This window comes from Rana temporaria, chromosome 3, assembly GCF_905171775.1.
Source record: "Rana temporaria chromosome 3, aRanTem1.1, whole genome shotgun sequence".
Taxonomy (NCBI): domain Eukaryota; kingdom Metazoa; phylum Chordata; class Amphibia; order Anura; family Ranidae; genus Rana; species Rana temporaria.
Window position 1 is genome coordinate 407,907,813 of NC_053491.1, and position 288,358 is coordinate 408,196,170.

The 288,358-nt window shown below is 44.7% G+C and overlaps 3 protein-coding genes and 1 long non-coding RNA gene across 9 annotated transcripts; 3 read left to right on the forward strand and 1 right to left on the reverse strand.

Annotated features, from left to right (window-relative positions):
• The first annotated feature begins 7,839 nt into the window (after positions 1–7,839).
• On the forward strand, positions 7,840–18,475 carry LOC120933021 (histone H2A.V). Of its 2 annotated transcripts, XM_040345957.1 has the most exons (5): positions 7,843–7,985; positions 17,131–17,208; positions 17,469–17,582; positions 17,742–17,871; positions 18,033–18,475. In XM_040345957.1, exons 1-5 carry the CDS (start codon positions 7,983–7,985, stop codon positions 18,092–18,094), a joined length of 387 nt encoding a protein of 128 aa, XP_040201891.1. In that variant the 5' UTR covers positions 7,843–7,982; the 3' UTR covers positions 18,095–18,475. The 2 variants fall into 2 exon arrangements, with proteins under 2 accessions (XP_040201892.1, XP_040201891.1); XM_040345958.1 differs by lacking the exon at positions 17,131–17,208 and having other exon boundaries at positions 7,840–7,985.
• A 3,287-nt stretch (positions 18,476–21,762) lies between these two features.
• POLM (DNA polymerase mu) lies at positions 21,763–79,806 on the reverse strand. Of its 5 annotated transcripts, none has more exons than XR_005748054.1 (13): positions 79,732–79,805; positions 71,012–71,213; positions 65,114–65,306; positions 63,256–63,360; positions 59,356–59,526; positions 57,762–57,833; positions 55,534–55,654; positions 52,828–52,960; positions 51,255–51,357; positions 46,279–46,554; positions 39,689–39,772; positions 26,473–26,616; positions 21,763–22,029 (listed from the first exon to the last, which is right to left on the reverse strand). XR_005748054.1 is itself a non-coding variant. In XM_040345963.1 (13 exons), exons 2-12 carry the CDS (start codon positions 71,194–71,196, stop codon positions 26,530–26,532), a joined length of 1,530 nt encoding a protein of 509 aa, XP_040201897.1. In that variant the 5' UTR covers positions 71,197–71,213; positions 79,732–79,806; the 3' UTR covers positions 21,764–22,029; positions 26,511–26,529. The 5 variants fall into 5 exon arrangements, 4 of the variants coding, with proteins under 4 accessions (XP_040201897.1, XP_040201893.1, XP_040201895.1 ...); XM_040345963.1 differs by having other exon boundaries at positions 21,764–22,029; positions 26,511–26,616; positions 79,732–79,806; XM_040345959.1 differs by lacking the exon at positions 21,763–22,029 and having other exon boundaries at positions 26,140–26,616.
• Positions 79,807–91,206: 11,400 nt separating this feature from the next.
• LOC120930890 lies at positions 91,207–93,689 on the forward strand. The gene is made up of 3 exons (XR_005747771.1): positions 91,207–91,500; positions 93,507–93,532; positions 93,650–93,689. It is a non-coding gene; the product is annotated as an uncharacterized LOC120930890 (long non-coding RNA).
• A 7,569-nt stretch (positions 93,690–101,258) lies between these two features.
• Positions 101,259–146,198, forward strand: SH2D6 (SH2 domain containing 6). The gene is made up of 11 exons (XM_040345964.1): positions 101,259–101,330; positions 101,419–101,527; positions 104,439–104,497; positions 112,798–112,819; positions 114,124–114,261; positions 126,990–127,018; positions 130,492–130,519; positions 137,545–137,576; positions 140,128–140,211; positions 140,349–140,504; positions 145,889–146,198. The coding sequence occupies exons 2-11, from the start codon at positions 101,491–101,493 to the stop codon at positions 146,003–146,005; spliced, it is 702 nt and encodes a 233-aa protein (XP_040201898.1). The 5' UTR covers positions 101,259–101,330; positions 101,419–101,490; the 3' UTR covers positions 146,006–146,198.
• Positions 146,199–288,358: the final 142,160 nt, after the last annotated feature.

Genomic DNA, 288,358 nt, shown 5'->3' on the forward strand with positions numbered 1-288,358 from the left:
TTTGACCCCCTGCTGATTAAGTACTTTTTCCCACTGACAAATAAATGATTAGTCTATCCTTTTTTTTTTTTAAATAACAATTTTTATTTTTGTTCGGCAATAAAAACAAAGCAGTGGTACAGACGTACAGTCGTAACAAAGAGACATTGAATGTAATCAATTCCAATAGCGTATCCAAAGCGTGCCAGACACAGGCAAGGGGGGACAACCACCCCCGGTCGCCGGCGCCGAGCCGCCCGGGGGCAGTAAAATATGTCAAAAGGCACCTGTGGCATACATCCCTAAGACATAAATATCTTCATCAACTGTGCATACAGAATAACCAAGGAAGAACTAAAAATAAAGAGAGAAAAGAAGAGAAGGAGGAAAAGAGAAAGGTTAGGTTGGACAGGGTAGAATACCAAGGTACCTCTATGGCTCCGCTATCGGCTCATGGCGGGTCTTCCCGAGAATGCCAGCGCTCCCAGACCTCTTTGTGATCGTCTAGTTTGTCCCGTATCCTGGCCGTCATCTTCTCCATTAATTCTACGTCTTTGACTCTAGCATAAAGAGCCTCTTGGGATGGGGGTGCAGTTTTTTTCCAATGGAGGGCTATCAGGCACCGTGCTGCGGTTAGGATATGGCGGAATCATTTTTTATAGGGTTTGGCTAGTTTTGGCTGAGAGAGGCCTAAGAGGAAGAGCTTTGCGGTCATGGTTATGGGTGTGTCAAAGAGGCGAGTCAGTAGGCTCTGCGTCGATGTCCAGAATGGAACTATCGCCGTGCATGTCCAATAAATATGGAAAAGGGTGCCCTTGGCTTGTTGGCAACGCCAGCATCGGTCAGTGGTTGAGGGGTAAACTCTATGGAGTACGTCTGAAATCAGGTACCAGAAGAAGAGAATCTTGTAAGCATTCTCTTTGTAGAGGGTGCATAGGGAGCTCTTGACCACTCTCCATGCCTCCTCCGGAATCTCCTCCCCCAACTCCCTCTCCCAGCGGAGCATGTATGCATGCTTGCCCCGGTCCCAGATGAAATACTCATTCAAGATTCTGTAGATATCCGATATGAGGCCTGTGCGTGCGCTACCCTCGAGTATAACATGTTCAAACAGGGAGGGTTTCGGGAATTGTAGGTGTGGGGCCACCGTTTGGGCATAGTGACGTATCTGTAAGTAACTAAAGAACACCTGTCGGGGAAGATCGTGTTTGGTTTGGAGCTCAGAAAAAGATAGCAGTTTACGGGATCTGGGGTCCACCAGGTGCCCGAAGTGGAAGAGGTTCCACAAGGCCCAGGGCCAGGACATCTGGTGGGTAAGACTCGTTGGCACTTTGGGATTGCATAGGAAGGGGGTCATCAGTGAACTCTCAGATTTGAGTCTGTAATCACAGGCCAATCTCTGCCAAAGACGTCGGAGCAGTGACATAGGTCCCAGCAATCGCCCAAGTTCAACCTCCACATTTGCATTGCAGAGAAGACTATTAGGGTGCACCGGTGCTAGCCAGATTTTTTCTATCTCCGTCCACTTATTATATAACCTTTGGGGGAACCAAGACGCTATCGCTCGCATCTGAGTCGCTTGATAGTATTTTACCAAATCAGGGAACGCCAGGCCCCCCTCATTGCGCGAGGCCATCATGACGGATCTTGGGACCCGATGTCGCTTGTAGTTCCACACGAAGCGCAAGAGGTTTGCTTGCAGCAAGCGCAGATGGGCGTAAGGCACAGGGATGGGGAGTGTTTGGAATAAGTAAAGGAGTTTAGGGAGGATGACCATCTTAATGGATGTGATGCGGCCTAAAAGGGATATGTGGTAGAGCTTCCATTTGTGGATCAGCTCCCTGATTGATTTGTACAGGGGAGGGAAGTTGGCCTGGTATAGAGAAGGGAAGGTCGGGGTGAGGTGAACCCCTAGGTATTTTAAGGAGGTGCATTCCCAGTTATAGGGGAACTCGGATTTCAGATGGAGGAGTTCTGGCTCAGGAACGTTAAGCGGGAGGGCCATGGACTTGGAAGTGTTTGTTTTGTATCCTGAGAGTGCTCCGTATGACTTTAAATCTCAGAATTCTGACTTTCAATCTCAGAATTCTGACTTTCAAACTCAGAATTCTGTAATTTTTTTTTTTTATGATGGCCCCATGGCTCTGTCATACAGGCAGCAGGGGGATATGGGTGGGCATAAACACAGTGGGTTGAGCCCTGGTTTAATTTCCCCCTGATTGGCTACTATACAGCTGGACAACGGCTCCTCCTGAGCTGTCAGTTTTTTTTTTTTTTTTCGATTAACCGACTGGGTTGAAAAAAAAAACAGTTGTGTGTACGAGGCTTCGACCACCTTTTTAAAGCTCCCATGCTGCCTGTCAATGTGCTAGGTCAGTACCCATCAACCCTGTCCTTAGGGCCCACTAACAGGTGAGGTTTGCAAGATAACTGAAATACATCACTGGTGATATCATATCTCCCCAAGGTAATACATAAAACCTGGCCTGTTAATGGGCCTTGAGGACAGGGTTGATGCACTGTGCTAGGTAATAAAACAATGACAGGTGGATAGGACAGTATACACCTGCACATTAGCATCGCTTTGTCATGTATCATGCCCAGAAATGTGGGTATTCTAGGCTTTGCCAAGACCTGCTGCCTTCATTGAATAGAATTGCAACTTTTCAAAATCGCTATAGGGCTGTTTTTGAAGTGTTCTGCGTGCATTTTCTGGAGCTTTTAGGGCTTGTCCACACCAGATGCAGTCCAATGCATTTTTTTATTCTGCATCAAAAATACATGGACAGTATTTAACATGGATTCCAATGGCCCTAGTTCACACAAGTGCAGTCAACAAAAGTAGAACCTGCTGCATCTTTCCTGTATGAAACACATCTGGAACGTGGCAAACACAAAAAAAATGCACTGGAACACACATGTCCTCAATTGGGATAAAGAAAAAAACAAAGGAGGAGGGGGCACACTGCAATGCATAAAAAATGCATCAAAAACATGTATGCAGAAACGCATCCGGAATGCAGAGATTGTGGTGTGAACTGGCCCCATTGTGAAAAAAAACTGAAAACCAAAAGGTGAGGTGTCATTTGGGTACCACTTATGAATGTGACGCAATACATGTGAAGTGCGACAGCCAAGTTAACCCCCACTTGTCATTTTGCAGCATCCATATTCCTTTGTGAAGGAAGCTTCAAAGTGGTTGTTCAGTCTGTAAAAAAAAAAAAAAGTCAGCAGTTACAAATCCTGGAACACTTACCTGTCCATCGATCCAGCGCCGTCCTCACCTGGGCTAGTTCTTCACTAGCCTCCGGGGGTTCCCGGCGCCGACATCCTAACTGTGGGCAGCTGGCTATGTGACTTTCAGCTTCACAGCCAGTGCCCACTGCACGTGCGAAAGTCGGGCTGCACTTGGCGAATGGTCCCATAGTCTTATGGGACCTGTGACGTGTCCTAGAAGATTGGGGAGGGGGAAGGAGAACTTGCGCTCCAATCGATTGGACAATCCGAGCGGAAGTGGGAGTGTGTATCTGTCAAAACTAGGTACACCCCCCTTCCAAAATTACATACCAAGTTAGGCATGTCTTAAAGCGGAACTTCTTCTTTTGGGTGGAGCTCCGCTTTAAAGAAGATTGTAACTGAGCAGGCAGGTACATTTATTTTATTGCAGAAATACATTGCAAGTGTCCTCTGGAGCCTGCCTGCTCGCAGTTTTCTACTTTATAACCAGAGTTCCTCTTTAACCACTTACTTTAACCACTTACGGACCGCCTGCCGCAGCTACCCCGGTATCCTCTTCTTCAGCGGGCGGTCCGCTTTCAGATAAAAGTGGTCTCTGCGGCAGATTCGTTCTATTGGCGAGAATATTCAATCGTTCTAGCCACTAGAATGAATTTACACTTGTTTAACCCCTTCCATACAGGGCATTTTCACCACCTTCCTGCCCAGACCAGTTTTTAGTTTTCAGCGCTGTTGCACTTTGAATGACAATTGCGCAGTCATACAACACTGTCCCCAAATGAAATCTTTATGGGTTTTTTTTCCACCACAAATAGTGCTTTCGTTTGGTGGTATTTGATCATCTCTACGGTTTTTATTTTTTGCTCTATAAACAAAAATAGAGCGACAATTTTGAAAAAAAACACAATATTTTTTACTTTTTGAATTAATAAAAATCACATTTTTTTTCCCTCACTTTAGGCTGATATGTATTCTTCTACATATTTTTGGTAGAAAAATAAGCGTATATTGATTGGTTTGCGCAAAAGTTATAGCGTCTACAAACTAGGGGATAATTTTATGGTATTTTTATTTATTTATTTTTTTTACTAGTAATGGCGGCGCTCTGCGATTTTTATTGTGACTGCGACATATCGGACACTTTTGACACGTTTTTGGGACCATTCACATTCATACAGCGATTAGTGCTATAAAACTGTGTAAATGTGACTGGCAGGGAAGGGGTTAACACTAGGGGGTGCTGAAGGGGTTAATGTGTTCCCTGGGAGTGATTCTTACTGTAGGGGGAGGGGGACTCACAAGGGGAGTAGACCGATCTGTGTTCCTCTGTACTGGGAACACACATCGGTCTCCTAACCTCTGACAGGAGGTGGATCTGTGTGTTTGCACACACAGATCCACACTCCTGGCGTGATCGGCGGACATCGCACACCAGGTCACGAGCGGTGCCGCGGACGCGCACCCTAGATGCCGGGAAGAAAGAACGTCATATGACGTCCACCCGGAGGAAGGTAGGGTTATTGCCAGGGTCATATTATTATGGTCCGGTAAGGAAGGGGTTAAAGCAGAGGTCCGCCTAAAAAAAAAAATATTAAAAGCCAGCAGCTACAAATACTGCTGACTTTTAATATATGGACACTTACCTATCCAGGGCGCCCGCGATGTCGGCAGCCGAAGCCGATCTGTCGCTCGGCTCTCGGCAGCTGCCGCCGCCATCCTCGGTTAGGGACTCAGGAAGTGAAGCCTTGTGGCTTCACTTCCTGGTTCCCTAGTGCGTATGCAAGAGTCGGGCTGCGCGTCCTCACTGGTCCCTGCTGTTTTCTGGGACCTGTGTGTCTCCCAGAAGACAACGGGGGGACAGAGTAGGTGCCGGAAATGGCGTAGGTCACCTCGATCACCTGTATTACACAGGTATCTGCTCCCTCCTTCCCCCTGAAAGGTGCCAAAAAGTCTAAGTTTTTGGGTGGAACTCCACTTTAAGCGTAAAAAACATACATACGCTTCTAGGGGAACACAATTTTGAGGCATTATTATTTTACACCCCTGAATGCTGCACTCTGAACTCTGCGCACCAAGTGTTTTTAAATGCCTGCGTATGGATAGGCACATTAGCTAATAGACATGTGCAGTTTGTCTCATTCCGAATTGAAATTTAGGCAAATTTTCATTTTTTCGTAAATTTTGATGTATGGGAATTTCCGAATTACAAATAAACCGAATTTAAACAAATTCGAAGTAACGAAAAAAAAAATTTGGACGAAATTCAAATAGTTTTCGAATTCGAAACGTTTTTTAATAGTTTTCAAATTTGAATAGTTTTCCAGTTTCCAAAGAGAATAAAATAGAATAGCAAAAAAAAGAAATGGAATAGAAAAAAAAAATTGAATAGAAAAAAAAAGCAATGGAATAGAAAAAAATAGAATAGAAAAGAATATAACAGAAACGATTCGGCAGATCAAATGGCAGTCAGATGAAAACCCACCCATAAAGAACAGTGGGACAGACTGACAGAGTGTGCCCCACCTTAAAGGGGCCTTATGCCCCTTTCACACCAGCGGACCGATCGGGTCCATCTGTCTGTTTTTAAATCGGACCCGATCAGACCCCCTATTGTTCTCTATAGAGTGACAGGTGGCCGTTTCCATCTGACCTTCCCATAGAGACCGGGTTGTGTCTGTGTCTGCTCTGCATAGTGGAGCGAAAACGGACCTGTCACCTGCCTGCTCAGGGGTGCAGACAGATTCCCCGCTGAGCAGGCGGATCCGCTTGACAGTGTCTGCTTCATCTGAATGTTTTAGGTTTCGATCTCTGAAGAGCAGTCCACATTCAGAACGCTCCTCAGAGAGAATTTGACTGGCTTGTTTTAACCTCTTGGACCCCCTATACCAGCCTTTCTCAACCTTTTTACCGCTGGGGAACCCTAAAAATAATTTTCAGGTCTCCGGGAACCCCTGATAAAACCCATTCATTGGGGGTCAGTGGGAACAATGCCCCTTACTTTAGTGGTCAGTAAGAAGAATGCCCTTTTTTAAAGTAGTGGTGAGAATGCCCCCTTACAGAGAACTATGAAGATCATTGGTGTCATACCACTGGCTCCTCCAAGTGGAATTGGCTCAGAACTATGTAGGCACCATCAAACAGGAGGTAAATCAGCCACAGCTCAAGGAACCCTAGGGTTCCACGGAACCCTGGTTGAGAATGGCTGCCCTATACCGTGCCACATTGTGCGTCTTTGTGGGGTGCTCGCAGAGTGGTCCCATTCACTTAAATGGGTCACGATCAGCGGGCAGTAGCGGCTGCTGAAAGTGACAGGGGGTATAATTCTTGCTGCAAAGCATTGTGAGCCACATGTGTACACTCCAAGCCTCCGTGACTAATGGAGGGCGTAAGAACGTGGCTCAACTGTGGGGTTATACCGCTCCCCAAGCCCTTAGGACTAGAAGTTTGGGGGGTATTAGGAACACGCAGTTGGGATGCGTTTTTAGTGCCCCCCCTTAAGCTGCACTGGCAGCAAACCTGGGTCTTCACACGCTCTGGTTGCATTTGCCCAAAGACGATCCAACATTTTGCAATCTGCGAGCAGAAAGCCCACCAAAGGCAACCCATTCAAGCAAACGTGAAAGCGTTGCAGATTCACCACACGCACATACAATGCACACGATTGCGGATGGTTTCTCTGCAAAAATGGGGAGACGCCTCCTCACTGCCTGTCAAATGCCACTGAAAAGCTATCAAAATGTGGATTGCCTTTTAGAGGAGAGATGCATGTAGCCTTATTGAGAAGTGTTTTATTGATAGGTGAATGTTATGTATTGGTGGCTGTCCTGTGTGTGAGTAGCAGGTCACCATATTCCCTCCATGTTCCTCATCCATCTATTATAACGGTTTCCTCATGACACCTCCTGCAGGTTGGAGCTCTGTGTCAGTCGGCTGTGTGTGAGAGGAATTAGGATGACACTCTGAGGGGACGGTGCGGCTATTTGTCCTTCATTTTCACTGACATGAATAAAAAACGTACAAATATCAGGAGACGTGATGACTGTGAGGTAAAAATTCAGTTTTTAACGAAAATGTATAAAACGCCATCCGTCCCATCATTAGTGCGGGCAGATAAGACGCAATTTATTGTATTCGTATTAAATCTCCAAGGAAAGCGAGCGTCTTGTGCTTGCCGCCCTCGGAGAAGCGAGCACAGGGTCTTTCCCCCCTCTGTGACACTAAACATCAGGCGCCATTATAGCTTTTTCCAAAAGCAAACAAGACTACGTGGGCGGGAATGGGCCGACCCGGCCTTTCTACAGAAGCCATTCATCCTATTGGCTAACGCTGCTGTCATTGCGCTTCGGAACACGCCTTCTGCTGAACGTTTGGGTAGATTAGCTGGTGCGCTTGTCAATCACGGCTAGCCTCGCGTTGTCATTGGCCCAGTTTCTGCCACTGACGTGCTGCTGTTACGCCCACTCACTAGCGGGCCGTGTGCAAAAGCAAGCTGAGAGGCCTTGGGAGGGAAACGGCCGTTAAGGGAAAGAGGCGGGGCGCCACTAGGCACCTGGGAAAGAAGGCGGAACGCGATAGGCCGGGATGGGGTTTCAAACCAGGAAGGTTGGCCGCGATTGGCTGCGAGGCGTCCTGTCGCTCGGGCCTGACGGGTGGGGGGTTATTGTGTGTGTGAGGCTGAGAGTGCGCGGTACCGGCGGCAGTGAGGGACGTAGATACGGGGCAACTTTATCCGGACCTTCTCACGGCGACCCTCGGAGTTCCGGAACATGGTAAATACCGCACCAGTGAGCTTCGTGTGGTTGCCGGCAGCGGCAGCTCTTGCGCCTCCTAGACTGTCCCGGGAAATGGCGGGAAGAGCCTCTGAGGGGAATGTGAGGAGGAGAGGAGAACGACTGACCGGACACACACCGAACCGGGAGACCTACGCCGAGTACACCGCACTGCGCCCGTCTACACCACAGTCTACTCCGCCACCGGCCATTATTATTATACAGGGGCCAAATCCCCACCACACTCAGCGTTATCACTGACAGTGACAGGTTTACTGACAGGAGAGCATTCACACACACCCCCGGGCTCTATCGTGCTGTGTTATTGTCCTCAGCATCTCCGTGTCCCCGGAAGTCAACACTCAATACAGAGAGGAGGAGGACGGGGGTCACCATAGTGACAGCAGCAGGTTTACTATCCCACTCTGTACTAATAAACACACTGCCCCATTATTTCCCGACCCAGATTATACATCACCACCCAATTCTATTATTTCCCGACCCAGAACACATCACCCCATTCTATTATTACCCGACCCAGAATATATACCCCCCCATTCTATTATTACCCGACCCAGAATATATACCCCCCCATTCTATTATTATCCGACCCAGAACGCATTGCCCCCCATTCTATTATTTCCTGACCCAGAATACATCCCCCAATTCTATTATTACCGACCCAGAATATATACCCCCCCCATTCTATTATTACCCGACCCAGAACGCATTGTCCCCCAATTCTATTATTACCGACCCAGAATATATCTCCCCCCTCCATTCTATTTTTTTCCCCAAATATATATATATATATATATATATATATATATATATATATATATATATATAACCCCCATTCTATTATTACTCGAACCAGAATATATCCCCCTCCCCATTCTATTATTACCCGACCCAGAACGCATCCCCCCTAATTCTATTATTTCCCAAACCTAGAATATATCTCCTCCCCCCCCCCCAATTATATTATTACCTGACCCAGAACGCATTGCCCCCAATTCTATTATTTCCTGACCCAGAACGCATTGTCCCCCAATTCTATTATTTCCCGACCCAGAACGCATTGTCCCCCAATTCTATTATTTCCCGACCCAGAACGCATTGTCCCCCAATTCTATTATTACCGACCCAGAATATATCTCCCCCCCCCCCCATTCTATTTTTTTTCCCAAATATATATAACCCCCATTCTATTTTTACTCGACCCAGAATATATATCCCCCCCCCCATTCTATTATTACTCGACCCAGAATATATCCCCCCCCATTCTATTATTACCCGACCCAGAACTCATCCCCCCCCCCCCCCAATTCTATTATTTCCCAAACCTAAAATATATCTCTCCCCCCCCCAATTATATTACCACCCGACCCAGAATATATACACCCCCCCCATTATTACCCGACCCAGAACGCATTGCCCCCAAATTCTATTTTTACCCGACCCAGAATATATATCCCCCCCCCATTCTATTATTACCCAACCCAGAACACATCCCCCCCCAATTCTATTATTTCCCAAACCCAGAATATATCCCCCCCAAATATATTATTACCCGACCCAGAACGCATCGCCCCCCCCCCCATTCTATTATTTCCCGACCCAGAATATATATACCCCCCCTTCTAATATTACCTGACCCAGAACGCATTGCCCCCCACTTCTATTATTTCCCGACCCAGAATATATCCCCTCCAATTATATTATTACCTGACCCAGACTGCATCTCCCCCTCAATATCCCACTCTGTATACTAATAAACAGACTACCCCATTATTAGCTGACACCATATACATCATCATTCTCCCCCCCATATTATATCCTTTATTTTCTGACACTCTCTATACTGTATGCATTCACTCCCCTGTTTTTACCTGACCCTGAATACTATCCTAATATCTCTAACCCCTGTATACAATATACATCTCCTCCCACCATTTTCTTCTGACCCTGTCTACACCCCCCCCCCCCCCCCCCCCCATCATCTGACCCTGTATATTAGAATATAGCTATCGCTCCAATGTCAAGTGTTACCAAGCTGTATATACCCCCTCCCCATTATTCTCTCATCCTGTATACTTATATGCAAGGAAAAATAATAATATCTGACCCTATATTCATAATCATTCCACACCATTATTAGACAGGTATACTATACATGTCTTATTATCTGACCCCCCCCCCCCCCCCACATACTATATACAGTATCAATCTTATATGATGTACATTATCCCCAATTATCATCTGACCTGTATGACATGACCCTGTATAATTTATGCACCCTCCCCAATGCAATCTCACCCTGTATACATGGGAGGGGAGGCGGTACAGGAGTCTGGATAGGGATTAGGGGGGGCATTGTAAGCCCTCCTTTATAAAGCATCCATAGACAAAGCCGATTTATTTGTGTTGCTCTCCCCAATCATACAAGGCACATAAAGCAGAGAGGCTAAACATGAAATTTGCCCTTTTATGGCTCTGTACATTTCTAAGCATCTTGCAGGGACAGTAGAGGCGGAGGACAATACTACCAGGGAGTCTCTGAAATGTTGTTATTACACACATCGAAGGGACTACGCTGACAAAGTACAGCCAATGAGCCGTCTGCTGCTAATCCTCATCCAGCCTCCAGCTCCAGGCATGGCTTCATAGGCTCAGTCCTCTCCTTTCATAATAATCAAAATTTCCCGCTACAAACTGCTTGAGGGGGAATAGTTGACAGTATAATAAAACTCATTTCTGCACGATACTGCATTGTAATTGTACTGTCTCCTTTTATAAAGTGCTACACCGACTGTTAGGAATATCATTACAGGATTGATATAATGCTAAGGAGAAGTGACTGCACCATCGCTGTGGCCACACACACAGTCATTTTTGAGCAATCTACATACAAGGGATCACCAAAATTACAATCATAAAAAGGAAAACAATTTGTTTACAAGTGATCATTTAATCAATCTGTTCTCTAATGCACAAAGAATAATCAGCAACAGCGACTTGGAAGGGTAAAAGTGAATTTGAAGTGGGCTAAATCAATGAAAGAGTTCTAGTGTGCAAACTTTATTTGATCAGTTAAGCTTAATTAACCACTTCAGCCCCAGAAGATTTTTAACCCCTTCCTGACCAGAGCACTTTTTACAATTTGGCACTGTATCATTTATACTGACAATTGTGCAGTCATGCAATGCTGTACGAAAGGAAATTTGCTTTTTCTTTTTTCCCCACAAATAGCTTTCTTTTGGTGGTATTTGATCACCTCTGCGGTTTTTATTTTTTGCGCTATACACAAAAAAAGCGTAAATTTAAAGAAAAAAATAACTTTTTGCTATAATATAAAAAAAAAAAAAAAAATCATCATCAGTTTAACCCAATATGTATTTAACTACATATGTTTGGTTTACTAGTAATCTGCATTTTTTTTTTCCAGCGACAGACAAATCAGACACTTGACACATTTTTGGGACCATTGACATTTATGCAGCAATCAGTGCTATAAATATGCACCGATTACTGTGTAACTGTCACTGGCAGGGAAGGTGTTAACACCTGGGGGGGGGGGCGGGGGGCAATCAAGGGGTTAAATGTGTGTTCCCTCAGCGTGTTCCAACTGTATGGGGATAGGACCGACTAGGGGAGGAGACATAGCGTTGTTTAGTAGGAACACAGAACCTGATAGCACAGGTGTGAGACACACACACACACACACACACACACACACACACAGCCATCATGCCTACCAGCCACGCACATCAGGCCCTCTGGCGGCTCTCCTGGGATTTCTCCCAGGAGAGCCATTCTGCAGTATTAAACTACTCTGTGTATAATTGAAATACATTTACTTTTGCATACAGCTCAGAATAAAGACACATTGAAATACTGTGTACTCATCCTAACACTAAGCTTTTAGGTTCAATTCACAAAGCAGGAGGCTCTTGTGACAGATTTGGAAAAAAAAAAACAATTTGCTCTTAGCTGAAAATAGGAATGCTTATCCTTATGTGCTAGCTTAGTGAATTGAAAATTATATCACCAGTTGATATCTAAAGCCCCATCCGTACACACAGGCAGAATGGAAGGAGACATTTGCCATTACAAAATTAAAATACCACTTGGCATTCGGTTTGTGCGTCAGGCTGGCTGACTGGCTTCCATCAGACGTGCATGCTAGAAAGCCAGCAGCCGACCGACTCCCGATTAGCGCTCTCAGCCAATGGCATAGAGTGCTTATTGGAGTGTTCTTGTTAGAACACAACAGGTCGGGGGGGGATTGGGGGTTGAGAGAGAGGAACTCGCTGGACTAACATCACATGGTTAGTACAGTGGCTCCCAAACCAAAGTTGGCAGGTTTTGTTTTTGTGCAACCGAAAATACCACTTGGAATTATCGTCCGATAATCTGATCATTAGTATACAGCTTTCCAGAGCTGATCACTGTAATTAATGCAAAAACATCTGAAGGGACAAGAGTGAAAACTTTTTCTCATATGATAACAGAACAAACTCGTTTCATGGAATTAGTATGGTATTTTGTACAAAAAAAAATCGTGTGACCAAGACCACTCATACTCGGACACTAAAGACTACATTACATCTCTTCCGAAGTTGTTTTTCATAACTTTAGTAGCCTATTGGTTTTCCATATTAGACTAGCATGCAAAAAAAAAAAAGGAAGGAAGCTAATCCATCACATCTTCTCATTGTGTGTACCAGGCATTACATCTTTGCATACATTAACCCTTTCCCGCTAAGCAAACGCACATATGCGTCCTCAGCTTTCAGGTGTTATACCGGGATGATGCCAGCAGCTGCAGGTATCATTCTTTAGAGGAGGCGATTGGCTATCCAGGGATAACAACTGATGCAGCTAAAAAGCCATTCGGTTGTTATCCCGGAGGAGCGGGAGGGGACATCCGCCACTCTTACCAGCCTCCCGTCCCATCGAGAGACCCGATCCTCGATGCGCCACCTCCAACACCTAGTGAGAGACTGAATCGAAGCCGTGAACGACTTTGATCCAGTCTCTTCAATGTATACACGTAAGCGACATCATGACGTCATTTCCGGGTTATTCAGCTGCCAATGGCACCGCATTTAAAAAATATAGTACTCAGAATTGCAGTTTTCGGCAATCTGAATACTTTGAAGTGCAATGGAGGGATTGGGGGTCTTTTAGACTCCCGATCCCTCCATAAAAGAAAGAGTACCTGTCACCACTTATTACTGTCACAAGGGATGTTTACATGCCTTGTGACAGCAATAGTGATAAAAAAAAAACACACACACACACAATTTAGTATATATAGTATAAAAATAAAGGGACATTTTTTTTTTAAAGCGCCCCTGTCCCCACAAGCTCGCGCAGCAAAGAAAACGCATACGGAAGTCGCGCCCGCATATGTAAACGGTGTTCAAATCACACATGTGAGGTATCACCGCGATTGTCAGAGCGAGAGCAATAATTCTAGCCTTCGACTTCCTCTGTAACTAACCTGGTAACCATAAAAAAAAATTAAAGCGTCGCCTATGGAGATTTTTAGGTACCGTCGTTTGCCGCCATTCCACGAGTGCGTGCAATTATAAAGCATGACATGTTTAGTATCTATTTAGTCGGCGTAACATCATCTTTCACATTATACAAAAAAAAAAAATTGGACTAACCTTTACTTAAATTTTTTTTTTAAATTCATGAAAGTAGATTTTTCCAAAAAAGTTTTGTTTAAAAACACTGCTGCACAAATACCTTGTGACATAAAATATTGCAACAATCGCCATTTTATTCTCTGCTAAAAATGTGTATATAAATAAATAAAATGTTTGGGGGTTCCAAGTAATTTTCTAGCAAAAATGACAGATTTTAACTTGTAAACACCAAGGGCCAGATTTACATAGAATTGTCCTACGCTGCGGCGGCGTAACGTATCCCATTTACGTTACACCGCCGCAAGTTTTCAGCGTAAGTGCTTGATTCACAAAGCACTTGCCTGTAAACTTGCGGCGGCGTAGCGTAAATCCACCCAGCTTAAGCCCGCCTAATTCAAATGGGGCGGGGACCATTTAAATTAGGCGTGTTCCCGCGCCGAACGTACTGCGCATGCTCCGTCCCTAAAATTTCCCGACGTGCATTGTGCTAAATGACGTCGCAAGGACGTCATTGGTTTCAACGTTAACGTAAATGGCGTCCAGCGCCATTCACGGACGACTTACGCAAACGACGTGAAATTTCAACGCGGGAACGACGGCCATACTCAACATTGGCTAGACCACCTAGAGGGCAGGTTTAGTTTTACGCCGCGTATCTCTACGGAAACAACGTAAATTTACAGCGACGGGCAAAGCATACGTTCGTGAATCGGCGTCATTTGCATATTCTACCCCGAGCGGAGTCGGCACCTAGCGGCCGGCCTAGAATTGCAGCCTAAGATCGGACGGTGCAAGTCACTTACACCGGTCGGATCTTAGGGATATCTATGCGTAACCTGATTCTATGAATCAGGCGCATAGATACGACAATCGTATCTCAGAGATACGACGGCGTATCAGGAGATACACCGGCGTATCTCTTTTATGAATCTGGCCCCTGTCAGAAATAGGCTTAGTCATGGAAGGGTTAAGGGAATGTACACATACAAAATTAGACTCCCTTCACATGGGGCATTCAGCAGACCATTTTTGACCCATGATTACACAGGTCAAAAAAAAACTGTAAATCAGTGTTAATTTTGTTGACTAAAACATTTTAGTTGACTAAATGACTACTATATTAATCAACTAAAATAAGACTGACTAAAATACGACTAAACCTAAAATGGCATTTTAGGCAGAAGACTAAAACTAAATTGAAATTTTACTTCCAAATTAACACTGGTCTGTAGTGCATGTGTATTGGTACTCAATACCATAAATAACATGAGACTTTTCACTCCAGCAATATATAATGAGTTTGGAAATTGTAGAGAAATGTTCACTACTGCATTACAATTTAATTAAACCTATTAGATTTTAGACTACCAAAATTAGTTTTAGACGACTAAAATGTCATGGAGATTTAGTCGACTAAATACGACAAACAATTGTAGAAGACTAAAATGGGACTAAAACACCATTTTAGTCCTAAGACTAAAATCGAAATTTGCTGCCAAAATTAACACTGACTGTAATAAATCAGTGGCCAGATGTAAGTGGACAAGGGGCCACTTATATCCACCCACATCCAGGTCTGTTCAGTGGGCGGCCAACCCTAGGATGACATTATTATCATTATACAGGATTTATATAGCGCCAACAGTTTGCGCAGCGCTTTACAAAATCAGGGAAGATAGCACAGTTTCAATACAGGAAGGATCAGAGGGCCCTGCTCGTTAGAGCTTACAATCTAGACATGGGTCCTTTATTTCTCCATCACTTTTGTGTTCTAACTCCGCTGGAACAGCTTAAGATCCTCTGCTGAGATGGAACACAGCCTCAGGGTTGCTGACAAGACTAGGTCAGACCCCCCTCCCCCCCAGAGTGTTCATTACATTATTATACAGGATTTATATAGCACTTTACAAAATAAATGCCATTCATGACAAGAGGTTGGAAGGGCCATGACAGCCTAAAGAGGACAAATAAAAATCTAGGCCCCAGTGGCGACCAACCTGTACATAACTGAACTCCTATGTTGTGGCTTAGATTAAAGATGCATGCAGAAAATGCATGAAAACCTAAAAAAAAAAAATGCACACTTGGCATTTCAAACACTCAATAACATGAACAGGTGTGGCACTACCTCAAAGCTCAATATGAATATAAAAAATAAGTGATCCTTCAATGATTAAACAAAGTGGGTGCAATAACATGAACGAACAATCAAATGAATAATAAAAAAAAAAAGTATATAAATACACACACACACACATTATATATATATATATATATATATATATATATATATATATATATATATATATATATATATATATATATATATATATATATATATATATATATATATATATATATATATATATATAATTTACTAAATCTTCACAAAATGCAAGGAGCAAGTAAGTCCAATCACTGTGATTCAAAAGAAATATAAAGTGCAATGTCCTTCAAATCATGCTCCATCACAGACGTGCATGAGGAGGCGCAGACTCTCCAGACCCAGTAATAAGACCTTGGATCTATGATGGATTTCTTGTAACCGACAGCATAAGCAGAGATGATCCTCTAAATCTAGGCAGTATAATTCAGAAGGAACATGGGGGGAAAAAAATCATAGTGCAACAAGCTAAAATAAATTTATAAAAGCATGGAGAAGTAGCCGTGCCCACTCGCATTTGAATGTGTTATATGTCAGCACCAACACGTAGCTTAGGTTGAGTCAACACGCCGTCCTGTTGGCCACGGTGTGCGTTCCACTGCCTATTATATATATATATATATATATATATATATATATATAAACAATGTATTGATTGTCACTTTGTTCATGTTATTGCACCACATTGTTTATATAAAATGATGATAATTTGTTATATTCATATTGAGTTTTCAGGGGCAGCTTTACTCATTATTATTTAACAATTTTCGGCCACCACGCCTTATCAACCCAAATAACATGAACAGGCCTGACAAGATGCCTTTAATTAGAATAACCAACCAGATGTTTACATTTGCTGCTGGATGCACGCCATTAGGTCTTACAAAAGGGATGAGACCAGTTGCATATATTTGTATGTCGTTACCAGCCATTATAAAAATCAATATGAAGCACCCATTTAGGCAACCTATTACCAAAAGCTTTGGGAGGAGACAATCTGGTCATTTTTATTTCACTTCCTGTAATTAGTGTATAGTTGGTTCAACATTAACAGAGAAGACGGTCAGGCTTCTCCAACACTGTGTTAGCACCATATGGAGGGAAGAGCTCAGACAATAGCTGCCCATAAGACCACTGAAGCTTTCTTGGGGGGGGTCACCTGTCATCACAGATGGAATCACTGGAGGGGACGTGACATTGTACATGCACAGATAGTGGATTTTTCCAATTTCTGTATATTATGTATTTGCAATATAAAAACTTACCAAAAAAAAGTACAGAACCTGTGAAAAAGAGAGAAACAACTTTTTTTTCTCTATAGGCTGGTGGTAAGGCTGGGAAGGACAGTGGGAAGGCTAAGGCCAAAGCTGTATCTCGCTCTCAAAGAGCAGGTCTGCAGGTAAGTTCACTTTATTAGCTCTAGTAAAGAATTGTTTTTCCATAATAGTTTTGAAAAGGTGAATGTGTGACAAAAGTATATTTTGCCATTGGTCTTACCTAGTAGAGCAGCAATAGATTTCTCCAATACGGATATATCTGCAGGATTCATCCTAAGCACTTCGTAAGATTGGTGGTGTCTCAGATTGGCAAGTTGTATTTGTAGCAGAGTTACTCTTAAAAACTCAAGGTGCTTTAATGCGATTTCTGACTTTGCTTTAGTTCCCTGTGGGTCGTATTCATAGACACTTGAAGACTCGCACTACAAGCCACGGAAGAGTTGGTGCTACTGCAGCAGTGTACAGTGCTGCCATTCTGGAATACCTTACTGCTGAGGTTGGTTATAGCTTTTAACACCGTTCACATTTTCTTCCGTAACAGTTTGTCAACTGAAGCCAGGTCTGTTAGTTTCAGGTTTGAATAAAGTCTTGCTTTCTTGTAGATGAAGTTCTCCATCTGGTGTTTTAGAGACTTTTTTGTTGCCTTTGAATCCAGGTATTGGAGTTGGCAGGAAATGCCTCTAAAGATCTAAAGGTGAAGCGTATCACTCCTCGTCACTTGCAGCTAGCCATTCGTGGGGATGAAGAATTAGACTCCCTCATCAAGGCCACCATTGCAGGAGGAGGTAATGTTATCTCCAATAAGCAGTCTTTAATCAGATTTTTAATTCCAAAGCACTTTATAGTGAATTAACACACCTAATTTAAAAGGACAGGAACAGCAGTGCAATGTGAAATGTTTTCTCTGTCCATTGACTTAACATTTGTAATCTATATTTCTCTGCAGGTGTTATTCCTCATATCCACAAGTCTCTGATTGGAAAGAAGGGACAGCAGAAAACTGCATAAGGAATCAGGTCCTGCTGCCATCTACCATTGTACTGTAACTGGGACAGAAGAAAGACGATGGGGTTATGTGGAATTTGTTTTGTTTATTTTTCGTTTAAAGATTTCATTTTCTAAAATACATAGTAAATGGAATAGACAGCAGAGAGTGTAGACTTAAGAGAAAACCTTTGTATGTTGTTTAGGTTCAAAGTTTCACAGAAAAAAAAAAAAGTTCCTTGGGTCTTGTAAATGAAATCTGTGTGTTGATTGGCTAGGTTTCTCCCGTGTGTTTTATACAAAAATGGAACAGATAAACCATTTTTTACATAAGCTTGCCTCTGTGTGATACATTTTTAAGCTAGGCACCAGGCCCGCTTCCTGGAATAAAGTTTTTGAGCTTCAGCCTCATCTTTACAATTTACGCATTTTGAGTTTTTACATTTCAAGAATGGGGGAAAAAAAAATATTCCATCTCACATTAGGCATCTCTTATTATGGTAGCGTCACCCCTGTAGTGGCTGTTCTTTCAAACTTAAAATTCAGAAAAGCACTATCCTCATCAAAATGGAAACCATCACTGCAGCTTGCAGCCTGCCTCTGGGATACTTGCTTGTGGCTGTCAAACTTGCATTGTAGTATCACCACAGCTGAGGTACCATGGGCCCCTACCCCTGGTCCACAGGCTCAGAACAGGGAAACGGATCGTTTATTTATAGGGTCTGGGTGACAATCCTGCACCATGCTGAAACACTGCCCAGGACAGAGAAAGGTGGTGCTTTCTGAAATTTTAAACTACAGCTACCTTTCAAAGAGGACCTGTATCAAAAGGCTGCCATTGCTGACCTAACGCTATAAAATTTGCTAGTTTCCTGGTGGTACTCTTAAAAGCCAATTTTTGGGTTCCAATTTCTTTTTGGACCAAGCTGGTCCAAACAAACTTCCTGTGTCACTTATAGGTGCAGCAGCTGGTAGTAATAAGCAGTATGTAGCCTCAGCTACATACAGTATACAGCTCTGTGTACTGGCAGTGGGACAAGACATTCCCATTCCACTCCCAGGGCAAAAAAAAAAAAGGTTGGGCCGAGTGCTGCTCAGTGGAGATTTGTGTTCCATCAATGAATGCGAAGCTCCCTCCGACTGGCTGAGGCAGGATTTGTGATGTCATCAACCAATCGGAGAATCTTTGTATTCAATCATAGCACACAAATCTTCCTCTGAATGGTATTGCGAGATATATGTCCAAACAAATGGTTTAAAAAGTTAAATGAAATACGGAGATCAGCTTTAAGGTTCCAGTCACACTTGAGCGTATCGTTTTACTGGCGTTTTTGAAAAGCTTTTTCGCAGCTTTCTACAACCTTTTTTTTAAAGCATTGTAGAAGTGTATTACAAGCGTTTTACCGCTTCAGGTGTTTTTGTTTAGCCAATAGAAAGCACTAGGGGGAGGAGAGGAAATTAGGGGTAGTAGAGAGCTGCTAATTTGAGCAGAAAACGCTCAATTCAGGCGTTTCTATTGAAGTCTATGGGGCCAAAACCGCTTGTAATCTGCCAAAAAAGAAGCTCACATACTTTAGCTTTAGGCCTCTTGCACATAATACTCCTGTTTGAGGAGCATCTACTTTTTTAGACGTTTATTTTTTGTATGTATTGCGCATATATACACGCATTTTTTCATATCTGCAAACGTATTCTCGTTGTGCAAAATATGTAAATGGCGATTTGTGCGTATTTGCACACATTAGACGTAAATTACTGTCCAAAAAAATGCAGAATGCACAGCGCTTGTTTGTTTACGTGCATAGACACATTACAACTAATGGGCTGTATTTTAGCTCAGTAGAGGAAAAAAAAAGTTGCACACTGCAGCCTGAAAAGGCTCAGTACAGGAGGCCTTAGGTGATTTGCTTCAAGGGACCAATTTCAATGGGCAGGAGCAGTATACACACCGCTCCAAAGATGCGCCTAGCAGGACTTTTTTTTTCTTTTTTCAGTCCTGCCAGCGCACCGCTCCAGTTTGAAAGCCCTTAGGCTTTCACACTGGAGAAACAGCAGCCGATGTTTCAGGTCGGTTTGCAGGTGCTATTTTTAGCGCAATTTAGCCTGCAAACCGCCCCCAATGTGAAAGGGGTCCAAGTCTTCCTAACCTGCCTATGTGTTCCAGGTCATTAGCTCAAACATTGGATCATTTTATAAACAAGCTAACTAGCATTTTCAGAATCTGAGGTTAGCCCAAACCATTTATCTGGCAGCAGTAAGATTGAGCCTGATCACTATGTCAGTTGATTCAACCCTACAGTCCTCAAGGACCTGTTCCACCTATCAATATTCATCGTGAAGTGTTTTTTCAAGGTGAGGAGGAGTCTGAACTTCTGTCCTCCAATGGCACATAAAATAAAGGAATTACTCCCAATGGAGACAGACAGCGATTAAAACCCGGTAGAGGTTAAAGATTTACCTTCCTTTTATCCAAAAAAAAATGTACAGTGCAATTCTACTTGACCAAGACACTTTGTGCAAAGAGACACCCTAAAAGTCTTTATATAGTGTTACCATCCTGAAAAAAAAAAAAATCACACGTTTACATTTACACAGTGGCAATAGATCCTGCGCCCGTTTACAGAATATGTAAAGTCCTGATGTCCAACATTTGTCTTTAGATAAGATAGACACGAACATCAAGGATATCTCTACCCAGTATTGGATAGAATGGTGGGGGGGGGGGGAACCTTGCCAGTTCTTATTGCTCTCTTTGACCCTCAAACTATTTCTCATTCGGTCTCTCCCTCATTTACGCAAACATGAACTGTTTTTTTGTGCTGCAAGGCAGCATTTCAGCGTTTCCCACTACCTTCTGGGATTACTACATCACAGCCATCCCAGTAGGCAATGGGTTACTATGTGGCAGATTTCCACACGTACACAAATGCTGCTGGGCACTCAACTGCCTATCCATTAGAAGCTGGTGGCATTTGTGTGCATGAACAGAAGCACTGCCAGGCACTTCCAGCTCCCAAATGCCTGGAAGAGACCAGTGTTGCATCTGTGTACATGTCTGTTGTTTTAACCACTTGATTACCATAGGACAATGCAACGACTGCACTACACAGAGAGAGGGAAATGGATTTTGATCACGTGTGTGTGTGTGGCATGCAACAAGGATTTCAGCACTTCCTGTTCCACCCCTCTTGTTTACCTCGGCTGCACTGGAGCGTCACTATTACAAATCCACATGCAAATGTGGCTTTGTAAATTTGCTGGGGTTGGCCTTTTATGTCATGTCCTTGTGACAATATCGTCACCAGCACAGTAAGAGTCGGTTCACACTGGGGCGACTTGGGATCCGACTTGAGGTCGCCTCAAGTCGCGCTGTAGAGAAAAACAATGTAAGTAAATGGGAGCGGTGTTAATGCACACTACTCAAGTCGCTCCGACTTCAGAAAAGGTTCCTGTACTACTTCAATCCAACTTGTAGGCGATTTGTACCCATTGATTTCAATGGAAGTCCCCTCCAAGTCTGATCACTGTCTTAACTGAAGCGACTTTCCAGGAAGATAACATACATTTCTCAGGCAAACCTCTCCCTCCCCTAGAGCTGATTGTTGTTTGATTGGCCACTGGAAAGTCTCCTGTCCTGGAGACGACTTCAAGTCAGGTTGTAAATCACCCTGTGGTTCATGCTCAAGTCGTGTCGGAGTCGCCTCTGAAAGTCGCGCTCGAAGTCGTGTCGCCCTAGTGTGAACCGACTAAGTGAGGGGAAATGTCCCCAACAAGGCCTCAGACAACAACAAACCTTCCCTACCTAAAACCTGAAGGGGGGGGGGGGTCTTTTACTCACCGTAAATGCCTTTTTTGGAGTCCATTAAGGGACACAGGTTCCAGCCCTCTGTTTTTATTGTGCTCTTGGTAGGCACTGAGACATGCTGGTCTACAATGTTTTTGTTTGCCAGTGTCCAATCCTGTAGGCGGTAGTAAAACTCGTCAGTATCTGAATTCCTGTGCCCCTCAATAAACAAGAAAAAGAAAAAACATTTTGGTTGGTGTTACATGACACTTTATAAGTATTGTAGACAACTATCAACATTTTGGTAGCCAATACATTCAGGAATATGGGGCCCTTTACTTACACTAGAGTTCAGGTTATACTGAAATGAATGAGATCACAGGCACTGATAATAAGCAGAAAAATGAATGAGATCACAGGCACTGATAATAAGCAGAAATGACTGGAGTTCGGCACACCTTACATCAGGATTGTGGGGTCCTGTGATTCATACTATATACAGAATTGACTTTGAAAAACAAACAAACACAAAAATAGTTTTGACATTAACAGTGATGCTAAACAACATTCTTATAATGCCAGGTACAGCATCAAGCGTGGGGCGCTGCAAGAATATTTACTCCAGCAAAACTGCCTTCCAAGTCTCATCATCAAACCTCTTGCTCTGCACATATTAGGCAAAGTAAAGTTTTAATCATAGTTCGTTTTCCTGTGCCCAGGACCACAATAAATATCTGTTCCTTCTTACCTAAAAGTACTAGCCGACTACCACCACCTTCCTCTCACAATACAGTGCTTGGAGAGCAAGTGGTCAATCACCAAACTGGATACCTCTCTTGTGAGGAAGTGTGTCTAGCTTTGAAGAGTTACAGTTTCCTTAGAGTCATATCTTAGAGGACTTTACAAGGGGTTCTGGCAGCATAAAGAGGTGGAGAAGGGAGAAGTACAGGGTTATGGCAAACGAAAACTTCTAAGAAAAATGTGTAGGCTGCCAATGATGGCTTTAAAACTGCCAGTTTCCTGGCTGCCTGTCTTTATACATTTAGTCACCGATAATTACCATATAGCCTCCTGGAAGTCAGAGATCTGAAATGCATATTTGCTCTATTTTTTTTTTTTTTTTACAAATCTTTTATTCATTTTTTTACAAAACAGTACAATAAATACAACATAAAATCAATATACAGACTAACATACAAGGTCTCAAAATATACCCCTTCCACTAAAAGATTATAAAAGCTGGATAGTCCTCTGCCAGTCTTACTCCTGGATTTCTCCATCCCATTCTACCTCCCGAACCAGTCTTTCCCTATCTATTGTCCATGGAAAATACCTAAGGGTAGGAATACCCTACCCATATTAGATGGGAGGGAAGGGCAAAGAGGGAAACAGAGGGAAAAAGGAGGGAGAGAGAGGGAAGAAGGAGGAGAAAAAAAAAAAGGGAAAAAATCAAGTGCTAGATAATAGGAAGGGGAATAAGAAAAAAGGCACTTTCCCCTAAATTGTGAAGAAAAAATGGAAAAGAAAAAAAAGCCAATAAATCTGTAGGAAAATCTATATAAAGTATAGGGATCATTTCCCCTAATTGTGTATTTACTTCGGTGAGCAGAAAAATAATAAAAAAAAAAAAAAGAAGAATTTTTTAAAATTCCCCTGTGTAGTGAAGAAAAAAGAAAAAAGAAACATTAGGCCTATCTAGGATATAATATAAAACATAGGGGTTAATTCCCCTTGTTATGAATGTGATTCTGTGTACAAAAAGATAAAAAATAAAAGAGAAAAAAATAAAAACTACAAAATCAGAAGGGGAATAAGCAATGTCCCCTATATTATGAAGAAAAAAGAGAGAATAAACAAAGACAAGACAATCTATTATAGGGACTATAATTTTCCCTTATTGTGAACATTACCCACATTTTAAAATAGAAACCACCCAAAAAAAACAAACAGGCGGGGGGTTTGTACTCTTGAAGGAGTCCTAACTAGCGGTCCTAATACATACATACATATACATACATACGGGTATAGATCTTTTGTGGCCCACAAAACATATATATAGCCAAATTACCAGTGGGGCCATTAGAAACCGGAAAACACGGGTCACGATTGGCCCGCGGGCCGGACTTTGGACATGCCTGTTCTTTCTATTCTCTCTTGCTGCTTTTTGACTATAGGAGATATACCACTCTCAACCTTTTTACCTTCGGAACTCGCAATTTTCAGGTCTCAGGGAACCCCCTCTAATATGAATTTGTCAATGGGAAGATGCCTTCCTTACATTGTAGTCAGAATGTCACACTTACAGATCTCTAAAAAGAACACTGGTGTCATGACTCTGATGTTATCGAGTGGCATTGGTCCTGGAACTATGCAGACACTATCAAACGGAAGGTCAATCAGCCACAGCTCAAGGATCCCCTAGCAAGCCTGGGTGAGAATGGCTGTGTACGACGATCTCACACTGCATATATCGTGCTATGAGGCTACAGAGCCTTGGCACAATCACTGCTATTTCTCAGGAGGAATTCAAGGCAAACGTCACTTTTTAGTATAGATTCACTTTACCTTCATTGCAGAAGCTGTAGGAACTGAGTTTATAGGAATAGTGAAGACAGACCTAGGCAGGAATAGCTCTACTGCCCACTCCTGTTACACCATGTAGACTGGTTAGAAGAATATACATACTGTATAAAACCAGCAGATTTATGTGTGGCTGGCAAATAATGAACATCCTCTACCTACTCCTGGATCTGGCAGCATTACAACACTGCATTTTAGGGCATATATTTTCCATCATGTGAATTATACAATTGACATATTTTCAGAGACCCAGTTTTTAGAGAATACAGTGTTTTGCCGATTTGACAAGTCTACAGCAGAATGACATAATTAAAAAGGTGCTGGCAACTTTTAGACTTGCAAGTGGAGTCGGATGAATGAAAACTAGCTCTAGCAAGACAGCTTCCACACTGCAAGGCTTTTCTTCAAGGACACCCAACAGTAGCATTAAAATACATAAAAATGCACCAAACCAAAATCACATAAAAGATCATTTCAATTGTTGATAAAGCCATATAACAACAGCCAATACAAAACCACTCCCCCTTTTCCAGGGCTCATCACAGGATACAACTTGGATGGGCCTTCACAGATCTATACTAGACCCAGTACTGAACTTTCCTATTGGAAGAACTACTTGGCAGCATTTGCTGAGAAGCAGTGGCAATGTGTTGAGAAGATCTGCAGGCATCTTAATCCCTTCATGCCAACTGAACGCAAATATGCAGCCCCATTGGACTGAGCGTTTTTCCCCCATGAGGCCGCATATTTGTGTATCGCTCTTTGTGCGGGGAGCGCACCACACAGCGTGCTCCCAGCACAGAGACCAGGGTCTCACCGAGACCCCCAGAACGCTGAGACCTGGAATGTCCGGATTAGCCCCCGATTGGCTGTCACAGCGATCAGTCATTGTGAAGCCCATCCCTGCTTTTTTTTGTGACTACCTGTTTTTGACATGTACCCTGTCCCCACTTCTGTCGGACCTCACCACAGCGAGATACGTCAGAAGTCCGGCCCTCTCCTCCTCCCTCCCCCGCTGCCGGGCCAGCAAGAGAGCGCAGCATGCTTCACGCATGCACAGTAGGGACCAGACTATGAAGTCGCAAGGCTTCACTGCCGTATTCCCTTACCAGAAATGGTAGCGGCAGCACCCTACATCCGTTGGAATCAGCAGCTGCCGATATCGCTGGACTACAGGACAGGTAAGTGTCCTAATATTCAAAGTCAGCAGCTACATTAATCTTAGGAATTCAAAAGTTACTGTAATGGCTTTGGTCTTTTTTGAGTGAATTTTAAGGGACCTGAAAGATTTCACCTATGTGAGTGTCACCGAATAACTGTCCATTATGTTTCAGAAGATCCAATACATACATAATTGTACAATAGGTCGTCCTAGGATACTGAACAGCAGAATCTACTTGCACGGAGGAATGAATTGTCTGACTTAAACCTGGGATGTAACCACCAGACTTTTGCTTCAGTTATTTGGGCAGGCATAAAGGAAACCAGTACTGATAGAAGTATGCAGAATGCCATTGCCAACTTGCTTCCAGAAATAGCAGTTCCCCTGCCTGCCTTTAATGCATTTTGAGTCACTGACCTGGAACAAAGTACACAGATCAGATCTCCAGGTTTGTTTTAAGTCTGTGCCTTAGTCATCACATAAGGATGATGTCCAGGCTACATGAATTTTCAGAAAAAGTGGTCAGCAATGACAGCCCCCATATTCACTTATTACAGGATATGTTTTAATTGTACCTGAGATCACAGTAAAGTTTTTCAAACATCCATGTATGCCTGGCTAATCAGACCTAAACTCCAAGAACTGTACTATGAAAATCTTCACCAGGTTCTGGTCTCACTGATCAGTGAGTGTGCAAAGAATAAAAAAAATAGTCAGCGCCAGAGGGAGTAAATGAGAAAAAAAATGTTACTTGCCAAAAAAAAAAAAAAGTGAACTTTTTACTTAAAAATTATTCTACCACCACCACAGAACTATTAAAACCATTAAAAACTTTATATAGAAAAATTGTGCTTTGCGTTTACAAAAATAGAATACCTTTACAGATCCTCAGTAAAATAATCACAGACACGTACATGAACCAAAGGATGATCGTCAGGCATTTCTGTCTGAGGGGGGCACATACTCCAAACCCAAATGTGCAAAGATATCTTCCTCTGATATTGCAGAGAAGGAACATTTCTGGAAAGATAAAAAAAAAAAAAAGTTAGGGCACATTTTTGTGTTGCAGCCCATATCATACAATTGTAAAATAAAAACGTTTTCTGGGATGCCTAACTTTCAGCTTCCAATTGTTTAAGAACCACAAAAGGTGAGTTTGTAAGTAAACACTTATTACAATAAGATTGCTGACTTGTCAGAAAGGGACATAGGATAGCTAGCATAAAGCAATTGAACAGGGCCATTAAAAAAAAAAAAAAAAAAATACATCTGACAGCCCACATTTAACCTCTCCCACTCCCAGCTAGCCTCAGTTTTTTTAGGAAAAAAAACAGGGAGATAAGAACTGAGGGGAGACACCTTTGCCCTGTACTGTCGTTCTGTATTCTGTAAATCGACTTTACCGGCAAGTCAAAAATACAAATTTTCTTAGCTGTCCAGAACAGGACACATGATCTGTACTCTTTAAAAGGATAAGTTCACCTTTTTAAAAAATAAAAATAAAATAAAGTACATTTGTTAAATGTTGCACACTGAATATGGGTGTAACATGTTACAAAAGGTGAACTTATTATTACTATACAGGATTTATATAGTGCCAACAGTTTGTGCAGTGCTTTACAATGTAAAGGGAGACACTACACCACCAGTACAAATGTAAACAAGAGGGTTAGAGAAGCCCTGTTCCTGTAAGCTTACAATCTAAGAGGGAGGGGCTGGGGAAACAAAAAAAGGTAGGGACTGTGAGGGATGAACTGATGAGGGAAGTAGAAGATTCGGTTGTTAGCTGGAGGCAGGATAGGCCTCCCTGAAGAGATGAGGTGAGGAGTAGAGACACAAATGTGTGTGTCGTCAGCATAGAGGTGGTACCGGAAGCCATGGGCGTTTATTAACAGACCAAGGGAGGAGGTGTAAATGGAGAAGAGAAGGGATCCGAGGACAGAACCTTGAGGTACTCCTACATGGAGAGGAGGAAACAGAGTTAGAGCTCACACAGAGGGAGCGATAGGTAGGAGAGCCAGGAGAGAGCAGAGTCTTGCAGGCCAAGAGAGTGGAGTTTGAAGAGGAGGGGATGCAAAGGCTGAAGGAAAAGGCTGCAGAGAGGTCAAGTAGTACAAGTATGGAGTAGTGGCCAATGGTTTTAGAGGGGAGGGGAAGGTGCCAGTAGAGAGGGAGAGATTGAACATGTGAGTAAGCATAAGATAGAAGAAGAGGGTGACTGTAGTAGATGTGAGGAACAGGATCCAGGGGACAGGTGGTAAGGCGGGCTGCTGAGAAAAATTTAGGTGTTACGAGCGGATTTGTACAGGGTATGTTAGGTAGGTTAACTTAAAGTGGAGACGTCCAACTGAAGGGTGGGTAATACAGCAAACCAATGCCAATAGGTACACAAAATAAACAGGTCAAGAACGACTCGACAAAAATCACGGAGCAGCTTGTAGCACCTTACGCCTGAAACTGGCATCAAAGGAGGCCTGATCATCACCTGGTAAAATGTAACAAGTGTGTGAACAGAAGACCACATGGCACCCTTGCTGGTAGAGTGCACATTAACAGGGGAGGAAGTAAGGCTGGGTTCACACTACGGTTTTCCCGTCCGTCAGCCGCATACGATTTATATGAAAAAACGTATGCGGCTGAAACGGACGGGAACGTATGGCACCGCACATATGTGCGTTTTCCATTAACATTAATGTTAAAGGAAAACGTATGCGGTTGCCATACTGTTTTAAAAACGACCGCAAAACCGTGGTTGAACACGGTTTTGCGTACGTTTAAAAAACGTTTTGGCAGCAAATCGTACGCACCCGGATGCATCCGAGTGCATACGATTTGCAATGCATTGTCTATCTCTACGTTTTCCCGTCCGGGCCCGTACGTTTTCAATACTGAAATCGTATGCGGCTGACGGACGGGAAAACCGTAGTGTGAACCCAGCCTAACCCTATAGTTTAGGCAGGCAATACTTCAACCCATGGTTGAAGGAAAGAAAAATGGTTAAAAAGGAAAGAAAATTGCTAGATTCCCCCATGAACAAATTTAATGTTGATGGAGGAATCCCTCCCATGGAGCTATTGTATTCTGACAACAGGAGGTTTCCCAGCTGCCAGAATAAAACAATTATGAATGGTGACTTGTCTAATCAACCTAGCAATGGTGGAGCGAGAAGAAGCTCTCTTCGGAATTGACCTGCATGTAAGGATATTCCTGAGACCGTCGTTTTTAAGTGAAGCAAAAATCTTTTCTGGGTGAAGATTGGATGAAGGCTGTTAAGGTCTTATGAGGCTTGGGTAATTGTAGGGACCTTGGGGAGCAAATTCAGGCAAATGCTAAACAAGAACACACAGCATCAATAAGGGTAGCAGTTTTATCATTAATTTGGATGAAATTTAAGCCTGATCTGATTCCTTAAAAGGATGATGGGGATTTTCGTCCACCTCCTCTTTCAGGCAGTGTGTGCGCAAAGGCAAAGTCAGAGACCAATCCAGGAGAGGGCTGAAGGGATTTGCTTGAGACTCCTGTATCTGTGGCCTCCAATGAAAATTCTTCCTCGATAGGAGAAAGGCTGAGCAGCCAGAAGAGGGCAGGGAATGAGATGAGATTGGGTGCCTCTATCTAAACAAATTTGTTTGAACTTTTCCTTTTAAATAAAAGTGGGCTGCCATGTCCTAAAACATAAATCGGACTGGCACAACTCATTGAAAAATGCATCAAACACCTGAGCATAATCACTTCAATATCACACCACTAACATGGCATCACATTCCTTACTTAAAACATACCAAAAAGGTCTGCAAGGGGCAGAAACAAAAAGTATCTCAACCACTTCAATACTGGACACTTAAACCCCCTTCCTGCCCAGGGAATTCATTCATGGGCCATCGTGTACAATTGTGATAGATGCGATTGGCCACAGCTATCACATGGTACAAATACACTGCGATTGGCCCTGTACCATGTGATCACTATGATCAGTCACAGAGATCATTGCAATAGGACACAATGGCTATGAATGAAAGCTATTGTTTACAACGAACAGGATCGCCGATTGGTCACAGTGATCCTTTGTTTGCACTGCTTGTTGACGAACTGAGGCTGCAGCCTGCAGAGCAGAGAGTTGTGGATGTACCCGGGGGAACCGCCCCCTGGGAGGTACTGTACTGTGTGGAGTGTTTTAGGCTGCATTCACACCTGAGCGTCGGTCGTTTTTTTGGGCGTTTTTTTCCGGCATTTTGTCGCGCGTATTCATGCTTATTTGCGCGTTTGCATACAGCGTTGTCCGACGTTTTTTACTTCAACGTTTTTTATTTTAGCCAATAGGAAAAATTATCATCTTTTCATCACTTGTTGCTATGTTGGTAGATTTTTTTAATCTTCTGCATGGGCGACAAGTTCTATTGATTAAAGCGACGAAACGCCCGTAGCAAACGCCCGTTGTCACGCAAGTCGCTTGAATCGAGCGTTTCCATTACTTTCTATGGGAAATGGAAACGCTCAAATACGCCCAAACCGCCCGATAGACAATTCTTTCACCGCTCCAGGTGAGCCTCGTAGATCATCAAGGGTTGTTGAACCACCAGGGTGCCGGCAATGCTGATTATAGCACATAGACAAAAAAAACTCTGGATAGCCGCACTCCAAAATGACTTTAAAATAAAGTTGGTCTTTTATTGTCAAAAGCACATGCAGACACTGCAAACAAGTACAGAATGGCCGACGCGTTTCACGCTGCAATTCAGCGCTTAGCCATGACTAAGCGCTGAATTGCAGCGTGAAACGCGTCGGCCATTCTGTACTTGTTGTTTGCAGTGTCTGCATGTGCTTTTGACAATAAAAGACCAACTTTATTTTAAAGTCATTTTGGAGTGCGGCTATCCAGAGTTTTTTTCGCCAAACCGCCCGATACGCGCAACAAAAAAGGGTCCGAGACTTGTTTGAGCTTCAGGCGACCGTCGTTTCAGCGTTCGGCGTTGAGATGTGAACAGTCTCCATAGAGACTAATGTAATTTCGACCCTCCGGCGTATTGTAGCGTCGCGCTTCAGGCGTTAAAACGCCTAGGTGTGAATGGAGCCTAACACTTATCAGGGCCGAAACAACTAATCGATTCATCGACAACTAATCGATTAATCGACAACTAATCGATTACAATTTTCATAATCGGCCAGTAACATAATGGGGTTAAAAAAACAAAAATCTGCCCTTTATAGTACAAAAAAGCAAATCACTACTGTAAATATTACTTTCACTGTCCCACAGTAAAAAAATTAACCCCTTACAGTAGCGATTATTTGCTTTTTTTGTACTTATTTTAGTTTTTTTAACCCCATTATGTTACTAAACATCTCAGGCCTGTTTTTTTTATGCTTTTTGCAGAAACACACTACAGTTCATTTACATGTTTTCCTATGGGACACGTTCACATCCATGATTTTTTTTCAGCTGCTGCGTATTTGGAAAGAGCAAGGACTTTTTAAACGCAAAATGGTGCTATTTTGTTTTTATTGGTACAATAAACTTAATTGGAGAAGCTGCAGAAAAACATGTAATGTGTTTTTGCGGTAATTTGTGTTTTGTAATCTGCCCAACATAAAATTGGCCCAAAACATTTTTTAAATGCAAATGTTTTTTTTTTTTTTTAAGGCCATTATCCGATTAATCGAAACAATAATCGGCCAACTAATCGATTATGAAAATAATCGTTAGTTGCAGCCCTACTTAACATGCTGTTTTTCTGCCTAGTCAATCTCCCAGGAGGAGGATAACACCCCAAGGTCAAGATGCTGCTGTGTCCATCCATGAACTCAGAGAAATGGATTTTATGGTGAGTACAAAAAATAGGATTTTTGTACTTGCCGTAAAATCCATTTCTCTGAGTTCATGGACGGACACAGCAGCCTTTGACTTTAGGGTTATATCCGCTTCCTTCCAGGAGAGTTGGGCAGAAACAAAGCACTTAAAGTGTTAACAACTTTTCTCAGTGCAGCTCCTCCCAGGGGGCGTGGCTCCCCAGGTATAACCAACACCCTGCTCTAGCAGCCCCAGTTCGTAACAAGCAGTACAAACAAAGGAGGGGTGGGTGCTGTGTCCGTCCATGAACTCAGAGAAATGGATTTTACGGTGAGTACAAAAATCCTATTTTCTCTTCCGTTCATGGACGGACACAACAGCCTTTGACCTTAGGGACGTCCCCAAGCAGCGTCAAACAATTTAGAGGGGTGGGAAAACAACACAGCAAACCAAACTATACCCCAAACAAAACCGGAGTTACTCAATTGAGGAACTCCAACCTTAAACTGCCGCCTGTAACACCTTGCGGCCAAAGGAGGCATCAGAAGATGCACTCACATCCACCTTGTAAAATTTTGAAAAAGTGTGGACCGACGACCAGGTTGCTGCCTTGCACACCTGTAACAGAGGCTTGATGTCGGAAAGCCCAAGAGGCACCCATCGCCCTGGTCGAATGCGCCGTAACCTGAAAGGGAGGCGCCCGCCCCTTCAGGGCATAGGCACACTCGATGGGCCCGAACCACATCCAGGGAATGTAAAGTGGCCTCCTTCGGGTTCTTCGGCCAAGGACATAAGGATGGAAGAACAATGTCCTCATCAATGTGAAAAGCCGAAACGACCTTTGGGAGAAAAGAAGGCTGCGGACGCAGCACCACCTTATCCTTATGGATGACTAAGTAGGGGGCCTTGCAGGACAAGGCCGCCAGTTCAGACACCCGTCTGATCGAGGTAATCGCTACCTGAAAAAAACACCTTCTGCAGTCAACAAGGGGATCTTCCGAATGTCCTCAAATGGAGCGTCTTGAAGCACCGAGAGGACCAAATTCAAGTCCCCTGGGGGCAGTGGAGGGCGCACAGGAGGGGCCACATGCCGGACCCCCTGCACAAACGTGCGCACCAAGGGTCGCTGAAAGTAAACAGCCAGAGCAGAAATCTGACTCTTGACCGTACTTAAGGCGAGAGCCTGGTCCACTCCACGCTGTAAAAACACCAGAATCCGGGACACCACGTATGTACGGGGTGCCACCTCATCTCCTCACACAGAGATGTAGGCCTTCCACGTACGATGGTAAATTCTCCTAGAAGTACACTTCCGTGCATGCAGCATGGTAGAAACCACCGAGCCCGATAGGCCCCGGTCCTTCAACACCTGGCTGTTAATGCCAGTGACTGTAAAGCAGGATGGAAGATCGGACCCTGCGACAGAAGATCTTCTCTCAGGGGTAAACGCCAGGGGACGTCTGCCACCAGACGCACCAGGTCCGCGTACCCGGAGCGGCCCACCGAAGGATGTGCGCGACCTCCGTCGCTGCAGCTGAACTCCATGTGCCTCCCTGATGATTGACGTACGCCACGGCCGTGGCGTTGTCGGACTGGATCCTGACCGGTCGGCCCTGTAGATCCAGGGACCACCTGGCAAAGCACAGCTCGATTGCTCGGAGCTCCAGAATATTGATCGGAAGGCGGGACTCCTCCCGAGTCCAGCGCCCCTGGACTGACTGGGTGCCCCAAACGCCCCCCCAACCGGAGAGGCTGGCATCCGTCGTGACCACTGTCCAGCGGCACGGCAGAAAAGACTTCCCGGTTCGAAGCACCGGAGACGTCAGCCACCACACCAGGGAAGACTTGACCAGATGGCTCAACTGAATCTGGTAATCCAGAGAAGACGGGAGCTTGTCCCAACGTGACAGAATTTCCTTCTGTAGCTCCCTGGTGTGGAATTGGGCATACGGTACCGCCTCGAAGGAGGCCACCATCAGACCCAGAACCCTCATGCAGAATCGAAGAGACGACCACTTCTGGGTCGACAACTGCTTCACTGCAGATTGCAGGGTCTTCAGTTTCTCCGTCGGAAGGAACACTCTCGCCTCCGCGGAGTCTAGGACTAGTCCCAAGTATTCCAGTCTCTGGGACGGAACTAACACTGACTTCTGGATATTCAGAAGCCAGCCAAACTCTTGGAGAGTTTGACACGTGATAGACACGTCCTCTTCTAATTCTGAGCCTGAGGAAGCTCGCAGGAGAAGGTCGTCCAGATATCCCACGATAGCAATCCCTCGCTGCCTCAGCAGGGCTAGTAACGGGGCGAGCACCTTGGTGAAAACCCGCGGTGCCGATGCCAGGCCGAACGGGAGGGCCACAAATTGAAAGTGGTCCTCCCCGATCGCAAAGCGCAGAAATCTCTGGTGCTTTGTGCATATGGGAACATGTAGGTACGCGTCCATGATATCCAAGGACGCCAGAAAATCCCCCTGATGGAGTGCCGCTATTACCGAGCGAATCGACTCCATCGTGAATTTTTGCACCTTGACAAAACAATTGAGGGCCTTGTGGTCTAGGATTGGACGGACCCCTTCCTTCTTGGGGACCACAAACAGATTGGAGTAAAACCCCTGAAACCGCTCCTGCAAAGGGAACTGGCACAATCACTCCCCTGCCCAGGAGATCCTGGACAGCCCCTGACAGAGCCTTCTGGCGAACCGGAGGAAGCTGGAGGTTGGAAGGAAAGAATCTGTTTGGCGGACAAGAGAGAAACTCTATCTTGTACCCCGAGGAAACTACTTCACAAACCCAACGGTCGGAAAGAAGAGACCTCCACCGAGCCACGAATTCGCGAAGCCGGCCCCCCACCCGAGACACGGGCGGGGGCAGACCTTCATGCGGAAGCAGGCTTGTTGGCAGGCTTGTTGGGCTTGCGGTACCAGGTGCGCTTCTGCCCCGCAGCGGGGGCCTTAGCACCCTGCACACCTTTTCCCCCCGCACGAAAAAAACGCTTGGGAGTAGTAAAGGAGGGGCCTTGCTTACGGCGAGGCTCCTTGCCCTTCCCAGACTGCCGGAGCAGTGTGCTCTTACCACCTGTGGCATCCTTAATGATGTCATCCAGGGATGCCCCGAAAAGCCGTTCACCCTTAAAGGGCAAATCCACTAAGGCCTTCTTTGAGGACTGGTCCGCAGACCAGCATTTCAGCCACACAAGGCGGCGCAGTACCACCGCATAGGCGGAGGCCCTGGAGAGCAAGGGAAGTGTATCCAGGACCGACTCACAGACAAATTTTAGACCCTGAACCAATTGTTCGGCCAGGTCCTTACAGGTCTCGGAAGCATCCTGTGCCTCCAGCTCCTGCAGCAAAAGCTTTGCCCGTTCAGTCAGCGTCTGCAACACCAGAGTCCCGGCCAAAACCGGTCTCACAGCCGAACCCACTACTGTGAACATGGAGCGGGCCACAGCCTCCACTCTCTGCGGGGTCCTTAAAGGCAGGAGCCTCTTCCACAGGCAACGTGGTGGCTTTGCTCAATCTGGACACGGGAGGGTCCACTGACGGAGTAGAGACCCACGGCAAAAACTTTTTGCGGCGTATCCCATTCCTTGTACAATAATTTGTCCAAATAAGGAACACAAGGAAACAAACACTTTTGTGGTGCGCGGCGGTTTGCGGAACCCAAAAGGGACTGGCACATCTGGTGCCTCCGCCAGATCCTCCAGTTTCAGAGTATCACGCCCTGCAGAAATTAGAGCTCCAACAAATTCCTTATCAGCAACTGACCCTGAAGCAGAGTCATCCTCACTGTCCGCGTGGGTTAAGCCCGCATCATCTGACATTACAGAACCAGATGCAACAGCAGGGCCTGATTCTGTGTCAGAGACATCCCCAGAAGCAGGCTTAGGGAGGGGGCACTTTTTACCCTCCTTCTGGCCACTTGCCGCTTCAAACCTGGCGAGAAACGCCTCCAGGACAGCCGACATTGCTTCAACAGATGTGGCAGGGGCACCAAGGGTTAACTCAGGCATTGCTGGGGCAGAAGTACCAGGTTCAGGCTCCATAATGCCCCACTGTTGTGTCACCCAGAACTGCAAGGCAGAACCACCCACCGGTCACCTCCTGGCTGCCAACAACAGAGGTAGAGGCCCCCAGGGAACTCACCACCCCACCCGGTGCAGCGTGAGCTGAGAAAGAAATCTGAGGTGCGCACTGAAGCTGGTTGTGCTGCGTCTGTCACCTCAGGGAGATTTGCGGTCTTTTTGCAGCGCTAAAACCGCCACATAAGGCCAATAGAAATCCAAGATGGCCGCCATATGAGGAAAAAACACCATAGGACTACAGGAAAATGGCTGCCGAGCCATATAAACCGCGACCACGGCAAAATGGCGGCCGTTGCGCAGTTTAAAAAGACCCCCAGTGACACAGCACCCAGCACACACAGCGCAGCACACAAACACTTGTACTGTAAAAAACACAGTCCCTGCTATACACACAGGCCCCGGTGGTAATAAAGAGACCCCAGAAGGCCCCCCCTCACAGCCGCTACGCAAATGAGGAAGGAGGGAGAGGAATAAGGGAGAGAGGAAAGCAGGGAGAACCCTCAGTCGACCTCCCAGGGGAAAAACACCAGCCATACCACCTTACCTGAGCAAGGGGCCACTACTTACCTGCCCTGCGACCACCGGCTGGAGGTATCCCAGACAGAACCAACGTCCACTAACGGCATGGCTGTCGGCCAGACACACTGTGACAAGGCCATAGAGACCGGTCATATGTGTGCCCTGGGACATGTAGTTCCCCCAGCCGCGCCTGGAGCAACGGGGCCTGTCGTGGACGACCCAAAGCTGAGCTGAGGGTCGGCACACGCTCGATGGCCAAACATGGGGGGGACTACAAGAGTCAAGACCCAGCCTGTCACCCAGTCGGCAATTGATAGAAGGATCTCAGGATCCAAAAATTCAGGAATAAAAAGCGGAAAAAAATCTCCAGAGTACAGGGACTCTAGAGGGCCTGTCCTCTCCTGACATTAGGCAGAAAAAAACTGGGGCTGCTAGAGCAGGGTGTGGGTTATACCCGGGGAGCCACACCCCCTGGGAGGAGCTGCACTGAGAAAAGTTGTTAACACTTTAAGGCAGGGATCCCCAAACTACGGCCCTCCAGCTATTGCGGAACTACACATCCCATGAGGCATTGTAAAACTCTGACATTCACAGACATGACTAGGCATGATGGGAATTGTAGTTCCTGAACAACTGGAGGGCCGTAGTTTAAAGACCCCTGCTTTAAGGTGTCCGTTTAATAAACTGTGAAGTTTTTTCTCAGTTCACAGGAGCAAAATTATCTCCTCTGCAGCCGGTTTAATAAACTGAGAACTTCAGTTCTCAGATGGTGAACAGAGGTGACATTTTTTCTCTGAAAACAGCCGAGATCTGTGTAAAAGTGGATGGACTGCCTGTAATCTCGTGAGATATTGTGAGATTATGGTGCAGCCGAGTTCAAAAAGTGAAACTAAAGTTTAAAAGAACATGTAATTAATGTTTTCAGACATGTGATAACACACACATTATATATATATATATATATATATATATATATATATATATATATATATATATATATATATATATATATATATATATATATATATATATATATATATATATATACATATATATATATACATATATATATATACACATACACAGTGAGGAAAATAAGTATTTGAACACCCTGCTATTTTGCAAGTTCTCCCACTTGGAAATCATGGAGGGGTCTGAAATTGTTATCGTAGGTGCATGTCCACTGTGAGAGACATAATCAAAAAAAAATAAAAAAAATCATACATTGTGATTTCTGGATTAACTATTTATTTGTATGATACAGCTGCAAATAAGTATTTGAACACCTGAGAAAATCAATGTTAATATTTGGTACAGTAGCCTTTGTTTGCAATTACAGAGGTCAAACGTTTCTTGTAGTTTTTCACCAGGTTTGCACACACTGGAGGAGGGATTTTGGCCCACTCCTCCACACAGATCTTCTCTAGATCAGTCAGGTTTCTGGGCTGTCGCTGAGAAACACGGAGTTTGAGCTCCCTCCAAAGATTCTCTATTGGGTTTAGGTCTGGAGACTGGCTAGGCCACGCCAGAACCTTGATATGCTTCTTACAGAGCCACTCCTTGGTTATCCTGGCTGTGTGCTTCGGGTCATTGTCATGTTGGAAGACCCAGCCTCGACCCATCTTCAAAGCTCTAACTGAGGGAAGGAGGTTGTTGCCCAAAATCTCGCAATACATGGCCCCGGTCATCCTCTCCTTAATACAGTGCGGTCGCCCTGTCCCATGTGCAGAAAAACACCCCCAAAGCATGATGCTACCACCCCCATGCTTCACAGTAGGGATGGTGTTCTTGGGATGATACTCATCATTCTTCTTCCTCCAAACACGGTTAGTGGAATTGTGACCAAAAAGTTCTATTTTGGTCTCATCTGACCACACGACTTTCTCCCATGACTCCTCTGGATCATCCAAATGGTCATTGGCAAACTTAAGACGGGCCTTGACATGTGCTGGTTTAAGCAGGGGAACCTTCCGTGCCATGCATGATTTCAAACCATGACGTCTTAGTGTATTACCAACAGTAACCTTGGAAACGGTGGTCCCAGCTCTTTTCAGGTCATTGACCAGCTCCTGGGCTGATTTCTCACCTTTCTTAGGATCATTGAGACCCCACGAGGTGAGATTTTGCATGGAGCCCCAGTCCAAGGGAGATTGACAGTCATGTTTAGCTTCTTCCATTTTCTAATGATTGCTCCAACAGTGGACCTTTTTTCACCAAGCTGCTTGGCAATTTCCCCGTCGCCCTTTCCAGCCTTGTGGAGGTGTACAATTTTGTCTCTAGTGTCTTTGGACAGCTCTTTGGTCTTGGCCATGTTAGTAGTTGGATTCTTACTGATTGTATGGGGTGGACAGGTGTCTTTATGCAGCTAATGACCTCAAACAGGTGCATCTAATTTAGGATAATAAATGGAGTGGAGGTGGACATTTTAAAGGCAGACTAACAGGTCTTTGAGGGTCAGAATTCTATCTGATAGACAGGTGTTCAAATACTTATTTGCAGCTGTATCATACAAATAAATAGTTAAAAAATCATAAATTGTGATTTCTGGATTTTTTTTTTTAATTATGTCTCTCACAGTGGACATGCACCTACAATGACAATTTCAGACCCCTCCATGATTTACAAGTGGGAGAACTTGCAAAATAGCAGGGTGTTCAAATACTTATTTTCCTCACTGTGTATGTATATATATATATATATATATATATATACATATATATATATATATATATATATATATATATATATATATATATATATATATATATATATATAATGTGTGTGTTATCACATGTCTGAAAACATTAATTACATGTTCTTTTAAACTTTAGTTTCACTTTTTGAACTCGGCTGCACCATAATCTCACAATATCTCACGAGATTACAGGCACCACCTCTGAGCTGGTGAATCTGGAAGGGAGATATTTCAGATGAAGAGCTGTGAAATCTTCATATCACGGTTTATTAAACTGGCCGTTTGTGACAAAACATCCATGTGCTGTGATGTGAAGTGGAGAATGTGTTCTCTGCTCCTTATCACAGTTTATTAAACCGGCAATGCTCTGTGATAAGCCGTGATCATCATGATCTCGGCTTATCACGGTTTATTAAACGTACAACTATGTGCTTTGTTTCTGCCCAACTCTCCTGGAAGGAAGCGGATATAACACTAAGGTCAAAGGCTGCTGTGTCCGTCCATGAACGGAAGAGAAATCCTATTTTTAGAATACGTAGGCTGCCATTGCTCATCTCTCCTTCTCAAATGAACCACTATGAACCAGAATGTAGTGCCAAAGTATCTCTGACTTATTAATCTGCATGCTTGTTCCAGCTATTTGATCCTAAGTATTGAAGCCAGAGTTGGTTAAAGCGGTAGTAAACCCGCTGCCGTGTTTTTTTTTTAACACCTAAAAAGCAAAAGCCATAAGGAGCTAGTATGCACTGTATACTAGCTCATTATGAAATACTTACCTTGAAACGAGGTGTGAAGAACTTACTTGGTCCACACCGAGGGAGATGTCATCTTGCCTCGGCATGTCTTCCGGGTATCGCCGCTCCAGCACTGTGATTGGCTGGAGCGGCGATGTCGTACAGAGTTTACTACCACTTTAAGCAACAAGTATTTTTCGAAGGTCAGCAATGGTAGACTCAAAACTTCTCTTGGTACAGATTTCTACTGACAGTCTTATCTTGTTATCGCTCACCTTTTCTCCATCAAAGAGTCCATGGCTGTTAAGAGTCCATTTTTTTTCCTGCCATGAGAAGCGTCGCAGCTCTCTCTCAAAGTGCTGCAATAAAAACGAATGCTTTAGTCTCAGCTCACATACTGATTGCCTAGTCTCAATGGGTTTAAAGGAAATCACGATTGAGCCTCTACAATTTTAATTGAAAATTAGAACTGCAGGCTCCCTTATTAAAGATATATGTTTGGCCATGTAGTTGGCTATACTTCCCTTATCTATGACTGGCTTGTATCTATAAATGTCAGAGGTTTTCCAAGGTCGGCCAGGTTCTGTATGATCACCTCTCTGACCCAATGCCAACACATGGTGCAGGGAAGGCAAATCAAGTGGGTGCCCTCTACACAGCATGCATGTTACTTTGGCGTTTTCATACACGGTCACTTTAATCTTTTCAAAGTAAATGTTTTGCCAAAGAGAAGGCAACATAAATTGTCCACTTTTACATAGTTAAGCCCTAAAACCCTCTTTTGCACACCTCTCGAATCCAGCTTCCAGTTGTTACACAGAACTCTATGTTCCAGATATCAGATTTATACTCCTATACTCCTGAAGAGAAAGTTGGTACATAGCAGATTTCTGGCCAACAGATACCTTGCAGTGCCTGTACTTGGACACATTTTACTGTTAAAAGGTTAAAATAATCACAGATGACCTTTAAAAGGGGTTGTAAATGTACAATTTTTCCCCCTAAATAGCTTCCTTTACCTTAGTGCAGTCCTCCTTCACTTACCTCATCCTTCCATTTTGCTTTTAAATGTCCATATTTGTTCTGAGAAATCCTCACTTCCTGTTCTTCTGTCTGTAACTCCACACGGTAATGCAAGGCTTTCTCCCTGGTGTGGAGCGTCGTGCTCACCCCCTCCCTTGGACGACAGGAGAGTCAGGACGCCCACTAATACACAGCTCCTTTCTCTATCTGCAACGTAGGAGAGCGTCCTGACTCTCCTGTCATCCAAGGGAGGGGGGCGAGCACGACACTCCACACCAGGGAGAAAGCCTTGCATTACGGTGTGTAGTTACAGACAGAAGAACAGGAAGTGAGGATTTCTCAGAAGAAATAAGGACATTTAAAATCGAAAGATGAGGTAAGTGAAGGAGGACTTCACTAAGGAAAAAAAAAATTGTACCTTTACAACCCCTTTAAGTATCTCTGGACATTTTAAAGTGGAATGACAAGGAAACGCTAACAAGGACAGAGTTCATTGAAACACATGTAGGAGGTCCTCAGTACAGGGAATTTTGCAGTTTACATTGTGTCTGCCTTCCTTCTAAACATGCTTTGGAAATACTGTGCTAATTAGATGTTGGGTAAACTGCTTCAAATAAAAGCATGTTGCACATTTCTGGGAGGGGGCTACGATGTGTAGCAGGTAAAGTGCCATTAAACCCTCAGTTTGTAAGCACTTTCAGCAGCTGATTTAACCACTTTCCGACGGCCGTGCGACTTTATACGGCCGCAGGGTGGTTCTAATTCTCTGAGTTGCCATCTTTTTACGGCCTCCGCTCCTCCTGGCCACTGGGGGGCGCGCGAGCGCCGCATCACTGGGATGCCGATGCGCGTGCCTGGCGGCCGCGATGTCCGCCATGCTCCCGCGATCGGCAGTTTCAGAGACAAGGACGTGGATCTGTGTGTGTAAACACAAAGATCCACGTCCTGTCAGGGAGAGAGGAGACCGATCTGTGTCTCTTGTACATAGGGACACAGATCGGTCACCTCCCCCAGTCAGTCCCCTTCCCCCACAGTTAGTAACACTAGGCAGGGTACACATTTAAAACCCCTCCCTCACCCCCTAGTGTTAACCCCTTCAATGCCAGTCACATTTATACAGTAATTAGTGCATATTTATAGCACTGATCGCCAGTATCGGAGGTACTCGCACAAATGCTCCTGATGCCTGTTCCGATACCTGGGAGATGCAGTGTTTCAGATTAGGCAACCCAGCGCAACTGGAAGTCAGCAGGCGGAACAACAGAAATTAAATCCCGACAACCATCTTGGTACACCCTGCACTCAGCCACAGTAAGCCCATATAGTTCAGGCTGGGTGTAACAAGATGGCCGCTGCTGCTTTTATGCAGCCGAGTGCAAGGAGTACCAAGTTGGGCGCTTGGCAGGCAGTCTTTACCCTCATGGCATTTCAGTGCCCACCCATCCATGCCAGTGCCACCCATCTACCCATCAGTGCCATCTACCCATCAGGTCATGAAGCCCTTGGGGATCATTATCTGCCAGGCTTTGATTACTGCTTTCATAGAAAGAGTGAGAGGCAAGACGGGGGACCTAACTTCACAATATGGAAGCTTAATAGGAGCCTAAACAAGCTGATTCTAACAACACTGATGCATTAGAATCATCCGAACTGTCCCAATTATGTGCATGGGTAAGAAGCGCTGCCAAAAAAAGTACATACAGGAGGTCTGGACACACCAGACCACCTTATGTCCAGGGTCTACAAAAAAAAAAAAAAAAAATGTTGAACTGAATCTAGGAGTTTATCAAGAAGTCGAGTACAAAAAAAAAGTGTTCCTACCTAAAATGTGTTAATTTCTCTTTCTCTGCAAGATGCAAAGCTCTCCCCAATTTTACAGTCAAATTCTATGAGCCACTGGGCATTTGGCAGCCTTATGCTGTAAAGAGGTGTGTGTGTGTGTGTCAACTTAAAGCGGTAGTAAACCCATCTTTTTGATAGTTTAAAAAAACAGTTAACATTCCCGGCATGCCGGAAATGCTAGATGTCACATTTGCCTGTGCTCTCAACCAAACTGTCAAACCATCCAATGGCTGGTTTCATAACTGATCACATGTGCAGCATTGAGGCAGTTGCAGATTAAACAGAGGCCAAGATGGCAGCTTCCTTGGCTGAAAACAATAGGAGGGTTTACTTGCACTTTAAGCTGGCGATGCACAGCTAGAATCCCAACTGATTGATGTTGAATCGAAAATTCATGCCACGAGTGGTGCTGTTGGCACCATCCGGCTCGACAAACTTCAAGTGAAAAATCAAAGCAGCCGAGTGGAAAATGACGCTATTTAACCACTTCCATACAGGGCACGTATACACCTTCCCGCCCAAGCCAATTTTCAGCTTTCAGCACTGTCTCACTTTGAATGGCAATTGTGCGGTCATGCTACACTGTACCCAAACTAAATTGGTGTCATTTTTCCCCCACAAATAGAGCTTTCTTTTGGTGGTATTTGATCACCTCTGCGATTTTTTTTTTTTGCGCAACAAATAAAGAAAGACCGAAAATTTTGAAAAAAAATTACGTTTTTATTTTTTTCTGTATTTTTTTTGTAAATAAGTAAGTTTTCTCTTTCAATTACGGGCACTGATATGGTGGCACTGATGGGCACAGATGAGATGGCACTGATGGACATCGACGAGGTGGCACTGATTGGCGGCGCTGGCATGCGGCACTGATGGGCACACATGGGTGGCACAGATGGGCACACATGGGCGGCACAGATGGGCACACATGGGCGGCACAGATGGGCACTCATGGGCGGCACAGATGGGCACTCATGGGCGGCACAGATGGGCACTCATGGGCGGCACAGATGGGCACTCATGGGCGGCACAGATGGGCACTCATGGGCGGCACAGATGGGCACTCATGGGCGGCACAGATGGGCACTCATGGGCGGCACAGATGGGCACTCATGGACACTGTGGGGTGGCACTGATGGACACTGTGGGGCGGCACTGATGGACACTGTGGGGCGGCACTGATGGACACTGTGGGGCGGCACTGATGGACACTGTGGGGCGGCACTGATGGACACTGTGGGGCGGCACTGATGGACACTGTGGGGCGGCACTGATGGACACTGTGGGGCGGCACTGATTTACTTGTTGCCAGTCAGTGCCCATTTGTGGGCACTGATTGGCATCTTTTTTTTCTTGCATCTTTTTTTTTTTTAGACTTTTTTTTATTTATTTTTTTCCATTTTTTTTTGTTTTGCCCTTCCCTGGTGGGCATCCCTGGTGGTCCATGTGGCGATCCGAGGGGGGGCTGCGCTGCTAAACAATCAGCGCGAACCCCCCCTGTCAGGAGAGCCGCCGATCGGCTCTCCTCTACTCGCGTCTGTCAGACGCGAGTGAGGAAGAGCCATCGACGGCTCTTCCTGTTTACATCGTGATCAGCCGTGGTTGGACACGGCTGATCACGTGGTAAAGAGTCTCCGTGAGAGACTCTTTACCGAGATCGGTGTTGCGGGGTGTCAGACTGACACCCCGCAACAACGATCGCCGCAATGCGCGCCCCCGGGGGCGCGCAGCGGCTCAGAATCCTGAGGACATCATATGACGTCCGGTCAGGATTCTACAACCACTTTGCCGACGTCAATTTGTCATTGGCGGGCGGCAAGTGGTTAAAGCAACAGCTGGCAGCAGAGATTCCTCCATCCACATTAATGGATGGATCAATCCATTACTCACCATTACTATACTATAAACATTCTCAGTGTTAGAAAATGTTGCAGTGTGATTAAAGTACGGTTTCTTACTGATTGGGCTGTTAACATGTTTAGCTAAAGAGTCTGGCTTATCCTGATACCGTATAAGATATGTTACATTACTTCCTAGCAGATGTACAACTCCCAACATGCCCCACCCTTACAGGAGAATTGTAAGGAATGCTCAAAGTATTTATACAACTGAAAAATGCACACCAAACCCAGCGGCCACTTTGCAAAGAGGTATGCCTTTCATGAAGCAACAACCAGTTGTAAATTTACAAATTTTCCTTCCAAAATCTGGATATATGGCAAATTCTAATAAACACGGGTGGTTGTAGGTATGACTTGATACATACCAAAGAGTCATCTAACATTTGTTTTCCACATTCCAGAAGCCATACATACAGTATATGTAAAACAAAGCAGAAGCAAATCGCTCTTGCCATAACACACAAGCATGCACAGCATACTTGCACAATATGAGAGACTTGCTGCCCAAAGTGCCCCTGTCCAGCAATGCAATGTCTGGTATTGTACACTTCGCTGCACATTGACAACAGTCAGTGTACAATAAGGGCTCTTTTACACTAGGTGCAGTGACTGCTGTTTTCCTGTATAAGATAAACTTCAGTAACCGCAAGGGCACACACTGGTTTGTTTAAAAATAAATTATTAATAATAATAAAAAAAGGATTCTTCTTTTCACACAAACGAAAAGGATGGAGGAATCCCCCATGCCAGGACTTTGTGCGGGACCCACCACCATCAGAGTACACTGATGAGCAGCGACAGCCAATGTTCAACAAATGTTTTCCAGCATGTCAACTTCTGACAAGCAGGGGACACAGTGATCAAATGTCGGCCTTTTATTGCTGAAACAGCCCAATTTCCATCAGTGTATGGCCAGATTGGTCATAAACATGTTCCTTTTTTTTTTTATTTCATTCAGCTTACTGGCTGAACCAAAACCTGGATGAATCTCAGACAGTGGCTACATCTGATTGGATTCAGCCAACAATTTTTCACCTGGCTCTTTTAGTTTTTCAGTTGGAAGAATGTCAGAGGAGGAAAAGCCGACTGGGCCCCCCCAATAAGTGAATTTCAAGAACTGGCCATGCACCGGGATTTACAAGACTGATAGTCAAGTTAAAAAATAAAAAAAAGTCTATCCAGTTAAAAAAAACGTCCCCATTAGGGAGATTTGCCCTCTCCATTTGTCCTGTTTAGGCCCCTTTCACACTTGTATGACTTGTCTTGCGACTTTGCAGTTCCAAGTCGCAGGAGAAGTCATTCCCCATGATTTCCAACGATAACCATTCATATATGTGCTGACTTCAAGTAGCCCCTGTACTACTTTGGTTCGACTTTCATGCGAGTTGAGGTCCATAGACCTCAAGTTTACACAGGCATTCCCTGAAATCACGTCAAAATCGTGGCCGCAAAATCGCAAGACTTAAAGTGGATGTAAACCCACTCTCATGCTTTCTAAACTACTGCCATAGTGCTGATCTATAAGGATATAGATGCCTCCTGCATGTATCCTTACCTGTCAAATGTCTCCCCTCTGTCTGTTATAAGAACTGAAAAACTGCAGATTCTGTGGGGTTTTCTCTGCAAGTCCGTTTTATTTCACTGAACAATAAAAGAGGATTGCTCAGAGCTGGATTAACTCTGTGTGGCAAGACTGGGCACAGATGATAGGAAATCTTATACTGTACATTGTGACAGCAAAAAAATAAATAAAAATTTTCGGGTTTACATCCACTTTAAGTCGTGGCTGTGTTATGGGGGTCTTACCATTATCATTAAAAGTGAAAGAAAGTGTCCCCAGAAAAGTAATAGCGGGGAAATCTTCCAATGGGGACTCACGTTCTGGGGACCTGGGGGTCCCCAAGGAATCCCTTCAATTTGCAGTGGTTTCCTCTCACTTCCTATTTTACAATGGGACAGAAAGTGAAGGGACACAGATAGTGAAGGAAAATCTGAGAGGTGTTACAACCCTCCTTTACTCTAGGTAAAACTTTTTTTTTCCCATTCTGGATAGAGATCTACTTTAAGTCTACAAATTAACTCCATCCCACTATATTACATACCTTTGATCCCGTCCAGCCCAGAAGGGCATATGGATATTCTGAGTAAGGAGTGACCACTAAATCCACTCTGACAGCTTTCCAGATAGGAGAAGCGACACCCGAGCCATTTGAATCTCTGTGCACCACACCACAAACCACCAATTCACACTCTGACTTCGTCAAGTCACTGATAGGAAGTGCAAAGATTGCATAGCAAGTTTCATGACCATCCATGTTTCTGTTCACTCTGTGGGGTACATGGGAACGTTCCTTCATGTGTCGGTACAAAAGCAAACCCTGCAATTAACAGAAGAAATCTGACTTGTAATGGCAGCTTTGAATATGACATACTAGGAGCGTGGAAAAGAAAATGTAAAAGAATATCGGGGCTTACCATCTATAAAAAGATCACACTGACATACATTATAAAGTGCCATGGCATTCTTCATAACGGAATAAAAGTTTCTGAGCACATTAAGAATTTTGATGGCATTTAAAATGTATCCAACCACAAAAACATTCTATACCACAGCTTACCAGTCCTCAGATATGCTGTTGTATTGGTTATCTTTCTTCAAGCTTTTTTCCTTTATTTTCAACTGGTGCTCCTTCCAGTAACACTTTCTGTCCTAGGGTGACCACACTCACTCACTCAAAAATTATTTAACCACTTGCTTACTGGGCACATATACCCCCCTCCTGCCCAGGTGAAATTTCAGCTTTCGGCACTGCATCGCTTTAACTAACAATTGCGCGGTCGTGCGACGTGGCTCCCAAAAAAAATTGACGTCCTTTTTTCCCCACAAGTAGAGCTTTCTTTTGGTGGTATTTGATCGCCTGTGCGGTTTTTATTTTTTGCGCTATAAACAAAAAAGTGAGACAATTTTGAAAAAAATACAATATTTTTTACTTCTTGCTATAATAAATATCCCAATTTAAAAAAAAACAAAACATTTTTTTTTCTCAGTTTAGGCCGATACGTATTCTTCTACATATTTTTGGTAAAAAAAAAAAAAAAAAAAATCGCAATAAGCGACTGGTTTGCGCAAAAGTTATAGCGCTTACAAAATAGGGGACAGAATTATTTTTTTTTAATTATTTTTTTTTACTAGAAATGGCGGCGATCTGCGATTTTTAATGGGACTGCGACGTTATGGCGGACACATCGGACACATTTTTGGCGCCATTCACATTTATACTGCGATCAGTGCTATAAATATGCACTAATTACAGTATAAATGTGACTGGCATTGAAGGGGTTAACACTAGGGGGTGAGGAAGGGGTTAAATGTATCCCTGCTTAGTGTTCCAACTGTAGGTGGAGGGGGGGGTGACTGGGGGGGTGACCGATCTGTGTCTCTATGTACAAGAGACACAGATCGGTCTCCTCTCCAGAGACAGCACCGCTGTCTCTGTGTAAAACGGCAATGAGAGATGATCTCATATGTTTACATATGAGATCCTCTCTCATTGGCCGCACAGATCGCCTCGCGAACGGCCACTCTGATTGGCCGTTCGCGGCGATCTGTAATTGGCTGTGTCCGAGGGACACGGCCAACACAGATTTTCCCCGCAGCGCGCTCTGGAGCGCGCGCGGGGACCGCCCTAAGGGGCAGACGTCAATTGACGGCAGTTTGGAGATTGGGATCTGCACTGTAGCCGTCAATTGACGGCAGGCGGATCCCAAGTGGTTAAAGACTATAGAACAGCTTCCCTTTTCCTGATCTCTAACATTTGAAAGAGGTGTTTCTGTAGTTGACAGAAGTGATCTGGACAGGGCTGAAAACATAGTTTGGCATTTCTGTAGAGCACAATCATTGGGCGAGCTAAAGAGAGGACACTGGATTTCTGAAAGAATCAGCAGGAATTTTGCTGCATGCTAAAACAAAGCGTTTAGCGCCGGGGCAGTGTGAACGAGTCATTAGGGTTGTTTTGTCAGTCCGTCTTCACCAGTGGCTCACCTCTGAGTTTGAGGCCATTTAAAGTAAAACTAAAGTCCGCAATACTTACCTCTGCTCCAACAATTGGATTCCCACATGATCCCTCGCCAGCATCTTCTCCCGACTTCTTCTGAGTGACGCTTTTCATACTTCTTGATCAGCCCATGTGGGATGACATAACCCCCATGCATGCGCAGGAGTTCAGTCCTCTCAGCACACAGGCACTGTGCTGGAAAGTAAAGAAGACCGTGAACAGGGATGTACTTTTAAAAAACTGCTCGTCTTTTTCAATAAAGAGCCGGGCTGCTCACTTTTTAAAAAATGCAGTATTCCCACGTGTCTGTTCTCAGCATGTACCTAGCTGTGTGGCTGTATTGTGTATATGTTTGCGTTATCAAAACTACTATGATCAATTTCAATCTATGTCATCAAGTTCCTTTGCTACAGGAGTTCCCAAAGACCCTAGATTTCTGCAATTACTTCTATACCCATCGCATACAAGTCCTCCACACTCCACCAATACGATGGTTAATTCTCCATAAACAGGAAGATTACTGTGCATGTTCAACAAAATGGTTTGTATCACACAAGTGACTGTCATGCACTTTATAACAAAGAACAGAATAGTAGTGTTAGCTGGAGGACTAGGCCTGCCCCAAACTATAAGGCTCGCCAGAGGCGATTCAGTTCGCATGCGTTGCGCTATACAAGTCATTCATTCATTCATTCATTCATTCATTCATATGTTTGGGTGAGGTGGCAGTGAAAATTAGGGCCGAAACAACTAATCGATTATGAAATTAATCGATTACAATTTTCATAATCGATTAATCGGCCAGTAACATAATGGGGTTAAAAAAACAAAAATTAGCCCTTTATATAGTACACAAAAGCAAATCGCTACTGTAAATATTACTTTCACTGTCCCACAGTAAAAAAATTAACCCCTTATAGTAGGGATTATTTGCTCTTTTTGTACTTCTTTTTGTTTTTTTAACCCCCATTATGTTACTAAACATCTCAGGCCTGGGGTCACACCTCTGTTTTTTGGTGCTTTTTGCAGAAACACACTACAGTTCATTTACACTACAGTCCTATGGGACACGTTCACATCCATGATTTTTTTTCAGCTGCTGCGTATTTGGAAAGGGCGAGGACTTTTTAACGCAAAACTGTGCTATTTTGTTTCTTTTGGTTCAATATACTTCAATGGAAAATCTGCAGAAAAGCATGTAATGTGTTTTTGCGGCAATTTGTGTTTTGTAATCTGCCCAACAACATATTGGCCCAAAAAAAAAAAAAATGCAATTTTTTTTTAAAAATTTTTAAGGCTATTATCCGATTAATCGAAACAATAAATCGGCCAACTAATCGATTATGAAAATAATCGTTAGTTGCAGCCCTAGTGAAGTTACATAGTAAAATAGCAAATAAAGAAAAAATATAGCACATATAATTGCGACACTAATCATATTGTAAACTAAATGTTATTAACATTTACCTTTCCTTTTCAATCTGCAGCCACTGTCATTTTCTGAGAATGCAATGCAATATGGCTACATGGAGTTGTTCTGTGCACAGAGTGTGTACTGACCCAGAAACTCCCCATAAACATCATTTCCTGCTTGTGTGATTGGCTCACCAATTTTCCCAGAAGTCTGCCTACAAGTCAGATTTCAGGCATCTCCTGCAACAAAAATGTCATTGTGGAGAGATACTTTCAATAGGAGTACGTCTAAGGCCCCTTTCAAACGTCCGCTCCGCCTGTCCGTTTTTACAAGTCCGTTAACGGACTTGTAATGAATCCCTGTGGGATCGCGTCCGTTAGCGGATGGAGCATCCGCTAGCGTCCGTCGGGATCCGCTTTTCCGAACGGAAGAAACCCTATTTTTCTTCCGTTCGGCGGAGCGGAACTGATGCAGACGGACAGACGGTCCGTCTGCATCAGGTTCCCCATAGGGGACAGCGGAGCAGAGACAGGGCGGTCCCTGCACTGTGTGCGGGGACCACCCTATCCGCCGACAGCTGAGCGGGGATCCCCGCTGAGCCGACGGAGACACACGGAGCGGAAACGGTTCGCTCCATGTGAAAGAGCCCTGAGGGGATGCAGGCCAAGCTGATTTCCTCATTAGTGCTCTGCAGCTGCACACCTGACAGTTAATTATAAAACCAATCCCATTAGACCCACCAAGTACAGAGGCCGGGATAAAAACACATGATTTCTTCAGCATAACAAAAGGTAGGAATCTGCAACAAAGTTTGATATAATCCTTGCAATGTACATAGATCACCCAGAGGGGAATGTTTAATTTCTCAAGAAAAGTGCAGTTACTCTTTAAAGCATGGCTAAAGGCAAAACGTTTGTATAGTATGAGTAGGGATTAGAACACCCGTCCATTTTTACTGCTGTCTGTCCCAGTTAAAGAGGTTAACCGTCTATTTGTCCAGTTTAGCATGATCAGCGAGAGTGAAAGTAAAAGACAAATCAATTATTGGGCTGTCCCCAGAAAAGTGAGAGGGGGGAAATCTTGGGAATACTAGTTCTGGTGACCCGTTTCCAATGGGACACAGATGGCAAAAAAATAATAATCTGGCAGGGGTTATTACCCCCCCATGTTATACTTTTCAGCTGCAACAGGCAGCAGACAGGGGGCGTTTACATGCCGTGGTGAAGATGCTTAGCGCCCGCAGCAGTCTGCTGGAAAGTGGGCGGCAAGCTTGTAAGGCTTCAATCTTCTGAATTTCAACACCAAACACCTGGCAGTACATTTAAGACGTGTGGTTTCCTTAAAAAAAAAAAATGTGCGTCAGGACATTTGATGATGCATCAATGGGTCACCTAATTTTGTTTGATTGCCCTTAGAAAATGTAGTCCAGACCTGCTACTTGGAATAGATTTCCAGACACGTTTCTGTTATTGCTTATGAAAGATTTATTGCAATGACCTGGCTCTGGACAAAAGTGCAATTGATCAGAGGTGCCCACTTCCTCCCATCAATATCGAGGTTTATCCTTGCACATACATTATGGCTTATATTCAGACTTGCTACCACTCACCTTGCCATCCATCCAATCCATAGCTTTCTTCAGTAGTCCAGTCAATGCACTGTCATCAGGATGTGTGATGAGGAAATCTACATCATGGCCCTGCTGCTTCCCCCTATGGTTTCCAAAAACACAACACAATGTTCAAGTGCATAGGGCAATTGTGGTATCTGTGCCATCTATTTGAAAACAGTTGAAGGAGGATGAATTCATCTCAATATTTTCTTTTTACATAATATATGACTTCTGGTGGACTCAAAAGGTTTAGATAAGACAGAAATCAATCTTATTTTAGTTATATGCAAACGCTGATAGAAAAGGCAGAAGGATTTTTAGCCCATCTCTAGCGTACATATACACATTAGAGATATATAGATAGATCTCTGTCTCTCACACATACACCTCCATTTTTTAAAAATCTCTGACTTCCTGTTGTGTATACAGAGCAAAAAGTGAAGGGAAATTTCTCCAATGAAAAGAAAAAGAAAATGGAGCTACTCTATCTAAAATGAAAAAATAAATAAAAATAAAGACTTTAGACTGTACTTGAATAGAAAACATATGCTGAGGAAATAGAGGTTGCACACACCCCCTTCTGTAAATACCAGTTCCCTGGTTCCGGTTGTCATATAGATCCTCTGGCTTTAATAACCAACCAGGAAGGAAACAAAACATGTAAGCAAATACAATGTCTTTTTTAAAGGATGAATTCACTTTCGGAACTGGTTAGAAGTTCCACCCATCTGCAGTGTCCCCCCCCCCCCCTCTCGCTGTGACAGCGGGTCTTCTTTCCGCACCCGTGCGCGACTTTGAACACACGGCTGTGACATTCATTCACAGTTTCCTATGGATTGATGCCTACAAGTACTGTCATCCATTGCAGCTGATGGCTTGTAGTTTTGGTGAGGATCCTCGTAGTCCATTGATCTTCCTGCGCTCAGGTAAGTAAAATGGGGGGGGGGGCAGGAAATTATTGGATGTTTTGTCACCTTAATGCATAGGATGTTTACAACCCCTTTAGGAAGACATAGGGGTTACATTTCCTAAAGAAGTAAAAACCTGTTGACTCTGCAAATTGAATGTTCTCTTCAACCAACCAATCACATGCTAGCAAAGATATTTTATTTATTTTTTATTATTATTTACCTTTCGCATTTAACCACTTAAGCCCCGGACCTTTAGGCAGCTAAAGGCCCAGGCCAGGTTTTGCGATTCGGCACTGCGTCGCTTTAACAGACAATTGAACGGTGGTGCGACGTGGCTCCCAAACAAAATTTACGTCCTTTTTCCCCCCACAAATAGAGCTTTCTTTTGGTGGTATTTGATCACCTCTGCGGCTGGGTAGATGTATAGGACGTGCTGGTACGTCCATCTGCCCAGCCGTGCCATTCTGTGGACGTATATATACAGTGGACGGTCCTTAAGTGGTTAAAGTAAGCACAGGTTCAGTTTACTAACATTCGCCTTCCTATGCGAATCTGAGGAATTTTTGGTTCCTTTTTCGAACCTCATCATAATCTTAATGGCAGGCACTATGTATGCTTCTGTGGAACTCTTAATAACAAAAAAAAAATATTTGTCATACCTGCAAAAGCCCCCAGTCATTGTAATCTGGATGTCGGGGACAAATGTCTGCAGGGCTTCTCTTATCACACATTGTACGCGGTCAGCCTCCTTGCGCGTTACAGGAAGTTGCAAGTCTCTGTAATGTTCCAGCCCTAAGCAGGGAAACTACTGATTATTAGACCTCAGGCACACTGGACGTTTTTACAGCTGCTGTTTTTCGCTTCAGACTTTTTTTCTACGGTCAAACTCCCCATTGTGTTATGCTACAGTGGGTACGGAAAGTATTCAGACCCCCTTAAGTTTTTCACTCTGTTATATTGCAGCCATTTTCTAAAATCAGAAGTTAATTTTTTTCCTCAATGTACACACTCAATGTTCGTTATTTTATCTGTGCACTTAAGGTCATTGTCTTGTTGGAAGGTAAACCTTTGGCCCAGTCTGAGGTCCTGAGCACTCTGGAAAAGGTTTTCATCCAGGATATCCCAGTACTTGGCCGCATTCATCTTTCCCTCGATTGCAACCAGTCATCCAGTCGCTGCAGCTGAAAAACACCCCCACAGCATGATGCTGCCACCACCATGCTTCACTGTTATGACTGTATTGGAGAGGTGATGAGCAGTGCCTGTTTTTCTCCACACATACCGCTTAGAATTAAGGCCAAAACGTTCTATCTCGGTCTCATCAGACCAGAGAATCTTATTTTTCACCATCTTGGAGTCCTTTAGGTGTTTTTTTTGCAAACTCCATGTGGGCTTTCATGTGTCTTGCACTGAGGAGAGGCTTCAGTCGGGCCACTCTGCCATAAAGCCCCGACTGGTGGAGGGCTGCAGTGATGGCCGACTTTCTACAACTTTCTCCCATCTTCGACTGCATCTCTGGAGCTCAGCCACAGTGATCTTTGGGTTCTTCTTTACCTCCCTCACCAAGGCTCTTCTCAGTTTGGCCGGACGGCCAGCTCTAGGAAGGGTTCTGGTCATCCCAAACCTCTTCCATTTACGGATTATGGAGGCCACTGTGCTCTTAGGAACCGTAAGTGCAGCAGAATTTTTTTTGTAACCTCGGCCAGATCTGTGTCTTGCCACAATTCTGTCTCTGAGCTCTTCAGGCAGATCCTTTGACCTCATGATTCTCATTTGCTCTGACATGCACTGTGAGCTGTAAGGTCTTATATAGACAGGTGTGTGGCTTTCCTAATCAAGTCCAATCAGTATAATCAAACAGAGCTGAACTCAAATGAAGGCGTAGAACCATCTCATGGATGATCAGAAGAAATGGACAGCACCCGAGTTATATATGAGTGTCACAGCAAAGGGTCTGAATACTTAGGAACATGTGATATTTCAGTTTTTTTTAACCGCTTGGGACCAGCGCTATACTCAAATGACGGCTACAGCGCGGATCCCAAAATCCAAGTGGACGTCAATTGACGTCCGCCCCTTTGCGCGTTCCCCGCGCACGCTCCAGAGCGTGCAGTGGGAAAACTCTGTGTTGGCCGAGTCCCTTGGACACAGCCAATTACAGATCGCCGCGAACGGCCAATCAGAGTGGCCGTTTGCGATCTGTGCGGCCAATGAGAGATGATCTCATATGTAAACATATGAGATCATCTCTCATTGCCGTTTTACACAGAGACAGCGGTGCTGTCTCTGGAGAGGAGACCGATCTGTGTCCCTTGTACATAGGGACATAGATCGGTCACCCCCCCCAGTCACCCCCCCCCTCCACCTACAGTTAGAACACTATATAGGGAATACATTTAACCCCTTCCTCACCCCCTAGTGTTACCCCTTCAATGCCAGTCACATTTATACAGTAATTAGTGCATATTTATAGAACTGATCGCAGTATAAATGTGAATGGCGCCAAAAATGTGTCAAAAGTGTCCGATGTGTCCGCCATAACGTCGCAGTCCCAATAAAAAAAAATAAAAATCGCAGATCGCCGCCATTTCTAGTAAAAAATAATAATTCTGTCCCCTATTTTGTAGGCGCTATAACGTTTGCGCAAACCAGTCGCTTATTGCGATTTTTTTTTTTACCAAAAATATGTAGAAGAATACGTATCGGCCTAAACTGAGGAAAAAAAGTGTTTTTTTTTTTTTTAAATTGGGATATTTATTATAGCAACAAGTAAAAAATATTGTATTTTTTTCAAAATTGTCGCTCTTTTTTGTTTATATCGCAAATAAAAAAACCGCACATGCAATCAAATACCACCAAAAGAAAGCTCTATTTGTGGGGAAAAAAGAACATCAATTTTGCAGGAGGGGGGTATATGTGCCCAGTAAGCAAGTGGTTAACAAATCTGCAAAAATGTCAACAATTGTGTGTTTTTCTGTCAATATGGGGTTCTGTGTACATTGGGGAAAGAAATGAACTTAAATGATTTTAGCAAATGGCTGCAATATAACAAAGAGTGAAAAATGAAAGGGGGTCTGAATACTTTCCGTACCCACTGTATGTGTCCATGCACACATAGGCTGCTATCAACTGTTTTTGGTTGCGTTTTTGTTTTGGGCTGTAAGAAAAAAAAAATCCAAAAACTAGTGGGTTCCGAGAGGAGTTTTCAGCTGTAAAAACACCAATAAGCGCTAAAAACGCTATTGCAAAAACGTTGACAAATTCACTGCAAAGCTACTAGCGTTTTTATAACGTTAATGTCCAGTGTGTATGAGGCCTAAAAGGACAATGATATGTACTCTTATTCCCATTTCTCTTGCTCTTACCTGCTCTCTGTTTTGCGGTCAGTGTAACTTTTGGGTCTTTCAGATCATCCAGTTTCCGCACGCCATCTTTGTACCATCGTTCTGCTGTTCTCACCCCAACTCCAAAAATGCTGGTGAACCGCTAAGAAAGAGGAAAGTATTTGCATTAAAGTACCCAAGTAACAAAGCTAGCCAAAACAAGATGCTTTTATGCAATATTAAACCCAAAACTAAAAATGCAATATATAGCAGCTTAATTTCACACTGTGAGCTTCCCACAGTGTGCATTAGAAGCTGCAAAAAGTCACATAGATACTGCCTCATTACCCAGCTGGAGAACATCAGCATCATCTAGCATTTTCCTTCCATTTTATTGGTTTTGAGTTCATTCAATCAGGGAAGCTAAGCATCACATGTGGGAGTTGCCTAGGGTGGTCTTAATGCAAATGCATCTTGCCTAGAACACCTACTCCACCAAACTATCATTCATTGAGACATGATATTATGAGATTTGCACAACTCTGCTGAAGAACTAGCCCATTGGATACATCTGGGGTGAGGGCTCTGGAAAGGAGTATAAGGCGAGGGTGCAGTGATATTTTGAGAAAACTATGTACACCATCTTGCAAGTTCTCTCTACCGGCCATTATCTATCTTTAATTGCACAGAGAAGCATAAATGGTGACACTGGCTCAAAAATAAGCTGTGTTATAAAAGAAGAAAACGTTTTATTTAAAAATGTTATGAGCATGTCGATAAGGGGGTAATAAGGAGCCAGGGAAGACCAAACTTAAAAAGGAAAGGTACAGCCAAACCTTCTCTCCTGGGAGGAGCGGCGTGCTGACGTCACCACAACGATCCACGGAAGTCCCGGAAGCTACGGGCTGTGGAAGCAAGCCGGCCAGCTACAACTATTTAGATTTGCTTTTTATCCATCTCTCAAATGTGAGCGTGTTTGCTTTTAACTTTATTAAATTTAACCCGACTGGATTACGATATGGGAGTTTGTTTTTTGTTTTCTTCTGCTTGAATCGCTGAGCGGATGATTCATAGATCTGCACAGATGAAATCATGCACCAGGAAGTGGAAGATTACTGCAGGGATCCACTAGCATTGTGGCTAAGATATGATTATCAAGCATTTGATCTCCTTAACACGAGATCTGTTAAATTTGGTAAGCGGCAGTACTTTTATTGGTGGAGGAATCCTTTTTCTCAATCTGACAACAGCACTATTCTGGAGGTGTTTTGCATGTTTTCACGGATACTAATATTGTTCGGGTCCTAGAAGAACGACCACTTATCTCTATTATTTGGACTTTCACTTGAATTTGCAATAATTATTCACTTGTCACATTATGTGTGTTTAGAGACCCATCTGTTTTCATCAACAGGGGAGTCCTCTCTCTTTTTATTGATACCACACTTATTGACAGTCATTGTCACTGCATTGAATTATACATATTTTATCAATTTATGATGTTCTTTTAAACAAAAGGAATTTTTGGGGGTTTATTTATCTCATCAAGAATATTCCACTCTGGGTGTACGTTGGGTACTATTTAGAATTTATTTTATGCAGCGCAGCTATACCCCTTTATATTGTTTTTATTGTGTATATCTCACATTATTAGCCACAGCACCATTAGCTTCACATTTGTATTAACAGACAGCGCAGTATTTCCTATTCCATACCTGTACTTCTATCAATCACAGGAGTGCAGTTTGTTCTGCAGTGACCGACAATCGTGGAGCACAGAGAACTGAGCAATCGGCGTTGTTTGATTGCTCAGTTCTCAGTCTTAGAGACAGGGGGACCCATTCTGCATTCACCTAGGTAAGCAGGATATCTAAATTAAAAAAAAAACTTCTTTCAAATCACAAAATGTGCTTTGGATGTGCGCTGCTTATCATAACAAAATTGAATGGGCATGCTTTTTGCATTTTGCAGATTTGTACTACAGAACGTGTTCCATAGAAAACCATGTTAAATGGACTGTAGTGCAAATATGCAAAAAGCACTAAAACTGCATAGGTATGAATCCAGCCTTATAATTATTGAAAATAAGTGTCTGTGTAACCCCCAGTAATCTGCTTGCATTGTGCATTCTGTAACTTACACAATATTATAGCCAACATTTTACTCCCTATAACAAGGTCAGTATGTGCAGGAGAGAATTTTGTTGGTATAACGGTGGGCAGTATATGTGCATACATTTAAGGTTTCCCAAACAATGATGGTACACACACCTCCATACATTGGTAATGCTCACTGGATTTGAGCTCTTCAGTTTCTCTACACACTCCATCTTCCATTATTTCCTGTACAAAAAAAAAAAAAAAAATCTATAGTAAGTTTGACACACACACACACACACATATATATATATATATATATATATATATACACATACACTATATATATATAAATTATATACAAATGACAAAGCAACACTTTTTTGGATATATGAATAACCAGCACACGCTTTTCATGCCGGTTTAACAAACCACCAACAATCTGTCTAGGCCCTGGTTCACACACTGGTGCGATTCGACATGTCAAATCTGCGTCAATTTCCGGCAATAGTATCATCCTAATCGGTGCGACTGCGGTGCTGCATCGATTTCAAAAAGTTTCTGTACTACCTTTTGCAATTACATCTGTGCAGAAACCCGCGCAGATGTCTCTGTAATCGTGGCCGAAATCAGGACTGACAAGCGGGAGTGAAATCGTGCGAGTTCAGCTGAACTCGCACTGCTTCATTCCCACGGCCCAGTGTGAACCTGGGATCAATACTGAGAGAAAACAAATGTATTTGAAGACCATGAACTGTGAGATAGTAATTGTACAGCCTGGAAGGCCTCAAATTATTTCCCTTTCAGGTCCGTGGGTTAAGCAGAGATAGTAGAAAGTTGGAACACTGGAGAGATAAAATCTATATTCTGATACCCATCTCCCAGCAATGGCATTTAACATTGTGTTGTCAGCATTCGGTCATGGGCGGTTAATGTGGTTTTAAAGGCAGAAAGTCTGTGAACACATGGGAGCCTTTACAATCACTTCAACAGTGCAAACGTATAGTGATGCTTTACTTTTCTTCATACATAACAAGATCACACTGTCCAGGCCAGCCTTTCTCAACCAGTTGTGTGAAACGCTAGGCTTCCTAGCGATATGTAGAGGTTTGTTGAGCAATCAGCAGTTTTTCATAGCAAAGGTCTTTTTAACCATCTGTAAAAGGGGCATTCTTCTCACCGACTTCCAATGCAAGGAGAATTCTTCTGCAATGACCACCAATGTATGGAACATTTTCTCACGGACCCCTAGTAAAGGACGCCTTTTTCAAATGACCATCAAGGTATCAGGGCATTTCTTCACTGACCACCAACATTATAGGGAACACTACAACTTTCATGATCTGCCTTTCTTTCCCGGTAATTCGTATTAATTTCATTTTATTATTACTTAAAATAAATGGTTTTCAAAATCAGGCAGCCCTAGCTGTCAAATACGCCAAGTAAGTGACTTATTATTTTCAAGGCCGTTAAGAGGGTTGAGAAAGACTGGTCTAGCTGCGTTTCTGAAAAGCTATGGATATTTTTTCTACTACTTTTCTATTGCCGCCTAACTCCTTTGTTGTAAAAGGTCTGTTAAAATGAGCACATAAATGAATGAGTCAGAACAGTCACTCAATTCAATGACAGCTATAGCATCTGAATAGAGAGAACGTTGGATGGTTTTTACTTTAATGCATGGAAAGCATTAAGGTAAAAAACCTTTTGAGTTTAGAAATATTATCTCAGTAATGTCTTAATTGCCAACATCATAATGATCTACAGATACCTGGATGACGGACTTGCAGTGCCCACCACACCACGGCAGATCCTCAGCTTCGTTTACAGACTGTAGTTTGTAAGGCAGGGACTTCAATGTGGATGCTGCTCTGGTGAAACCAAGATATCGAACCTCTGAACCTTGGAAAAAAGCTGCTCGTGCCAAGATCTCCAGGGCATCCTTAAAAATTGTGAAAAAAAAGGTTAAAGCTATAAAGCTTTTGTTCCTGAACTACATGAGAACACCATAGTTATGTTAAAAAGGAGCAATAAATGTCTACATTAAAATGTATGCAAAACCAAAAAGGATTTGTTTTAGCATGTGGGCTGGAGTCAAATGTGCAGCAGCAGTGAGGGGCAGTGCCTCGAGTTGTTACAATGCATGGCACATGGTGTGACCAAGCCTTAAAACATCAAGCACACCATGCCAATAAATTTCTGCTTTTGCTCCTTCCGTTTGATTAGCAGTGTAAAAAAAAAAAAAACACAAAGAAATATACTGTATATCCAATTAAAAGAGAAGGAGGGGGGCCCAAGTCCTATTGGCCCTACTTCTCCTGTGGGTCACAGGAGTGCACTTAGTTCTACACTCCTGTGACATGTATTCAGCCAACAGCGGTAATGTCCTTGAGCCAGTGCAGGCTCTGAGGAAATCCCAACTTTAATGTCAAGATCCACCCACAATCCTGGACCGGTAGATGGGTCAGCCTCTGAAAGCCTAAGCAGCTTCTTTGGAGCGCATTAGCAGCAGCATTTTACCGCCGACCCTATGTGCTGCACAGTGTGAAAAGGGCTCTTAGAGTGAGTGAACTAGTAACGTGCGTTTGTCTTTTTTTTTATCCAAAACTTCTCCTTTAAAGCGGAGGTCCACCCTAAAAAAAATAAAAAAATTGCCAACAAGGCTACAAAACAAATTTGAAAAGAAAAAACATATTTTTTTTTAATACTTACCAGAAATGGCTGTTACTAGGCAGATCCTAATCTGCCACTTCCTTGTCCACGGTGATCTTTCTTCACCTCGTACTGCCTCCTAGTAAATGGGGAGCGGTGTCTTCTGGGACCTTGTGTATGTCCCAGGAGACATCCACCCATTCACATAGTGCTGCCGTGAGTCACGCATTCGCAGTAGGGAGCCAGGAAGTGAAGCCACAATGCTTCACTTCCTGATTCCCTCACCGAGGATGGCGGCGGGGCAGCTGAGACCCGAGCGATTGCTTGGCTTCGACTGCCAACATCGCGGGCACCCTGGACAGCTAAGTGCCCTTATTAAAAGTCAGCAGCTACAGTGTTTGTAGCTGCTGACTTAAAGCGGAGCTCCACCCTAAAGTGGAACTCCCGCTAATCGGAACCCTCCCCCCCTCCAGTGTCACATTTGACACCTTTCAGGGGGGAGGGGGGTGCAGAAACCTGCCTAAAGATAGGTATTTGCACCCACTTCCGGCCACACAGTCTCAGGTAAACTGCGGGCATGACGCCACCTCCCGTCCCCCCCGTTGTGTTCTGGGAACACTCGGCTCCCAAAACACAGCGTGAGCCAATCGGCAGGTGAGGTGTAGCGCGACTCGTGCATGCGCCATAGGGAACCGGGCAGTGAAGCCGGAGCGCTTCACTTCCTGGTTCCCTCACCGAGGATGGCGGGGGGGGCAGCAGAGTGACGAGCGATCGCTCGTCCTCTCCTGCGGACGGCGCTGGACTCCAGGACAGGTAAGTGTCCTAATATTAAAAGTCAGCAGCTGCAGTATTTGTAGCTGCTAGCTTTTAATATTTTTATTTTCAGCGGACATCCACTTTAATTTTTATTTTATTTTTGAACGTCAGACCTCCGTTTTAAAGAACATTTACACAGCACTAGAGAAACCCATTATGGAACTATTAATTCTATTCACAAAACCACAGCTATATGCAAAAAGACTAAACATTCAGCAATCAGGAAAACATGTTGACTGACAAAGCTGACCTCTCCCTTCTGAAAACAATTTCCTGGGGTCCATTTCTAATTACTTGGAGACAGGCAAGGTATAAACATGCAGCCAGCAAAGTCTCACCTCCAAATCTTCACACTTGTTACAAGTGACTCAAATTAGAGTCTCTATATTAGCTTTACAGCCAGCATTTTCCAAAAAGATCAGCGTTGGCAGCCTACATATTTCTCAACTCTTCTTGTTCTCTGTAATTCTCTTCAGCTAGGTTTCAAGGAGCTCCTGAAATTTGGGGCGATTCTGCTTCTTGAAAGCAGATTCTGTGCAATTTTGTCTCCCTGCTTAATGTGTCACCAGATTAAAAAATTACAAAATGCAAATAAAATAATAGCTGCAATGAACTTCTAAGTATTGACACTATGGGGGGAGATTTAACGTTGGAGCACTCAGAATCTGGTGCAGCTGTGCATGGTAGCCAATCAGCTTCTTCAATTAAGCTTTGACAATAAAACCTAGAGGCTGGTCGGTTTCTATGCAGAACTGCACCAGATTGTGCACTCTCCAGATTTAGTAAAGAACCTCCTATGGGTTGGCTTTACTAAGGTAATATAGAGATTGTTCACTTAGTAATGTAAATGCTCAAGCTATGTTCATTTCAATCAACCAATCACGACTTAACAAAAAAAAAAAAAAAAAAAAAAAAAATCAGGATTTTTGTTATGGCCTGCAAACATGATCACATAAGTGAACACACTTTTACCTTATTTACTAAAGCCAACCACAGATGGTTTGGACCTCAGCTGGTTCATCAGTGACCGGCTGAGATTCGAACCATCTATGGACAAGCTGATTGTACTCAATTTGATCGATCAACCTGGGTACAACCAGCCTGCCGCATTTTTCATGCGATTATCGCTAGCAGCTTTTATAGTCACTAGCAATTATCACTGTGTTCTCCTGGTGGGAAAGGGCTCCCCTGCCGGAAGAACACAATGGTTCAGCAGGAAACATTCCTGTGTCAACACTGTGTTGAGGGGAAAATCAACCCGTAGTTGGAGGAAAGAAATTCGCTCAGTCTATGGAGGGCTCAACACTTAATAGCTAAGAAAACAAACAGTCTATACTCTGTGGGCCAGATCCACAGCCCCGCAGCGCAATGTAACTTAACAGATTTAAGTTACACTGCCGCAAATTTCCTAAGTTAGGTATCGATCCACAACACACTTACCTGGAAATTTGCGGCGGTGTAACTCAAATCCGTCCGGCGCAAGGCGTTCCTAATCTAATGGGGCGAGTCCCATTTAAATTAGGCGCACTCCCGTGCCGGACGTGCTGCGCATGCTTGTGACGCAAATTTCCCGACGTGCTTTGCGCGACGTGACGTAATTTTTTGATCGGCACGGCGCGTATCGTATTTCCGTATTCCCGTACGGCTTACGCAATCGACGTAAAGTTTAAAAATTCGACGCGGGAAGGACGGCCATACTTTACACAGCAGTACGCCTGCTGTGTAAAAGTAGGGCTGCTTTACAAAAGTGTAACTAAGCGACGGGAAACTAACGTAGCAGCGAACGCGAAAAAGCTTTGAGGATCGACGTAACTCCTCATTAGCATACCCGACGCGTAATTTCGACGATGAATGCCCCCAGCGGCGGTCGCGGTACTGCATCTTAAGATCCGGCAGTGTAAAACTATTACACCTGCCGGATCTTCTGTCTATCTCTTGGAAACTGATTCTGTGGATCAGTTCCAAAGATAGAAACAGGGATACGCAGGCGGAACAGCAGATCCGCCTGCGTATCTCTTTTGAGGATCTGGCCCTGTATATTTTGAAAGCCATGTGAGGGACAGCAATGAGATCATGGCGAGTGTCTGAAAATACTTCTGCATTACAAGTAGGTAATAAAAAGGGATTCCCAGATTGCTGAAAAAACACAGGGTGGGATAGATAATGGAAAATGGCCTTTGTTGTGGACATTACTCATACATACCGTGATTTGCGAATTATGATGGTTCAAGGGCGTTCGCCGTTGGCAGGCATAATGCAGTACAGCTAAATGATCAGCTTTTTCAGTGGAGGAAGACGTTCTTTCACCCTGGGAGAAGATGAACACAAACAGATATAGGTTTAATACTGGTCAACTATACAACAAGATCATTTTAAAACACTGATGTTTCGTGCCAAGTGTACAAGTTCAAATTGCTGTTTCTGCAATTCATTAAACACGTTAGCTGTACTTTTTCAGCTCACTTGACAATGAGATGGGTTTTGGTTTTACTCCACCGGTAGGGCACAGCACTTAAACTTTATCAGTTTGGGATATTACTTAAACTACATATGTGTGTACAAGAAAGAATGTAAGCCAATGTAAATAGGCTAGCACAGTCAATAGCACCTCATTCCAGGGTTATGGAAGCAAATAGAGCAAGTAAAATGGGGTTATAATGGTGCAAAAAGCAAACCAAGAAATAGCATTATAATAAAATCTTCAAAATGTGTTCACAAAATTGTCTAAGAAGTCATATTAAAAAGACATAGGCTTAAACCCATAAATGTGGTCTGTGAACTATTTAGAGTGGCATAGAGATGAATCCTGACATGTTTCGTCCCATGTATTGGGCTTCTTCAGGGGATGCTATCCGCTTGGGGTCTCAGCCTTCCTGTATTCCGGAAATAACACTAAGGCCCGTTTCACACATGCAGACAAACGGTCCCCCTGTCAGTTTTTTAGGAGGACCTGAACGGACAGTCCATACAGTTCTATGGAGCGACGAATGTCAGTGTTGATATGTCAGCTGACATCCAATATGCTCCGATCCGCTAAATTCAGACGGATGTAAACCCTATTTTCCATCCGTCTGGCAAATCGGATAAAAAAAAAACAGACAGGCAGATCCGTTTTCATCCGATCCCCCCTAGCGGACAGCGGAGATCCGACAGGTCCGTCTCTCCACAGTGAGCAGAGATGGACATGTCATCCCCGGTTCAGCCGGGATCAACGGAGCGATCCCGGCTGAGCAAACCGAGTCAGTCAAAAATTATGCGTGAAAGAGCCCTTAGAGCGATAGTCACTATTTTATTCAATAAATGATGAAGTGTTAAATCCACTGCAGGTGGCCGCATGGACCAAATTTAAGGGACCACAGAGGTTCAGGTATTAAACTGCAACAGAACCTGTGGCTGCATGTGTCCCCGAATGTCGCCGCCGGATGTTCCAATCATGCGATTACTGTGAATGGTTGTCACAGGAGTCTTGCTGGCTCCCAACCATAAACAGAGACCAGGAGCGGTCTGACAGATTGGCCACTCTGTTGGGGACCTCAGCCCCCATGGACGCATATGTGCGGTGTGGTCGCCAAGAGGTTAACCACCATCCTCTCCTGTGTACTTTTGGTGGCATGTGCACAATGTCGGACACAAATCGGACACCTGAGACTTTTTGGTGACCAGTGATACCAATACAGTGATCAGTACTAAAAAATATGTACGGTCACTGTACTAAATGACTGACTGGGAAGGGGTTATCAGGGGCTATCAAAGGGTTAACTGTGTGCCTAGGTTGCGCTTCCTCACTGTGGGGAATGTGCTTTGACTAGGGGAAGGCAAAGATCAATGTTCCTGCTTAGCAGAAACACAGGATCAGTATCTTCCCTTCTGACAATCTGCCTGTGTCATCAGCAGGTATCGAGTCTGCGGTACCCGCCGCTGGGCTCCCGCTGTGTGTGTTCCATTCTGGAACTGAAACTGCAAGCACCGGGGTGAACTATGCCACTGAAAATCATATAATCTACTTCTGTGCATTTTTATTGCAGAAAAATGGCCCTAAAAGAAAACACTGCTGTATTTACCTGTAAACAATGTCTGACTTCCACTGACACAGGCTCTCCTGAGTGCATGCTCTCTGTGAACCAACTGATGTCCAGGAAATGTGGACACTTCTGTCCTTCTACACTTTGCACCCGTCTTCCAGTCTTCTTCTCTATCCAGCTGAGAACATCAGTGAGAGAATTCTGTTCTGACACTACATGTGTCACTGCATCACTGAAAAACCATTAGGACCCACAGCTACATTACACCGAACAACAAAACTCAAAGATTTCAATTATTACTCAGCGATTATGACATGTACTTACTTTTAATAGTAAAAAAAAATTAATAAAGAAAACGGACATATAAAAAAAAAAAAAAAAGCAATCAGCCCTCATTCTTGCTTAACACATTGTAGGTTACACAATCCATAAGTAGATTAACTATTATATCTATTCAATTATAATAGCTATCTAATGACATACTGCATCTAGTTGCTTAATGGCGTCTCCCTGTATGAAGTCATAAATGCAAATAATTGGCCAGACCTCCTGACTGATCACAGTAACATGGATAATATATGTTATCACAACACTCACAAGCTTGTCATCATGTGACACATGTCAGGAACACACAGGGATCCTTCATAAGGATAATATGTGATAAAAATATAGCAACTGGTGCAAACATTTAAAGAAACATTCACACACCAACAGAAACATTCATCCCCCCAGAGCCTCCGATATCATGACGATCCTATAAACCGGCAGAATACGTGGAAACAACATTAGAGTATAAAACTATTACAAACACAATGTCCACAATATATTTTTATATGCGCACAGGAGATCTATTGTTAGAGTTAAAGTGTGTGTTACTCAACACTTCATAATCCTGATATGTGGCTGCTGTACCATGTACTTGTATGAGAAAGTCTCCTGTTCTCTTTGTGTTACTTTCTTTTATGTGAAATCCCTGGTGTTCCCAACAGTCACCTTGCTTTCCTATTAAAAACTGACCACACAAGGCTCCATTCACATCTATGCATGTTGCTTTTGAGCATCTCTGCAGTTTTTTGCTGTTATTTCCATGTTTTTTTTTTTAATGCGATTTTGCTGTTATTTGCATTTTTTTTTGGGGGGGGGGGGGAATTTGTTGGGCAGATTTAAAAAACAAAAATTGTGGCAAAAGCGCAATAAAAAACACAATACATGCTTTTCTGCAGCTTCTCCATTGAACCAAAAAAAAAAAAAAAAAAAGCAGTTTTGCATTTTAAAAAGTCCCTGACCCTTTTTATATATATATATATATATATATATATATATATATATATATATATATATATATATATATATATATATATATATATATATATATATATATATATATATATATATATATATATATATATATATATAATGTCTAGTGTGGTCAGTTTTTGCCAGGTAAGTCGTTGAACTCCAGGTATTTCACACAATGGAAGCAATACAAAGAGAACAGTATATATTTTTCATCCAATTACATGGGACAACAGACACATATCAGGAATATGAAATGCTGCGTTGACATACATAAGGTAAAAAAACCTTCCATGATTAGCCTCTCCCAGCCCCACCAAAATATGTACCTGAGCCCAATCTCCATCCATTGCTGTGTCCTAGAGCAGCAGCACTTCTCTATATACCTTACAGGACTCAGATGGCAGCAGTAGGAGGCATTGGCTTCTGCTGCGGTCAATCAAATTCAGTGAGGGAGGGGGTGGGGGCAAAGCCGAACCACACTATGTGTGTCTATACACCAGCCTTTTTCAACTAGGGTGTCCAGGCACCTGGAGTGCCTTGGCAAAATGGCAAAAAATTGTCCAAAAACGAAAACAAGCCAGCAGGTGGACCAAGCTCGCCTTTTAGTTATGTTATGCACCATTACAACCTTCTAGTCACAAACAACTTCCTAACATTAAAGCAGAGTTCCACCCAAAAATGTAACTTCCATTCATCTGGCCCGTGACGTCACCGCGGGGTTCCCTCCTCCTCCTCCCCCGGCCAGTAGGAGAGAGAAGCGGGCCTCGCACATGCGCAGCAGCAGGGTTCCCGGGGTAAAGGTTACACTGCCACATTCTCTTACCAACAATGGTGGCAGCAGCACCCGACAGATGATGGAAACAGCTGCGGTGCCGCCATCGCTGGACTCCAGGACAGGTAAGTGTCCTAATATTTAAAACCACCAGCTGCAGTATGTGTAGCTGCTGGCTTTTTTTTTTTTTTTTTTTTTTTTTTGGGGGGGGGGGGGGGGGGCGACCCAGAGAAAAGAAACATTAGAATACTAGTCAGTACCATGTGCAAAGGTGAATTTGTTTTAGAATAATAAACCACCTGTAATGTTGGGTGACCCTCATGTGTGGATATTGCTATGTCATGTAAAACTATTCGTTTTGTTAACATTTTAGAATGGGGTGCCTCAAGACTGTGCTGAATTTTAAATTGGTGCCTTGAGGTCGAGAAACACGGCTATAGACACACACAGCCCGACTTAGGAGCGAGCCCACATCTTCCAACCTAGCAAGCGGCTTGCTATGTGGGAAGACACAGTAGGAGGATCAACCAGAGCCAGAGGGGGCCCCAGGAAAGGTGTTTGGGGCCGTTCTGTGCAATACCACTGCACAGAGCAGGTAAGCAGAACAGGTCTGTAATTAGAATTTAAAGAGAAAAAAAAAACGCTTCTATCTAGGGCTGTGCAAATTAACTTTTAATTAAATCGATTAATCTTTAATTTTTTTGATCGATTAAAATTCTTTTGATTGGTACTCACCTCTCCACCGGCTTCTGGGCCTTCAGGGAGTTCCGTCGGGGATCCAGTGACGTCATGGACACCGGCGAGGCTTGCCGTGTCCATCTGAAGGGCTCCTTTGCTGTGCCTTCATATCTGCATGCCCACGGGACCTTAATATCTGCCACACGCAAGGGCTGTTACACTTCCCTCTATCACTTCCCTCTATCGACCTGGGATTCTACAACCATCCACTGGGAGTTGGATCTGTATGTGCGTTATAATTAAATCGAAATTAGTCAATTAATCGATTGAAAAAAAAAACGATTAATCGAACAAAAAAATTTTGATTAGTAACAGCCCTACTTCTATCACAAATGTTACATCTGTAACATTTGTTTCTTCCAGTTTAGTGATACTTTGTAAAATGACCTTACATTCTTTCCTTCCACTGACCTGTCAAGTAATGATCTATTACATCTTTTGGCCTTTAGTAGTTAGGATTTTAGGGGATAGTATTTTATCAGCCTTACAAGGCGACATTATGTTGGCCCGTCTCCAAAGAGGACCATGCATCATAATAAAGTTAGCCAAGGGTTGGAGGAAAATCACTGCTCAAGGTGGGTCTGCTATAGGGTCATACACAGGTGTAGGATTCCAAGGGTGCTGGGAGTGCACTAGGCAAGCATTAGCCATGAATAAGCACTAAGTCAGTGCGAAACGTCGGTTATCCTCCTGTTTCCGTTGCTGTGATCCGGTATGTTTTTGCGGTTCGTTTAAATAAAGACAACCTGTTTGGTTTGGAGTGCGGCCATCCATCCTTCATTTTACGCCAATGCTAGCCAAGGGTTGGGTAGAGGACCCTGTGCCTGACTGCAAGGCTGCATTTCTTCCAATTCCTCTAGCGGTGCTTTAACACTTGCTAGGAAAGAGGGGGGGGGGGGGTCAGTAGATGAAAAACAGCTGTTAGACATACAGTATATTCTAGTGGTGCAACGGATCGTCATTGATCCGTACGGGTCAACGTGTTTGGATCGGCACACCACGTGATCGGCGGTTTGAGCTCCGCTGCCTCGGCCATAGGAAAGGTCACGGCTTCAGCCTAGCTCCGGCCATCTTGGTACACCCATCGGCGGCATAGGTATACAGTGGGGCTATATACAGTGGGGGGGTGGATATTAGTAATATCCACATCTCCCCCACTGTAATATATTACGGGGGGGGGGGGGGAGATGTGCACATTACAGTGGGGGGGGGGGGGGAGATGTGGACATTACAGTGGGGGGGGGGGGGGGATGTGGACATTACAGTGGGGGGGGGGGGGAGAGGTGTGGACATTACAGTGGGGGGGGGGGAGGAGATGTGGACATTACAGTGGGGGGGAGGGAGGAGATGTGGACATTACAGTGGGGGGGGGAGGGAGGAGATGTGGACATTACAGTGGGGGGGGGAGGGAGGAGATGTGGACATTACAGTGGGGGGGGAGGGAGGAGATGTGGACATTACAGTGGGGGGGGAGGGAGGAGATGTGGACATTACAGTGGGGGGGGGGGAGGAGATGTGGACATTACAGTGGGGGGGAGGGAGGATGTGGACATTACAGTGGGGGGAGGGAGGATGTGGACATTACAGTGGGGGGGAGGGAGGAGATGTGGACATTACAGTGGGGGGGGGGGGGGAGGAGATGTGGACATTACAGTGGGGGGGGGGGGGAGGAGATGTGGACATTACAGTGGGGGGGGGGGGAGGAGATGTGGACATTACAGTGGGGGGGGGGGGAGATGTGGACATTACAGTGGGGGGGAGGAGGAGATGTGGACATTACAGTGGGGGGGGGAGGAGATGTGGACATTACAGTGGGGGGGGGGAGGAGGAGATGTGGACATTACAGTGGGGGGGACGGGGAGATGTGGACATTACAGTGGGGGGGGACATGTGGACATTACAGTGGGGGGGACATGTGGACATTACAGTGGGGGGGACATGTGGACATTACAGTGGGGGGGACATGTGGACATTACAGTGGGGGGGACATGTGGACATTACAGTGGGGGGGACATGTGGACATTACAGTGGGGGGGACATGTGGACATTACAGTGGGGGGGGGGGGACATGTGGACATTACAGTGGGGGGGGGCATGTGGACATTACAGTGGTGGTGATTTTTTTTTGCCGATCCTAAAAAAGATCTGATCCGAGGAACGATCCGAACTATGAGTTTGTTGATCCGTTGCACCCCTAGTATATTCCCATTCCCACATGAAAAATAGGAAATAAACATTACTTCACTAAAGTCTTGCCTTGTTTCCTTGGAAAGCCAGATATCAGGCTCTTTCATCTGCCTCCAGATGGGGCACATTCCTGAGTGTCGGATGCTGTGAGTGCAGAAGCCTGCATTGCTTCCTGCACCTATTTCTGACTGCAGATCCCTTCTCCCAGCAGCAGGTTAAATTGTCTGCTCTCTGCTATAAACAGCCCTGAACCTGCTGAGCGCCACCATGACTACTTTGCTACATAGACCCATTATGATTGTCCATACCAACAGGACAAAATGCAAAGAAACAAGCATTGGAGAAATGGCTCTGCAGCTGCTAAACAATACTGCCATAGGCAAGATGGCAGCAGCAAAAAACAAAGAAATGAAAGTTCAGGTGTTTGGAGGTTTGCTTGCAAGATAGATTTTTCTATTCTGAAGAAATAAATGTTGTTTGTTTTTCTGTGTCCGTTTTCAAAGTGAATATGAATGAGAACGATTTCATAATGGTCAATCAGCTGCTGCACTTGCAAGGCTCTGAGGAAAGTGGCAGGGTCTGCGTCCCTTTAGAGGTGATTTCCCTTCGGAAGTATCTCACCAAAATTGAAATTTTTGTTGCATGGTATGCCTGAAATCTGACTTGTATCTTAGTACAGACTTCTGGGAAATTCAGTGAGCCAATCACAGAAACAGGAAATCACATTTCCGGGGGGCATTCTGTGTACAGAACACCTCCAGATAGCCATACTGCATTGAACTTTACAGCGCTGCAGATTGAAAAGGATTGCAATATGATTTGTTTTGCAATTGTAAATCCGATTTTTTTTTTATTTGCAATTTTCTTTCTCCCAAAAGGTGGAGTTACCCTTTAAACACAATATTTCTTCGCTGATGTAGTGCTTCCTTTTAGAAATGTACCTGTACTCCTGTACCACGGTGAACCCTTTCCTCTGTGCCAGTGCTGTAAGGAAGCCCCGTCGTGCCGCTCCCATCCTGCGTTCCACCAAGAATATGCAGACCTCAGGGAATAAGCCAGCTGAAGCTTCTAGATCTATGGCAACTGGAGTTTCCTTCTTTCTTTTCTTCAAAGGGATGGGAAACATTGCAGGGCCTAAGTAGACTGAAAACATATACAAGGAATTGACTGAGGTCCATTGTCAAACTGATATGTATGATAGAAAAAAAAAACATGCGCATGAGGGCGCAACTCCTCATGCATTACCACCGCACAATTCATTGGTTCCCCAATAACAAATGGATACTCACAAGCGATTACAAGCAGACATTTAACTCATATGCTTCAGTCTTGGGCAGAGTACAATCTTGAAAACATCTGATTGGAATACTAATGCATTTCGGGAGACAAACTCCCGTCCTGTCAGTTTAGGTGTCTGGCCATGTCTTGGTAGGTTTGCAGTTGTGCCATACTCTTAACAATTTTGGATGATGGATTGAACAGTCCTCCGTGAGATGTTCAAAGCTTGGGATATTTTTTTTTTTATATAACCTAACCCTGCTTTAAACTTCTCCACAACTTTATCCCTGACCTGTCTGGATTGTTCCTTGACCTTCATGATGCTGTTTGTTCACTAAGGTCCTCTAAAAAAAAAACTGAGGGCTTCACAGAACAGCTGTATTTATACTGAGATTAAATTACACACAGGTGGACTCTATTTACTAATTAGATGACTTCTGAAGGCAATTGGTCCTCTAGATCAGGGGTACCTTTTGAAGAGAGAGAGCCACTTAAGCAACTTGGTAACCAGTCGTGGCCCACAATGAGTGGAGTGGGTGGATGACAGGTCACGGCTACTCTATAGGCCCTCCGATGCGATCCGCCCGGGTGGAAGGGAACAAATTCCCTTCAGTTTTTTTTTTTTTTTTAGTGGATCGGATTGAAGGTAGGCAAAAGTCTGTTTACATCTTTTGCTCTATAGAGGTGAATAGAGGGTCCGATTGGGTCGGGCCAATCATGTGAAAAGGGCCCAAGACTGCTTTCACACTGATGCGCTGTGGTTTACGCACACCGCGGGTGCAGCGTAGTGCACCTGTGTCTATCCTATGGGTTAGCTGAACTTTGCCATAGACTCCGTCTGAGGCAAAAGCCAGCGCTGTACAGGAAGCATCAGGTTATGGAGCTCTGCTCCACAGCTGCTTTCTTCCTCTACCCCAGCTTCATTCACAACACTAATGCTGTGGTATGGCGGGGTCGCAACCTGCGATCTGGGCTTGCCAACCCTCCATTTCAGAGCAGGAGGTTGCAGCCCATATCAGAGGGCTCCGCGGGCCACATGTGGCCCCTGGTTGGCCACCCCTGCTCTAGATTTTAGTTAGGGGTATCAGAGTAAAGGGGGCTGAATACAAATGTACCCCACACTTTTCAGATATTTGTAAAAAAAAAAAAAAAATGAAAACCATTTATCATTTTTCTTCCACTTCCCAATTATGTGCCACTTTGTGTTGGTCTATCACATAAAATACATTAATGTTTTTGGTTGCAATATGACAAAATGTGGAACATTTCAAGGGGTATGAATACTTTTTCAAGGCACTGTACATCGCACCAATGTGAACTGAGCTTAAGGATGACAATGCAGAGCAAAAAAATTTTTTAGGGCTGGTAAATTTCTACTTAAAAACTAAACTCTGGAAGTCATGCCCAAAGAAGGTAGGTAGAAGGCAAAGGACCAGTCACTAGCGCTGCCTGTGGTTTCCCTGCTGATAATTTTACGCCATTACTGACTTTCCATGTCTTGCTTTGCACAGTGTCGCTGTATAGAGGTGGCCATCTTGGTGGAGAGGCAGGGCTTTGCGCCCCCATGTCAGAGCCTCCAGTGAGCAGCACAGTAGTGACATCACCAAATCCCAATCTCTTAGGACTAGCAGTCACAGGCTTAGATTTCACACTGCAGATATAGCTCTGTAGCTGTATTTGAAGAGACATTATGCATCCTCTCATACCAGGAACGTCAATGCAAGATTTCAGTCAAAAGGTATATTTTCCATGGTGCACTAACACTTCTAATGTCCCCTAGAACATAGAAAATGTATGGAAAAGAGTACCGCTCCAAGCCCTGCAACCTAAGCCCTGCAACCTATGCTGTGCTCCCACCCTGTAGTACTGACAGGTGCAGACTCTGCGCTGATCCGTGGAAAAAAGAAATGTTCCTGGACTGCCGCACTCTGATAGGCGATTTATTGAAACAAAATAAACAAAGGATGAAATCCAAAGCTGTATAACATCCAAAAATTCATGCAACATTGTAATCAATGGTAGAAAGTGGACATAGGGGACAAAAAAGCTAACATGTTTCACATCATGGATAGATGCTCAGTCATAGCACATAGAAAATGTACGATTTTTTTTTGTAGTGTAGCTTCACTCAAAAAATCATTAGGTCCACTTATCACATCCAGATACTTTTTTTTACTCTGACAAGAGTGATCTGCAATCTCCCCACCCCCCGTTGGCCAAAATAAAGGGAACAAATGCCTCACTGCCGATGTGTTCCATACAGAGGGCACAATTTTATTGGCATTTCTGAGTGAGCACCCAAACACATGTATGTTCTTGGGGAAAGCACAGCGATACACCAGCATGGCTCAGCAATAGAGTAGCTCATACCATAGCACTGGTCCAGCTGTGAACTGTAAATTCCTGCATGCAGCAGCTTGTGTGTGCTTACAGAGGGTGCAGTAATTGGCATCCCTGCTAGACATTTATCACCATGCTAAGAATGGCCAGTCCTGAGAAAAAGCCAGAAATAAAGCCTGTCTCATACACCAGTGAATTCAGCATATTCTCCGCACACCTACCAGGGTGTCTATTAAAATAGGTTCCCACACAATATGCAAATTTACACGCCACTGCAAAGATGATTCAAGCAACAAGCCATAGTGTTTGGGTAATGAATGAGCAATAATAAGCTTTCTGAAGTGTCAAGAATTGTTCATGTAACCTTTCAAGAACGAGAGTAATAACTTACAAAGGGAACAATCTTTTCACTTTATATACGGTAAACAGGGTTTAAACAATTAGATGTGTACAAGTGGGGGGAAAAAATCTTCTTATTTAGTTCTGTGTACAACAAAACCATGGCACTTCAGAAATATTAAAGGGGTTGTAAACCTTCGTGTTTTTTCATCCTATGCATTAAGGTGAAAAAACACCTTGCTGTCACCCCCCCCCCCCCCCCCCAGCCCCCGTTTTACTTACCTGAGCCCCGAATGTCCGAGGACGCGATCCCGCGTTCTTCCCATGCTCTTCATTGGATAGATTGATAGCAGCGCAGCCATTGGCTTCCACTGCTGTCAATCAAATCCAATGACGCCGCCGCCGAGTCATACAATCAGCGGCTATGGACGCCGATTGTATGGCACGGGAGCGTGTCCGTAAGCTAACCCCCTCGGGAGAGAGCTTCCCAGAGGGGGTAAGCTCTTGCGGGGAGGAGCCACGAGAGCTGCCGTGGGACCCCAGAAGAGGACGATCGGGGCCACTCTGTGCAAAACGAATTGCACAGTGGAGGCAAGTATGACATGTTTGTTATTAAACAAAAAAAACCTTTAGTGTCACTTTAAAAGTGTAACTAAAAGGAGACATGCACCCAAGTTACCTTACAAGAACAAAAAAAATGCTGCCCTAGAATGCTAGGTTTAGCTTGCTGGAGACTTTGACATGAGGAAGCAAAGCCCTGCCTCTACCAACATTACCATCTCCATACAAGGCAGTGCAGAACAAGACATGGCAAGTCAGTGATGGTGAAATGATCAGTGGCAGGGAGACCACAGTCAAAACTGGTGGACTTATCCTTTGCCCCCTGCCTGTCTTTTTGGGATACAGCCACCAGATTTCAGCACCTCTTTCATTCTAATGAAATTACATACACCATCAGATAATAGATAAGGCAGACAAAAGCTAGAAGATTGCAACATAAGGATCTTTACCAGTACACATTGGTCTAATGATAATATTGTCCTTGATCAACAAAGTGAGAGGCATCACAAAAGTTAGAAGAATTCAGTTGAAATTAAAGTGGGTGTAAAGGTCTGAAGGCTAAAAAAGCCTTCAGTGTGCAGCATCACCCTCTAATACTTACCCGAGCTCCATCTCGATCCAGTGCTGCTCACCCGGGTCTCTCCATCCTCATTGGCTGAGACACAGCAGAGGGACTCATTGGTCCCCACTGCTGTCAATCACAACCAGTGAGGAAGTAGCAGGGGGCTGGGCTGAGCTCAGTCTCTCAAAGCGTTTCATCCATTTAAAAGTCAGCAGCTACAAAAAGTGTAGCTGTTGACTTTAAATAATCAGACACTTACCTGTCCCACGGTCCAGCGATGCGGCCACGAAGCCTCGCTCCTCTCTGCTGCTGTACCGACATTTTAACTGTGGGCGTCCGGCTGTAGCTTCACACTGCACATGTGCGAGCCATGCTGTGAATAGCCAGGCACTCTTCTGGGACCTGTGACGTGTCCCAGAAGATTGGAGGGAGGGGGGAGAGGTGAACTTCCTGCGGCGTGACAGAAAGTATTGCAATAATCGCCATTTTATTTTCTAGGGTGTTAGGATAAAAAATATATATAATGTTTGGGGGTTCTAATTAGAGGGAAGAAGATGGCAGTGAAAATAGTGAAAAATTACATTAGAATTGCTGTTTAACTTGTAATGCTTAACTTGTAATACCAACGGCCACCACCAGATGGTGCCAGCTCACACATCTGGTGGTAATAACTTGTAATACCAACGGCTCACCACCAGATGGCACCAGCTCATCCTCGGTGAGGAAATCAAATCAGGAAGTGAAGCGTTGCGGCTTCACTGCCCGGTTCCCTACCGGTTCCCTACTGCGCATGCGCGAGTAGCACACCGCGTCCTCACTGATCCACGCTGTGTTCTGGGACCTGTGCGTTTCCAAAAACACAGCTGGGGGGGGGGGGGGGCGGCAAGTGGCGCGACTCCCACGGGAGTCTATTCCCTGAAGGTATCTGCACCCCTCACCCCGGAAAAGCGGAGGTTCACTTTTTGTGTTGACCTCCGCTTTAACAGAAGGATTCTCTTGCTGGCTATAGAATCACACTCACTAGAAAGAGTGACTCCATAGGAAAAGGTTAATGATCTGTTGGGGCACTGGGGAGTCATCACTAGATTTCCTATGGATCATTCATCTCACAAGGCCATGTCTCCCAATTTGACAGTTGTGTGGAAACGTGACCCCAAACGCACACCCTCCATGTTAGGGGCTGCACACCTTTTAGAGTGGGACGAGTGGCTGTGTCCATGCAACTGCTCTTACATGGACTGCCTGCATGTAGTACTTGGAGGCCCAAGCGCGACTCAATGACAAGAACTTAGCCACAGGATCGCTGAAAAAACATTCACCAATTTCCACGTGTTGCTCCCTCGATGGCTAGATGGGATAGGCAGCTGAGGAAAATGCGGCAGAGTGGAAGTCACCAGCAATGAAGCAGTGGGGTTCATTTACGAACGGCAAATCCACTTTGTACTACAAGTGCACTCATTGTAGATCTGAGGGGGATATGCAAGGAAAATAAAACATTTTTGCTTGCACATGATTGGATGATAAAATTAGCAGAGCTTCCCCTCATTTCAGATGTTCCCCTCAGATCCAAAGTGGCTGCACTTCCACATGCACTTGTAGTGCAAAGTGGATTTGTCTTGTTCATGCAGCCGGTGAAGAAGCAACCCATGGCAGTAGGAGTATTTCCCTTTCGTGTTTGCCCCTGCATAGTGATCCTGTCACTTGTAAAGCTGGCCATAGATGGCCTGATCGTTGGCCGATTCTTGTTGCATTTGCCTAAATTCAAGCAGCCGATGGGCCTGCAATACCACCTAGCTCAAACACCACCTAGCTCAAACACCACCTAGCTCAAACACCACCTAGCTCAAACACCACCTAGCTCAAACACCACCTAGCTCAAACACCACCTAGCTCAAATACCACCTAGCTCAGCAAAAGTGGATTTTAAAATCTACTGTTAGGTGGAAAACGATCTGCTGAAAAGTGACTGCCCCCCATCAGATGGAATCCCCATTCGGCAGCGCCAGGCCTGTCTGAATACAATAGTCAACAATGGCGACCCCTCCATCCACATGGTTAGCATGTATGGGAGAACTGACGGACTTCTCACTAGCAAAATCCTCCCCCACTTGCTTGGAGGAGGCGGCCATGTTGGACATTAGACTGGAAATATGGGCGTGGTCCTCAAGGTGAACTAGACCTACAAGCAGGTTACTCCAGCCCAGTGACACCACAACGTGCATTATAATATATGCCCAACTTGTAGGGTGCTTTACTGCAATGTATGGTGACACTACAGGTGTGCATTGCAATTAGGGTGGCCACCTTTTCTTCAGGTCAAAGCCGAACACTTCAGCGTCACACAGCAATTGTTCTCATAGTATGCACAGATAAACAATGCATAGGGGTTGCTAATAATTACCATATCTAATCATATGATGTTAATCACAAGAGTCCCCCCTTTACATCAGAGTCCACAGAGCTCCCCCTTTATTTTTACATCTGAACTTGCAGCGTTCCCTTTCACTGCAAGGCGAGGGGGGGGGGGGGGACTCTGATGTAAGGGAGAACTCTGGGGACTCTAACATAAGGGATGCTCCGGTGTATGGAGAGGACTCTGATGTAAGGGGGAACACTGTGGCCTCTGATGTAAGGAGTGCTTTGAGAACCCTGATTTACATTATTGTACTCACTTTAGAGGCAGGCGGGAGAAGGGGGGAGACTTAGTCCCATCTGAATAATATGTCCAGGTCTCAGACAGTTTGAAACCCTGATGCAAGATACCAAACTGTCCGGGTGAATCCCTAACAGGTGGCAACCCCAATTGCAATGCGATTATGGCATCTCATCACTCTGTGCTGTAATTAACCCACCCACAGTATAGTGTGCCCAAACACACCGTCCATGCCCTCTGAAAACCACACAGAACCTGATTCTTGCTGCTCAGAGGGGCAAGGAGAGGACTTTCCTGGACTATGGAATACCAAGAAGTGACCTGTGTCACTATGAGCTCATCACTACTTCCTGATTGGCTGCCTTAGCTTCATATCTCTGCTCTACACAACAAACTCAAGACCTCCACCTAGCACAGTGCCTATAGATACCTCACCATACATTGCATGACAACCCCCAGGCCTCCCTCCCTCCATTGCATGACAACCCCCGGGCCTCCCTCCCTCCCTCCATTGCATGACAACCCCCAGGCCTCCCTCCATTGCATGACAACCCCCGGGCCTCCCTTGCATGACAACCCCCGGGCCCCCCTCCCTCCATTGCATGACAACCCCCGGGCCTCCCTCCCTCCATTGCATGACAACCCCCGGGCCTCCCTCCCTCCATTGCATGACAACCCCCGGGCCCCCCTCCCTCCATTGCATGACAACCCCCGGGCCTCCCTCCCTCCATCCCTTGCATGACAACCCCCGGGCCTCCCTCCCTCCATTGCATGACAACCCCCGGGCCTCCCTCCCTCCATTGCATGACAACCCCCGGGCCTCCCTCCCTCCATTGCATGACAACCCCCGGGCCTCCCTCCCTCCATTGCATGACAACCCCCGGGCCTCCCTCCCTCCATTGCATGACAACCCCCGGGCCTCCCTCCCTCCATTGCATGACAACCCCCGGGCCTCCCTCCCTCCATTGCATGACAACCCCCGGGCCCCCCTCCCTCCATTGCATGACAACCCCCGGGCCTCCCTCCCTCCATTGCATGACAACCCCCGGGCCTCCCTCCCTCCATTGCATGACAACCCCCGGGCCTCCCTCCCTCCATTGCATGACAACCCCCGGGCCTCCCTCCCTCCATTGCATGACAACCCCCGGGCCTCCCTCCCTCGCATGACAACCCCCGGGCCTCCCTCCCTCGCATGACAACCCCCGGGCCTCCCTCCCTCGCATGACAACCCCCGGGCCTCCCTCCCTCGCATGACAACCACCGGGCCTCCCTCCCTCGCATGACAACCACCGGGCCTCCCTCCCTCCCTTGCATGACAACCCCCGGGCCTCCCGTGCATGACAACCCCCGGGCCTCCCTTGCATGACAACCCCCGGGCCTCCCTTGCATGACAACCCCCGGGCCTCCCTTGCATGACAACCACCGGGCCTCCCTCCCTTGCATGACAACCCCCGGGCCTCCCTCCCTTCATTGCATGACAACCCCCGGGCCTCCCTCCCTCCATTGCATGACAACCCCCAGGCCTCCCTCCCTCCATTGCATGACAACCCCCAGGCCTCCCTCCCTCCATTGCATGACAACCCCCAGGCCTCCCTCCCTCCATTGCATGACAACCCCCAAGCCAACCTCCATTACATGACAACCCCCAGGCCTCCCTCCCTCCATTACATGACAACCCCCAGGCCTCCCTCCCTCCATTACATGACAACCCCCAGGCCTCCCTCCCTCCATTACATGACAACCCCCAGGCCTCCCTTCCTCCATTACATGACAACCCCCATGCCTTCATTACATGACACCCCCAGGCCAACCCCTGTCATACATTCACACCAATAACACTGAGCACTTTAAATCCCCCCAGCCCCATGTTCTCATACAATGACATTTTATGGACACTCACTACATCCGCACACACTTTGCTCTCTCACCCCACTGTGCAGCCAAAGAGACTTCCGGTTCCACCGTCACGCCCCCTATGCTAATGGGCCGCACACAGAAAGAGGTCGCGTCAAGTACGGCCCCGCCCCTTATGCTAATAAGCTTTGGTCCAGGAGACCTGAAACCGGTGAACCAGCACTGTTAGCCCCGCCCGCAGAGCCGAGGATGTGCGAGCAGACCAGTGCAGTTCTCTTCGAGGCCAGCAGGGTGCTCTGTGCGATGTATAGTCAATGCTGTACACGAGTCTATGTATAATGCTGTACATACGTCTTTGTACAATAGAGTGTATATGTGAGAGGATGTATATATGTATACAGAGGCTGTATGCAATAATGTATATGTGAGAGTCTGTATATCTTTATACAGAGTCTATATACAATAATGTATATGTGCGAGTTTGTATATCTGTATACAAAGGCTGTGTACAAAAGTGTATATGTGAAAGTCTATATACAATAATGTATGTGAGAGGATGTATACAATAATGTATGTGAGAGGATGTATATAATACTGTATATGTGAGAGGATGTATACAATACTGTATATGTGAGAGGATGTATACAATACTGTATATGTGAGAGGATGTATACAATACTGTATATGTGAGAGTCTGTATACAATACTGTATATGTGAGAGGATGTATACAATAATGTATATGTGAGAGGATGTATACTGTATATGGGAGAGGATGTATATAATACTGTATATGTGAGAGGATGTATACAATACTGTATATGTGAGAGGATGTATACAATAATGTATGTGAGAGGATGTATACAATACTGTATATGTGAGAGGATGTATACAATAATGTATATGTGAGAGTCTGTATACAATAATGTATATGTGAGAGGATGTATACAATAATGTATATGTGAGAGGATGTATACAATAATGTATATGTGAGAGGATGTATACAATAATGTATATGTGAGAGGATGTATACAATAATGTATATGTGAGCGTCTGTATACAATACTGTATATGTGAGAGTCTGTATACAATAATGTATATGTGAGAGGATGTATACAATAATGTATATGTGAGAGGATGTATACAATAATGTATATGTGAGAGTCTGTATACAATACTGTATATGTGAGAGGATGTATACAATACTGTATATGTGAGAGGATGTATACAATACTGTATATGTGAGTCTGTATACAATAATGTATATGTGAGAGGATGTATACAATAATGTATATGTGAGAGTCTGTATACAATACTGTATATGTGAGAGGATGTATACAATACTGTATATGTGAGAGGATGTATACAATAATGTATATGTGAGAGGATGTATATAATACTGTATATGTGAGAGGATGTATATAATAATGTATATGTGAGAGGATGTATACAATAATGTATATGTGAGAGTCTGTATACAATACTGTATATGTGAGAGTCTGTATACAATACTGTATATGTGAGAGGATGTATACAATACTGTATATGTGAGAGGATGTATACAATACTGTATATGTGAGAGGATGTATACAATACTGTATATGTGAGCGTCTGTATACAATACTGTATATGTGAGAGTCTGTATACAATACTGTATATGTGAGAGGATGTATACAATAATGTATATGTGAGAGTCTGTATACAATACTGTATATGTGAGAGGATGTATACAATAATGTATATGTGAGAGGATGTATACAATACTGTATATGTGAGAGGATGTATACAATACTGTATATGTGAGAGTCTGTATACAATACTGTATATGTGAGCGTCTGTATACAATACTGTATATGTGAGCGTCTGTATACAATACTGTATATGTGAGAGGATGTATACAATAATGTATATGTGAGAGGGTGTATATAATACTGTATATGTGAGAGGATGTATACAATAATGTATATGTGAGAGGATGTATACAATACTGTATATGTGAGAGGATGTATACAATACTGTATATGTGAGAGGATGTATACAATAATGTATATGTGAGAGGATGTATACAATACTGTATATGTGAGAGGATGTATACAATACTGTATATGTGAGAGGATGTATATAATACTGTATATGTGAGAGGATGTATATAATACTGTATATGTGAGAGGATGTATACAATACTGTATATGTGAGCGTCTGTATACAATACTGTATATGTGAGAGGATGTATACAATACTGTATATGTGAGAGGATGTATATAATACTGTATATGTGAGAGGATGTATATAATACTGTATATGTGAGAGGATGTATACAATACTGTATATGTGAGCGTCTGTATACAATACTGTATATGTGAGAGGATGTATACAATACTGTATATGTGACAGGCAGCACACTGGGGATGTCTATTATAGGAGGCGGGACTTTGTCTGAGGACATTGGCCACGCGGGGTAAACAGGAGATCCCCGCTCTGTATAATCCATCTCCTCTAGGTAAGGCTGCATAAATGGGCATTGAACAGGCTGCATTGATGGACACTGAACAGGCTGAGCTGCTGGGCACTGACAAGGCTGCATTGATGGGCACTGAATAGGCTGAGTTAATGGGAACTGATCGGGCTGCATTGATGGCACTAAACAGACTGCATTAATGGGCACTTACATGGGCTGCATTGTTGGGCCCTAAACAGGCTCCTTTGATGTGCACTGAACAGGCTGAGCTGATGGGCAGTGAACAGGCTACATTGATGGGCAGTGAACAGGCTACATTGATGGGCAGTGAACAGGCAACATTGATGGGCAGTGAACAGGCTACATTGGTGGGCACTGAACAGGCTGCATTGGTGGGCACTGATCAGGCTGCATTGGTGGGCACTGATCAGGCTGCATTGGTGGGCACTGATCAGGCTGCATTGATGGACACTGGTGAGGCTGCACCGATGGACACTGGTGAGGCTGCATTGATGGACACTGGTAAGGCTGTGTTGATGGGCACTAATGAGGCTGCACTGATGGGCACTGGTGAGTATAATACACTCTTCAAATGTGCTTTAAAATGCATGGTTTTCCCTTTCATGAACGAGAAAATAATGACGTTATGTGCTTGGGCTGGTATAATAATGCTATGGGGCTGGCATGAAATGATTCACAGAAATAACATATATATCATACAATCATTACATTTGAAAAATCTGGTCCCCTTAATCTAGAAGGGAGGGTCAAGTGGAACAAAAGGTGATAACTGTGAGGGGTGATCAGATGGAGAAAATGGAAATACAGTTGTCAGGTGTGGGTAGGATAGGCTTCTCTGAAGAGAAGGGTTTTCAGGGATTGTATAAAAGCTAATAGAGTAGGAGATAATCTGACAGATTGGGGTAAGGAGTTCCATAGGATTGGAGAGGCTCCGGAAAAGTCCTGGAGACGAGCATGGGAGCAGGTGATGAGGGAGATAGAGAGCAGGAGGTCTTGGGAGAAACAAAGAGAACGAGTAGATTGGTGTTTAGTAGGGTTGTCCCGATACTAGTATCTGTATCAGGACTGATACCGAGCATTTGCGCGGATACTTGTACTTGCACAAATGCTCCCGATGCCTTAGCCGATACCTGGAATGGATCAGCGAGCGGAGTCAGCGAGCAGAGCACCGAGCGGAGTCAGTATGTGGAGCACCGAGCGGAGGGCGGAGCGTCAAGCAAGTCGTAGTAAGGAAGTAAGCTGGCAGGGAGTGCAGAGTTTAGGGCGCAGCCGCATCATCATTTGGGATTGGCATCCGGAGCCGTCACATTCAGTCGCGGAAGTGACGCTCCGTGTTGCTGTCAGAGACGCCCATCTTGGTACACCCTGCACTCGACCACAGTATGCCAGCAGGGGACATCTTGTTACACCCAGCCCATATAGTTTGGTCTGGGTGTAAAAAGATGGCCGCTGCTGCTTTTATGCGGCCGAGTGCAAGGAGTACCAGGATGGGCGTTGCAGGCAGCCTTCCCTAATGGCATTTTAGTGCCTGCCCATCAGTGCCCATAAATGTCACCTATCAGTGCCCACCAGCCATCAGTGCCATCTGCCAGTGCACCCAAGCCGTCAGTGCCATCTGTCAGTGCCCGCCAGCCATCAGTGCCATCTGTCAGTGCCACCTGCCAATGATAGCCAGCCGTCAGTGCCATCTGCCAGTGCCAGCCATCAGTGTCATCTGCCAGTGTCAGCCAGCCATCAGTGCCATCTGCCAGTGCCAGCCAGCTGTCAGTGCCATCTGTCAGTGCCAGCCAGCCATCTATCAGTGCTGCATATCAGTGCTACCTAATCTGTATTGTGCTTTGAGAAACTGTCACATGACATTTAAAAAAAAATATCGGTAATAGGTATCGGCGAGTACTTGAAAAAAGTATCGGTAATAGGTATCGGCGAGTACTTGAAAAAAGTATCGGTAATAGGTATCGGCAAGTACTTGAAAAAAGTATCGGTAATAGGTATCGGCAAGTACTTGAAAAAAGTATCGGTAATAGGTATTGGTCGAGTACTTGAAAAAAGTATCGGTAATAGGTATTGGCGAGTACTTGAAAAAAGTATCGGTAATAGGTATTGGCGAGTACTTGAAAAAAAGTATCGGTAATAGGTATTGGCGAGTACTTGAAAAAAGTATCGGTAATAGGTATCGGCGAGTACTTGAAAAAAGTATCGGTAATAGGTATTGGCGAGTACTTGAAAAAAAGTATCGGTAATAGGTATTGGTCGAGTACTTGAAAAAAGTATCGGTAATAGGTATTGGTCGAGTACTTGAAAAAAGTATCGGTAATAGGTATTGGCGAGTACTTGAAAAAAAGTATCGGTAATAGGTATTGGCGAGTACTTGAAAAAAGTATCGGTAATAGGTATCGGCGAGTACTTGAAAAAAGTATTGGTAATCGGTATCGGCGAGTACTTGAAAAAAGTATTGGCGAGTACTTGAAAAAAGTATCGGTAATAGGTATCGGCGAGTACTTGAAAAAAGTATCGGTAATAGGTATCGGCGAGTACTTGAAAAAAGTATCGGTAATAGGTATCGGCGAGTACTTGAAAAAAGTATCAGTAATAGGTATCGGCGAGTACTTGAAAAAAGTATCGGTAATAGGTATCGGCAAGTACTTGAAAAAAGTATCGGTAATAGGTATCGGCAAGTACTTGAAAAAAGTATCGGTAATAGGTATTGGTCGAGTACTTGAAAAAAGTATCGGTAATAGGTATTGGCGAGTACTTGAAAAAAAGTATCGGTAATAGGTATTGGCGAGTACTTGAAAAAAAGTATCGGTAATAGGTATTGGTCGAGTACTTGAAAAAAGTATCGGTAATAGGTATCGGCGAATACTTGAAAAAAGTATCGGTAATAGGTATCGGCGAATACTTGAAAAAAGTATCGGTACTTGTACTCGGTCTTAAAAAAGTGGTATTGGGACAACCCTAGTATTTAGAGACCAGGCTAGTGATATAGCTGGTGGCAGAGTTGTGGATGGCTTTGTAAATAGTTGTTAGTATTTTGAATTTAATTAGTTGGGTGAGCGGAAGCCAGTGGAGGGATTGACAGAGAGGAGTAGCAGACACTGAGCGGTTGGTAAGGTGGATGAGTCTGGCAGTGGCATTCATGATGGATTGAAGGGGGGATAGACTATGTAAAGGTAATCCAGTGAGAAGGGAGTTGCAGTAATCGAGGCGAGAGATGACCAGGGAGTGAATCAAGAGCTTTGTTGTGTCATTGGTTAAAAAGGGACATATTTTGGAGATGTTGCGGAGGATTCGGACAGTGATTGGACGTGGGGCTTAAAGGAGAGCTCAGAGTCCAGGACTACACCTAGGACCTTGGCATGCAGGGATGGGCTTATAATTGTGTTATTGATTCTGACAGAGAGATCAGGGGAAGGGGCACTTGAGGAGGAAGAATTATAAGTTGGGTTTTGGATAGATTGAGTTTGAGGAAGTGGTGTGACATCCAGACTGATATATCTGATAGTAAATTAGTGATACATGAGGAGACGGAGGGAGTGAGTTGAGGGACGGAGAAAAAGATTTGATTGTCGTCAGTGTAGAGATGGTATTGGAAGCCATGGCAGGCTATCAACTGACCCAGGGAGGTGATGTAGATTGAAAATAGGAGAGGTCTAAGAACAGAACCTTGGGGGACCCCAACAGAGAAAGGAAGAGGAGAGGAGGAAGTTGTAAGAAACGCTAAAGGTGCAGTTGGATAAGTAGGAAGAGAACCAGTGAAGGGTACAGTCACGGAGACCAAAGACATGGTGTTTATTGAGGAGGAGGGGGTGGTCAACCGTATCAAAGGCAGCAGAGAGGTCCAGGAGTGGGAGTACAGAATAGTGGCCATTGGTTTTGGCCGTTAGTAGATTGTTTGTTAGTTTTAGGAGAGCAGTTTCTGTAGAGTGTTGAGGACGAAATCCAGACTGAAGGCCATTATCAGCAAGGTGGATGCTCAGTCGGTTGTAGACCAGACGTTCAAGGAGTTTGGATAAAAAGGGGAGCAAGGAGATGGGGGCGTAGGTTGTTAAGATCGGATGGGTCCAGTGAGGGATTTTGAAGTATGGGGCTGACAAGTACCGTATTTATCGGCGTATACCGCGCACTTTTTTGCCCTGAAAATCAGGGCAAAATCGTGGGTGCGCAGTATACGCCGATACCCGTTTTGAATTTTGAATACTGCGCCGACATATACCGAGCGCAGTACATTTGGGTATAGTCGGGCAGTCTCGGGTCCTTCCGCGCTCACGTCCTGGACGTACAGGACGTCCGCGCGAGAGTTGCCGAGCATTGCCGACAATACACGAGTGTACTGCGCTCTGTATATGTCGGCGCAGTATTCAAAACTCGGCGCGGGAAACGAGCGGGGAGGACACGAGGACGCCGCAGAAGGACGCCGGACCCGACAAAGAGGACACCCGAAGTCGCAGAAGGACGCCGGACCCGACGAAGAGGACACCCGAAGCCGCAGAAGGACGCCGGACCGGACGAAGAGGATACCCGAAGCCGCAGACGAACGCCGGACCCGACGAGGCCGCCGCGCAAGACACCAAAACTGTAAGTACAAAAAAAACTTTTTTTCCACAGGATTGGGGGCCAATTTTAGGGGTGCGCGGTATACGCGGGAGCGCGTTATACCGCGATAAATACGGTACATGTTTTAGAGGGTTGGGGAAGATGCCAGAAGAGAGGGAGAGACTGAAGATGTGGGTTAGAGAGTGTAGAATAGGGCCAGAGGGTGAATGTAGCATTTGTGAGGGGAACAGGATCCAGAGGGCAGGTGGTAAGATGGACGTTAGCAAATAGTTTAGCAACCTCGTCTATAGTGGTGGTAAATGTATTTTATTGGGATTTTATGTGATGGACCAACACAAAGTGGCACATAATTGTGAAGTGGAAGGAAAATGATAAATGGTTTTCATTTTTTTTACAAATAAATATGAAGTGTGGGCAGAGCCGTCTTAATGGCATCATGGGCCCCTGGGCAAAGTAATGCTCTGGGGCCCCTACAATGGAGACAGTGCAGGTAAACAGAAATCAAGTAAGTAGGGGATATCTAGGGTGTAGAGGGGTCAGAGTGCTGGGGAGATATCTGGGATGTGAAGGGGCAGCCCGGGCTCAAGGACCAGCTGCTTTGGGGAAAGGGCAGGGGCCCCCCATGCAGCTGGGGCCCCTGGGCAGTGCCCAGGTGTGCCCTCTCATTAAGACAGCCCTGAGTGTGGGGTGCATTTATATTCAGCCCCCTGAGTCAATACTTTGTAGAACCTCCTTTCGCTGCACTTACAGCTGCAAGTCTTTTTGGGGATGTCTCTACCAGCTTTGCACATCTAGAGAGCGACATTTTTGCCCATTATTCTTTGCAAAATAGCTCAAGCTCTGTCAGATTGAATGGAGGGTGTCTGTGACCAGCAATTTTCAAATCTTGCCACAGATTCTTGGATTTAGGTCTGGACTTTGACTGGACCATTCTAACACATGAATATGCTTGGATCTAAACCATTTCATTGTAGCTCTGGCTGTATGTTTAGGGTCGGTGTCCTACTGGAAGGTGAACCTCTGCCCCAGTCTCAAGTGTTTTGCAGGTTTTCTTCTAAGATTGCCCTGTATTTGGCTCCATCCATCTTCCCATCAACTCTGACCATCTTCCATGTCCCTGCTGAAGAAAAGCATCCCCACAACATGATGCTGCCACCACCATGTTTCACGGTGGGGATGGTGTGTTCAGGGTGATGTGCAGTGTTAGTTTTCCGCCACACATAGCGTTTTGCTTTTAGGCCAAAGATTAATTTTGGTCTCATCTGACCAGAGCACCTTCTTCCAGATGTTTGCTGTGTCCGGTCCCCCACATGGCTTCTCATAAACTGAAAACAGGAATTCTTATGGCTTTATTTCAACAATGGCTTTCTTCTTGTCACTCTTCCATAAAGGCCAGATTTGTGAAGTGCAAGACTAATGTACACGCGACCGTTTTTCGGGTTGTAAAAAATGACGTTTTTTTTTTATGTCATTAAAAACAATCGTGTGTGGGCTTCAGAGCATTTTTCGGGTTCTGAAAAACGGGCAAAAAAAAATTTGAACATTTTTAACGTTGTCGTTTTTCGGGTTGTAAAAAAATATTGTGTGTGGGCTTTAACGACGTGAAAAATCCGCACATGCTCAGAAGCAAGTTATGAGACGGGAGCGCTCGTTCTGGTAAAACTACCGTTCGTAATGGAGTAAGCACATTCATCACGCTGTAACAGACAGAAAAGCGCAAATGGTCTTTTACTAACACGGAATCAGCTAAAGCAGCCCAAAGGGTGGCGTCATCCGCATGGAACTTCCCCTTTATAGTGCCGTCGTACGTGTTGTTTTACGTCACCCCGCTTTGCTAGAGCATTTTTTTTCACGATCGTATGTAGGCAAGGCCGTTTTAATGATCAAATTGAAAAAAACGTTGTTTTTTCTAGAACCTGAAAAACATTGTTTTTACAACGCGAAAAATGATCGTGTGTACGCGGCATAATAGTTGTCCTGTGAACAGATTCTCCCACCTGAGCTGTGGATCTCTGCAGCTCCTCCAGAGTTACCATGGGCCTCTTGGCTGCTTCTCTGATTAATGCTCTCCTTGCCCGGCCTGTCAGTTTAGGTGGACGGTCTTGGTAGGTGTGCAGTTGTACCATACTCTTTCCACTGTTCAATGATGGATTGAACAGTGCTCTGTGAGATGTTCAAAGCTTAGGATATTTTTTTATAACCTAACCCTGCTTTAAACTTCTCCAAAACGTTATCCCTGACTTGTCTGGTGTGTTCCTTGGTCTTCATGATTTCATGGTGCTTTTTCTTCACTAAGGTTCTCTAACAAACAAGTCTAGATTTTAGTAAGACCCCTTTCACACTGGGACGTTTTTCAGGCGCTTTTGGGCTAAAAATAGCGCCTGAAAAACGGCTCCCCTGCAGTCTCAGTGTGAAAGCCAAAGGGCCCGAGGGCTTTCACACTGAAAGCCACAGGGCTTTCACACTGAGGCGATGTGCTGGCAGGATGTTAAAAAAACTCCTGCAAGCAGCATCTTTGGAACGGTGAAGGAGCGTTGTGTACACCATTCCTCCACCCCTTGCCCATTGAAATCAATGGGCAGCGCGGCCGAACCGCCGGCAAATCGCCAAACCGCCGGCAAAGTGCCGCTACAGCGGAGCTTTGCGGGTGGTTTTAATCCTTTTATGGCCACTAGCAGGGTTTAAAAGCGCTTCGCTATCGGCCGAAAACCTCTGCAAGAACGGCGGTAAAGCTCCGCTAAAAATAGCGGCGCTTTACCGCTAACGCCGCCCCCCACCCCTGCCCCAGTGTGAAAGGGGTCTTAGGGGCATCAGAGTAAAGTGAGCTAAATACAAATGCACACCACACTTTTCAGATATTTATTTTTAAAACATTTGGAAAACTATTTATTATTTTCCTTCCACTTCACAATTATGTGTCACTTTGTGTTGATATATCACATACAATCCCAATTAAATTACTTTTAAGTTTTTGGATGTAACATGACAAATTGTGGAAAATTTCAAGGAGTATAAATACTTTTTCAAGGCACTGTACAATAGTTTACCGTATTTTCCGGCGTATAAGACGACCCGGCGTATAAGACGACCCCCTAATTTTCCAGGAAAAAATTTGATTTTGGGATATACTCACTGTATAAGACTACCCCCTTCTTACTGTCTTTCTGGAAGCTGAGGGGGAGCCAGAACCGCTGACAGAAACAGGCTTTTTCAAATCTCACTGTGCCATTACATTACATTACTCACTGTGCCATTACATTACATTACTCACTGTGCCATTACATTACATTACTCACTGTGCCATTACATTACATTACTCACTGTGCCATTACATTACATTACTCACTGTGCCATTACATTACATTACTCACTGTGCCATTACATTACTCACTGTGCCATTACATTACTCACTGTGCCATTACATTACTCACTGTGCCATTACATTACATGCCCAGACTGTGCCATTACATTACATGCCCCCACATTGCCATTGTGCCATTACATGCCCCCACATTGCCATCACTTGCCCCCACTGTGCCTGAACTTGTTGCCCCCCCCCCCCCCCAGTGCATTAACACTCACTTTTTTCCCCAGCGCTGACAGTCCCCCATGCTGCGATCGCGATCGTGAAGGATTTCAAAGCCGCGCCTTCACTGCAGAGTGTTCTGTGATAGGATGAACAAAAATCTTCCCAGCAGCGCCTCTGTTATGTTTCCCGCCTATCACGGACGTCTTCTCATCTCGTCCGAGGATGAGAAGGCATCTGTGATAGGAGGAACAAAGAACAGAGGCGCTGCTGGGAAGATTTTTGTTCATCCTATCACAGAACACTCTGCAGTGAAGGCGCGGCTTTGAAATCCTTCACGATCGCGATCGCAGCATGGGACACTGTCAGCGCTGGGAAAAAAGTGAGTACTGAGACTGTACCCGGCGTATAAGACGACCCCCGACTTTGGATGCATTTTTTTGCATCCAGAAAGTCGTCTTATACGCCGGAAAATACGGTACATGTGAGAGTCTGTACACAATAGTGTACCATACCTCCCAACTTTCTGGGATGGGAATGAGGGACACCTATCAGCAAAAGTATGCAGACATAGGACACACCCCTTGCCACGCCCCCTTAAAGGAGAATTGTACAAAAAAATAAGATTGGTTAAACCCACAAGTGCTTTTTTTACCACTACTATTTCTTTATATTGGCTTTTGGAATTTACAAATGCAGCAATTTAGAAATCAGATGAAAGGTTTAGTGCTGGGAAACACTTTTTGATAGATAAAAAGTGCATTTTATATACATCTGTATAGATCAGACCAAAATGAGGGACAAATGAGGAGAATGAGGGACAGAGGGACATTGCTCCAAATCAGGGACAGTCCCTCGAAATCAGGGACAGTTGGGAGCTATGTGTATACAATAGTGTACACGTGAGAGTCTGTATACAATAGTGTACATGTGAGAGTCTGTATACAATAGTGTACATGTGAGAGTCTGTATACAATAGTGTACATGTTCCCTGCAAGGCATGCCAGTCTAATTATTCAAATGGTGCTTATGGCTGATATCTTCTGCTTCCTCTTTGTCAGAACTAGAAGATGCAAATGAGATAACAATGGACATTGTGCAGAAACAAGAGAACACACAATACCAGGTCATATCACACTCTACACACTTACTAACATGTAAATAGACAGAGGGCTGTCATAGAGTGCGGAGCAGAGGGAGCCATCGCCTTCCATACACAGGTACATAGAGTACACAGGGAGAAGTAGGGCTCCTCCGCACTGGCTGCTGCCATCTCCTCCAAGGTGAGACCCAGTATTATTATGTCTTCTTCTAGCTCTATGTGTTCTTACAGCAAGGACAGCGGATTGCTGATAAATTCAGGAATTATACGGCTTGGCAGGACTCCTGAAAAATAGTTTTGAATCAGTGACTTGGAAAGTATCAAAGCCAGAGCATCAGCCTGTGACAGCCAGATGACTAGCATTTTCAGAAGAATGAGTGAGAGGTGGCAGCCTGCATCTGTAAGTACAGGCTTTACTTCAAAACCTAAATAGGTATCACTTTATTTTGTAAATCTTAAAGCCCAACTCCAGGAATTGGATCAAATCTACCATTTTAGTCAAACCCCCCCCCCCCGCCCCCATACTTCAAGGGGTAAATGTTTGTTATGTCTATGGAGTAGAGCAGTGGGTTCTCAACTCCTGTCCTCAGGACTCACTATCAGGCCAGGTGTGCAAGATAACTGAAATACATCAAAGGTGATATCCTGTTAGTAGGTCCTGAGGACAGGAATTGAGAACCACTGGAGTAGAGGAACAGGCAGGATTACTCACCCCCCCCCCCCCCCCCCCCTCTGGCCAGCTCCAGCACTGCCCTCTTTTTCTTTATCCTGGTACCCCTAGATATAACAAGCATTTAAAGCGGGAGTTCACCCTAAAAAAAAATTTAGGATTAGATTGATGCTCATTTTGTCTAGGGGAATCGGCTAGGTTTTTTAAAAACGAAGCAGTACTTACCGTTTTAGAGAGCGATCTTCTCCGCCGCTTCCGGGTATGGTCTTCGGGACTGGGCGTTCCTTCTTGATTGACGGGCTTCCGACGGTCGCATCTATCGCGTCACGAGTAGCCGAAAGAAGCCGAACGTCGGTGCAACGCTATACGGCACCTGTGCATCGACGTTCGGCTACTTTCGGAAAATCGTGACGCGATAGATGCGACCGTCGGAAGCCTGTCGGAAGACTGTCAATCAAGAAGGAACACCCAGTCCCGCAGACCATACCCGGAAGCGGCGGAGAAGATGTATCTCTAAAACGGTAAGTACTGCTTCGATTTAAAAAAAAATACCCGATTCCCCTAGACAAAATGAGCATCAATCTAATCTTAAAAAATGTCATTTCCGGGTGAACCTCCACTTTAACATGTTTATTATATGTTATGTTATGTTTATCGTATTATGAGGTTATTCACAGTTCATTGTATATTACCAGGATGTGTTATGTGGGGGAGGGGTGGATTTCTCACTTTTTCTACTGTGGATCACCTCATATTATGATAAACATAACATATGATAAACATGTCCAAGCTAGATATGTAAATAACCTGTCACTCAAAGCAAGGAGAGAGGAAAGGACTTTTTATTTAGACAGGGTTTTATCTGGAAGTCTGTTAATTTTCACTGAACAATAAAAGAGGATTGCTCAGAGCTGCATTAACTCTGTGTGGCAAGACTGGGCACAGATGATAGGAAATCTTATACTCTACATTGCCGCCTAGGTGGAGAGGAGGAGTCGCATAGGTGGAAGCAGGAAGTGGGAGAGGAAGTCCCACTCAAAACGAAGCACCCACCCCACAAAAATTACATGCCAAATGTGCCATGTACAGGGGGGAGGAGCGCTTAAAGCGGAATTTCCAATTTTGGGACGAACTCCGCTTTAAATGTTAAATTTTATTGAGAGAAAAAAAGCATTTCAGCTTCCCTGTTGGTCCTGTGATGGGTGGGCTGATTGACCATAAACAAGTCTCGGTGGGAGGGCGCAGGACCACACTTGATTTTTCCAGGAACATTTAGGATCCGCATGTAAATTCAGTGCTTATATCTCTAGATCTGCTGATCATTTGTTTCTAAAGAAAACTTCTACTTATGCATTTTTCACGTTTACTTTTAAATTGCCTAGGTTTGGGAACTTTGTTGGTGTACTTTAAGTGCAATCACAGCTTGATAAATTAGGCCCTGTAGAATTTATACCGTTAAATGTCTCTGCCATCATACTGTGCATTCCAATAACAGTTATTATTCCCTTTTCATTCAGAATATGTATGGGAGCAACAGAAAACTGTAAGTATATATTTATATATGGTTATGTTATAATTATGTTCTGATCTTTAATATTATCTGGTTACTGTTATCCGTACACCATGTATTACAACCCACATACTGTGTTTCTTCTTTCAGGTCTTGTCTGCCTCCACAGCCTCTGTGCAGATATGGTAATATAAACTTAAAGCGTGACTTCACTCATTTTTTCATCTTTCCATCTATTAAATCTTCTGCTCTTGTTGTTTTAAGAGAGTAAAACATTTTTTTCTGCCCGTAAATACAAGCCTCATACACACGATTGGACTTCCATCTGACTTTTCCGTTGGATTTTTGTCCGAAGTGGCGTTGGCATTTTAAGCACAACATTCACCAAACCACGTGGTTTTTCAGCTCTTTACCGCCACCCTTTGGGCAACTTCTGCTATTGTCTGATGTTTAGCATTGGTTCTGAGCATGCGTGTTTGAACTTTGGATTTTAGTCCGATGGACTTGTGTACACACGATCGGATGATCCTCCATTGGACATTTGTTGTCGGAAAGTTTGGGAGCATTCACAGCGAATCTTTGTCCGTTAAAAAACAAAAAAACAATTGTCTGATGGAGCATCGGATTGTCCGATAAAACACGTCTGTCGGACCGTTTTTGTCAAAAAGTCAGATTGTGTGTATGGGCCTTTACTTAGGCTGGATTCACACCCATGCAGTTTTAAGCCTTGTACACGCGATCAGACTTCCAACCAACTTTTCCTTGGATTTTGGTCCGAAGGGCGTTGGCCGTGAACTTGTTCTGCATACACACGGCCCAACATTTTCAGCCAACATTCACCAAATCACATGTTTTTTCAGCTCTTCACCGCCACCCTTTGGGCAACTGATGTTTAGAATTGGTTCTGAGCATGCGTGTTTGTACTTTGGATTTTAGTTGGACGGACTTGCGCACACACGATCGGATAAACCTATGTCACAGATTTATTGCCCAACAATTGGTGAGCATGAAAAGCCAACTTTTGTTGTCGTTAATTCAGCCAATAATTGTGTGATGGAGCATACACACGGTCGTATTATGTGACACAACACGTCCATCAGACAATTATTCCATAAAGTTGGATCGTGTGTATGAGGCTTTAGTGCCACCCTTTGGGCAACTTCTGCTATTGTCTGATGTTTAGCATTGGCATAACTCCCAACTTTTCAACTTCAGAATGAGGGACAAATGAGCGGGGGGGGGGGGGGTTACACGGATCAAAGTTGGGGGGGTTTGTCGCCAATCGCGGTAATCGGGGGGTCAATAGCACTGCTCGTGGGACCGCGGGATTTACCGCGAATCGCGGGACATTGCCGCAAAATCTGGGACGGTTGGGAGGTATGCATTGGTTCTGAGCATGTGGGTTTGAACTTTAGTCCGATAGACTTGTGTACACATGATCAGATGATCCTCCATTAGACATTTGTTGTCGGAAAGTTTAGGAGCATTCACAGCAAATATTTGTCTGTTAAAAAACCGAAAACAATTGTCCGATGGAGCATACAGACGATTGGATTGTCCGATAAAACACGTCCATCGGACCGTTGTTGTCAAAAAGTCTGATCGTGTGTATGGGCCTTCGTACAGCCCACTTCCTGTTTCTTGTCTGGTAAAAAGCCTAGGCTTATAACATCATGCACGACTCTCTCTCTCTCTCTCTCACTCTTGTGAGAGTTTGCCAGGAAGGAAGGGGAAATGAGTCCTAAGAGGGCCAATGAGAGCTTCAGGGCTGCAGAGCTGGAGGTGTGCCTCTGTGTAAATCCAGGATGTGAACAGGCAGCAGCTTCAGCTGCCCACAGTTAAAATGGCTGCAGCCAGACTTAGTGGAGGGAGATTTCTTCAGCATATTTGGCAAGTACAGAATTACAGTATATATAAAATAATATGCAAAGTGGTTGGAGGGAAGCTTCAGAATGGCAAAGATGTTTTTATTACAAATTATGTGAGCAGACTGCAGTTCCTCTTTAACTGGCTTTTAGTCATCAAGAGTACTGTATATTAGGCCATCTAATGGTGTAAATGTGTTTTGTAATGTTATGGTGTGTGTAAAGGCAAAACCATTTTTTTTTTTTGGATACAGTAAGGAAGCGTTAGACCCCCTGTCATGATTTATAGAGGTCTGTGCCCCTGCTAGAGAGAATAGCCCCTCTATTTGTCCTAAAGACTATTCGCACCAAAACAGAAGGTAACAGAATATCTTATTCCTTTTTGTGGTTGTGAATGACCCAAATAGGATGTATAGCACCAAATCCCCAATATTGTAAAAGACAAGGGGGCAGATCCACATACATACACTGCGCCCGGCGCAGATGTAAGATACGCTACGCCGTTGTAACTTACCTGGCTTTGGTTTGAATCCTCAACGAATTTGCGCCGTAAGTTACGGCAGCGTAGTGTATCTCTCGCGGCGGAATTCAAATTGGGCGGGTAGGGGGCGTGTTTCATTTAAATGAAGCGCGTCCCTGCGCCGAACGAACTGCGCATGCGCCGTCCGTAAAAACTCCCAGGGTGCATTGCTACAAAAGACTTTGCAAGGACGTCATTGTTTTTAACGTGAACGTAAATGGCGTCCAGCCCCATTCACGGACAACTTACGCAAACAATGTAATTTTTTTTAAATTAGACGCGGGAACGACGGCCATACTTAACATTGAGTACGCCACCATATAGCAGCTTTAATTATACGCCGGAAAAAGCCGAACGGAAACGACGTAAAAAAATGTGACGGCCGGTCGTACGTTCGTGAATCGTCGGAAATAGCTAATTTGCATACTCGACGCCGATTACGACGTGAACGCCACCTAGCGGACGCCGAAAAATTGCATCTAAGATCCGACGGCGTACGAAGACATACGCCTGTCGGATCTAACACAGATGGCGTTGTATTTTGTTTTGTGGATACCAAAACAAAGATACGACGCGCAAAATTCGAAATTACGCAGCGTATCAAGAGATACGCCGCGTAATTTCTTTGAGGATCTGCCCCAAGGAAGGAAGAAATGGTATTTTTGGGTGCAGAAATGCAATATATCAAGTAAATTATATTAAAATATTTTTATTTTGAACAACAAAATAAAAACAATAGCACGATGATTTGTTGCGATTGTTTGGATTGGCTATAGTGGGGAGAGGTAAGGGGCTGCACCTTTGGGAGTGGGAGTGGCACATGCAAAAAATTTGATTGATGATATGTATTTTTATTATAAGTATTGTGACCCATGTATATTTGTTTTTAGTATTTTTTAGAAGGCTTGTACAACCTAATTGGACAGTTTTCCCTTTGAAGAAGCCCGAATTAAGGGCGAAACATGTCGGGAACACACTTCATCTGACTGTCCCATTAATTGTATTCTTGTACTACCACTTTTATTTTTGTTTTTATTTTGTTGTTCAAAATAAAAATATTTTAATATAATTTACTTGATATATTGCATTTGTGCACCCAAAAATCCCATTTATTCGTTCCTCAACAGAATATCTTACATTTTGGAGTTGTCATGAAATCTTCCAATGGGGACCTGTTCCATAGCTCCCAACTGTCCCTGATTTCGAGTGACTGTTCCTGATTTGGAACAAAGTCCCTCTTTCCCTCTCCTCATGTGTCCCTCATTTTAGTTTGATCTATATAGTTATATTTATCTTTCAAAACATGTTTCCCAGTGCTAAACTTGTCATCCAATTTCTAAATTGCTGCATTTGTAAATTTGAAAGGCCAATATAAAGGAATAGAAGTGGTAAAAAAAAACACTTGTGGGTTTAATTAATATTTTTTGTATAATTCTCCTTTTAGGGGGCGTGTCAGGGTGTGTGTCCTATGCCTACATATTTTTTCTAATAGGTGTCCCTCATTCCCATATCAAAAAGTTGGGAGGTATGCTGTTCTGGTGACAACTCTCAAAGATAGGCATTCCCTTAGAGCCCTTTCACACTGGAAATGCCTATAGCGGAGCGTTAAAATAGCGGTAAATTACTGCGATGTTGCCGCGTTTTTACTGCGATTTTACCGCGTTTTTACAGCGTTTTCAATTCATTTCAATGGAGAGGGGCATTTTATGAGCGTTTTAATAGCACTATTTTTACCGCGAAAACGAAACGCCGCAAAAACGCACCAGTGTGAAAGGGCTCTTAAAGAGGAAGTAAACCCTCCATAAAGGAAAAAAAAATACCCTGCAAGACAAAGACATAATGGGCTAGTATGCATAGCATACTAGCTCATTATGAAGTACTTACCTGAGATCGAAGCCCCTCAGCTGTCCTCGTTCGCCTCCTCCGTCGCCGCCATGATACCCGGAGTGACTTCCGTGTATTGCTGCTCCAGTGCTGTAACTGGCTGGAGCCGCGATGACGTCGCATACGCGCGGGAGCTGGCCACTAACAGCATGTCCCATTCACTAACGGCACGCTTAGTGCGCCTGCGCCGTAGACAACGGTGCTGTCTTTTCTGCAAATATCTCCTAAACCGTGTAAGTTTAGGAGATATTTGTTGCACCTACAGGTAAGCCTTAACTTAGGCTTACCTGTAGGTATAAGTGATCTGTAAGGGTTTATAACCACTTTAACTTTCTAGAGATTTCCTCGTTTCTCAAGTAAATCATTGTTTACATGTACTCATTGTTCAGGACTAGTTTTCTGATAATGACAATGGTGGACCAAGCCTGCCCAATGTATATCAGCACAAGGCCTGTAATAAGACATAGTGAGCCCTGGTGTCCCTATGTCCAGGGAACAGGAAAGACTGCACTATCATGTGACCACTGTGATTGGCTGTCACAGGTCACATGATCCATGGACTCCTGATCATTACTAGAGACCATGGGCTGTCTATGACAGCTCAGTCACAAGGCTGGGAACACCTCTGGAAACTCATGGAAGCATTGTTGAGGGGTGTTCAAAGCTCCCAACTGTCCCCAATTTGGAACAACACCCCTCTGTCCCTCTTTCCTGCTCATTTGTCTCTCGTTTTGGTCTGATCTATATAGTTGTAAAAAAAGTGTGTTTTTTTTGTATAGAAAATATAGGAAAAAGTGCAGCGCAAAACTTTAAAAAATAATATACTAGTGTTATGAATATAGTGACAAAAATATATGCATAAATATATATATTATTAATAATCCAAAACGGAACAGAATCCAGAAGTGCCTGATGTAAAATGAATCTTCACCACGTGATAGCACACCAAACTTAAAGTGATCCCTCCACCGCTAGAGATGGGTACTCTCACCTTCGCAAGTGGACCACTGAATTAACAGATGGTCAATTAAGCAGGTATCACAATAACCAGGAAACCAGGCTGATGAATCAGATCCTCATAAGGCAACCAGAACTCATGGATAGGAACATGGAAAAAGATATCACAGAACTAAGTGCTCTCTGTAAAACTAGGTACATTTTATTCACAGGCTTAAATAATCAGGCTACTCACATTTGGCCAGACAAAAAACGGCATGTCAGAAGTACAATCGTCTGTAAACCCCCGGGGGTTTAGGAGCCTGTTACTACGTCGCTCATCTGCCATCCATGATACACAGACGATTGTACTTCTGGCATGCCATTTTTTGTCTGGCCAAATGTGAGTAGCCTGATTATTTAAGCCTGTGAATAAAATGTACCTAGTTTTACAGAGAGCACTTAGTTCTGTGATATCTTTTTCCATGTTCCTATCCATGAGTTCTGGTTGCCTTATGAGGATCTGATTCATCAGCCTGGTTTCCTGGTTATTGTGATACCTGCTTAATTGACCATCTGTTAATTCAGTGGTCCACTTGCGAAGGTGAGAGTACCCATCTCTAGCGGTGGAGGGATCACTTTAAGTTTGGTGTGCTATCACGTGGTGAAGATTCATTTTACATCAGGCACTTCTGGATTCTGTTCCGTTTTGGATTATTAATAATATATATATTTATGCATATATTTTTGTCACTATATTCATAACACTAGTATATTATTTTTTAAAGTTTTGCGCTGCACTTTTTCCTATATTTTCTGTATCTCCCTGGATTTTGTGATTATCCTGTTGTGTTCAGCTGGCATTACTGGTGATCAGAACCCTGGGGGTCTGTTTCACTTGAAATTATTTATATACACTTATTTTGATCTATATATTTGCGCTGATTGCACCTTTGTTTTTTGTATACTTGTGTTTTCTTTGTATAATTCTCCTTTAAGGGGCGTGGCAGTGGGTGTGTCCTTTGCCTTCATACTTTTGCTAATATGTGTCCCTCATTTTCATCTCAAAAAGTTGGGAGGTATGACAGTAAACACTGACACTGACTGACCACTCCCCCCCCCCCCCCCAAAAAAAAGCCTTGTACAAAATGTTTTATGTATATATATATATATTTATATATATATATATATTAGGGCTGTGCAAATTAACTTTTAATTAATCGATTAATCTTTAATTTTTTTGATCGATCAAAATCTTTTTGATCGATTAATTTTTTTTTGATTGGTACTCACCTCTCCGCCGGCTTCCGAGCCTTCAGGGAGTTCCGTCGAAGATCCAGTAACGTCACGGACACCGGCGGGGCTTGCCGTGACCATCTGAAGGGCTCCTTTGCTGTGCCTTCATATCTGCATGCTGGCCGGACCTTACTATCTGCCACACGCACGGGCTGTTAAGCCCCATACACACTATCAGTTTTCCTGACAGTTTTCTCTTCAGGTTTACCAAAACCATCTAATATGAGGTCAAACCTCAAGAGTTTCAATTTGTATGCAATCAGGCAGGCCCTTGCACTACATGGTTTTGGTAAACCTGAAGAGAAAACTGACAGGAAAACTGATAGTGTGTATGGGGCTTTACACTTCCCTCTATCACTTCCCTCTATCGACCTGGGATTCTACAACCATCCACTGGGAGTTGTGATAGTTTCCTTCATGGGACATCTACATGCCAACGGACTGATGTTAACCTCTCCTCATCTGGATTCAGCAGTGGTATCGTTGTACACATTTTTATACCAGTATCATACTTAGCTACATGTTTTTATGACTGCTTTTGGTACCGTTTGGTATTACTCGCACCATTTTTACAGTTTATGTAGCTACATCCATTTTATCTCCAGTGCAATATTTATTTGGTTACCTACTTGAGGACTATGAAAGTTTTAATGCTATTCCAATCGAGCGCTGCCTTTGTGTGTTTTTTGTATCCTGCTATCCATTTTTCCAGTTGTTGGTAGCTGCACTGGGAATCAGCCTGCAAGGAGATCAGCTAAAAGTAGTTGGATCTGTATGTGTGTTATAATTAATCGAAATTAGTCGATTAATCGATTAAAAAAAAAACGATTAATCGAACAGAAAAATTTTGATCAGTAACAGCCCTAATATATATATATATATATATATATATATATATATCTCTCTCTCTCTCTCTCTTTATATATATATATATATAGTAACAAACAATAAAAAATAATACATTGTAAAAAATAAAATTGTAAAAAAAAAGTCCTCATCAGTGTCACCTGTCAGTGTCCAAAGTGCTGCATATTAGTGCCACTGTCACATGACATTAAAAAAGTGGTATCGGTGCAACCCTACTATGTACAGCACCCCGGCTTCACTTCCCGCCAGCCATGACCTGCCTGCATTGCATTGAGAAGCGCAAAGACCCAGTGATGTCTAAAATAAGGTGTAGAATGAAAACATAAAGTTTTATTTAAACATATTTTTAGCAGGTTGTTGATGGGGGGGAGGGGGACTAGAGAGGGCAGATTTTTTGCTTTAATAATGTGACTAGAGTTGACATAAAGTCTTTGTCTTCTTTTCAGAAAATGAAGTGATCGAGGTAAGCATCTGCTTCAATCCATATACTGCTTTTCTGTGGACGTGTTTTTATATCCACATTTATTATTACCACCTACTTGCTTCTCTAGGAGAGTGAGGAGGACGATTCGGACTTGTATGAAGCCCCTCCATGCGATCTGCAGAGCAGAACATCTCACAGTATGTGGACACCCCAGGACAACAAGAGTGTATATTTAGGTAAAACAAAAAAGGGAGAAAAAAAGGCATAGTACAGTTCCTTGGTGCCCAACTTATATGGCCCAGGGGCTGAGTGCAGCCCTTCAGCACTTATTGTGCTGCCCTCAGACCCCCTGCAGACTGTAGCCTGTGTTTTATTACCTAGGTGCCCACTCAGCCTGGTGAAGGAAAACATTCTTTAGATTGGGTTCTAGACTAGTTGATAAATGGCTTGGATTATTTATTTCACTGTATTCCTATTTTCTGCGCTAACCTTCTCTTTTTTCTATATTTCTTCTCTGATCTTTAACCACTTCAGCCCCAGAAGAATTGGCTGCTCAATGGCCAGGCCATTTTTTGCGATTCGGCACTGCGTCACTTTAACTGACAATTGCGCGGTCGTGCGACAATGTACCCAATCAAAATGGACGTCCTTTTCCCCCACAAATAGAGCTTTCTTTTGGTGGTATTTGATCATCTCTGTGATTTTTTTTGTTTCACAAATTTTATATCTCTGCGATTTTTATTTTTTGGCGCTATAAACAAAAAAAATTGTCAATTTTGAAAAAAACACAATGGGCCAAATCCTCAAAAATCCTGCCTAACTTATCTTTTCCCATTTAAGTTACACTGACTTAAAATTTCTACCTAAGTGCCCGATCCACAAAGCACTTACCTAGAAATTTCAGGCTGTGTAACTTAAATGTCTCCGGCGCAAGGCGGTCCTCTTCTGCAGGGGGCGATGACAATTTAAATGAGGCGCGCTCCTGCGCCGGCCGTACTGCGCATGCTCGTGACGTCATTTTCCCGACGGGCAGCGCGCAAAATTACGTTACGTCGGGCTTTGTGGATTGCGACGGGACAATAAAGTTGCGTCGGGTAAAAAAAAAGTTACGCGCCGGGAAAAAAAATTCAAAATGTAAAAAAAAACGCGGCGATCGAAAAAAAGATCTGTTTTTACAAGGTGTTACTAGTTTACACTTTGTAAAAGCAGAACTAATTTTACGTATGCAAACGTAAACTTACGCAGAAAACACAAAGCTGAAAAGCTTTGTGGATCTCCGTAAGTCCTCATTTGCATACGCAAAGCGACATTTCAATGAGAAATGCCCCCAGCGGCGGATGCGGTACTGCATCCTAAGATCTGACAGTGTAAGTGTCTTACAGATGTCAGATCTTCTGCCTATCTTTGGAAAACTGCTTCTGAGGATCGTTTCCAAAGATAGGCACAGGGATACGCAGGCTGAACAGCAGTTCCGTCTGCGTATCCCTTTTGAGGATTTGGCCCAATATGTTGTACTTTTTGCTATAATAAATATCTCCAATTTTTTTTTAAAAAGTGTTTTTTTTCTCAGTTTAGGCCGATACGTATTCTTCTACATATTTTTGGTAATAGAAATCGCAATAAGTGTATATTGATTGGTTTGCGCAAAAGTAATAGCGTCTACACAATAGGGGATAGATTTATAGCATTTTTATTATGATTATTATTATTTTTTACTAGTAATGGCGGCGATCTGCAATTTTTATTGGGACTGCGACATTATGGCGAACACATCGTACACTTTTGACACATTTTTGGGACCATTGGCATTTATACAGCAATCGGTGCTATAAAAATGCACTGATTACTGTAAACATTAACTGGCAGGGAAGGGGTTAACACTAGGGGGCGCTCAAGGGGTTAATTGTGTTCCTTAGGGTGTTTTCTAACTGTAGGGGGAGGGAACTAGAGGAAATGACAGATCGTTGTTTCTAGCTATTAGGAACTCACGATCTGTCTTTCCTCACAGAACAGGGTTTTGTGTGTTTACACAAGCACGTCCCTGTTCTGCCTGTCATGCTCGCGGCCGGTGGTCATCGTGACCGCCGTTCAAGAGCATCGGCACCCCGCGATGCCTGCTATCCCGCTTAAAGGGACTGACATACAGCTACAGCGGTTTGAGGAATAATGCCGACCTGCCACCGTATAACAAGGGGGCTGAATAGCAGTGGTCTTTAGCAGTGTCAACTGCCCCCAGTCTTTCTCCTGTGGCATTTCTACAATCTCTGACCATCTCTTGTAGCATGCATGGGTTCTTCAGTCATCTCCTGTCCCTGGGGATGAGCACCGGTGTGTTCGCACACTCCACGTGCAGAGCCCGCCAGGAAGTCGGCACGGCGCTGCGCTAATCACAGGCAGGGAGACATTGTCCCGATGCTCGGCTGCAGAGATTGGGAAATGTCTCACTGCCTGTGATTAGCGCAGCGCCGTGCAGACTTCCTGGCGGGCTCTGCACATGTATTGTGCGAACACGCCGGAGCTCATCCCTAGCTCCCTACCTGTCACCTGTCTGCAGGCTCAGACAGCTTTCTGTAGCACTACTATGACAGAATAGTATTTACAGCCCTTTGGTGATGTCAGAGGTCACATTTGGGTGGGGCCCCCGATATCAAGAAAGTTGACCACCATTGGTCTAGTAGGACTTGATATGGCTGCCTTGATAAATACCTTGTGATGGTAATATTATGTACTGATAAACACAGTAGTGATGGTAATATATTATGTACTGACAAATACCTTGTGATGGTAATATATTATGTACTGACAAATACCTTGTGATGGTAATATATTATGTACTGACAAATACCTTGTGATGGTAATATATTATGTACTGACAAATACCTTGTGATGGTAATATATTATGTACTGACAAATACCTTGTGATGGTAATATATTATGTACTGACAAATACCTTGTGATGGTAATATATTATGTTCTGATAAACACAGTAGTAATGGTAATATATTATGTACTGATAAACACCTTGTGATGGTAATATATTATGTACTGATAAACACCTTGTGATGGTAATATATTATGTACTGATAAACAGTAAGAAAACAATCACAATTTATGGCACACGCATATATTTTTTGTTATTTCGTTCAGATCATTCTGCAGGGGGACCAAGTGTACACAAGCCTCCCTTACCAGACAGAATTCAGCAGGTAAATTATTATTTTTAGTGCAGCTAATAACCTCTGTGACTTGGGACTTATCGATTAAAAACAATGAACATTTATTAACCACATCCCTACCGTAGAACGTCATATGACGTCCTTTACTTTAGGGGTGATATCTGAATAATGCCTACAGCTACAGGCATCATTCAGATATCCTTCTTTTCAGGCGGCGATTCTGCGCATCCATAAGAATGATCATAGTGGCGGTTCTGCTGCTTGATCGTTCTTATAGGCGGTTGGAGGGGATTTCCCCGCCCCCTCCCGCCGCCATCCGGTGCTTCTCAGGGCTCTTCTGTGCCATCGGAGGCCCGGAGAACAAATCAGCCGCCGCCGAATGAAGAGCATAGAGATTTTTATCTCTATGACCGTCGGAGGCCTGGACGCCACGTTATGACGTCACGCCCGGGTACCTGGAAATAAACAAAGCCGCAATCGCGGCTGAAAGCATGAGATCGGTGAATTTTTTTTCACGATCTCATGCTTTCCAGCCTGGAGGAGAGATGTGGGGTTTTATTAACCCTGCATCTCTCCATAAAGGGGACCTGTCACACACTATTACAAGGGATGTTTACATTCCTTGTAATAGAAATAAAAGTGAACAAAAAAAATGTAAAAAAAAGTGTCAAAATAAAAAAATTAAGTAGAATTTTTTTAAAAAAAACGCCCCTGTACCCGGTAGCTCCCGCTCAGAATCGAATGCGCACGCAAGTCCCGCTCACATATGTAAACGCCGTTCAAAGCACACATGTGAGGTATCGCCACGTGCGTTAGAGCGAGAGCAATAATTCTAGCACTAGACCTTCTCTGTAACTCCAAACTGGTAACCTCTAAAAAAAATTAAAGCGTCGCCTATGGAGATTTTTAAGTACCGAAGTTTGGCGCCATTCCATGAGTGTGTGCAATTTTAAAGTATGACAAGTTAGGTATCTATTTACTCGGCGTAACACATTATACAAAAAAATTGGGCTAACTTTACTGTTTTGTTTTTTAATTCACGAAACCGTTTTTTTTTTCCCCCAAAGAAAGTCACTTGAAAAATGATTGCACAAATACCGTGCAAGATAAAAAGTTGCAATGACCGGCACTTTATTCCCTAGGGTGTCTGCTAAAAAATAAATATAATGTTTGGGGGTTCTGAGTTCCAGAACTATTCAAGTGCCAGAATAGGCCCGGTATGGAAGTGGTTAAATAACAAGCAAAGGGATCACCAGCCTAGAACATTACCAATGGCAGTATTACAAAGCTTTCAACTGTCCCTGATTTCGAGGGACTGTCCCTGATTTGGAACAATGGGCCAGATTCACGTAGCCCGGGCGCAGCGTAACGTAACCGATTTAGGTTACACCGTCGCAAATTTTCTGTCTAAGTGCCCGATCCACAAAGCTCTTACCTGGAAATTTGCGGCGGTGTATCCTAAATCCGTCCGGCACAAGGCGGGCCAATTCAAATGGGGCGGGTACCATTTAAATTAGGCGCACTCCCGCGCCGGACGTACTGCGCATGCTCCCGGCGCAAATTTCCCGACGTGCTTTGCGCGAAATTATGACGCGCCAACGTTTTGTGAATCGCGACGTGAAAAAAAGACTTGCGCCGGAAAAAATTTTTTTTTAAAAAAATTCAAAAGCGACGCGGGAAAGACGGGTATACTTTTACATGGTGTAGTAATTTTACACTTTGTAAAAGGTGCCCTATCTTTGCGACGGCAAACTAACACTTGCGGCCAACGTAACGACGGGAAAAAGTTTCGTGGACCGCCGTAACTGCTAATTTGCATACCCGACACTGGTTTACGACGCAAACTCCCCCCAGCGGCGGCCGCGGTACTGCATCCTAAGATCCGACAGTGTAAAACTATTACACCTGTCGGATCTTAGGGATATCTATGCGTAACTGATTCTATGAATCAGTCGCATAGATAGAAACAGGGATACGACGGCGTATCAGGAGATACGCCGTCATATCCCTTTTGTGAATCTGGCCCAATGTCCCTCTGTCCCTCTTTCCTTCTCATGTGTATCTCATTTTGGTATGATCTAGATAGTTGTATATAAAATGCACTATTTGTCATTCAAAAAGTGATTCACAATGCTAAACCGTTCATCCAAATTTTAAATTGCTGCAGTTGTATATTTTACAAGCCAGTATAAAGAAAAATATTGGGAAAAAAATGCACTTGTGTGTTTTAACTAATATTTTTTTGTATATATCTTCTTTGAGGGGGTGTGGCAGGGGGTGTGCCCTATTTTTTGATAATAGGTGTCCCTTGTTCCCATCTCAAAACGTTTGGAGGTATGGTAGAAGATGAACATTTGTCCGATGAAATACCGAAAACAATTGTCTGATGGAGCGTTTGTCGGACCATTGTTGTCTAAAAGTCAGATTGTGTGTATGGGCCTTAAAGTGGAGTTCCACCCATAAATATAACATTACATCAGTAGTTTTAAAAAAATGTCATTAGTCCTTTAAGAAAACATTTTTTTTTTTAGATGCCTTCAAAGTGTTGTTGCTAGGCAGAATAGTTAATCTTCCCTCTTCCTGCACCTAGGTGCTTAAGCTTCCTAACCTACACCGCACAGACTCCTGGGAATGTAGTGGGTGTAACTTTCCAGGAGTCTGTGCACTCCCCAGTCTCGAAGAATCATGTGACTTGGACAGTACAGGTGCTGAAACCTGATCTGAAACCTATTACACTGCTTGTGAAGCACTGAGCATGTGCGAGATCTGCAAGGCTGAAATCCAGGAAGTCATACAGTCTGGCTTCATGATGCCCACACTTAAGATGGCCCCAGTCAATTTCTATTTTATAAAGTGTCTAAATGCTGTAACAACCTAACAAAACGGACCTTAGTTTACAGACTAACTTTACTAGAATACATTAAGCTTGTGTATTACAGGGGTATTTATATTTAAAAAGTGAAATTGTGGCCGGAACTCCGCTTTAAGGCTCATAGCATAAACCAGAAGGAAACATTGACCATGGCCTCAGCCTGCAGCCCTGGCTGGGCACAGATGATACCCTTACCCAATAGTATGTAGCAGACACTGATGCTTTTCAAGGGTATACCCTCGTCCTCAGAGCTTCGAGGTGCTTAGATACAATTTTACAAGAATCACATAGAGAAAAAGATTTTTTTTCCATGACATTAAAAACGGTTGTGTGTATGCGGCATAAGGCTTGGGTCTCTGGCTTCTTCCCAGTGCACACCTGCACTCTCTGGCTTCTTCCCAGTGCACACCTGCACTCTCTGGCTTCTTCCCAGGGCACACCTGCACTCTCTGGCTTCTTTCCAGTGCTCACCTGCACTCTCTGGCTTCTTCCCAGGGCACACCTGCACTCTCTGGCTTCTTCCCAGTGCACACCTGCACTCTCTGGCTTCTTCCCAGTGCACACCTGCACTCTCTAGCTTCTTCCCAGTGCACACCTGCACTCTCTGGCTTCTTCCCAGTGCACACCTGCACTCTCTGGCTTCTTCCCAGTGCACACCTGCACTCTCTAGCTTCTTCCCAGTGCACACCTGCACTCTCTGGCTTCTTCCCAGTGCACACCTGCACTCTCTGGCTTCTTCCCAGTGCACACCTGCACTCTCTGGCTTCTTCCCAGTGCACACCTGCACTCTCTGGCTTCTTCCCAGTGCACACCTGCACTCTCTGGCTTCTTCCCAGTGCACACTTGCACTCTCTGGCTTCTTCCCAGTGCACACCTGCACTCTCTGGCTTCTTCCCAGTGCACACCTGCACTCTCTGGCTTCTTCCCAGTGCACACCTGCACTCTCTGGCTTCTTCCCAGTGCACACCTGCACTCTCTGGCTTCTTCCCAGTGCACACCTGCACTCTCTGGCTTCTTCCCAGGGCACACCTGCACTCTCTGGCTTCTTCCCAGGGCACACCTGCACTCTCTAGCTTCTTCCCAGTGCACATCTGCACTCTCTAGCTTCTTCCCAGTGCACACCTGCATTCTCTGTCTTCTTCCCAGTGCACACCTGCACTCTCTAGCTTCTTCCCAGTGCACATCTGCACTCTCTGGCTTCTTCTCAGTGCACACCTGCACTCTCTGGCTTCTTCCCAGTGCACACCTGCACTCTCTGGCTTCTTCCCAGTGCACACCTGCACTCTCTGGCTTCTTCTCAGTGCACACCTGCACTCTCTGGCTTCTTCCCAGGGCACACCTGCACTCTCTGGCTTCTTCCCAGTGCATACCTGCACTCTCTAGCTTCTTCCCAGTGCACACCTGCACTCTCTGGCTTCTTCCCAGTGCATGCCTGCACTCTCTAGCTTCTTCCCAGTGCACACCTGCACTCTCTAGCTTCTTCTCAGTGCACACCTGCACTCTCTGGCTTCTTCCCAGTGCACACCTGCACTCTCTGGCTTCTTCCCAGTGCACACCTGCACTCTCTGGCTTCTTACCAGTGCACACCTGCACTCTCTGGCTTCTTACCAGTGCACACCTGCACTCTCCACTCTCTGGCTTCTTCCCAGTGCACACTTGCACTCTCTGGCTTCTTCCCAGTGCACACCTGCACTCTCTGGCTTCTTTCCAGTGCACACCTGCACTCTCTGGCTTCTTTCCAGTGCACACCTGCACTCTCTGGCTTCTTTCCAGTGCACACCTGCACTCTCCACTCTATGGCTTCTTCCCAGTGCACACCTGCACTCTCTGGCTTCTTCCCAGTGCACACTTGCACTCTCTGGCTTCTTCCCAGTGCACACCTGCACTCTCTGGCTTCTTTCCAGTGCACACCTGCACTCTCTGGGCTGGATTCACAAAGAGTTACGCCGGCGTATCAGTAGATACGCCAACGTAACTCGGAATCTAAGCCCGTCATAAGTTTAAGTGTATGCTCAAACTGAGATTCACTTAAACCTAGCTAAGAAACGACGGCCTGCGCCGTCGTATCTTAGGGTGCAATTTTTCCGCTGGCCGCTAGGTGGCGCTTCCGTTGATTTCGCCGTAGAATATGTAAATGACTAGATACACCGATTCACGAACGTACGCTTGCCCGTCGCAGTAAAGATACGCCGTTTCCGTAAGAGATACGCCACGTAAAGATAAAGCTGCCCCCTAGGTGGCGTAGCCAATGTTAGGTATGGCCGTCGTTCCCGCGTCGAAATTTGAAAATTTTACATCGTTTGCACACCTGCACTCTCTGGCTTCTTCCCAGTGCACACTTGCACTCTCTAGCTTCTTCCCAGTGCATACCTGCTCCCAACGTGGACTAATGAGGAAACAGAAAAGCCAGTTTCTTCCCAACCAAGCAAATACATTGGAGCCCCTCAACCTGCCTGGTTGAGAATCCTGCATTCATACACTGGTGGGGTACCACACTATCACACCCTGCACTAGTGGATTCATTTTGTAAAAAGATGACTCTCTCTATCTCTGTGCACAATCCTTACATATGTAAATAGGGGAGCGGTATGTAACTGCAGCAGCAGACAGTTGGGATTAAAAAAAGGCATAAGATTTAGGTTGGGTCCACATATATGTGAATTGGATGTGTTTTTAACTGCATCCAATTCCCATAACATGTGAATGTGACCGGCTCTTTAATGAAGCTGGTTCACACATGTCCGGGGCGGCTGCGGTGCGATTTTGAAAAGGGTCCTGTGCGTTTTTGGATCTGGTTCAGGTGCGAATTCAGGCAGAAATTTACACCTGAACCCGTGAACAGAAACGCACCAGTCTCTGGACTTCAAACCACAGCAGGACACGTGTGAACCCAGTCTTAAAGTGCCACAGGCAAAGTGCACTACCCAAAGAAACCAGAATGAATACTGTATTGGTCTGATTCCAATACAGGAAGAAGTTGCTATGGGTTACTGTAGATTGAACTTTGTGCATTACTTCTTTGGCTGTTTATTACATATGTACATATTGGACTCAGTCAGAGGATGAGCCCATTACGAAGGCAGCCAAAGCAGAGAATTAATTTCACTCTTGAAATAAATGATGGTGACTGCGCTGTGTGAGGAAGTGGAAAGAGCAGATGCACAGGGAAGTGAATAGCAAAAACCCACCACTGAGTAATCGCTAAAACCAGTGGGGGTGGGAGGTCTGTGGGTCAGTAATGGTGAACAGCAATAAGCATAAATTAAATATTAACATACACTATAATTAAATTAAATAGTGAACATCACAAACATGAGAAGCATGTAAATCCAAACAGCTTAGTATATGTGGATAGTGCCAGAAAGTTCAAATATAACACAATCTAAATGGAGTCCCAGAAGTCCCAGAAGAGGGAAGATGTGGGACCGTAATAAGGTAAAAAAGTCATATAACACAAATAGAGTCTTAAAGTGCACTGTGAACGATAATAGAGGCCCAAGGGGGTATCCCGTGGTAGAAGAGCAGACTTCGGTGCGCACACCTCTAGTGGTGTAAAAGGCTCACCTCCAGGCCATAGCACGGACAGCCTAAAACCAATTTACACACTGTATGTTCACAGGCTCAGCAGGGTGGAGGTGACATCAAAATCTCCACATCAAATGGTCATGTTGAAAGTGAAAGACAAGGGCAGATATGGCATAATACTGTGACTGCAGGTATGGAAGATAATATATCACATGCACTCACATGGAGGCCTATAGCAGTGGGCCTATCTCCTACGAACGGCGAGTTCGTACGATCCGTCTTGATAGGTGCACTTCCTCTATCTTTCGTTACCACCTAGGCATCCACTGGGTGTTGGGTGCTCTGAGGGGTATGTAAACAAAAAACAAGAGGAAGGCAATGGTGCAGCTCCACATAAAAAGGTTTAATATAAAAGAAAGGGTAAAAAAACTCACATTTCCAGTGGTAAGGTGTTTCCAAACAAAACGAGCGCCGTGCTCGTGTTCCTCCCGTTAGGATGTGTGGGGTCTGGTACTTCCTGTCCCTACGCGTGGCGTCACATCACATGACTTCATCAGGGGAATGCAAATTCCGCGGCTAGGGGGAGTGTACAATTTAAATCAGGCGCGTTCCCGTGCCGATTTAACTGCGCATGCGCCGCCGGCGAAAAAGCCCAGTGCGCATGCTCCAAATGACGTCGCTAGGACGTCATTGTTAGCGGCGGGTACGTCAATTGCGGCCATCGGGATTCCCGATCGACTTACGCAAACAACGTAAACATTTTGAATCTCGGCGCGGGAACGGCGGCCATACTTAACATTAGCTACCCCTCATATAGCAGGAATAGCTCTCCGCCGGAAAAAGCCGAACGCAAACGACGTTGAAAAAGAGCGACGGGCGGGCGTACGGACGTGAATCAGCGGTTTTCCTCATTTGCATATGCGACGTGTAAAACAAAGCGACGACACCTATCGGCCGGCGGGAGATTACAGCCTAAGATTCGACTGGTGTAAGTCACTTACACCAGTCAGATCTAAGGGAGATCTATGCGGAACTGATTCTTATGAATCAGTCGCATAGCTCCGACCGTGGGATCTCAGAGATACGACCGTCGGGTCTCACAGATACGACGGCGGATCAGGAGATCCGCCGGCGTATCTATTGATGAATCTGGCCCACTGTGTTTAATTGGTTTTAGGCTGTCCGTGCTATGGCCTGGAGGTGAGCCTTTTACACCACTAGAGGTGTGCGCACCGAAGTCTGCTCTTCTACCACGGGATACCCCCTTGGGCCTCTATTATCGTTCACAGTGCACTTTAAGACTCTATTTGTGTTATATGACTTTTTTACCTTATTACGGTCCCACATCTTCCCTCTTCTGGGACTCCACCTGGATTGTGTTTAATTTGAACTTTCTGGCACCATTCACATCAACTAAGCTGTTTGGATTTACATGCGTTTCATCTTTGTGATGTTCACTATTTAATTTAATTATAGTGTATGTTAATATTTAATTTATGCTTATTGCTGTTCACCATTACTGACCCACAGACCTCCCACCCCCACTGGTTTTAGCGATTACTCAGTGGTGGGTTTTTGCTATTCACTTCCCTGTGCATCTGCTCTTTCCACTTCCTCACACAGCGCAGTCACCATCATTTATTTCATTCACATATTTCTGGCCAGGGCCAGTTCCAGATAACTGCAGCAGTGCTCCCCCCCCAAAGTATTTAGCACGGATAGTGCGAGAGCCCTTCCAATTTATTGATTCAATTTCACTCTTGTGTAGGGAGCTTAGGCTTGGATTTTAAATTGGATTTATAGACATGCTGCTTCTTACTTATGAGCTTGCGCATTTAAAAGGTAGAAATACAGCTGTTGTACTGAGCTTTTAAACAACGTCTTAGCAGCTTGCATGTCCCTCATACCTGTTTTCTTTGTTTTCTTTTGTCAGAATCATCAACGGCAGAAAACACGTACGTTTGGTATTCTTTCTTCAAGTGATTATGATCCGTGATTGGTAATTTGCAACCATTTGCAAAATGAAGGCAGACTTTTGGGTGGATGGAGCCCAGTGACGTCTGGTGCTAAAAATTTTATGGGGGGGGCGCAAACGAAAAAAACAAAATAGAAAAAAATTGCAGCCTCACTGTGCCCATCAAATTTGTCACCACTGTGCCATGCCATGAAATGCAGCCACTGTGCCATCAATTGTCACCACTGTGCCATGCCATCAAACGCAGTCACTGTGCCATCAATGGTCACCACTGTGCCATGCCATCAAACGCAGTCACTATGCCATCAATTCGCACTACTGTGCCATGCCATCAAACGCAGCCACTGTGCCATGCCATCAAACGCAGTCACTGTGCCATGCCATCAAACGCAGCCACTGTGCCATGCCATCAAACGCAGTCACTGTGCCATGCCATCAAACACAGCCACTGTGTCATCAATTGTCACCACTGTGCCATGCCATCAAACGCAGCCACTGTGCCCCTCAATTGTCGCCACTGTGCCAATTTTCACCACTGTGCCCTTTAATTGTCGCCACTGTTCCCATTGTTGCCACTGTGCATGTCACTGTGCCCATTGATGCCACTGTGCCCTTTGTCACCACTGTACCCATTGATGCCACTGTGCCCTTAGTGACCACTGTACCCATTGATGCCACTGTGCCCTTTGTCACCACTGTACCCATTGTCGCCTCTGTGCCCATTGTCGCCGCTGTGCCCTGTAAAATACCCCCCGCCCGGCACTTACCTTTCTCCTTCCACGTCCCTCGATGTCTTCTCCCGTCCTCGATGACGCTTCAGCCAATCAGGTTACAGATAACCAGAATCGGTGAACCTGATTGGCTGAGACGGCCGTCAGTCTTATCCAAGGAACGCACCTCTCATACGTCCCGAGGATAAGCTTCTGGGAGCCAAGGGCTGTACTCGGAAAGCCGCTGGCTCTGATAGGCACTTCTGCACAGCCAACCAGCTGCCATTATTCAGGTAGTCGGCGCTCACCGTCCGGCCAAAGCATATTGTGGGTATATTTTTTTACTCCTGGATGTTGGGGTTAATTTGCACATTTGTTCTGGATTACAGAGCAGGGAATGAAGCAGGTCATTGTATTTGCTGTAATATCCCCTGAACTTTAATAGTTACACCACTGAATAAATATTCTTGCAGCTATGTTTGGCGGTCTACTTGAGAATAATAGGTTATAGAACATTTGGAACAGCTATGGGCTGTGATTGTATTAGATAACTCTTGTTTGTCTTCTATTTCAGCCCTGAAACAGGCCAGGCCTCCACCACCCTGCAAACGGGCAGTGCCTCTGCCCCTTCCTGATCGCAGGATGTCTCTTCCTTGCACTTCCATATGTTCACCACCACCAACCATCACCAATTTCCCTAGAGGCATGGATGGTAAGCTGGGCACAAATAACATTATCTCTAGAGACACTGTAACCACTTCACCTAAGACACAATCATATACATTAGGCTTATGAAACGAATGTCTATAATGTAGCACTGCCCCCTTGGGGACTGCTGAGAATTACTTGCTCATCTGCACGGCCATGACAAAGTGAACCTTCCAACCCACCTGACACTCTGGGTTCAGACATCCTTGTAGTGTTGCAATAATAATTAGATTAGAGGTGAAAGTTACTTCAAAGAGAGAGGAAATAAATCTGATTTGAGATTACAGCTTCAACTCAGCAAACAAATTCCTCCCAAAGACACAAACAATGATTCAGCTACAACAATTTTATATACATATATATATGTGCACTCCCTTTTTGATCAGAGTTCACCTCCTAGTGGGTGTTTCAGTTAGCTACTTATGCGGCACTGTAATGAAGATGTAGCATAGCCAGCCTATGCTATCCTAATGAAAAGAGCCAGCCTACAAAGAGTAGTATAGAGGCCTTCCTATAAGTAATGGCAAAAGAGTTGCAGATCTTATGTTCATCGCTAGCTAGTTGGAGTTTGTAAAACTGTAATCCGTTTGGGTTTGATGAAAGCAATAGATTCCTAGTATACAGGAAAAAGAAATCTCGCGCCAAATGAATTACACTAAATTATATACTTGATAAATCAAGTGACTAACTAAGTGAAGCTGCTCCCAAATAAAATCAGGTGACTGACTTGCATATATTGTATAGTGAGGTGAGGGGCGCTATATCAAAATAGTGGATGCGTGTCACAATGTGCGTTTGAGTAGTACACAGTGTAACTGTGTACCCAAATCTATGTGAAAAACCAAACAGATTATAGTCTAAACTCTATAAGTACAATAGTGCCAAATGCTGTGGAAAAAAAAAAAAATATATAAAAAAAAAGTCAAAGAATGTCCAGCAAATAAATAGTTAAGTGCAAAATGGATCCAGTGTTGTATCAAGTCCAGGTGCAAAATGCAAATAATCCAATCCCAAATCGCAGGGAAAAGTGCAAATGCTAAAGTGCTTGTGAATCTTCAAAATAGCCAAAGTGCGAGAAAGAAGTGATCCGCCTTCACCTATAGGTCACCAGAATAATAATGGATGGCTCCTTACCACACGGTGTTGACCAGATTACTTAAAATATGGTCGATCAGGCTTGTTTTAAATGAGGATCAGCAGGGTCTCATTGGATTCCAATGTCAGCGATTGCAGCAAATGGTGTACCAAGGAAGGAGAAGAGATACCACCATAGTGTAAAACCATTTAATATACAAAAGTTAAAATTACAATGCCAAATGGCCTCTTACTGTTGCTGGTGCCCGTTCCCGGCACTGAGGCTGTAGGTGGTGGGGATAGTAAGACAAGATAAGAGATGGCCGCGTCCTGGTCCACTAGCGTGCGTTCCACCGCTAGTTGTCCATCAACCAGTGAGACCGGAAGTGCGTGGCTATGCGTGTGCGCTCGGATACTGCCTCGACGTCACGTTTCAGTTAAACCGTCTTCAGGAAGCGTATCCAGCACACGCAACAGACATCTATTATATAGGTCTGTTTATCAGCCTGTGGGAGGGGCAATCGAATCATGTGACAGCCTCTGTCCCAGTTACCAAAGCTCACATATTAAACACATTATGGCTGTGCAAACTCTCCAATCATAAATCAATACATACATGTATCTGCTCGCTGCTTAAAATACCTGAAATGTATCTTTGAATTCTTATTTGGACGTGTTGAATTTGTTTAAAACTCTGGCATTTTTAATATGCTATGCAATGGGTCCATAGTGTTCTGTGCGCCATCTAGAGGGGTTATGTGGTATTGTGCAAAATAGCACCAGTATTCTAAATCCATCTAGATGCAGTGCGTTTTTTGTTCTCCCAGTTATATTATTATTTAATATGTGTGCCATTTGCGTAGCCTGTAAATTAGTTAAAATAGGTTATAAAATAATAAAAAATAATAAAAATTATACAATCCTACTCGAGTAGTACAAGGAGTGTGTATGTAACTTTAGTTGTAAAACAATCAAAATTCTACACACCAAGGCTCAGGTGGTGCAAGGAATGTGTGTTTTCCCTCTACCCTTTTGTTTTGTGTGAGCCCAATTCAAGATGGGTTGGCCGATGGGTGATGTGCAAACTGCCCAGCCCCTTGGAGTGGGGATCTCCCAAAGTCCTCTGGGTGTGTGTATGGAATGATGCACTAAACTGTTTGTTTGCTCACCCCATAGGTCTGCCGTTCACGCATCAGTTAAAAAACAATTAAGGTCGAGCTCTATATTGAGCCCTAGTGGTCGCATAGTCCTTAGACGATGTATCCATTGAGTCTCGTTCTGAGATACTGCCTTAGTAAGGTCAGTACCACGCCAATGTTTGGTAATCCTATCAATTCCATAGAATTTTAACAGACTCGGGTCCCTGTTGTGGTACAAGTCAAAATGCTTAGACACGCTGTGTTCTGGGTACCCGTTAATTATATTGGCCACGTGTTCGTTTATTCTGACTTTAAGTTCGCGGGTAGTCCGGCCCACGTATTGCAGAGTGCACGGACATTCTAGGACGTACGTTACAAATTTGGAATGGCATGTTATCAATGGTTTGATAGTGAATTCTTGTCCAGTTACACTGGACGTGAACTTACTGATCTTTTTTCCTTGCCTTTTTGTTTTCTTACAGGATCTGCAGCGGGTGCAGTAGTGGAAGCTGGATCCGTCCAGGAAAGTGTGTGGCTTTTCTGGAGGATCTGGGACATTGGTGGCTACCATATTTCTCAGGCCTGGTGCTTTCTTATAGATAAAGGTGGGATGTTTCGGCAGGATTTTGACCAAATCCATGTCTTTTAAAAGTATAGGCCAAAACTCTTTGACAATTTTCTCCACACTTCTATATTGCCTGTGGTAACCTGATATAAAAGGTACATCTTCTTTTCTGGGGGGTCTCACTCTAGTTTCCAAGAGGGACTCCCTATCCATTGCCAAGACTTCTTGCTGCGTTTTCCACAATGCATTTTGGGTATAACCTTTTTCTATAAACTTCTCAGTTAATATTGCGGCTTGTAGTTCAAAATCCGCAACATCATCGCAGTTTCGACGGATCCTCATGTATTGCCCTTTTGGTATTGCACCCAGCCATTTTGGGTGATGGCAACTTGAAATAGGCACGAATCCGTTGCGGTCCGTTGGTTTAAAATACGTTTTTGTGAGAACCCGGCTGCCCTTTTTCGTTAGCGTAAGGTCCAAAAAATGGCTGGAAGTCTTACTGGACTCTGCTGTGAAACTGAGACCGTAGTTGTTGGTATTCATTTTGGATAAAAATTGTTCCAATGATGCTTGGGGACCTTCCCAGAATAGTAAAATATCGTCTATATACCTTCGGTAATATATAAGCGATGTAACATTGTCCTTAAAAATGGTCTCTTCCTCCCATCTGTTAAGTACCAGATTAGCTACACTGGGGGCATACCTGGCGCCCATTGCGACTCCTTTGATTTGCTTGTAGAAGTCTCCCTGGGCCCAGAAGTAGTTGTTTCCCATAGCTATTTTAAGACCCTTCACCAAATATCCAATTTGGGCCTGGGGTAATGAAGATTTTTCTTCCAAGGCCTCCTTTACTGCCAGAATTGCGTCTGCTTGCCGGATGTTGGTGTAAAGCGACTCTACGTCTACAGTTACCAACCACGTTTCCTCTGAAACTGTGATGGATGCTAACGATTTTATGAGTTCTTTGCTATCCTTGAGATAGGCTTTCCCCTGTACAACTAGGGGTTGGAGAAAGAAATCCAAATATTCTCCCACTCTGGAATAGAGTGATCCTATCCCACTGATGATGGGTCTTCCTGGTGGATGGGTCTTGTTTTTGTGTATCTTAGGCACAATGTAAAGGACAGGTGTGCGAGGTACTTTGGGCACTAGATAGTGTGCTTCTTTTTCCGTTAGGATGGATTGCACCTTCCCATCTTCCACCCATAGTGAAAGTTCTAATTTAAGTTTACCCAGCGGATCTCCCGAGAGTGGTAAATAGGTGTCAGTAGCACTCAGAAGACGGTCAATCTCTCCATAGTAGTCCGCCCTCTTGAGTATGACTACCCCTCCGCCTTTGTCTGCTGGGCGTACTACTATGTTTTTATTCTGTTCCAATGCTTTAATTCCCTCCATCACCAATTTGTTACTATGAGTGGTGCGTTTAATTTCCAAATCTTGCACCATACTTTTGAAGACTTCCACATGATGGTGAGTCCCTTTTTGTGGATTGAATACCGAACTGTTTCTTAACCCGCTGTGTTGGAATCCTGTATTTTCTGTTTGGGGTTCATATGTGGTTTGTTTTGAAAAATGTTTTTTAATGTTTAATTTTCTCACAAATTTTTCCACATCTATGAAGGCCTCGAATTTTATCCAGGCATTTGTTGGGGGCGAATTTTAGACCCTGTGACAGGACTGTTAATTCTGCCTGAGAAAGGTCTACCCCCGCCAAATTGAAAATGCCTTCCCCTAGTTGTCCCTGGCTCTTTTTCTTCCCGGTTCCCCCTCTTTTGCCTCTGGTTCTGCGTTTATTTTCGGGGGCTGGGATGAATTGGTGGGAATCTTGTAGGGCTCGTTCCAGCCCCTCCATTCCCCCCCTGGCTGCTGTCCAGGGTGTTGTTGTCCCTGTTTGCCTCTATGGTTGCCCCTGGATTTGCCTCTAGGGGGTCTCTGGGCATACTGTTGGGGACCCTGATAATAGTTGGAATAGTTGTAATCCATTGGGCGATTGTCCAAGGGTGCAAACCGGTTGTGATTGGGTGCCATATATGGAGCAGGTTGATAATTATTAGGAGGTCCTGGATGGTACCCACTATTGTATGGGGGCTGGGGTGGGGGTCCCCTCCCACCGGGGTCCCCTCCCACCCTGCTGTTGAGGCCCTTGTGATGTTTTTTTCGTTTTTTTTTTTCGTTTTTTTAAAAGACATGGATTTGGTCAAAATCCTGCCGAAACATCCCACCTTTATCTATAAGAAAGCACCAGGCCTGAGAAATATGGTAGCCACCAATGTCCCAGATCCTCCAGAAAAGCCACACACTTTCCTGGACGGATCCAGCTTCCACTACTGCACCCGCTGCAGATCCTGTAAGAAAACAAAAAGGCAAGGAAAAAAGATCAGTAAGTTCACGTCCAGTGTAACTGGACAAGAATTCACTATCAAACCATTGATAACATGCCATTCCAAATTTGTAACGTACGTCCTAGAATGTCCGTGCACTCTGCAATACGTGGGCCGGACTACCCGCGAACTTAAAGTCAGAATAAACGAACACGTGGCCAATATAATTAACGGGTACCCAGAACACAGCGTGTCTAAGCATTTTGACTTGTACCACAACAGGGACCCGAGTCTGTTAAAATTCTATGGAATTGATAGGATTACCAAACATTGGCGTGGTACTGACCTTACTAAGGCAGTATCTCAGAACGAGACTCAATGGATACATCGTCTAAGGACTATGCGACCACTAGGGCTCAATATAGAGCTCGACCTTAATTGTTTTTTAACTGATGCGTGAACGGCAGACCTATGGGGTGAGCAAACAAACAGTTTAGTGCATCATTCCATACACACACCCAGAGGACTTTGGGAGATCCCCACTCCAAGGGGCTGGGCAGTTTGCACATCACCCATCGGCCAACCCATCTTGAATTGGGCTCACACAAAACAAAAGGGTAGAGGGAAAACACACATTCCTTGCACCACCTGAGCCTTGGTGTGTAGAATTTTGATTGTTTTACAACTAAAGTTACATACACACTCCTTGTACTACTCGAGTAGGATTGTATAATTTTTATTATTTTTTATTATTTTATAACCTATTTTAACTAATTTACAGGCTACGCAAATGGCACACATATTAAATAATAATATAACTGGGAGAACAAAAAACGCACTGCATCTAGATGGATTTAGAATACTGGTGCTATTTTGCACAATACCACATAACCCCTCTAGATGGCGCACAGAACACTATGGACCCATTGCATAGCATATTAAAAATGCCAGAGTTTTAAACAAATTCAACACGTCCAAATAAGAATTCAAAGATACATTTCAGGTATTTTAAGCAGCGAGCAGATACATGTATGTATTGATTTATGATTGGAGAGTTTGCACAGCCATAATGTGTTTAATATGTGAGCTTTGGTAACTGGGACAGAGGCTGTCACATGATTCGATTGCCCCTCCCACAGGCTGATAAACAGACCTATATAATAGATGTCTGTTGCGTGTGCTGGATACGCTTCCTGAAGACGGTTTAACTGAAACGTGACGTCGAGGCAGTATCCGAGCGCACACGCATAGCCACGCACTTCCGGTCTCACTGGTTGATGGACAACTAGCGGTGGAACGCACGCTAGTGGACCAGGACGCGGCCATCTCTTATCTTGTCTTACTAACCCCACCACCTACAGCCTCAGTGCCGGGAACGGGCACCAGCAACAGTAAGAGGCCATTTGGCATTGTAATTTTAACTTTTGTATATTAAATGGTTTTACACTATGGTGGTATCTCTTCTCCTTCCTTGGTACACCATTTGCTGCAATCGCTGACATTGGAACCCAATGAGACCCTGCTGATCCTCATTTAAAACAAGCCTGATCGACCATATTTTAAGTAATCTGGTCAACACCGTGTGGTAAGGAGCCATCCATTATTATTCTGGTGACCTATAGGTGAAGGCGGATCACTTCTTTCTCGCACTTTGGCTATTTTGAAGATTCACAAGCACTTTAGCATTTGCACTTTTCCCTGCGATTTGGGATTGGATTATTTGCATTTTGCACCTGGACTTGATACAACACTGGATCCATTTTGCACTTAACTATTTATTTGCTGGACATTCTTTTACATTTTTTTTTTTTTTTATATATTTTTTTTTTTTTTCCACAGCATTTGGCACTATTGTACTTATAGAGTTTAGACTATAATCTGTTTGGTTTTTCACATAGATTTGGGTACACAGTTACACTGTGTACTACTCAAACGCACATTGTGACACGCATCCACTATTTTGATATAGCGCCCCTCACCTCACTATACAAAATAGATTCCTAGTGATGAAGATCTAAAGGCGTCTGAGCACAAAGTTCAAGCAATGCAGTAAATTGTTCTTGGGATGTCTGTGCAAAGTGTCTCTGTAATGGTGGCAATGAGTTAACATTTAAGCAATTTGCCCTCTCATCAACGACCAAATCGCTCCAATGTCTTCTGTACAGGAACTCATGTAGCGGCACTAGTGCAGCGGATTAGCTGTCTCGATCTTCCAAAGTGAAGCTTGCCACACGCACCCTCACGACAGGCAGGGTATCTGGGTGATGTTGACGACAGGATGTCCAACAGCGAACAACAGAACAAGGCCCCTTAGGCCTCGGGTTGAAAGTAGGACTACGCGTGGTAGGCCGCAACCTCTCTCCCTGTTGCACAGAGAGGTCCGTCTTGAGTTGAGGCCCAGGAGGAAGAGACCAGAGGCGTTGCTAGGCAGGTGCGAGGGGTGCCGTCTGCACCCGGGCGACACCCGCCAGAGGGGTGACACCCGTGGGTAGCGGCACCACTAACATCACCCTCTTCCCTGTGCCTCTCAGCTCGCTCCGTGGCTGTGTCCCTCAGTGGAGTGGAACGAAACTGCCACCCACTCCTCTGTTTACATCCACAGAGGAGGAGGAGCCCGCGCTCGAGGGACACACCGCTGTGTGCATCTGCTGTTCTGATGTCTGTGAGGTAAGGTGGGTGTCTATACTGATGGGGGAGGGGGTGTCTAATGCTTGGTGGGGTTTGCACTGAGGGGGGTGTCTGTACTGCTGGGGGTGTCTGTACTGGAGTATCTGCACTAGGGGGGTCTGCACCAAGCGGGGAGTGTCTGTACTGAGGGGGATCTGCACTGGGGGGGAGTGTCTGTAACTGAGGGGGGTGTCTGTACTGCTGGGGAGTCTGCAACTGAGGGGGGTGTCTTCACTGAGTGGGGTCTGTACTGCTGGGGGGTCTGCAACTGAGGGGAGTCTGCACTGAGATGGGGTGTCTGTAACTGAGGGGGGTCTGCACTGAGGGAGGTGTCTGTAACTGAGGAGGGTCTGCACTGACGGGGGTATCTGTAACTGAGAGGGGGTCTGCTCTGAGAGGGTGTCTTCACTGAGGAGGGTGTCTGTGATTGAGAGGGGGTCTGCACTGAGGGGGGTGTCTGTACTTCTGGGAGGGTCTGCACTGAGGGGTGTCTGTACTGATGTGGGGGTGTCTGTACTGATGAGGGGTCTGCACTGAGGTGGGGGGTCTGCACTGAGGGAGGGGGTCTATATTGATGGGGGGTCTGTAACTTAGTGAGGGGGTCTGTACTGATGGAGGGGGATCTATACTGCGGGGGGGGGGGGCTGTAGTTAGTGGAGGGTGGTCTGTACCGTGGGGGGACTATAGTTTTTTTCGCACCGGGTGACACCAGCCCTAGTGACGCCACTGGAAGAGCCCCCACGTGGGATTTTTGGCTCCTTTTATAGTTACTCCCAGCAGTCTCAGCAATCTTCATGTTACAGCAAAGATCCCTGGGATGTGTAGTCTCAAGGTACATGGGTGCAAAGCAACTCTCTGAAGAACTATTTGTCCAATAATTCACTTTGTTGGGCACACAAATATGAGGTCACTGGTTACACCGATTATTACACGGACAAACAATGTCGAGGTGTGGCAAGGTACAGTGTTTTCTACTGGTAGTCCATGTCGCTACATTAATCATTTGTAAACATTAATTTTAAGCTGACATCCCATCATATGTGTCCTTAAATTAGAACTGTAGATACTGTATTTGAGATAAAAATGCCTATTGTTTACTGAGCAAACTTCCTCTTCGGTATTCCCATTACTTGCTGATAACATAAAGCAGTATGTTACATAGCAAAATAAATGCTCTTGCAGACACCGTGGAAGGGTTATTCATGTTGACGTGATCTGGTCTTCCTATAAGGCCGCGTACACGCGGTCGTTCCAAACCGATGAGAATGGCCCGACGGGCCATTTCCATCGGTTTACCGCTGAAGTGGCCTGATGGTCTGATGTGCGTACACACCATCGTTCCAAAAACAGATCGGGTCAGAACGTGGTGACGTCAAACACACGACGTTCTGAATAAAACGAAGTTCAATGCTTCCAAGCATGCGTTGACTTGATTCTGAGCATGCGCAGGTTTTGAACCAATGCTTTCTGTACTAACCATCGGTTTGGATCGATCGGGCAGCGGTCCATCGGTTCGATTTTAAAGCATGTTTTAAAATTTTGGACCGAAGGAAAACAGACCGATGGGCTATACAGACGGTCGGTTTGGTCCGATGAAAATGAACTTCGGTCCATTCTCATCGGTTTTGTCCGACCGTGTGTACGCGGCCCTAGCAATCAAGTTTTTGCCTATAGAAAGGAGAGGAGGGAGGCATGGGCAGTAAAATCAATCATTTCTTTGTAGAATGGACAGCCAGTGCTACCTGTAGGCATCCATAGGATAGAAATGTTAAAGATAAGGCTCTAGCGAAGAAATGCAGAAATGTTGGTTAGTGTTGTTTTTAACACTCTTATATTAAGGTAATATTAAGGTAAGCCATAGACGATGCAATTTTCTTTCCAATCACGGGTTGCAGGAAAGGAAATTGCCCTATTCCCCCATCAACACACAATCAGTGTTGATGGGGAATCCTTCTGCAACCCTCCCTGCTGGCAGAACACTATAATAATTACTGGTGGTGGCTATAGCTGGCAGTAATCGCATGCATAAAATAACACAGGCTTGTTGTACTAACAATAGTCTCGGATAGTAAGGTGGATGGTCCCTTAGTGGCGACAGCTTTCCCTCTACCACCGACCAGGACTGGTTCCCTGGCCGGCAGAACCGTTCCTTCTGGTTGGACTATAAGCCCACAGTCCCAACCCAATGCTGCTTTCCTGCTTCTGGATAGGCCCTCAGACAGCCTAGCAGCCAGATGTCCCCACGATAGGTCTAAGGTTTCTGGCCTAGCAGCCCGGGGCAATACAACACACGTCCACCCAGACAGCCATCCAGGTGGCACAGAACCCCGGTCACCTTGCCAGAAGGCCAAGGGACTCAAGAAAATCCCTGCCCATTGGCTGAGACACCCGATTCATTCCTAATCTGCAATCCTTGCAATGCCCTTGTCTTAACTAATGTCACCAGGCCATCTAGCGACAGAAGAGAGAAGTGCAGCAATTCCAGAATTAGGGCAAAATCAATTGACCTCCTTACAATTGGCCAAGGCAACTATCGCTTGACAGTAAATTTAATCACAACCCTGCCTAAACATCAGGGTGCTTCACAGCTGTTTTTTATGTTCCTTGCATGTCCCCCTCAGATCTACAGAGACTTCACTTCCAAGTGCAATTAGAAGTGCACAGTTAGTAAATAACCCCCAATGATCACTTTTGGTGGCTATAGCTGCTGGCAGTAATCACACGGAAAAAAAACGACATGCTGGTTGTACTGAAATCAATCAATAGATCAACTTCATACAACCAGCCTGCTCATAGATAGATCCAAAATTGTCTGGTTCCTGCTGAAGTTTACACTAATAGCAGCCTTCGTCACCCCTCTGGAAAGCGATCAGCAGTCAATCAATTTTTCAGAGGTGTTGGACAGGTGTTGAGGAGGTGAAATGTTTTAGCTCTGCAAATGCCACACCTTTTCCCAGCAATGGCATGCTTTGCTTATAGTTGTTGGCACGGTGGCAGTACAACAACATTCACCAAACACGACGAGGGAGGGAGGTGGTAATCATTTTTGCAGCAGGATGTGTACTTCCCTGACAAATTTGCAGGTTAAGGGGGTGGTCAGGGAAGTCAAAATGCAGCTCAACCCCCAACCACAAATGTAAGTCCTAACACAGAGAAACTTCTGTTTAGACCTTTACAGTTACAGAAGGTACTAGTTATCAAACTTGTAAAAAATCACTCTGTCATCATCAGGCCCGTTGCTACAGGACAGGCAAAACAAACAATTGCTTGGGGCCCCGAGCTTGCCTGGGGCCCCCAACTTCCCCTTTCCCAGGCTGTAGCGTGGCCAAGCTCCTTTTCCTTCCTCCTGGAGTCCTGTCAGTCCGGCTGGGTACCACACGTGGTACAGGAGATTCAGTTTCCGGTTTTCGGTCGGACTGACAGGAAGTGCACACTGAGTGCTCACTTCCTGTCAGTCCAGCCGGGAACACAGGAAACTAAATCTCCTGTACCGTGCGGTACCCGGCCCGGCCCCGGTACTATCTGATAGGGGACTGGGGACCCAGAATGATAGAACACCGGACTAAGAGGAGGAAGAGGAGCTCGGCCACACTACAGCCTACAGGGAAGAAGGGGAGGTGAGAATAGAAAAACATAGGGACTAGGGAGGGGGGGGGGGAGTAAGAACATGGGTGTAAAAAAATAATGTAGTGCTAATATAGGTTTTGTGTGCGGGGTGGTGCTTGGGGGCCCCCGTTTTTGAAATTCCTTCAAACGGCCCTGGTCATCATTGATACATTGCCACAACTCATCAATGTTCAGTAATTACAGCAGTGGAACAATTTCACTTATCACCCTTCTGAAGTTTTTATTTTCTGTTTCATTTGCCTCGAAAAACTGTACAGGCATACCCCACTTTTAAGTACACAATTGGTTTTATTTGTATGAACCTTTTCCGGGATTGTCTTTTGTTGTAGAGCCACTATCTGTAGGCTTGCCGTTACCAACTCAAACCCATAGGTGGTGCCACGTGTCTTCACCATCCAAACTAAAACACGTGTTTTACAATGTTGCATGTCACAAAGCAATTCTATTCTTTATTAAATCTGACTTCATCTGTGTTTATTAACAAAAGAATTCCTGTTAATATGTGCATGACGTTGTATGTTAACATCCAATATTGCAGCAAAGAATAAATATATATATATAATGCCACACAAACACGTTAAAGTGCACCTGTCATTAGCTACCCACATAGGTTTAAGTGGACTTGTCATGTAACCACATGGGGCCAATGAACCGCTGTGCAGCTGAGCACTGATTTTATATAGAAGGACGAGGATAACAAAATGTCATAAGAATGCATGCACATTTGCGCCATATAAATACATGAAATAAGAACATTAATGGAGAGATTTAATTTAAAGTGTTACTATACCCACAGCAGTATAATCAGTCTGTATATGCAGTAAAGCATGCTTGTTACTCACTGTGGAACCTAAGGGGTTAATCCTCTGCATTGTAAAAAAAAAAGACTGTTTGATCCTGTCTTCTCTGATCCCTTCCTTCTTCCACTAACGCCAGAACATGTCTGGATAAGACAGAGCCTTTGGAGTCACTCTGCACATGCTCAGTTTGGTGTGTATTGCTAGAGAGTTTTTTTGTTCTTTCTTTGGAGAATGCATGTGATCAGCACAGGCCAATCAGCAATGTCCAAACAGTGGGCCAGGGATCCTTATAGGACAGCTCAGTGAAGTATGAGAACTCCTCCTACAAGCTTTACCTCCAACTGATAGAAACCACAAAACTGCTATATACTGCTGATGAGAAAAGGTATTTAGCAGTCTATATTTAATAAAATGATTGCAGTTCCATGTTCTGTGTACTGTGGGAGACCAGATATAGTGAAAGCAGGGGCCTGGGCTTAGTAACACTTTAATGTTAAACTTTTGGCCAGTGATTCATATTATTATTTTCTTTCTTTCAGATTTGTATTTGACACTTCTGGAGACTTCGGTAAAGTGTACACATATGGAAATAATTGAGTGCTAAATATATGATTAAATCTTATAGTTGTAGCTTTTCTCAGAGGATTACCTAGAGTATCTCACACTCAAATTGGATCATTTCTTTAACCCCTTCCCACTGCCCCCCAGGGCCCCTTAATTGGGTCTTAAAGCGATAGTAACCTGCTGGGATTTTTTTTTTCTTACCTGAAAGGTATGGTCATAATGTGCTAGTATGCATTGCATACTAGCACTTTATGTTAAACTTGCCTAAAAGCAAAGCCTTCCAGTGCCAAGCTTTCACCGCTGCAGGTGCTTCCATCTTCACCCGGTATCCCTTCTGGGTCCACGGACTCTGACTGTGTGACTAGCCGAAAGTAATGATGACATCACTCATGCACACAGGAGCTGCCGTTTATGGCACAGGACTCTGAAATAACGGCCCAGATGGCCGTTCCTTCAGAGCGCATGTACCGGCGATGTCACCAACTGCATGTACAGTAAATATCTTCTAAACGGTGCATGTTTAGGAGATATTTACAGTTTCTACAGGTAAGCCTTATTACATATAGAGATGGGAGTTTACTCCCGCTTAAAGGGGGGAGTGGAGGGTAGGGGAGGACAGTTTCCTAATCACATCACCACTGTGAGTGGTGTCACATGATTGGGAGTGCATCTCGCCAGCTCCCGATCATAACTAGAGTCCAATACCTGTCTGTGACAGCTCAGTCACAGTGCTGGGAGCACACAGTAAGCGCGCTCTCAGCACAGAAACCTCAGGTGCCATGGATGGACATGTGCGGCATGTGGGCATTAAGGCCTACCCTCCTTGCTACCGCACATATGCATTACATACTCAGCAAGAGGTTAACATCCCCCTTCTCTAATTAACAAAATATTTTCATTAATATTCATAAAATTACACAAATATATAATAATAATGGCTAGAAAAAGCAACTCAGACAGTGAGAATAGGAGTGCTCCTTACACTGGTGATTATTGAAGTACCCTCCTTTTACCACCTCAATACATGGTACTTTCACTCCCTTCCTGCCCAGGCCATTTTTCAGCTTTCAGCGCTGTCGCACTTTGAATGACAATTGCGCGGTCATGCAACACTGTACCCAAATGAATTTTTATTAATTTTCTTCACACAGAGCTTTCTTTTGGTAATGTTTAATCACTGCTGTGTTTTTTATTGTTTTACAAAAAAAATACTGAAATGTTTTAAAATTATTAGTTTTTCTTAGTTTCTGACAGTAAATTTTGTAAATAAGCAATTTTTCTCCTTCACTGATGTGCACTGAGGAGGCAGCACTGATGAGGTGGCACTTATGGGTACTGATGAGGCAGCACTTATGGGCACTGATTAGGTGGCACTGATGAGAAGGCACTATTATGCCGCACTGATAGGCGGCACCGATAGGCTGCACTAATGAGGTGGCACTGATAAGGAGGCACTTTTGGGCACTGATTAGGTGGCACTGATAAGAAGGCACTATTATGCCACACTGATGGGCATTGATAGGCCGCACGTATATGCGGCACTGATGGGGAACACTGATGGAAATAGATGGGCAGCACTGGTGAGCAGGCACTGATGGGCACTAAAAGGCAGCACTGACTCGCATCAGTAATGGACACTGATTTGTGTCACTGATGGGCACTGATTTGTGTTACTGATGGGCACTAATTTGTGTCACTGATGGGCACTGATTGGTGGCACTTTTGGGACTTTACTGTAATCAGGGCACTCATGATCAGTGCCCTGATTACATGCCCTCTGTCAGTGTGAGGCAATGAGAGCTGATTAACGACACCTTTTGTTTTAATGTGCATGTGACCGGCTTTGATTGGACACAGCCGATCACATGGTTAAAGAGCCGTGTCAGCGGCTCTTTACAGAGATCGGGGTCGCTCCGTATCCTAGCAACACTGCACGGCCGAGAGCGGGAGAGGCGGTTTGGGGGCGCCATCATATGACATCCACAGAGAACAAGAGCTGCACCGTCCCTCCGTCATTTGACAGTGGGCGGTTGACAAGTGGTTAAATTGGTTGCTGGTGTAGTGACCAACTTTAAACTGGTGGTCCGTTTAGTCCTCCCCTTTAAATTGATTGTCATTGTAGTGTACCCCTTTAAACTGGTGATCAAGTGCCCATTTACAATGGTGGTCAGAGGTGCGGTGCAGATTCCCCCTGCTGATATTTCACCAAAGCCCCCCAACGGGGCTCCTAAAAAAATTGTAAATAATAACGCAAAAATAAAATTGTAAAAAATAATACAAAAATAAAATTGTAAAACATAATACAAAAATAAAATAATAATAATAAAAAACTTCTGATACAGTCCACTGCCCTACTGACACCAACCTCTACCCTACTGATACCATCCAGTCCCCTACTCTGATGTGATGGGCGGCCTCTGAGGTGAAGTAAATTTCATCAAGTCGGTTGTGTGCATCGCCCCCATGCTCTGGTTTCGTACTGATAAGTAAAATTTCTGTTTTTACATTTTAGATTGGGGTGCCTCAAGACTTTGTATACTTTTAAAGGGCCATGAGACTCAAATAGGTTTAGAAATGCTGTTTTAGAAAAAAGTAAAAAAGGGGTTTGGGCCCAAAAGAGGGGCTTTCTTGAACATGATGAGGACAGTTGAGAACTGTGGTCACAAAATTTCTGGTCCACTAAAGGTACAGAGTGTGCAGGGTGGCATCCTTTTTTTTTTGTTTTGTTAAAAGTTAAACTTTATTGATATGTCTTTATTCAGCAAACCCATGTGACTTCATCAGTCTTCTATTGAGGGGATGTTCCCACTATACCATTCAGTATAGGACAGTGTGCATGGTAGTTGTACATATTGTCATATGTTTGTGCATTTGTTGTGCTACATTATGGAGGTATTCCTGTCAATGACTTCAACTGCAAATTACAATTAAATCCAATAAAATTCCAGCACAGTGGACATTTTTCCAGTGCAAAGCAATGGAGTACATTTGTAAAAACTCACCCTGTTGGAATCAATATCATGAACAAATCAGGCTTCTTATGACCGCTCCAAAGCTGGCCAGACATTAGTAGAATTTTCTTTAGAATTTTTTTATTTTAAGAACGTTTGTATGATTTTCTAATCATTAGTGGGGTCAAATCAACAGTCTTTTTGCAGTGACAAAATTGGAAGGAGCAGAATGGAAATTTTTCTCCAACGATTACATTTCTAATAATGTAATTTGTGGGCTTTGTTCAGGAAAGTCCATTTGTTCCAAAATTTTGAAGAACTTTTGAACAACGTTCGAGAAATCATTGAATGTACTGAAAATGTTCATATGAATTTTTGTATGTTCATTTTAAGATCTACTAGTGTATGGCCAGCTTTATTCTGCTGTGACTACATAACAACAGCAGAACAAGAGTGTATATAATTTGTAGAACTAAGAAGACCTTGCTTTTAGCAGTCTAAGGTTTACCCCGTTTTGTTCCTGCAGGCGAAATCACACAAAGATGTTGGTGCAGGTAAGTAAACACAAATGTCACTGAAATCATACGTGTACATGACTAGTGTAGTTCCAATAGTGCAACTTTCCCTTGACCCCCCCAGTGTTACTTTCCCCTTTTTACCCCTATTCACCTCCCCCTCTTAACCCAGTAATGAGATCGACACAGTAAATTGGAGTAAAATTGGCCACAGCAGCCATTTTTATTTTTATAAACAAAATTAAATATTTAACCAAAATTTAAATAATAATAATTTCCAACAATTCCAACTTTATTATTAACAATATTTTACCAAACCACTTTATTATTAACACCAGTCCCAATTGGTCTTTAACAGAAAACCCCCATTAACCTTTTCCTTCACCACCACACTGCGGTACCATTACCATACCAGGCCTCCAGCCGACTCCAGCTCGGAGACACCCCCTTTTAACCGTATTACAGCGGACACCGTTCCACTGCAATAACCCCATAAGGGGCCCATCCCACCGATGAGCCCCCCAACCATTTCCATTCCATCAGTTAACTGTCACCATCAAAGACCAAGGACACCGCCACAGCCTGCCTCCCTGTGCTAATCTTCCCGCACTGTGCAGGTGGGACTCCCCGCCCCCGTATATATACTGCTCCTCCCCCTTGAGAAACTCTTTCTATGACCACTGCCCTGAAAGCACCTCCTTCTCCTTAACCCCTCGTTGCCATCCTCCACTCTAGTCATGCCCAGCCCTCCGTTATCCCTCCCTTCTGTCCCTCTCACTCCGGGCCTCACTTGAACAAGCCTTTAAACTGTGTGGCTGGACCCTAAGAAAAGCTCCTTTCCTGGCCCACCTTACGTCAGCACACAACGGTTTAACTCCTCTTTTGGAACCCACAGGACCACCTCTTCTTAGCTCAAGACACCACCTCCACAACTACAATGTTCTTCTTTTGAGGTTACACTCCAGGCCACCTGTTAATTGCATTGTCCTCATTGGGATCCTTACAGTGGCCGTTTCAGTGGTGCCTTGGACCAGGTGGCACATGTAGGCATTTTAGATTTCCTTCCTAAGTCATTGGATGGGCTTTGGAGCAGAAGGTCTTTTTATCTGCACAAGCTCAGCAAGAATGGGAATTTTGGACATTACCATTACCTTTTTCAGGGCCTAGCCTCTCCCAGCCCAGGAGATGGGATCATTCTGATGTCAGATTCCAGTCTCTCTCTCTAGTCTGCGGAGACAGGTGCACGGCCGCTGAGCCTAGTGGAATGCAAACACTCCAACTTGAATGGATGGCAGCTTTTCTAGCATTGTAAGCCTTTCAGGATCTTCTCCAAGAGAGCCCGAGTGAAGAGGGCTAGCTAAAGTTCTTGTGCAGCCTTCAATTGACTTTACAAGCTAGACATGCTGTCAGCACATTCTGCAAAGTTTGGGACAAGAGACATCAATTCTTTTTGCCTTTATTTTTTTGATGTCTCTTTTCATGTGTTTTCATGTGTTCTCTCCCGCCCATTTATTCTGCTAGTTATAGTGGGTATAAAAAAGAGTCACCCCCCTGAAATGAAGGCAGACACAGTTTTTGTTTTATCCAACGTATGCAACTTATAACATCCAAGTGAAATATAACACTAACATGTAAGAAAAATAAAAATAAAAAACAGAAGTTTGAAAAAGGATCACCCACGTACTGGCAGTAAGTGGGTGCCCGTTTGCTTTAATTACAGCCTTTGGTCTGTTGGTATATGTCTCTACTAACTTTTCACATCTAGACTTTGCAATATTTGCCCACTCTTCTTTGCAGAACTGCTCAAGTTCAGTTAAATTTGATGGTGACTGTTTGTAGACTGCAGTCTTCAAATCATTCCACAGATTTTCAATGGGGTTTAACCCCTCTGGCGGTATTCCCGAGTCTGACTCGGGGTGAGATTTTTGGGCTACGATCGGTAACCCCGAGTCAGACTCGGGCTCGCCTCGCTGAATCCACAGGCAGTGTTTACTTACCTTGTCCCTGGATCCAGCGATGCCACCGCGCTGTGTGAGCGAGCGGGACCTCGCTCGATTCACACAGTGCCTCTGTGTGCCGCCGATCTCCGTTCCCTGCGACGTTACGATGCACGGGAGCTGAGAACGGCGCCAAATTCAAAAAGGTAAACAAACACAATACATACAGTATACTGTAATCTTATAGATTACAGTACTGTATGTAAAAAATATACACCCCCCTTGTCCCTAGTGGTTTGTCCAGTGCCCTACATGTACTTTTATATAATAAAAACGGTTCTTTCTGCCTGCAAACTGTAGATTGTCCATAGCAACCAAAAGTGTCCCTTTATGTCAAAAATGGTTTTAGAGCAGCTAGAAAACAGGGATAATAAATTATAATCACTTGCAGAATTGTGCGATAGCGATTTGTGGGGAAATTCGTCATAAAAAAATAAAAGTAATGACAGCAACAATTCTGCAACTGAGCAAATTTCAGTGATTTTGAGTTGATTACATTATTGAATAATTTTTATTATAATTATATTATTATTTGTTATAATTATTTATAATTATTTATTATATTATAATTTTGTTTTTTTTAAAAATTCATACCCGGGATGCCTATTAGACTCTTGTTTGGTCAGATTTAAGTGAGTTATTCCTAATAATTACAGGCCTACAGTATAAAACGCCAAATTTCCTTGCAAATAATGGTACCGCTTTCAGCACCTTTTTTCTAAAATAATCATACCGCCAGGGAGGTTAAAGGAGTTGTAAAGGGAAAAAAATGTGCCTAAAATTAATGTCTGCAAGGTAGACAGACAGAATAGTGTAATGATTCTGTTAAAAAACGAGTAAATACCTATTAAATTACTTCATCTATATCACCTCCGGCATTCTAGTTTCTGTTCTCTCATTCACTTTCTGGTTTGCGGCGCTCGTTCATGTAAGAACTACATTTCCCAGTATGAATTGCGGCACGCCCAGTAATTCACACCTCCACGTAGAGAGCGTCCTGCCACACAGATGTAGTTCCCAGGAGGGGGTGAGCGCGTTACTGACCACCGCAGTAAAGCCTCCCTTCACGGTGGTCAGTAAAATCAGACAAGCAGGAAGTGAACCGAACAAAGAAGAAATAGAGCAACTTCTGAGCAAAAACGAACAATGAGGAAGTGAAAAGAGGAATGTCTGCAGACGTACGCCTGTCGGATTTAACCCAGATGCCGTCGTATCTTGTTTTGAGGAATCAAAACAAAGATAAGACGCGGGAAATTTGAAAGTACGCCGGCGTATCACTAGATACGCCGGCGTACTCTCTTTGTGGATCTGCCCCTCAGCGTTTTTTCTGCTCTTCAACTCTTCTGAACATGTTGGTGATGTTTTTTTTCTTCCTGTAAACGATTCTCTCCTAATATGCCTGTAATTGCCTATGTGTACATGGATGCATAGGCTAACATAGAGGTGTGTTTACAGGCAGAAAAAAAAACAGCAACTGATGCAAAAAGTGTAATTTTTTTTAAGCCCTATGTGCATGTGTCCTTAAAAATGTCATGGTAAGCACAGAAAAAAGCCTTGATTTCTATTTAATATTTAGAATTTGTGCACATGTGTATGACTGTTAGGGGCATAGACACCATGAGCCTGGGTTCATACTATCAACTGCATATGAATCGCAAAGAAACCACACCGCATTCCTGGGCAATTCACATGCAATTTGGTGCGGTGCGATTTGAGGTCATTCATTTTGAAACCAAAGTTGTGCAAAGCACCAATTTTGAAACTACAATGTAACCAGATTGTATGGTCGTTTTGTACCATGTGATCCGATGCAGACAAAAGCACTGCATTCTGCGGTTAAGAGTGCTCTGGCACCCTCTGCAGATCGCAATGGCAGTGCAATTTGAATGCCGTGCGGGAAACGCGCATGGATCACCACATTCCAGTGTGGTTAGACTAAACTTTACAGGAGAAAAATGCAGTGACACTATGCTACGAATTTTCATATAGTCAGTGCTTAGCAGACTTCTTATTTGATGAGATTAATGTATAGTATTATTTGCTTTATTACTTTTGTATTTGTTATTGTTGATGTCTCTGTTTGATTCCAGTTAGTGATTTTACATGGGATCCTTCACATTGCAACAGAGTAAATATTTTTGTTATTATGTATACATCTTTATTCAAAGGTTGCTCAGTCATTAGTTCATTTGTGAAAATTTCTCAGTAAAATTTGTCTAAAATTGAAAAACAATAGAGACATGGCTAGGTTACTGTCTTTGTTAAACAGTGGAACTTTCGCTTATCTGATCCCCCCGCCTCCTGTGGCACATTTGGCACCTTTCGGGGAGGGGGGAGCAGGTACCTGCAACAGGTACCCTGTCCCCATTACCAGGAGACCGGGCTGCGGCAAATTACATCAGCAGCTCGGCCCCCCTCCTCCCTTCCCTTCTGCCAGGCGAGTGAGAAAGCTCAGCGAGCTTCGCACATGCGCAGTAGGGACCTGGGCCACAAAGCGAAAGGTTAGACTGCTGGGTTGCCTTACCCGCAATGGCGGCGGCAGCTCCCGACCAGCAGATGAAAACATCAGCTGCGGTGCCGACATCGCTGGACTCCAGGAAAGGTACCCTGTTTCCCTGAAAATAAGCCCTACACCAAAATCAAGACCTAGCTTTATACTCGGGGATGGCTGCAATATAAGCCTTAGTCAAAGTCCCATGTAATCCGTTTTATAAAAAGATTATATAATGGGCAGTGTCTCCTTTTGCAAATTTATTGTGGAAAATACAATTTTTACATCACTGCTGGATGCTCACGTGACAAGCCAGAGATCTTCTCCTCTCCTCCCGGCTGACATCAGCGGCCCCTACATCTGCAGTGCTCAGAGAGGGGCTGCCATCAGCGGGGATCTCGGTCCCTCCCTCAGCAATATTATATATACACTGTGCTGTCTATCATGCTTTAAGGGATCAGGATATATTTTGAAGATGACATGACTGTATTTGAATAAATGTAGATTATTGTACATACCGTTAATAAATAAGACATCCCCTGAAAATAAGCCCTAGTGAGTTTTTCATAGCCAAAATTAATATAAGACCCGGTCTTATTTTCGGTGAAACACGGTAAGTGTCCTAATGTTAAAACCAGTAAAGCAATATTACACTGCAGATTAAATAAAAAAAATCCCCTGCAATGCAATGTCATAATATGCTAGCATGCATCGCATACTAGCACATTTTGTGAGACTTACCATAAAACCAAGGCCTCCAGTGGCGCGCTGTCACAGCTGGCAGGGCTTCCGTCTTCACTCGGTTTCCCTTCTGGGTTCAAGGCCTCCAGCTACATGAGTGGCCGAGGCAGCAATGACGTCACATGCACGCAGGAGCCCTCATTTACGACACAAGCTCTGAAGGTCTGGCACTGTATGCTGGATGGTAAGAGCACATGCATCGGTGATGTCATCGGCTGCATGCAGTGTGAACAAAATGGTGCAAGTTTTTCACAGTATTCATTCACTGACCTGCAAAAAGCATGCATATTAGGTGTTCTAAATTCACTTGCTACATGCTCATCTTAGGTCAGTGACTCAAAATGTTGAACTTTTAATAAAAAAACACTTACCTGTCCAGGGGTGCAACGCCAACCTCACTGAGGCTGGTTCTTTGCCAACATAGGCGCGTGCACCGGGTTTGTCAGGTGTGCCCAGGCATACCCTAATCACCCTGTGCAGCATCCATTTTTCTTACTGCCCTATCACCTCCCTGGCACCGCTGCCGGCTTCCCTTCTCTCCCGCTGGCTGTTGTTGCGGGGATGTTTTAGGATGAATGGGGGAAGGGGACAGTAAATATGTTATTTATTGGCCCCTTCCCTTTCTAACGTATCAAAAAATATGCATGTAGCATTTTTGTCAGCGCACTACACCACAAAGCATGTTAGTCAGCAAGTTGTAGAATGAATGGCACTGCATTACATAAATGCAGGTCATGGGTGCTGCCGCACGTCACCCCAGCATAATAGAGTAAGGCTGGGTTCACATATGTGCGTCCGTGGGTTCGTGCCTGGGGTCCCGTACGCGTCCGTTCACCGGTTCATGTGTGAACCGTCTCCATTCAGAATCGGTCATACTTGCCTGTCATGCAAATTGGAAGCGGCGACATCAGCATCCAATTCGCATATTTGTGAACGTAGGGATGTACTACAAGGAATTTCAGCTCTTGAGCGCCACCCTTTGGGCCCCTTCTGCTAATTTTGTGTTTGGTGAGCATTGATTCCGAGCATGCGTGTTTGTACTTTTGACTTTTGTGTGATGGATTTGTGTACTGACCATACGAAAATCTGATGTCAAACCATTGTCCGCCAATAATTTACTAGCCTGTCATCCAACATGTTGGCGGAAAATTGGACAACAATTGTGAAAAGGAGCGTACTAACGGTAAGATTTTAGAACAACAGTCTACTTTTACTTTTGTCAACAGACAATTCCCTGCCAACAATCGTATCACGTGTACGAGGCTTAAGGCCCCTTTCACTCAGGCTTTCCGATCGGGTCCGCCTGTCAGTTTTTCAGGGGGACCTGATCGGATGCTCCATTCATTCCTATGGAACGGCGGATGGCAGGGGTGACATGTCCACTGACACCCGCTGCTATCCGATCTGATCCTGTCTGCAAAATGGATGGTGACCCTATTTTCCATCCGTCTGGTGGATCGGATCAGATGGGGTTGAATGAAAATGGGCAGGAGGTCCATTTTCATCCAAACTTCCCATAGGGGAGAGCGAGAATCTGACAGGTCCATCTCTGCACAGTGAGAGGAGACGGACCTGTCATCCACCTGCTCAGTGGATCGATCCCCTGCTAAGCAGAGTCCATCAGGCGGACCGCCCATGTGAAAGGATCCTAAGCTGTACTGCTGTCATGTAAGTCAGTGATCTGGCTGTGCTGCCTGGCAGGGTTGCCTGGATCACAAAACTGTCTGCTGAGATTTACAAATCTTTTGGTACTTAATGCCAGTTTACAATTCAACTGTGTGTGTACCTGCTTGCCTGAAATCTAGCTTTTCTGAAAATCTTTTTTCCCCCCACAGGACGTGAAGAGAAAACTAAGCAGCGATCAGAGGTAAGAAAACATGCCACGGAAATCTCTGTCAATACAGGGGGGGTCAGTCTACACAGGATAAAGTCAGCTGCCACCGAAGAGATTTACTAAAGGCAAATAGACTGTGCACTTTGCATGCACAGTTGCACTAATATTTCCCAGAGCTTAGTGAATGTGGTAAAGCTCTGTTCATTTCCATCATCCAATCAGGTACAAGCAAAACTAATTTTTTTTTTCTACTTTTCCTTGCTCCTGATTGGGTATTTTTTACAAAGCGAAGCTTCACCACTTTACATTTAGGCTGCATTCACACCTTGGCGTACAAAATCGCGGCGTTTTGTCCCGCGAATTGCGGCGACAAATTGCGGCATTTTGTACCGCGATTTGCGGCGACAAAACGCCGCGATTGTGAATGCAGCTGTACCCCCTCTATGGAGATGGTTCACATCTCCTATGCCAAACGCCGAAAGCCGCCTGAAAAAAAGGTCCGGGACTTGTTTTCAGGCGTTCGGCGTTCGGCGTGGAGATGTGAACCATTCACATAGAGGGCAATGTGAAATCATCCCTCCAGCGTCTCAGGGGCGGCTGCGGCGTCGCACTACAGGCGTATATACGCCTAGGTTTGAACAGAGCCTTACTTAAAGTGGAGGTTCCCCCTAAAAAAAATGTCTAACTATACATTCAGAAGCCTGATTACACTGCGGGTAGGCTGTGTTTTTTTGTTTTTTTTCGTACATACCTCGATATCTCCGTTTCATCCCTCGGCTTCCGGGTATGATTCTTGTGGGGCTGGGCGGTCCTAGTTGATTGACGTTCCTCCGACCGACGCATACTTGACGTCACTACTTTCCGAAAGAAGCCGAACGTCGCTGCGCAGGCGCCGTATAGAGCCGACTCTATACGGCGCCTGCGCAAAGACGTTCGGCTTCTGTCAGAAAGTCGTGACGCGCAGTATGCGCCGGTCGGAGGAACGTCAATCAACTAGGTCCAGCAAGAATCATACCCGGAAGCCGAGGGATGAAACGGCGATAACAAGGTATGTACGAAAAAAACAAAAAAACACAGCCTACCCGCAGTGTAATCAGGCTTCTGAATGTATTGTTAGAATTTTTTTTTAGGGGGAACCTCCACTTTAAGGAAAATGAGAGCAACTGCACTTGCAAAGTGCAGTCTATTTGCCTTTAGTAAATCAACCCCTATGCATCTTGTTGTTACTATTATTAATATTGTTATTGTCGCTATAATTTATTGCAACTATTATTGCTATTTATTGTTACTATTATTATTATTATTATTATTATGATTACTACTAAAAATAATATTAGTAACGATAATAATATTAGTAAAAATTAGGTTCCGTTCACACTTATGCAACTGGTCAACTTTGGAAACATGAGGCTGCATCACAATTCACAGCCCTTGTATTTTAATGGAAGCCATTCAAATCTATGCGAATAAAAAAAAAACAGATCAGACTTTCATTCAAATTGAGTGCCATAGACAGCAATGTAAACTCTGAAAAGTTGCATGAAAGTCACATATTAATGTTACCAATGTGACAGTTGTGTAACAGTCAAACACAAAATGTAGGGGGGTGGCAGCGGGTGGATTGTTTGGCGCCCCTCCAAAAAAAAAAATACCACCAGCCGCCACTGCACAGGCAGTATTTGAATTTTATATATAGGTAACTGTAACGGTCAGGGGTTAACACCGTTTACAATCCAGCAGACACGATCCATTGGATTTTCCCCAGAAACGAGACACACACAGCTCTGTCTCTGGTTCCAAAACGAATGAACCCTTTAATGGTAAACTCACAGGTTTTTATACAGTTAGAAGCCAAATATGGAGAATGACTCAACTCCACCCACAACATGACACAATGGGTGCTTAATACACATTCCGTTAGATAATGACATTCTGGCACCGAATCTACAGGAGTTAATTACTACAGCTGACAAGTCAGACGTTATGACTCTGCGATAAGTTATTCTCACCTGCTACATAAAACACATTCCTTTAGTAAACATAATTGACATGCTAATCCACTACACCTGAAAGGTCAGACATCTGACCTTTCAGACTGCCAACACATATCTATCATCAATAGAACTTGTACACAATGAAATGTTCTTGAGAGGCAGACTTAATTAGCACAATAGACAATAGAATGCAAACACAGAAGGGTTTTATCATTACAGCCCGGTAGACTTAATTAGCACCTCAACAGTCTGTGTCCCCAGATGAATGAGTCACTCTGCTATTGACCTGTTGGGGTCAGAATTAACCACCTGTAATATTTCAAGATATCCTGCAATACATGAATTATCATTACTGTCCCATCTCATGTAATTCATGATATAATTTCTCAGTCATTCTATGCCCCTATTGGACATATGATGACCCTAGACATAAGAGTCATTGGTGAAGCTGACACAGGAGTACCCTACATCCTTCAAAAGTCTCTGGGTATCACGGGCCATTCCGTTACAGTAACTAACTGTGGGACTGGCCTGTAGATATCGCATGAAGCCTTCTGGTTTTACTACCATTGATCTGTTTTCTATTACAGAATATGGGACTGGAGAGTAAACCTTGGTATGGAGGAGAGATGGAGCGCAGAGAGGCAGAGTGGGCGCTCCGTAGAATCAATAAGGTACAAATACATCTAGTACACATTTTAAATGTAGCTTCTCCTACATAAAACTCCAACCTATATAAACTATACTTTAGTGTACTTAAAAAGCTGAAAAGAAAATTTCAATTATTATAACTGTTTTATTACATGTGTAGGACGGATGTTTTCTGGTGCGTCACAGCTCAGCACAAAATCAGTTGCACTCATATACCCTGGCAGTGCTTTACCATGACCACATTTACAACATCCCTATTAGAACAGCAGGAACTCTTGGGTTCTCTTTGGGAAAAGAGGGCAAAAGGCATGAAGAGGTGAGTGATTATAATATTATTTACCGTTGTCACATGTTAATTCTAGGTACATCCCTGCCATGCTAGATAGTTAACTGTGATATGATGTGAAAATATTGGGTAGTGCAGATAATTGACAGCTGTCATTGTAGCACCAAACTTCACAAAGGGTTGGTATAAAATTGAAGCATTTGAATTGAATTGTGTTTTGGAAATTGAGTGCTAATTTGTGTTGTACAGCTCATTTGCAGAAGATTAATAATGTTTTTGAGAAGCAATAAAATGAAATGTAATGAAAATTGAGGGGCAAGTACCTTGTGCTAATGCATTTATTGGATGTGTGGAAATGTACCCATGGGTAGCCTGGGGGTCTGGACTGCTAAATGGGGCATTGTAGCCATCCCTCTCTCTTTAAAGTGTGTGTTAAGCCTCAGGCCTCGTACACACGGACGGACTGTCCGATGAAAACGGTCCGCCGGACCGTTTTCATTGGACATGTTCGCTGCCGGATTTTGGTCTGATGGTTGTACACACCATCAAACCAAAATCCCCGCAAACAGGATACGCGGTGACGTGGCCGCGCCGTCGCCGCGACGATGACGCGGCGACCCTGGAAGGTCAATGCTTCCACGCAAGCGGCAAATCACTTTGACGCATGCGAGGGCTTTCGGCCGAGCGGACATATCCAAAAAGCCCTACTGGTTTGCAGGCGGTCTTACCAACTTATCACGCTTAAACCTAGACTCTCCTGACTAAGAGCCTGAAAGTGAGCCAGCCATTTTGTTTCCTTGTTTATACAAACATGTCTCACTTGGGGAGTGATCTCCCAGTCGGAGGGCTATTGCTTATGCCCTTAGTCCTGTAGGACATCGGTGGCCATGTTTTAAAGGGTGTTTGACTGTACTGTATTGTTACTGTTGCACTGTTTAACTTTTTATTGCTACCAATACAACCTCATCATTTTTTAAAACAGCTGGTGTGTATCTATCTATCAGCAGCACTGATTAGAGCCAGGGAAAGAGCAAAGAACCCAAATTTATCAGTCACTTCCTTGGGGTAGCGCTACAAAGGTATCACTTTGCCATCAAAACTTTCTGCATTCATTAACCACTTACCCCCCGGACCATATTGCTGGTCAAAGGCCAGAGCACTTTTTGCGATTTGGGACTGCGTCGCTTTAACTGACAATTGCGCGGTCGTGCGACGTGGCTCCCAAACAAAATTGGCGTCCTTTTTTTCCCACAAATAGAGCTTTCTTTTGGTGGTATTTGATCACCTCTGCGGTTTTTATTTTTTGCACTATAAACAAAAATAGAGCGACAATTTTGAAAAAATTAATATTTTTTACTTTTTGCTGTAATAAATATCCCCCAAAAATATATAAAAAAACATTTTTTTTCCTCAGTTTAGGCCGATACGTATTCTTCTACGTATTTTTCGTAAAAAAATCGCAATAAGCGTTTATTGATTGGTTTGCGCAAAAGTTATAGCGTTTACAAAATAGGTGGTATTTTTATGTCATTTTTATTAATATATTTTTTTTACTAGTAATGGCAGCTATCAGCGATTTTTTTCCGGTACTGCGACATTATGGCGGACACTTCGGACACTTTTGACACATTTTTGGGACCAGTGGCATTTTTATAGCGATCAGTGCTATAAAAATGCATTGGATTACTATAAAAATGCCACTGGCAGTGAAGGGGTTAACACTAGGGGCGGGGAAGGGGTTAAGTATGTCCCTGGGTGTGTTCTTACTGTGGGGGGGGGGTGGCCTCACTAGGGGAAACACTGATCCTCTGTTCATACATTGTATGAACAGAAGATCAGCATTTCCCCCGCTGACAGGACCGAGAGCTGTGTGTTTACACACACAGCTCCCGGTCCCCGCTCTGTAACGAGCGATCGCGTGTGCCCGGCGGCGATCGCGCCTGCCGGGCACACGCACTGGGGTCGGGGGCGAGCGGGGGGCGCGCGCGCCCCTAGTGGCCGCTCTAAGAGCTGACGTTATACTACGTGCTCTCGCCCAGGAGAGCCGACCTGCCACCGTAGAATGACGGCGGCTGGTCGGCAAGTAGTTAATGGCTAACAGAGTACAAGACTCTGCTAAATACATTCATCTGTAATCCCCTTCCCTTCTTATTTGATGTTAGAACATGAAAAAAAATGCACTATTAGGTATTAGCTATCTGCAGACATGTAAGAAGACAGCAGCCACGTAGGATATTTCATAGGGTGCCATGTAACCTAACAGTACAAACTGTTAGGTCACGGTGCCATGTAACCTAAGGCTAAGGTTGTTTGTGCACCATGTCTGTCATAAGCAGGTCATCTCTTTAATGTTTGTTTTGCCTGTGAGTAGGTACACGATGTCCCAGCCAGGAAATATAGAAACATGGCAAGATTTTACCTGTGTTCTTACCGTGAATGAAAGCTCCACCAATCCACAGTTGTGCAATCACGATTTACATAAAAGATGAAACAAATGTAATGCTTTTGGAAATAACCTTGTAACAACGTATTTCTTTGGCTCCACCCAATACAAGTAAGGTTTCCGAGAATGCCTATCGGCTTTTCACTTCGCTGCAGATAACCTACATTATGAGGACACATAGGCTAGTATCAGCACGTTTAGGAACCTGACTACATAACATATCTTACATCACATGGTTTGATTATTTAACACTACACAAGAGTTACCTAACTCCACTACATGTGTCAACCTGGAGCAGAGGGTTCCCAGTCAATTACGGCATAAGGTATACTGATTTATTTATGTAGGTGTGAGAAGTAGAGAGGAGAAGTAGAGAGGAGTTGAGAGAAGGATGCTTCTTCCATCCTTTGGAACTCAATGTTCTGTACACATTACAGATTTATATCTTTAGTATGATGGAGGTATGACAATACCCAGGGTCATAAAATAGGTTAAACAGTAAAGGCTTTTTGGGGCAGAACTTTCAGAAATTGGATTTCTTGAAGAGAAAAAACTATTTTATAATGTTGTATTTCCAGAAAAGCTCAAGTTCAAAGGCTTTTTGTTTTATTCTTGGCATTTTCTGTTTTCATGTGCCTGAAGATTGATGATTATGTGGGGTGATGATGTGTACTTATAATGTAGAGTTTCTTCTAGCTATGCAAGTAGGGTCATCTAATTCATTGACTCTCTTTGTGGCTACTATAATGTCTCAACAATCAATAAAGCAAACCAGAAACATCACAATCTTACCTAACCCAACACCATCAGCACATACTGTACAAGGCCTTTCCTCAGCGTAAGCACACCCTATGCTCAAAAAAACGAAATGCTCTGAAATACACTTACTTTTTGGGTAGAGGAGTCGTAAGTCTGACCCCGATCTTTCCAACTTTAAAGCGGACCATACACTGATTTAAATGTGTCTGGTTCAGCAGGGACTGGCAGTATTTCGATCACTGTGTGGCCATCCCCACTCGTCGTTTCATCGACTTTTGTTAAAGAAATATGTTTGGAAAAAAAATCCTGATCAGCCAATTGATCAATTCTTTCTGACAGTGCCAGTGCCGGTGGGAATTCCTTAATCCACCTTGTTTGTGTGGAAGTAGGAATCTATTAATTTTTTTTTTCAGGCCACTGGCTAAATGAAAATAAACTGTGTATGGCCAGTCTAAAGCCCAGTACACACAAGATGAATGCTGGACGACGTTGGCCGGTTCAATAAAAAACGGCCAACATTTAGCCCGTGTGTATGGCAGCCGGTCCGACAGAAGCTGCCAGTTTGGCTGGCTTTTGTCCGATGAACATGCTGGAAAACCAGCAGCCGACAGACTCCCAAGCAGCTCTCTCAGCCAATGGCTGATTAGAGTGTTCCCGGGAGGGGGGCTGTGCCCCTATCTAAACACAACAGCTCAGTCAGGGAAATTGCTATACTACGTCAGGTCGTTAGTGCAGCGACTCCAACTGGAGCTGAAAGTTTTTATTTTTGTTCAACCCGCTGGATTGAGCGGAAAAAAACATGGTGTGTACCAGGCTTAATACTCCCTATTGGTTGAAGATCCTCCATTTGAAAGGCAGCCAGTATTGTAAGCATTGTGATAAGGATGCAGTGTAATTGGTAAGATAGTAGTCTGGTTCCTACGGAGTCCGCCTGCTCCCGTCGGCTCAGCGGGAGATCAGTCCTCAGATCTCTGCTGAGCCGACGGATGACAAGCTCCTCTCTGCTCACTGAGCGGGGAGGGGCTTGTCGGGCACAGCTGTGTCCTATGGAGCGATCTGATGAAAACGGACAGCATGTCCGTTTTCATCAGATCTTACCCGATCCGCATGGATCTAGCGGGTTGGATCGGGTCGGATGTCAGCGGACATGTCTCCGCTGACATCCGACGCTCCATAGCGATGCATGGAGCGGCCGTTCAGGTCCGTGACAGACGGATCCAAACGGCCCTAAGTGTGAATGAGGCATTAGGGTGTGCACCCCAAAGCTCAAACACATATGCATTTGACATATATACCAGCCTTTTCCCCGCTCTCCATCCTGAAACAATGGGAGAAAGGGGTATCAAGGGAGTACATGGGGGACCCGGACAACAGAAGGAAGAGGAACAGGGAAAGGAGGGGTGGCATATATTAGTACCGATCCCCTATATTTTCCTCCTGTGGCAGCTGAATGTTGACAAAAGGGAGAGGAGGAGAAGCCTACTTTCAGCCTAAATTCCACCCCTGCCGCCTCCCCTGTGCAGTCGGTACTGTGAGGACCGGCAATAAGGATTGCGGTTTACCTGTCACCTGCCCACAATTGACAGGTTGCCAATCCCAGGATTAGGGTGTGCCCAGGCACACCTGGCACACCCCTTGCGCACGCCTATGTCTGGAAGATTATGGTGCTGGGTTTGTGATGGCCAAGTTGCTTGAATACAAGATAAAGGAACGACTTTGGCAAATCCTCAAAGGGGCCAGGTTCCTTTTTTTCAGTCCTCTTGAATTGCAAGAAAGATTGATCTGGTGTATGAAACACAAATTGCTATCTAATGTAACAATCAGCTATGCACATGGTCATAAGGGTGTAGATTTTTCTGTTGGCAGTTCCGTCTTGCTGCCATTTTCTTATCAGCGTTCATCCTCCTAACACAAATGTTTCAGTAGTTTATTGTAGCCAATTGGAGCACATCTATTTTTGCAGCTAGTACATGGAATTAAACACTGATATTTTGTTTTTAACACATGTCTCAAAGGGCAAGAAAGCAGGTTGTGGTTTCCATAGCAGTTGTTTTACAGATTAAAGGACAAATAATTTAAATTTCTTACCTCTCAATTTATTCTCTGATGTACAATGTCTCCCATGACAAAGGAGTCAGATGCCATCTTTATCTTCTAATGTGTTGATGTGTTTTTTCCTCCACTAACGCCCATGCCTTTGTGTTTTCCTCAGGTGTTTCCCAGTATTGTCCACCTGATTGAGCATTATCAGCATGAACAACTCTACTTGGTGAACCGTCAGACTTCAGAAAGAGAGTCCACTGCCTTGCTGTACCCTGCTCTCCTATGAGACGTCCCTGCACCTGTGTCTGTTCTGGTGTTACAGCCGGATTCCTCCATAAATTACTTGTACATCACTATTACTACAGCAGTTAGTGTTCCCCATTCTACAGCTAGTGTATAACCCCCACCAATGATATTCATGTTTCTAAAGCCAGAAAGTCTGATGCCGCGTACACACGGTCGTTTTTCGGCATGGAAAAAAATGAAATTTTTTAAATCATCGTGTGTGGGCTTCACATCGTTTTTCGGCTTGTAAAAAATGATCGTGTGTGGGCTAAAACGACGTTTTAAACCCGCGCATGCCCAGAAGCGAGTTATGAGACGGGAGCGCTCATTCTGGTAAAACTACCGTTTATAATGGAGTAAGCACATTCATCACGCTGTAACAGACAAAAAAGCGCAAATCGTCTTTTACTAACACGGAATCAGCTAAAAGCAGCCCAAAGGCGAAAAGAACTTCCCCTTCAGAGTGCCGTCGTACATGTTGTACGTCACCGCGCGTTGTTCATCATTTTTCAAAAACGATGGTGTGTGGGCAACATCGTTTTTAATGATGAAGTTGGAAAAACTTCGTTTTTTGGACATGCTGAAAAATGTCATTTTTTTTCATGCCGAAAAACGACCGTGTGTATGCGGCATAAGCCTCCTCCTTATTTTCTGCCATATTGTACACAATCAGACCCTATTTCTGATTATCCCATTTACTTTCATTTTTCAGTATCAGTGTAAAAATTCTTTGTTCTTTCCGGAGAGAAACATACATGGCTGTCATCCAATCACTCTGTTGTATGCAGATAAGAACCTTTGACTTTTCTGGTATGCATACTTCCTCCTGGTCAGTGACTCATAAAAGTCAACGGGTTGCTATAACAACAAGGCAATAAGCATTTTCAGGAATAGGTCAGCAATGGCAACTTCCATTTTTTTTAGCAAAGGTTTATTTTTAAGCTAAACTCTATTTAGACAGATATAAAAGGCACAAATGAATGCAAGACTGTATCAATTAATAGATCAATAAAGAAAATATATGGCCACAGCATTTTTTCATTATGCAACACCAGCTTTGTAATAATACAAACAACAGTTATTTTTTACAATTCAATATAAACTTACTTGAAAAATCTCCCTTCATGTTGTGAGTTCTGCCTGTCTGCTGGCTATCTCTTTTCACAACTTCATAGGTTCCCTGTATGCTTTGTAGCTTCTCCTCTGATGTTAACTTTCAATTTCTAAGGACTACATATCCCATGGTACCTTGCTATCCACAATCAGTGATTCCTGCACAGGCTCCGCCTCCTAAAACTCCTCCTCTCAGCACCTCTGTAGTTCAGAAGGCAGGTGTTTCGTCAGATTCGGTGACCGTCAGAATTGGTAACGGAAGTGACATTTCGTTGCCGCCGTCTTGCTACACCCCTCACGCCTCCATAGTAAGGATACACTGAGAAGAAGGAAAGCGGACATCTTGTTACACGGTTACACCCATCGGACTTTTGCATTTTACACTTATTTTTAACAGGAAAGTGAGTTTATATAGTGATATACAGTACTTAGAACTCGGTGTGAGAATTTTAAAAGCAGCGAACTTCTGGCAGATTAGCAGGCTTGCCGCTGCTTTTGAAATTCAACATCGTAAGAGTCAGACAGATTTCTAAGTACTGCATTTCAGTATATAAACTCACTACTGTTAAATATAAGTGTCAAATGCAAAAGTACGGTGGGTGTAACAATGTCCGTTTTCCCCCTTCTGTGTATCCTTACTAAGGTGGAGTGTGGGGTGTAGCAAGATGGCGGCGTCACTTCTGCTACCAATTCTGACAGGTCGCCATATTTGACGAAACACAGGCTCTGTGAATCAAGGGAAGTAAATGTGTGTCTTCACAAAGTAAGTTTACAAACTTCAAGATCATTCAGATTAATAGGAGCAGATTAGAAATAATTAATAATGACTATATCATGTTACATTTTGACCATAGATAACTCTTCAAACACAAGCAGTTACAGTTCTGAATTTGACCTGGTATCCGCCTCCTGCAGTACAGCAGGTCTGGTGTGTGAGACAAAGTGGCAGCTCAAGAGAAAGCAGAATGATAAAGAGATTAGCTCATCACTGCACTGCTTCTCCTTTCACTGTCCCGTCACAGGCTGGGGCTGGTCCAGGATGACCTGGGCTCAGAGGAAGTGGGCTGAATAATTTAGAAATATTAACTGAGGAAAATCTCTGGATTAAAGGTGAATATTGCAACAAAAGCTGGTTGTGTTTTTATCTTTTAGGCCTCGTACACTTGACCGAACATGTCTGCTGAAACTGGTCCGCGGACCAGTTTCCGCGGACATGTTCGGTCGTGTGTACGGCCGACCGGACAATTTTCCAGCGGATCGGACAGGTTTCCAGCAGACAAATGTTTCTTAGCATGCTAAGAAACATGTCCGCTGGAAGCCTGTCCGTCGGACATGTTCGGTCGTCTGTACGACTTACCAGACATGTCCGCTGGGCCGAAAGCCCTCGCATGCATTGAAGTGATTCGACGCATGCGTGGAAGCATTGACCTTCCAGGGTCGCGCACGTCGCCGCGTCGACGGCTCGGCCACGTCACCGCGTATCCTGTCCGCGCGGATTTCGGTTTGATGGTGTGTACAACCATCAGACTGAAATCTCCGAGCGGACATGTCCGATGAAAACGGTCCGCGGACCGTTTTCATCGGACATGTCCCCTTGTGTGTACGAGGCCTTAAATGTGCTATTAATTCTATCTTGCTATTTTTGGCTATAGTTCTGCATTTTTTATAAGGGCAAATGGAATTTGCTTTATTATTTACAAAATCCCAGTAGGCCAAAATGTCTGCTTCTTAAATAGGTAGTGTTTATTCAACATAAGTGTGAACTGATGGAATATTATCAATTAAAAGGGTTGTAAAGGAAAAAAATGTTTTTCATAATAAGCATCCTTTACCTGCAGACATTCCTCTTTTCACTTCCTCATTGTTCGTTTTTGCTCAGAAGTTGCTCTATTTCTTCTCTGTTCACTTCCTGCTTATCTGATTGTTACTCACCACCGTGAAGGGAGGCTTTACTGTGGTGGTCAGCAGGCCCGGACTGGGACAAAAAATAGGCCCGGGCATTTTAGACTGAGCAGCCCGGGGGGGGGCGGGGGGCACGCGGCGGGGGTTAATGATGGAATGCCCGCACAGAGAGAGAGACTGCTCCACATTTGTGGCACAGAGAGAGAAATCACTCCACATTGCTGGAACAGAGAGAAATCGTTGGACATTTCCCATTGTTGTACTGAAGTCAGTTTATAGATTGGAGTCTGTATAACCAGTCTGCACATTGATAGATTGAAATTTCTGCTGAACTGGCAGATTTTCAATTTATTTATGATGGCCTAAGCCCACCAGTCTCTGAGTTTAATAATATCCTCAAATCTTCTGAAAGGGGTTCTCAACTTAGGTTTAGAAATTCACTTTGAACTCCACCTTATTTCCAGAACTCTCATTATGTATTAGATGTGCAAAGAATAAGGTGAGAGAACATCTAATACCTATAAAGAGTAATGAAAATAAGGTGGAGTACAAAGTGAAATATCTGGAGGGACTGGCTGAGGTTAAAACAGGCAGGGAGGAAATTAGGCATCACCTCCTTACTGTCTGTCAAATGCCTCTGAAAAGTGACATGAGAATTGATAACTTTTCAGTGGAGTATCTGTGAGTGCAAGCCTTTTGGCTCACACTGGTGCTCAACATTTTTTTGGGGGGAAGCAATCAAACTGAACAAAAACATCAAATGCAGCCACTGTGCCCCATTATATGCAGCCACTGTGCCCCATCAAATGCAGCCACTGTGCCCCATCAAATGCAGCCGTTGTGCCCCATCAAATGCAGCTGTTGTGCCCCATCAAATGCAGCCACTGTGCCCCATCAAATGCAGCCACTGTGCCCCATCAAATGCAGCCACTTTGTCCCATCAAATGCAGCCACTGTGCCCCATCAAATGCAGCCACTGTGCCCCATCAAATGCAGCCACTGTGCCCCATCAAATGCAGCCACTGTGCCCCATCAAATGCAGCCACTGTGCCCCATCAAATGCAGCCACTGTGCCCCATCAAATGCAGCCACTGTGCCCCATCAAATGCAGCCACTGTGCCCCATCAAATGCAGCCACTTTGTCCCATCAAATGCAGCCACTGTGCCCCATCAAATGCAGCCACTGTGCCCCATCAAATGCAGCCACTGTGCCCCATCAAATGCAGCCACTTTGTCCCATCAAATGCAGCCACTGTGCCCCATCAAATGCAGTCACTTTGTCCCATCAAATGCAGCCACTGTGCCCCATCAAATGCAGTCACTTTGTCCCATCAAATGCAGCCACGTTGTCCCATCAAATGCAGCCACGTTGTCCCATCAAATGCAGCCACTGTGCCCCATCAAATGCAGCCACTTTGTCCCATCAAATGCAGCCACTGTGCCCCATCAAATGCAGCCACTGTGCCCCATCAAATGCAGCCACTGTGCCCCATCAAATGCAGCCACTGTGTCCCATCAAATGCAGCCACTGTGACACACCCTCCACCCACTCGCTGTCTGACCGACACTTACCCCATCTTAGTGGCCGGTCAGGCATGAATCTATCCATTTTACATATGGGGGTGGCATAATGGAGGGGGCAGTGCCTGTGTGCCCTTAATGGACAGGCCGCCACTGTGGCGGTTTTCCATAGCCCCAGTCCCTCAGACTTCTAATTAGAAATTGCTGCATTTTTTGGAATTGCACCACAGATGCGGCATGCAGGACTTTTTGTGCACTTTCAGGACATGCAGCAAAAATGTACAACCTAATAGAAGTCTATGGGACTGGAGGGTAACATGCCAGAACTGCAGCTTGCCAGTGTGAACCCACATCATAACATCTAGGAGGGCAAGAAACTGCCACAGGCTGCTGTAATATAACACTTAATATGCAGAGAGGGGGACGTGGCCAGTGGACAATCCACAACTTGTGGCAGGTGACGTGGCCAGGTGATTTGGCAAGTGGATAATCCACTTGTGGCAGGTGACGTGACAAGTGGACAATCCACAACTTGTGGCAGGTGTCGTGGTCAGGTGACGTGGCAAGTGGACAATCCACAACTTGTGGCAGGTGACATGGCCAGATGACGTGGCAAGTGGACAATACACAACTTAAGGCAGGTGACGTGGCAAGTGGACAATCCACAACTTGTGGCAGGTGACATGGCAAGTGGAAAATCCACAACTTGTGGTAGGTGACGTGGCCAGGTGATGTGGCAGGTGACGTGGCCAGGTCACGTGGCCAGTGGACAATCCACAACTTGTGGCAATTGACGTGGCCAGTTGACGTGGCAGGTGACGTGGTCAGTGGACAATCCACAACTTGTGGCAGGTGATGTGGCCAGGTGACGTGGCAGGTGACGTGGCCAGGTGACATGGCAAGTGGACAATCCACAACTTGTGGCAGGTAACGTGGCCAGGTGACATGGCAGGTGACGTGGCCAGGTGACGTGGCCAGTGGACAATCCACAACTTGTGGCCAGGTGATGTGGCAGGTGACGTGGCCAGGTGACGTGGCAGGCGACGTGGCCAGGTGACATGGCAAGTGGACACTCCACAACTTGTGGCAGGTGACGTGGCCAGGTGACGTGGCCAGTGGACAATCCACAACTTGTGGCAGGTGGCGTGGTCAGGTGACATGGCAGATGACGTGGCAAGTGGACAATACACAACTTGAGGCAGGTGACGTTTCAAGTGGACAATCCACAACTTGTGGCAGGTGATGTGGCCAGTTGACGTGGCAGGTGACGTGGCCAGTGGACATTCCACAACTTGTGGCAAGTGACGTGGCCGGGTGATGTGGCAGGTGACGTGGCCAGGTGATGTGGCCAGGTGGCATGGCAAGTGGACAATCCACAACTTGTGGCAGGTGACGTGGCCAGGTGATGTGGCCAGTGGACAACCCACAACTTGTGGCATGACCAGGTGACATGACAGATGACATGGCAAGTGGACAATACACAACTTGAAGCAGGTGACGTGGAAAGTGGAAAATCCACAACTTGTGGTAGGTGATGTGGCCAGGTGATGTGGCAGGTGACGTGGCCAGTGGACAATCCACAACTTGTGGCAATTGATGTGGCCAGTTGACGTGGCCAGTGGACAATCCACAACTTGTGGCAGGTGACGTGGCCAGGTGACGTGGCAGGTGATGTGACCAGGTGACGTGGCATGTGACGTGGCCAGGTGACATGGCAAGTGGACAATCCACAACTTGTGGCAGGTAACGTGGCCAGGTGACATGGCAGGTGACGTGGCCAGTGGACAATCCACAACTTGTGGCAGGTGACGTGGCCAGGTGATTTGGCAAGTGCATAATCCACTTGTGGCAGGTGACGTGGCAAGTGGACAATCCACAACTTGTGGCAGGTGTCATGGTCAGGTGACGTGGCAAGTGGACAATCCACAACTTGTGGCAGGTGACGTGGCCAGTTGACGTGGCAGGTGACGTGGCCAGTGGACAATCCACAACTTGTGGCAGGTGACGTGGCCAGGTGACGTGGCAGGTGACGTGGCCAGGTGACATGGCAAGTGGACAATCCACAACTTGTGGCAGGTAACGTGGCCAGGTGACATGGCAGGTGACGTGGCCAGTGGACAATCCACAACTTGTGGCAGGTGACGTGGCCAGGTGATTTGGCAAGTGCATAATCCACTTGTGGCAGGTGACGTGACAAGTGGACAATCCACAACTTGTGGCAGGTGTCGTGGTCAGGTGACGTGGCAAGTGGACAATCCACAACTTGTGGCAGGTGACGTGGCCAGTTGACGTGGCAGGTGACGTGGCAAGTGGACAATCCACAACTTGTGGCAGGTGACGTGGCCAGGTGACATGGCAGGTGACGTGGCAAGTGGACAATCCACAACTTGTGGCAGGTGACGTGGCCAGTTGATGTGGCCAGTTGACGTGGCAGGTGACGTGGCCAGTGGACAATCCACAACTTGTGGCAGGTGATGTGGCCAGGTGACATGGCAGGTGATGTGGCCAGGTGACGTGGCAGGTGACATGGCAAGTGGACAATCCACAACTTGTGGCAGGTGACGTGGCCAGGTGACATGGCAGGTGATGTGGCCAGTGGACAATCCACAACTTGTAGCAGATGGCACACTTGGCCAGCTCAGTGGCCTTTTTGCAGGACATTAGAGCAGCCCAGGGGGCAAATGCATTCTTGCAACCCAGCCCAGTCCGCCCCAAGGGCCTTGGTACACCTCTGGGTAGAAGTGACATGCGGGCCGCCGAGGGCCGCCGAGGGCCGTTCGCGGGCCGCGATCGGCCCGCGGGCCATTCGCGGGCCGCTACCGGCCCGCGGGCCCCCGCGGCCCTCCGGGCATATGCCCGGTATGCCCTATGGCCAGTCCGGGCCTGGTGGTCAGTGACGTGCTCACCCCCTCCTGGGAACTACATCTGTGCGGCAGGACGCTCTCTACATGTTAGAGACTTCAAGGAGGTGTGAATTACTGGGCGTGCCGCAATGCATACTGGGAAATGTAGTTCTTACATGAACGAACGATGCAAACCAGGAAGTGAATGAGAGAACAGAAACTAGAATGCCGGAGGTGATATAGATGAAGTAATTTAATAGGTATTTACTCGTTTTTTAACAGAATCATTACACTATTCTGTCTGTTAACCTTGCAGACATTAATTTTAAGCAAAACTTTTTTTTTCCTTTACAACTCCTTTAAGGTGTGACGTATAAGGCTCCATGTACACAGGACATTTTTTTCCTCCTCTGGATGCTTATGTGTTTTGCAAAAGCTTGGGCGTTCATTCATTCTGTTGGCCAGAATATTAATTTATTCTGTCTATTAAATTGAATGAATTCCCAAGCCCTTGATGCCCCAAGCGCTAAGGCACATTTAGACGTGTTTAGATGTGTGTATTCACATCAAGCATTTTTTGACACTAAAACGCTCCTCTCCTGAACGAACTGGCCCCAGGTTTTTGTTTCTGCCTCCAAACACCCGTACAAACTCCTGTAATCGCTTATGTACAGTATGCATACGCAAGACAAATCCCCAATATAATGGGATTATAGCGGCCCAAAGAAAAAAAGTAAGGCCATGTATAAACAGAAATATGTATAAAAATATAACAAATTTATTATAACATTTTAAATACCTGACATACAAGAAAAGACTGGTGTGCAAATAAAAAAAGAACCATATGTACATATAAATAACACAGTCGCACTTCTTCAAAGTGAGCCTCAGCAAAGCCAAGAAACAATATAAATGTGTTGAAACAAGTAAGTATAAGAACACAAATATATTAATGAAAATATGGTGAAAGTGACAGTGAAATCATGAATCCACAAATAAACTCTCGCAGTGAAAAAGTCCCAACAGGATGAAATCTTTCAAAGTTTTCCACCACCACCAAGGGAAAAATACGTTTTTGTGTAAAAAAAGCCACTATGTGAGTGGGAACTCTTACAAGGAACTTTGGACCTCCTTATGAGCGAGGTCATAAGCGCTTGCAGATATAGCCCTCTGTAGGGTCAGATGGTTCGCCTCGTCCCAGGGCTTCCTGGCAATCACTAGAGATCCTCCTCGATATCCAGTCTGCATCCAAATCTCATCTAAGGGTCTCTGTCAGCTCAGTTCCATAGATTATGTAGAAAAAAAGCTCAAATAGCGTGTTACCATAAAAAATATTGTTTATTAAAACGCGTGTAGCATATAAAATTATGAGTTAAAACGAAAGTTTGCCGGCAAACAAAAATCATATTTGTAAGGGCAGGTTCACACCACAATGCACTACGCCAATATTTCCCAAATTTGATAACAGAACTATTAGGCCTCACGCACAAAGGGTGTATTATTTGCTGCTTTTAAAGGTGTTTTCTTTATCTGCCTCTATATGCCTCTCAATGTTAGACCATGTGTCCATGCATACTGTACATGTACATTTTGTAAATAAAAAAAGGTATACCACGCTAAATCAAAAAAAATTACAAATCACCCGCACTTCCGAGGTCACGTGGGGTGTGATTATGTTAGCGCATAGCTCCGCCCAACATGTTTTGTCATACGGGACATCTTCACGTATAATGGAACATGTCGGGCGAAGCTAAGCTCTTGACATATCATCATGCCCCGCGTGGCCCCAGAAGTGCAGGTGATTTGTAATTTTTTTGATTTAGCGTGTGTAACGGTCACCACCGTTTACGACCTTCCATCAACTCACGACAGCTTATCGACACTCCACAATCCGGCAAACGAATACGACCCATAAGAATTCCCCCCAGACACGAGACACACAGCTCTGTTCTGGTTTCAAATGCAAGACAACTTTAATGGTTAGCTCTCAAGTTTATATACAGTTTAAGCATGAAAGGAACAATCAAACTCTCCACCCACATCTCACACCCTGGGGGGCTTCAATACACCTTCAGATGGCTAATTGCTAAACATTCCAGACATCTCGTTGCCGGGCTATAATTATCATGATCCAATCACTCCACCTGAGAAGTCACATTCCTTCATTAACAGAATTCAAACAAAACACCATCACACAATGAATTCCCCTCAAACCATATCTTTAGACAAACGTTCTGTCTCCGCATACAGCTTGACAAGTTCCATTCCACACACAAAACAGTATTTAGCATACATAATTAGAGATCCTGGACCAGACTCAATTAGCATGTCAACAGTCTACACAGAGAGATGAGTCATAGAATAAACCAACACTTTGCAATATCTCCAATTGCAATATGAGCTATCAGTAATGTCCCCTGTCCTGTAATTTAGGATATAATTTCTCAGTCACCCTATGGCCCTATCGGACATAAGGTGACCCTAGACATGAGTTATTAATGATGCTGGCACAGGAGTACCCCTCATCCTTCCAAAGTCTCTGTTTGTCCCGGGTCATTTTGTTACAGCGTGGTATACCTTTTTGTGCAGTAGGCATGGATGCACGGTCTAACATTGAGAGGCAGATAAAGAAAACACCTTTTAGTTCTTTTATCAAATCTGGGAATTATTGGCACAGTGCATTGTGGTGTGAACCTGCCCTTACAAATATGTCCTCTATTACTTATGGTTTTAATAGCTGGGGTTACATTCGGGCAATGTCCTGGGTAAGAATGGCCACATCTGTATACGTGAGACAGTTACTTCTAACTTTCTAATTCAATGTTTGATCCAGGTCAATGACCTAGATCTGTGATAGCAAACCTTGGCACCCCAGATATTTTGGAACTACATTTCCCATGATGCTCACCTACACTGCAGAGTGCATTAGCATCATGGGAAATGTAGTTCCAAAACATCTGGAGTGCCAAGGTTAGCTATCACTGACCTAGACAGTATTAAAGCCAGAGACAGACCTATTCTTATGCCGCATACACACCATCACTTTATGTGATGAAAAAAAACGACACTTTCTGTGAAGTAAAAAATGACGTTTTTGAAACTTCAATTTTCAAAGACGAAGTTGCCTACACACCATCGTTTTTCTCACAATGATCTTGCAAAGTGAGGTTACGTTCCACCACGTTTTACCATTGAAGCTCGCTTCATAAGTAGCTTCTGGGCATGCGTGGATGAAAAAACGTCTTAGAAAACGACGTTTTTTGCTACACACGGTCAATTTCTGTGAAGTAAAAAGTGCACTTTTGAAAAACGACACATAAAATTGAAGCATGCTTCAATTTTTTTTGGTCGTTTTTTACAAGACATAAAACGACGTTTTCCCCCACACACAGTCAATTAAAGTGACGTTTTTGAAAACGTCATTTTTTTTCATCACATAAAGTGATGGTGTGTACGCGGCATTAGAGTTCAGCCCCTGTATCTCTTTCACTGCAGATTTCTATTAAATAACCTCTGTGCACTAATGTTACCATCAGAGAAAATGCTGGAACATTGTAAATGATCATGTCTTCCTGTCTTAGTGGCTGACACCTGCTAAGATAAAAAAAAAAAAAACTTCAGCTTTTACAACCCCTTTAATTATATGAACATACTGCAGATAGCAAAGATTTCCTTGAATTGCTGCATGCAGTTCTACCACTCTCCAGATGGTGGCGATACACTCTCATATGCTGAAGCCTGTAAGTTTTAATAAGCAAAGAGGTCTGTAACAGTGATTAGAAAGTGGGTTGTTTATTGAATAAATCCATTGTAATTAAACACACAGTCAAGTCTACAGCAGGTTAGAACTTCAGTCCAACAAACTATAATCTACCTGCACTTTAACTAATTGTTAATTAACAATTAATTGGGGATAATCTCAATGTAAACTTGACGGATTGTTGCTGATTTTTTGCTAAAATATTTTGGAAAACATATTCATCTTTACATTTTCTACAAATTTGCAACATATTGTATCCCCTGGTATGATCTATGGCATGGGTTTTCAAACTACGGCCCTCCAGTTGTTCAGGAACTACAATTCCCATCATGCCTAGTCATGCCTGTGAATGTCAGAGTTTTACAATGCCTCATGGGATGTGTAGTTCCGCAACAGCTGGAGGGCTGTAGTTTGAGGATCCCTGATCTATGGCATTGTTTCTCTACTCCATTTCTCAAGTACCCACAACAGGTCATGTTTTCAGGCTTTCCATTATTTTGCACAGGTGATTTGATCAGTTTCACTGCCCTAGTAATTACCACAGCCGTTTCATCTGAGGGAAATCCTAAAAACATGACCTGTTGGGGATACTTGAGGACTGCAGTTGAGAAACATTGATCTATGACAGTGATGGGAACCTTGGCACCCCAGATGTTTGGAACTACATTTCTCATGATACTCATGCATTCTGCAGTGTAGTTGAGCATCATGGGAAATGTAGTTCCAAAACATCTGGGGTGCCAAGGTTTCACCATCATTGATCTATGGGATAAGGAGTGTTTTATAAAAAACATAAATATTGGTTCAATCTGTGTCTAGAATTGGGGAAAGCTGTGGGTGGGCTGAGTGTGCTGATTTCCATTTGTCAGCCCAGGTTTACACTTGTGCGATCTCAGACATCGCATGTGATTCGCACCCGCAACGCAGGTGCCAACACGTGCAATGTCTGTGCATTGGATTTGCAGAAAAAAAAGGCTCAGGGTCATGAAGTATAAAGGACTGCAATCCCTGAAAAGGTTTGCTACTCTCCTTATGATGTATTACAGTTGGGGGCCATTTCACACAGGTGACAAAAGGCAGTTGATCTGAGCAACCAACCACCCACCTAAATCCTGCCATTGCAGACAGATGGTGTAGTACACATGCCAAGGTCAAAATGCTTTTCAGTCGCAGGAAACTTGACTCAGCTTGAACAGTGTGACAGGTTGTGCCGCCCACTGGAGTCAATAAGACCAAGTCGTAACTGCAAGCCAGCATTATTTTGGCTTGAGGTTATGGCGCCGTATTTCAATACAAAATCCCCCTTGTGATTTAAAAGGAAATAAAAAAAAAACAGCAATTAATAAGTGTCAGAATCACTTCCTGAATGCCTGGCAGCCACTGCACTCGCCCACTAAAAGGGGATCCACCATGGATTACTTTTCAGAGGGCAGTATAGCCCCTGCAGTGTTGGTCCGGCTCAGTCCCAGTACTAGAAGTAGCAACAGACTGTGTGAATTTCAGATCCCTCGCTTATTCATAGGAAATGGTAGCTGTACTGAGACAAAGGATTGGATTCTCATATATCCACTCATCTATCACATTAAAGCGGAAATTTCACCCAAATGTGGAACTTCCACTTTAAGCACTGCTCGCCCTCTGACATGTAAGGGGAGGTGGGTGCTTAGTTTTAAGTGGGACTTCCTGTCCCACTTCCTGCTTCCACCTACAGGCCGCCTAGGAGACTCCTTCTCTCCCCCTAGGCGTCCCCTCCCTTTCGGCCAATTGGGAAACGGATCTCAGCCCCGCTTCCTGATTGGCTGGGAGGAGAATTAGTGTGACACTAGCGAATATATTTTTCACTAGTTTCACACAACTGGGTGAGCATGGAAGCACAATGCTCTGCACCCTAAGCCCACCCTATTTTGAAGCCTATTAGAGCTTAAAAAAACAACAACCCCCAATTGAAAGCCATGTATCTGGCGCTCTGCATATGGATTGGGGGCCAGACACATGGATAGGAGGGATGGGCCTTGTGGACGGGGCACCACTGCTGGTGATTTGGTGCGACTTGATTACTACTTTGATGTGACTTTGAAGCGAGGGAGAAGCTACACCACAGGCAATGCCTGGGTAATCTTCCTGTAATTTCGGATCCAAATCACATCAATATAGATGAGGATCCGACTTGGAGGCGACTTCCATTAAAGTCTATGGGCACAAGTTGGATAAAAGTCACCTTGAAGTAGTACAGGAACCTTTTCTAAAGTCGGAGCGACTTCAGTAGTGCTAAGAAAGCTCCCCCCCACAGTGCCCATTGCTTTTAAATTTTCTTTTTACATTAAATACTGCCACTCTATACCTTTTTGGCTGATCTATATACCACGGTCAGTGATAAACTGCACAGTTTCTCCAGTGCTGAGAGTTCAGGTAGGAGGAGATCTCCACTTCAGCCTTTATACACGCCCACATGTGTGATGCTAATATCATGTGACCTGGCTAGCTCAGAATACAACTAATTATTCTCTCCAGCATAAAAGACACAAGTCGGCTACCCTGCCTGTGTTTGCTGGCCTTCCCCAGACAGACAGAGCAGGAGGGGGAGGATCTGTGCATACAGAATAAAACAGCCTTTTTACACAATGCAGAGGATTAACCCCTTAAGTTTCCCAGAGAGTATAATAAGCATGCTATGGTGCATATAGAGACTGATTTTACTGTTTTACTTTAAGCTTTGACCCCCCCCAAAAAAATGGAAGCTGATTGGTTTCTTTGCAGAGCTGCACCAGATTTTGCACTCTCCAGTTTTAGTAAATCAACCCCACTGATTCCTTACTGATTTTTTATTTTTATTTATTTACTTCTGTATCAACTGAAAATAAAATTGTGTTATACAAATAAATGCGCTGAGTGAAAAGCGCAATGTGTAATGTAAGTGTTCTCCTACACGTCTTTGTTCTCCATGTTACCTCTGGAAATGGAGTTGGAAATTCACACAAGTGTCCTGATCCAGATTATTGTTTTGTGTGGTTTAACCTTAGTGAGGATTATTGTAGGTTATATCCATTTGGCTAATTAAAATGACTCCCCATTTAAGATGTCAGCTGATGAGTCTCACTATAAACACGTCTTAAGATTAACTCATGATGCAATCAATTTATTTTACAATCACAGAAGGGATCCTCAGGAGCCTGATATTGCATTAGATAAAAGGTGATAGATATTTCTATCAACTCACACAAGCAAAGTTGTTCTTTAAAGAAGAAGTGTGCGAATATAAAAAAAATAAACACACATACTTACCTACTTGCTGCAGCATCAGTCCAATGCTGCAGCTGTCCCCCGACGCCTCTAAGCCCAAGAACTGAGCGATCACTTGGTTTGCTTTAAGCAGAGAGCGGTGACAGTCTCCAGTGCTCACTGAAGTGCCGGGCTGGGAAGGGGGTTGGAAGCAAATGGTTTAGTGTGCTGAGAGGCTGAGCCAGACATTTGGGTGAATCCCAACATTATTGTTGAGATACATTCAGAGTCTGGAGCAGCTCTGTGATGTCAACCAATGGTGGGGGTTTAGCCTACTAAAGGCTGATTCTGGGTCACAGGAGAGCACAGGTAAATTAACTTCTTAAGAGACGTATGGTCAAAAGAGCTTTGGCTTTACTTCTCTTTTAATGGGGCAGTTCAGTAAAGCCGGCCATGCATGGCTCAGTTTTTTGTTCAGACAGCTAAACAAAAAAAACGGAATCGTTTTTCCCATCTAAACTTTCGAGGTGGATGTGGCAATCCTCACCACTGTGTCATTGTACTCTGACAGTGGAGGATTGAACTAAAGTTTTCCATCAAACCTGTTTGTGAGCAGTCATCAGTAGATCAACTGCTCTCCAACTGGCCTGGCCATAGATGAATCCAAATTTGGCTGGTCCCTGCTGAACTGATCTATCGGCTTAACCACTCATTTCTCAATTATAGGTGGATACTGGCAATTGGCTGACATTGGTGAGATCTCCACACTGGAGTTATCTGATTGCATCACAAACCTAAGCAGTGCCGGTGCTACCCCTAGGCAAACTAGGCAGCCACCTAGTGCACACTGCTGCCTAGGGCGCCCGGCCACTGGTGTTCCTATTCTCTTCTCTCTGCAGCAAGCAACTAAGTCTCAGCATCAGCAGGCAGCCGCCGCTCCGTTCAGCTGTAGCCGAGGACTGTGTCTGTGTCCTGACTGCCGAATGCATTGATGGGCGCTAGTGAGGCTGCATTTGATGGGTGCTAGTGGGCTGCATTTAATGGTCACTGGTAGGCTGCATTGATGGGCACTGGTAGGCTGCATTGATGGGCACTGGTAGGCTGCATTTGATGGGTGCTAGTGAGGCTGCATTTGATGGGCGCTAGTGAGGCTGCATTTGATGGGCACTAGTGAGGCTGCATTTGATGGGCGCTAGTATGGCTGCATTTGGTGGGCGCTAGTTAGGCTGCATTTGGTGGGCACTAGTGAGGCTGCAATTGATGGGCGCTGGTGGGCTGCATTTGATGGGCGCTGGTAGGCTGCATTGATGGGCACTGGTAGGCTGCATTTGATGGGTGCTTCATTAAATAGATGGGGTAGGGCAAAGGGGGTGGGGTCAGGAATGGAGCAGGGGGGGTGGCAAACTGAGGTTTCGGCTAGGGTGTCATCAGCCCTGAACCTTAGAGTCCTCTGTGATTATCTGTAATGTAAACTGGATGGAAACCCCATCAGGAAAGAAAAGACTACCTGAAATGTCCATGGCAGATCTGAAAAATCAAGTGCAGAGATCCCTAAAGATTTGAAGATGTATGTGGGAACTTAAGTTGGCTATCATCGATTTTTGAACAAATATTTGTGTAGAAATGTAATTTTTGGAATGAATGTAAATTTGATTGAAGGACAAAAAATACATTCTGTCCTTAGAATTTTCTCACCACTGCAGAAATGATGAGCGTGTTGATTTGAACTTACTAACCATTTGAAGATCAAACAGAATGTACCCGAGACAAAAGTTTTCCAGCAAAATTCTTCTAGTGTATGGCCAGCTTCAGCTTAAAGTGGAGTTCCACCCTAAAAAAAAAAAAAAATACAAAAATACTAAAATCCTGAAAAAAAAATAGAAAAAAAAATGTGATTTTTTTTTTTTTACTCACCAGAAAAGGCGGTTGCTACGCAGAAGTTCCTAATCTGCCTCTTCCTAGTCCGCGGCAGGTCTTCTTCCTCGTCCTCCTTGCGTTGTCTTCTGGTGAATGGGGCGCGCTGCCTTCTGGGAACTGTGTGTATCCCAGAGAGCAGCCGCCGATTCATACAGCGCCGCGAGACTCATGCATGTGCAGTAGGAAACGGGCAGTGAAGCCGCAAGTCTTCACTGCCTGTTACCCTTAGTGAGGATGGCGGTGCCGGGAGCTGCCAGAATCGAGGGATCGGCCTCGGCGGGCCGACATCGCGGGAAAGTAGGATTGGTAAGTGTCCTTTTAAAAGCCAGCAGCTGCAGTGTTTGTAGCTGCGGACTTTAAAAAAAAGGTGCAGTGATCCTGGGGAAAAAAAGAAGTTGTGAATGGCCTGACCTCCTTAATGATCTATATGTGTTAAGGGTGTTTCCTGAATGGGCCATTGTGTAAGATTATAAATTGGTATTTCTTATAAGGCCGCGGCGGCCTAATGCATGCGGAAGTGAATTGTAGGGGTGGCAATGGTAAGTTTTGGGGGAGCTTATGTACAGGGGTCCGAAGTATGTAATGTACAGAGTGCAGGAGTCATAATATGTAGGGTACAGAGATGTGATGTCAGAATTATGTAATGTACAGGGGTCAGAATTATGTAATTTACAGAGTGCAGGGGTCACAGTATGTAGTGTACAGAGATCCAGTGTCAGGCATGTGTAATGTACAGAGGCCAGGGGTCAGGAGTATGTCATGTACAGAGTGAAAGGGTCAGAAGTGTGTAATATACAGAGTATGGGTGTCAATGGTATGTAATGTAAAGAGTGCAGGGGTCAAGAGTACGTAATGTATAGAGTGCAGGGGTCAAAAGTATATAAAGTACAGAGTGTAGGCGTCACCAATATGTAATTTACAGAGTGCAAGATCCAGAAGTGTGTAATGTATACATTGTACATGAAGCCGGTATCAGGAGTATAAAGTGTACAGAGTGCAGTTGTCAAGAGTATCCATTGTAGAGAGTGCAGTTGTCAGGAGTATGCATTGTAAAGAGTGCAGGTGTCAGGAGTATGTAATGTATAGAGTGCAGGTGACAGGAGTGTGTGATGTATAGAGTGTGGGTGTCAGGAGTATGTAATGTATAGAGTGCAGGTGTCAGGAGTATGTAATGTATAGAGTGCAGGTGTCAGGAGTATGTAATGTATAGAGTGCAGGTGTCAGTAGTGTGTGATGTATAGGTGTCAGGAGTATGCATTGTATAGAGTGCAGGTGTCAGGAGTATCTAATGTATAGAGTGCAGGTGTCAGGAGTTTGTGATGTATAGAGTGCAGGTGTCAGGAGTATCTAATGTATAGAGTGCAGGTGTTAGGAGTGTGTGATTTATAGAGTGTAGGTGTCAGGAGTATGTAATGTATAGAATGCAGGGGTCAAAGGTATGTAATGTACAGAGTGCAGGAGTCAGGAATATGTCATGTACAGAGTGCAAGGTCCAGAAGTGTGTAAATTACAAACTATAGGGGTCTTGTTATCCTAAAATGTCCAGCATGAAGTATCAACTAAGATTGGTGCTGTTCCTGAGCATGCTGGGATTCAAGCAATATGGGGATGCTGATGTAGAAACGCCATGCAAAGGCAGAGAAGTCACAGCAACCGCAGGAAACATTTAACGATCTGCTAGGAAGCGACAAGCAGCAGTGGGTAGAACTTGGCAGCCCAGCCAGTGAAGCAGTGCCTTGTGTTATAAATGAAACAGGAAAAGAGGATGTAGGGATCCCTCCCTCCAGCTCCTGCTCCACCTCCTGTGTGTATAGTGCACACACTTCAGGGAAGGGGGGGAGAGAACGTCTGCAGACAGACGCAGGGAAGGCAGACACAAAGGAATCGAGAGACTGCCCCCCAAGTAGGGCCCCCAGATATGCCCGCTATGAATGGCCTGTGCCCCCCCGTATTTCTCAGACTCTGATGCAAGCTGAGATGTTCCATGAGTCGAGGTGTACGGCTTCAGTTCATCGTGTGTGCGATCAGCGCATTGTTGGCCTTGTACCCAATCCCTTTACATGCAGCTGCAAATGACAAACATAGTTATGACCACAAACTGAATTGAATCCTATTCTCCATAGTGTGCACTGAGTGAATGTACAGTGGGCCCCATCCCTCTTGGGGCCCATGTGCAATGCAATAAACATTAAACCTAACCCCTCGGGATTCACAGCAAATGAAAGCTGGTGTGGACAAGCCATGGAGGGGAAGGGGGGGGGGGTTTCTGTGATCTATGCGTCACTTGCTACTAATTCTGAAAAATGACCATACATGCTGGCCTGGGAGAAAGACCTCCAGACCAAATGGGATCTGGAGGATTGGCATGAGAACTATTCTCGCTCCATCAAAGTCCATCATGAATGCTGCGGCCAGACTCATCCACCTTACCAACCGCTGTGTCTCTGCTACTCCTCTCTATCAATCCCTCCACTGGCTTCCGCTCGCCCAACAAATTCAAAATACTAACAATTACCTACAAAGCCATCCACAACTCTGCCCCCAGCTATATCACTAGCCTAGTCTCTAAATACCAACCTAATCGTTCTCTTCGTTCTTCTCAAAACCTCCTGCTCTCTAGCTCTTTCATCACCTGCTCCCATGCTCATCCCCAGGACTTTTCCAGAGCCTCTCCAATCCTATGAAACTCCTTACCCCAATCTGTCCGTTTATCTCCTTCTCTATTGGCTTTTAGAGGATCCCTGAAAACCCTCCTCTTCAGAGAAGCCTATCCTATCCACACCTGACAACTGTATTTTCATTTTTGTCCATTTGATCATCCCCCACAGCTACTACCCTTTGTTCCACTTGACCCTCCCTTCTAGACTGTAAGCTCTAGAAAGCAGGGCCCTCTGATTCCTCCTGTATTGAATTGTATTGTGACTGTACTGTCTTCCCTGATGTAAAGCGCTGCGCAAACTGTTGGCGCTTTATAAATCCTGTATAATAATAATAATCAAAGGCATCTACAATACCTCTCTCATAGAGGCCAACGTCAAAATATTCATGAGATGGTACTTGGTACCCACAAGATTGGCAGCTATGTACCCTTCCATTTCACCTCTATGCTTTGTGTTCTATGCTTCACATTTGGTGGGAATGTCCCAAACCCAAACTCTGGGGGTTCTGGAATAGGGTCTTCCACATCATACGCAAGGTCACAGCTTGTGCTATCCCCAAACACCAGCGATTGCCTTGCTCAATGGATTATTGCCACATGTGCCTAAAACCACCCGTAAACTGATTCTGTTTATATTGAAGGGAGCAAAATGACCATTGCCAAAGCCTGGAAGATGCCTTCGGTATCACTATTATCCATGAAAAGAAAGATTTCATTGATAATGGCACAGGAAAAAATGGTCAGCTTCTTATTGGACAAGACCACACAATTTGAAGCCATATGGAAACCCTGGGCTCAGTATCTGGGGATTTCCCTGAAACCGGGGCATAGATAGCAACACCGATCACTGGTACCTGCATCGGGTAGAAAGGCATCCTCTCCTCTTCTCTTTACTATCCCTTTATTTTTCCTTTTCCTCTTCTAGTTTCTCCTCCTTAACTTTGTTTTTTTGACTGTATAGTCTTTCCTTAGTTACCTAGCAGTTCGCAGGTTTATACACTAGTTTATCATACTAAGTTTAGAATTTTAGACTATGTTTTAGTTCAATGGGAACGTGATCTTGTACCCATGTTAGAGTCTGCAATATCATTTGGACTGGGCAATGCAGGATGACAATATTATTACGCCTTATCCTTTAGCAAGAAGTATATAGACGATACTGGACGTTGGAGGGGGGGACCTTTACACCTCCTTGGACACAGCGTGATCCCTTTTGGGGTGTTGGAGGGGGAGTGGGGCTCCAACCCTCCTTATGCCTCGTACACACAACCGGTTTTCCAGTCGAAAAACCTGCGATGAGAGCTTTTGGCCGGGAATCCTGGCCATGTGTATGTTTTTCTGACGGGAAAACTGCCGGACAAAAAAGAGAGCAGGATCTCTTTTTTCCCATCAGGAAAAAATCCTAGTGGGAAAAACGTTAGTCTGTATGCTTTTCCGACGGGAAAAAAAAACGTGCATGCTCGGAAACAATTCGATGCATGCTTGGAAGCATAGAACTTAATTTTGTCGGCTCGTCGTAGTCTTTTATATCACCGCGTTCTTGGCAGTCAAAAGTTCACCGGGCTTTTGTGTGACCGTGTGTATGCAAGGCAGGCTTGAGAGGAATTCCGTTGGGAAAACCGTTCTTTTTTTATCCGACGGAAAAAACGGTCGTGTGCGAGATATTAGAGTAGCTAGGTGTACAATATGCTAATGAATAGTCACAGCCAAAGACACATTTTGTGCCATGTGGCTCATCAATTGCCCATTCAAAGCCAATGAGATGCCTTAAAGTATTTGTAAACCCTCCCACACACCTTTACTGTATTGAAATCCTAAAAAAAAACACTAATGATTGCTGCTTGTAGCTGTCTCCTTACCTGTTTAGCTTTGTTGTAATCGGTCCCGCTTTGTTTAATGACGTCACAGGCGCAGGCGCTTCCCTTCCCTTAATTAACGGCACACTCTGTGTGCAGTCCGTCTATTGACAGGATGCCATGAATTGTTCCAGCGGCATAGCTGTTAAATCGCGTGAGACTGCAGAGTGTTTCCCAGCATCCTGGAACTCCCCATGTGACCGCGTGACGTCACACAGGGAGTAAACCTTCTATATCCTAGCGCGGCGATCAGCTGCAGCTAAACAAACAGGCACACATATACCCAGAATGGGTATTTACCCGTTAATAAAGCACAAAAACAATGCAGCAGGTCAGCTATGAGTGGCGGTGCTCGGTTACCGCAGTAATGTCAGATCGCACTTGCGTGAAATTACGGTGAAGGGAAAAATGAAAGTGTGTAAATTAAATTCTACATGGGCTGAGAAAACCATACTGAAGATGGCGCCGCCTTATATTGATAGACAATTTTTTAAAGTTAGAATAAAAAGTAAGTACGGTGGAATTTTGGATTACGAGCATAATCCATTCCAGGATAATTCTCGTAATCCAAAGCACTCGCATATCAAAGAAAGTTTCCCCATAGAAGTCAATGGATATGAAAATAATTTGTTCCGCATTGACTTCAATAGCATGCAATACCGCATGTGGCCAGAGGTAGGGGGGGCGGAGAGTCTTGGCAATGATCGGGGACAGCTCGGCTGGCTTTGGAAACCCTCTGAAAGGCTCGTAAACACCCGGGAACTGAGTATTTCTGCTCGGCTCTGGCGCCCCCGCACCTCAGGCCAAATGCGGTATTGCACACCCCATTAGATTAAATTCTGCTCGTTTTGCGAGACAACACTCGCAAACCGAGTCAGAATAAAAAAAAAAGGGTTGCTTGTCTTTCAAAATGCTTGTAAACCAAGGTTCCACAGTAATCAGTGTGTGATATTAGACTATGTAATGTTTGCTAAAGAGTGATTAAAAAGAAATATATGAAAAGCAACATAGGGACTGCAGGGTTTACTTCCTCTTTAACACAATGCATGTCAAAGCATGACAAAATGTGGCGTATCACACAAAAAAGGTGCGAATAGGCCCCAAATATCTGCATGGATGATGACTGCATTGTCTGTCATGTAGACACCTGTTATGCCCGATACACACGAGCGGTTTTCCCGTCTGAAAAAAACGATGGTTTTCCAGACGGAATTCCTCTCAAGCCTGCCTTGCATACACACGGTCACACAAAAGTTTGTGAACTTTTGACTGTCAAGAACACGGTGACGTACAACACTACGACGAGCCGAGAAAATGAAGTTCAATGCTTCTGAGCATGTGTCGACTTGATTCTGAGCATGCGTGTTTTTTTTCCTGTCGGAAAAGCATACAGACGAACGGTTTTCCCGCTAGGATTTTTCCCGGCACTCTTCCTGTGGGAAAAAGTCAAATGGAGCATACACACGGTCGGGATTCCCGACGAAAAGCTCTCATCGCAGTGAATACCAAATGAAAATCAATCTATACTCAAACTGAATGCTGAAAATATCTGATCTGGAATTTTTTATTTAAGTGGGCAGAATAATTTTTGTCGATTTTTATGCATACACCCCCATCACTATTAAAGCTTCTCTCATAATAGGCACATTGTTTCTGTACATTTACTAAATTTTTTATGGTTGCGGTATTTTACTGCTCCAGGAAATCTAGTAGTAAAACGGCATAGCATTGAAGGAATGTAATTCAATACACGCGGCCTCCATCTCTGTAGTGGAAGCAGCAATGCATAGAGAGCTGGTACGCGAAATGTATGAGAACTCTTGCATCATGCAAGGTTTCATCATCCTTGCATCAGGTTCTAGCACAAGAATCAGCTTCACGCTCTGCGGGAGAATAGAGAAGGGATAAAGCCGGAATTAAAAGAGGGGTGGGTGGATGGGGGACTAACCAGTAACCCCCTCATTGCTGGCTGGATGTTCCACAGTCAAAACCAAGAGAAAAAGGGGGTGCTTGCTGAGGCAAGAATAAAATCAAATAAAGCTGAAATATTATTATATTGGGGGGGTTCATAGGATGTATTTAATTGTCTTTGTTCAAAAATGACTATAATGGTATTGTAAGGGTTTCCTGTGTAATAAAGATGTTATTCATGATGAACAATAATGCGACTTGAAAGGTGCTTTTCATTTAAAAAGTCAATTTATCTAAAACTGGTGATCAAACTTTAGCAGGTGCTGAAGAGTTAAACCACATGGCAGTTTCTTATAATTTATGGGCCTGCTAGTTTCTTCTAAATGATGTGATCACAGAGTTTAAAGCTGAATGCCAGACACACAGTAACCCGAGAAACAACCAGAGTAATGCTAATATGAAATATTAAGTTATTTTAATTTATAAATACCTTTCTAAGTTGTCAAATATTGGCATTCAAAAATATATGGTGCACCAGCTGCCTATCCACACTGTTAACTGAACCATAGCTCCCAACTGTCCCTGATTTGGAGGGACTGTCCCTGATTTGGAGCAATGTCCCTCTTTCCTCCTCATTTGTCCCTCATTTTGGTCTGATCCATATAGTTATATATACATGCACTTTTTATCCTTTTAAAAAGTGTTTCCCCAGTGCTAATCCTTTCATCCAATTTCTAAATTGCTGCATTTGTACATTTTAAAAGCCAATATAAAGGAATAGTAGTTTAAAAAAAAAGTCCTTGTGGATTTAATTAACCTTTTTTTGGGTTAATTCTCCTTTAAGAGGGTGTGTCCTATGCCTACATACATTTGTTTGTAGGTGTCCCTCATTCCCATCTCAATATGTTGGGAGGTATTGATGAAGATGAGACCCCTGACACAATTCTCAGGGCGAACCCCATTCTGCCGTTTGACCCAAATCATGAAAGCCTGCATAAAACAGAGGGAGAACTGCTTCTTTCGGTGTTCCAGCCAGAGAGACCGGGTGGAGCCTGTGCTGCTCCTTTTATTAACAACATGACATCACAAACATAAGCATACTGATAGGTCGGTTCATATAAGGATGGTTTCTTTTTGCAAGTCCATATATGGTATGGAGCCCTCATGGCACAAACAGTCCACGTGTCATACAGGCATGAGAGTCCATTGTGGAATGTCCAGACACAGGGTTCAATTCTCAATCTTACAGGGTTTTCTTTTCAGAGTCATATATGGACATAGGCAGAACAAGGAACAAGAAGGGGGGTTTTGGAGACATCTGTTCTTGATAATAGTCCTTTGTCCAATGCTAAGATGTACTGTATCTTCAAGACATTATATCTGTCATAACTTCTTTGAATTGTAACTTTAAAACATTATATCTGTCGTTTCATTTAAAGCGGAGTTCCGGCCACAATTTCACTTTTTAAATATAAATACCCCTGTAATACACAAGCTTAATGTATTCTAGTAAAGTTAGTCTGTAAACTAAGGTCCGTTTTGTTAGGTTGTTACAGCATTTAGACACTTTATAAAATAGAAATTGACTGGGGCCATCTTAAGTGTGGGCATCATGAAGCCAGACTGTATGACTTCCTGGATTTCAGCCTTGCAGATCTCGCACATGCTCAGTGCTGCACAAGCAGTGTAATAGGTTTCAGATCAGGTTTCAGCACCTGTACTGTCCAAGTCACATGATTCTTCGAGACTGGGGAGTGCACAGACTCCTGGAAAGTTACACCCACTACATTCCCAGGAGTCTGTGCGGTGTAGGTTAGGAAGCTTAAGCACCTAGGTGCAGGAAGAGGGAAGATTAACTATTCTGCCTAGCAACAACACTTTGAAGGCATCTAAAAAAAAAAATTCTTAAAGGACTAATGACATTTTTTTAAAACTACTGATGTAATGTTATATTTATGGGTGGAACTCCACTTTAAGGAATATAACAGTATTGTAGTATATACCCATACATACATATGCATATATATCATATATAGATCAAGCAATAAAAGGAAATAAAACAAATAAACGATATAATGAAAGAAAGGCAACACTTCAGTGGTTCTAATCATAACACAAAAATATTCATTTTAGTACTTCCATCACAGTATGCTGCACATGTGCAGTTGTGATGCTCCTGTACTTTGCATTTCATGGGCCCTACTGTAAATGCACACCCACAGCCCAAAAAAATGGACCTTAGTTCTTTTTATCTAACACCTTGTAACACAGTGCAGGCGTATTTTATTGCATGGGTTTGCAGTGTCTTGATGGTCAGGTGTGTTTGGCCTGTGTATGTGCATTTTGGCCCAACGCACAAAACAAAGCACATCCAATGCATGTTACGCTGTCAAGTGTTGGCACGCATTTAAAAAAGAGAAAAATGGGGGTTTCTAATTTTCAAATGGAGCGTTCACAATAGAAGCCTCCATATTTCCCCTCAAGATTAAAATTGGAGCGTTAAAGGAATGTATAGACTTCAACTTCCACATCATTACCTGCTGGCCGTGTGACTGAGAAGCAGACAGAAGATACCTTGAGGCAGGGAAGAGGCATATCAGGGACTAGACGTGCAGTGTATAGGAGCAATGCACAGAAAAAGTTATCACCAAGCTAAACGCTCGGCTGAAAGTTCAGTGCATAAGCTGCATATACAAATGAGTATCCAAATGTACAGGCAACTACCATTTCAGAAACTACATTTTCAATGAGCTCAGAGTTCGATTTTAAAGCTAAACATCACATATATGAGGGTGGTTTATCCTGCTAAAGGGTTTGTATATCTATCCATTCAGTTCTAAGATTTTCACAGAGCTGTCACACCAAACAGCCCTATTTGGAACTGCAGGGGTCCTGATTTAACAACTAACGGTCTTGTCCCGCCTCCAGGCTAAGACTGTACAGTGAAAGGACAAGCAGCACATTAATTGGTAAAGTGGGTGTAAAGGCTTAAGGTTTTTTCTCATAAAGGTAAAAAACCTTCTGGGTGCAGCTGAGCGGCCCCCTAGCCCACCCCAGTTTTACTCACCTGAGCCTGTTCGTTCCCTCGGTGGAGACACCCACTCTTCCTCTCTGCCCGTTGTCTCGGCTCTTGATTGGATAGATTGATAGCAGCACAGCCATTGGTCCATTGACGTGGGCGCCGGGGGCGGGGCCGAGACCTGTATTCTTTGGGAATGTACACAGAAGCAGGACTTGGGAGTGCGCCCGCACGGGTGTTCGCCTTAGCAGAGCCTTCTCCAACGTGGACACTCAATGCGGGGAGAAGCTACCAGTGCCGGTGTGGGACCCCAGAAGTTGAGGATCACGACCACGGCAAAACAAACTGCACAGTGGAGGTAAGTATGACATGTTTGTTATTTCAAAAAATAAAGAGGGTTTACAACCCCTTTAAAAGTGCAATCATCAGAGTCTTCTGATCAACTATAAAAATCGATTGGAAGGGCTATCTCAGACCTGCTGGCTTCCCAAAGGTTGAAATGATGAAGCCCAACAAAACATGTGTGTAAAAATAAACAACTGATAAATGGCTATATGAGGAGCTGGGTGTTTGAAATAGAATTTCTACAGAGTAATATTCCGGTTTTGGTTTCATCACTGTTTTTACCAGATGAAGCAAAGTAAATATTTGCCCTTCAGCCATGAAAGCAAGCAGAAAATTCCTAGAAAGAGCATGTGTGTATATGGAAGGGATATGTGCTTCTGCATAACACAAAGGAGCGACCCTTACAAAAAAAATGCAGATTGAAAGTTTTATTACGAGTAATTACCATGTGTATAGACTAGTGAATGAACACTCCCTGCTTTAAAGGGACACTAAAGGTTCAGGGTTTAAAAAAAAAAAAAAATAACAAACATATACTTACCTCCAATGAGCAGTTAGTTTTGCATAGAGTGGCCCCGAACGTCCTCTTCTGGAGTCCCACGGCGGCTGTCTCAGGCTCCTCCCCGCAAGAGCTAACCACCTCTGGGGAGCTCTCTCCTGAGGGGGTTACCTTGCGGGCGCACTCCCATGTTATACACTCGGGCCCGGATTCACGTAGAGCCGCGTAAAATTGTGCGGGCGTAACGTATCTGATTTACGTTACGCCTCCGCAACTTACACGGGCAAGTGCTGCATTCTCAAAGCACTTGCTCCGTAAGTTGCGGCGGCGTAGCGTAAATCGGCCGGCATAAGCCCGCCTAATTCAAATTTGGATCAGGGGGGCGTGTTTTATGTTAAACTACTGTGACCCGACGTGATCGATGTTTTTGCGTCCGTGGAATTTCCCAGTGTGCATTGCTCCAAAGTACGCCGCAAGGACGTCATTGGTTTCGACATGAACATAAATGATGTCCAGCCCCATTCACGGACGACTTACGCAAACGATGTAACTTTTTCAAATTTCGACACGGGAACGATGGCCATACTTAACATTGGCTGCGCCTCATATAGCAGGGGCAACTTTACGCCGGGAAAAGCCTAACGTAAACGTCGTAACTTTACTGCGTCGGCCGCTCGTACGTTCGGGAATTCGCGTATCTAGCTAATTTTCATACTCGACGCGGAATTCGACGGAAGCGCCATTTAGCGGTCAAAAAAAATGCATTTAAGATCCGACGGTGTAAGAGACTTACGCCTGTCGGATCTAATGGATATCTATGCTTAACTGATTCTAAGAATCAGACGCATAGATACGACGGCGCAACGCAGAGATACAACGTATCTGGAGAAACGCCGTTGTATCTCGGTTGTGAATCTGGGCCTCGGTGTGCATAGGATGCATTAAGGTGAAAAAACCCTTTAATACTAACTTATAAGCACACTAATGCCCTGTACACACGAGCGGAATTTCCGTCGGAAAAAAGTTGGATGGTTTTTCTGATGGAATTCCGCTCAAGCTTGGCTTGCATACACATGGTCACACAAAAGTTCTCTGAACTTTCGAGTGTTACGAATGCGGTGACGTACAACACTACGAGCATGCGTGTTTTTTCCCATTGGAATTTCATACAGACAAACTAATTTTCCGATTGAATGAAAAATTGAGAACCTGCTCTCAATGATTTGCTGGCAGAAATTCTGACAGCAAAAGTCTGATGGAGCATACACACGGTCGGAATTTCCAATTAAAAGCTCACATCAGACTTTTTCTGATGGAAATTCCGCTCATGTGTACAGGGCATTAGACCAAAAAAAATTGACGTGGACTTTTCAACAAAAATAAAAGTACGTCTTATCCCTCTCATCCCACTCTTTCTTACTGAAATGTTGAAGGCATATTTATTTTATTAAATACATATACAATTTCCTGACGCATTATGGCAACAAACACTGGGACAAAGCCACAACCCTGTGTATGCTGAAGATGCACCAAGAAAGGGAAATCACGGAAAGGTGCGCATACAATATTCTGTTTTCTTGTGTCTTTATTCAACAGATCCATTAAACATTGTGCTGGAAAAAAAAAGTTGGTGAACTGAGTTAACAGCTGGTCAAACCTTTTTGGTTCAAGCAAGCGCTTTTTGGTAGCTTGAACCAAATTTTTAAACATTCCTCTTTACAAAACTGCTTCAGCTCAGACACATTTGCACGTTGTACATTTGGGTAACACGTGACAATGCTTTTTCTAATGTGGTATATCAATAAAAGAGCAGCGCTGTCACCTTAGGGCAGGAAGCATGGTAAAACTACTAAACACCTCCTTCTTCCTCCTCTCCATAATATAGGGGTATTCCCCCTTCTCCTTACTCAGTTTGGGCTAATCAGACTTAATTTCATCACATTACCAGCAACTATGTAGTAAAGGAGTCTGTCTGATCAGGTAAAAAAAAAAAAATAATTTAGGCTTGTTGGCAGGGGTCCATACACTTTTAATTTTTGCCCCTCATATAGTTTTGTAATGGGTGAGGACAGAGCCCCTGTACATGGCAACTAGGTGGGGCCCAGAGTACTTGGGGTATATAGGAGCAGGACACCCCCGGATCAACAAAAATGTAGAGCTGAGCTGGTGCTGTTGAAGAAGCCCTCTGCAGGGCTAAACTGCTAGGGTGTTGAGTGGAGCCAATACGGAGCAGACAGAAGAATCTTGACCCTTGTCTAGCGGGTCCCATGGCTTGGTTTAGACTAGCCCCCTTATATGGAGGCTCTCCATATAATGTGTGAGGAAAGACACCCTATGCTTTAAGCGGAGGTTTCGCCAAAATATTTTTTTTTAAAAGCTAGCAGCTACAAACACTGCAGCTGCTGACTTTTAAAATATGGACACTTACCTGTCCTGCGCGCCCGCAATGCCGACACACAAGAACGAGCAATCGCTCATGCCTCGGCTACACCCGCCGCCATCCTCAGTAAGGGAATCGGGAAGTTAAGCGTTGCGGCTTCACTGTGCATGCGCAAGTAGCGCGGCGCGCCGTCACTGGTTTCTCGCTCTCTCCTGGGAACAGTGTATTTTCCAGGAGACAGCAGGGGGGGTGCGGGTAGGGACGTGTCTGCCAAACGAGTTGTTCCCGGAAATGGGTGCAAATACCTGTCTTAGACAGGTACCTGCACCCTCCTGAAAGGTGCCAAATGTGACACCGGAGGGGGGGGGGGAGATTTCGGAAAATCAAAAGTTCCATTTTTGGGTGGAACTCCGCTTTAAGAGACTGTAACTATTCTTTGGAGACTTTGAAGTGTTCCACACTTGTGTGACCTCCACTGCATGGAATGTTATGGTAAGGTAAAGACAGTGGGCCTGATTTACTAAGCTATGTGCGCTGCGCTGGTTCATGCATTAATTAGTACTCCGGGTGGAGGCTTAATCAGGCGCATGAACCAGCGTAGCAGCCGGCGCATTGAAACTAATATGTAAAGCCGCGCCGAACTCCCTATAGAAGTCTATGGGAGAAATCAAAAGTGTTCATTTTAAAGGCTAATCTGCAAGTTTTGTCCTAAAAAGTGTTTGGGGACCTCAGTCCTGCCCCAGGGAACATGTATCAATGCTTTTTTTATTTTTTAAAACGGCCGTTTTTTCGGGAGCAGTGAAATTAATAATTCTTAAAGTGAAACAATAAAAGTGAAATATTCCTTTAAATTTCGTACCTAGGGGGGGTGTAATGTCAGCATGTGAAATAGCGCATTTTTCCCGCACTTAGAACTCCCCCTGCACAAAGTGACATTCTGAAGGAAAAAAGTCATTTAAAAATTCACACGCGGCTATAATGAATTGTCGGCTCTGACAATTCTAAAGGGATTCATTCATAAAACAAACAAAAAAATGTGTAGGGGTTCCCCCAAATTAAATTACCAGGCCCTTCAGGTCTGGAATGGATATTAAGGGGAACCCCGCCGTAAAAACCAAAAAAAAAAAAGACGTGCGGTTCCCGGCAAATATCCATTCCAGACCCTTCAGGTCTGGTGTGGATTTTAAGGGGAACTCCACCCCAAATTGAAAAAAAAAATGGCGTGGAGTCCCTCTAAAAATCCACACCAGACCCTTATCCGAGCACGTTGACCTGGCCGGCCGCAGAAAAGAGGGGGGGACAGAGTGCGGCCCCCCCCCTCTCCTGAACCGCACCAGGCCACATGCCCTCAACATGGGGAGGATGTCCCCATGTTGATGGGGACAAGGGTCTCATCCCCACAACCCTTGCCCGGTGGTTGTGGGGGTATGCGGGCGGGAGGTTTATCAGAATCTGGAAGACCCCTTTAACAAAGGGGACCCCCAGATCCTGACCCCCCCCCTGTGTGAAATGGTAATGGGGTACATTGTACCTCTACCATTTCACCCCAAAAAAAATGTCAAAGTGATAAAAATGACAGTAGCCGGTTTTTGACAAATCTTTTAATAAAGTCTTCTTTTCTTCTTTCCTTCGGGGTTCTTCCGCTGCTTCTATCTTCTCGTCCACATCTTGCCCGACGTCTTCTTCTATCTTCTCCGTCCGTCCTTCCGCCTTCTGGTCCCGCATCTTGCCCGTTGTCTTCTCCGTCCGCCTCCTCGTCCGCATCTTGGGTCTTCTGCGGTCTTCTTCTCGGTCCGCCGCCTTCTCGTCCCCTGCGTTTGAATTGTAATTGGCCGCCGTTTTCCCGCTCCTGGGACCCGCCCCCCTCTGACGCCACAAGTAAACTCCTTAGAAGGTCATGTGCGTCAGAGGGGGGCGGGGTCACATGAGTGTGACACGGCGGGAACTTCTTCTCTGGGCGGCGCGATTGAAATTGAATTCCCCCGCTGTGTGACGCTCTGCGACCCCGCCCCCCTCTGACGCACATGACCTTCTAAGGAGTTTACTTGTGGCGTCAGAGGGGGGCGGGTCCCAGGAGCGGGAAAACGGCGGCCAATTACAATTCAAACGCAGGGGACGAGAAGGTGGCGGACCGAGAAGAAGACCGCAGAAGACCCAAGATGCGGACGAGGAGGCGGACGGAGAAGACAACGGGCAAGATGCGGGACCAGAAGGCGGAAGGACGGACGGAGAAGATAGAAGAAGACGTCGGGCAAGATGTGGACGAGAAGAAAGAAGCAGCGGAAGAACCCCGAAGGAAAGAAGAAAAGAAGACTTTATTAAAAGATTTGTCAAAAACCGGCTACTGTCATTTTTATCACTTTGACATTTTTTTTGGGGTGAAATGGTAGAGGTACAATGTACCCCATTACCATTTCACACAGGGGGGGGGTCAGGATCTGGGGGTCCCCTTTGTTAAAGGGGTCTTCCAGATTCTGATAAACCTCCCGCCCGCATACCCCCACAACCACCGGGCAAGGGTTGTGGGGATGAGACCCTTGTCCCCATCAACATGGGGACATCCTCCCCATGTTGAGGGCATGTGGCCTGGTGCGGTTCAGGAGAGGGGGGGGGGCCGCACTCTGTCCCCCCCTCTTTTCTGCGGCCGGCCAGGTCAACGTGCTCGGATAAGGGTCTGGTGTGGATTTTTAGGGGGACTCCACGCCATTTTTTTTTTCAATTTGGGGTGGAGTTCCCCTTAAAATCCACACCAGACCTGAAGGGTCTGGAATGGATATTTGCCGGGAACCGCACGTCTTTTTTTTTTGGGGTTTTTACGGCGGGGTTCCCCTTAATATCCATTCCAGACCTGAAGGGCCTGGTAATTTAATTTGGAGGGACCCCCTTTTTTTTTTTTTTTTTTTAATGAGCAATGACTCTATTCTTTATAGCCATGAGTACTTTAACCACTTGCCCACCGGGTTAATTCTGGCACTTCTCTCCTTCATGTGAAAATCACAATTTTGTGTCTAGAAAATTAATCAGAACCCCCAAACATTATATATTTTTTTTTAGCAGACATCCTAGGGAATAAAATGGCAGTCATTGCAATACTTTTTGTCACACCGTATTTGCGCAGCGGTCTTACAAGCGCACTTTTTTTGGATAAAAATCACTTTTTTGAATTAAAAAATAAGACAACAATACATTTTGCCCAATTTTTTTCTATATTGTGAAAGATAATGTTACACCGAGTAAAATGATACCCAACATGTCACGCTTAAAAATTGCGCCCGCTCGTGGCATGGCGTCAAACTTTTACCCTTTAAAAAACTCGATAGGCGACGTTTAAAAAATTCTACAGGTTGCATTTTTTGAGTTGCAGAGTAGGTCTAGGGCTAGAATTATTGCTCTCACTCTAACGATCGCGGCGATACCTCACTTGTGTGGTTTGAATACTGTTTTCATATGCGGGCGCTACTCGCGTATGCGTTTGCTTCTGTGCGCGAGCTCGTCGCGACGGGGCGCTTTAAAATTTATTTTTGGGGTTTTCTTATTTATTTTTATTTAGTTTTATAATGTTTTACACTGAAATAAAAAAATAAAAAAAAAATGATCAGTTTTCTTCCTATTACAAGGAATGTAAACATCCCTTGTAATAGGACTAGTGTGTGACAGGTCCTCTTTATGGAGAGAGGCGGGGTCAATAAGGCTGGAAAGCATGGTATTGAAAAATAAAAAAAAAAGATCTCATGCTTTCAGCTGCAATCATGTTCGTTCACCACAGTGGTGTAGTGTATAGCACTTTGACCTAGCAGCAAAAGAGTCGTTGGTTCGAATCCCGCCCGTGACAGCATCTGCATGGAGTTTGCATGTTCTCCCTGTGCCTGCGTGGGTTTCCTCCCACAATATAAAAACACGCTGTAAATCGGTTCCGGTCTAAATAAGCCCTAATATGCAGTAGTATATTAAGGTTTGGTTCTGCCCTAGGCCTGACTACATATCTGCACCTCCTAATAGAAAAATGACCCACCCCTTCCTGTCAAGGTCACACCCTGTTTTTGTATAACCCCGCCCAGTAATTTTCAGGGGACCCACACACTAGTTCTGGGGGGGCACTGGATTCCCTTAACCACTTCCATACCAGGCACTTACGCACCTTCCCGCCCAAGCCAATTTTCAGCTTTCAACACTGTCGCACTTTGAATGGCAATTGCGCGGTCATACAACACTGTACCCAAACAAAATTGGCGTCCTTTTTTCCCCACAAATAGAGCTTTCTTTTGTTGTTATTTGATCACCTCTGCGTTTTTTTTTTTGCGCAACAACTAAAAAAAGACTGCAAATTTTGAAACAAAAAAACCTTTTTCTTTTTTTAGGTTAATTTTTTTGTAAATAAGTTTTTCTCTTTCAATTACGGGCACTGATATGGCGGCACTGATGGGCCCCGATGAGATGGCACTGATGGACATCGATGAGGTAGTACTGACGGCACAGATGAGGTGGCATTGATTGGCGGCGCTGCTATGCGGCACTGATGGGCACTCATAGGCGGCACTGATGGGCACTCATGGGCGGCACAGATGGGCGGCACTTATGGGTGGCACTGATGGATACTTATGGGCGGCACTTATGGGTGGCACTGATGGATACTTATGGGTGGCACAGGTGGGCACTGATAGGTGGGCACTGTGCATGGATGGGCACTGTGGGGTGGCACTGATTTTCCCAGTCAGTGCCCATTTGTGGGCACTGATTGGCATCTTTTTTCTTATTTTTTAATGCTTTTTGTTTTTTTGGTCTATATTTTTTTTGTTTTTGCACACCCTGGTGGTCCAGGGTGGGCATCCCTGGTGGTCCAGTGTGGTGATCCGAGGGGGGGCTGCGCTGATAAACAATCAGCGCGAACGCCCCCTGTCAGGAGAGCCGCCGATCGGCTCTCCTATACTCGCGTCTGTAAGACGCGAGTGAGGAAGAGCCATCGATGGCTCTTCCTGTTTACATCGTGATCAGCCGTGATTGGACACGGCTGATCACGTGGTAAAGAGTCTCCGTCTCCGTGAGAGACTCTTTACCGAGATCGGAGATGCAGGGTGTCAGACTGACACCCCGCATCACCGATCGCCGCGCTGCGTGCCCCCACAGGCGCGTGCGGCATGAAATCCTGCAGGACGTCCTGTCAGGATTGTGTAACCACTTCCCGGACGTAAATCGGCCATAGGCTGAGCGGGAAGTGGTTAATTTGCATAGTTTTTCTCTCACTTCCTGTTTGGCTATGGGGCAGGAAGTGAAGGCAAATCTCCCCAATTGGACACAGATAATACAAAATAAACTGACAGGGCCTATAACCCTCCCTCACTCTATCCAAAATGAAAGAAAATAAAACTTGTTGATTATAGTTCTTGTCAGGGGCGGACTGACCATTGAGTCACTCGGGCACTGCCCGAGGGCCCCATGCCACTAGGGGGCCCCATCCAGGTTGCCAGGCTCAGTAAAACCAGGGACAGTATGTAAAAATCTGTGTTTTTTTTAGATCTGTCCCTGATATGTCCGAAAATGACATGCTTTTAATGTGAATATCCCAAGATTTTAGCTGCCCGCCTCTGCACTACCTCCTGGCGTGGTGGTCATCTGTAAGCCAGAGGGGCCCCATAATCTTCTATTGCCCGGGGGCCCCATGAGTTGTCAGTCCGCCCCTGGTTCTAGTTTAAGCACAAATTTCATAGAGTTTTATTGAGAGCCCTAAGAAAATATAACCATGCCAATAGGCCAGGATAGAGCGTTGCTAATATGTAGGAATGTGTGTGTTAGAGCACCCCACCCAATGTTAACTAAAAAATTATTAATTTGCAAATAAGTATTATCTGCTCATTTTTTTGGGGATGTCTGCACCCCTGATAGTGACAACATTTGTGAGGTGTCTTCACCCTTTCCAATTCATTCACTTCCTGTCACATAGCCAAACAGGAAGTGAGGGTAAAACCTTACTAATATATTTTCTTGTGGACACAGAGATCAATCTAAATAGTTTCCCATTATGTAAATTGCACTCTAGCATTTTGCTGTGTACACCCCAAATTATTAGGGATCTTGGACTTTGGGGTCCATTTACTAAAGGCAAATCCACTCCTACAAGTGCAAAGCAAGGAAGAAAACAAAACAACTTTGCTTCTACAGGATTGGATGTTAAAACCATCAGTGCTTCCTCTCTGATTTTCAGCAACTATGCTTGTACTGCAGAGTGGCTTTGCCTTTACTAAACCCCAAACTAAATAATCATTTGGGGCAGGGATCCTCAAACTACGGCCCTCCAGCTGTTGTAGAACTACACATCCCATGAGGCCTTGTAATGCACTGACATTCACAGACATGACTAGGCATGATGGGAATTGTAGTTCCTGAACAACTGGAGGGCCGTAGTTTGAAGACCCATGATTTGGGGTGTACACAGCAGTGCTGGAGTGCAATTTGCTTAATGGGGACACTAGTTAGATTGACCGGTGTCCCCAAGAAATGACACTGGTAGGGTTTTAACCTCACTTCCTGTTCAGCTGTGTGACAGGAAGTGAAGCCAATTTTAAGAAAAGGGACACAAAGCTCAACACAAAAATAAAAAAACACAAAGCAGGGGTTCTAACACTCACTTGGCTTCCCTCAAACACCCACAATTTGAATAGGATTGCCTTGCGCTAGATTTAAGCACAGTGCTGTAAATCAGCACGTCAAGCCTGTCCACCAATAGCAAACCCCCCCCCCCCCCCCCCACAGGCCATGTTTGCAGGTTTTCCTTCATCTTGCACATGTGCTTTAAAATAGTCTGGACAGCAATTCTTGATAAGAGAAATCCCCAAAACATGTCCTGTCGGGGGTACTTGAGGGCTGAGGACCACTGCAGAATAAATAAAATACTTACCAGTTTTTGTCTTTAAAGTCAGGGAGAATAAACATGGCAAACATTTCATGATTACACACCAGGAAAGAAGCTTAGACAAAAATCACATAATTTGTTAGGCCCAAACCTAGTTCAGCTGCAGCTGTCAACATATGTAGCATGAAAAAGTAACAAAAGACAAACTTAACAATTTTAAAGTAATTTTTATTGGTCAACAAAACAAGGAAAGCAAAAAAAGACAAACAAAAATACATTTCAAAATTCTAATTAACCATAGCTTTACACATTTTTCATAAAATAAGGCCACATAGACAAATACATCAAAGTGAACATTATTTAAAAATAAACCAAAACCATTGGCAAAATAAAACAAAACCCATGCAACAAACCACATTTGTGTTTAGCAACAGCATTTCTGCCAGCCTGCCCCTTCTGAGGGCAGCTGAGGACTGATCGATCCAAGCTTTTTATAACAGGGCTAGTAATGAAGCAATTGAAATCACATGAACAAATTGCAGTCTCTAGTTTGGGTGAGCTTGTAATTGGGCACACCTGCAATTAACCCAAACCACGCTCTATGAGCATCCAATGAGTGTTTTTCACCTTTTAAAAAGAAAGGATATTTTTTTTCTAAGTGTTTGAGCATGCTCAGTTCATCACACATGTAGGAACCAAGCTGCAATGGAATGAGAGCTTTTTTTTTTTGGTTTCCCCTGATCTGATGCTTTCCAGCCTGAAGGGGAGGTGTTAAAGACAGAAGTAAACACGCACATTTAATAATCTATTTGTGTGAAAAAAAAGGTTGCCAATTTTGTTTGGGAGCCACGTCGCACGACTGCGCAATTGTCAGTTAAAGCGACGCCGCGCCGAATCACAAAAACTTGCCCGGTCATTGACCAGAAATATGGTCCGGGCTCAAGTGGTTAAAAATTAACAAAACACAAAAGTGAGCCCAATTTTTGGGGATAATGTGAAAGATGATGTTACACTGAGTAAATAGATACCTTACATGTCACGCTTTACTATTGGAAACACTCCTGCAATGGGGCCAAAATGAATTCCGTGAATATCCCCATAGGCGACCTTTTATTTTTTTTTCCAGGTTACCAGTTTATAGTTACAAAGAAAGTCTAGTGGTAAAAGTATTGCTCTCGCTCTAACGCACGCGTCAATACCTCACATGTGTGGTTTGAACGATGTTTATATATGTGGGCGGGACTTGCGTAAGTCCCGGCCACATATGTAAAAATTATTTTTACTTTTTGCTATAATAAATATCCCCAAAAATATATATTCAAAAAACTAAAAAACCCCTCAGTTTAGGCCGATACGTATTCTACATCTTTTTGGTTCCAAAAAATCGCAAATAGCGTTTAGTGTTTGGTTTTTGCAAAAGGTATAGCGTCTACAAATTTTTTTTTTTTGTTGTTTTAACTAGTTATTGGGGCGATCAGCGATTTTTATCGGTACTGCGACATTATGGCGGACACATCGAACACTTTTTTGGAACCATTGGCATTTTTCAAGCGATCAGTGCTGTAAAAAATGCATTGCTTACTCAAAAAATGCCACTGGCAGGGAAGGGGTTAACACTAGGTGCGAGGGAGGGGTTAAATATGTTCCCTGGGTGTGTTCTAACTGTAGGGGGGGGGGATGGGACTGACATGTGTAAATGACAGATCGCTGTTCATGAAGGGGAACTCCAGACCCCCCCAAAAAAAATAAGGTGGGTTCCCTCCAGGTGCATACCAGGCTCTTAGGCTTGGTCTGGAACATAAGGGGTTAAACCGGGGCCCAAAAAAATAGCGTGGCCCCCCCCCCCAAGATCCAAACCAAGCCCTTATCCCAGGCACGCAGTCTGGTCAGACAGGAATGGGGGTGGGGACGAGCGAGCGCCCCCCTCCCTCCTGAGCCATACCAGACCACATGCCCTCAACATGGGGGAGTGTGTGCTGTGGGGGAGGGGGGCACTGCCCCCCCACCCCAAAGCACTCTTGCCCCCATGTCGATAGGGACAAGAGCCTCTTCCCGACAACCCTGGCCGTTGGTTGTCGGGGTATGCGGGCGGAGAGCTTATCAGAATCTGAGAGACCCCTTTAATAAAGGGGTCCCCAGATTCCGGCCCCCCACCCTATGTGAATGAGTATGGGGTACATCGTACCTCTACCCATTCACATGGGGGAAATGTAAAGTAAAAAAAACACACCACACAGAATAAAATATTTTATTAATCTGCTCCGGAGCCCCCCCTTTCTTCTTTAGCTCTCTTAGAAGGGGGGGTTTCTTCTCTCCCGATCTTCCGCCGGGACCCTGGGCTTCGGTGATTTCTGCCGGGGGAGGGCGCCATCCCTCGGTCCTCTCCGGAGCCTTCCGCCGGATGCCCCCACCCCATTTAAGCTCTTTTTCATTAGGGAGGGGCATCCGGACTTCGGGGTCTTCTGCCGGGGGATGGCGCCTATCCCCCGGTCTTTCCGGTGCCTTCCGCCAGGGTTCCGGTCTTCCTGGTCTTCTGCCGGGGGTGCGCCAACTCCCCGGTCTTTTCTCTTCTGTCTTCTCTGCTCCCTCTTCTGCCTGGCTCCCCCGCGGAGCCAGGGCTTTCTTCCGTCTTCTTTCTTCTCTCTTCCTTCTTCTGCCTGTCTCCTCCGGGAGCCCAGGGCTTGTCTCCGCTGTCTTCTTCCTTCTCTTCCATTCGATGTTGACACGACGAGGTTCCGCGCTGACATGCCGTGTCAGCGGCGGGCATGGACTTATATAGGGTAATGCCACCATGTGACCTCAACCCATGTGACATCACATTCCCTGGGCATGATGGGAATGTGATGTCACATGGGTTGAGGTCACATGGTGGCATTGCCCTATATAAGTCCATGCCCACTGCTCAGACGGCATTCCAGCGCCGGACCTCGTCGTGTCAACATCCAATGGAAGAGAAGGGAGAAGACAGCGGAGACAAGCCCTGTGCTCCGCGGAGGAGACAGGCAGAAGAAGGAAGAGAGAAGAAAGAAGACGGAAGAAAGCCCTGGCTCCGCGGGGGAGCCAGGCAGAAGAGGGAGCAGAGAAGACAGAAGAGAAAAGACCGGGGAGTTGGCGCACCCCCGGCAGAAGACCGGAACCCTGGCGGAAGGCACCGGAAAGACCGGGGGATAGGCGCCATCCCCCGGCAGAAGACCCCGAAGTCCGGATGCCCCTCCCTAATGAAAAAGAGCTTAAATGGGGTGGGGGCATCCGGCGGAAGGCTCCGGAGAGGACCGAGGGATGGCGCCCTCCCCCGGCAGAAATCACCGAAGCCCAGGGTCCCGGCGGAAGATCGGGAGAGAAGAAACCCCCCCTTCTAAGAGAGCTAAAGAAGAAAGGGGGGGCTCCGGAGCAGATTAATAAAATATTTTATTTTGTGTGGTGTGTTTTTTTTACTTTACATTTCCCCCATGTGAATGGGTAGAGGTACGATGTACCCCATACTCATTCACATAGGGTGGGGGCCGGCATCTGGGGGCCCCCTTATTAAAGGGAGCTCGCAGATTCCGATTAGCCCCGCCCGCATACCCCGACAACCAATGGCAAGGGTTGTCGGGAAGAGGCTCTTGTCCCTATCGACATGGGGGCAAGAGTGCTGTGGGGTGGGGGGGCAGTGCCCCCCTCCCCCATGTTGAGGGCATGCGGTCTGGTACGGCTCAGGAGGGGGGGGGGCGCTCGCTCGTCCCCGCCCCCATTCCTGTCCGGGCCAGACTGCATGCCTGGGATGAGGGCTTGGTTTGGATCTGGGGGGGACCCCCGCGCCGAATCGGCGCGGGTTTAACCCCTCACGTTCCGGACCAAGCCTAAGAGCCTAATGTAGCCCTGAAGGGGGACCCGCGCCGATTTCAAGTTTGAAATTTGGCGCCGAGTTCCCCTTCAGGGCTGAAAACAGCTCGGAGATTCCCGTGCGCCGCGTCACACAGCGCATTCACGGGTACGCCGCTTGGTATTTACCAAGATTTTCACGGCGTACTGACAGGGCGCACGGGAATCCCTGACTTTTCTCTCTGCGCATGCCCAGTATGCAAATGAACCTCCCGAGGTTCAGGCGCACTGTGCAAGCGTACGGGGATCTGTTTTCAAAAAACACTTTCCCTTTCAATTCGGCCCGCCAAACACTTCAAAACACATGTCACTTCACTTCCCCTGCATCCCCCCACCTCCCCCCTTAATAAACTCCCGCCCAAACCCCCGCAATTTATAGTTTAATGTGCCGTGCGCCAGGTCTGTACTGGTGCACAATGCACCCTCTCCTGGGCGCACGGAGCACATTAGTAACTAGGGAAATACACTGCACTAGCAGCGTATTTCTTTAGTAAATGGCCAAACGGCTGCTACTCCTGCTTTTACTCCATGAGTCATGGAGTAAAGGCTTGGTAAATCAGGCCCAGTGTTTTGCACTGTGAACTTTTGACAGTGAGAATTATGCTGGAGTAATGTTAAGCAGTAAGGTGCTGCAATCCCAGGAGCAAGCAGACAGGACAGTTTGGTGGGAACTTCTGGCGACAGTAGGACAGAGGATGCTGACAGTTAGTAGGGCTGTGAATGGTGACAGTTAGTTGGACAGAGGATGCTAACAGTTAGTTGGACAGAGGATGCTAACAGTTAGTAGGGCAGTGGATGGTGTCAGTAAGTAGGGCTGCCACGATTTTGTCATGACTTTGACGTGACTTGAAGCAATGCCTGTGTAATCTTAATGTCTATGGACCTCAAGTCGCAAAGTACTGCAGGAACTACTGTGAAGTTGACCAAATATGAACGGTACTCATTGGAAATCATGGGGTACGACTTGTCATTCGACTTTGTAAGTCCCAAGTTGCAGAAGTGTGAAAGGGGCCTTAGTAGTGCAGCGGATACTGACAGTTAGTAGGGCTGTGGATGGTGTCAGTTAGAAGGGCTGTGGATGGTGACAGTTAGTAGGGGAGAGGATGCTGACAAGTGCCACATCCGGCACTAGCCCTGAGCTCACAGCTATCCACTGTCACTTGTAAGCACAGAAGCCCAGCTTCTGTGTTTGCAAGTGACAGCACACCTCTCCTGCCCCCAGCAAAGGAGAGTCATCTGGCGCTGTGCTGCAGCCTAGTGACCAGATAGCGGTACCTACGCTGGATGATCCAGCTAGCCAATGGGGAAGAGATAGAGCCACAAATGAATGTGCACTGTGTGGGGGAATAAGAGGTGGTTGTGGGTGGTACTAGAGAGGGTCTGGCTGCTGACAATTTTTTTTTTGCAGAGGTAAACAGATGAAGCCAGTTGTTTGGGGGGGCTACAAAAGTGCAGACTGTGGGGGTGCAAAGGTAATGCTGAGGAGAGGGATCTAGAGGTAAAGGCCTGTGGAAGACAGCTACAGTTTGGGGGGGAGGGGGATTGCAGAGATAATCTGTAGAAGATGGGTGCAAAGGTGAGCCATGGACATGGGTAGGGGGTTAGCTCTGTTGGGGGGTGCAGAGGTGAGCTGTTGAAGCGGGGAAGTGTGCGAATGGTGAACTGACTACATGTATGGTAACATCTCTGCACTTGTGCTCCATTGAGAACAACAAGTCCCTCTGCTGTGGTGAGTTTCTCATTCACAGATTTATGTAAATGAATGACACCGTTGTACGGGCAGAGCCGTGCATAGTTGCGCCAAAATCAAATAATTACAGGGGACAACGAGGGGAAGAACCCCCAGATTCTGTAAAGAGGTGCTGTTTCCTGGTGGGGGGTTTTCATGGTATACCTTAAATATGGGTGTAACATGAAACATACAGTAGTCAGAAGGATGGACTTCTCTTTTAAGAATGAGAAAGAGACACTCGCATTATGTGGAATTATTATTTTCCCAGGATTCCTCTCACACATGTCCGTCTCAGGATGAGTAGAGGCGAACTGTTTATGAGAACAACCGTTGTGTGTATTCAGCAATGTGCTGAGTCACTGTGAGAACATGGCTGTGTGACATGATTCAGCAGCGAGGACTGAGATTTCAGCTTTACAGATTAATTGGCATCAACAGTGATAACTACCAATGTCAACAGTGAAGCTTTCATTCATGCCAATGTAAAGCTGGTCTCCTGTTAACCCTTACTGATGAGATGGATTCAGAGACCGGCACAATGGCCGACGTTTGAGGAGAGACAAGGATCATTCAGGCACAAACTGCTTAGTCATAGTGACTGGCCCACAGAAGATGGTAGCCTGCCAGTGTGTTATTATGTTTTTTTTCTTCCTTAGGGCTCTTTCACACGTCCTGTCAGTTCCTGTCAGTTTCTTTTTCCGCTCCGTCGGCTCAGCGGGTGTCCATCTGCATCAGTTCCGTTCCGCCGGACGGAAGAAAAATAGGGTTTTCTTCCGTCCGAAAACCAGATCCCGACGGATGCGGACGCTAGCGGATGCTCCATCCGCTAACGGACGCGTTCCCATAGGGATTCATTATAAGTCCGTTAACGGACTTGTAATGAACGGACAGGCGGAACGGACATGTGAAAGGGGCCTTACACTAAGCAGGTCAGTTTAATAAATATGTCTGTCTATGGCTTATTATTGATCAATAGCCTTAAAATCTGACTTTTCTAAATGCATTTGAGTCAATAAGGCCTTGTACACACGGTTGGTCCAAACCGATGAAAACGGCCTTAAGTCCAGTTTCATCGGTCGAATCCGACCGTGTGTACGGCCCATCGGTCCGTTTTCCTTCAGTCCAAAATTTTAAAACATGCTTTAAAATCGAACCGATGGACCGCTGCCCGATCGGTCCAACTGATGGTTAGTACAGAAAGCATTGGTTCGAAACCCACGCATGCTCAGAATCAAGTCGACGCATGCTTGGAAGCATTGAACTTCGTTTTATTCAGCACGTCGTGTGTTTGACGTCACCGCGTTCTGACCCGATCGGTTTTTGGAACGATGGTGTGTACGCACATCAGACCATCAGGCCACTTCAGCGGTGAACCGATGGAAATGGCTCGTCGGACCATTCTCATCGGTTTGGAACGACCGTGTGTACGCCGCCTAAGGAGGGTGGTATGGGTGGCACGAAAGCGTTTTCAATTATTCTGCACCTGTGTCAAAAAATAGCCTCTATCTAGGATCATTATATTACAATTTATAAAAAAAAATGAGTAAAAAATAAAAAAAAGTGACAGTACACAAATAACAACCAACACATAAAAAGTAAAAAAAAAAAAAAAAAAAAAAGCAACAAATATAAAGAATACTAAAAAACTAAAAAAATACTAAAAAACAAACACAAAAAAAGTTTTGACAATTTAAAAGGTAACTATTAGAAAAATATTGTATTCTGGTGTGTGGATAATACTTGAAAAGGTTGTACTTACAATATTAATTGTTTTTTTTTACTTTAGGTTGGCATGTTAACGTGCAGAAAAAATATAAGCAAGGCATATTAAAGACCAAAAAAACAAAATGAGCATACTGAATGCTATAATTACATGATTTAACCACATACAGTTATTTAAATACAACGTTTTTTTCAGGATAGCGGTACTTTAAATTTTTTCAATTTGTTTTTTTCTAGAAGTAAGTTATGTTTTGATTTGGTGCTGCACCTTGTTTTTGTGTTATCGGTCCTTTTCCAAGGTCTCATAGCCTTCAGCATAGTATATCAGTATCTTTGGCATATTCAAGGTTCTTTGCTATCTAATTTAAAGACATGCTGCCAGGGTTATTGCCATCTGCTTCTCTCATGATGTTTTCTAGGGTGACATTAAACAGTAAAGGTGACAGTATGTCAGCCTGCCTCAATTCTTGGTGAATGGCAAAACCTCATAGTCTTTAAAGGGGAGTTCCACCCACAATTTCAGTTTTTAAATATAAATACCCCTGTAATACACAAGATTAATGTAGTCTAGTAAAGTTAGTCTGTAAACTAAGGTCCGTTTTGTTAGGTTGTTAGAGCATTTAGTTAGTTTATAATCTAGAAATAGACCGTGGCCATCTTAAGTGTGGGCATCATGAAGCCAGACTGTATGACTTCCTGGATTTCAGCCTTGCAGATCTCGCACATGCTCAGTGCTGCACAAGCGATGTAATAGGTTTCAGTCAGGTTTCCATAGCAACGGGAGTGTCAGAGGAAGTTGCCGCCCCTTCTCTATGCAAATAGGCTATTTGCAAGGACTACTGGGATACATGATGCCTATCCCAGAAACCTTTGCGAATAGCCTTGTGACTTAATAGCCTAGGCCATGGGTGCTCATCCTGTGGCCCTTCAGCTGTTTCAGAACTACAATTCCCATGAGGCATTGCAAGCTACTGACTGTTACAAGCATGACTCCCAAAGGCAGAGGCATGATGGGACTTTCTGCAACAGCTGGAGGGCCACAGGTTGAGCACCCATGGCCTAGGCTAATAAGGAGGAGGAAGTAATGAAGGACTACAAAATAAAGGTATTTACAAGCAACAAAATAAATAAAAATTGTCCATTCTGAACACTATGAGATTAGGGCATGCAGCACAGACAAACATAAAAAAAATGGGTGGAACTTCACTTTAAGTATATACAGCAATTTAATTGTACTGTATGAGTAGTCATGCCCCCGTAGGGGTTGCTGAATGTTGTGGTTCACCTGTCACCCTGCCCAGCCCTACATCCATACCTCAGTCTTTTAACAGACACAGGCCAGTCCGAAGCTTTGTTTTGTTTTTTATTTGAGGGGATTACACCAATAGCCACAGTCTGCCCCCCTTAAAGTCTGAAGGACAGTCAACTGGCCTTTTGTTTAAAGTTTGAAGCCCCCTGGTCCAGATTATGCACAATGAGAGTGCACAAAAGGGTTAATGGACCCCAAAGAACACCAAGAGCAGTTGAAGTTGGTGTAAATGAGGGAAGAAGTGACTCTTTGTTAAGCAAAGTAGGTTCCTACAATTTCAGGACAGGGATTTGTGGAGGGGCATCTGGAAAATAGAGTACCCCATGAAAGGAAGAATAAGCCCAGAAACCCAGTTAAAAGAGGGAAAAGCCTGAGTTTTAATGAACAATGGGACCCTGTTCAGATTCAGTTAGAGTATACCTGGAAGTACACTCAGAAAAAAGGTTGGGACTGCGAAGTAACGGCTGGCACAGAGGTGTCCCAAGCAAGGTGACTGGTTCTGGTGCAGTGCTAGACCCTACCCTGGTGTGAGTATAGGAAACATGAGTGGAGAAGAGGCGATTCAGTTCGCATGTGCCGCGCTATATAAGTTTTTCATTCATTCATTCATTCATTCATTCAAGAGCGGTTTGTCAATGTTCTCTGGGCTTTGTAATCCCAAATTGAGGTCGGTCTGAAACTTGAAGGCTTCAATGTGTCTTGGGTGGGACAAAGCTTTCAATCCTGTGTCCATATCTTCCTGGAGACCTGCAGGTTGTGTGTGTGTGTCCAGCTTTACTCACTCGTTATAAGCGAGGCCTGACCACAGCTCAGGGGCCCCAACAGGAGGGAGCTGTGTGTTCCTGCCCCGAGACAGAGGTGCTGTACCCGAAAGACTCCACTCCATGTTGGAGAAGTTCCCTGAATATAGGACTGAGGAAGTCGGACAGCTAAGAGAGTTTGGGAGACTGACAGAGAGTCTGGGAGACTGAGGAAGCTGAGGTGACTGGGTAAGTCCAGAGTAAGGAGGGAATCCGTACATCTCAGGAAAGTGAGAGACACTAGGGTGTCAAGAGAAACTGTGTTTAGAGGCCAGGAGTGGGCCTGTGCAGCAAGGTGCTGCAATCTACAAGAGCCAAGAGAGAACCAGGAGAGAACCAGGACATATAGTCAACTCTTTTACCCCAGCGATCACCCCTCTACTCACATTAATTCTCAAAGACTTTTTTACATTTACAGACAGTGCACTTGAGATATGGATTGTTATATGTGGTATTGAAGCTATAGATTTGTGTTTTTAGTGAAAAAGAAAGAGAAGAGCCGAGTATTTGTGTGTATATCTAGTAATGCAAAAATAAATTCTTGCTGTCCCTGCTCTAATTCAAGTAATGAATTCAGTTCTATCGGGTTGAGGTCAGGACTCTGTTTAGGCCAATTAAGTTCCTCCAAACTCGCTCATCCATGTCTTTATGGACCTTGCTTTGTACACTGGTGTGCAGTCATGTTGGAACAGGAAGGAGCCATCCCCAAACTATTCCCACAAAGTTGGGAGCATGAAATTGTCCAAAATGTCTTGGTATGCTGACACCGTAAGAGTTCCCTTCACTTGAACTTAGGGACCCGGCCAAGCCCAACCCCTGTAAAACAACCCCATACCATAATTTCCCCTCCACTAAATGATTTGGACCAGTGCACAAAGCAAGCCCCATAAAGACATAGGGGTAGATTCAGTAAGCAATTGCGTCTGCGTATCCATAGTTACGCAGTGCAATTGCTTAGTTGCGCCGGGGTAACGACTGTTCTGTATTCAGAAAGCTTGTTACGCCGACTGCAGCCTAAGATATGACTGGCATAAGGCTCTTATGCCGTCGTATGGTAGGCTGCATTCTTACGATGGCCGCTAGGTGGCGTTCCCATAGTGGTCAGCGTAGAGTATGCAAATTGCATACTCACGCCGATTCACAACCGTACGCGTGCCCGGCGTACGCATTTTACGTCGTTTGCGTTCGTCGGTTTCCGCGTAAGGCTGTTCCTGCTATTAGCAGGGGCAGCCAATGCTAAGTATACCCGTCGTTCCCGCGTTGCGATGTTTGAAAATTACGTCGTTTGCGTAAATGAATCGTGAATGGCGCTGGACGCCATTTACGTTCACGTTAAAGCAAATGACGTCCTTGCGACGTCATTTGCCGCAATGCACGTTGGGAAAGTTTCCCGACGGAGCATGCGCACTACGTTCGGCACGGGAACGCGCCTAATTTAAATGATCCACGCCCCCTACGGGATCATTTCAAATTACGCGCGCTTACACCGGCTATTTTTACGGAGCGCCTGCGCTAATTGTGGAGCTACTGCTTCGTGAATGTAGCGTAGCGCAGGTAATTTACAGAGGCGTAGCGTAAAAACGGTACGCTACGCCTCCGTAAGAGGGCGCAAATGTACCTGAATCTAGGCCATAGAGTTTGAGGTGGAGGAACCTAACTTGCCTGTAAGGAGTCCTGACTTAAACCCAACATCAGTGTCTGACCTCACAAATTTGCTTCTGGAAGAATGGTCAATCATTCCCATAGACACGCTCCTAAACCTTGTGGACAGCCTTCCCAGAAGAGTTGAAGCTGGTATAGCTGCGAAGGATGGACCAACTCAATATTGAACCCTACGGACTAAGAATGTGATGCCATTAAAGTTCAATTGCATATGGTGTCCCAATACTTTTGACAATTTAGTGTATTTTGTAATTGGGACTCATGCCGAGTACACACAATCATTTTTCAGCATGTAGAAAAAACAACGTTTTTCCAACTTCATCATTAAAACGACGTTGCCCACACACCATCGTTTTTAAAAAATGATCTAGCAAAGCGCGGTGACGTACAACCAGGGCTGGACTGGGACAAAAATTTGGCCCTGGACTTCATCCAGACCGGCCCACTTTAATTCAATGCTGCCCCCCCCCCCCCCGAAAAATCACTCCCACCAAAAGGCCCCTACATCCATTATTGTATATCATGAGAGGGTGAGAGGGGAATGAGAGAGAGAGAGGGAGGGTTGAGGGAAAGGGGGTGAGGGGGTGAGAGAGCGGGGTGAGTGTAAGAAAAAGAGAGTGAGTGTAAAAGAGAGGGGGTGAGTGTAAGAAAAAGAGAGTGAGTGTAAAAGAGAGGGGGTGAGTGTAGGACCCCTTTTTACACTGAGGCGTTTTTTTTGGAGCTTTTGGGCTAAAAATAGCACCTGTAAAGCGACTGAAAAACGCTTCCGCTGGAGTCCCAGTGTGAAAACGCCTGAGTGCTTTCACACTGGGGCGCTGCCAGGGCGTTAGAAAAAGTCCTCCAAGCAGCATCTCTGTTTTAAAAAACGGCCCACTGAGCCATCGGCCCACCGGGAAACTCCCTGTAGTCCCTATGGCCAGTCCATCCCTGCGTACAACACGTACGACGGCACTATAAAGGGGAAGTTTCATTCGCCTTTGGGCAGCTTTAGCTGATTCCGTGTTTGTTAAAGACGATTCGCGCTTTTTTGTCTGTTACAACGTGATGAATGTGCTTACTCCATTATGAACGGTAGTTTTACCAGAACGAGCGCTCCCATCTCATACATTGCTTCTGAGCATGCGCGGGTTTTTAACATTGTTTTAGCCCACACACGATTATTTTTTACAACCTGAAAAACGACATAGTTTAAAACTAGGTTAAAAAATGCAGCATGTTCAAATTTTTTTTTATCGTTTTTCAGAACCTGAAAAATGATGTGAAGCCCGCACACAATCATTTTAAATGATTTTTTTTTAAAACTAAACGTTTTTTTCATGCCGAAAAATGATCGTGTGTACGCGGCAATAGTCATAGAGATAGGCAAATAATTTCTCATTATTAAAGTTTTAAAATAGAAACACACAGTATGCCCCAGGCACACGCTAGCTCTCAGCAACCCTATTTATGGGGTGTGTCATGTTTGGGTGGTGATGATCAATGTTACTCTACAAGTTTTGTAGTCCATACAAAAATGAGGTTGGGCAACAGCTTATGTTTTAATTGTCCTTTCTGTCCCAGGGGCTATAGATGTATTTATTCCTGAGATAATAATTGTACAGCTCCTGCTGTTTGGAGACGGTTCGGTATAAGATACAATGTGATTATTTGAACTTAAAGCGGAGGTTCACCCTAAAAACATGTATATACCATTACATTCAGCATACTTCCGATATGTACAGTATGCTGTTTTTTTTTTTTTTCGCTGTACATACCGTATTATTGTTCTTTTCCACCTGGGTTCCGGGTTCTCACTCCCGCGGGAGTAGGCGTTCCTATGCAGCGGCGCAATGTCACCTGGGACTTAGCCTAGATGATTGACGTGCTTGATAAAAACTTTCCCCCGGCGGATAAGGCGTGTCACGAGTTTCGGAAAATAGCCGAACTGGGTGTCTGCTCTATACGGCGCTATACGGCACCTGCGCACAGAATAGGAGCCGCGTAGAGCTGACTGCGCAGGCGCCGTATAGAGCCGACTCCCAGTTCGGCTATTTTCGGAACTTGTGACGTGCCTTATCCTCTGGGGGAAAGTTTTTATCAAGCACGTCAATCATCTAGGCTAAGTCCCAGGTGACATTGCGCCGCTGCATAGGAACGCCTACTCCCGCGGGAGCGAGTACCCAGAAACCGGGTGGAAATGAACAATAATACGGTATGAAAAAAGTGAAAAAAACAAACAAAGAGCATACTGTACATGTCGGAAGTATGCTGAATGTAATGGTATATACATGTTTTTAGGGTGAACCTCCGCTTTAACCAATGGGTATGCCCTGCATGAAATGTTTGTATACAAACATCCATAGCCCATGCACATGGAATTACTATCAGGTTATGTTTAGATATCTTGTTTTGGTAGTACAGCTGCCAAAGGGGTGTGTAAGGGAACCTCCCTCTTAGTATGAGGATCAATGGCTGCCAATCTGCTATCTGGGAAACAGAGGTGTGTAACACATGCTGGAAAAACATTTGACCTGTTGCATAACAACAAGTTCACTATGTCTTACAGCTGTCACCCTTCTGCACTTAAAGTTCCAGTTTGCCTGGTTCCTTGTTGGAGCAGTGATCCACTTTCATTTTTATAAGTATCAAATTAACTAATTGATCTGTGTTAAAAAGGGGAAGAACTTATATTGTCCCTGTTGCCAATGTACATTTTGTATCCATGGTTCCTTTATCGTACATGTTTATGTATTGCAAAGTATACATAGTGACATTCACATATATTCCTTCTCCAGTCTAAAGTGAGCCTGTGAGGACAGACATATGGAAGCTGCCATTGCTTCCTTTTAAAGGAGAATGTTCAGTCCATCCCACCGGTCACAGACCTGAAAAAACAACCACGCAGGGCAAACATTTTCAGACTTACTGGGCACATAATTGTTCCAGGTGATTCACTCACTAAGTAGTGAATCTAGAATCAAAATGATAGCCCTGTAGCCTGCAGCATTGGCAGCACTCATTCTATTGTAGCACCCTGATGTTTAGGCAGGTTTGCTATCAAATGTATTTGCCAAGTGATAGTTGCCTTGGCCAATTGAAGGAGGTCAAGAGATTTCACCCCAATTCTGGAATTGCTGCACTTCTCTCTTCTGTCACCAAATGGCCAGGTATCCGGTGGCATTAGATAAGACAAGAGCATTGCAAGGGAGCTGCGGTGGCTCAACGCGATTGTCACTGCGCTGACAAGCCATTCACCTCTGCAGCTAGGGGTTCGGATCCTGGTCTCGGCTACATGTGAATTAAGTTTGGTGGTCTCACCTGTGCTATGCGAGGTAAGCCTGCGCTTAGTACGCCCACCCCCCCTCCCACAAAAACCACCACACCTACACGCACTCAAAATTGGGTTAACATGCATGCACTTTGACCACGCGGTCTCTAAAAAGAGAGGCGAAGGACTAACGGGGCTGGTTGAGCGGGCTAGATCCTCTCACTCCCTTGTAGGGAGTCCCTCTGCCCTGTTGGGCTTCAAAGCGGAGCAGGTAGGATGGGCTGTGTGGGAGGACCCCCTCTCACACCCGCCATTGCCACCCGGGGCATGGAGAAAGGTGGCAGATTGCCTCTGGGGGAGGCCTGCCTACTCCCAACTCCTGCAGTCCGGCTCCTCTCTCAAGTACACGCACAAAATACACGTAAAAAAAAAAAAACATAAGACAAGAGCATTGCAAGGACAGATTAGGAATAAATGGGCTGTCTCAGCCAATGGGCAGGGATTTTCTTGGCCTGCTGGCAGAGCTTATTCATTTGGGTGGAGTCAGGTGATCGGGGTTCTGTGCCACCTGGACGGCTGTCTGGGTGGACGTGTGTTGTAATGCCCCGGGTTGCTAGGCCATTAGCCTTGGGCCTATCCAGGGGACATCTGGCTGCTAGGCTGTCTTAGGGCCTATCCTGAAGCACTAGAGCAGCGTAGGGTTGGGACTGTGGCTTGCAGTCCAACCAACTGTGGTCAGAGATAAAGGGACGCTGTCGCCACTAAGGGATCATCCACCTTGCTACCGGAGACTACTGTGAGTAGTTGAAGCAAGTACCTGAGGAGTATTCTCACCAGCCGGGAACAGTGAAGAATTGGAAAAAACTTCAGCAGGTGCCAAGCCAGGGACCCAGCCAGTGGAGGGGACGCTTGCAGAGCAGCCTTGTGTTCCAAGCCAGGGACCAAGCAGACCAGCGGGGTGACACTTGAGGAGTATCTGTGAGTGCCAAGCTAGGGACCCAGCAGGGACACAAGGGTGACGCTTGAGGAAGATACTGAGTGAGAGCATTGGAGGAGCTCAGGAGATCCAGTGGCGAGTGGATCTGTTAGTCTAGTGAAAGACTGGGAGCTCAGCGCAGGGAAGTTCTACAATAGGAGATTGTAAAATAAGTGAAGGAGCTCATTGCAACCTTTGTTAGAAACTGTTACAAGATTGTTGCCATAGGAGACAGCAGCCCTACAGCACCTATATGGTGTCTAGCTGGATGCCTTTTTCTGCATGGTTGTCTGCCCATAGAAGTCTCGTAGTCCACCAATTAACATTGCATCTACTATAGGGTGTCCTGGCCCTAACCGTTTCTCCCCCAGTTCTGTTTAAAAGACAATAAATCTCTTTGCATTCAAGAAGTGTCTGGTGCCCATCAATCTACCTTGCATTACACCCACTATGCCCTGTAACCCACTCTACACAGAAGGATGTCAGCTGTTCCTAATGCTGGAGGTCATCGCTGGGCTTCAGGGACCACGGAACTTGCTACACTATAATTATAGGTTCCCTTTAATGTCCATTCCATTGTAAAAGTTGTACTTACTGTATATCTTAGAGCTGACATGCCTACCCAGCTTACCCGGCCTATTTCTGAATTGCAAGAGAAAACTTAATACCTAAAGCATACTTTCATACTTTCTAGCATGATAAAGAATGACACCTTTTAGCACACAGTATGTAGCTAAAGGACACATTCCTGCCACGCTCCCAGTTACTAGGACCACAAAGATTTAATATGCAGAAATTGATTGGTTAAACCACACAAGTGCTTTTTTGACCTTATTTTTCTTTTATATTGGCTTTTCAAAATAAAAAATGCATTAATATAGTGGTTTGATTTAAAAAAAAAAAAAAAATGAATGCAGCATACCACTATTGATAGTAAAATAGAACATTTTGTATAGAGATGTGCACATCAGACCAAAAGGAGCGACAATTGGGGCCGCACAAGGGACAGAGAGATGTGGTCTCAAAAGAGGGGCAATAGAGCCAACCCAACTAACCACAGCCGAATATGTGGCTGTATATGAAATTTGGGGCCTGAATTCCCAGAAATCACAGACGGTCCAAGTAGTAGTTTGCAGTTTTGTTCATCCCACTGTACCATGCGTACTGGATAAGCAAATCCTTCACAGCGCCATTCAGCTGCACTGCACAGTTCCACTCAGTTGGCTAGTGGAAGTTAGCTCCTTCATTTCAGAAACATTAAGCTATATATACTCTATATGAACTTTCTCAGAGCCTGTGTACTTTAAATAAATGACCCACCAGGGACATCGTCACATAAGTCACAGCAGCAGTATAAAGCCAAATGGTTCTTTTTATAGATATTTAGAGAAAACGCACTCCAGGGAGAGGGAGGGGGTAGTTCAGATCACAGCAAAGCTCTGGCTTTCACGTATGGGCTGAAGGTGTGGAAGTAGTTGAGTCCTGTATGTCCTATGGCAACCACATACAGTACAGACCAAAAGTTTGGACACACCTTCTCATTCAAAGAGTTTTCTTTATTTTCATGACTATGAAAATTGTAGATTCACACTGAAGGCATCAAAACTATGAATTAACACATGTGGAATTATACATAACAAAAAAGTGTGAAACAACTGAAAATATATTTCATATTCTAGGTTCTTCAAAGTAGCCACCTTTTGCTTTGATTACTGCTTGGCACACTCTTGGCATTCTCTTGATGAGCTTCAAGAGGTAGTCACCTGGTGCAGCACCCCATCACTCTCCTTCTTGGTCAAATAGCCCTTACACAGCCTAGAGGTGTGTTTGGGGTCATTGTCCTGTTGAAAAATAAATGATGGTCCAACTAAACGCAAACCGGATGGAATAGCATGCCGCTGCAAGATGCTGTGGTAGCCATGCTGGTTCAGTATGCCTTCAATTTTGAATAAATCCCCAACAGTGTCACCAGCAAAGCACCTCCACACCATCACACCTCCTCCTCCTCCTCCATGCTTCACGGTGGGAACCAGGCATGTAGAGTCCATCCGTTTACCTTTTCTGCGTCGCACAAAGACACGGGGGTTGGAACCAAAGATCTCAAGTTTGGACTCATCAGACCAAAGCACAGATTTCCACTGGTCTAATGTCCATTCCTTGTGTTCTTTATCCCAAACAAGTCTCTTCTGCTTGTTGCCTTTCTTTAGCAGTGGTTTCCTAGCAGATATTCTACCATGAAGGCCTGATTCACACAGTCTCCTCTTACCAGTTCTAGAGATGTGTCTGCTGCAAAAGGTGGCTACTTTGAAGAACCTAGAATATGAAATATATTTTCAGTTGTTTCACACTTTTTTGTTATGTATAATTCCACATGTGTTCATTCATAGTTTTGATGCCTTCAGTGTGAATCTACAATTTTCATAGTCATGACAATAAAGAAAACTCTTTGAATGAGAAGGTGTGTCCAAACTTTTGGTCTGTACTGTACTTTACAATTTATGTAGCAACATTGCTTTATAGTAAAGCAGACAAATAGATTGTACATTGCCGCCATGGGGCTTTGTGGCTTTCAGTTCAAATTGTTAAACAGAAAAGCTACATGGAGCCCAAAACTCTGCAGGTTGGGACATGAGGGGGAGGGGATTCATTCCAGAAGACCCCTGAACTAAAAGAAAGTTTGTTATTATTCTACATTTCCTTACCAGAATGACTTTAACTTCCACTGTCTGTTATACTGTGCCACTTATTGTTCCATTTGCAACAGCTGTGCCCTGCCACTGCTACTAGCCTCAGTTGCCTCATTTCCAACATATAACCATTATGTTCCAAATGATCTACGTATGCAGGTCAAAGTGGGTTGTCTTTAAACCTACATTCTGATTACAACCTCCATATTCTGACGCAATTTACTTTAGGCGTACAATAGCCTACATTTACCGCAGCAGCGGAAAAGCACAAAAGGCGGCCAAATCAATTTTTGCAGAGTTTTGCGTTTTCCTGCGGCAGGCGGTCAAAACGTTGCTATTCTAAATGCAATATTTCTGCGTTCAGAAGAGGGTGGTTGAAGCTCACCTAAATGTGGCAGCTCCTAAACTCTGCTAAAAGCCTATGGGGTTGATTTACTAAAAGGAAATTCACTCTGCGCTACAAGTGCACTGCAAGTCGCTGTAGATCTGAGGGGAAGCTCTGAAATGAGGGGAAGCTCTGCTGATTTTATCATCCAATCATGTGAAAGCAAGCATGTGCAAGCAAAAATGCTGTTTTTTATTTGCCTTGCATGTCCCCCTCAGATCTACAGCAACTGCACTTTCAACAGGAGGATCAGGACCACTCTGTGCAAAACAAACTGCACAGTGGAGGTAAGTATGACATTGTTATTTAAAAATAAATAAAAAAGGAACCTTTACAACCACTTTAAGTCCTGCCATACTCTTGCTGCTGTTTCATAGTTAAAGGTATCTACAGTATCTCTTTTCTTCCATTTCGGACGACACATTGGGGTTGATTTACTAAAGGCAAATAGACTGTGCACTTTTCAATGTGCAGTTGCACTCGGCGTAAGCAGTTGCCTCAGAGTTTACTAAATGAGCAGAAGCTCTGCTGACTTTCATCATCCAATCATGTGCAAGCAAAAAAGCAGTTTATTTTTTCCCTTGCACATGATTGGGTATTCTTTGTAAAGTGAAGCTTTACCTCATTTAAGCTCTGGAGCAAATACATTTTCAGAATGCAACTGCACTTTGCAAAGTGCACAGTCTATCTGCCTTTAGTTGTTCCCAGTGCAGGTAGTACAGGGAAATCTCCGTAATGGGGCCACCACACCAGTGCAAAAATAATTTGCTATCTATAACTTGACGGTGCTATATAAGTACCTTAATAATGATAATAATAACTAAAACGATTTTGGCTGGAGTTACACTTACCTTTTATCATTTTGATATACTGTATGTTGTAGCTGTGTGTTATCTGCTATCTGTTATCTGCGCTACAGCATTTTCAAAATTCTCACAATTCCCAGCATGCTCTGCTTGGCATGATTTGACTGCACATGTAGGCCCGGATTCACAAAGCACTTGCGCCGACGTATCTCGAGATACGCCGCGTAAGTGCAAATATGCGCCGTCGTATCTTTGCGCCGTACCCACAAACTAAGATACGCCTAAAAACAGGCTTCATCCGACCAACGTAACTTGCCTACGCCGGCATAGACTGGGCGCATATTTAAGGTGGATGTATTTGGCGCACCCATTGATTTTCTATTCAAATATGCAAATGAGGGAGATACGCCGATTCAGGATCGTAAATGCGCCCGACGCAGGCTTCGACTGGTGCGCGTAAGTTGTACGTCCGGCGTAAAGTTAAAGGGTTTGTAAAGGTAAAAGTTTTTTTACCTTAATGCATCCTATGCATTAAGGTAAAAAAAATCTGACAGCACCGCCCCCCCCCGAGCCCCCGTTTTACTTACCTCACTGTTCGAAAGTCCCGGGCGCGTGCTTGTCATCCTGCTCGGTTCCCAGCCTGGCCGTTGATTGGCTAGGCTGGGCGGATTGATAGCAGCGCAGCCATTGGCTGGCGCTGTTGTCAATCACAGCGGATGACGCGGCGCGCCGGGGGGCGGGGCCGAGTGATACAGTCGGCGGCTATGGCCGCTGCTGTATCACGGGAGCACGCTCGCAAAAGCTTTCCACCATGCGAGGGAGCTCGCATGAACGTGGAAAGCTTTTGCGAGGAGGAGCCGAGACAGCCGCCGAGGGACCCCAGAAGACACGGATCCGGGTCACTCTGTGCAAAACGATCTGCACAGTGGAGGTAAGTATAACATGTATGTTATTTAAAAAAAAAAAAAATTGTACCTTTAGTGTTCCTTTAAGCCCCATAAAGCAGGTGCAACTCAGCAGCAGACCTGGAAAGGTCTGCACCAGGGAACTCAAGCCTGCGTATTTTACGTAGTTTACGTTGGACGTGAATATGACTAGGCGTAGGTTACGTTTACGCCGTAGGCAGTGATCCGGCGTATCTTAGGCAGTTGTTCCGACGTGATTGTGAGCATGCGCACTGGGATGCGCCCACGGGACGGCGCATGCGATGTTTGTTATACGTATCTGTTTGGCGCTCGGCCCTTCATTTGCATGGGGTCATGCCTCATTTGCATGGCTCACGCCTACTTCCACTTACACCGACTTACGCCTTGGAAACCCAGCGCAGTTTTGGGAGGAAGTGCTTTGTGAATTCAATGCTTGCCTCCATGCGCTGCGTCGGCGTAGCATATCAGAGATACGCTACGGCGGCATAAATGTGCGCCAGCGGCTGTGAATCCGGGCCGTAGTATCCCCAATACTGGAATACGACAAACTGTGGATTTATTGCCTTATTCCTGGTTCCTGGCAGGCAAATATGTTCTTATGTGGATGGTAAGCTGGGGATGTTCTGTGCAGTTGAACATGCAGTATTCATGCACCAAATCTTTTTGTCAATATTATGGTAAATCCTGTTACCAACAGCAAATAGTAGGACTTTGTACTGAAAAAAAGACAAATGACGCCAAAGGGATGGATGAATAAATAATGACTCACCCAGCAAACTCAGAGATTAGCCTTATGGTAGTTTTACAGCTTCCAAAATAAATGGTGCTTACCTTTGGGGTTGGCAAACTAAATGGCAAGGTGGTGAAAAGCAGGTCAGTGCCACACCTACCATTTAGAAGGAACAGGACAACCCTAAGACCCCTTTCACACTGGGGTGCTTTGCAGGCGCTGTAATGCTAAAAATAGCGCCTGCAAAGCACCCTAAAACAGCCGCTGCTGTCTCTCCAGTGTGAAACCCCCGAGGACTTTCACACTGGAGCGGTGCGCTAGCAGGATGGTAAAAAAAAGTCCTGCTAGCAGCATCTTTGGAGCGGTGTGTTTACTGCTCCTCCACCGCTCCTGCCCATTGAAATCAGTGGGCAGCGCGGCCATACTGCCGGCAATGAGCCTCTTCAGGGGCACTTTACAGGTGGTTTTAACCCTTTTTCAGCCAGAAGCGGGGGTTGAAGCTATCGGCCGAGTACCCCCGCAAATACAATGGTAAAGCGCCGCTAAAAATAGTGGCGCTTTACCACCGACGCCCTCACCACCCCAGTGTGAAAGGGGCCTTAGTGGAAGAACTTGTATGTATACAAATAATAAAATAAAACTAAAGCAAAGTAAAGGTGTACAGCTGCCTGAAAACCTAAAATAATAAGCTAGCACACCACATATTTAGGTGTTTTAAACAGATGTATTATTTCAAACAGATGAATTATTACACATTAAAACCAGTAGATCTGTTCAGAATGCCACAAAACCAACTAAATCTGCACAACCAAATGTGATATCCTAATTGCGACCTACTGAGGAAGTCCCTCACTGAAAGTAACGTGTATAGGGGCGGATTCTGACACTGGTGACATCATCACGCTAGGTGGATGCAAGCGAAATTTCCTATGTGGTGAATGATCTCTGTGCACTGCTTTTGCTGGGTGAGATATCTTGGGATGAAATGTACTATGATTACTATGCATTGTAAGTGCAATGCTTTGCTTGTTTTAATAAAATGAATTTATTGAACAAGATATAGCATCTTTTTTTTGTATGGTGGTTTGCACATGGGAAAGTAAGCGGAACTGGAATGTGAATTACCAAGTATTCCCGAGAAGTGCTCAATGTTGATTATCCCTTAAAGGGCAAGGGCCTTTTTGACCTCATATATATTTAGGGGTCATATTATTGAGGTATTTGAATGTCATGTTGGTGAAGAGTTCTGCATTGCACAAGAGTGAAGAATGAATAAAGAGCACCTGTTTTACTCACCTGAACGGGACTGTATCACATATGAACTGTATGATATGGATTCACATTTTTGAATTTTAATATTATTGCATTTTGTCACTTTATGCATTTTTTAAGGATGCAATATTGTCATTTATGAATTGTTATATTTATATACAGTACATGTGTTGAGGAATGAGTTATTTTATATTTTTAGCACTTTTATTAGGACTTATTAGAGTGGAAGATATATATGATTTGTAGCACTAAGTTTTATGGGATTTGGGAGGATTCTAATTCAATATTGATGTTTACAATGTGGAAAGAAAGGCCTGGGGCTGATAGGGTGGAAGGGGAACCAAGCAACAAGTTTTCAAAGTGAGATGAAAGGAGGTATACTTATGTGATTGTCTGAGGAGATGATGGGGAGGAGTGTAGCAGTATGGACTGCAGTGAGGGGTTGGGCTGTAATAGTCTGGAAGCCACCAGATAAACAGCCCTACCTCCATCCCTGCTTCTTGCTGAATAGGCAGAGAGTTGGATAGGTGACAAGGTTCGGCAGACAACTGTTGGGGGTGCTTGAATGGGTTGAAACAGTGGTGTAGCGTGGGTTGTCAGCGCCTGGGGCGAGGCAAGTAATTTGCGCCCCCCCTGACCCATGGACTTGCCTATTTTCAGCTAGCTCCAGTCTGGTCACACGATCCACTGTGTGAGACAGCGGTGGCTGTAGGGAAGAGGAGAGCGTGCTTGATGATGACTGGTAAAGCCTGGAGTGGTGACATCATGCATATGTTACTATGTCCCATCTGTTGTTGGCGCTCCCTCCTCTCCACACTTGTGACAGCGCCCCTCTAACTTTTGCGCCCGGGGCGGTGGCCCCCCTTGCACTCCCCACGCTACGCCACTGGGTTGAAATCTGTTGTTGTGGGATAAAATTGGGGGCCCATCTGTTGCTATGGTTTTCTCTGGTTGGGTGTGGCCCAATAACAGTGACCAGGTAGTGGTGACCTGCAAGGTGTCTAAGGGCAATTCGTAATATCTCTTGAGATGGTGTCTTGCAGCTGGGGGCATATATAGTTAGCAAAACGGTGCCATAGACACAAACTGGTTGGTTAAATGGGGTTTTAAAGAACTTCCTACAAAATGAGTACTGTAATGTTAAATTTGTTTTTTATGTGTTGTTTATTGTTATGTTGTTAATAAAAGGCCTTAGAGCCGGTTCACACTGGGGCGAGTTGCGATCCGACTTCATGTCGCCCCAAGTCGCGCTGTAGAGAAAAACAATGTAAGTGAATGGGAGCGGTGTTAATACACACGACTCAAGGCGATCCGACTTCAGAAAAGGTTCCTGTACTACTTCAATCCGACTTGTAGGCGATTTGTACCCATTGATTTCAATGGAAGTCGCCTCAGAAGTCGGATCACTGTCTTAACTGAAGCGACTTTCCAGGAAGATAACATACATTTCTCAGGCAAACCTCTCCCTCCCCCTCCCTCTCCCAGAGCTGATTGTTGTTTTATTGGCCACTGGAATGTCTCCTGTCCTGGAGACGACTTCAAGTTGTGTTGTAAATCGCCCCAGATCGCCCTGTGGTTCATGTTCAAGTCGTGTCGGAGTCGCCTCTGAAAGTCGCGCTGGAAGTCGTGTCACCCTAGTGTGAACCGACTCTTACGGTCATTTAACTCCACCTCCAGTTTAAATGTATTATTTCAGTGGGGTGGTGGAGTTTGGCTGGAAGGCTAGAAGTTTTGGGGTGGTGGCCTCTGATCTACCCTAGTCATGCTTATTGGAAAGGGGGTAGTACTTGTGTGTTTGTTTACATTACCTGACCATAGACTTAACATGGGACTGTAAAGGCTCCAGGGGGGGCAAAGTGAATTACCATTCTTCATCATCTTTGGGTAAAGTTTTTATTTGTGTTAAGAGACATCATTTGTACAACCCCTGCTAATGAAGTAATGGAAATGTCCTGTCTGCTGAGTGGCACATTGCTTTCATTTATCAGATTTGATGTCATTAGTGCCCTGCTCCTGCAGACCAGTTGTGTTCCCTACGTAATGCTACAAGATAATATCAATAGTCCTAAAACCTAATGCATTTAGAAATTGCCTTAAGCTCAAACAATGTTGTGCACCGTCAGTATGCAGAAAACCAGAATATTTTGTTTAGGAACACAAAGGGCAGGTGGTATTTGTCATTGTCAGCTCTGACTACAGACTTCTGGGAGATGTGCTGGTATTGGAGCAAAGTACACCCCTGCAGCATTATTTAATGCGATAAGCATTGCCTCCAGCACTGGATGGGAAACTCAACTGTACCAGGTAACAACCATCCCCGCAGGTTCCCTTTGACAGATAATTATCGTCAGAAGAAACATTTACAGTAAACTCACTAATGTCGTGTTATACGAACACAGTATTACTTTTTCTGATTGAAAACGGTGGCAGTACCTGAAATTAAGGTTACAAATTACTGCCAGCAAATAGGAGAAGAGTTATATTTTAATAAGGTTTTTTGTGAATAGGGAAAGACCGATGTTGGAACAACATTGTGTGCAATAGCTTGTAGGTGTCTATAACCCACAGAAGTTGAATATTTTCCAAACAAGTGTTTCTAACTACAAGTCAAAAAATAAACGTAATATTCAGATTTTTTTTTTTTTCATGACTATATGCAAGGTACAGTAATCTAAAGCAAGGGAACAGAACCCCATTTATTGTAGTTGTAATAGATGAGATTTCATTTCTGAATAGATAGTCAATATGGGTTGGTGCTACCTATTTACTATGCTAAAAAAAAAATCTTGCAAACACTGTATGGAATAAGGTTGCATGCTGCTGTCAATTACAGCCAGTCACGAGAGAGAGGGGGGCATGGCCAAGCCACATTCTGTATGTCAATGGACACAACAAAGCTGGCTCAGGAGCGAGCATGCACAAGTGTCTCCATAGCAAAGCCAGCAGGGCACACGAGAAGAGGAGGATTGGGCTATTGCGCTAAGCAGTATAATATATTTGTTATTTGAAAAAAAAATTGCCTTTAGAATCAGTTTAAGCTTTACAACCTCTTTCGCTTTCAATAGATTTTTTTTTTTAATTAAGGTACAAAACATAGCATAAGAAAACTTTTTGTAGTTGCCAAGAAGATGTTAGACAGCTGGAACGTAGCTGTCACAAATATAAAAACATCCAACAGTATGGTCACCTGTAAACAGACTTGCCAGTTATCGGCAGTCCATTCTTTACATGCTGTCTCTGTGTGAGGAAAAGAGTGCCGGTAAACAGCAAGGCTGCCAGGGCACAGTTAGTACATTTTTTACACTGATAATCAGTGCCCTGATGAGTGCTGCCTATGAGTGTCAATCAGTGCTTCCACATCAGTGCCACCTCAACAGTGCAGCCTAATTAGTGCAGCCTCATCAGAGCCCATTAATGCAGCCTCGTCAGTGTTCATCAGTACAGCCTCATCAGCACACATCAGTGAAAAAGAAAAATTACTTATTTGCCTAATTTTATAACAGAAAATAAGAGAAACGTATTTTAAAATGTTTTTGTTTGTTTAGCAAAAAATAAAAACCCGGGGGTAACTAAATACCACCAAAAGAAAGCTCAATCTCCTCAAGAAATTCAAAAAAATGTAATTTGGGTACAGTGTTGCATGACCGTGCAATTGTCATTCAAATGCAACAACACTGAAAGCTGAAAATTGGCCTGGGTAAGAAGGGGTGAAAGTGCACAGTATTTTTAAGAACACGTGCTTTGAATTTTTATATAAATTATTTTTTTATTTATTGGTATATTTGCACTACTCCTGATTTTTTTATGGAATATGAGTTTTATTATAAGCACAGTGTAATCATTACGATCTTGGAAAGTTTGCACAATTGAGAAAATGTGTAAGGGGGCGCTATTAAAATAAACATCTACCTATAGCTTTTCAACATATTATAAACATGTAGGGGTAGATTCACGTATAATGGCGTAACTTTGTGCGGGCGTAACATATCCTTTTTACGTTACGCCTCCGCAACTTTTACAGACAAGTGCCATATTCTCAAAAAAAGTTGCCGAGGCGTAGCGTAAATAGGCCGGCATAAGCCCGCCTAATTCAAATTGTGAAAAGGTGGGCGTGTGTTATGTAAATCAGGCTTGACCCGACGTGATTGACGTTATTCCCAAATGGTGCATGCGCCGTCCGTGGAATTTCCCAGTGTGCATTGCTCCAAAGTACGCCGCAAGGACGTAATTGGTTTCGACGTGAACGTAAATGACGTCCAGCCCCATTCACGGACGACTTACGCAAACAACGTAACTTTTTCAATTTCGACGCGGGAACAACGGCCATACTTAACATTGGTACGCCGCAATTACTCCACCATATAGCAGGGGTAACTATACACCGGGAAAAGCCTAACGTAAACGGCGTAACTGTACTGCGTCAGCCAGGCGTACGTTCGTGAATTCGCGTATCTAGCTGATTTACATATTTCGATGCGTAAATCAGCGTACACGCCCCTAGCGGCCAGCGTAAATATGCAGTTACGATCCAACGGCGTAAGAGACTAGGTCTAATGAGCACAATAATGGAAATAATATTTTGGGGTGGAAACTCCACTTTAACTGCTTGCCGACCAGCCGCCGCAGTTATATGGCGGCAGATTGGCTCTGCTGGGCGAGATCACGTAGCTATACGTTACCTCGCCGAGCAGCCAATAGGGGTGCGCACGCCGGCGGAGACGAGCACGCGCGCCCCCGGGTCGCCCCAGACGCCGGCGCGCATGCCGGGAGGTCAAGATCACCGCCAGGCACCTGCGATCACTCGTTACAGAGCGAGAACCGGGAGCTGTGTGTGTAAACACACAGCTCCCGGTCCTGTCAGGGGGGAAATGACCTATTGTCTGTTTATACAATGTATGAACAGCGATTTGTCATTTCCCCATGTCAGTCCACCCCCCCTTCAGTTAGAACACACCCAGGGAACATGATTATCCCCTTCCTCGCCCCCTAGTGTTAATCCCTTCACTGCCAGTGGCATTTGTATAGTAATCAATGCATTTTTATAGCACTGATCGCTATAAAAATGCCAATGGTCCCAAAAATGTGTCAAAAGTGTCCGTATCGGCCTAAACTGAGGAAATTTTTTTTTTATATATATTTTTGGGGGATATTTATTATAGCAAAAAGTAAAAAATATTAAAAAAAAATCAAAATTTTTGCTCTATTTTTGTTTATAGCGCAAAAACTAAAAACCGCAGAGGTGATCAAATACCACCAAAAAAAGCTCTATTTGTGGGAAAAAAAGGGCGCCAATTTTGTTTGGGAGCCACGTCGCACGACCGCGCAATTGTCAGTTTAAGCGACGCAGTGCCGAATCGCAAAAAGTGGCCTGGTCTTTGACCAGCAATATGGTCCGGGGGGTAAGTGGTTAAAGGAGAATTAACCAAAGAAGGTTAATTAAATCCACAAGGACTTTTTTTTTTACCACTCCTATTCCTTTATATTGGCTTTTAAAATTTACAAATGCAACAACTTAGAATATGGATGAACGCTTTAGCACTGGGAAACACTTTTTGAAAGATAAAAAGTTCATTTTATATACAACTATATAGATCAGACCAAAATGAGGGACAAATGAGGGTCAAAGAGGGACATTGCTCCAAATCAGGCACAGTCCCTCCAAATCAGGGACAGTTGGGAGCAATGATATTGTATTACCAGTTGTGTCTTTATTCTGCTTCATGGTGGTTTTCAGAGCCTTTAAAGTGGATCTTGTAGAAAAATGCAAGGTGCACTTATATTGCCTGGGCTCCCTTCCTCTGTAAAAATCACTAGCTTTTAGTATGTACAAAAAGTACCATATAAGAAAAAAGTTACACCAATAATGACATAACCCCCATCCTCTAAATCATTGGGTGTGACATCACCCTTCACGGACAATAGAGAACAAGCTAAATTTCATGAGAGGACACTCCACTCCACTTTTTGAGATTTTGACTGCTCTGTATTCCCCAGGATCTTATCAGAAGGAGTCCGATATCCACCTCGCCTAGGAGCAGCAGGCAGAGGACCGGGGTAATGTATATATAAAATTATTATTTTTTTATTTACAGGAACATTTTGTATTAGACATGTGCAGAACAGAAAATGTTGTTTTGTTTTTTTATTTTCGGATAGATTCATTATGTTACTAATTAAATTTTGTTGATTTGTTTCAGAATTTGTTTAGTTTAGTTTTGTTTAATTTCATTTTGCTAATTTATTTAAAAATTCCAAATTTTCAGAAGGATTAGCTTGTTGTTAAAGTGGAGGTTCACCCGCAAGATTAGATTCATGCTCATTTTGTCCAGGGGAATCGGCTAGTTTTTTTAAAAACTAAGCAGTACTTACCGTTTTAGAGAGCGATCTTCTCCGCCTCTTCCGGGTATGGTCTTCGGGTCTGGGCGTTCCTTCTTGATTGACAGGCTTCCGGCAGGCTTCCGACGGTCGCATACATCGCGTCACGAGTAGCCGAAAGAAGCCGAACGTCGGTGCGGCTCTATACGGCGCCTGCCCACCGACATTCGGCTACTTTCGGAAAATCGTGACACGATAGATGCGACCGTTGGAAGCCTGTCGGAAGCCTGTCAATCAAGATGGAACGCCCAGACCCGAAGACCATACCCGGAAGCGGCGGAGAAGATCGCTCTCTAAAACGGTAAGTACTGCTTCGTTTTTAAAAATACTAGCCGATTCCCCTAGACAAAATGAGCATGAATCTAATCTTAAATTTTTTTTTTGCGGGTGAACTACCGCTTTAAGGAGCCGGCCAGGAAGCCAGATGCCACATCCTTAACACATTAGCTGTCAGCAGGAAAATGTAAACAAAAGAATGCCAGCAATAGAAAATTCAGAAAAAAAAACAGTGTGCCCCCCCCCCCCCTTGGAGCCTGGCATGGATTTTAGGGGAAACCCTATGCCAAAATGTAAAATAAAATGGATAGGGGCCCCCACAAGATCCATACTAGACCCTTATCTGAGCATGCAGACCAGGAAATGGGAGTATGAGTGACCGCCACCCTTTTCCTGAACTATACTAGGCCACATCCTCTCAACATGGGGGGGTGATTTGGTTTAGGGATGCTCTTTTCCCCCCACCCCAAAGCACCTTGTCCCAAGGTTGATGGGGACAAGGTCCTCTTCCCCACAAGCTTGGAACGTGGTTGTGGGGATCTGCGGGCGGGGGGTCCCCCATGTGAATGAGTATGAGGTACATAGTCTATTCACCAAATAAGTGTAATAAGTGAATAAAGACACTACACAAATTTCTGACAAAAAAAAGTGATCCATCGTCAATCACGACGCCTGCTGCAATGCCGGACCCGAAAAAAGAAAACCTAGCCTTGTCAAACGCTCCATGCCGGCTGCCTGCTCTGCTGTCTGACATTTCTTAAGCTCAGTCGGTGACATCATTGGGTGTCTGCGCCCCTTAGCTTTTGAAGAAATGTCAGACAGCGGAGCAGTTAGACGACAGAAACCTTCGGCGAGACCAGAGGTTTTTTTTTGGTCCAACAGCAGCGGGCGTCGTGATTGACGATGGATCTACTTTGGGGGCTTTTTATTTATTTATTTTATTAAGAAGGAATTGTCAAAAACTTTTGTCCTGTCTTTATTCACTTTTTACACTTATTTGGTGAATGGACAGAAGTACTATGTACCCCATACTCATTCATATGGGGGAAGCGGGGTTCTGGAGGCCGCCTTATTAAATTCCGATAAGCCCCAACCCGCAGAACCCTACCCGCCCAGGGTTGTGAGGAAGAGGCCCCTGTCCTCATCAACATGCCCCCTACCCCACAGCACCCCCCATGTTGATAGCATGTGGCCTGGTATGGTTCAGGAGGGGAGGCACTTGCTCGTCCCCCCCCCCTTTCCAGGCCTGCCGGGCTGCATGCTGCAGCTGTGGATAAGAGTCTAATATCGATTTTGGGGGGACCCTATGCAGTTTTTTTCTAAATTTTGGCATGAGGTTCCCCTTAAAATCAATATCAGAACTGGAGGGCCTGGTGTGGATTGAGGGGAGGACCCCACACTGCTTTTTTTTCCTGAATATTCTATTACCGGGATTCCTTTGTTTACATTTCAGCTCTCATCGATGAAGCCCGCTGACAGCTAATGAGTCATCGGTTGTTAATGGCGTGGCGGTCGGTTTGCCAGCTCACTCTTTAACAACCAGCTTTTCTTCATACAGAAGTTGAATGATTCCGAAAATTTGGAGTTTGTTAGAAAAAGGAATACACTAAATTCATTACTATTTCATTTGGAGATTCGGATCCATCCGGGCCAAAACGAATTGCAAATGTCTATTTGGTACATACCAAGAAGCCGTGAAACAGATCTAGTCCTTTCCTCTTCTAAGTGAAAAGGGAAAAACTGAGCCTGCAAGCACCACTTCTAAACACCAGCCCAATACTGGCAGGAACTCGTGAATAGGCAGCTGTCTCACTGTAAATCCTGAGATGACAGGTACCCATTTGTGGTCATCTAACGTCTCAAAAACTATTCATTACTCCATAACAGGCTGAAAATCCAGTCCCTTTTATGTAGTCCTTACTGCTGCTAATCTACAGATAAAACTTGCTTTACTGGATCATTAATGATTCACCAAGGCCTTAATCTTTTGAACATTCTGAAAACCATCAACAAAAAAACTAAAGGATCACGTATTTAAACTGAAGCAATTAACTCACAAATTAGAACAAAGCAGGGAAAAGTAAATATAGCGTTATAAAGTATATTCAACAAGCAATGGGAGACCTGTGAGAGCTCTGGCATTATAAACTTTATAAATCGTTATAAACTTTTGAAATAGATAAGTGAATTTGTTAAAGCGGGAGTTCACCCGAAAAACAATTTTTAACATTAGATTGAGGCTCATTTTGTCAAGGGGAATCGGGTGGTTTTTTTTTAAATCGAAGCAGTACTTACCGTTTTAGAGATAGATCTTCTCTGCCGCTTCCGGGTCTTCGGGACTGGGCATTCCTATTTGATCGACAGGCTTCCGACAGGCTTCCGACGTTCGCATACATCGCGTCACGAGTAGCCGAAAGAAGCCGAACGTTGGTGCGGCTCTATACGGCGCCTGCGCTCCGCTGTATGCGACCGTCGGAAGCCTGTCAATCAAATAGGAACGCCCAGTCCCGCAGCCCATACCCGGAAGCGGCGGAGAAGATCTATCTCTAAAACGGTAAGTACTGCTTCGATTTAAAATAAAAAATAACAAAATGAGCCTCAATCTAATGTTAAAAATTGAGTTTTTGGGTGAACCTCCACTTTAAACTGAACTGAGATTCAGAATGGGCTGGAGAGATTCATGTGTGCTCTGATGTTTGTGACAAAGAATTGATAAAGGGGTCTTTTGGGGTGTTCTCCTGTGAGTTGGCTGGTCAGCTAAATACTCATACAAGGCCCATTCAACTTCTATTAAGCCCTGACTTGCCATGCGACGTGACAGTTCAAAGTCGCGTGAAAAGTCGCACCCCATTTGCGGCAATGGAACTGCTCAACTTGAAGGTTCCTGCACTATTTCTGTGCGATTTCATTGTGACTTGCATTGACATCTGTTAAATGAAGTCGCACAGAAATCAGCAAACTTCACATGAAATCGCAGTGCTTTGAAGTCACGCTGAAATAGCGCGACTTCCAAACCGCACTAGTGTGAACCAGGGCTAGAGGTCTTCATATCAATGCTCCATTACACCAAGTGAGGCATACTGGAATACACTTCGAATGTGAAATAGAAATTAGGTGCTGCGCTCAGTGATTTGATCCACAGGTCCCTGTTCGACATGTGCAATTTGTTTCGTTCCGATAACGTTTTTTAACTAATTTCGACAAATTTGTTAACTCGGAAACATCCGAATTAATGAAAACCTGATAACAAATTTTTCTGAATATTCGGAAATTCAAAATTAGAAAATCTGAAAACCCCAAAATTTGAAAATCTGAGATAATAACTAACTATTAAATTATAGGTATTGGAATTTGCTTTCAAATTTGGCTGTTAGTGAACAAATACAAATTTATCCAAAGTTATAAATTATCCGAAATAACGAATGCCGTATTTAAACGAATAGAATGTAACAAATTAATAATAATAAATAACAATAATAATAATAATAAAAAACGTTGTATTATTATTTAATTATTAATTTGTTCCGTTCCATATGTTTAGATGGGGCATTCGTTATTTTGTATAATTCGTAACTTCGGATGAATTCATATTCGTTACGTTCACTAACAGCCAATTCTACAGGAAATTCTAATACCTATAATTTAATAGTTCATTTTTATTAGTCAGTTAGCTATTATTTAGAATTTTTATTCTTTAGAATTTTTGGATTTTTGAATTTTCGAATTTACAAATTTTCAAATTTTCAAAATTACAAATTTACAAATTGTGATCACAACGCATGACCTGAAAAAAAAATACCTGAATAAAACGACAACTTTTTTCTACGTCATTATTAATTATTTTTCTGTATGTTTGGCAGCATGCCTTATGCCACGTACACACGATCATTTTTCGGCATGAAAAAAACAACGTTTTTAAAAAATGTCATTTAAAATGATCGTGTGTGGGCTTCACATCATTTTTCGGGTTCTGAAAAACGACAATTTTTTTTCCCGAACATACTGCATTTTTTTACGACGTTTTAAACTATGTTGTTTTTCGGGTTGGAAAAAATTATCGTGTGTGGGCTAAAACGATGTTAAAAACCTGTGCATGCTCAGAAGCAAGTTATGAGACGGGAGCGCTCGTTCTGGTAAAACTAACATTCATAATGGAGTAAGCACATTCATCACGCTGTAACAGACAGAAAAGCGTTAATCGTCTTTTACTAACACGGAATCAGCTAAAGCAGCCCCAAGGGTGGCGTCATCCGCATGGAACCCCTTTATAGTGCCGTCGTACGTGTTGTACGTCACCGCGCTTTGCTAGAGCATTTTTTAAAAATGACCGTGTGTGGGCAACGTAATTTTAATGATGAAGTTGGAAAAACTTAGTTTTTTTCTACATACCGAAAATCTTCGTTTTTTTTCATGCCGAAAAATGATCGTGTGTAGGCGGCATTACTGTACACAGTTTTCTTAAGCCAGTCATTATTTTTTGAATCTGGTGCAAATTTTTGTACCTACCAGAATCAGCACTTCCTGTCCATCAAATAGTCAATGGCCACCTGGGGGAGCTTGCATGGCAGGCTGACAATGCTACTACTAATTGTGAGTGGCATTGTCAGCCTGCCATACCAGCTCCCCCAGGTGGCCATTGGCTATCTGATGGACATAGCAGAAAATTAAACACAATAGAAAACAATATCTCAAGTAAATCCCACATACAATAAAAAGGCTGCAAGGCAGGTCCAGCAGCTAACAAGCAATGTCAACTGCAGTCACAAAGTAGTTCTAAAAGGGACTGTTGGGTCTCTCAGTAGTAGTGTGAACACTGGGGGTGAAGAGTACAAAAGGATATGTAGAATTGTAAATCACCACTAAAATACAAAGGGAGTTATTTACGAAAGGCAAATCCACTTTGCACTACAAGTGCAAACTACAAGTGAAAAGTGCACTTGAAATTGCACTGAAAGTGCACTTGGAAGTGCAGTCGCTGTACATCTGAGGAGTAGATCTGAAATGAGGGGAAGCTCTGCTGATTTTATCATCCAATCGTGTGCAATCTAAAATTATGTTTTTTTAAAATTTTCTTTGCGACTGCACTTCCAAGTGCACTTTCAGTGCAATTTCAAGTGCAAAGTGGATTTGCCTTTCGTAAATAATCCCCAAAGTGTTTTACTTTTATGTAAAACAATAAAGATATATTTACCTCTAAAATCCAAAGTGTAGCAGAGTATAGGACAGTATAGGACAGTATCTCTTCCTACATGCTCTCTACACAGACTGTATATCAGCTCTCCTTAGACACTGGTAATATGGCTGCTGTGTGCACATGGGCTTCCGATGATTTTTTTTAGGGAGGGGTGCCTTGGCAGCGGCGATACACAGTCGCAGCTAAAACGATGGTAAAGTGCCACTTTACCGATAACGTGGCCAGCTGGCAGTGTGAAATAGCTTTTGAGATAATTCAGCTTCACTCCATGCCCATATAAATATAACCTAGAGAATGAACACACCCCCCTTCAGCACAGATGGACTCCCCCTTCAGCACAGACCCTCCCCTTCAGCACAGACCCCTCCATTCAGTACAGATGGCCCCCCCTTCAGCACAGACCCCCCCATATGCACAGACCCCTCCATTCAGCACAGACGGACCCCCCTTCAGCACAGATGGACCCCCCCCCTTCAGCACAGTCCTTGGACTTGCCCTAAAAGTCTTAGGGGGAGGGCACGTGGCATTTTGCCCAGGTTCTCCCTCTCCCATGGGGTCTTCTTTTGGGGGAGCCCCACTTAGTACTTGGGTAGGCCTTGCTTTGGCAGGCCTCTCAAATAAAGTGGTCTCCCTGGTTTTGGCTGGTTGGACCATGAGTACTCCAGTCCCGGTCATGAGCCTTGGATCAGGGCCAAGGTGTTTTCTGTTCAGAAGAGGACCATGTGTAAACACAGTGCATTTTTTTTTGTGCTTCACTTTTGAGTGCTGACTTTTTTTATGCACCTGTTTTTTTTTTCGTTTTTTGTGTGCTCACTGCATAGCAGAGCTTAAAGAAAAAAAAACTGTACAGGGGCAAAGACAAGCAGAGCAATATGGGTTTTTCCTAATTCCAAGTGCAAACTTGGTCAATTGTTTGCAGTTCAAACTAAACCTGAATTCCAGAAGCCTGGCTCGAACCCACCACTGTTCAGCAAAACTGCATACCCTAAACTGTAACAAAAAGCCCTAACAAGACAAAAGACCATTTTTCTTCAAACCCAATCAGAAAATAAAATAGACGTATGTTAAATGAAAGAAACACAACCCAAATAAATCACAATTTAAAAAAAAGGGTCGCACAGAGGCTGGCAAGCAAGTACACGTACATCTGATAGGGGCTACACAAGACTAAAGGCTCGTACACGCGATCAGAATATCATACAAAAAATATCACTTTCGAAGCAACTATACGATATTCTGATCGTTAGAACACAGCTGTGTCCAAAATTCTCCAAAGGGACAAACACAAAAATTTGTCTTGTACGATACCAGATCGTATGATTTTCGTTTAATCAGTACAGTATTTTCGAAAATACAATACAAATACATTACATCACTTCCAAATTTGTAACTTGTCGTATGAGAATCTTTGTACTTTAGTAATCTTTCCGATATTTGTTTCCGATATGGAGACTAGCATCCAAAAAAGTACGGACGATCATTAGTTTGATAATCTCATTGTGTGTACTAGGCTTTAGTAGTTTAAGCCTAGGTTCACACTGCTGCGAATTCAAAATCGCGGTAAAATGCACGATTTTACCGCGATTTTGCCGCGATTTCGGCCGCAATTTAATGTAAATCGCGGCCCGAAATCGCAAAAAGTAGTACAGGAACTACTTTTTGAAATCGCAGATGCGGCGTCGCACTGATTAGGACAGTGCCATTGCCGACAATTGCCGCCGATTTGAGATGCGATTTGACATGTCAAATCGCATCTCAAATCGTTCCAAATCGTCCCCAGTGTGAACCAGGGCTAAAACATGCAAGCTACAGTTTAGTATGTTGTAATACAGAGAAGCACGGTTTATCACAGTATAGCATAGTATAACCCATAAGGCCATCAGGAACCAGACAACTTTCAGTACATGTGTATCACGGAACAGGACGAGGAGGAGGCGCGGCTTTTGAACAATGAATGACCGCAGTCTGACTTACTCTGCCAGGGATAATGTTTGGAGATCGTCAAAGTGAGGCATGCAATGGTACAGTGAGGTGTAAATGGCACAGTGAGGTGTAAATGGCACAGTGAGGCATGCAATGGCACAGTGAGGCATGCAATGGCACAGTGAGGCATGCAATGGCACAGTGAGGCATGCAATGGCACAGTGAGGTATGCAATGGCACAGTGAGGAGGGAAGGGGGTCGTCTTATACGGTGAGTATATCCCAAAACCAACATTTTAGCTGGGAAATTAGGGGGTCGTCTTATACGCCCAGTAGCCTTATACGCCGGCAAAATGTATTGTGTTTAATGTGTTTTCAATATGTTTTTGGTGCTTTTTCTGGACTCCTGCATCTCAGCATGCCCCTGTAAAACTTGGACATGTGCCTTAAAAAATACAAAAAAAAAGTTTTAAGCGTTTTTTTGGTACATTTCCTATAGAAATGAATAGGTGTGTTTTTGAAACAGGGCAGCATGCAGGACTTTTCAAAACACAATGATGTGAGGAGTTCCATAGGATTTAAAAGGAAATATTTTAATTGCATTTTTGCTGCGCTTTACAGGTGCGTTTTAGCACAGCAAAAGTGCATCAGCGTTAAAAGGGCCTTGTAGTGATTTGGCTAGCTTGTCCATTCTTTGAAATGATTGTTTCTCAGGGACCTATCTGACCATGAACAGTGCATTTGGGTTTTAGGCATGAATTTGCATCTATTTGTAGAACACCTCCAAAACCTTCATTCCTATTTTTGACCCGCAATTTTGATCACAGGTGGACAATATTAAATGGGATTTCCAGTGTAATCGCCAAGAAAGAAGTTGGAATTAAATTTAAGCATAATTGCTATTTATGACCTCATTGTTACAAACATAATAAGGGGGATTTATCAAAGCTGGGACAGTCAGAATCTGGAGCAGCTGTGCATGACAACCAATCAGCTTCTATTTTTAACTTGTTAAGTTAAATGTTGAAAATGAAAGATAGAAGCTGACCCAGCTGCTCTGGATTCTGGCGGCTTCAGTTTATATAAATTCCCCTCAATAGATCCCTTAACCACTTCAATATCAGGCACTTACACCCCCATCCTGCCCAGGCCAATTTTTAGCTTTCAACGCTGTGGCTGTTTAAATGATAATTGCGTGGTCATGCTACACTGTACCCAAAAAATTTTTTTTATAATTTTGTTCCCACAAATAGAGCTTTCTTTTGGTGATATTTGATCACCTCTGCGGATTTTTTTTTTTTAAATAAATAAAAAAAAAGACCCAGATTTTTGAGAAAAAAAAAAACATTTTTCTTTTGTTTCTGTTATAAAAGAAATAAGTACATTTTCTCCTTCACTGATGGGCACTGATAAGGCGACACTGACGGGCACCGATAAGGCAGCACCGATGAGGTGGCACTAATGGGCACTGACGATGGGCACTGATAGGTGGCAGTGATGGGCACTCACGGGTGCCACTGATGGGCACTGATGGGGATCGGTGTCAGGAAGGAAAGCGATCAGTAGCCATATTTACAGTTTTTCGTACCTTTGATTTTTACCATTTTTCAAAAAGGTTCAATTTGACATTTACAATAATTTATTATTTAATAACTCAATACCGTTTGAGATTTTATATGTGGTAGGATTTAGCAGGAGTTTTGAAAATGTTGCTGTTTGTGCCCACTAATCATGATTTTAGTATATTTTTTGTGAAAATATTGTACAAATAACATGGGACCTAAAAAATCTGAAGTACCTGCTTTTTTTCCTACTGGTCCTATGCTTTCAAAAGATTGCTGGCTTGGGGAGTCTTTAACCACTTGCTGACTGTGATTTAGCTGAATAATGGCTACAGACAGTGAACACCCTGTCAGTTCTCCCCTCTCCTCTATAAGGGGATCGGATGAACACGGAACCGTCTGTCCGTGTTCATCCGATCTGCAGACGGATGGAAAAATAGATCGGGTGTCAGCGGATGTTCATCCGCTGACACCCACTATCCCATAGGGATACATGTATGCAGTGGTAGTGCGTCTATAGAGGGCGCTGGAGCGCCGCCCTCGCTGGCTCTCGCACCACCACTGAAAATAACATAGATTCAGGCATTGCATTAATCAATGTTATTGTCGCCGCTGCTGCTGGTCTATTCAGATGGTCGGACATGAGTGCCGGCCACCTGAATAACGGCAGCTGCTTGGCTGTACGGAAGTGCCTATCAGAGCCAGGGCGGGAGAAGACATCGAGGGATGTGGATGGCTGACTCCAGTAAAGGTAAGTCCCGGGCGGGGGGGGGAAAGGGGCATTTTACAGGGCACAGCGGCAACGAAGGGCACAGTGACATCAATGGGCACAGTGGCGACAATAGGCACAGTGGGTACAATGGGCACAGTGGGGATAATTGGCACAGCGGCATAAATGGGCACAGTGGCGACAATGGGCACAGTGGCAACAATTAAAGGGCACAGTGACATCAATGGGCACAGTGGCGACAATTAAAGGGCACAGTGATGACAATTGGCACAGTGACGACAATTGATGGCACAGTGGCTGCGTTTGATGGCATGGCACAGTAGTGACAATTGATGGCACAGTGGCTGCGTTTGATGGCATGGCACAGTGGCTGCGTTTGATGGCACGGCACAGTGGTGCGAATTGATGGCACAGTGGCTGCGTTTGATGGCATGGCACAGTGGTGCGAATTGATGGCACAGTGGCTGCGTTTGATGGCATGGCACAGTGGTGCGAATTGATGGCACAGTGGCTGCGTTTGATGGCATGGCACAGTGGTGACAATTGATGGCTGTGTTTGATGGCATGGCACAGTGGTGACAATTGATGGCACAGTGGCTGCATTTGATGGGCACAGTGAGGCTGCAATTTATTTTTTTATTTTTTTTCGTTTGCGCCCCCCCCAAAAATTTTGAGCACCAGCCGCCACTGCACGTATGTCCGTATTTCATCCAAAAACGGATGGATGAAATACGGACATACGGTCCGCAGGTGTGAAAGGGCCCTTAGGAAAGATAAGTATGGGAAGCTGAAAAGGGTATTAAGATAAACCTGTTGCTTTGTCATGCATGAGAAACACACAGGTTAATTTAAGATTTTCATACTCAAGATCTTCAAGATCTGAAATATTCTGAGGCACTCATGCAACAAACTAACCATGCATAGACTGAATAAAGACACATGATAAACAGAAGCCCATGTGGGTAGCTCTGTTATTGCAGCCTGTATTCCGTAAGTTTGAATTCTTCAGGGTTAGTCACTTTTATAGCATTAGGCCTCGTACACACGACCGATAAACTCGTCGTAAAAGACACATCATTTTCCTCGACGAGTTCCTTGTCAGGCCTGTCGGGAATCTTGTCAAGCTTTCTTTGCGTACACACTATCAAGACCAAATCTCATTGTTCTCAAACGCGGTGACGTACAACACGTACAACGGTACTATAAAGGGGAAGTTTGATTCCACTGGCTCCACCCTTGGGGCTGCTTTTGCTAATCTCATGTTACTGCGTGTTAAGTAAAAGTTTGGTGAAAGACGATTTGCGCTTTTCAGTCTGTTACAGCGTGACAAATGTGCTATCTCCATTACGAATGCTACTTTTACCAAAGGTGCGCTCCCGTCTCATACTTTATTCTGAGCATGTGCGGGTTTCTAAGCATACACACAAACATGTTTCTCCTCGTAAACCAGCCCGACGAAAAACACGACAAGGAAATTGAGACTCCCGATGAGAAAAAAGAGAACCTGCTCTCTTTTTTCTCGTCGAGATCCACGACGAAAAACATACACACGGCCGTTTTCCTCTGCAAAAAAGCTCTGCCACCAAGTTTCTTGATGGATTTTGTCAAGGAAAACGGTCGTGTGTACGAGGCCTTATACTTTTTCTACTACCATTTACCAATTACATATTCCTCTGATAAATATAGAAAAAATAATTTGATGCTATTGATCATGACGAGCGTACCATAGCATCAGATCAGTGCTACTCCAGATCTTGTGAGGAGCCTTAAAGGAGATTGCTTACAAAGTCAGGAGTAGCTAGGCCTCTTTTGGCAGTCATCCTCAAACCTGAAATCATGCTACAGGCTGCGGGAACCAGGGAGGAGGGTGGTCTCAGCATTCCTTGGAAAAGGTCCAATATTTTTCTCTGTTCAGAGTTTCTGAGGCCACGGTACGCAACATATTCCCCAAACAGGCACTCCAGGAAAGAGTTAATTACAGCACAGTCTCCATTTCAGTATCAAGGTTCCTCTTGATATGGCTGTGATAATCTCCCAACAGTTCAGTTCCCCCAAATGAGTTTATGTAATGAGCACAAGAATAGCCGCATTTAAACAGTTCCAGGCAGTAGAGTACTGTGTGTGTGTGTAGTAACACCACCGCTGTAACTGTACTCTGTACGAGAGGGGCTAGCTGTCTCTATAGTCCATAGACTGTCTCTTTTTATCTCCAAAATCCCTAATGCCTATCTTTCCTCTGCAACTTTAAAGTATAACTATACAGTAGGTAAAATATATATATATATATATATATTTTTTTTTTCATTTTGAAAAGAGCAAGGGAGGTTTATTTTTGCCATCTCTGTCCCATTTGGGAGATTTACCTTCATTTCCTGTCTCGTGGTCAAACAGGAAGTAAGAGGAAATCCCTACAAATTAAAGGAATCTCTAATGCCCTGTACACACGATCGGTTCATCCGATGAAAACGGACCGATGGATTTCTTCATTAGATATCTGATGAAGCTGACTTTCATCAGTCTTGCCTACACACCATCAGTTAAAAAAACGATCGTGTCAGAACGCGGTGACGTAAAACACGACGACGTGCTGAAAAAAATGAAGTTCAATGCTTCCGAGCATGCGTCGACTTGATTCTGACCGTTTTTATCAGACGAACCGATCGTGTGTACGCGGCATTAGAGACCCCTAGGTCACAAGGTGTCCCTTATTGGATGATATTCCCTCCATTACTTTTCTGGGGACAACTTAAAATCTTAAACTCCATGCAGCTCTATAGACAGGTGTATGTAAACAGTAGGGGTGCAACGAATCAAAAAACTCACAAATCGTATCGTTCCTTGGATCAGAGTCACGGATCGGATAATTTTTCGGATCAGCAAAAAAAAAAAAACATCTCCCCCACTGTAATATCCACATCTCCCCCACTGTAATGTCCACATCTCCCCCACTGTAATGTGACGTCCACATCTCCCCCACTGTAATGTCCACATCTCCCCCACTGTAATGTCCACATCTCCCAACTGTTATATCCACATCTCCCCACTGTAATGTGACGTCCACATCTCCCCACTGTAATAACCACATCTCCCCCACTGTAATATCCACATCTCCCCCACTGTAATGTCCACATCTCCCCCACTGTAATGTCCACATCTTCCCTACTGTAATAACCACATCTCCCCCACTGTAATAACCACATCTCCCCCACTGTAATATCCACATCTCCCCCACTGTAATGTCCACATCTCCCCTACTGTAATGTCCACATCTCCCCCACTGTGACGTCCACATCTCCCCCACTGTAATGTCCACATCTCCCCCACTGTAATGTCCACATCTCCCCACTGTTATATCCACATCTCCCCACTGTAATGTGACGTCCACATTTCCCCACTGTAATATCCACATCTCCCCCACTGTAATATCCACATCTCCCCCACTGTAATGTGACGTCCAAATCCCCCCCACTGTAATATCATATTACAGTGGGGGAGATGTGGATATTACAGTGGGGGAGATGTGGATATTAAAGTGGGGGAGATATGGATATTACTAATATCCATATCTCTCCCCCCACTGTAATATCCACATCTCCCCACTGTAATATCCACATCTCCCCCACTGTAATATCCACATCTCCCCCACTGTAATATCCACATCTTCCCCACTGTAATATCCACATCTTCCCCACTGTAATGTCCACATCTCCCCCACTGTAATGTCCACATCTCCCCACTGTAATATCCACATCTCCCCACTGTAATATCCACATCTCCCCCACTGTAATGTGACGTCCACATCTCCCCCACTGTAATATCATATTACAGTGGGGAAGATGTGGATATTACAGTGGGGGAGATGTGGATATTACAGTGGGGGAGATGTGGATATTAAAGTGGGGGAGATGTGGATATTACTAATATCCACATCTCTCCCCCCACTGTAATATCCACATCTCCCCACTGTAATATCCACATCTCCCCCACTGTAATATCCACATCTCCCTCACTGTATTATCCACATTTCCCCACATCTCCCCCACTGTATATAGCCCCACTGTATACCTAGGCCGCCGCCAGGTGTACCAAGATGGCCGCCACTCCGGAGTGTTGTAGAAATGTTGAATTTCATATTTATACCAGGGAAACCATTGAAAAGATGGATGTATATGCTGTACTGGACTGGTTATGATGACAGGGCCACACTTGTACTGTATAAGCATCTCCTGTCTTGGGAATCAGTAAAAGGTGTCAGGTGTTAATTCAATTAGCTAAATCATCCTTTTGTCTTGAAGGGAAGCTCGGACAAACTGAAAGGCTCCATCATCGCAGGGGCCCTTAGCATGCTAATGTAGCAAATGGTCAAACCACGCATCAAAGGAACGTTTGACCATACCCTAGACTGATAGGTTTTTAGATTGGTGCATGCTAGAAACATTTCTAGGAGGCTTGAAAGGCAACCAATCAGGATTTGGATGGAACTCGGAACCAATGAATATCTAGGCTTGAGATTAAACCAATCCGGTTGTAAGGCAATTTTACACCAATAGCATCCTAAGGATTTTGAATCCTGGAGGGGGGGAGGGTAGAGGAGGGCAGGGGAGCATAAAGGTCAGACAGAAAGCTCTGAGAGCCCTCTTTTTTTCCCTGGAGATGATGACCTGATCTAAGTAGCATGGTGACGTAATATCTCTCTCTCTCTCTCTCTCTCTCTCCCTCTCTCTCTCTCTCTCTATCTCTTCCTCCTTCTTCCCCCTACATTAAGATTTTGCCTAAGAGTATATTAGGAGTCTGTGGATGTCCATTGTAACCATACTGTATCTGAGTTAGGGATATTTGGTCATTTCTAATCATTAATTTTCTCCATCTCTGTCATTTTTGACATATTCTTATTTGTACCATATATGTTGTAACAATATTCAGCAGTATCCTCTCTGTTTTAACAAGTGATATCCTTTATGTTATGGTTGTAAATATTGGATTAATACAAGTTTCTTCTCTGTATCAATAAATGGAATCCTTTTCTCTTTTTCGCACTGCTATTCATTGTTTTAATTTTTATATAGACAAAAGGGTTTTAATCGCTTATTTGAATTATTTAAGTGCGGTATTAATATTTCCTTGACAGGAGCTAGGCCGAAGCCGCGGCCTTTTCTTATGGCTGAGGCAGCAGAGCTCAATCCACGGATCGCGTAGTGTGCCGATCCGAACATGTTGACCCGTTCAGATCACGGATCAATAACGATCCATTGCACCACTAGTAAACAGACTGTCCATTTACACCTACCTTATCTACCTCCAGGTCCATCCAGGTCCAAAAAAAAAAAAAAGATGGACCCAAATTTGCGGGTTAGGATGGTATCCTAATGTAGATGGATATTCACATACAACCACCAATAGAGCCCTTACGGGTCTGCCCGCGTCTTCTGTGTAAATGTGGATATACACTGAACGGGCACAGATGTCAAAACCTTGTCCTCTGTCTCGTTTAGCTCTGATTCAGCTGGGGACCCTCTCAGAGATCCTCTGCTGAACTAAATGGAGCAGCTCTCTGTGTAAGAGACCTAATTTATAGGAAATCACACATTGTACAGCTGTCACCAGAACAGGATTAGAAAGAAAATCTTCCAAATGGACCCATATTCCGATGACAGATGTCACAGAAAGTGATGAGAAATATATCCAATGGGACCCAGACAGCCAAAAAAACTGACAGACATTTTAACCATTCCCTAATCCGCATTTATCAACCTTTTTTTCAAAGTATACAGAATCTTGAGGTACCCCTCAAAAATGAAAAAAAAAAAAAAAAACAACATAAAAAAATACCTATAATCAATGGGAAACCTGAGCCTGGGATGATGCACACAATCTCCTTAACCGCATATCAAAAGCTTGCCTTCACATCAGAGGTCCCACCTTCACATCAGAGTTCCTTCTTCATGTCATAGTCCTCTCATGACATCAGCGGTCCCCCATCACATCAGAGTTAATATTCAAAGCAAACTCACCCATCCATGTCTCCATGCTTTTGTTTTGTTGAGAACACCTCCCTAGCATTTCTGATCATGGCTATTTTTATCAAGGGCAAATAGTTTAAGTAGCATTTACTTCTTGGAATCCATCTGTCGTTAGTGCAAACATGCAGGCAGGAGGGTGTGCTGAGCTAAAAAAGCCCCTCCAGATGAAAGAAAAAAAATGCCCATGAAGGCTCTTGGGATGTATGGCATCATTTTGGCCTAGACCAGGGGTCACCAAACTTTCTAAAGAAGGGCCAGTTTACTGTCGTTTAGACTTAAGGGGGGCCGGTATTTGCCCATTGGGAGTAAACAATGCTCGATCTTTGGTATTAGGGTAGAAAAAGTTGGCGTCATTAGGAGGAAATATGCCCCATCGTTGGTGTCAGTGTAAGAAATTATGCCTCATCATTGGTGTCAGTGGCAGGAATTATGCCCCAATGTTGGTGTCAGAGGTGGAAATAATGCCTCAAATGCTGGATAAAGAGCCACAGTTTGGAGACCACTGACCTAGACCAAAAACCAGGAAGCAACTGAAGAAATCCAAAAAAAAGGTTAAAACAAGTAAATATAATATACTTCCTTAGTTATTTATTAAGGCTAGCAGCGTAAGGAAAAATAGTTAAATTTTAATAGTTATAAATAGTTAATGTTGATTGAGAGGGTAAAGTTCCATTTAAAGAGGAAGTAAACCCTCCTCAAAAAAAAAAAAAAAAACACCCTGCAAGACAAAGGCCTAATGAGCTTGTATGCATAGCATTCTAGCTCATTATGTATTACTTACCTCCAATCGAAGCCCCCGCAGCAGTCCATGTCTCCACCTCCGGCCGCCGACATGTCGTCCCGGAGTTACTTCCAGGTATCGCGACTCCGACGCTGTGATTGGCCGAAGCTGCGATGACGTCACTCTCGCGCATGTGCATGGGAGCCGCCGGTAACGGCACGAAGCCTGAAGCAACGGCACAGCTTCAGTTTGCCCCAGTGCGCATGTGCCGATGACTTCGGCACATGTAGACACAGGGGGAAATCTCCTAAACCGTGCAGGTTTAGGAGATATCCTAGGTAGCTGCAGGTAAGCCTTAACATAGGCTTACCTGTAGCATAAAGTTATAAAAAAGATGTAACGGAATGACCCGGGACACCCAGAGACTTTGTAAGGATGAGGGGTACTCCTGGGTGACTGAGAAATGATGTCCTAAATTAGCCATAGGGTGACTTAGAAATGATGTCCTAAATTACAGGAGAGGGGACATCACTGATAGTTCATATTGCAGGATTTTGAGATACTGCAAGATGTTGGTTAATTGTGACCCAACCAGTCAAAAGTGACTCATTCTATGATTAGCCCTGACTAGTGACATGCTAATTGAGTCAAGCTCCTGGAAGACCTTTCATTGTGTGATAACACTGCTTTAAGCCTATTGATGCTCAGAGGTGTGAATACCTTTCGGTCAAGCTGTATGCGAAGACAGAACGTCTGTCTAGGGATGTGGATTGAAGAGATCATTGTGTGTGATGGTGTTTTGTTTGTTATGCTGTTAATGAAGGAATGTGCAGTGATTAGATCATGATAATTATAGCCCAGCGCCGACATGTCTAGAATGTTTAGTAATTAGCTCAAAGAATGTGATTGAAGCCCCCCACGGTGTGATGTGTGGGTGGGGAGTTGATTGTTCCTTTAATGCCTTGTACTGTATATAAGACTGAAAGAAACCATTAAAGTTGTTATTACATTTGGAATAAGTACAGAGCTGCGTGTCTCGTCTTGATTCTGGGGAAATTGATATGGATCGGGTCCTGTTGGTTGGAGTGTCGATAAGCTGTCTTGGATGGGATGGAAGGTCGTAAACGGTGGTGACCGTTACAAAAGGGTTTACAACCACTTTAAGAATAGATCACAGTATACACAGGGTGCAAGCAGGTACTTACCGAGCAGTTTATTTTCAGCCATTTACCACTATCGCCTGATTTCCCAAGGTCCTCTTTTCTGAATGCCTTGCTGGTTGCAGTTCTAGGGACACTTTGGGGTTGATTTACTAAAGACAAATAGACTTTGCAAGTGCAGTTGCTCCTGATCTTAGTAAGGCCCCTTCACACGGGCGGACCGTATGTCCGCTTTTTCATCCATCCGTGTACGGATGAAAAAGGGATATACATTGGTCCCTATGAGATTGCAGGTGTCAGCGGATGAATATCTGCTGACACCCAATCTCGCCCGCCTCCGCATTCCTCCGATTCTACAGATGGAGGAAAACCCTATTTTTCCTTCCGTCTGCGGATCGGATCGGATGAACACGGACAGACGGTCCGTGTTTATCCGATCCCCCATAGGGGAGAGCGGAGAAAAGACAGGGCGGTCCCTGCACAGTGTGCGGGGACCGCCCTGTCATCCGCCGGCTCAGGGGGGATCAACGGATCGATCCCCACTGAGCAAGCGAAGGTTCACTGGGCGGATCATTACTGATCCGCTCTGTGTGAAAGGGGCCTCAATGAGATAAATCTTCACTTTGCAAAGAATAACCTTGCAATCACATGCAAGGAAGATAAAAAACAGCATTTTTGTTTGCATGTGATTGGATGATGGAAATCAGCAGAGCTTTTTCTCCTTCACTAAGTTCTGGGGCAACTGCACTTGCAAAGTGCGCAGTCTATTTCCCTTTAGTAAAACAACTCCTTTCTGTCTGTTTTTCTAAATGCAAAATACAAATTTCTTACCTAAATCCAAGAAACACTATAGGCATTTGGTAAGTATTTGAAAAAACTGTCAATGAGTACCTACTGAGACCGGACTAAGATGACTGCTTCAGTAAATACACTGAATACAAATATAAATGCATTACAAATATCGGGTGCTTGTGTTTATTTTTAATTAATATTATCAATCTTCTTACTAAATAAAGGAGATTAAAGAGAAAACATTGTCAGCGTCACTTTAAATCAGTCCACACCACACTTAATCTGCTTACATGTCTAATAGTGACGGATGCATAAAATGGGCATTGTACACCCCAGGTTTTCCTCTCGGCTCCCTCCAGCCTTCCGTTGATCTCTTGGGTACTTTTTATTAACATGGCAGCTTCCGACCCTTGGGCTGGGTACACACAGTGCCAAGGTACCATGATCCTTATCTCCACAACATGCTGTATAAGTGAGTTATCATGCCGCCTAGAGCGTAAACAGAACCTCTTACTCATTCTGATCATTTCAGCAGTCAGTTCACGTGCTTCGGCTCCAGATGAGAGGAGGAAGAGCTGGGGGCACAAAGGAGGAGGCCCAGAGCTTCTGTCACTATGACAACACACTAGTTGACCCTTTTGGGGTTTTGCTCTGATAGAATCGATCTTAGTCTGGCATAGCATCAGGATGATGCACCAGCCGAATGGGTACCGATATAATAAATGCTATTAAAGCGGGGGTTCACCCTTAGAGGGCACTTTTCCCCCTTAGATTCCTGCTCGTTATTACTAGGGGAATCGGCTATTTATTTTAAAATATGTGCAGTACTTACCCGTTTACGAGACGCATCCTCTCCGTCGCTTCCGGGTATGGGCTTCGGGAATGGGCGTTCCTTCTTGATTGACAGGTTTCCGAGAGGCTTCCGACGGTCGCATCCATCGCGTCACGATTTTCCGAAAGAAGCCGAACGTCGGTGCGCAGGCGCAGTATAGAGCCGCACCGACGTTCGGCTTCTTTCGGCTACGAGTGACGCGATGGATGCGACCGTCGGAAGCCTCTCGGAAGAATGTCAATCAAGAAGGAACGCCCGCTCCCGAAGACCATACCCGGAAGCGACGGAAGAAGATGCAGCTCGAAAACGGGTAAGTACTGCTCATATTTTAATATAAATAGCCGATTCCCCTAGACCGAACGAGCAGGAAGCTAAGGGGAGATTTTTTTTTTTTTTTTAAATGGGTGAACTCCCGCTTTAAATGCCAATAAAATGCTATTTGTAAAGGTGACCAGGTAATGTTGTTTTTTGCATATGTCACAGAATGAAGGGGAACTACAAAATGACATCCATGGGGATCACTGCTATTAAGGCCGGGTTCACACTATTGCGAATTGGATGCGGGATACCAGCATTAAATTCACAATAGCAGGAGAATGTGAATGGCTCTCTATGGAGCTAGTTCACATATCTCCGATGCGGCTCCGGTGTGAATTTGCACAGGAGCTCTGTACGTCTTTTGGTCCATTTCAGGTCCGAATTCAGCCCAAAATTTGGGCTGAAATCGTACCTAAAATGGTGGACCAGGACGCACAGGACCCCTGCTGGGAGCCACATCAGCATTCAGTGTGAACCGAGCCTAACGGTCAATCTGCAGCAACTGTACGATATGGCACATTTTGTAGCGAACCAAGAGATATGCCTAAAATATGAAACATCAAAACAAATTGAACTTTACTTTGCCTTTACAGGACAAATCAACAGTTTCACTTTTTGGTCATATTAGTAACTTTGTAGAAGAGCTTTATAACATGGATAAATCTCTCTGCTTATTTTCTCCAGCAATTTGTAGATAGAGACAGAGGCCCAGATTCACAAACGAGTTACGCCGGCGTATCTTCAGATACACTGGGCCATATTCTCAGTGAAGTTACGATGGAGTAAGTCAGATACTCCATCGTAACTCCCTTTTTTGGCCAGTGTATCTATGCTCCTGATTCTCAGAATCATTTTTGCATAGATACACTTAAGATCCGCCATCTGTAAGTCACTTACACTGGCGGATCTTAAATGCAATGACGCCGGCCGCCGCTAGATGGCATTTACGTGAAGGAGTCATTTGCATATGCAAATGATCCTTCTACGCCGTTTCCCGAACGAGTTCGCGCCGCGTAACCGTCGCTAACGTCGTTTGCGTAAGCGGAAATTTAGTCCTGCTATATGGAGGATTAAATTTCCGCAAGTCTCGCGTAGGCCATGTTACGGATGGCGTCGGGTCCCCGTCGTGTTTTTTCGTCGAGTACGTCGTTTACGTAAGTCGTTCTTGAATACGACTTTACGTCAATGACGCACACGTCGGCGTCATTGACGTTTTCCGCCGAGAACTGGAGCATGCGCACTGGGCTTTTTGCAGCCCGGCGCATGCCCAGTTCTTTCGCATCGGGGGCGCGCTTCATTTGAATAGAAGACGCCCCCTTGGAGATCCGCCAGGCTACGCCGGGACACTTACACTCCGCTGTCCCAACTTATGGAGCAAGTGTTTGGGGAATACAACACCTGCTCCAGTAAGTTGGGACAGCGGAGTGTAAGTGCCCTAAGCGCAGCAGGCATATATTTTTCGAGAATATGGCCCACTGTCGTAATTCTGAGTCGGAGCCGTCGTATCTATGCGCCTGATTCTTAGAATCAGTTACGCATAGATTTGTATTAGATCCGACCGGCGTAAGTCTCTTACGCCGTCGTATCTTAACTGCATATTTACGCTGGCCGCTAGGGGCGTGTACGCTGATTTACGCCTAGAAATATGTAAATCAGCTAGATACGCAAATTCACGAACGTACGCCCGGCCGACGCAGTACAGATACACCGTTTACGTTAGGCTTTTCCCAGCCTAAAGTTACCCCTGCTATATGAGGCGTACATGAGGCGTACCAATGTCGAATTTTGAAAATTTTACGTTGTTTGCGTAAGTCGTTCACGAATAGGGCTGGGCGTCATTTACGTTCTCGTCGGAAGCATTGGCTTCTTGCGGGTTAATTTGGAGCATGCGCACTGGGATACTTTCACGGACGGCGCATGCGCCGTTCGTAAAAAGCGTCATTTACGTGGGGTCACATAAAATTTACATAACACACGCCCACATCTACCACATTTGAATTAGGCGGGCTTACGCTGGCCTATTTACGCTGCGCCGCCGCAACTTTCGTTTGAGAATACGGCACTTGCCTGTAAAAGTTGCGGAGGCGTAACGTAAATAGGATACGTTACGCCCACACAAAGATACGCGATTCTACGTGAATCCGGGCCAGAGTTGCTGGTGTAACTGGCTACAATGCTTTTCTAGGTAGCATTTTCCACCAATGAAAAAAACACCATTTTGCATTTTTCAATTCACGTTTTTAATCCATTGAAGTATAGGGAACCAAAAACACAACCTGCTGGTCCCTTTCCATATAATGCTAATGTTAAATAGACTGTAGTGTGTTTCTGCAAAACTGGAAATACACTAAAAAATGCATAGGTGTGAACCAGGCCTAAGGGCCCATTCAGACTCCTGCATGCTATTCATTGTAAATCAATGTAGTAGTGGCCATCAAATGATAGCACATCACAATGCATATGCTGTACATTGTGGTGTTCTGCGTTCAAAGGCTTATTCATTGTGGTGCATGGGCAATCCACTCAGAATGAATGGGATACATTGAAGTGGTTGTAAACCTCTGACATGAAAATGAACAAAGCACATCCCTCTATAGTAGGTACTTGTTTCAATTCAGAGCGCTATGTGTCATTTTTGTCAACTGCCTCTTTTCTCTGCTATCAGCATAAGTCGCTTCTGACATGTTTTCCTGACACCAAAGGGTAAAAAGGTGACAGGTGAGACAACTCCAGCACACTGAGCTCTGCAGATTGTAACTTCAGCTCTCTGCCCCCTACTTTCAGAAAGCTCAGACAAGCTGTATAAATTCTGGACTTTGAATGGATATAGAGAAGAGAAAACTGCAGACAAACAGGTACAACTTATATAGGCAGATTTGTTTAATCTCTGTGTATTACCTGAGGCCAATCACTTCACTGAGCACATGTGAGGGTTTACAACTACTTTAACCACTTAAGGACCACCCCATGTACATATACGTCCACAATATGGCACGTACAGGCACATGGGCGTATAGGTACGTCCTCGCCTATTAGCGGGTGGGGGGTCCGATCGGGACCCCCCCGCTACATGCGGAGGTCGGGTCCGCTCGGGGAGCGATCCGGGACCACGGCGCGGCTATTTGTTTATAGCCGCTCCGTCGCGATCGCTCCCCGGAGCTGAAGAACGAGGAGAGCCGTGTGTAAACACGGCTTCCCCGTCCTTCACTATGGCGGCGCATCGATCGCGTCATTCCCTTTATAGGGAAGACACGATCGATGACGTCATTCCTACAGCCACACCCCCAAACAGTTGTAAACACATACTAGGTGCACCCTAACTCCTACAGCGCCACCTGTGGTTAACTCCCAAACTGCAACTGTCATTTTCACAATAAAGAATGCAATTTAAATGCATTTTTTGCTGTGAAAATGACAATGGTCCCAAAAATGTGTCAAAATTGTCCGAAGTGTCCGCCATAATGTCGCAGTCACGAAAAAAATTGCTGATTGCCGCCATTAGTAGTAAAAAAAAAATAAAAAATAAAAATGCAATAAAACTATCCCCTATTTTGTAAACACTATAAATTTTGCGCAAACCAATCGATAAACGCTTATTGCGATTTTTTTTACTAAAAATAGGTAGAAGAATACGTATCGGCCTAAACTGAGGAAAAAAAATGTTTTTATATATGTTTTTGGGGGATATTTATTACAGCAAAAAGTAAAAAATATTGCTTTTTTTTCAAAATTGTCGCTCTATTTTTGTTTATAGCGCAAAAACTAAAAACCGCAGATGTGATCAAATACCACCAAAAGAAAGCTCTATTTGTGGGGAAAAAAGGACGCCAATTTTGTTTGGGAGCCACGTCGCACGACCGCGCAATTGTCTGTTAAAGCGACGCAGTCCCGAACTGTAAAAACACCTTGGGTCTTTAGGCTGCATATTGGTCCGGGGCTTAAGTGGTTAAAGGGTCACTAAAGGAAAAAAACATTTTTGCTGAAATGACTGTTTACAGGGTATAGAGACATAAAAGTTAACTGATTCCTTTTAAAAATGATTAAAAATAGATAAAAATTAGGGCTGTTACTGATCAAAAATTTTCTGTTCGATTAATCTTTTTTTTTTTTAATCGATTAATTGACTAATTTCGATTAATTATAAACGCACATACAGATCCAACTATTTTTTAGCTGATCTCCTTGCAGGCTGATTCCCAGTGCAGCTACCAACCACTGGAAAAATGGATAGCAGGATACAAAAAACACACAAAGGCAGCGCTCGATGGGAATAGCATTAAAACTTTTATAGTCCTCAAGTAGGTAACCAAATAAATATTGCACTGGAGATAAAATCGATGTAGCTACATAAACTGTAAAAATAGTGCGAGTAATACCAAACAGTAACAAAAGCAGTCATAAAAACATGTAGCTAAGTATGATACTGGTATAAAATGTGTACAACGATACCACTGCTGAATCCAGATGAGGAGAGGTTAACATCAGTCCGTTGGCATGTAGATGTCCCGTGAAGGGAACTGTCACAACTCCCAGTGGATGGCTGTAGAATCCCAGGTTGATAAAGGGAAGTGATAGAGGGAAGTGTAACAGCCCTTGCGTGTGGCAGATAGTGAGGTCCCGCCGGCATGCAGATATGAAGGCACAGCAAAGGAGCCCTTCAGATGGACACGGCAAGCCCCGCCGCTGTCCGTGACGTTACTGGATCTCCGACGGAACTCCCTGAAGGCCCAGAAGCCGGCGGAGAGGTGAGTACCAATCAAAAGAATTTTAATCGATCAAAAAGATTTTGATCGATCAAAAAAATTAAAGATTAATCGATTAATTAAAAGGTAATTTGCACAGCCCTAATAAAAATCAATCCTATAATGTGCCTGCAGGTTAGTTTCACTTTTAAACTGGTTTCATGTTCCTGTGAACTAGAGACACACACAGAACAAAAACAACAAATCCAGGGCAGTGTTTTGTTTTTAAAATGAATCTGATTGGTTCTGTTAAGTTTTAGACACACAGTAATGACAGCTTAGACCACCGTGAGAAAGCTCCCAGTATGATGGTTATAAGGAAACAGGCAACCAGGAAGTGTGGAGATCACAGCAGAATTACAGCTACTTCAAAGCAAAAACGAACAATAAGGACATGAAACCAGTACTGCAGTAAGGTAAAGGAAGCTATTTAGCTAAAAAAAATAATTCCTTTAGTGATCCTTTAATGTAATGGTTGTGTGCTAATGCACTGCAATGGACCACAAGTGTCTGAATCGGCTCTGAGAAGGAGTCTTCTAAATTGCTCTGTGACATGAGCCTTAGTGGGAGCCTTACTTATCTTCGCTTCACTCCCCACTGCTCTGCTCATTTGCCGGAGTAATTAGAGGAAGCCATACGTAAACTCCAAGTTGCAGCCTGGAGGCTTAAGATTCTCTTGCTGCTGTGGTCAGTTACCAAGCACCCACACCGCTCATGTGGGAGGAAGTTGAGTGAGTCACATTATTTCCATATCTGAAAGTACAGGATTTTTTTTAACCTGGTGGTATTCCCGAGTCTGGCTTGGGGTGGGATTTCAGGACCAATAGCGGTAACCCCAAGCCATCGCATCGCAGTATCCACAGGCAGAGTTTACTTACCTTGTCCCCTGGATCCTGCTATGTCTCCCCACTGTGTCTCCTCGCTCGATTCACACAGTGCCCGAGTGCCGCCGAGCTCCGTTCCCTGCGACGTTACGACGCACAGGGGCGGAGATCGGCGCCAAATTCAAAAAAGTAAATACACAGTACACAAACAGTATACTGTAATCTTACAGATTACAGTACTGTATAAAATAATTACACACACCCTTTGTCCCTAGTGATCTGCCCAGTGCCCTACATGTACTTTTATATTATTATTATTATTATATTTTTCTGCCTGGAAACTGGAGATTGTCCATAGCAACCAAAAAGTGTCCCTTTATGTCAAAAGTGATTTTAGAGCAGCTAGAAAACAGCGATAATAAATTAGAATCACTTGCAGAATTGAGCGATAGCGTTTTGTGGGGAAATTCGTCATCAAACACTGAAAGTAATGACAGCGACAATTCTGCAACTGAGCAAATTTCTGTGTTTTTGATTTGATTACATTATTGAATAATGTTTATTATATTTACATTATTATTTGTTATAATTATTTATAGTTATTTATTATATTATAATTTATGATTTTGTGTTTCAAACTTTACCATACCCGGGATGTCTACTAGACTCTTGTTTGGACAGATTTAAGTGAGTTATTCCTAAGGCCCCTTTCACATTGAGGCGTTTTTCATGCGGTACAGCGCTAAAAATAGCGCTGCTATACCGCATGAAAAATCATGCCCTGTAGTGTTTAATGTGAAAGCCCGAAGGCTTTCACACTGAAGCGGTGCGCTAGCAGGAGCGCTCCAAAAGTCCTGCTAGCCGCATCTTTACTGCGGTATAGGAGCGGTGTGTTCATCGCTCCTATACCGCGCCTTCCCTTTGAAATCAATGGGAAAGCGTGGTAATACCGCCCGCAACGCGGGCGGTATTAACCCTTTTTCGGCCGCTAGCGGGGGTTAAAACCTCACCGCTAGCGCCCGAATATCACGGTAAATACAACGGTATAGCGGTATAGCGGCTACAAATAGCGCGGCTATACCGTCACCGCGGCTCAACGCCTCAATGTGAAAGAGGTCTAAGAATTACAGGCCTACAATGTAAAATGCCAAATTTCCATGCAAAATAATGGTACCGCTTTCAGCACCTAAAACCAGAAAGAATCATACCACCAGGGAGGTTAATGCTCCCACAAGCCGAACAGAGCAACAAGGTAGTGAGTATAAGGCGAGTGAGTATATGCTGCTGGTGTAGTATGTGTCCTGTATAAGCAAAGCACACGTTTGCTTTAAGTGCATTAATTCTATACACAGTATCTCCCAAAAGTGAGTACACCACTCACATTTTTGTAAATATTTTATTATATATTTTCATGTGACAACACTGAAGAAATTACACTTTGCTACAATGTAAAGTAGTGAGTGTACAGCTTGTATAACAGTGTAAATTTGCTGTCCCCTCAAAATAACTCAATACACAGCCATTAATGTCTAAACCGCTGGCAACAAAAGTGAGGACACCCCTAAGTGAAAATGTCCAAATTGGGCCCAATAAGCAATTTTCCCTCCCCAGTGTCATGTGACTCATTAGTGTTACAAGGTCTCAGGTGTGAATGGGGAGCAGGTGTGCTAAATTTGGTGTTATCGCTCTCTCACTGTCTCCTACTGGTCACTGGAATTCAACATGGAACCTCGTAGCAAGGATCTCTCTGAGGATCTGAAAAAAAGAATTGTTGCTACATCAAGAGGACCTAGCCTATAAGAAGATTGCCAAGACCCTGAAATTGAGCTGCAGCTCAGTGGCCAAGACCATACAGCGGTTTTACAGGACAGGTTCCACTCAGAACAGGCCTCACCATGGTCAACCAAAGAAGTTGAGTGCACGTGCTCAGCATCATATCCAGAGGTTGTCTTTGGGAAATAGACATATGAGTGCTGCCAGCATTGCTGCAGAGGTTGAAGGGGTGGGGGGTCAGCCTGTCAGTACTCAGTTCATATGCCACACACTGCATCAAATTGGTCTGCATGGCTGTTGTCCCAAAAGGAAGCCTCTTCTAAAGGTGTTGCACAAGAGCCCGCAAACAGTTTTCCAAAGACAAGCAGACTAAGGACATGGATTACTGGAACCATGTCCTGTGGTCTGATGAGACCAAGATAAACGTATTTGGTTCAGATGGTGTCAAGTGTGTGTGGCGGCAACTAGGTGAGGAGTACAAAGACAAGTGTGCCTTGCCTTAAGTCAAGCATAGTGGTGAGTGTCATGGTCTGGGGCTGCATGAGTGCTGCCAGCACTGGGGAACTACAGTTCATCGAGGAAACCATGAATGTCATCATGTACTGTGACATACTGAAGCAGAACATGATCCCCTCCCTTCAGAGACTGGGCCAGAGGGCAGTATTCCAACATGATAACGACCCCAAACACACCTCCAAGTTGACCACTGCCTTGCTAGGAAGCTGAGGGTAAAGGTGATGGACTGGCCAAGCATGTCTCCAGACCTAAACCCTATTGAGCATCTGTGGGGCATCCTCAAATGGAAGGTGGAGGAGCGCAAGGTCTCTAACATCCACCAGCTCCATGATGTCGTCATGGAAAAGTGGAAGAGAACTCTAGCCGCAATCTGTGAAGCTCTGGTGAACTCCATGCCCAAGAGGGTTAGGGCAGTGCTGGAAAATAATGGTGGCCACACAAAATAATTTCGAGCATGCGCACTGGGATACCCCCACGGACGGCGCATGCGTAGTTAAAAAAAACGTTGTTTACGGCAGGTCACAACGTATTTACATAAAACACGCCCCCATTACATCCATTTGAATTCCGCGCCCTTACGCCGCCAAGGATACACTACGCCGCCGTAACTTACGGCGCAAATTCGTTGAGGATTAGAAAAAAAAAAGTTGCGGCGGCGTAGTGTATCTTAGATACGCTGCGCCCGGCGGATTCTTACATGCAGGTACGTGGATCTGCCCCTGAGTATGGAGAAAGTGGAAATTGCTGTTGGAAATAAGAAGACATGCATCTGAGGTTTCAACATTCTGTGGTGTTGGGATTGACCTTTGACTTGGATTTGTCTTTATTTATTTATTTTGGACTTTAAAGTGCATAATAGTTTATGAACAGTGTTATATTACATTAAATAGTTGCACTATATAGTAGGACCGGACCTTTGTTTATACATTTTGTCATTACAAAAATGCTTTTGTTTTATTTATCTATGCCCCTTTCCTACTCTTGTTGGTGCCCCCAAAGGTGCCCAAGACCTTTTGCAATAAAAAAAAAAGTGTTTGGGTTTGGCTTGAAGAAAAGGTGGCAACCCTATTGAGGGCTAAAATACAGATCCATACAAATAAATGTTCTGTTTGGTTTCCAGAAGTGTTTATTTAGTATTATGTACCCTGTAAAGCTGAAGATATAGGTCTTGATAAAAGCAGCAGATGTCTCTGCTATTGTTTGCGACATCAGATGTATACAGGTGCTGTATTGAGCGCTGACAATAGTTCAGAACAATTATTGCACGGAAAGATTTTCCAATGTGTTAGCCAATTCTGCTCTTCTCTATAGAGAGAAGGAACAAACGTTTTATTGAACACAAGCTTCATCCATGTATCACACCAATCATGAAGAGCAAGGCAGCATGAAAATCGTTCAGATGGGCAATTTTTCAACACCAAAAACTAGATGGCAAATTTGCAATGTATTCAATAACTTTTTTCCCCTGAAATGATGTCAGTGTTAAGCCTCTTACACACGATCGGACTTCCATCAGACTTTTCCATGGATTTTGGTCTGAAGGGCGTTGGCCGTGAACTTGTTCTGCATACACACGGCACAACATTTTCATCCAACATTCACCAAACCACGTGGGTTTTCAGCTCTTTACCGCCACCCTTTGAGCAACTTCTGCTATTGTTGTCTGATGTTTAGCATTGGTTCCGAGCATGCGTGTTTGTACTTTGGATTTAAGTTGGACGGACTTGCATACACAAGATCGGATAAACCGACATAACAGATTTATTGCCAGACAGTTGGTGAGCATGAACAGCCAATATTTGTTGTCGTTAATTCAGCCAACAATTGTGTGATGGAGCATACACACGGTCGGATTATCCGACACCTCCATCAGACAATTATGGCCATAAAGTTGGATCGTGTGTACGGGCCTTGATATAGTGTGGTGCAGGGTTGTGTACTTTGCCTAAAAACTTTAGCACTAAAACTATATTTGAAGCATGTACTGTATTCTGTTTTTCAGTTTCTTATGCCTTTAGGTACAGAAATACAGTGACTTGCTGTCATGTCCATCCCCATCCTGAGACAAATGTCACAAACTAGTGTTTTGAAATGCAAAGGATGACATTGCGGGTGTATCTCATTACTACCACATAGCTCCCAACTGTCCCTGATTTCAAGGGACTGTCCCTCATTTGGAACAAAGTCCCTCTTTCCTCCTCATTTGTCCCTCATTTTGGGCTGATCTATATAGTTGTATATAAAAATGCACTACTTATCCAGCAAAAAGTGTTTTACAGTGACCTTTCATTACATTTCTAAATGTATGCATTTCAAAAATCCAAAAACGAATTTAAAGGAATAGTAGTGGTAAAAAAAGCACTTGTGGGTTTAACCCAGGCATGTCCAAAGTCTGGCCCGTGGGCCAATCGCGGCCCGCGGTCCGGTTTTGAACGGCCCGCCTAGTTATCTAAACATATATATCTTTTGTGGCCCTCGGGGGATCATCCCCCTAGCGCTGGGGCCACAAAAGATATATAGGCTGGCTGCCTCGGAGGGAGGAGGCAGGACGAGTGCCGTGCACACAGGAGGAGTATTTCCTGTTTACACAGCAGCCTCAGTAATAGGAAGTCCCGTCTCTGACACTGCCATTGGACGACTGTTCTGTCCATCAAAAGAGGTGGGACTTTCTCTTAAAGAGGCCGCTGTGTAAACAGGAGATTCTCCTGTAGGATATCTTTGGCGCTCATCTTGCCCCCTCCATGTCCCCTCCAAGGCTGCACTGATGGCAATAGTGAGTGCATTCCTGGCAATGGTCGGTGCTGCATTCCTGGCAATGGTGGGGCTGCATTCCTGTCAATGGTGGGTGCTGCATTCCTGGCAATGGTGAGTGCATTCCTGACAATGGTAAGTGCATTCCTGGCAATGGTGGGTGCTGCATTCCTGGCAATGGTGGGTGTTGCATTCCTGGCAATGGTGAGTGCATTACTGGCAATGGTGGGTGCTGCATTCCTGGCAATGGTGGGTGCATTCCTGGCAATGGTGGGTGCATTCCTGGCAATGGTGGGTGCTGCATTCCTAGCAATGGTGGGTGCTGCATTCATGGCACCTGTGAGGCTGCAGATGGGCACAGACCCTTATTTTGCTTCACAGTTCTTTATTTAAAATTTTAAGTTGTTTTTTTCCCTGAAACTTCCCTCTTAAAGTGAAGGTGCGTGTTATATGCCAATAAATAGGGTATATACAAATAATACGCCTGAGCTCATCTCTTTACTCACACACAGCGACAAAGGCAAGATAATTCTTGTTGGGCAGTGTATTAGTGTTGAACTAACACACTTAGACCAAATTTTAATGGTTCAAAGAATGTCAGGCAAAATGGTCGGCCCTTGCGCATGTTCACTTCATCAAATCTGGCCCTCTTTGAAAAAAGTTTGGACACCCCTGGTTTAACCAATCGTTTTTTGTTTTGTTTTGTTTTTTACAGTTCTCCTTTAAGGGGAGCGTGGTAGGGGGTGTGTCCTATGGCTGTATACTTTTGCTAATATGTGTCCCTCATTCCCATCTCAGAAAGTTGGGAGGTATGCTACCACATTCCATGCTACAGCCCTTAGTTCTTGCTAACAGCATTGTGACATATTGCACTACAAGGCATAGCAACAATATGTAATGTTATGTAATATTATATGTGTCAGCACTTGTGACAGATGACACAGGAGGTCCTGAGATGACGCTCTAAATATATCACTTTGTGACCTAGAACTCCATTACTGGCCTAGCTGAAACTCACTGACAGTTGCTATTCTTACTCCACGATCAATAATACTAAAGAAAAGCCCAGAGCAGGGGAACGCAGTGGACTCGGTGGAGGGCTGGCATGACTGACGTCACAGGGGACAGCAAAATTAATGGTTGGCTGTCAGTACCCGGGGGGCGGGGGAAGGGAGTTTATTTAATGTTTGGTTCCCGCCCTCCCGGCAACACAGCGCGGAGGAAAGTTCCAGGAGAATGGCTGAAGTGCAGCTCATGTTAGCCCAGCTACAGGCGGAGGCGTCGGCGCACGGCCCGGAGTGGCTTCGGGACCAGCTGCGGCCTATTTTCGGTAGGTCGGCAGCTATTGAGGACGCGGGGGGGAGGGACACAGGACGCGCCCGGCGTTCTCGCCCGCCGGAGCGCTTTTCCCCGGACACATCCCCCAGGGCCCAAAGAAGACAAGGGAGCCCCCGTTCGCGGGCCCCTCCGGGCCCCCCCGCCAAGCGCGCAGCACTGCCCACAAAGGGGGGGAACGGGAGGAATCCCAATCGGGGCCGTGGCGCGGCAGCCGGCCGTTCGGCCAGCCCTGGAGCAGCACCTGGGCCCGCGCGGCGTACGGATGGTGATTCGGCGGGCCCCGCCCCCCGCGCCACCGCGGGGGGTGCGGCGCCTCAGCGTGGGAGACCTAGAGGCCCGGCTGCTGGGCTTTCCATTTCCTCGGCCCACAGCCTTGCCGCGGTGCGGATTGAGGGGGAGGGGACCACCGGCGACCTAGTTGGGGGCAGCAGGGCTGGGGAGACCCCCCCAGGCCCACGGAAAGCGGCGCAGAAGTCGGTGAACGGGTCGGGCGCGCGGAGGAGTGACCAGGCGGACGCCAGGCCCACGGCAGCCAGGGATCCTTCCCCTGGGGTGCAATCAGCAGAAGAAGAGGATCCATCCACGCTACGGTCGGAAGGGGAGCTGACGGATTCGGAGGACGAGCAACCATCCAGGACGGTAGCAGCGGCGGTGGAGACGGGACGATCGGCTGGTGGGTCATCACCTAGGCAGCCCGGTAAGTCACTTTTATCTTTGCCTTGTACTGTGGGGAGGGGTGTGATGTCTGCTGGGGGCAGCGGGGGGGGGGGGTGTCAGCTCGGGGGGGGCGGATACACGGGCAGGGGGCTCTCAGACTGTGACACCGGGCGGGGGGGGTGTCCCTGGGGGGGTGGTTTTGCAGGTTTTTTAGCGGGCATAAAAGAGCTGGTGGGTAGATTTGAGGGCTCAGATGGGGCGACTGCGGGCCCGGTTGCGGCTTGGGTCCCCCCTGCGGTTCCGGTGGGGGGAGGGGTGGTCGCTACGATTAACACTCTGCCAGCGGTGGTGACGGCTGGGCCGGTGGTGGCATCCGCCCCCGCGGTGAGCGGGGGTTCGGGAGCAGCTGCGGCTCCGGCGGCAGCAACAGTGGAAAAAGGGGCGGTGGCAAGTGAGGCGGCGCGACAGGAAATAATCCGCCTCGCTGACGCGGCAAAATGTGAGGTGTACTTATGCTATGAGGCGTCGCTGGGGACACATTTGAAGGCAGAGGTCCGGGAGAAGATATGGAAGGGTGAGTATGTGGAGATTTTCGCGTTACTCCCATTAGAGAAGTTCAACCTGGACAGGGGGAAGCCGGATGAATCCAAGAAGGAGGAGGAGGAACGGCGCAGGTATCGCTTGATTCCACGGACGTTTACTAATTGGCTGCAGGCGTTCAGCATCCTAGCGTGTGTGGTAGGGGAGAAAAAGCCGGAATGCTGCTCAGGGCTCTTCATATATCAGAATGCGATAGGGGAGGCACACAGGATCTACGGAGGATCCGCTTGGCTGCGATATGATGAACAATTCCGACAGCGGATGGCGGTGCGGCAGGACCTGCGCTGGAATCAAAAGGATATGAACCTTTGGCTGTGTTTGATGACGGCGGCGAGGGTTCCGGGGCAGTCCTTTCAAGGGGGGGCCGGGGGTCCATCTTCCCTTGGACAACCGGCCGGTCGGGCAAAAGGGGTGTGTTGGCAGTTTAGCTCCGGCACTTGCAAATTCGGAGGCACCTGCAGATACAAACACGAGTGCTCTGGTTGCGGAGGCTCCCACCCGTTGTCCAAGTGCTTCAAACAGGGTAAGGGACGTTCCGGAGATTTTGCGAACAAGAGGGACGACACCGGTGATGGTGGAAAGGATGCGGCCGTTTCTCGGTAGGTATCCGGACAGGGGGGCGGCTCGGGCACTGGAAAAGGGTTTCTCAGAGGGTTTTCAAATACCGTGTGCGCTGGGGGTGGTACCCCCGGTCCCGCGCAACTTGCGGTCTGCGCTCTTACATCCAGAAGTGGTTTCGGAGAAGCTGCGGAAGGAGGTAGCTCTGGGGCGCATGGGAGGTCCTTTTTCGGTGGCACCCTGGGGGGATCTGGTAGTTTCTCCGCTGGGGGTGGTGCCCAAAAAGGAACTCAACAAGTTTAGGCTGATACACCACCTCTCCTTCCCAAAAGGGGGGTCGGTTAATGACGCTATAGACCAGGAGGCGTGCACAGTGAGCTACACGTCATTCGATGCGGCTGTCCATTGGGTGCGACATTATGGGCGGGGGTCCTTGATGGCAAAATCGGACATTGAAGCGGCTTTCCGCTTATTGCCAGTGCACCCGGACAGCTTTCGGCTGTTGGGGTGTCATTGGGGGGGGCAGTTTTATGTGGACAAGTGCTTGCCCATGGGGTGTTCCATTTCTTGTGCACTGTTCGAGATGTTCAGCTCATTCTTGGAATGGGTGGTTAGGGACGTGGCCGGGGTGAGTTCTATCATCCACTATCTGGATGACTTCCTGTGCGTTGGACCGGCGGCGTCACGGATCGCGGCGATTCTGCTGGCAACGCTGGAACACATGGCGGAGCGCTTCGGGGTCCCCTTGTCTCCCGAGAAGACGGAGGGCCCAAGCACGGAGATGACTTTCCTGGGCATAACATTGGATTCCATGGCAATGGAATGCCGCCTGCCGGAGGACAAACTTGAGGCGATGAAGGCAGAAATCAGGGGCATGCTGGGGGTCAGGAAAGTGAAGCTGAGAGCGCTACAGTCGTTGCTCGGTAAGCTTAATTTCGCGTGCCGCATTTTGCCCATGGGGCGGGTGTTTAGCCGACGGCTGTCGGCGGCGACCGCGGGCGTGAGTTCCCCTAACCACTTTGTCACGCTCGGCAGGGTTCTTAGGGAGGATCTGAGGGTGTGGCACTCCTTTTTGGAGTCATTCAACGGCCGGGCATTGTGGATGGCGGGACCGGTCAGTAACTTTGACTTGGAGCTGTACACGGACGCTGCGGGCTCCACAGGCTTTGGAGCATTCTTTCAGGGCAAGTGGTGTGCGGGTCCTTGGCCGCAAGACTGGGTGGACGCGGGTTTCACTAAGAATTTGGTGCTATTGGAATTATTTCCGGTGGTACTGGCGGTTGAGTTGTGGGGCTCGGAGTTCAGGGATCAGAAGGTCAGGTTCCATGGGGATAACCTGGGAGTGGTTCAGGTCATTAACAGGGTATCGGCTTCATCACCGCCGGTGGTTCGGGTGTTGCAGCATCTGGTTCTACGGTGCCTACAGTTGAATATTTTTGTCCATGCAGTTCATCTGCCTGGGGTTGAGAATGTTATTGCTGACGCGCTGTCTCGATTTCAGTGGGACAGGTTCCGAGAGTTGGCCCCGGAGGCGGAACGACACGGAGAGCCTTGTCCGGATTGGCTGTGGAGGGTTGCATTGGCGTGATATCAAAATGGCTCAGGAGGTCGGTGAGTGAGGCCACTTGGGGGGCATACAGCAAGGTGTGGTTGGAATGGGAGGCTTTGGCGAGAATGGTGGCTGTGGACCCGTTCGGGTCGGAGACACGATGGCTGGTGTTGTACTTCGTGGCTAGGAACATGGAGGACGGCACGTCTGTGGCCACGCTGAACAAAAAGATGGCAGGTCTTGCGTTCCTTTTTAAATTGCGGGGTTGCCAGGACTTCACGAAGGACTTCTGGGTGCGGCAGGCGCTGAGAGGTTATAGAAAGGCAGGAACGACAAGGGACTCCAGGCGCCCCGTGTCGTTTGCTCTACTGGAAGGAATGCTGAAAAAATTACCAGTTATTTGTTCTTCGGAATATGAGTTTTTGCTGTTCAGGGCGGCCTTCACGTTAGCTTTCTTCGGGGCTTTCAGGATCAGTGAGTTGGTCAGCCCGTCTACCAAATGTCAAGGGGGCTTGGGCTCTCAAGATGTGGCTTGTGGGCAGGACAGGGTATCTATTTGGCTGCCGAAGTCAAAGACGGACCAGGGGGGACGGGGCAAGTCCATACAGGTATTTACAATTACGGGTTCTCCTTTATGTCCGGTGCAGGCGGTGCGGGCCTTCGGGGCCGAACGGCCTGAGGCGACGGGATCGTTTCTGGTACATAGGGACGGGTTGCCGTTGTCAAAATATCAGTTCGGGGCTGTTTTTAGGAAGTGTTTGTTGGCCATGGGGTTGGATGGCAAGGGTTTTTCTTCCCACTCCTTTAGGATAGGGGCGGCCTCAGAGGCGGCCCGTTGGGGATTGGGTACGGAAGCCATACAGCGTATAGGCAGATGGGAATCTAGGAGGTTTCAGAGTTATGTCCGTCCCCACCTATTGGATGTATAGGACGGTCACGTCAAGTGGCGGTGGGGTGGGGGTCTGGGGTGTGGTGTTATCTGTTTGAGTGTTGCTGGGTTATGCGGTGGATTACCCGGTGCAATTGTCTTTTTTCTTTCAGGTGGGACCCCGGCACTAGTATGGATAATGGGACATTCTTATGTCTTTTGGGGGGCAAAACGGGCTGAGCTTAGACATAGCGGTCGGCAGTTGGGTTTCCCGAGGGAAGAGGCAAGCGTGCACTGGTTAGGGATTCCGGGAATGCTCTGGGGCAGGGTGGTTCCGGAAGTGCATCGCTTTGCGCGGCTGGACAGGCCCCCCGACGTCTTACTCTTGCACGTGGGGGGCAACGACCTAGGGGTCAGAGCAATGATGGACATCACTCGGGATATCAAGTTTGATATCTTGAGACTTCGGATGGCCTTTCCGGATATGATCGTCGTGTGGTCCGACATTGTGGCTCGGACTGCATGGCGTATGGCTAGGTCGGTAGCGGGAATCAACAGGGCCCGGAGGAAAATTAATAGGGACGTGGCCAAGTTTGTAGTGAGGAACGGGGGGTTGGTGGTACGCCATATGGAATTAGAGGAAGAGACCTGGAGGTATCTGCGAGGAGACGGGGTCCACCTTAGCCCAGTTGGGATTGACATGTGGGTATTGGGGTTACAGGATGGGATTCAGAGGGCCATTAGGGTGTGGAGGGGCACCCAAGGGTAAGGTTTTTACCTTTGGGTGCTGGTGGCGTTGGTTGGTCCCTGCGGGTAAGGAATAGACTTTGAGAATGAAATTAATGACCTGTCGGTGACAGGCGATGATGAGGGTGATGCCAGTTAACGGAGGTTAGCTGGAAGAATGGAGTATGGAGCACTACGGTCGTGAGACGCCTTTGAGCCTGTTCGGCTTGAGGCCTGCAGAGGAATCCGAAGACCGGAGTGCATCAAAAAGGGCATATATATATATGTTTATATATATATATATAGTTTACGGAAGGATAGAGGCTTTGCCTGCGGGGACCAACTTCAGGTAGTTTAAGTTAGCAGATGTTCTTGCTTAGTTTGTGTTAAAATATATTATGTTAATAAATCAGGCTGCTACGGCCTATTTTTCCCCAACAAGCAATGGTGTGGTTTCAATTTAATGGGCAGAGGTTGGGGGGATACTAAGGTTTTTTGTTAAGGTGGTAAGTAAGTGAAGTAGGACATCTGTTGTACTAAAGTCAAGAAAAGCCCAGAGCAGGGGAACGCAGTGGACTCGGTGGAGGGCTGGCATGACTGACGTCACAGGGGACAGCAAAATTAATGGTTGGCTGTCAGTACCCGGGGGGCGGGGGAAGGGAGTTTATTTAATGTTTGGTTCCCGCCCTCCCGGCAACACAGCGCGGAGGAAAGTTCCCGCCCACCCACCCCTTATGGTAGTGGTAGAGCATCATGGGGGGTTGTAGTATGTGTGATTTGTGTGTGTGTGTTTGTTTTCTTTATATTTTGTTACAGGTTCAAAAAATGGGTTGTCGTGGCAGCGTTGGTTGGTCCCTGCGGGTAAGGAATAGACTTTGAGAATGAAATTAATGACCTGTCGGTGACAGGCGATGATGAGGGTGATGCCAGTTAACGGAGGTTAGCTGGAAGAATGGAGTATGGAGCACTACGGTCGTGAGACGCCTTTGAGCCTGTTCGGCTTGAGGCCTGCAGAGGAATCCGAAGACCGGAGTGCATCAAAAAGGGCATATATATATATGTTTATATATATATATATAGTTTACGGAAGGATAGAGGCTTTGCCTGCGGGGACCAACTTCAGGTAGTTTAAGTTAGCAGATGTTCTTGCTTAGTTTGTGTTAAAATATATTATGTTAATAAATCAGGCTGCTACGGCCTATTTTTCCCCAACAAGCAATGGTGTGGTTTCAATTTAATGGGCAGAGGTTGGGGGGATACTAAGGTTTTTTGTTAAGGTGGTAAGTAAGTGAAGTAGGACATCTGTTGTACTAAAGTCATGGGGATGTCTATGGACAATCAGAGCCTGCACAAGTTGTTGGTGCAGTCGTTCTTTTATAACAGGCCTGTCTGAGAGAGATTTAATGCATGTCACTCAACTTTCTGAGATATAAAAACATATATATATTTTTATTCTATTGCAGTTTTATAAAAAAAAAGTAGAAATACAAAAGATTTGTGCCTGTAACACTAAGACAGTATAACTTCCACTGACAGCAACAATAGGGGAGCATTCTTCCTACTGACACCATAGTTGGGGTACTAATTGTTCAACTAATACCAATGATTGGGCACTATTCCTTGCAATGATATGGCACTGCTCCGTGCACTGACAGCAAGGATGTGGCATTATTCCTCCTCCCACTGACCACGTAGCCTGGGGCATTGTTTCCTCTGACCACTGATGCTGGGACATTTTCTACTTCCAGGGGCCTCAGTCCAGCCTCCCTAAATTCTAAAGGACTGGACCTTTGTTTGGAATTTTGAGTACCCTTTCTTTAGGCTATCGGACACTTGGGTGATATTTCCTAAGGGCGAATCACTCAGCTGTACAGGTACTAGACACAGGTACAGGTAAAGACTAGGGATGAGCCGAACACCCCCCCCCCCCCGTTCGGTTCGCACCAGAACCTTTGAACGGACCGAACGTTCGCGCAAAAATTTAGAACCCCATTGACGTCTATGGGACTCGAACGTTCGAATTCAAAAGTGCTAATTTTAAAGCCTAATATGCAAGTTATTGTCGTAAAACGTCTTTGAGAACCCGGGCCATGCCCCAGGGAACATGTATCAATGGAAAAAAAGTTTTAAAAACGGTCGTTTTTTTCAGGACTTTTTTTCCATTGATACATGTTCCCTGGGGCAAGACCCGGGTTCTCAAAGACGTTTTTACAGGCATACTATAGACACCCAGCAGGTACAAAATTTAAATGAATTTTTCATTTATTTATTTTTTTCAATTAACCACTTCCATACCAGGCACTTACGCACCTTCCCGCCCAGGCCAATTTTCAGCTTTCAGCACTGTCGCACTTTGAATGGCAATTGCGGGGTCATGCTACACTGTACCCAAACAAAATTGGCGTCCTTTTTTTCCAACAAATAGAGCTTTCGTTTGGTGGTATTTGATCACCTCTACGATTTTTTTTTTGCGCAACAACTAAAAAAAACTGATTTTTTTTTAAAAAATTAAGTTTTAATTTTTTTCTGTTAATTTTTTTGTAAATAAGTACGTTTTCTCTTTCAATTACGGGCACTTATATGGTGGCACTGATGGGCACCGATGAGATGGCACTGGTGGACATCGATGAGGTAGTACTGATGGGCACCGATGAGGTGGCACTGATGGACACTGATTGGCGGTGCTGGTATGCGGCACTGATGGGCACTCATAGGCGGCACTGATGGGCACTCATAGGCGGCACTGATGGGCACTCATAGGCGGCACTGATGGGCACTCATGGGCGGCACTGATGGGCACTTATAGGCAGCACTGGGCACTCGTAGGTGGCACAGATGGGCACTTATGGGTGGCACTTATGGGTGGTACAGATGGGCAAAGATAGGTGGGCACTGGGCATGGATGGGCACTGTGGGGTGGCACTGATGGACACTGTGGGATGCCACTTATGGACACTGTGGAGTGGCACTGATGGATCCATGTTGCCAGTCAGTGCCCATTTGTGGGCACTGATTGGCATCTTTTTTTTACTGCCCTTTTTTTAAAAAAATTTACTGACTTTTTATTTTTTTTATTGCCCCCTTTTTTTTTTTGCCCTTCCCTGGTGGTCCAGTGTGGGCTTCCCTGGTGGTCCAGTGCAGGGGAGGGCTGGCAGGGGGGGCAGGGTGAAAATCTCCTCCCGGGCTGGTGACACTATGCACAGCCACCAGCCGCCACTACCAAATGCTGTTTTTGCAGAGCAGGAATATGCCTGCTGGAGCTCTGTTAACACAGGTCATGGCCGCTGCTCACCTCCCACTGTGCAGCCGTGCCTGTGTCAGCTCCGAGGTAGATGGCTGCAGAGCTGAGCTATGTCTCATCTCACACATAGCTCAGCCTCAGCGCACACCAGCGATGACATCCCCTTCTCTCTCTGCACAGACACGAGGACTCTGATGTAAGGGGAAGCTCTGTGCGGACTCTGATATAAGGGGGGCCTCTGTGCGGACTCTGATGTAAGGGGGGCCTATGTGCGGACTCTGATGTAGGGGGGGGGCTCTGTGCGGACTCTGATGTAAGGGGGCCTCTGTGCGGACTCTGATGTAAGGGGGGCCTCTGTGCGGACTCTTGTGATCATGAAAAATCTTAGACTGTTTTCCTTGATCCATCACTTTTCCACGCTCTATGGGCCATTTGACTGGACTTGCCCCCCAGGCCTAAGGCTGCCAGCCCTCCCCTGGTCCAGTGTAGCGATCCGAGGGGGGGCTGCGCTGATAAACAATCAGCGAAAACCCCCCCTGTCAGGAGAGCCGCCGATCGGCTCTCCTCTACTCGCGTCTGTCAGACGCGAGTGAGGAAGAGCCATCAACGGCTCTTCCTGTTTACATCGTGATCAGCCGTGATTGGGCATGGCTTATCACGTGGTAAAGAGCCTCCGCCAGAGGCTCTTTACCAAGATCGGAGATGCATGGTGTCAGACTGACACCCTGCATCACTGATCGCCGTGCTGCTCGCCCCCACGGGCGCACGCGGGCATTAAATCCTGCAGGACGTCAATAGACGTCCAGTCAGGATTTCAGAACCACTTCCCGGACGTCAATCTGTTAGTGACCGGGCGGGAAGTGGTTAAGCATCATTAAAATCACTGCTCCTGAATCTTAAGGTGCAAACTACAGAGCACACGGCCAGTACACACCAAGTAGCTTTAGGTGCAAACTACAGAGGACACAGGCAATAAACCACGTGAGAATACTGCAGCTAGCACAATCACCTACCTGCCAGTAACTTAGGAAGAACTGATATAGCTAAACTATACAGTGTATAAATATATGTACAACACCTGGGATGTATATATATATGCTCTACACACTGTAACATTAACCACTTAACGACCGCCGCACGAGTATATACGTCCGCAGAATGGCACGGACAGGCACATGGGCGTATATATACGCCCCTGCCTATTCGCGGGTCGGGGGTCCCATCGTGACCCCCCCCCCCCCCCCCTCCGTGCGGCGGTCGGTAAGTGGTTACGGGCGTCCCGGGGAGAGGAGGCGGCTATTAGATTCCAGCCGACTCCTCTGGATCGCTCTCAGCCAATGAGCGTCCTGCTCAGCCCCTTCCTGTGCTAAATGTGAACACAGGAAGGGGAAGTGAAGTCCTCTCTCCTCGTGTGGGTCTTTTTCGTCTGGATCCAGAGGAGAGAGGACTTCTGTAACGTGAGTTGCACCAAACACAACACTGACACGTTACACATAGGCACACAACCCCCCCCCAGTCACCGCTGATCACCCCCCCCCCCCCCATCCAACTGTCACAGTGTCACTATTGCAGTGATCATTTATTTTCTGATCACTGCAATTAGTGTCATTTGTGACATAAAAAAGTGTTAGGGACATTAGCTTTAGGCCCCCTACCCCCCCTAATAAAGGTTTAACCCCTTGATCACCACCCTAATTAACCCTTTCACCCCCTATTTCCAGTGTCACTAAGCGATCGGTTTTCTGATCGCTGTATTAGTGTCACTGTTGCCGCTAGGCAGTTAGTTTTTTTTGAGGTTCGCCGCCAGGTTTATATAGCGTTAGGTACCCCCATAAATAAAGGTTTTAACCCCTGATTGCCCCTAGAGTTAACTGTATAAGTGTCACTGGTGATGCGGTTAGCCAGTTAGTTATTTAGTTATTTTAGGTTCGCCGCCAGGTTTTTAGAAAGCGTCAGGTACCCCCATATATTACCTAATAAAGGTTTTAACCCCCTGATTGCCCCCTAGTTAACCCTTTCACCAGTGATCACCGTATAAGTGTTACGGTTGACGCTGGTTAGTTAGTTTGCTGTTTATAGCATCAGGGCACCCGCCGTATATAACCCAATAAAGGTTTAACCCCCTGATCGCCCGGCGGGTGATATAAATAAAATTTTAGCGTCAGTCAGGCTCTGCGTCGCCCCAGGCAGCATTAAGTTAGTGCCAGTACCGCTTACACCCACTCGCAAAGCATACACTCCCCTTAGTGGTATAGTATCTGAACGGATCGATACCTGATCTGATCAGATCTATACTAGCGTACCCAGCAGTTTAGGGTACCCAAAAACGCATTGTTAGCGGAATCAGCCCAGATACCTGCTAGTACCTGCGTTTTCCCCCTCTGCCCAGCCCAACCCACCCAAGTGCAGTATCGATCGACCACTGTCACTTCAAAAACACAAGACACATAACTGCAGCGTTCGCCGAGACAGGCCTGATCCCTGCGATCGCTAACAGTTTTTTTTGGAAGCGTTTTCTACATTTGCTTTTCAATAGGTGCTTTTTTTACCCGTGAATCATCACCATTGTACCACTAAATTTAGAGTCCAAAATGGCAAAGCGAACGTACAATGATGAACAGGCCTACTTGTTCATGAGCTTGACAGATAGTGAAGAGGAGGTCACGCATCTGTCAGAATCTGGCTCAGAATATTAACCCATTTACGACAGCGGCTCCATGTCAGATAGCTCGGACAACGGAGTTGTGGTCCCTGCTAAGGCCAGGCGTACCCGACCCTGTTCTGATGTTGTTGAGCAGCAAGAACCGCAGGACCCTTGTATGGAGCAGAGAAGTACTAGCGCCGCTATTCCTTCTGGTGAACTGGCAAGCACCAGCGGCCTAGTACACCCTGGTCGTTCATCCAGCACTGCAGTATCACGTGGTGACGTGGCGAGTCCCATAAGTGCAGTTCAAGCTGGCGAGGTGGCAAGCACAAGTAGTGTCCCGCTGCCACCAAGAAGAAGACAGAGACAGGCCCGTCGTGCCCATAGTGCCCTTCCTGCAGAATTCGCCTATCCTGATTGGGTCCCCACCACTTCTGCAGAACCTGTACTTCCCCCATTCACTGGCCAACCCGGTATTCAGGTGGATACAGCGAATTTTATGCCACTTGATTTCTTTTCGCTGTATTTCACGGAAGATCTCTATAGATCTATTGTGGACCAGACTAATTTATATGCTGGTACCTACATCGCCGCTAATCCCCAGTCTCTCCTTGCCAAAGAATGGAAACCTCTTGAGGTTTCCGAATTTAAGATCTTTCTGGGCCTTACCCTCAACATGGGCATACACCCATTTCCGTCGTTGCGGATGTATTGGTCCACACATCCCATCGACCATATGCCCTTGTTCTCTGCTCACATGGCCAGGAGACGATACGAGGCGATCCTGCGGTTCCTGCATTTCAGTGACAATGCACTTTGTCGTCCACGTGGAGACCCTGAATTTGACCGGCTCTACAAAATTCGGCCCCTCATAAACCATTTCAACGAACGTTATGCAGCCTTGTTTAATCCCCAGCAGGTTGTATGCGTTGATGAGTCCCTGGTTAAATTTTCTGGCCGCTTGTCTTTCAAACAGTTCCTTCCCAGCAAGCGTGCCAGATACGGGGTCAAGCTCTATAAGCTCTGTGACAGGGCCACAGGCTACACATGGAGCTTTAGGGTTTATGAGGGAAAAGATAGTGAGGTAGAGCCGGAAGGATGCCCAGATTACATGGGGAGCGCTGGCAAGATCGTTTGGGACTTGGTGTCACCCTTATTCGGAAAGGGGTACCATTTGTATGTGGACAATTTTTACAGTAGCGTGCCACTTTTTAGCCTCTTGTTTGATCATCAGATTGGAGCATGTGGCACCGTGCGACCTAATCGCCGGGGCTTTCCCCAGCGGCTTGTAGATGCCCGTCTTAGGCTGGGGGCGAGAGCCTGCTACCAATGTAAAAATTTGCTCGCTGTGAAGTGGCGGGACAATAGGAATGTTTTCGTTCTTACCACCCTTCACGCAGACACGACAGTACAAATTCGTACGGCGACTGGTGTTGTGGAGAAACCCCTCTGTGTCCACGAATATAACCAAAATATGGGAGGGGTGGACCTCAACGACCAGTTAATGGGGCCGTATCCTATTGCCCGTAAGGCGAGACGCTGGTACAAAAAAGTGTCTCTACATTTATTTCAATTGACTCTACTGAATGCTTTTGTCTTATGCAAAGCTTCAGGACAGAACGGATCCTTGCTTCAATTCCAGAGGGATATCGTCACAGAATTCCTGTATCCAGGCGGTTCTGTACCTCACCAGCCCCTACCAAATGCAGTAAGCCGACTGCATGAGAGGTATTTTATATATGCCCTCGAGAGTACCCCTACCCAAAAAAAAACCCAAAGAAAATGTCGTGTCTGTACCAAGTGCGGATTTAGGCGTGACACCCGTTATTGTTGTCCCCAATGTCCTGCCGATCCTGGTCTTTGTATTGGTGAATGTTTTGAACGCTTCCACACACGAGTGAAGTATTAGCGTAGGGTAAAACATTTTACAGGCTAGGCACACTCACACAGGGTCTCCCAAGATGCCATCGCATTTTGAGAGACCCAAACCTGGATCCAGAAAGTTCAACAGTTACAGTTACAAAAAAAAGTGTTAAAAAAAAAAAAAAAAAGTAAAAAAAAAAAAAAAAAAAATAGTTGTCGTTTTATTGTTCTCTCCCTCTCTACTCTCGCTCTATTGTTCTGCTCTTTTTTACTGTATTCTATTCTGCAAAGTTTTATTGTTATGTTTTTTCATGCTTGCTTTTCAGGTATGTAATTTACTTTACTGTTTTCAGGTATGCCATTCAGCTGTTGCGCGGACTTATTTATCTTGACAGCAACAGCGTTTGCTCCCACGATATATAAAGCCGCGACTCCAGTGCTGTAGGAGGTGATTTCACCACCACAGTTAAAAAAAGAGCATATATGCCGAAGCATGAGGGCATTAGGGGCGGAGGAGCGATTTTGCTCCTAATGCCGCGTATATACGGTCGACATTCCTACGGAGGCTTGCCCGTGGAAAAGTCTGACCGTGTGTATGCGGCATAACTTTTTATGCCGCGTACATACGATCGAAATTCCGACGGGGGCTTGCCCGTGGAAAAGTCTGACCGTGTGTACGCGGCATAACTTTTTTGTGGGAGGATGCCCCCATGCTTCGGCATATATATATTTTAGGTACAGGTTGCGTTAAATGTTTTATTTTTTACTATGTTTTTTTTTGGTATTTGCTTTGCAGGTATGGTATGATCTTACTGTTATACTGTAATGTTACTTTGTTTTAATGTTAACCATCATTTGCTTAGCAGGTACGCCATTCAGTTGCAGCGTGGATTTATTTAGCGTGACAGCAACAGCGTTTGCTCCCACGATATAGAAAGCCGCGACTCCAATGCTGTGGAGGTGATTTCACCACCACAGTTAAAAAAAGAGCATATATGCCGAAGCATGGGGGCATTAGGGGCGGAGGAGCGATTTTGCTCCTAATGCCGCGTACGTACGGTTGACATTCCTACGGAGGCTTTCCCGTGGAAAAGTCTGACCATGTGTACACGGCATAGAAAAGTCCGACCGTGTGTTCGCGGCATAGAAAAGTCCAACCGTGTGTACGCGGCATAACTTTTTTGCGGGAGGATGCCCCCATGCTTCGGCATATATAATTGGTGCATGTATGCCCATCATTAGAAGTGGGTGGATGAAGGGAGGTATTCTAATGGTGGGCATACCCACCGATCAATCTTTTTTTCGTTCAGCCAACAGGCTGCATGAAAAAAAAAGATTACAATACATGTCCAACAAGAACCATCAACATACTGGTATGTTGCTGGACTTTGAATGGTTATACCAGAATGATGCCTGCGGGTTTAGGCATCATCTTGGTATCATTCTTTTCAGCCAGCGGTCGGCTTTCATGTAAAAGCAGTCCTAGCGGCTAATTAGCCTCTAGACTGCTTTTACATTCAGTGGGAGGGAATGTCCCCCCCCCCCCCCGGATATAAACAGCGCCATTGGGAAAATGGGAAAGCATTTTATCACACCGATCTTGGTGTGGTCAGATGCTTTGAGGGCAGAGGAAAGATCTAGGGTCTAATAGACCCCATTTTTTTAAAAAAAGAGTACCTGTCACTAACTATTGCTATCATAAGGGATATTTACATTCCCTGAGATAACAATAAAAATGGTAAAAAAATAAATAAAATGGAAGGAACAGTTTACAAATAAAATAAAAAAAGCAAAATAAATATATATAAAAAAAAAAAAAAGCATCCCTGTCCCCCCCTGCTCTTGCGCAAAGGCGAACGCAAGCGTCGATCTGGAGTCATATGTAAACAGCAGTTGCACCATGCATGTGAGGTATCACCGCGAAGGGCAGATCGAGGGCAGTCATTTTAGCAGTAGACCTACTCTGTGAATCTAATGTGGTAACCTGTAAAGGCTTTTAAAAATGTATGTAGTTTGTCGCCACTGCGCGTTTGTGCGCAATTTTAAAGTATGTCGTGTTTGGTATCCATGTACTCGGCCTAAGATCATCATTTTTATTTCATCAATAATTTGGGCAATATAGTGTGTTTTAGTGCTTTAAAATAAAAAAAAGTGTATTTTTTCCCCAAAAAATGCGTTTGAAAAAACGCTGCGCAAATACTGTGTGGAAAAAAAAATTGCAACACCCACCATTTTAATCTGTAGGGCCTTTGCTTTAAAAAAATATATAATGTTTGGGGGTTCAACTTAACTTTCTTGCAAAAAAATAATATGTTTTTATGTAAACAAACAGTGTCAGAAAGGGCTTTTTCTTCAAGTGATTAGAAGAGTGGGTAATGTGTGACATAAGCTTCTAAATGTTGTTCATAAAATGCCAGGACAGTTCAAAACCCCAAGCTATTTGCTGAGAGGCATCGCGAGTCCATGGAATATTTTATATTTTGACCCAAGTTGCGGGAAAGATAAATATATATTTTTTAATTTTATTTTTTTGCGCAAAGTTGTCACTAAATGATATATTGCTCAAACATGCCATACGCATATGTGAAATTACACCCCAAAATACATTCTGCTGCTTCTCCTGAGTACGGGGATACCACATGTGTGAGACTTTTTGGGAGCCTAGCCGCGTACGGGACCCCAAAAACCAATCACCGCCTTCAGGCTTTCTAAGGGTGTACAGTTTTGATTTCACTCCTCACTACCTATCACAGTTTCGAAGGCCATAAAATGCCAAAATAGCAAAAAAACAAAACAAATGACCCCATTTTGGAAAGTAGACACCCCAAGCTATTTGCTGAGAGGCATGTCAAGTCCATGGAATATTTTATATTTTGACACAAGTTGCGAGAATATGACAAACTGATTTTTTTTTGCACAAAGTTGTCACTAAATGATATATTGCTCACACATGCCATGGTTATATGTGGAATTGCACCCCAAAATACATTCTGCTGCTTCTCCTGAGTACGGGGATACCACATGTGTGGGACTTTTTGTGAGCCTAGCCGCGTACGGGGTCCCGAAAACCAAGCACCGCCTTCAAGATTTCCAACGGCATACAATTTTGATTTCCCTCCTCACTAGCTATCACTACCTATTACTGTTTTGAAGGCCATAAAATGCCAACATGGCACACAACCCCCCCAAATGACCCCATTTTGAAAAGAAGACACCCCAAGCTATTTGCTGAGAGGCATGTTGAGTCCATGGAATATTTAATTTTTTGGCCCCAAGTGATTGAATAATGACCAAAAAAAAAATAAAAAAAAAATTACAAAACGTTGTCACTAAATTATATATTTCTCACACATGCCATGGGCATATGTGGAATTACACCCAAAAATACATTCTGCTGCTTCTCCTGAGTACGGGGATACCACATGTGTGGGACTTTTTGGGAGCCTAGCCGCGTACGGAACCCCGAAAACCAATCACCACCTTCAAGATTTCTAAGGACATAAATCTTTGATTTCACTCACACAAATCTCGAAGGCGGTGATTGGTTTTTGGGGTCCCGTACGCGGCTAGGCTCCCAAAAAGTCCCACACATGTGGTATCCCCGTACTCAGGAGAAGCAGCAGAATGTATTTTGGGGTGTAATTCCACATATGCCAATGGCATGTTTGAGCAATTTATCATTTAGTGACAATGTTTTGTAAAAAAAAATTTTTGGTCATTATTCAATCACTTGGGGCAAAAAAATTCAATATTCCATGGACTCAACATGCCTCTCAGCAAATAGCTTGGGGTGTCTTCTTTCCAAAATGGGGTCATTTTGGGGGGTTGTGTGCCATCTTGGCATTTTATGGCCTTCAAAACTGTGATAGGTGGTGAGTAGTGAAATCAAAAATGTATGCCCGTAGAAATCTTGAAGGCGGTGCTTGGATTTTGGGGCCCCGTACGTGGCTAGGCTCCCAAAAAGTCCCACACATGTGGTATCCCCGTACTCAGGAGAAGCAGCAGAATGTATTTTGGGGTGTAATTCCACATATGCCCATGGCATGTTTGAGCAATTTATCATTTAGTGACAACGTTTTGTAATTATTATTATTTTTTTTTTTTTGGTCATTATTCAATCACTTGGGGCAAAAAAATTAAATATTCCATGGACTCAACATGCCTCTCATCAAATAGCTTGGGGTGTCTTCTTTCCAAAATGGGGTCATTTGGGGGGGTTGTGTGCCATCTTGGCATTTTATGGCCTTCAAAACAGTAATAGGTAGTCATAGCTAGTGAGGAGGGAAATCAAAATTGTATGCCGTTAGAAATCTTGAAGGCAGTGCTTGGTTTTCGGGGGCCCCGTACGCGGCTAGACTCACAAAAAGTCCCACACATGTGGTATCCCCGTACTCAGGAGAAGCAGCAGAATGTATTTTGGGGTACAATTCCACATATAACCATGGCATGTGTGAGCAATATATCATTTAGTGACAACTTTGTGCAAAAAAAAATCAGTTTGTCATATTCTCGCAACTTGTGTCAAAATATAAAATATTCCATGGACTCGACATGCCTCTCAGCAAATAGCTTGGGGTGTCTACTTTTCAAAATGGGGTCATTTGGGGTTTTTTTGTGCTATTTTGGCATTTTATGGCCTTCGAAACCTTGATAGGTAGTGAGGAGTGAAATCAAAAATTTGTGCCCTTAGAAATGCTGATGGCGGTACTTGGTTTTTGGGGCCCCGTACGCGGATAGGCTCCCAAAAAGTCCCAATCATGTGGTATCCCCGTACTCAGGAGAAGCAGCAGAATGTATTTTGGGGTGCAATTCCACATATAACCATGGCATGTGTGAGCAATATATCATTTAGTGACAACTTTTTGTAAAAAAAAAAAAATTTTTTTTTTTGTCATTATTCAATCACTTGGGACAAAAAAATAAAATATTCAATGGACTCAACATGCCTCTCTGCAGTTTCCTTGGGGTGTCTACTTTCCAAAATGGGGTCATTTGGGGGGGTTTTGTACTGCCCTGCCATTTTAGCACCTCAAGAAATGAGATAGGCATTAATAAAATAAAAGCTGTGTAAATTCCAAAAAATGTACCCTAGTTTGTAGACGCTATAACTTTTGCGAAAACCAATAAATATACGCTTATTGCGATTTTTTTTACAAAAGACATGTGTCTGAATACATTTTGGCCTAAATGTTTGACTAAAATTTAGTTTATTCGATATTTTTTACTTTTTGTTTTAAGAAAAATATTTTTTTTTCAAAATTTACTGTCTTTTTCCGTTTATATCGCAAAAAATAAAAACCGCAGAGGCAATCAAATACCATCAAAAGAAAGCTCTATTTGTGGGAAGAAAAGGACGCAAGTTTCGTTTCGGTACAATATTGCATGACCGCGCAATTACCAGTTAAAGCAGCGCAGTGCTAAATTGTAAAAACACCTCTGGGCACCAAGCTGCATATTGGTCTGGGGCTTAAGTGGTTAACTGACTAGCCTGCCTGCTCTATCTACCTGCAAAAAATGACACTATCTCTGTCCTCTCAACCACTGCAACACACTACACAAGGTCGACCTGCAGGCGGCCTTTTATAGTGTGGGGTGTGTACTAAACCCCCTGAGCCATAATTGGCCAAAGCCACCCTGGCTTTGGCCAATTATGGCTCTCTGTTTTTTGCAAGCTGTGATTGGCCAAGCATGCGGGTCATAGTGCATGCTTGGCCAATCATCAGGCAGCGATGCCGCAGTGAATTATGGTCTGTGAAATGTAACTCGAATTTGGCGCGAACGACCCGTTTTGTTCGTATTTCGACGAACGATCGAACATACGATGTTCAAATCGAACATGAGTTTGACTCGAATACGAAGCTCATCCCTAGTAAAGACACTCGGGTGATATTTTCTAAAGATTCATTACTCAGCTGTACAGGTATTACATAAGTTAATGCATGTTACCTCCAGGCTTAGATTTTTCCCTTCTACAGCAAAGGCAGTTTTGCCCTTTGACATATTTTCTCAGGCCTCCATCAGATAAGACACGTCTCTGAAGCTCTATCAGCAAGAGTTGTGTCACGTAGGCCATAATCTGAGCACACGTGGACTCTGCCTTCAAACACACCATGGATATCATGCTGGACATATCATGGGTGAACATTTTCTTCCTGTGCCTACTTCACAAAGCAAAGGCCTGTTTGTTTGGAAGTGAAGTGGCCAAATCATAATTCACTTCAAACAAGGCTTCCCCCCTTATCTATGCCATAAGATTAGTTATTATCTAGAAATGCAGTTGCTGTCCCCAAGTTGGCCATATCCGTGGCAATCTGATCAAATGATTGAACGGTCATTTACATTATGATTTCAATCCGTCACAAGTAGATGAAATTTAAATTACTGCCGTGACACAGCATGAAAATCCAATTGCTTTCTAAAAGAATATTATAGTTTTCCCAGTATCACACCTGTTGCAACATACAGTACATTTTGCAAATGGAAAGGCTCATTCAGTCAATACAAGCCCAGGGCTGCCAGTATAATCACCTCTACCTGTAAAACCTGCAGAATAGTGTGTGGAATGTCATGTATTGTACCTGTCAACAGGGCCAGACTGGCCTACCGGGATATCATGTGCTGAGGCAGAGGGGGGCACCCAGGGCTGGCCCTACCATGAAAAAAAGACACAATCTTGAAAAAAAAAAAACATTTTTTTTTTACTTTTTGCTATATTAAATACCCCCCCCCCCCCAAAAAAAATTTAATAAAACAAATTTCTTCAACAGATTTTTTAGCAGGACTGCGACATTGCGACGGTCAGATCGGACACTTTTGACACTTATACAGTGACCAGAGCTAAAAAAAATAGCTACCGATTACTGTATAAATGTCACTGGCAGGGAAGGGGTTAACACTAGGGGGGTGATCAAGGGGTTAAGTGTTCCCTTGGAGGTGTTTCTAACTGTAGGGGGAGTGTAGTGACTGCAAGAGGAGCGAGATCGCTGTTCCTGATCACTTAGAACAGCACGTCTCTCTCTACTCCCCTGTCAACAAGGGGATCTGTCTGTTTACATTGACAGATCCCCATTCTGGCTCTCTGAAGAGCGACTGCTGCGGGCCACGTGCATCGGATCCTGCATTCGCGTATGCCCCCTATGGCTTCTTAAAGCAGCCGACGTACAATGTTGGCGAGTCGCGCAGTTAAAGTGGTATGAAACCCAAAACAAAACAAAAATATTACATTGCAGCTCACAAATCGTTAAATGTGGTGGCAGTATTCGTTTTCTTTTTTAGGCTTTTCCCCTGTGTTTTCACCTGGTGATCTGACCAGTAACAAACTTTCTGTATTAGGGTGCCTACACTCTGGATAGAGAAGCAACAGAAATACCTTTGGATAGCAGCATTGTTAATCTGCGGGAGGGAAGTGTTAGCTAGACTAGCAGATTTAGATACACTAGCCGATACACTTAGCCAAAGCCCAGTAAACACCTAATAAGTGGTTACACCAACATTTTTTTTTTTTTTTTACTTTTGGGATAAAGATTTTACTTGAATGAATAAACATTGACCATTGTAAACACCTGTGTCAGTGTTAATTGTCTCAACTCTCTAAGACCCCTTTCACACTGAGGCGTATTTCAGGCGTTTTAGCGCTAAAAATAGCGCATATATAATGCCTGAAATACTCCTGCCCCAGCATTCTCAATGTGAAAGCCCGAGGGGTTTCACACTGAGACGATGCGCTAGCGGGAGAAAAAAAAAATCTCCTGCAAGCAGCATCTTTTGAGCGGTGAGAGGAGTGGTGAGAGGAGCGGTGTGTATATCGCTGTTTCACCGCTCCTTCCCATTGAAAACAATGGGACACCACGGTAATAGCGCCCGCAATGCGCCTCTGCAGAGGCGCATTGTGGGCGGTATTAACCCTTTTTTTTTTTTCCCTAGCCATGCAAGCAAGCTGTCTGGGCGGGCCCTCCCATGTGGATCCGAACCTAAGAGGCTACGGGGGACAGCATTGCCAGCCCTGCACGCTAACCACTCTACTAGGAGTCCCTTAACCCTTTTTTGGCCACTAGCGGGGGTTAATACCGCACCGCTAGTGGCCAAATACCGCTGCAATTCCGACGGTATAGCGCCTCTAAAAATAGCGGCGCTATAACGCCACCGCACATCCTGCCCCAGTGTGAAAGGGGCCTAACTGCTACATCTGCAAGACAGCTTGTTCTGTTGAAACACAACAGACTTACTGGAAGGATGATCAGGTGAGAATAAAGGAAAGAAAGCCTAAAAAATAAACATAATAAAACCATCAAATCTAACAACTGCAATATAATAAATGTGTGATTTGGCTTTATTACCGCTGTAAAGTGTTGTTACAGATGTTTGTTGTTGCTGTTTAGTGGTACTATATCATCCTTTGTTTTATACAGAGGGAATATTCCATGGTGCATTTCATAATAAAATGATTAGAGGTAAGATGTCACGGTGACCTGTCACTACACAGAATTGCACAGTGCATATTGACTATACAGAGAGCTGTATCTGAGCAGCAGATAGCACCTGCCAATGTGGAGGGTTAAGATTCACATTCAGACCACTTTCTATAGATTCAAAGTTCACAGTTAACACTTCTATAGCATCTAACAGATAAATCACCGGCTGCTGTGTACTTTGCAGAGGATGATTTGTACGATCCAAAGGTTAGTCTGTATAGAGGCCTAGCACCTTCCAGCCGACTCATCTCCTTTGCTCTGCAAAGTGAACTGTAGGGACCTTCTTGTGCTGCTGTACTTACACACATAGGATATCTATATACAGTAGCATAGGCTAAATAATCCCAGTATTTTAGCATGTAGTGTTCCTAATGGCCCATACACACGAGCAGAAAATCATACGAAAAATACCGCTTTCGAATCGATCCTACAAAAATCTGATTGTTAGTACACAGCTTTCGAGAGCTGATCGCAATTCATACGATATTATTATTATTTATTATCATATGTTATTATTTGATGGGACAAGCATGAACATTTTTCTCGTATGAAACCAGATTGTGCAATTTTCGTTTAATCAGTACAGTTGTTGTTTAACCACTTAAGCCCCGGACCAAAATGCAGCTAAAGGCCCAGGCCAGGTTTTGCGATTTGGCACTGCGTCGCTTTAACAGACAATTGCGCGGTCGTGCGACGTGGCTCCCAAACAAAATTTACGTCCTTTTTTTCCCACAAATAGAGCTTTCTTTTGGTGGTATTTGATCACCTCAGCGTTTTTTTTTTTTTTTCCGCTATAAACAAAAATAGAGCGACAGTTTTGAAAAAAATGCTATATTTTTTACTTTTTGCTATAATAAATATCCCCCAAAAATATATAAAAAAACATTTTGTTTCCTCAGTTTAGGCCGATATGTATTCTTCTACATATTTTTGGTAAAAAAAATCGCAATAAGCGTTTATGGGTTGGTTTACGCAAAATTTATAGTGTTTACAAAATAGGGGACATTTTTTTTGCATTTTTATTAATTATTATTTTTTTACTACTAATGGCGGCGATCAGCGATTTTTTTCGTGACTGCGAGATTATGGCGGATTCTTCGGACAATTTTGACACATTTTTTGGGACCATTGGCATTTTCACAGCAAAAAATGCATTTAAATTGCATTCATTATTGTGAAAATGACCGTTGCAGTTTGGGAGTTAACCACAGGGGGCGCTGAAGGAGTTATGTTTCACCTAGTGTTTACAACTGTAGGGGGGTGTGGCTGTAGGTCTGACGTCATCGATTGTGCCTCCCTATAAAAGGGATGACACGATCGATGCAGCCGCCACAGTGAAGCACGGGGAAGCCGTGTTTACATACGGCTCTCCCCGTTCTTCAGCTCCGAGGATCCCGGATCGCTCCCAGACGATTTCTGACCGCCGCATGTATCGGACCCCCGACCCGCGGAAAGGCAGGGACGTACATGTACGCCCATATGCCTGTACGTGCTATTCTGTGGACGTATATGTACATGCGGCGGTCGTTAAGTGGTTAACCTCCCTGGCGCTAAGATTATTTCAGATTTTAGGTGCTGAAAGCGGTACCATTATTTGCAAGGAAATTTTGCGTTTTACACTGTAGGCCTGTAATTCTTATGCCGCGTACACACGATCACTTTTTGTGATGAAAAAAAATGACATTTTTAAAAACGTCATTTAAAATAAACGTGTGTGGGCTAAACATCATTTTTTGTCTTCTGAAAAACGACAAAAAAAAAAATTCGAACATGCTTCAATTTTTTATGTCATTTTTTAAAATGACATTTTTTTGTGTCATAAAAAATGATCGTGTGTGGGCAAAAATTACGTTTTAAACCCGCACATGCCCAGAAGCAAGTTATGAGACGGGAGGTAAAACTACCATTCATAATGGAGTAAGCACATTCATCACGCTGTAACAGACAAAAAAGCGCAAATCGTCTTTCACTAACAAGTAACCAGCTAAAAGCAGCCTCAAGGCGAATAGAGTCCCCTTTAGAGTGCCGTCGCTTTGTTCATCATTTTTCAAAAACGATGGTGTGTGGGCAACATCATTTTTAATGATGAAGTTGGAAAAATTTCGTTTTTTTTCATGATGAAAAATTACATTTTTTTTCATCACAAAAAGTGATCGTGTGTACACGGCATTAGGAATAACTCACTTAAATCTGACCAAACAAGAGTCTAGTAGGCATCCCGGGTATGACATTTTTTTAAAAACAAAATTATAAATTATAATATAATAAATAATTATAACAAATAATAATGTAATTAAAATAAAAATTATTCAATAATGTAATCAACTCAAAATCACTGAAATTTGCTCAGTTGCAGAATTGTCGCTGTCATTACTTTTATTTTTTTATGACGAATTTCCCCACAAATCGCTATCGCACAATTCTGCAAGTGATTATAATTTATTATCGCTGTTTTCTAGCTGCTCTAAAACCAGATTTTGACAATCTACAGTTTGCAGGGAGAAAGAACCGTTTTTATTATATAAAAGTACATGTAGGGCACTGGGCAGACCACTAGGGACAAAGGGGTGTGTGTATTTTTTACATACAGTACTGTAATCTATAAGATTACAGTATACTGTATGTAAGGTGTTTGTTTACTTTTTTGAATTTGGCGCCGTTCTCCGCCCCCCGTGCATCGTAACGTCGCAGGGAACGGAGATCGGCGGCACACAGAGGCACTGTGTGAATCGAGCGAGGACCCGCTCGCTCACACAGCGCGCTGGCATCGCTGGATCCAGGGACAAGGTAAGTAAACCATGCCTGTGGATCCAGCGAGGCGAGCCGGAGTCTGACTCTGGGTTACCGATCGTAGCACAGAAATTCAACCCTGAGTCAGACTCGGGAATACCGCCAGGGGGGTTAATAATACAAAACAAATACACTACAATACATTGCATCACTTCCAAAAAAAAAATTTGTGGTACAAGAATTTTCGTAACTTTAGTAAACTCTTCACTTTTTATGCGAGACTAGTGTAGCGCCTGTATACTTTATGGTACCGGTGCTAGTTAAATTTAGAGGGAGATCAGAGTGTAGTTAAACTGATCCAAATTGTTAAGTTCCAAACAGGGTCTCTGTCTCAGCTGGGCTGTGCTGTGGGCTTATTCTGTTGTACTGGGGTGTTCTTCCAACCCCCGGTGCTGCAGGTGGCAGCAGTGGAGTCAAGGTTTGGGTGCTCTTTCCCAGCAGCCAATTAGGAGGGTTTGACCTTGCTGTGCATGCTGGGGAGGGGTATTTATGGGGCAGACGCCATTGGTTCTGGGTGTTCTTCTTCGAGTGTGGTACCCACCTTTAGGGTGACCACATCACGGCGCCCCAGCGTTATGGCCTACCTGGCCAGGGCGTGCGTGCCACGCGGTGTTCTTTGTTTCCGGGACCATGTAGGCACGGAGCATCTGAACATTGACGAGTGACTGGGCTCCCACCTTTGAGGATCCCAAGCTGTATTTGCTGTTCGGTGGGGAGTCCGTCTGAGGAGCGCCATTGAAGGGCTGGCGGTCCAAAAAGGGCCTGGACAAACCACCGGGGGTCAAGGTAGCCGGACACTGAGGGATTGATCACCTGTCAGTCGGTACCTGGGCGACAAGTTGAAGGAGATCCAGGTGTAACTCATTTAAGAAGGATCATCTCCGTAACCACAAATCCAGAGAGGGCCTTTGGCAGAAGTATCTCTCTGACGTTCACCAAGGAGAGTCTGTGGCAGAGACTTTTCCTCAAGTTCAAGTTCACCAAGGAGGGTCTGTGGCAGCCTCATCAGTGCCCATCAATGCAGACTCACTGTACCCATCAAATGCAGCCTCACTGTGCCCATTAATGTAGCTGTACTATGCCCATCTGCAGTTTTACTGTGCTCATCAAATGCAGCCTCACTGTGCCCATCAATGCAGCTGCATCAGTACCCATCAAGGCAGCCTCACTGTGCACATCAATGCAGCCTCATCAGTGCCCATCAATGCAGACTCACTGTGCCCATCAAAATCAGCCTCACTGTGCCCATCAATTCAGCCTCATCAATGCCCATCTGTACCCATCAATTCAGCCTTACTGTGCCCATTAATGCAGCCTCATCAGTGCCCATCTGCAGCCTAATCAGTGCTCATCAATGCAGCCTCACTGTGCCCATCAAATGCAGCCTCACTTTGCCCATTAATGCAGCCTCACTGTGCCCATCAATGCAGCCACACTGTGCCCATCTGCAGCCGCACTGTACCCATCTGCAGCCTCAATGTGCCCATTAAATGCAGCCTCACCGTGCCCACCAATGCAGCCTTATCAGTGCCTATCAATGCAACCTCACTGTGCCCACTTGCAGGCTCACTGTGCCAATTTGCAGCGTCATCAGTGCCCATCAATGCAGCCTCACTGTGCCATCAATGCAGCCTCACTGTGCCCATTTTCAGCCTTACTGTGCCCATCTGCAGCCTTACTGTGCCCATCAATGCAGCCGCACTGTGCCCATCAATGTTCTCATTCAACAGTTAGTGGAAAGAGGATTGTCTACTGTCTCCACCCTTGCAGACTCCCTTATGGTGGATTGTCCGGTTATTCCGGTTTTTCACCATTTACCTAAGGTGCACAAAGGTGACACTCCAGTTAAGGGACGACTGATAGTTGCAGGTATTGGCTCCCTGCCTGAAAAACTTGGGGAACGGGTTGACTAAAACCTGCAGCCACTGATAAAACGACAGGCTATATTACGGACACAGTGTTGTCTCACACTAAAGATATTAGATGGCAGGAGTCATATTTGTGGGTCACTTTTGATGTTTGGTCTTTATATTCATTCATTCCTCACAATTTGGCACGGAATGCCTTGAGATTCCATCTACATTATTATAGCACATACGTATAGTGCCGAGTTGAAAGAGTTTTTGGTCATGTCAGTTGATTTTTTGTTACAACACAACTATTTTATTTTTAATCAGATCTTTTACGTGCAATGTAGAGGAGCCTCTATGGGTGCCAAATTTTCGCCATCCTTGGCGAACCTGTATATGGGAAGGTGTGAGGAGGAGTTCCTGTTCTCCCATTCCAATCCATGTGCGGGTGCCATTAGATGGTATGGCAGATTCATTGATGATCTCATACTAGTATGTGATGGGGCTCTCATGGATCTGTCTTCCCTCACGTCCCATGTCAATACCAATCATCTTGGTTTGGAGTTTAGCCATGAGAGTAATTGTAGCATGATTACCTATTTTGATGTCACTCTTGTGGGGGACCATACAACAGGTACTGTTTACACCCATACATTCCGGAAAGAATGTGCTGGTAATTCATTGCTCCTGGCAACAAGTTGTCACCCCTCCCACATCATACGTTCTATTCCTGTGGGGGAATTTATCAGAGCACGATGCCTCACTGTGCCCATCTGCAGCCTCATCAGTGCCCATCTGCAGCCTCACTGTGCCCATCTGCAGCCTCACTGTGCCCATCTTCAGCCTCACTGTGCCCATCTGCAACCTCACTGTGCCATCAATGCAGTCTCACTGTGCCCATCTGCAGACTCATGGTGTCATCAATGCAGGCTCACTGTGCCATCAACGAAGAGTCATTATGCCCATCTGCAGCCTTGCCAGTGCCTGGATTACACACAGCTGTGTCATCTCCCGCTGTGTCATGGAACTGGGGGCCTAAAATGTCCAGCGGCCGGCCACTGTAAACAAAGTCCCGCCTCCTAGACCATGATAGACGGAACACTGATCCATTGAATAAATCAGTGTTCCATCTATCATGGTCTAGGAGGCGGGACTTTGTTACAGCGCAGCTGAACATTTCAGATCCCAGCTCCATGACACAGCGGGAAATTGCTGTGTGTGATTACACAAGAGGGGGAGAAGGGAGAGAGAGAAGAACTCTGCACTTGGATCGGCCCTGGGCGCCGCTGTAGCCACAGCTCAAAGCGGCCCCAGGGCAGACAGCCCCCCCCCCCCCCGGGAAGTTCACCGGTATCCCAGTAGGCCTGAAGGTCACCCATGCTCGACAATGTGATTATCACATTATCACTGTTAGAGAGTGCAGACGTAGTACAGGAGACGGTCAGAGACTGCAGACATGGTACAGGAGATGGCCAGAGACTGCGGACATGGTACAGGAGAGGATCAGAGACTGCAGACTTGGTACAGGAGATGGTCGAAGACTGTGGCTATAGTACAAGAGACGGTCAGAGACTGCAGACATACTACAGGAGATGGTCAGAGACTATAGACGTACAGGAGATGGTCAAAGACTGCAGACATGGTACAGGAGCCGGTCAGAGACTGTGGTCACGGTAAAGGAGATGGTCAGAGACTGCGGTCACGGTAAAGGTCAAAGATTGCAGACATCGTACAGAAGCCGGTCAAAGACTGTAGACATGGTACAGGAGATGGTTAGAAACCCCCAGCCCCACCTCACTTGTCAGCTTCAATTATTACTGTTCTGTCCCCCAGTCATTTGTGTCATCTTCTATTCCAGCATTCCATCTTATTCCATTTCTTCACCATCTAATAATGATATCCCGTAGTGGTGGTAAGTGGTGGTGGTCCAGGGTCCCTCAACAACAAACGGGCAGGCGGGAAGAGAAGTCAGGCACTGCCGCTGCTGGCACGGGCAGCCATTGATCTCTGAGCCAGTCTAATCGATGCCACCAGGCGGTGAGCGTGGGCCACGGCGTTGGAGAAGTAGGCGGGTAAAGATTGAAGAAGATCAGTTCGACCCTGCCCTGCTGCTTGAAAGTCACTGAGCTCCAAAGCCGAAAAAGGAGGAGGTGGGTGGAGAGAGTGAGACAGTCAAAGGACACATTGCAGAGTGCAGCACTAGAAGCAGGCCTCGCTCCACTCGGCCTCACTGATACTCTGATTCTGGCCCTAGCAATTAGTGCAGAACTTCCAGAAATCAGTTAGTAGGGTGTCCTGTGTTCTCTATTTTATTCCGTGACACTGTATAATGAATAATGAAGGTATATAATGAAGGTGCCCAGGACCAGGGACACACATGTGAATTTCTGGCGCTGCCGCTGAATGTAACAATAAGTGCCGATCCAAATCACTGATTCCAAGGGGGGCACGTACCATGTGTGCAACCTCTTGGATCATAACCCCCATATCACCCTACATGAAAATTAAAGTCTAATAATAGACAAAATTTATTTCATAATATTGGGTATAGTGTAGAATAGATAGAACCTCTGTCTGGTTGTTACTGATGTCTGTGTACCTGTTGGCAGGATTCACCCTGTTTTTCCTTGTGACAACTTCTTTGGTATCCTGTCTGTTGTCGACCACTGTAAATGTTTGAGAACATGAATTTTGGACATAAAGAACTAATATTCTGTCTACAGAAACAAACAAGCATGTTCAGTTAATAGTTGTTTTTATTAAAGTTCCAGTATTCCTGTGGTATTTCCCAAAGCGCTATGCGGATTTGCTTGACAGCTTTTTTTGTGGCAATATCACACAGCAATGCAAATTCATAATTCACACTTTGTTTTATCTACATAAAGCTCACCACACAGACTAGGTAATTATATAAATTGCTCTTGTGGTCTAAAAGCTGTGAGACTCTTCCCAATTAGCAAAGCACTTTGTCCACATATGCACATATAGCGCAATTTCCACATTAGTACATACCCTGGAGCTTACTCTGTGACAACCATCCCTTTTTCTGAGAAAATTACTCAATTCACCTATGAATACACTTGATGGGCATGGGAGAATCCATCCTGCTGAGCTATTCTGTTCTGACAGTTGAGAAACTTCCCTACCATAAGAATTTACTGACCAGCAACGCCAGTTAGGTCCGGTTCACTTGTTAGGCATGTGCAAGAGGGAAAATTTTGTTTAGTTTCGTTTTAATTCGTTATTTAATTAATTTCGTTAAGTTAGATTCGTTACATGTGTAAAATTTGTTTTCGGAACTCGTTCGTTTTCGACCGAATTTCGAAAATATTTCGACCGGATTCGATAATATTTCGGATTCGAAAACATATTATATTCGAATCGAATTTGAAAACAATTCGATTCGAAAACAAATTCATATGGAAATTGAAAGCAAATTTGAATCAAAATCTAAAAAATATAAATCGATTTCTAAAAAAGAATACAATAAAATAGAATATAAAATAATAAAACAATAGAATGAAAATCAAAGAATAGTAAAAAACAGAATGGAATTTAATAGAATGTAATCAAATACAATAGAATATGACCTGGCTTCTTCTAGCTATCTTCTATCTATCTATCTTCCATTTTCTGAAATTCCAAATTCATATAGAATGAACTCAAATTCGAATAGAAAAATATTAGAATAGAGCAGAAAAAAATATATTTATATATATATATATATATATATATATATATATATATATATATATATATATATATATATATATATTTTATTATTCTACTCTTCTAATATTTTTCTATTCGAATTTGAGTTCATTCTATATGAATTTCGAATTTCAGAAAATGGAAGATAGATAGATAGAAGATACATAGAAGAAGCCAGGTCATATTCTATTGTATTTGATTACACTCTATTAAATTCCATTATGTTCTTTACTATTCTTTGATTTTCATTCTATTGTTTTATTATTTTATATTCTATTTTATTGTATTCGTATTTATTGAATTCGATTCGAATAGAATTTGTTTTCGAATTCGAGTCGAATAGAATTTGTTTTCGAATTCGTTCGAATTTCGTCCGCGGGTTTTCGATTCGAAAACGTTCGTTCGGATTCGGTTAAATTCGTTATATTACAATTGGGGAATTCGTATGCATCCAAATGTCCGAATAATGAAAAATTTGTCCGAATTTCGATTCGGAACGAAACGAAATGCACATGCCTAGCACTTGTAGCATCGGAAGTTGGACCCCATTCTGCGCAATGGAACCGTTCTAATCGGTGCTACTTGAGTCGCTCCGACTTAGAAAAAGGTTCCTGCACTAGTTTTGGTCTGACTTTAGTACGACTTGCATTGACTTCCATTACAGAAGTTGCATAGTCAAGGGCAGGGTGAACCGGGCCTTATAGCTGGCGTCGCTAATTGCTGAAAATTTTACAACCAGCCTGAGCCTTCTCATACATGGATACATGGCCAAATTTCAGTCCATGTATAATGGCTTAATAATGGTCAGCAAGACAAACAGAGAGGGTGAATCTTCCTAACAGACAGCAATAATGATATGGCAGGAGTTCTAATCCCTCTCCATTCTTTCCAAAATGAAAAAAAAAAAAGTTTTACCTTTAGTTATAATTTAAATTAAATCTGTCAGGATTGACTGCTTCTGAGGCAGAGGGTCAGAAGTTAGGTAATGTGCGTTACTGGAATGTCAACTGCCTGACCTAATACACGTCACCTATCTTCTGAATGGACAGTGTGTAAAGTATACACGTAGACAGACAGCAACTGCCCCTGGCACTCTAGCTATAATATGAAGGTAAATATGGAGTAAATGTAAAGCCTCCATAAGTAAGCCAGCACAATTAGATGCAGATTCAATCTTCAAATTCCTGCATATTCCAACTGTAATAGGAAGGCATTAGACACTGCATGTAATACATGTGTATCATGGAATGCATTTAACAAACAGGTATGAGCCATTGTATATAATACAGAGGTATAAGGAAATCTCTTTGACAGAGAAGTATACTTGTAAACAATAAAATGAAGAGCCACGAGGCACTTTGAGAAGTGTTAGGCAATTATTGCATGTATCAAGATGGTGTGAGGCCCTACTTGTAAGAGAGAGCCATCAGGCACTGTAACAGAGAGTCATGACAATCCCCAGATAACGTTACATGACTGGTGACGATACGCGTGGGGCGGAGCCAGGTGATGTCAGAGCCGAGGACCGGAAATGCAGCTTTACTGTTGTGCTATGTTCCAAGAGATTATTTTTTAACAATGCAATTTTAATATATGAGTGCAATTTTAAATACATTATTTGATGGCAGTGATTACTACACTATGGTAGCTCTTACAGTATGTAGTTAATATTATAGAGTACACTGTATGCAGCAGTGCAGTGGAATCTTAAAGACACAGTAATCCAGTATAAAGAAGTAGGTGAGTGGAGGACCTGGTACCACCGGAAAAACATACATATTATCCCCAGAGAGGGGCAAGTGCACCTTGAACTATTTATCTGTAGGCCAATACGCTGATGTGAAGGCACGTCTTTACTCACAATAAGGTGACGCACATAAATTTGAAGAGTGCTTGCAGCACCGGGATTGTGGATTGACATGTTATGTGAGGATTGTATGTGGAATCACAATTCATCAGCAGAGTAATGCCTTGTACACACGATCGGAATTTCCGATGAAAAAAGTCAGACAGAATTTGTTCATCGGATATTCTGACCGTGTGTGTGCCCCATTGGATTTTTTCCATCGAAAATTCTGACGGACTTAGAAAGAGAACATGTTCTCTTTTTTTCCGATGAAAAAAAATTCGACCGCAAATTCCGATCGTCTGTATGGAACTCCGACAGAGAAAAAAACATGTATGCTCAGAATCAAGTCGACGCTCGGAAGCATTGAACTTTTTCTCAGCTTGTCGTAGTGTTGTACGTCACCGTGTTTTGGACGGTCGGAATTTGGTGTGACAGTGTGTATGCAAGGCAGCTTGAACGGAATTCCGTCAGAAAAATCCATCAGTTTATCCCAATGGAAATTTCCGATCATGTGTACGGGGAATAAGAAGCAGATTATAAGTGCATGAGGACATTATTTAATATATAGGACTTTATTGACATCGGTGGATTCGCATTATTGTATTTTATTTGAATGATTTGATAGATTTTGTCTTATGGTTGTAACAATATTACACAAGACACAGGGTTTAGTCTAAAAATTCACAGTTAATTTATTCAGCAGCTCAACACTTACAATTTGATTGTCTAAATAATGGAAATAATTACAAAGTGGAAGAAATCATTGGAATTCCGGTAAACCAGTTCATCTGGACAGAAATATTAAGTAATAATTCAGATTGAAATAAAAATAACTACCGTAAATGGGAAGAACAAAGAATGCATATTGATGAATCATGGATGGCGACGAAGAGAAGATATATTGCTGATTTAAAGTAGAAATTGTGAAGAAGGTGAAGAAACCTCAATTATAGTGAAAGAGGACTCCCAAGCCACCAGAGGATATCAGCACTAAAGCCCTGTGCACACGATCGGTTTGTCTGATGAAAACGGACCGATGGACCATTTTCATCGGACAAACCGATCGTGTGTGGGCCCCATCGGTTTGTTTTCCATCGGTGAAAAAAAATAGAACATGTTTTAAAATTTTCCTATGGATAAAAAAACGATAGAAAAAAACGATCGTCTGTGTGGAACTTCATCGGAGAAAAGTCTACGCATGCCCAGAATCAAGTCGACGCATGCTCGGAAGCATCAAACTTCATTTTTCTCAGCACGTCGTAGTGTTTTACGTCACCGCGTCGGATGCGGTCGGATGTTTGACTGATGGTGTGTAGGCAAGACTGATATCCAACGAAAAATCCATCAAATTGAATTCCATACGATATCCGATCGCGTGTACAGGGCATAGGAAAGCTAGATTCACACATCATGCAAAGTAACCAGCCATCTGTGTGGAGCCTATGTTAGTGCTAACCAAGAGAATGCATACAAAACATATATAAAATTGATTGCAACAAGTAAACCAGGTGTGGTGGGATGCTTTTCAGCATATCATATTGTGCTAATGGTTATGAAGCTTTATTCAACAGTGTTTTTATTCTGAAGTGCTAATTTGTAAGTTCAGTAACTCATTGCAACCAAAGTATTTTTCATTCTCCTCATGTCATACCAGTACAAGGTGGAATCCAACTGGTTGCTATGGTTTCCTTCATTTAAAACGACTCTGTCAGTTGCCTAAAAACTGAAATGCATGTTCTTTGCAATAGAGATGTTATTGCCCTCTATGATGGCTTGTGTCTCTACCACTGCCTTGTTACAGCATTGCAACCTCCCTCAGACTCAACACTTCTGGGATTGTCAGATGCATGGTTTTCCCCTGCTGCATGTTGTGGCTCCATCCACTGCCCACAAAATCGTTGTTGGTCTATTTCCAGATGTGTTGGTTTTAGAAGAAGCGTTACCCAGCTATTCATTCTGACTGAAGCATCGGTCGACAGCATAGGCACCAGGAGAGGCAAATATGTGCATCAACTTACGAGGTATGGGGGGCCTCAACTGCACCCCCTGACATCACCAAAGGGCCGCACATAATGTTCAGAGGTTGTGGATACACTACTGCACCCTTTCTCAACCTTTGTACCCCATAGGAGCCCTTGAAATAATTTTCAGGTCTCAGGAAAGTCAGTGGCGGCTGGTGCTCCATTTTTTGGGGGGGCGGAAAACAAACCCCCCCCCCCCCGGCTAGGTCCGCACTTACTCCATCCAGGTCGTGGCTTCCTCTGCTTCTCCTCCCGGCCAATCTGGTCTTAAGACCTACTTTCTGTCCTGGTTGGCCAGGAGCAGAAGCCTGAAGACAATAGTGAATACTGATTCGCTAACGTCACAAGTGGGTGAGCTGTGCGCCCCGAACCAAACCTTTTTGAAGCCAATTAGAGCCTCAGGCTCTTATCATGTGCTTAAAAAAACTCAAAGAAATCTATGCATCCGGGGGCATTGTGATTAGGGGCGGGCATGGAGATTAGGGGGCGGCACCCCTGCGCCGCTTATGGACCAGCCACCGCTGAGGGAACCCCTGTTGAAATTAATTCTATGGGAAGAATGTCCCTTAAATTGGTAGAAGAATGCCCCCTTACAGTCAGGGTCAAAATGCCACCCGTATAGACAGCTAAAAAAGACCATTGGTGTCATGCCCCTAGCTTGCCATGTGCCATTTACCTGGAGATATACAGGCATCATCAGATAAGAGGTCAATCAGCCACAGCTCAAAGGTGGCTTTAATTGCAGCCTAATCACATTGGCAAGCACACCGATATGGGGGACCACTGGTCCTCTTGTACAGGGCCCCATGATTTCTCACAGCAGCAAGGCTTCCAGCTTAATTTCCCATAGAGATTGCATATAAACAGCTGAATATGAAGATTTCATGTCTTGAGTTGCAAGTAGTTACTACTGGATGTGTGTTGTAGAGGAGAGAAGTGTTGAAGAATGTTGTCTGATTACTAGTGTTTTCCCCCTAATAAACCAGGTATCTGCACCTTTCTGCATAGACACAAACATGAATGGTCCCATGAAGCACTGGAAAATTAAATATCTGTTGGCCTCTTACCTCTATGGTTGGCCTTAGGGCTAGCAATAAACATGAGACGACGATTGGAAGACATGAACATTGTATGATTTCTCTTTACAATGATGGTGGAAAAAACAGGAAATCCTGAACAACAACTTTATCTAAGTGACATAGTAGTAAGTCACTGAAAACGGCCATTTTAGAAGACTTACCTTTTCCCCCCCCAAAAAAACAAATTCAGGAAATCCCCCGAAGGCACTCATCAAAACATTGTTATTTTCCAGTCAGACCATTATCGATGTCATACACTTTGACTCAAATGCATATATAGAAATGTATTAAAGGTTAAAGGAATTCAAAAAAAGACAAAGAACTGATGACTAGAATAATGAATTTTCATTTGTGGAATGCTGACAGGTGATGTGACACCTACAAGAAAAGTCATATGAGCAGGTATCTCGGAATGCGGCCATATCTGAAAGATATTCTTTGAAGACCTTTGATCTGTTTATGATGCATCGGGCACCCAGTGCAGAAGGACTAATCATTGAATGTCTCTAAACAAAGAAAATATATTAAATGATCTATGAGCAATTTGGAAAATGTGTGTTGTCTAAGACAGGGGTCTCCAACCCCCGGGCCCCGGCCCACTACCGGGCCGCAGCGTCTCTGCAGCTGGGCCGCGGCATGAAAGAGCAGGGCTGGTGAGAGAACTCATCAGGGGCGGGAGGGTGAGGCGGGTGGGTGAGGGAGACCGCTGCATCACAGGTGAGAGAGCCTTGTGGATCACAGATGCATGCGCCCACCCCGCTTCCGCCCTCACAGCGCTGGTGTCAGAGGTACGGCTGTGAGCAGAGAGATGACATCATCTCTCACCGCCGATCTCCAGTCTCCTGCCCTTACTCAACAACGACCACTGCAGGTACAGTGGCAAGTAACATTCATCTGGTGACAGGCAGTGTGAAAAGTGGCATTCATCGGGTGGCAGGCAGCATGGCAAGTGGCATTCATCGGGGGGCAGGCAGCATGGCAAGTGGCATTCATCTGGTGGCAGGCAGCATGGCAAGTGGCATTCATCTGGTGGCAGGCAGCATGGCAAGTGGCATTCATCTGGTGGCAGGAAGCATGGCAAGTGACATCCCTCATCTGGTGGTAAGTCATTAGCCGTGTTAGCAGCTGTGCATCTTTGGCAGCGCAGTGTATACCACATTTCCTATCAGTGCCACTGCCTGTCAGTGTCATCTATTAGTGCCACGTATCAGTGCCACTGCCTGTCCGTGCCCATCAGTGCTGCCTATCATTGACTCCGCATGATTGCCCATCAGTGCCACTGCCTGTCAGTGCCCACCAGTGAAGGAGAAAAATTACTTATTAAAATGTTATAATACAAACTCACCTGCTTCTTGTGCTTGTGGTCATTACACTCTGTAGCTCCAAGCAATTACGCTCCTGTGGACTACAATTCCCATAATTCTTTGCAGTACAGGAGGGAGGGGGAGGAACGTTGTGCTCTGTTCTCTCCTCTATGTATTGCCTCTGCCGGGAGAGTGATTGGAGAAGGGAGCAGAGGTAGGGGGAGAGGGGCCCCCAATTTCAGGGCAGTGTGGGCTCAAGGACCAGCTGCTTTGGGGAATGTGCAGGGTCCCCCATGCAGCTGAGGCCCCTGGGCAGTGCCCAGGTGTGCCCTTTCATTAAGACAGCCCTGATGGGGCCCCCAGGCAGTTGGGGCCCCTGGGCAGTGCCCAGGTGTGCCCTCTCATTAAGACAGCCCTGTGCCCAGCGAATAAGGACCCCCCCTGTACTGCACAGGCTTGGCGCCTGCACAGTATGAACCTCAAACAAGCCTACGAAAATAGCCGAACATGTAGAGCTGAGAGTCAGCTCTACACGACGCATGCGCAATGACTATTACACATGCCGCACGCTCCTGATGCTAGTGCCACTCTGCAAGGGGCGGGATGATTTTAGCAATAAAGTACACGTCTTAGCAGGGCGTGTTAAAACAAATGAAGGGCTGGTTTTACAATGTCGATGGGCGGATTTTGCTAAGACGCGTACTTTATTGGTAAAATCACTCCTGCCCCTTGCAGAGTACAACTAGCATCGGGTGCGTGCGGCATGTGTGATAGTGATTGCGCATGCGCCCTGTAGAGCTGACTCTCAGCTCTACATGTTCGGCTATTTTAGGAGGCTCGGTTGAGGTTCGTACTGCGCAAGCGCCTCGCCTGCGTAGTACAGGGGGATCCTAATCCGCCGGGGGAACATTTTTGGCAGCACACCTGGAATCGCGGACGGTTCTTCCGTTGACTAATGGGGAGGAGAAGTGGTGACTATACAAGTAGCACACAGTCAGGCTGGAGCCGCTCCAGCTCCTCCTCTCAAGCTCTGTGAGTACTACCACAATAACAACCGCAGACCTGGCTCCTCTCACAGCCAACATGGCCCCTGTCCACCAGAAAACTGCCTGCCCAAGTGCCCAGGGGGGCGCGGCAGTTGGGTAGTGGTCTGGTCACCGTATGCTAGAGGGAGCCTCAGGTCCTCGGGCAGTGCTCCCCTGTTGCCGCCCCTCCTAAAGTACTGCTGTAGTCCCATGGACCCACCGTAACCCTTGTTAGGGCCGGCCCTGCTTAACCCTTTAACTGCTAATTTTGCTGAATAGCTGAAAGTAAAAAAAAAACAGGCTCACTGGTCGGATCAGTGGATAAAAATAAGTAAAGTAAAACAAAAAAACTGAATTCAGTCGCGACATCTAAAATCTGGTAACCTGCAATATAATACACTTTCTGGGCCAGATTCAGAAAGAATTGTGGCGGCGTAACGTATCGTCTTTACGTTACACCGCTGCAAGTTTTCAGCGCAAGTGACTGATTCACCAAACTTACGGCGGTGTAACGTAAAGCCGTCTGGCGCAAGCCCGCCTAATTCAAATGGGGCGTGTACCATTTAAATTAGGCGCGCTCCCGCGCCGAACGTTCTGCGCATGCTCCATTAGTAAATTTCCCGACGTGCTTTGCGTGAAATTACGGCGCCCCGGCGTGTTCGTGAATTGCGATGTGCGTAACGTACTTACGCCGAAAAAATTAATTAAAAATTCGACGCGGGGGAGACTTCCGTTTCCGGGGGTGGTGACGTGAGCATGGAGGAGTGAGCGCGCTGGTCTAGCGGAGGTCCGTGGTGCGCCTCGACAGAAGAGCGGCTGATTTGAAACCCCCCCTCTCCCTTCACCCCTCTCGTCGAGTGAGGGAGAGTGGCGCCTAGCATGCGGCTCTGAACAGCTGATGTCGCGGCGGGGAAAGAAGAGCGGTAGCTCAGGAGGAATGCACACGCCCGGCCACTCGTACATTACCCGATATATGACGGTACAAAGGGGCAGTGCACAGCAGAAGGACGCCAGTGGAAGTGCCGCGTTGAGGAGGGAATCCCTGACAGAAAGCTCTTTGCAAGCTGCCGCAGTAATATTGAAACCATACGCAGCGGTCACAGCAGAGGCAGAAGGAAAACGGCAGACAGCAGTACCGGAGGATACCACGGCAGTAGGACCGGCTGCAAAGACCCTGACAGCACAGGAGGTTCAAAACCGGACGAGAAGCACGGTTGCAGCCCCCGAGGTGGAGTGGATAGTGGAAGAGCTGACCAGAGGTATTCCATACCCATCTACAGAGGTAAAGTCACCATTACCATTAACGCCAGATATACGGAATTTATCGGGGGCTTATATCGCAACGCATACAGAGACACTGACTGCGCCACCCACACTAGAAATTAAAAGTGTGAAAATGGCCATAGTAGGTGAAATGTCAAGGGTAAAGGAAAAAATACACTCAGCAGGAGAGGACACACAGCCTGACCCACAGAATAGAGGGGACACAGCGAACACACCTGTACAAGAGCAGCCTCCTGACATTAGACAATTAAGCAGGCTTATCCAGGCCCTTCCAACCAAAGAGGACATTCAGAAAACGGCCTTGACATGTACACTGAAAGAAGAGATGGAAGAGGTCCGGATAAGAGTGTCAGATGGGGAACAAAAAATAGCTGTATTAGAGAACCAGCAAGTTACAGGTGACTATAGATTAGAAGTCCTGGAAGAAAAAGTTTGTAGACAGCAACAGCAGCTGGTTAGACTGCAATTAAAAGCTGAAGAGGCGGATAATAGAAGCAGAAGAAATAATGTGCGCATTAGAGGTATACCGGAAAGTTGTGAGGGCGCTGCGCTAAGAGAAGCTGCCGTATCTATCTTCAACAAAATACTTAAAAAAAATCCAGAGTCCCCAATAGAGCTGGATAGAGTGCATAGGGTCCCTACAATAAGAAACCCGGATCAAAGCAGTCCTCGGGATGTGTTATGCCGAATACATTTCTTTAGAATAAAGGAGGATATTCTGAGGGAGGTATGGAAAGAAGGAACGGTGATATGGGAGGGGGCAAGTATACAGCTATTTCCAGATTTGTGTTGGCAAACAAAAGCAAGACGACGTATGCTGAGACCGCTACTTGAATATATACGCAGTCAAGAAGCTACATATAGATGGGGATACCCGCTGGCTGTAAATATAAAAAGGGCAGGAAGAAACTTCAATCTAAGAGACCCCTCTCAGCTCCCCGCTCTCTTTGGATTTCTGGAAGCAACGCCTATAGAAGTACCGAATTGGTTGGACCTACCAGACACAGTATCAGATAGATAGAAGGAGGATATAGACAGCAAAGGTCCACAGCAATATAGACATTGATACCATGGAGAGTCATCCCTCAAAAATTGGAAGAAAGGGAGAGGAAGCGAATTACCTGCCCCCAGTTAAGGGGGGTTTCTGACAATAATTTACACCCCCTTCTTTTTTATAGCCCTTCCTTTTTTTTTTAGGGCTGGGAAAATATTTTGGATTTTAGGAAAAATTCGAGTAAAGTGTGCAGTATAACACAGATAGGGGTTAAGCACAGAAATAACGAGGAATTCTAGTGCCTGTTTTTTTTTTTTTTTTTTTTTTCTCCTTTTTGTTTTTTGGGGGTATCCTGAGAACATTTCTCTCTCTTTGCTTTTTTTTTTTTTTTTTTTTGAAGGCCCTTTTTAGGCCATATCCAAACGCTGGCTGGTTATTGGTGTTTTACTGCCGGTGTAGTAGGATTTGGTGTATATGTATTTTGGGTATGTTCATGATTACAGAAGATTAGAGGCCAGAATGGGAATCCAGAAAACAATATAGGATATGATCGGCTTCCCCGTCCACCATAGGGGTGGGAGGGAATTTGGGGTTGAATGGGAAGGGGTAGGGGGGGGGGGGGGAAGGGGAATAGGGAGAAGGGCTGGTGTTGGGTTAGAGGGGAATTTTGTTTTCTGTGGGTTTGATATTGTATTGTATGATATTGTATATATTGGGTTGGTAGGGGTTTGATGGTTAAGAGGTGGACATCATTTCACTAAATGAAGTATGGTAAATATTATAAGGGGTTTAAGTATCAAGTGGGAACAAGGATGGGTAAGAGTGAGACACGAATAAGTAAGGGAATGGGAAGAGTAGAGATGCAGTGTAATAAGGAAGGAATTGGTCACAGGGGTAAAATAAGAGCACTTGATTTATGGAGGATTTTGACACTAATGTCTAGTACATCTAGACACACCAGAGGATGGGGATAACACAGTCAATAGAGGACTAACTTAAAGAAATGACACGGGGAGGGGGGGGTAGGAAGGGAAGGATTTGGGGAGGGGGTGGTAGGGGAATGGTTAGTGGGAGATGGGATGAGGGGAGGAAGGGGGGGAGGGGTGGAGGGGAAGAACAAACAAGCAACCCAAAATATTAAGATAGGGAATCTGTGGAGCTAGGGAATAATGTAAAAGTATTAAGATTGCAAGATCGTTGGGCTAAGGCAGGGAAAAGAGATAAGAGAGAAAGAAGTGGGAGGTGGGAAGAGGAGGGATGACAGGAACGTTATGTATATATAGAATGATATGTATGTGATATGTATGTATAATATTGTAAATATGTGGATACCGATGTTATTGAAGAAGGATGAAAAGGCCCAGATATGAAAACGGCTGGTAGCTGTGTAGGAGGTGGGGGGAGGGAGGCGGGGGGCGGAGGGGGGGGGGTGGACGGGGGGGGGGAGAGGATTTTTTTCCCTTTTTCTTTCCCTCTCCCCCTTTCTTGCTCCTCTCCTCTTTTGGTCTTTGTTTCTCTCCTTCTCTGGAGGGGAGGGGTGGGAGACCAAATAGACGAGGGGTACCCGGACCTGCTTGAAGGCGCGATCCTCCTTGTTGCTCATACACCGACCCCCATTAGAGCGTCTCTCCTCCGTGTGGAGGGAAGTCGGAGACGCTAGGTGGAGGGTGTTTTTTTTTTTTTTTTCTCCTTTTTCCGGGTCTGAGATCCCAGGGGATTAACCAGATCAGGTCACTTTTTTTTTTTTTTTTTTCCCTCTCTCTTCCCGGGCTCTCCTTTTCTCCCCCCCTTCCTCGTTCGCTTCCTCTCGCGCATTCTTTTTGGCCGGGGGGTGGAGCCCCCTGTCATCTTATTGTATTATCCCCCCGATCCCTTTCCCCTCCCAAGAAGAGCTGTGGGGGATAACCTAGGCAAAATTTCAAAATGTCTAAAATTACGGCAATGACCTATAACGTGAAAGGGTTAAATAAACCGGAGAAACGATCAAAATTAATGGCAGAACTATGGAGATCAAAGGCACAAATAGTATTTCTTCAAGAGACTCATTTCAAAAAAAATAAAATTCCAAAGCTAGAGAACCACAGATTCCCAAAGGTGTATCACAGTTCCTCATCGTCAACAAAGACAAAGGGAGTATCAATTATGCTCTCAAAAACGATATTATGGAAAGAGTTAAGCATAATAAAGGAAGAGGAAGGACGCCTCCTTATTGTGAAAGGATACATAAATGAGCAGAAGGTGACCCTGGTAAATGTGTACTTGCCCAATGACGGTCAAATAGCAGCATTGGAGAAATACACAAACAGGGTACAACAGATTACGGAAGGTATTGTAATAATGGCAGGAGACTTAAATATTGCTCTAGATCCTATTTTAGACACATCAAGGGGAACCTCACATCTAGCATATAGTAAACTAAGCAAAGCAAATAGGCTCCTACAAGAAACACAGGTAGTAGACTGTTGGAGGACCACCCACCCACATGAGAGAGACTACACTTTTTTTTCAGCGAAATATAGAACCTATTCCAGAATAGATTATATATTTGTATCACAAAATTATTTACAGGGAATAGACGAAGTTACTATTGGGTCTTTTTCAATATCTGACCACGCACCCATAAAGTGTACATTGAAATGGGGGGAAGCTGTAGCACGGGAGTGGCACTGGAAAATCAATGAGTCCCTTATAAGGGACCCAGAGTATGAGGAAAAGATAAAACAGGAAATGGAGACCTTCTTTGACAATAACGAGGATGGAGAAGTGACCCCAATGTGCATTTGGGAAACACATAAGTGTTATATTAGAGGAATACTGATATCTCTGGGAACACATAGGAAACGAAAGATAGGAGCACAGATGGATGCTTTGATGGGAGAAATCCGTAGACTAGAAAAAGCACATAAAAGATCTTTGGCAATACAGGTAGAGGAAGAGCTGAGGAAGACACGAGAGGAATTGAACCTACTATTAACGGATAAAGCTAAAGCATCATTAAGAAGGTGTAAACAAGCGTTTTATGAATTTGGCAATAAACCAAGTAAGATGCTAGCGAGAGCTTTAGGAGAAGTAAGAGCCCAAAACCATATAGAGGGTATTAAAACAACGGGGGACAAAATAACGAAATCCCCACAAGAAATTGCTGAAATATTTAGAAACTATTATGTGAGTTTGTACCAACTAGATGGGGAGCAGAGGATAGCGAAAATGGGGAAGAGGGAGGGAAAAATAAAAGAATACATAGAGAAGTCAGGAATGCCGAAGCTATCAGAGGATATAGGGAGAAGCCTAGAAGGCCCGATAACAGCAGAAGAAGTTAGAAACACGCTTAAGCAGTTAAAACCAGGTAAAGCACCCGGCCCAGACGGATTTACCCTTCTTTATTATAAGACCTATGCAGAAAAGTTGCTGCCGAGATTCTTAGATGCTTTCAACTCGATACGAGAAGGACAGGAGATGCCAGAAGAAACTCTTATGGCACACATAGCGGTTATACAGAAAGAGGGGAAAGACCCAGCGCAATGTGCAAATTATCGCCCAATATCTTTACTGAACGTTGATTTGAAGATCTTCGCCAAAATTTTAGCAAACAGAATATTACCATACACGCCTAGCCTGATACATCAGGACCAAGTAGGCTTCACGCCAGGAAGAGAAGGTAGGGAAAATACGCAACGAGTGATAAATGCGATCCACCTCTCGCAGTCACATAAAAAGCCCTTAGTATTAGTATCTACGGACGCTGAAAAAGCATTCGATAGGGTTGATTGGAAGTTTTTAAAATCTACTATTCAACATATAGGACTGCGGGAGGGAATGCAAAGATGGATTATGAGCCTATATTCCAGACCAAAAGCGAAAATAAAGATAAATGGCATTATGTCAGAACCCTTCGATATATGCAATGGGACACGACAAGGGTGTCCTCTATCGCCATTGATCTTTGTTTTAACACTAGAACCTTTTTTAAGAACAATAAGGCTAAGCACAGATATTAGAGGAATAAAAGTAAAGGGGGGAGAGCAGAAGCTCGCTGCATTTGCCGATGATTTAATGTTTTTTGTGACAGAACCGGTGCTATCTCTGCCCCCACTGCTTGCGGAGATAGATAAGTATGGAAAAATCTCAAACTTTAGAGTAAACTATGATAAATCAGAGGCAATGGGGGTAGAGATGAATAATACACAACAACAACAATTAGCGAACTGCTTCTCATTTAGATGGACAAACTCACATGTAGGATACCTGGGGACTAAAATTCCGAAGAAACTAAGCAGAATACTAGAGTTAAATCTAGCCCCGTTGGTAAGACAATTGAAAAAAGACTTACAGAAATGGGACAAGGAGGTGTTTACTTGGTTCGGGAGGATTAACATCCTAAAGATGAATGCAATGCCGAGGTTATTGTACGTACTACAGACACTCCCAACAAGGATACCGCAGGGATTCCTTAAAGGAATCAAAGCGAAGTTTGCAGGATTCATATGGGCAGGGAAACCGGCAAGAGTGAGAAGAGATATCTTAACACTGCCAAAGGAAAAGGGGGGAGTAGGATTTCCAGATCCTCTAGCCTATTATGAGGCAGTTCACCTGTCGAGAGTACTTGACTGGTGCGTTACGCCAAAGATCAAACCTTGGATCCTCTTAGAACAAGAAATGACGGATATCCCACTGGAGGGGCTATTATGGCTCTCTAAATCGGTCATACCACAGACAGTCAAGAGACACCCAACGATAGGGACGACAATTAGTACTGTTAAAAGAATACTCAAAAACCTAGAGGACGAAACGGAAGTTAACCCGATGACACCAATTCTAGGGAACCCAGTGTTTACCCCTGGCCTGAACGATCCAGGCTTCGGGAATTTAAAAAATAGAGGTCAAACCAGACTGATACACTTTCAGAGAGAGAATCGGGTAATGTCTAATGAAGAAATAGAAAGGGAATTGGCCGAACATTTAGACCCGTATAGGAGAAGACAGTTAGGGGGATTTCTCCGAACTATTCGAGGACAAATCAGGATGAGAGAAATACTGACGGAATTTGAGAAAATGTGTCTTAAGAGAGAACCAGTAAGACATTCACTCTCCCTGTTCTATTCAATGGTAAATGAAATAAAAGCGCCACGAGTAATAGGTTTTATTCAGAGATGGGAAAGAGACCTAGAGGTAACATTCACGGAAACTCAGAAGAAAAAAATCTTTCAATTTAATCATAAAGCATCAATAGCATCTAAATTCCAAGAAGGAGGATATAAGATCCTGAGCAGGTGGTACAGAACACCGGAGGTCTTAAATCAGATCTTTCCCCAAGTGTCAAATATTTGCTGGCGATGTCAGAAAGAAGAGGGAACTCTGCTACATATTTTTTGGAACTGTGAAGGAGTCAAAGACTTTTGGAAAATGGTATCTGAAGTGATAGAAGAAATAACTGAGATAGTATTAGGGGATGAACCGGCGACATATCTGTTATTAGATTTACCCATGTCAATAGAAAAATTTAAAAGATCTCTAGTGAGACATTTAGTGGTCACAGCCAGATCGTGTATCCCGGTTCTTTGGAAGAGCACATGTTCCCCAAGCAAATCACAATGGATAGCTAAAATTACGGAAATGCAAAGCATGGAGACCCTCACAGCTTCTTTGAGGGAGGAGGAGGAGAGGGTGGAGGAAATATGGGCACCATATGTCAGGTATAGGGCGCGGGGGGAGGGGGGGAGGGATGGGGGTGAGGAGGAGAGTCCACTAGGAGGAGGAGGGAGAGCTTTAGGCCTTTTTTTTGCCGGGTAATAGACTCGGAGGTAGGGGGGGGGGAGGGGGAGAAGATGGGGCATTAGTGCCTTAAACGGGGGAAGATCACGTCAAAGACGAAAGAAAAGGGAGGAAAAGAGGAAAAGGAGGAAAAGCACTTGGGTAGAAGAGGGGTAGAGGGAGAGCGGCAGATAAAAATAGAGGAAACCTAAATAGGGAAAAGGACAAACATAAGAATGTAGAGTATGAAGCTGTCTATATTGTTTGATGTGATACGAACCTGGGTTTGAGGCAATGTGATATGTTGAAAAATGAAAAATAAAGAATTTGTAAAAAAAAAAAAAAAAAATTCGACGCGGGAACGACGGCCATACTTTAACATGGCTGGTGTAAAGTTAAGCCTTGAAAAAGCAGGCTTAACTTTGCGACGGGAAAAAACGACTTGCGACGACGTAAGGCACGCGAGTAGCTTCGTGGATCGCCGTAAAAGCTAATTTGCATACCCGACGCTGGAAAACGACGCAAACTCCACCCAGCGGCGGCTGAAGTATTGCAGCCTAAGATCCGAAGGCGTACGAAGCCGTAAGCCTGTCGGATCTTAGCCAAATGCCGTCGTATCTTGCTTGTGAATCACAAATTAAGATACGACGCGGCAAATTTGAAAATACGCCGGAGTATCAGTAGATACTCCGGCGTATTTCTTCTATGAATCTGGCCCTCTGTTTTTAGGTTTGGTAACATGAAAAATAAAAAATTTTGCTTCCTCCGGTGCTCACAAATCACCCCACTATGTACTCTTTTACATAATGCATAGGGAAGCTGAAGTAAGTGAAAACACGTAAAGTGTATTCTAGCTCCAGCGTCACATGCATACAGTAAAAAGCATATTGCTGTACAAATACTCAGCTCTACGTACACAAACCACTCTGTTTATAACAAACACGTTGTGTGTTGACAGAGCATGGTAAAACAACAATGCTGCTAGGTGTAGTCTTTAAAAAAATTCAACCTACTGTTCTCATGATTTATTGAATCTGCCATGACCCCAACCAGCCAGCTTCCTATAGACCCCTTCACATGACTATATGAGGCAAGAGCTGTAATTGCTCGTAATTAATTAATTAGAATCTAAAATGCTCCTGTAGTATTGAAGGTGATTTTGGTCCATTGCTGCACATTTTTTGGTCTCAGGCAACCCTTGCTAAAAAAAGATTATATCTACTATTAATGGTACATTAGCATGATTATTGAAACCTTGCTCTATATATTAGTGAAACAAAAACAATTAATAATGAACAGAAAAGAAAAGCAGTCGTTTAAGGTGGTCAATGGAAAAGTACCCTCTATATCAGTAGTCTCCAAACTGCGGCCAGATTTAGCGCTTTCCTTGCCTTTATCTGGCCCTTGCCACTGACACCAACAATGGGGCATATTTCCTGCCACTGACACCAATGATGGGGCATATTTCCTTCCACTGACAACAAAAATAGGGCACCATTCTTCTCAAAGACACCAACTATTTCTCCCCAAAAATATCAAAGATTGGACTTTGTTTACTCCCATTGGGCACAGTCTGGTCCCACTTAATTCTGAAGGACAGTTAACTGGCCCTTTAGAAAGTTTGGAGACTCCTGCTCTACATTGATGGTCAACGGAGAAGGCTCCCTTACATGGGTACTCGGCAGATAAGGGCCTGTTACATTTGTGGCCAGTGGGACTAAGGACCCCTCATCTTGGTGGACAGTTGAAGGAATAATGTCCTTC

Coding starts and splice junctions, on each gene's coding strand:
- POLM (XM_040345963.1), bottom strand. CDS start 71,196: ATGTTTCCCATCCCTTTGAAGAAAAGAAAGAAGGAAACTCCAGTTGCC. Junction 65,307..71,011: donor ACCGTGGTACAGGAGTACAG/GTACATTTCTAA, acceptor ATGGTTTTTCAG/TGATGCAGTGACACATGTAG. Junction 55,655..57,761: donor AGCATTACCAATGTATGGAG/GTGTGTGTACCA, acceptor CCTCTTTCTTAG/CGGTTCACCAGCATTTTTGG.
- LOC120933021 (XM_040345957.1), top strand. Junction 17,209..17,468: donor CTCAAAGAGCAGGTCTGCAG/GTAAGTTCACTT, acceptor ACTTTGCTTTAG/TTCCCTGTGGGTCGTATTCA. Junction 17,583..17,741: donor TGGAATACCTTACTGCTGAG/GTTGGTTATAGC, acceptor CTTTGAATCCAG/GTATTGGAGTTGGCAGGAAA.
- SH2D6 (XM_040345964.1), top strand. CDS start 101,491: ATGTGGACACCCCAGGACAACAAGAGTGTATATTTAG. Junction 130,520..137,544: donor ACACAAAGATGTTGGTGCAG/GTAAGTAAACAC, acceptor TTCCCCCCACAG/GACGTGAAGAGAAAACTAAG. Junction 140,212..140,348: donor CGCTCCGTAGAATCAATAAG/GTACAAATACAT, acceptor TTACATGTGTAG/GACGGATGTTTTCTGGTGCG.